This window comes from Ranitomeya variabilis, chromosome 3 (assembly GCF_051348905.1).
Source record: "Ranitomeya variabilis isolate aRanVar5 chromosome 3, aRanVar5.hap1, whole genome shotgun sequence".
Lineage (NCBI taxonomy): Eukaryota > Metazoa > Chordata > Amphibia > Anura > Dendrobatidae > Ranitomeya > Ranitomeya variabilis.
The window spans coordinates 678,443,825-678,732,182 of NC_135234.1; the positions used below are offsets into that span (position 1 = coordinate 678,443,825).

The 288,358-nt window shown below is 43.1% G+C and overlaps 1 protein-coding gene across 4 annotated transcripts; it reads left to right on the top strand.

Moving 5' to 3' along the window:
* The first annotated feature begins 8,050 nt into the window (after positions 1 to 8,050).
* On the top strand, positions 8,051 to 239,450 carry RARG (retinoic acid receptor gamma). 4 transcript variants are annotated; one of them, XM_077298003.1, is made up of 10 exons: positions 8,051 to 8,187; positions 75,623 to 75,962; positions 219,257 to 219,405; positions 221,792 to 221,933; positions 222,496 to 222,513; positions 232,931 to 233,094; positions 234,596 to 234,772; positions 235,418 to 235,622; positions 236,689 to 236,847; positions 238,616 to 239,450. In XM_077298003.1, the coding sequence occupies exons 2-10, from the start codon at positions 75,770 to 75,772 to the stop codon at positions 238,804 to 238,806; spliced, it is 1,398 nt and encodes a 465-aa protein (XP_077154118.1). In that variant the 5' UTR covers positions 8,051 to 8,187; positions 75,623 to 75,769; the 3' UTR covers positions 238,807 to 239,450. The 4 variants fall into 4 exon arrangements, with proteins under 4 accessions (XP_077154118.1, XP_077154119.1, XP_077154120.1 ...); XM_077298004.1 differs by lacking the exon at positions 222,496 to 222,513; XM_077298005.1 differs by lacking the exons at positions 8,051 to 8,187; positions 75,623 to 75,962 and adding an exon at positions 189,672 to 189,994.
* Positions 239,451 to 288,358: the final 48,908 nt, after the last annotated feature.

Here is a 288,358-nt window from a genome sequence, read left to right on the forward strand (position 1 = left end):
AAGACTGGCACACAAGCTGAAAGGGCAATATTACTCTCCCACTGTTTTTTGTATGTTTTTTTTTTTTTTTTCAGGGAGACTTTAGAAACCAAATAATATTAAAAAAACCAAAAAAAAAATAGCCTTTCTATGGCCCACTGAATGAGAGAGAGAGGTGGCACACCCAGGAGTCAAGACTGGCACACAAGCTGAAAGGGCAATATTACTCTCCCACTGTTTTTTTATGTATTTTTTGTTTTTTAAGGGAGACTTTAGAAACCCAATAATATTTAAAAAAAAAAAAAAATAGGCTTTCTATGGCCCACTGAATGAGAGGGAGAGAGGTGGCACACCCAGGAGTCAAGACTGGCACACAAGCTTAAAGGGCAATATTACTCTCCCACTGTTTTTTTAGGTTTTGTTTTTTTTTTCAGGGAGACTTTAGAAACCAAATAATATATAAAAAAAAATAAAAAAAATAGGCTTGCTATAGCCCACTGAATGAGAGATAGCACACACAGCAGTGGCACACAAGCCCTGACTGAGGCCAATATTTTTCTCCCACTGATTGATGTAGTGTTTTTGTGTTGAGGTAGAATTTAGAACACAAATCACGGAAAAAATAAATAGGCTTTCTATGGCCCACTCAGTGAGAGATGGCACACACAGGGATGGCACTGTAGCAGAAATGCCAATCTTAATCTCCCACAAAAAAAAAAAAAAACAAAAAAAAAACTGTCCTACAATTACTATCTCCCTGCAGTAATGTAAGCCAGGTATGGCAGGCAGCAATAGGAGTGGACTGATGCACAAATTAAATAAAAAGTGTGGACAAACAAAAAAGATAGCTGTGCAGAAAGGAAGGAACAAGAGGATATGTGCTTTGAAAAAAGCAGTTGGTTTCCACAGTGGCGTACACACAGCAATACAGCTATCACGGAGCCTTCTAGGGCAGCCCAATGAGCTACAACGCTGAGGAAAAAAAAAAAAAATAGCTTCCACAGTCCCTGCACACCGAAGGTGGTGTTGGACAGTGGAAATCGCTGCAGCACAAGCGGTTTGGTGGTTAGTGGACCCTGCCTAACGCTCTCCCTGCTTCTGACGAAGCGGCAGCAACCTGTCCCTAAGCTCAGATCAGCAGCAGTAAGATGGCGGTCGGCGGGAACGCCCCTTTATAGCCCCTGTGACGCCGCAGACAGCAAGCCAATCACTGCAATGCCCTTCTCTAAGATGGTGGGGACCAGGATCTATGTCATCACGCTGCCCACACTCTGCGTTCACCTTCATTGGCTGAGAAATGGCGCTTTTCGCGTCATTGAAACGCGACTTTGGCGCGAAAGTCGCGTACCGCATGGCCGACAAGCACAGGGGTCGGATCGGGTTTCATGAGACGCCGACTTAGCCAAAAGTCGGCGACTTTTGAAAATGATCGACCCGTTTCGCTCAACCCTACCACAGACCTATACGGGGTTCGAGTTGTTATACGGATGGCATCCTCAGGGACTTCTGGATATTTCGAAGGAGACCTTGGAAGCAGAGATTACACTGCAGTATATTCGAGCTTGTGACCCAGATGCAGAATAGGATCGCGAGGGTGATGCCAATCGCGAAGGAGAGTCTCCTTCAAGCACAAGAGGAACAGGCAAGGGTCTACAATCAGTCAGTGAGGCTAAGACAGTGTTGGTGTTTATCCCCGCTGTTGAAAGTAAATTTCTGGCTAAGTGGCAAGGGCCACACGATTTGGTCGAAAAGCTAAGTGATGTCAACTAAATGATACACCAGCCAGGGAGGAGAAAGCAAATAAAATGTTAAAAAAACAGACAATGTGATTTTCTGGATTTTTTTTTCTCAGTTTGTCTCCCATAGTTGAGGTCTACCTATGATGTAAATTACAGACGCCTCTCATCTTTTTAAGTGGTGGAACTTGCACTATTGCTGACTGACTAAATACTTTTTTGCCTCACTGTACACCACCACCCTGGACCTAAAGAAAGGTTACTGGCAAATCCTCCTTTCTCAAAGTACCAAGGAGAAGACCAAGGAGAAGATGGTCTTTTCTACACCTGATGCTTCCTTCCAGTATGCCAGAATTCTGTTTGGGCTGCAAGGAGCCCCAGCTACCTTCCAGAAGGCCATGGAATGGATCTTAGCCTCTCACAAAAAGTACGCCGCAGCTTACCTCAATGATATTGTAAAATTCAGCCTGAACTAGGGAAGTCATCTGCAGAAGGTCCAGGCTGTACTGGATGCGCTGAGGAAGGCGGGGTTTCCCGTAAACCCAAAGAAGTGTGCCATGGGGAAAGAGGAGGCAAAATACATGTGTCGTGTTTATGTCGCTAATCCTACTGGCCCTTATTTTTGTTCTCTTTTCCAGTCCTAGTGGTCGTGTTCCTGTATACTGCTGACCAAAGCTGCATTAACACTGCAAGATAATCACGAACTAGTGTTGTTAAAAATGCTCATTTCATGATGATCTAACAATGTAAACAAGCTGTAAACCGCTCATTCGTGAGACGCAATGATCTTTTGCACTGCGTAACAAAATCATTGTTCTTAAGGGTGCGTTGCTCTGTGTAAACATAACTCACACTGCAGAGAACAATCATAGCCAATTGCGCCAGGGGCAGATGCCCCACCTGCCTAGAGGAGGAAGGTGGGGCATCTGCCCCTGGTGCAGCTGGCAGGGAGGCACAGTTGGGATGCTTAATGAGGTGGTCTGAGTTGTCTCTTCCTCCCAGTGAACAATTGTACTCCCATCTTTCAGGGGGGAATGGGTGGGCATGTGTGAAGAAACTTTATGGGAGGATGGGAGCAGACACAGTATGGAGAGTGGGGGAATTGGTGCGAACGCAGTATGGGGGGTGAATTAGAGGGTGGGTGTGGACACAGTATGATGAGTGGGGAGATGGGTGCAGACAATGTGAGTAGCAAGAGGAAAAAAGTATGCAGCACAGTATGAGGAGCTAGAGTGATGGGATGTGTGCAGACACAGTATGGGGATTTGGGGGATATGTGAGGAGGCAGTATGGAGAGTGAGCAGAAAATATATGAGTAGATAGTGTGGTTAGCAGGAGAGATGTGAGAGAAGACAGTATGAGGAGGGAGGGGGAAACGTGTGAGGAGACTATTGCGGGGGAAGCTGTGAGGGAGACAGTATGGGAGGAGAAAAGTGTGAGTGGGCACAGATTAGAGACTGAGTAGTGTGGGGGGGTAGCAAGAGGAGACAGTGTAAGGGCACAGCTAGAAGGGCACAGTATGCCAGATAGGGGAAGTGTGATGAGGGGCACAGTATAGAGACTAGCCCCTTTAGGGGGACACAGTGTGAGAGGACAGTGTGAAGAGGGGGCCCAGTATGGAAAGGAGAGGGCAGTATGGAGGGCATGTACCATAAGAGGGACAATGTGGGGGTCATATTTTGTGCAGGGAATATAGTGAGCGGCAAATATTATACAGGGGCTCAGTTTAGGGCAGATATTTTTGTTCAGGAGCATTATGATGATACTGCTATTTTTAAGGGCATGGTGTGGGTATGTGCTGCACAAGACCGGAAAAGATGGAAGTCTGCAGAGACGAGCTGTGGATGAGAAAAGTCATCATGGCATCTGGACAAGATGAAGAAAAGAAAGAAGACGACTCCAATTGGAGACAACGTCATCTATAAGGTATCTGGATGTAATTTTTTTGTGATACTGAATAATTCTCATGTTTTTATTTATGTTAGGAATATTAAAGGGGTTGCCCAAATTTGTGATGAGTCTGCAGTCATTCTATGTGACTGCAGACTTCTGAATTTTCACAGTGCTTACTGCACGCTGTCAGGATTCTCTGGTGCATGCGATTTACATACATGTGGTTACGTACTGGGTAGACATGCGTGACCTCACTCAATGAAAATGAATTGAGTGAGGACACATCTTGTCGGAATGTGGCCAGAAGTAACCAAATCTCATACTTGTGCTGACATGACCATCCACTATTGCCAATGGCAGTGGAGAATACTAAGTGTGCAGTGTTTGCGCTGTGAGAATTCAAAAGCCTGCAGTCACCTAGATTGATTGCTGACATTGATCACAAACCTGGACCAGCCATTTAATTATAAAATGAAGCACTGGAGCATGCCAATCCTAACAGCGGATAATATACTCACTGTCAGGATTCAGATCTGCTTGATGGTTCCAGCAGTCATCACGTGGCTACTTTACTCATATAGGATTTTCATACTTACGGTCATGTGACAATGAGCTTTTCTCAGTTTTTCACTACACATTGAGAGAATTAGGGAGAGCAGCACATGACTAAGTGTGCAAATCGCATACGTCAGTGGGTTGGGGGAGCAAACTGAATTCATGCCAGGGGTGCCGGAAAACTTAGATATACCTCTGGATCTACTGTAGTTACTCAGTGTGCATAATTTGCTTTGGTCTACTTGTGTAAACGGGCATTTAAACTTTATACAGTAATTTTTATTGTACACTATGGCATGATGCTTTTTTTCTTTTTAATAGGGTCTACCCATAAATTTTTTAATAATGTCGGCAATATCCTATCCAATATGGCAGAGCTATTAAGATGGAGTTGAAGCTACTTTTGGTTAGATTTAGAGTTGGTAAAAATGTACTGACTCTGACTCCAGATTTTAAGAAAATATGTAATGTGATGCAGTGACCCATGCTGCAGCTAGGGGGTGCTTTGTGGGCTCCTCAGAATATGCATGGAGGCGTAAATGGGTTTGTGAAACAGGGTCCAGCATGATTGTAAATGTGTCGCAGAGGGAGTCTGCATTGTAAGCCAGTATTGTTGTTCTGGGACTTGTAGTTTCATAAGAGTTGTGTTTGTGTAGCTTTAAAGGGAGGCTTACAGAGTTAGTTGGAGAGCTGTGTGGGTCTGACTAACCACACACACCTCCCACCTGTGAGAGTGGTTGCAAGTATATAATGTGACCATGGTGTAGTCACATGGAGAGTCTGTAAGGTCCTGGAAGGTCTATGTGTTGGAAGGTCCCAGGTGGGGACGGATTTCCTGAAAAGCACATGGTGAGGCCTTGGTCCTGGAGGCCTATGTGTTGGAAGATCCTGTGAGTAGGACTTCCTGAATAGAGCATAGACAGGCCATGTATGCAGAGTCTGTGACGGTACTGCATTAGGGGAGCTACTGTCAGTCTGAGGATCTGGACTGTCAGATGGCCTGGTGAGCAAGGCATTGTCCAGGACGGTGATCCCAGTTCGGCAGCTTCCCTGGAAGAGAGAGCACTGACAGGAGTCAGCGTGTGGAGCAGGAGCTCCTGGAAGGTAACGCAGAGTATGGGGAACTGTGTGCACTGACAGGGGGTCAGTTAATGAACTGTGCGGTCACCCATGGTAACTGGACAGAGTAAGGTCCAGCATTTTTAAAAACTGCAACCTAATGTCGTGTGTTGGTGCCTGTTGTGTTCCATGGACATTAATAAACTGTTTGGCGTGCAGACACCCACGGTAACTGGACAAAGAGGTCAGTGTTCAGTGACTGCGTCTCAAAGCCGTATACAATGAAGTGCTAAGGTCTATGTGAGGTCTGTGATGGGTAACATGGCCTACAGCGGTTTATGATGCTTGAATAAACCAAAATACGGTAGACTGTTTATGTGAAAAAAACATGCCTGTCTACGTTTATCCTGTTGCCAAGCGAGTATTCCCCAACCCATTAGTGATCGCGGCATCACAGTATTATCTGTTATTAAACTCATCAAACAAAGCAACAAGGAAGCTGTATGCCATAAAAAGTTTAGAAATGTTATTAACAAATTAATTTAAAAACTAAAGTAGGGGGGACAACAGTGCAAAGATGGCATCCATCCAATGATATATACTGTATATCAGGAGTTGAAGAGGGGAATGATTTCTGCAGGGACAAGAGACTTCCTGATTCTGCATAGAGCAGAGAAAACAGAAGAACTAAAAACTGGTAGAAAGGCAAAATGAGCAATTGCAAGTACACAGTGCTATATAATATGATGATTGCAATATATTAAGAGGATAACATTTTGAAGGCGGGAGGAGGAGTGCTTCTTTAAAACGTTTGAATCTGTGCTGCACATTCTCAGTAGTGAAGTTCCTCCTCCAAAGACCAGATGAGAAAGTTCACTATTGCTCCCCCATGCTCAGTGCCGGATCCCTCTCAAGTACTCCAGCTCCAGAGTAGATTTGTGGCCCCTCTGAGCTTGCTCTATCAAGTATTTGCAGCTGACTGGCTGCAGTGCTCACCTAACACCCCTGCAGGATGTTGACGCAAATCTAAGAGATAAGAATTTTTTATTTATTTGTTCACCTACTTGGTGGTCATTAATAAGCCGAGTTTTTTTTCCTAAATAAATGCATGTATTTTTGGATAAAAAAATCATTTTTACAATTGTGTTTCATTAAAAAATTGCACTGTTTACCTTTTATAGGCTGTGGGTTGCATTGACTATAGTTGGCTGTAGAATGACTTAACTGAGAATCCATCAGTGAGCTCATTCTGATGGTCCAGTTGGAGAGTTTCTAACTCTTCACTGTCTGTCCTGTTTAGCTGTTCTCTGCAGATATCTGACAATAGACCACGTAAGGGAAACAGCCGGTAAAAGCAAAACAGTGAGAAATGTTTAGTGAAACTAAGCTAAAAAAATAATTCTTATTCCCAAATATATGCATTTAAGCAAAAAATAATAATTGTCCACAAAGGTGGACAACTCCTTTAGGCCGGGGTCACACTAGCGTAGAATACGGTTGAGTGCAATGCGAGAAAACATCGCATGATCCTATGATTCTAGGGAGACGATTTTTCAAACGGTGTGACCCCGGCCTTAAAGTCATTCTGTCAGCAGGTTCCTGCTATGTGATATGAGGATAGTATGATGTAGGGGCAGAGAGCCTGATTCCATTGATATATCATGCTGCAGTTTTGATTAAATCCCTGTTTCTCTGCACAGATCTAGCAGTTCTCTGAATGCAGAGCCTGTGTAACCCCGCCCACACCACTGATTGGAAGTTTTTTAGTGTTTTCTGTGTTCTAGGCTGAAAGCAGCCAATCAGAGGTGAGGGTGAGGTCAGACTACCTGGCAGTCCTATAGTGATAATCTCCTGCTGATAAAACAGTGACTTTATGAAAACTACAGCAAGCAGCCCAGTAAGTGATACAGCATTGGAATCAGGGTCTCTGTCTCTACATTATTCTGCTCTCAGATTAGGTGTTAAAAACCTGGTGACAGATTCCCTTTAAGGTTTTGTAGAATTATCACTAGTGATTGTGAATGGAAAGCGTGAAATCTATGGTGATGTCCTCTGCAGAATCCGCATTAAATTGTGTATTATAAGAATATTTTGCCTTGAATTCACTATGGATTTGCCTTGCAGGAAAATCTGCAACATCTGAACACAGACTTACATCAGTGTACAGAAAGCTGGGTGGCCAACGCTGCATCTTCAATACAGGTAACCCCTAGCCCTACAGAATTTATAACTCTACTTTCCCAGACAGAAACCCACCCTTTCCTTCTTTATATGTGCAAAACTAGTCAGATCTGCCTCTCGGGACATCTGGAAAGCTGGGTGACAACTCTAGTTAGAAGCTCTAATTGTGGCCACATTGATCGTGACCCAGTTTTCCCAGAGAAAGTTTTATTACATTTAAAATCCTGAATTTTGATTTAGCAACTTTTTTATTTTAGAAGAAATGTTTATAAGTGTTAAAAATTTGAAAAAAAACTTGTTAAAAATTGGAAAAAACTTGTTAAAAATTTGAATAAAAAACTTGAGGTTGTTTTCCTGCGTGCAGATTTGTGTTCGCACTACGCTCCGCACACATGTATGTGTGTACACAGGAATCCCGTCCAGGCCTCTCCAAGAGGATGGCCATATAATGACTGAAATTACATTGCCTGGAATGGCACGGCCAGAAGACGGAGAAGAAGGGGGGGGGGGGGGGGGTTACATTTTCCGTCCTTTCCACTGAAATTCATTCTGTGGTTTGTGAAGAGAGAAAAAAAAATGTGCTTTATATTTTGTGAGTGGAGTCACATGACCCGGGTTATGAATAGCAGATTGTAATGAGTTGGTAGTGTAAGTAAGAGAGGAGGCGAGAGCACTCACACACACACACACACACACACTCACGGTCTGCTGGGTGGCGACGGACGCACACACTCACAATCACGCAGCCAGGTACGCCGTGGAGGGAGGCTGGACTGTGGACAAGGTGAGTGGCCAGTGGCTCTCCGCACTCATGGCAATGGTGGGGGATGGCCGGCTATTGTTTTCTTTATGGGAACTTTTCAGGGAGGAGGGAAGATTTCTCATCTCAGGAAGTTAGAAGAGATTTTTTTCCTTCATTAATTGAACCCGGCTGGTGCCCTTTTTCCGTGTTCTTCGCCTCCCAGTCTTCGCCTTGTGCCCCCTGGTCATCGGTGCCCTCTGTGATCGGGAGCCGGGGCACAAACGTCTATTGACACGTTGCTTTTTTGTTTGGCTGAGGAAGGGCAGAGGTCACGGCTGTCATCTCGCTGTCTACGAACCTCCGTCAATCATTTTCTCATTTTCTTGGTTCTCCGGATCCCCTTTCTGCTTTTCCTGTCTTCATTCTGACTTTTTACTACTAGATCCGTTCAGTCTTTTCAGCCTTTTTCTCAATCCTCCTTTCTTCCTCCTCCTATTCCTTTACTCGCCCCATTTCGGCTTCTTTTCCCACTTGTCCCTGCACCCTACGATGCTCCAGGGCTTTCCCTCCCTAACTTGTGGCTTCCTGACCTGCAGCCTATGCAGCTTTTCTGGCCAGACCTACTCACACATTGTGCTGGCTTACAAGCCGCCTGTAGCAGCCGAATGTCGCCGCCCGGATAAGACTATTCATAGGCACAAGGAAGTTTTTGCGTTTAATTGACAATTTTCACGCTGCACCCTTTCCTTGCCATGAGGCTCATCAGATCATTACGGAATCCCACTTTTTCTATAAACCTCTATGTATTGTCATTTTGGGCTTTTTCCGCTATTTCTTTCTTTATTTTTTTTACACTTTATATTTTATTTCTATAGATATTTTATATTTATCAGTATTTTATGCATAAAACTTTATATTTTCAGAACAAATATGTAAAGTATGACCTATTATGACCAAGCTTCCACAAAGACATGCCACTTTGTGTATAGGCCATCGCTGCCATTTTTGCCACTTGGCACAAGTCATTCTTAGATCACCATATGTTATTATTAGTTTTCCATCCAAATTTACCGTATTATCTTAATTTATGCATTTCTGAATAATCATTCACCAAACAATCTTTTGTTTAGTGGTTCATCAACCACCAACCAACTTCTATCTAATATGTATATGGATACTGCCCCTTGTATAGTTATCCGGGTACATTACCAGTGCTGCCCCCGATGGGTTAATGACGTATTCAGGTCTGCTGTGTTTCTTTTTTGGACTGGAAATCTAAAATAATATCCTTTTATATATATCCAGAGTATTTTTCATATTAGTTATGTACTAACTTTGCTCACCTTTACCAATTAACCCTCAGTTGTCTTGGTACACAAAATACATGCTACTCCATTGCAATTCCCAGGATGGCCAGCAGGAGTCTCCACTGACATTTCTTATTTTCCATCATGTGTGAATATTTTTATAGTGGAGGAGGTTGAAGAAGAGGGTATTGGGGGGAAGGAGGTGAGGTGAGGTGAACTCAGCAGAGGGGGGTTGGCATACGGGGAAAGAAACAGCACCCTTTCCTGCTCCGCCTCTTGCCCCCCGGAGCTGTGTCTGACTGTGGCTCTGTGATTTTGTGTGTGGTACCCGGGAGGATGATGGTAAAAGGAGGGAGTTCGGGGAAGAGCGGTTTAATGACCCTGTGATGTGGTGAGGTAACCACAGCATTGGTTTGTGTGCTGAAGACACTTAGATTGTAGGGAGTGTGACAGAAATGGGAGATTTCTGGACTGCTCAGTCCCAGGATAGGACTTCAAAGCAAGAAATTAATAATTGTGGGTCCTTTGGCCGAACGTTACCATGTAATGTATTTGGATTTCTCTTTTTTTTCCCTCACCGCTGACTCATACATTTTTTGGGCTATTAGTATATATATATATGTAATACTCTATATTTGTATACTCCACTCTGTTTTATAATTTTTTTATGGACCCTGTACCATATTGAAAATTCAACTTTTATTACATTTATATATATAATTTTTTTAAATTATATTTGTTTACAGCCAATATAACAAAGTTCGTCTCACATATGCTCCTTTCACACCTCCGATTTTCACATATATTTGGTTATCCTCGTTTATGGCTGAGTTCAGACGCCATGGTCAAACCATTTTCCACACAGACAGCACCGATCTAATATGTGTTTTGCCAGAATGAACGTACCCTGTCACGGATGGGACACATACCCGCTATAGTCTATGGGGCTGTCCACATGTCTTTTATGCGGATAATGGCTTGATTTTGGCCCCCACCCAATTCAAATTTATGGGTTTGTGAAGAACGAGGACAGCACATGAATGCCATCCTAGCTGTATTTTCGTGCTGCCCATTTTCACTGACTGATAGTAGAAACATGAGAAGCCTGGATCAGTTTCTTATGGCATATGAGAAAAACTGCAGAAATACTGATGATAAAAACTGACACACTGACCAAACACTGATGGAAATTGGATCCAAAACACTGATGAAAATTGCTGCGAGATATACAAGGCAAAAAATAGAGAATTGGAAATTCCCATAGTCCTCCATGTCATTATCTGTTTTAGGCCACATTCACACGTTCAGTATCTGATCAGAATTTTACCTCAGTATGTGTAAGCCAAAACCAGGAGTGGAACAATCAGAGGAGAAGTATAATAGAAACCAGTCACCACTTCTGTATTTATCATCCACTCCTGGTTTTGACTTACACATGCTGAGGTAAAATACTGACCAAATAGTGAACGTGTGAACGTGGCCTAAAGCAAGTTATGACCTATCAGGAATCTATGGGATAACTTAGTGATCGGTCAGTGTCGGCAGGTTGGGGTATTCCTTTCCAAAACAGGGAACTTTTATCCCAAGTACATGATGGTTCAGCAGTTGGACGCTTGACAGCACTTCATTCATTCTCATTGGGGCTGTCTGAAAAAGTAGAGCACAGTGTTAGAATAGAATTCCCCATTCTGCTGATCGGTGAGGGTCCCAGTGGTCGGACCTCCGCCGATCAACAAGTTATCACCTATCCTGCAGACCTCTTTAGTTGTGCAGTTGCGTAATGCACATGTGTCTTCTTTACTGTATTCCTCTCACAAATCAGTTATTTAAAGGGATTGTCCTGTATTAATTTTTATTACTAAAGAGACTAATGAAATATACTGATCTTTTACTCACTGTCCCTCAGTCCTTGTGCCGCTGCTCTGGTCTTTATGGATCTGCAGTGATATTACATCTACCGTGCTTGTAACTGCTGCAGCCAATCATTGGGCTTAGCAGCTCTCCCTATGTGATTGGCATAGCCCAGTGATTGGCAGCAGCACTGTCGAAGTGATGTCACTGCTGCAGCCGATCAACAAAGACCAGATCAGTGGCATAGAGGCATGGCTATACCCGGGGAGGGTGAGTTTACTTTATCAGTCCATGAGCCTTTGGAGTAGTAAAATTTTAGAGAGGACCCCAGCTGGATCCTTAAATTATATTTTCTCTGAAATGCCAGATAGTTTCAGACAAAAATATCTTTCAAATTTATATAGATAGAGGAGATAGTCAGGACTCGGGGATATTGCTTTGGTTGTAAAGGTAAATCTGTTTTAACCAGGAAAGGAAAAAACACAAAATGTTTGTGCTTGGGTGGAGGTCAGATGAGGGGAAGATACGTGGTTCCAATAATAGGAGATACAGAGCTTATAATTCCACTTGAGCCCCAATGCTTCTAGGGCTTCAATAAAAGTCATTAAACAGCATTGGGTAGGTAAGGTAAGTACAGATACTTCAAGTTACATCTCTAGATGGGAACATCATGATTGAGATTCGCCTACTAGAAGGTCCTATGGGGTAAGACCAGGTAGACATTGTATAGTTATGGGAAATAAACCATTAAAATTGAAGTTCAGTTTTTACTAATTATGTATCAATTTGCTTTGTACTAATGTTCCATTATTGATCGGCATTTTATTATCTATAAGGGCTGAGTTTAACTTATTAATGCCAAGTTGATGGCCCAGGGAACTGATGTGCAACCTCACGGGAGTTGATAAAATATACATCAGAATATCACGATGAGGCCCCCGAGTGCTGAACCAGAAAGAATTAGACTTTTTTTACTTTGTTATATGGGCATTATGATAAATTTCCCATCCTCCAAAGAGTTGTTGTTTGTATGTATGATGGTATAGACTTTTTAGATGCCTATGGTCCCTCCACAAGTATTTCTCTACAAATATTAACACATTTTGGTAGATTTATTTTATTATAACAAATCTGCCCTAATCCAGGGAAGCCTATAGATTGAGGTGTGTTGTAGAGAAAAATTGTAAAATCCATAAAGACATCTCCAGAGAGGGAACTCATTGTGAATATATTGGATTAATTGTAACTGGAGAAGTGAGAAAGAGCTGACATTTCAACCTCCATTGACGTAGGACCTCCTGCCATGAAAAGGTAGTTACCACAGGGAATATGATGAGAACTAGCCAACAAGCCCAGGATTCATTTACTCGGAGCCAGAGAAGTTCAGGGGCTTCCTCTGTTCAAAGGATTTATCTTAGAATTTCTCTAGTAAGCGGTCAATGATGAATATTGGGCGTTGATCCAATATTTATTGGAGATAGATTTTCGGCATCGTAGGGATGAAGATAACACATTCACTCACATCACCGTAAGGTCCGGCAGAACACCTCAAACTTAATCGACTGAAGGATGATGCCATCCATGTCATATTTCATCTCTATAAAAAGGTTAAATTGTGATAGGAAACATGACAATAATATCTCCTGCCTAGGACCTCCAGACATCCTGTAAGTTGGAGATCTCATAAACTTCTAAAAGACCTAGCGCATCCCACAGCCAGCCCCTATATAAGCTCACCAAGGGGAGGTATGTGGGTGTAGCCTTAATCTAATAAAAATGAGAGTTTGGGTTGCTGTCATTTGTCAGTCCTGGAAGGTACAGCTTATGTAGTTCTGTCTGTTTTCCTAAGGAGTACCTCCCTCCACTAAGCTCTGAGCCATTTCCGTGACATCAGGTTTATTACTTTTACTTTTATTATCCCTTTTATGCCATGTGATTGTATTTACCGTATTGTTTTGTTCCAATTTTGTAACATCTTTGTATATTTTTTATAAACACTGCCTATCTTTCCAAATTAACTATATAACATTTAATATCTCTGTTCCTCTTGCTCTGTAAACCCCTGAAGCCATACGATACCTGCAACGTATCCAATCAGCCTGTATAAAGGATTGGTGGTGGCAGCTAATGGTTCCTTTTGTTATTATGGATTTGGCAGTGATTGTAATGTAGTATATATATATTCCATGACTTAGAATCAGAGGTGTATATACCATACGCTCACTGTTAGTTCCCAAATAACCAGCCTAGTAGCGGAAGCAACCACGGCCTCATCCATCACTCATCAGCCAATTGTGTAATTGTCCTGATGATTGGAGGCAGTGGAGTTGCGCTCCGTGACAAACTGGTGGCAGCGGTGGGATCTGCCTGATCTCTCCAGTGTTCTCCCTGACAAACAGGTGGGGGGGGTGGGATCTGCGTGATCTCTCAGGTGTTCTCCCTGACAAACTGGTGGCATCGGTGGGATCTGCGTGATCTCTCAGGTGTTCTCCCTGACAAACTGGTGGCAGCAGTGGGATCTGCCTGATCTCTCAGGTGTTCTCCCTGACAAACTGGTGGCATCAGTGGGATCTGTGTGATCTCTCAGGTGTTCTCCCTGACAAACTGATGGCGGCAGTGGGATCTGTGTGATCTCTCAGGTATTCTCCCTGACAAACTGGTGGCGGTGGTGGTATCTGCGTGATCTCTCAGGTGTTCTCCCTGACAAACTGGTGGCAGCAGTGGGATTTGTGTGATCTCTCAGGTGTTCTCCCTGACAAACTGGTGGTAGCACTGGGATCTGCCTGATCTCTCAGGTGTTCTCCCTGACAAACTGGTGGTAGCACTGGGATCTGCCTGATCTCTCAGGTGTTCTCCCTGACAAACTGATGGCAGCAGTGGGATCTGTGTGATCTCTCAGGTGTTCTCCCTGACAAACTGGTGGTAACAGTGGGACCTGTGTGATCTCTCAGGTGTTCTCCAAGACAAACTGGTGGCAGTGGTGGGATCTGGGTGATCTCTCAGGTGTTCTCCCTGACAAACTGGTGGCAACAGTGGGACCTGCCTGATATCTCTTTTGTTCTCCCTGACAAACTGGTGGCAGCAGTGGGATCTGCCTGATTTCTTTTGTGTTCTCCCTGACAAACTGGTGGAGGTGGTGGGATCTGTGGGATCTCTCAGGTGTTCTCCCTGATAAACTGGTGGCAGCAGTGGGATCTGCCTGATCTCTTTTGTGTTCTCCCTGACAAACTGGTGTCAGCTGTTGGATCTCATTGATCTCTCAGGTGTTCTTCCTGACAAACTGGAGGCAGCAGTGGGATCTGCTAAATCTCTCCAGTGTTCTCCTTGACAAGGTGAATTTTTGGAATAAGCTTTCCTGTGTATATATGAGGAATACCACTATTTCTGGCCACTGCATATATTGTATTCTACATTTATTTACTGGTTTTCCCCTCTGCAATTATCTCTGAGGTATTGGGTGAAGGCTAGCTGCTATGATGTCTCCCATACACAGTACACACAGGTGATGGATATTAATGCTCTCCTTTGTCTATGACTATACATATCCGGAAGCTCCCCCTTCTTCCTCCGCCCCTTCTTTCTCCAAAGACTTTTATAGGCAGCTGCAATGTGATTCCTCACTGAGCTGGCAGTTTGACTCGATCTGAAGTAGACATGTTTCCGCAGTTTTTTCGGATATTATGAATTCAGGATGCTTTTGAGATAGTTGAAAAAGTGGCTCCTAAGTGGAGAAAGAAGCAGATTTTTCTGATAAAATATATTGCAAAGTTTCTTATATTCCATTTTACTATTGATACATGTAAAGTTTGTGAAAACTAGTGCAGAAATTGCCTTTAGTGTCTATCTGCCATAAAAGCACAGTGTTCTTTGTGTAGAAATGTTTCCTTGCTTGCTGCCCTGGGCTACATCTCTGTGGCATGTGTATTACCTCTACATATTTTGAGAGTTTATGGCTAATTTCATTGAGTGGCTAGTCTCATGCTTCCACAGATGGTTGTCATCTGATGTTCTACTTTTACAGTTTCGCTGTGGGAACATCTACATTAGATCGTTGTGTAAATTACAGTTTGATTTTTTTTAATTAATGCGTTTAGTATGGTTAGGTGAATTACGTTCATTGCAGACGGGAAGAACATCTTTATTTTTCTATGGCTGTTCTAAATAAACTATGAATCACGATGGAAAACATACAATTACCTTGGACTGAAGTGTGTAAAATCGGTGCTATTTTTAAAAGTACAGCCTGCAAAAGTCACACAAACGCTGACAACTCAGCAATTTGTTAAAGAAGTTGCCTGTTTCAGTTGACCCTGTGTCAATGACATACAGTAGATGCCCATTGATTTCAAAGGGTGTCATATACGACTTCGAGAACAATTACTTACACAAAGACACTGCCCCACCGATAACAATCAAGGACACAGCCTAAAATGAGCTTACCAGGAATTTTACTACTTTAAAGTTGTCGTTCCATATTTTGCCACCCATGCCGCACCATTGCTTACATATCATATCCACATTTCTTTGTCCACTCTTTTTTATTTATTGACTTTCTTTTTTTATTCGACCTACTTTAACCACAGTTTTTAGCTTGAAGTGAACTCCAGAAAGTTGAAAATTGGGCAAAGTTTTGCAAATTGAGCAAAATGTTTTCTCTTTATGTTATCTTCACCAACAGTGAAAAAAATGAGTATGTTTTACCTAGAGAGGTGTAAGTAACAAGATTTTAGAAAGCCTCAAATGACGCAAATTTAGGATGCATAGTAACACCTGTTCATAGAAGGCGTAAATTTAATGTTCTAACTTTGGCACAACTCAAAATTCACAAAATTCATTAAGAATTATGCAACTTTTAAAAGACTTGGCACAAATGACTCCAACAATCATCTTTTTTTTTTAATATTGGCGTATGATAGCCACTAAAGACCTCCGTACACATCAGTTGAAAATCAGACGTAATGGTAGATTGTGATCTTGATGAAGGCTATCATCCACCGTGGGGAAGAAATAGCCCACCGACTAATGTTTGTTGTCTTTCAAAAGACCAATCAGGCATGTTACATTTTTTGGTTGGTCATAAGCACTGGCCGTATCATCAGCCAAAAACAATCCAACACGGCCGATGCGGTCTGAGAAGCTTTCCTTACCACTGACAAACGATCGTTCACTTTTTTCCAATGGATTTCGGGGGCCTTAAAAGAGTTGACCATGACAATTTTTTTATTACCTTACTCCTTTAGCTCAGAGTTATATATGCCAATTATGGTGCAAAAGTTGGCAGAAAATGGATCTAAAAATCATAAGGAAACATTGAAAAGAAAGATTAGCATTTCTAATATTTGGATTAACAAAACCTGTATCAAAAAACACAACCAATATTACAAAAACTGAAGCCAAGGTAGCTTCTAAAATGAACTTTTACAAAACATTTAATACACATATCTAATTTTCAAGCTGTTAGAAAAATGTAGTAGACTGCGCACATCTGGGGAACAGTAGTAGGAAGAGATAGGAACGATCTGAATCCAGAGCTGTCTGGCTGAGTCCCTTTAGGGCCAGTGACCTGGCAAAGGTTTAGAGTCTCTTTAGTGAGCCTATAATTACTATGTAATATATACAGAAACACTCTATCTGGGTGACATGTGCCAGCAGGTTTAACAAAAGTTCAAATAACACTGCAGATGAGAAAAGCACGTCCAAAAAATTCTGCACCAACATTCAGACCAAAACTTTATGGACTTATGCATAGAAACGCAATCTATTGGGCAGAATTATGGAAACTGAGTTGTTTTAAGCACGGTTGAGTAAAGTAGTCTAAAAACAAAGCACATACAAATGACAAAATCTGGATTTTTGCCTTTAAGCTTTGAATTGTGCAAATGCAAAAATGATCGCCAAACTCAAAATTTCTTTTGTAAATTAACTACTAACTGTAATGGATACGGAGGTCTGCTCTGCGGCATTCAAATGGTGTGTACCGTATGTACTTGTAGTCAATGGATGTATCCCAGCTTCCTGTGAAAACAACATAATATAGTCAGAACCTGTCACTTTACTTAAAATATATAAGACTATTGTACAGCAGGCATACACATTGGATGACTCCGGCTGAATGAAGCTTTGGCAGAACTTTCGTCATATAGCCATCTCAGACGTCTTTCCATTCCCAGGAGCTCTCGTTTCGTCGAGCGTTCCTGTGTTCTCTATGAGAAACCTGCCGACACATATTTCTGGCAGCATCTTATCTAAAAACGATCAGCAGTCTAAAATTGGACATGCCCAATCAACATTTTGCCCAACAATCAGTTTTCCAAGACCCCTATACACATTAGATTGTCTACCAAACCTGTCGATATCAGGGGGTGCCCCCGACATTAGTCTCTTGTGTATGTGGGCCTTCAGCGTGCCCAATCATTGAGGCCATGTAATGACCAGGACAAACCATTGTAAATTTGGCATGTGCACCTAATTTACCAAAAGCCAGTGTGTATCTGGAGAGGCTAAATGATAGCTTGAACGTGTTGTTTCTCACTGGTTGAAAGGTCTCCTTTATATTGTGCACCACAATGTGTCTTCCTGATTAGTATACGCAAATTGTCTCTTCAGAGAGGAAGAGGACTAGAACTCTAGTGCTACCTATTGGAAGTAGCAATCCTAACAGTCAATGTCGAGCTTTTAACGAGCCTTGTCACATGACTTAGGATAAGAGCCAAACCAGATCTCAATTTGCAGACACTGTGTTTCGGGGTACTGCCCCTCATCAGTGCAAAGTGGAGATCTGGTTTGGCTGATTATGAGAAAGGCTCTGCCAGGCTCCTTATCGGCAGATTATGTCTGTACTGAACAAAAGAAGCAGCTGTTGAAATTCAACAGGTTGGATCCTTCTCTGCCCTGATTTCATCTGGCAGGAGAGAGTTGGGATGACCCCATACACATTAGAGTGGTGACTGATCTCACCGAAATAGGCGGTTTCATCCAACTCTTGTGGGATTTCTTGCCATTGAGAAAAAATAATTATAATGTGACTTCCAACCTTTGATTCATATTTCATAGTTACCTAGTCATGTCAAAATTAGTGGGTTTGTATGATGGTAATTTATGGCCACCATAAGATGCTGATATGTAGAATTTTGGCTATTGTACTTGTGGACCAGTCACTCTGGAGAACTGTGTTATTTCTAAAGATACATTGACTTTTTTTGTACTACATGTTTTATTTATTTACTAAAAAGCAGACACAATTCATACAATCCAATCATCTTCCTTCACAGTGGCCTAAAGCCGGCCATACACATGAGAGAACATGCTCAGTCCTTTGTTCACCTATGAGATAAGTGCTGTCAGACGTGACAAGCAGCAACTTATCCCCCTCTCACTACTGAAATAAGGTTTAGGACGGAGGGGTGGGAGGGAATAACCATGGCAGCCATGTCATGTATATGATCAGATTTAGGTATGCTGGAATCTGTATATCTTTCCCAAAGACTTTAGTTGGAGCTATAAATAAATATATATATATATATATATATATATATATATATATATATATATATATATATATATATATATATATATATATATATACAGTGGGGCAAAAAAGTATTTAGTCAGTCAGCAATAGTGCAAGTTCCACCACTTCAAAAGATGAGAGGCGTCTGTAATTTACATCATAGGTAGACCTCAACTATGGGAGACAAACTGAGACAAAAAAATCCAGAAAATCACATTGTCTGTTTTTTTATCATTTTATTTGCATATTATGGTGGAAAATAAGTATTTGGTCAGAAACAAACAATCAAGATTTCTGGCTCTCACAGACCTGTAACTTCTTCTTTAAGAGTCTCCTCTTTCCTCCACTCATTACCTGTAGTAATTGCACCTGTTTAAACTTGTTATCAGTATAAAAAGACACCTGTGCACACCCTCAAACAGTCTGACTCCAAACTCCACTATGGTGAAGACCAAAGAGCTGTCAAAGGACACCAGAAACAAAATTGTATCCCTGCACCAGGCTGGGAAGACTGAATCTGCAATAGCCAACCAGCTTGGAGTGAAGAAATCAACAGTGGGAGCAATAATTAGAAAATGGAAGACATTCAAGACCACTGATAATCTCCCTCGATCTGGGGCTCCACGCAAAATCCCTTCCCGTGGGGTCAGAATGATCACAAGAACGGTGAGCAAAAATCCCAGAACCACGCGGGGGGACCTAGTGAATGAACTGCAGAGAGCTGGGACCAATGTAACAAGGCCTACCATAAGTAACACACTACTCCACCATGGACTCAGATCCTGCAGTGCCAGACGTGTCCCACTGCTTAAGCCAGTACATGTCCGGGCCCGTCTGAAGTTTGCTAGAGAGCATTTGGATGATCCAGAGGAGTTTTGGGAGAATGTCCTATGGTCTGATGAAACCAAACTGGAACTGTTTGGTAGAAACACAACTTGTCGTGTTTGGAGGAAAAAGAATACTGAGTTGCATCCATCAAACACCATACCTACTGTAAAGCATGGTGGTGGAAACATCATGCTTTGGGGCTGTTTCTCTGCAAAGGGGCCAGGACGACTGATCCGGGTACATGAAAGAATGAATGGGGCCATGTATCGTGAGATTTTGAGTGCAAACCTCCTTCCATCAGCAAGGGCATTGAAGATGAAACGTGGCTGGGTCTTTCAACATGACAATGATCCAAAGCACACCGCCAGGGCAACGAAGGAGTGGCTTCGTAAGAAGCATTTCAAGGTCCTGGAGTGGCCTAGCCAGTCTCCAGATCTCAACCCTATAGAAAACCTTTGGAGGGAGTTGAAAGTCCGTGTTGCCAAGCGAAAAGCCAAAAACATCACTGCTCTAGAGGAGATCTGCATATAGGAAAGGGGCCAACATACCAACAACAGTGTGTGGCAACCTTGTGAAGACTTACAGAAAACGTTTGACCTCTGTCATTGCCAACAAAGGATATTTTACAAAGTATTGAGATGAAATTTTGTTTCTGACCAAATACTTATTTTCCACCATAATATGCAAATAAAATGATAAAAAAACAGACAATGTGATTTTCTGGATTTTTTTGTCTCAGTTTGTCTCCCATAGTTGAGGTCTACCTATGATGTAAATTACAGACGCCTCTCATCTTTTTAAGTGGTGGAACTTGCACTATTGCTGACTGACTAAATACTTTTTTGCCCCACTGTATATATATACCGGTACATATAGATATAGATATATATATATATATGTATATATATATATATATATATATATATATATATATTTAACTGAACCCCTCTTGATGTACATACAAGCCTACTACCTTATATGACCTTGGAGTAAAATAGAAGCTCTATATTAGTTTATAAATGTGAGATTTTTATAAAGAAAAACATTGATCCAAAACAATAAAATGATGAGCTGCTTACAGACCAGAGCATCTTCTAGGTCCTCTACTTTCTGTAGTATGAATCTCCCTGACACAGATAATTTTTGGCACCTTACCAGCCTACTGTAGAGTGGTGGCGTGGGTAATGTAGAGTCGTGGCGCAAATAACGTACAGTGGTGGCAGGGGTAATATAAAATGGTGGCACGGGTAATGTTGAGTGGTGGCATGGGTAATGTAGAGAGTGGTAAGGGCATTGAATAGTGGTGGTTCATGTAATGTAGAATGGTGGTGCAGGTAATGTGTAGTGGTGGTGTAATTAATGAATAGTGGTGGTTCGTGTAATGTAGAGTGGTGGCACGGGTAATGTAGAGTGGTGGCATGGGTAATGTAAAGGGTAGTGAGGGTAATGAATAGTGTTGGTTCGTGCAATTAAGAGTGGTGGTGCAGGTAATGTGGAGTGGTGGATTGGTTACTGAAGTGGTGGCGCGGGTAATGTAGAGTAGTGGTGTGGGTAATGTAGAGTGTTTGTGCAGGTAATGTAGAGTGGTGGAGTGGGTAAGGTGGTGCAAGAAAGTATCTTTTCATTTTAAATGCTCATTGATGAGAACTAATGACAACCAGTATGTTGGCGAATGGCCATGTTATTTCAATGAAGCAAAGAACAATGGATAGTGTAGATGAAATCCTACCTATCCAAACTCTGTTTCCCCCAAAGACAGCCGGATTGTCCCCAATGATATAAAATTATTAGTTCAATGTAGTCGTTTGTGTTTTGAGGCTGCTTACTGTTGGGTTAGGCAGACACTTGGGAACTGGCACGTAAATCAGTTTTTCTGGTACAAGTCTATTTTAATTAGATTTAATTAGTAAAGTAACCTGTTTGAAAATATTGTCAAAATACAGGAGTGGTCTGTAGGCATGTTTGGTCTTGGCGCTGTGCATGGGAGGAAACGCGCATATCATGAAAATGCCTTTGAAAAACTAGTATATAAACCGTTTAAAATATTTTAAAGTAAATTGTTAAAAAATTCAAGCCCTGATTCACCATTGCATTTTTTGTCTAGTTTTGTATTGTTTGCGCTATTTATTGTTTGCACTCAATTCATTATTCTATTTGCGTCTTTTTTTAAGTGTATTTTATATGTGATTGCCTTTTTGTTTTCCATCCTGATTCATCAGGTCACAAAATTTGGTGCAACTTCACTCCATCCCTGGTGTATTTTTGAGTATGACAATGACAATGTTTCGGTACAATTTTTGCTTCATTTAGCGAAATGTGCTACTTTTGCTATAAAAAAGTCATAAAACCAGCTCAAGATAGAAAAAAAGACCATTTTTTACTTTGCACCAAAATCAACAAATGCTATTGAAAGATATTTATTGTGCTCATCATGGTTCATAATTCATGACTCGATGGTATCCGAGTGTGGATTGATTTTTTCATAGACTTGCATTGTCGATTTTGATCCGACACTCGGATTAATATCTGTCTTGTCGCCATAATTTTGCATGGACCACTCGGTCTGTAAAAAAATCTGACATGTGAATAGCTCTATAGCCTGTCATAGGTACAAGTTTTATCCATAAACATCACAGATAGAACTTGTACTTGAACCATGGACATCTGGATGTGGATCACCAAATTATGACTTGCCTACATTGGACACATCATAGGAAGAGAGCAATCACTGCAGAAAGACATCATGGTTGGGAGGATAGAAAGAACAAGGTAATGAAGAAAACCAGCAACCCGATGGCTTGAAACTCTTAAGATAACGGCAGGGAAGACCGTGGTGGACCTATCGAGGCTTGCCCAAGATCGATCTTCCTACAAATAGTTCATCTATCAAGTTGCCATGGCTCGAGATTGAGTCAAAGTCCCCTACAAGGCTATGTGCTTAGCTTATAATGTCAGTTTGGGCTGAGAGACTCCCTTGAGAGGCTAGCTCACACGGCCCTCGATTATGTCATGTGAGAGAATTGGCTTACTTTGGTTGTAAGGCTTATCATATTCATTAATATGCAGTGTTAAGGAAATTAATGTAAGCATAAACATGGAATGGAATATTTAAGTCCCAAAATAACTTTCTGTGGTGAAGACTGTACTCTGCTTGTTAAACCATAGGCATTTCTGGCTCGATAAGTGTTGGGTATGCGCATATGGCCTTATAGAACTGACAAATTTGAGAATTTCTGTAGAAGAGCTTTGTGCCTTTTGGAATAATGGAATAATCATTTTCCATTTTGAAAAGGGCTTTTCAGGGCAACTGAAAAACAATTCTAAAAGTGTCCATGCCCACTTCTTCTTGGAGTAGCACACATTTTATGTGCCAACTGGCTTGTGATTTGGATTGGCCATCAACTTTATGTTGGAAAGACATACTGTTGAGTTACGGGGGCGCTCATGCTGGGCAAACAACTGGTATAATGAGCTTATGTGCGTGTGGTCAACAATTCAATAGAAAAGTGTGCTGCAGGGCAGGATTAATATACAGTGCTACAATTATTTGTGGGGTGCGGTAATGCTTAAAAAATACATGGAGGGCTGCAGGGCAGGATTAAGACACAGAAAAAAAGAATTCAGTACAACATTTATAACCTCCTGAATCATAACAGGAAATGCAATGAAACAAGGGCTAATCACGTGTCCTGTCCTGGTCTGACTGTTTGGACATTTTGTACATATATTTTTAGCTTTTACCTGTTTTCTAGTTACCGTATATTTGTCTATTATTATCAGCATATGTGTATACAGCAGTACATGTGCAGAATATGGTAAATATGTGGTACAGTTTTACGTGACATATCCACCTTGTTACATTGTTAAATGGCTATGAGGACAGAACTTTTCACACAAGAGTATTATATATAGACTTAGAGAACATAAAATCTAGATAATTAAAGAGATTATCCAGGAATTTTATTTTTTTTTTTCTCTGTCGGTTCTCTCAGAGATACCCCTGCTTTATTTCATCTCGTCAACAGAGCAGCTCTTCCTCTTTCACACTGTTGTGTCAACGAGGTGTCACTGCAGATGTAATGCGGATTGACAGCTGGCTCCCCGCAGTTAGGTAGTAGAGAGCCAGCCGTCAATCAATATGACAGTGGCAAAGACACTCGTCAGCAGAGCAGATTGGAAGAGAAGACACTGCTCTGTCGACATGATGTCAGCAGAACCTAGAGAATCAGTTTGAGCCAGAAGAAATCAGCGCCAGACAGGTCCATGGGCAAAAGTAATAAAAGTCTTGGATAACCCCTTTAATAATGGTTCAACATTGTATTATTGGTAACTTAATATTGGTTAGTATTGGTTAGTCCATTGGTTAGTAAATTTAAGGGATAGACGTAAAAATGATTTGCATGTCAAGAATCAACAATTAAAAGATGCTTCCTGTATACATTGGGGTAAATGAGAAAAAGAGGCACATAGCAAAGAGAGACAAATATGAAGGGCTGTGGAATCAGTCAGCCAAAGTTCCTACTCTGACTCCGACTCCCAGATTCCAATTCCATCTCTTTCATAATTGTGCAAAAATTAGTACTAACACATTTGCTTTCATAAAAAAGTAACATCAAGCTTTTCTTTCTCCTGTGGTTTTTTTTTATAACTAGAGACCTTAGATTGAAGACTACAGATGAGTAAATCAATTTGCATGTCCAGATCATAGTCCAGAGGCCATATCAGAAGCCCGTGGCCACCCGACAGAAGCCCTGTCAACCCTCTCTTACCTGCTGTCACCCACTGCCCCTCTAGGCCCTGGATAACGTCATACGTGTGGCACACCACAACAATGATGTTGCCCCGGGCATACAAATCAGAAACCATGCAGGAATTCCATCATGTAGAAGGTGGATTGCAGGGCTACCTTCTAGCAGTCACTGATGTGGCTCCTGAACCAGAGAACTACGAAAGGAGGAGAGACCTATTGTTTCTCTCCGTCTCTCCTGGATCGAGCATGGTACATTTTTGATGACTATAGGCCAAATGCTAGTTTAGCCAAAAACTGGTTTTTTTCGCCCCTCCATACACATACATAGATGAGCTTGCATGTGTTCTAAATAGGGAAATTGAAGTTAGCTACTTCCGGACACCCCTGGTGGCCTATCTTATCTGAGAGGAAAATCATTGGAATTATTGAAATGCACTTTCCCAATCCTTCTCTCTCCGACATCTGCAGTCCGGAGAGAATCAGGACACCACCATACACGTTAAGCGTTTAGCCGTACCCGCCAAAATTGGCCAGTTTGGGTGACATCAATTTAATGAGTTTGGACAGCTTTAGATCCTTGTACCTCTCCAGACCCTTATCTTTTCAAAATGTGTGTATGTTTCAGGTCATTTAGTGTCATTTGTTGAGATAAAACAAAAATTATGTTGTAGCTCAATTTGGTTTAAAGAGTACCTGTCACAAGGTCAAAAAGAGGCCAGGTTTTGCTCTTAATTTATTCCCAATGCTTCTCTGAGCATGACTTTTTTTTCAATCCTTCATATGGTTCCAAATAAATGGACCTGTTTATTTAGTACTAATTTTATAGTCTTTATAAGGGTGTGTGGCCCATATGCTAATTAAGACCCGCCCCTAAATAATCTTGTGACCAACACCATTTGGTGAACACCAGAAACATTAACACTAAATAAAAAGGTCCATATCACTGGTACGGTATGAAGGATTTATCGTAATACCTAGTGGCTCAGCGGGAATAAAGTAAGAGCAATAACTGGCCACTTTTGACCTGGTAACAGGTCCACTTTAATCCATGTATGGCTTCTAGTTAGTGGTTGTTTTTCCATGGAGTAAACCCTTCTCGCGCTATGCTGCAGAACTTTATTTATCACTTCTTAGATGTGGATGACTTTGTAGTGTGCACTTTGGCTTTCCTTTAGGTTCCACGCTGAGGTCAAACAGTCAAGGCCATGAGGTCCAGGTCAATGAATAAAGCTCTGTGTTGATCGTAAAAGGTTATAATTATATTCTGGAAATTCAGGAAAACATTCCCCACCCTCTTGGTCCATTAATACAGGATGTCTAACACTGAGCTTATAAGTACAGGACATCCCATGCATCTCACACTCTTTCCAAGTCAAAGCAGATATCCATAATTTAGAGCATCTACACTTGTAACTCACAGAGACTAAAATGATTCACCTCTTTTTGGGTAAATAATAAATCATTTGATGGCGACACCTTTACTGCTCTCCAAGTTTCTGGCCAATATACACAAACTGCCTGCTGCTGCCAAAGAACACTAGGAAAGAGCCACCTTTATCTGCCTTGCCTGAATATACAGTGGGGCAAAAAAGTATTTAGTCAGTCAGCAATAGTGCAAGTTCCACCACTTAAAAAGATGAGAGGCGTCTGTAATTTACATCATAGGTAGACCTCAACTATGGGAGACAAACTGAGAAAAAAAAATCCAGAAAATCACATTGTCTGTTTTTTTATCATTTTATTTGCATTTTATGGTGGAAAATAAGTATTTGGTCAGAAACAAAATTTCATCTCAATACTTTGTAATCTATCCTTTGTTGGCAATGACAGAGGTCAAACGTTTTCTGTAAGTCTTCACAAGGTTGCCACACACTGTTGTTGGTATGTTGGCCCATTCCTCCATGCAGATCTCCTCTAGAGCAGTGATGTTTTTGGCTTTTCGCTTGGCAACACGGACTTTCAACTCCCTCCAAAGGTTTTCTATAGGGTTGAGATCTGGAGACTGGCTAGGCCACTCCAGGACCTTGAAATGCTTCTTACGAAGCCACTCCTTCGTTGCCCTGGCGGTGTGCTTTGGATCATTATCATGTTGAAAGACCCAGCCACGTTTCATCTTCAATGCCCTTGCTGATGGAAGGAGGTTTGCACTCAAAATCTCACGATACATGGCCCCATTCATTCTTTCATGTACCCGGATCAGTCGTCCTGGCCCCTTTGCAGAGAAACAGCCCCAAAGCATGATGTTTCCACCACCATGCTTTACAGTAGGTTTGGTGTTTGATGGATGCAACTCAGTATTCTTTTTCCTCCAAACACGACAAGTTGTGTTTCTACCAAACAGTTCCAGTTTGGTTTCATCAGACCATAGGACATTCTCCCAAAACTCCTCTGGATCATCCAAATGCTCTCTAGCAAACTTCAGACGGGCCCGGACATGTACTGGCTTAAGCAGTGGGACACGTCTGGCACTGCAGGATCTGAGTCCATGGTGGCGTAGTGTGTTACTTATGGTAGGCCTTGTTACATTGGTCCCAGCTCTCTGCAGTTCATTCACTAGGTCCCCCCGCGTGGTTCTGGGATTTTTGCTCACCGTTCTTGTGATCATTCTGACCCCACGGGGTGGGATTTTGCGTGGAGCCCCAGATCGAGGGAGATTATCAGTGGTCTTGAATGTCTTCCATTTTTTAATTATTGCTCCCACTGTTGATTTCTTCACTCCAAGCTGGTTGGCTATTGCAGATTCAGTCTTCCCAGCCTGGTGCAGGGATACAATTTTGTTTCTGGTGTCCTTTGACAGCTCTTTGGTCTTCACCATAGTGGAGTTTGGAGTCAGACTGTTTGAGGGTGTGCACAGGTGTCTTTTTATACTGATAACAAGTTTAAACAGGTGCCATTACTACAGGTAATGAGTGGAGGAAAGAGGAGACTCTTAAAGAAGAAGTTACAGGTCTGTGAGAGCCAGAAATCTTGATTGTTTGTTTCTGACCAAATACTTATTTTCCACCATAAAATGCAAATAAAATGATAAAAAAACAGACAATGTGATTTTCTGGATTTTTTTTTCTCAGTTTGTCTCCCATAGTTGAGGTCTACCTATGATGTAAATTACAGACGCCTCTCATCTTTTTAAGTGGTGGAACTTGCACTATTGCTGAATGACTAAATACTTTTTTGCCCCACTGTACACTCTGACAAATATGCATTTTATTTCTGCACAGGCAGAGGAAGATGATGCCTCTTATCAAGGAGGAAAAAACTCAGGTCCCATTAAGGCTATGTCCAGTAATCATCCTTTAGAACTGATCCAGCAGCAATCCATTATTTCAACTGGATCCGTTTTTTTAACTGAAGGCCATGGAAAATGGATCCGTTAAATAGCTATCCGTTTTTCTCCCATTTGAAAAGGATCCGTTTTTACTTAATGGATTTGGAAAAATAGATTTTTCTCAAATCAGTAGGATCAACCCTCTTAAACCATTTATATGGGTATGTAGGTCATAGGAGGATGAATAAAATGATACCTTGATATCTGTGGTCTGATGTCTTATTCCAGAGAAATCCACATTTATCTTATATGTAAATGAGCTGGTAAGATCTATGGGCCGGACATAGATCTCCCAGGGAATCTGCTTTCAGAGCTTATTTTAAATGAACGGGGATGTTACAAGTGTGAGACATGTAAATCAGTAGAGCGGAATGTCAGCCATTATATGTCTATATGTCTTACACTGGTAACACTTCCTTTCAATTAAAATAAGCTCTGGAGGCAGAGTCTTGGGGAGATCTATGTCCCGCCTATAGATCTTACCAGCTCATTTGCATATTAAGACAAATGTGGATTTATCTGGAATAAGACATCAGACCACAGATCTCAAGGTTTAATTTTTATTCATTATGCCTATATAGATGACATAAGAGGGTGGATCCTAGTGACCAATTCAAATTAGATCTCCAATAGATGTCCAAAGTGGGTCTAGAAATCCTGTAGACTTTAAATTGGTAACATATTCAGCTACAATGACTAGGATCTGCAGACTAGTATTTAGTTTTCTTCGTTATATTTTACTTTTTGCTTTTGACTTTCCGAAAATACTGAGAAACAATGAACCTGGAAAAACAACATAATTACAACATTATATGTGTTTAAATAAATGCAGCTATCCCATGCTCCAGTATGAAAGCAGATGATTGTTTCCTTACTTGGTTGTGTAGGTTTTCTTTACTTTCCTGAATGTAAGTTTGCCTTGCCTGTGTGTGCCTCTCACTGCCAATTTCATGGCCCCCCTTCCTTCTTCCCTAATAGCCCTCCTGGAAATCAGGATATGCGACCTCCCTCTCTCTAACCAGACATGAGCCACTAATGAGCAGCGGGTCTGGGCTCGCCTGGTGGAATAAGACGCATATATCACTTTATTTTATTTGAATAAGCCAAACATAAGAGGGATTGACAGAGGAGGGCTCCAGTGAATAGGAGCCTTGTTCATTCAAGCCCTGACGTTTATTTTAAGGGGGGATCTTGGACACTGAACCAGAGAAAGTTAAGGGAACAGATTTACCAGCGTACCTGGATCTGCATATGTATGTATGTGTGTTTATATTACGTAATAGTACTATACTCTGGGCAATCGCCCTATTAATGCTGCACATTTTCAATTCAGGGTCTGTTTATAGCCTCGCAGTTATGATTAGATGTCAGGATAAGGCTTTCAGGGTAGAATTTATTTTTCTTTAACCCCTTCACCCCCGGAGCTTTTTCCGTTTTTCCGTTTTCGTTTTTCGCTCCCCTCCTTCCCAGAGCCATAACTTTTTTATTTTTCTGTCAATTTGGCCATGTGAGGGCTTATTTTTTGCGGGACGAGTTGTACTTTTGAACGACATCATTGGTTTTACCATGTCGTGTACTAGAAAACGGGAAAAAAATTCCAAGTGCAGTGAAATTGCAAAAAAAGTGCAATCCCACACTTGTTTTTTGCTTGCCTATTTTGCTAGGTTCACTAAATGCTAAAACTGACCTGCCATTATGATTCTCCAGGTCAGTACGAGTTCATAGACACCTAACATGACTAGGTTCTTTTTTACCTAAGTGGTGAAAAAAAATTCCAAACTTTGCAAAAAAATAAATAAATAAAATTGCGCCATTTTCCGATACCCGTAGCGTCTCCATTTTTCGTGATCTGTGGTCGGGTGAGGGCTTATTTTTTGCGTGCCGAGCTGGCATTTTTAATGATAGCATTTTGGTGCAGATACGTTCTTTTGATCGCCCGTTATTGCATTTTAATGCAATGTCGTGGCGACCAAAAAAATGTAAATCTGGCGTTTCGTTTTTGTTTTTCATTACGCCGTTTAGCGATCAGGTTAATGCTTTTTTTTTATTGATAGATCGGGCGATTCTGAACGCGGCGATACCAAATATGTGTAGGTTGGGGTTTTTTTTTATTGATTTATTTTGATTGGGGCGAAAGGGGGGTGATTTAAACTTTTATATATTTTTTATTTTTTTCACATTTTTTTTTACTTTTTTTTTTAACTTTTACCATGCTTCTATAGCCTCCATGGGAGGCTAGAATCAGGCACAGCCCGATCGGCTCTGCTACATAACAGCGATCATCAGATCGCTGTTATGTAGCTAAAATGCAGGTGTGCTGTGAGCGCCGACCACAGGGAGGCGCTCACAGCCACCGGCGATCAGTAACCATAGAGGTCTCCAGGACCTCTATGGTTACAATGTACAAGCATCGCCGACCTCCGATCATGTGACGGGGGTCGGCGATGCGCTCATATCCGGCCGCACGGCCGGATGCGGTAGTTAAATGCCGCTGTCTGAGTTTGACAGCGGCATTTAACTAGTTAATAGCGGCGGGTGATCGCGATTTCACCCGCCGCTATTGCGCGCACATGTCAGCTGTAAAAAACAGCTGACATGTCGCGACTTTGATGTGCGCTCACCGCCGGAGCGCACATCAAAGCGGGGGTCCCGACATGTGACGTACTATTCCGTCACATGTCGGGAAGGGGTTAAAATACAACATTTGAAATATTTCTGTTAAAAAATGGTTTGGAATCTCTTTAGTGTCATGTAGTCACCCAGTGTCGGACTGTGGTGCCGAGGGCCCACCAGTACTGTGGTGCCGAGGGCCCACCAGTAACCAACTCCAGGGCCCGACGTTTCGGCTTCATGCGAATGTGACATTATCGTCAATCACAAATTTCTGTAACAATGAACTGGGTAGATTGTTACATAAATAAGATGCCGCCTTTGTCTGTACATAGTGATACAAGTATATTGTGGTAAGTACTGCTCATATAAGAGGGTGGTGGCCCACTCTTGCACAGAGGCCCACCGGAGGGTTCTCCGGTTCTCCTGTTGGCCAGTCCAAGGTCACCCATCCACAAACGTTGTAAAGCCTTCAGGCTGATGGAGCCAAAAATACAATATTTTTACAGGTGCCTCTGGTTGCTATACTACATTGATCCATAATATGGTGTTTGTACATAAGCCTCAAGATAAATACAGTAGGGGCAGATTCATCAAAGCTTCTATGCCAGAAAACTGGCCTAAAATGCTTTAAAAAAAGAATAACATTTTAGGCGTTTTCACACCAGTTTGAAGCAGCTCCTCCAAAACAGGCAAAGATAGGAAGGAGTTGGGGCGAGAAGCGTCATGGCTACACCCGCTCATCAAAATCATTAAGACACCACTGTGGCGTTTTGTTTTTTATTTCAGTGCTGGAGTGGTGCCACTAAAGTAAGCTCCCTATCCCTAGTATTATACATTCAACTTTGATGTAATCTGTGGTCATAAATCAGCTGAGGAGCTAAAAAAAAGACAAAATAGTTAAACACTCTTCCGTCAGAACAAACTCACTGATAGATTCTCAGATTCTCATTCTGCACTGTTTGACTTTTTGAATGCAAAAATGGCTGTAATTAAGAGCAGACATTATGCTGCATTTGGAGAGCCTCTGATGTGCCTGAACAGTGAAAAAACCCACAAGTGACCACATTTTGGAAACTAGACCCCTCAAGAAATATATCTAGATGTGTGTTGAGCACCCCGAACCTCCAGGTGGTTCACAGAAGTTTATAACGTTGAGCTGTGAAAATAGAAAATCACTTTTTTTCCACAAAAATGTTTTTTAGCCCCAATTTTTTTGCAATTTCTATTGAGTATCCGATACCCCATATATGGGGGAAAACTAATTGACTAGAATTATTAGAAGACCAAATGTCAGGTTTGGAGAGCCCTTGATGTGCCTAAGCAGTGGAAACCCCCCACCAGTAACCTCATTTTGGAATTTATCTAGGGGGATAGTGATCATTTGAAACAAGCAGCAGTGGATGTTGCTGAGTGAAAATTACAAATCTGCCCAGTTCGTTGTAGTGCCCAGTACGTTATGCCCAGCTCGTGCTTTTGGAGACATGCACGACGTCGGGTCACTATGGCAACGATCGGCCCCTCGCGATGGAGCCCTCTTCCTCTCCCTGCCTTCTATATCGATCGCAGCATTTAGGGGATTAAACTTCGCTCCTGGCAGTGAGAGTCGGGTGTCAGCTGTCAGATTAGCTGAACACCTTGCAGCGATTGCGCACGCACAGCTTCTCTGGGCCTAAAATCTCCAGGGCATACCCATACGTCTAAGGTCGGGAAGGCGTTAAAGGGGTTATCTGGGACTTCTTTATTTTTTTACTATGGGTCTAAGAACTAACAGGCAGGTAGTTGCACTTAGTTGCTACATACCTGTGTGCCCGGTGCTGATCTCGACAGAGCAGTAACTTCTCTTCCGCTCTGCTCTGTTGCTTGGGCGTGCAGTGATGATGCTTATTTATTTACATGGGTAAACGTAATGCATTTAAAAGGAAGAAATTACTTCTTGATTGCGACAAGGGATTGATGTTTAGATTCGATGAATCTTTCTGAAAATGTCGCAGGGTATTCCAGAAGGGTTATGTAGGTTGTCCTGTAAGGACGCTGCAGCACCAATTGTGTGACACATCCTATACCCATGTAAATAAATAGATATCATCAGTATTGCTTGTAACAAATTTAGTGTGCAGTGAATAATTCTTCGGATGTACATTTGGGGATCGACTCCCTTTTCACTAGCATCCCGGAGACTCCTTGTTTGTGTACCCTGAATAGTCGTTATTCTACTGTCGATGGTGCATGACTGCCAGTGTAATACTGATTGACAACCGTCTCCTCACTGAATAACTGCGGGGAGCCAATTGTCAATCAGCATGACGTTGGCAGTCACGCCCCATCGACAGAGCAGCCCGGGAGAGGAAGAGCTGCTCTGTCGGCGTGAAGCAGCAGAATCATAGGCAGGAGCCGTCAGTACCTGCTCTGTGCTGGTACCAGGGTTGAATAAGTAGGTCATTTTTAGGTCCATAGTGAAAAGATAAAATAGTCTTGGATAACCCTTTAATGTGTATGGCCTGCTCAAATCTACCCGCAGTAAAAGAGTTAAAGATCTCATTGTGAAGTTAGGAGAAGACTACTGACCGGAGTGAGATGGTATCATTTATATGGCGCTCTTTTAAGATTTGTCTAGTTCCTAACATTACTCATAGGCTCGGCTAAGCGACCCATGGACGTTCTTGATGCTGTATTGTATAATTAAGCATGTCTTTCCTGCATTACTGCACACTTTGTTGATTGTGATTGGTCTGTACATGATCATTGGGCCAGCTGGCCTGCAAAAGCGCTCATGGGCTTCAAATGTTTTCATTGATATGTCATATGCTCAGAAGGCATTGCGAGCAATCCTCTCATCATCTTCATTGGAGTCATTTTCAAAATGAAACCTTTGTTCCTGGATAATGATTCCAGGCTGTGTGCGCTCCGCTATGGTAGGTGTGTTCAGCTCGCCTTTCCCAGCTGTCTGGGGAGATCACCAGCAGTGGTGTTGTACAGTGTCTTCGGGAGATGCTCATATGGAATTATACTAATCTCCACAATCTTTCCACTGGACTTCACATCCTCAGTACTCAGGACTCTCATCTAGGGTGGCAAAAAAATCACAGCTGTGAAAAATATCCTTTGTGGTCATCTACAGTAACATGGAAATTAAAGGGGATGTCCACAAATATTTTATTTTATTATAGGATTGCACACATAACTAACAACAAAAATTCTTACACTCACCCTCCCCAGGTCCAGTGATGCATCTTCATCACTTCTCCAGTCTTGGAACACTGGAGCAGCAGCGGAGAGGCAGCACTGGACCTTGGGAGGGTGAGTATTGCTGTGTTTGTTATTTTCTATGTCTGCAACCATTTAATAAAAAATAAATTATTCCCAGACTATGTCTTTAATTAGATATTTGGAAATATTTTTCCATTTTCAAAATAGATTTTTTTTTTATTCTGTACATTACTTTCATCTATTATCTATATTTTTTACTTTGAAGCCACTTAATAAAATAAAAATAGCTTTTCTACGAGGACCAGTGATAGATGAAAGTCCAGTGTGGGCCCCTTTCAGCAGTCATTACCCGGGCCTCCGAAAGCAGTTTTCACCTAATCATATAAATGGCATGTTTTACTATGTTTACTGATAAAATTTGCCAGTGAGTTCCTGATCTAAGGGAAACACTTTTTAAGAGGCTATAAAAGATTAGAAAAATATGTCTGCCTTTTCCAAAACAGCACCACATTTGTCCAAAGGATGTAACTGGTACTGCAACTCAGTCCCATTTACGTTAAAAGGGGATATACAAATTTAAAAAAAACGTATATTATTAAGTTATGTAGGTTATAGGGTTATAACTTGTTAATCTGGGAATAACTTTTTAACATTAATAATAATATACTTGATGTCTTGAAAGGCGCCCTATTCTTCAGTTACAAGAACTTGAGAAGGGGGTTGACTTAGCTATTAAAATGAGCAGTCAGCCAGCGCCCCCATGACACACACAGCAAATTGAGCCAAAAAAAATATGTTAGGACTCAATCTGGAAAGGGACATTCAGGGACTCGAAAGCTGAAGAATGGGATATGAAGTGAGTAGCACAACAGCAATAAGCTCGTGATTCTCAAAATTGCCGTTTTGGGGCATGCTACTCTGCAGCCCCCTGGCTTGCTGTTCACTCATTAGGGTGCGCTCCTGATGAGTGACATTTTGGAGCAGTGGGATGGCCACGCCACCGGCCCAAACTGTCTGATTTCTCATGGTGCTAACAGAGGCAGCTTTACCTCTGTAGCTTTCGGAGAATGCAGGGCACTAAAGCTGGCTGGATTCAGCAATTTGGCTAGCTTCCAAGCAGCTTGCCTATGAAACTGGCCACCTCTGATAGACTGCAGAGGTGGCCGTATCCTTGCAGAGACCAGTGTACAATAAAATGAAATGTTCCTGAGAACGGAGAGGATTAAAGTTTAATTGCAAAGTTGATTGTTTTTACTAGCACTTTGCATTATCACCAATTTATGATGATGAGAGAACCCCCTTTAGGGCCATCATAAGGCATGACAGTGTATTGGCCAGATAATAATCGTTGTGTCTAAGCCTATAATGAACCTTTTTTGCCATTTTCTTGATATTTATTTACAGTTTATTGCACCAATGTGTAACTGCAACACATTATCTGAAAATATATTATGGCAGTAATAGGGGTTTCTTTATAAACACACTCGGATTATTTACTCCGCTGCATCTGTGTTAGTTTATTCCTATATGAGTGGCTACATGGAAATGTATATACAGTTTTCTAAGTTGTGTATATACAGAACCGTATACTGCTTCTTGAATTATGATCATGCCAGCTTATTATCTCACTTTGTATATGTACCCTGATTACAGCCATGATGATGACTGATGTGATAACGTCTTGCTTATTTAAAGTAAAGTTTATTCCAGAGTAATACAATAATTCTTTAGGTCTGAGGCTTTACACACAGGTAATACAAATATATGACCAATGCAATCATCATGGGGCAGATCTCTATGAGAAAAACTGTTTTTCCTTTCAAAAGCAACCAACCAATCATAGATAGGTTGTTCAATCTTGTGATGAAAGTTTGGAGTCACTCTATGTGATCTCGGACTTCTGAATCCTTTCTGGACGTTGTCAGTATTCCCTGGTGTCACTTCCGAGACTGTGCTATATGTGACCGCAAGTATGAGATTTGCATACTTTCCGGGCACATTTCCACTAGACGTGCTCGGCCTTACTCATTCACTTGTATAGGCCAAGTGTGTCTAGTTGGCATATGACTGCATGTATGCAATTTGCATGTTTGCGCTTACATGACCGCCCGGTCTTGGTACTGGAGGATCCCGAGAGTGTTTAGTGAGAGTGTTGTAAGGATTCGAAAGTCTACAGTAACATAGAGAGACTGCACATTTTAACAAGGCAGGACAATCCCTTTAAAGAGGTCACATGGTGAGATAGGTCATCAATATCAGAATAGCATAGTTAGCATAGGTCATTAATATCAGATCGGTGAGGGTGTGACACCTGGCACTCCCACCAGTCAGTTGTCACAAGCTCCGTTGGGCGGTGGCACTGTACATTCACTGTGTAGTTGCAGCTGCCGGTCACTGCAGAACACCTCTTATCCTCTTGAATACCATTAATGCAATGTCATGGGTGGGCGGCACGACTCATTTAGGAACAATTATGGGTGAAATCATTTTTATATTTCTACCTGTTCTATTTTACGTTGAGAGGGAATTCTACCATCAAAGCGATCAGCTGTGTAAACACATCTATATCTAATGCACAGGCCTGATTCAACTTGTGCATGAATCTGATGGCAAACAGAGGAAATAAAAGAAAGCTCTGCCACAGGTGAAAGCAGAATCACTATTGTAGATGGTCGGGAAAATATTTTAATCTACTAGATCAGAGACTTTAAGACATGCAGTGATGTAGTGTAGTGTGTCACCAGCACGAAGGGCAAAGCAAGTATTGGGCCCACTGAGCCAGTAATAATGCCTCCTGAATGCCATCTTAAAAAAAAATATTGACCCCTAGTGCCCCCTTTAAGAAGTATTAACACCCTCTTAGTGCTCCCTTATGTAATGATGCGTCCTGAGTGTCCCCTTCAAAAGTAATAATGCCACCTTTGAGCCACCCCTCTCAAAATAACAAAGTTTATACTCTCCCAATCTGAACAACTGAGGCCTCTGCTCCCCTGCTCATAGAACAATGGCAATACGGGGCACCCAACCAGGCGTCTGTGGCAGGACCACAGCCTTGGGTCTTTGGCACTAGCTGAACCACTTCTTAGAGTTGCAAAATTTTAAAAGCAAAAAAAATAAAATAGTACTTGTGCATTTTTGTGAACAGACGTTTTCTGGGTATTTGTTTAGGTCTTCGAGAAGGAAATAACAGCTAGCAATTTTTCAAACAAAAACGGGAAAATGCTCAAAAAGATTTCCGGGCATCTTCCAAACTCTCTAATTGCCTTCTAGTATAAAGACCGTTTCACTTCTTTTAACCGCCTAGCCGCTTAACCTGAAGTTGTTAAAAGAAGATGAGAGAGGGAGAGGAGGAAAGAGAGAGGAAGAGAGAGGAAGAGGGAGAGAGAGACTCTGTGGGATACCCTGCTTCCTTTCGCAGCCCCCTAGCCCTTTCGACAACCATTTTACAATAACAAAGTTCAGGACCCCATTGACCTCTATGTGGTTTGCGTTCCGCTTCGGGTAGGGTTCTGGGACCCAATCCGAACTTTGGACAAAACTTTGGTTGAACCCGACTAACGTGAACATCCACGGGGCCGCTCATCCCTAATAATGACTCCAGCCTTATGAGCAGAAATCAAGCAGGAGGGGAACTAAAGCCCTCTAAGAAAAAAGATTGGACAGAGCTGTCTGGCAGTGCCCCCCTTCATATAGCGGAGACCCTGAAATGCAAGTATAGCAGTGCTCATAAACTGCTGTCTAATATGTGCAAATATAAAGCTGGCCATAGATTGACGTACAAGTGGCTTTCATTTGACTGTAAACTAATGAACTCGCAGATGTCTTTTGAGACATCTGGCCTTTGTACAGAAAGTCTAGATGCATTTAAGATGATCTGTGCTGACATCTGATGCGTTTATGAGTCTGCCGAGAAGTAAAAGTGACAGTGACTCTGTAGTTCTACATTGCTATGTGCCACATAAGACCCCAGGAAATAATGGGATTTGGACAAAAACTAATATTAATGTGCAATTATAACTCTAATGGGGGCAGTTTGCAAACCGCCTTTTCTCATGTTGCATACATTACTCCCCAGTGGGAGACATTACTGCTCAGGCATGAATGCTGCGTCGAATGGTTCCACAGACTGCAGACATGATACTTTTCTATTTTTTGGGCATGTATGTGTTATATAGAAAGACTCAACAAGCTGAGTTCTGTAAATTGTTCTTTTCCTCAGTTATCAGGGCTAGTGAATGGACTAAATGTCTACTTAGAGATGTTGCTTAGTGAGTGAGATGTTTTCTGTTTTTTTTTGGCTATGGTCACATATTGCGATTTTGCTGCTTTTTTTCTGCAAATTAAAGCTTCTTTTGACAGTACCAGCAAAAGCTATCAGATTTCAGAAATCTCATGCAAATGCTTGTTTTTTTTTCCTGAGTGAATTGGAAAACTGTTCCCCTACCAACTCAATACCCTACCAATGTGTAAAAGTACTCAATACCCTACCAATGTATAAAAGTAAACAATGCCCTACCAACTCAATGCTCTACCAATGTGTAAAAGTAAACAATGCCCTACCAACTCAATGCTCTACCAATGTGTAAAAGTAAACAATGCCCTACCAACTCAATGCCCTACCAATGTGTAAAAGTAAACAATGCCCTACCAACTCAATGCCCTACCAATGTGTAAAAGTAAACAATGCCCTACCAATGTGTAAAAGTAAACAATGCCCTACCAACTCAATGCCCTACCAATGTGTAAAAGTAAACAATGCCCTACCAACTCAATACCCTACCAATGTGTAAAAGTAAACAATGCCCTACCAACTCAATGCCCTACCAATGTGTAAAAGTAAACAATGCCCTACCAATGTGTAAAAGTAAACAATGCCCTACCAACTCATTGCCCTACAAATGTGTAAAAGTAAACAAAGCCCTACCAACTCAATACCCTACCAATGTGTAAAAGTAAACAATGCCCTACCAACTCAATACCCTACCAATGTGTAAAAGTAAACAATGCCTGAATCAGATTAAACTTTCCCCACTGTTTTACATTTGCAATTGTGTATTTTTTCATGAATTCATATAACCTTAGTTCATGGCTGCAATTCATGCATGAATCCAACTCTTTTGTTCAGAATAGTAACTATTTTTTCAAGCACAAAAACAATAATTTGTTAAAATTTCCCTTTTTTCAAAATGTTTTATGGTTTCACATACGTCTTGCATTGGTGGCATAACACCATGTATTGTAAATTCTTGCAAGGTGGAAGCAAAGCTGAACTTTGGGATCCTGAAAATGCGACAAAAATGGAAGCAAAACCTGTGTTTTGTCTGCAGTTTTTTCTACTACCAAAGAGTTCAGGCTTTGGCCGCAGAATAAAAAGCAGCAAAAAAGCAATGTGTGAATATAGCCTTTGGACTCTTTTTGCCATTAGCGTAGCAGAAGTCCAAATGACCATGGGATGGATTAGAACATTACAAGGAGATTTTCTAGCATCGGTTTCTTACAGACGTATGTTCTTCATGTCTCCCCCTAAGTCTACTTTAGACTAGAATATTCTCATGACATCTAGTTGCCCATGAGTTTGTAGTAAAATTGCAGTTTTACTACATCTTAAGGTCAGACTTGGTGTTTTCTGTCGGGAAATGCATTGTATTTGCCGGGAAAATATGTCGCCGTAGAGTCCTTTTTATAAAGTCATCTTCAAATAAATTTATCTCAACCTTAAAAGCTTCCGAATATCAGATCTACAGCCGTCAATGCGTCATTTATAACACTGGTATCTTCTTACGTGGCAGGGAGGCCTGAAAGCTACTACAGGTGCCAAGGAACAGGTACGACTGCCACCTCTGCCCCAGCTTCTTAGCATCCAAATTTTGTTTAGTGATGTAGTTGGAGCGCCCCCACACCGCCGCAGGGCCGAGGGGTACCCGGAGCCGGGCCTCTAGGTCTCAGTCCTGGGGTTGTCACGGTGGCTAGACCCGGTCCGTGGCCCTGTCTGTCAGTGGGGGACGTCCGGTGCAATAAGTGATGTTGTAGCGGTGCAGTTGTGGGGTGCAGGTCGCGGTAAATAACGAGGACACCAGGTTGCAGTCTCTTTACCTCTTTACTGAAGCTCTCTGGGTCCTCAGTCCGGAATACGGCTCACCAGGCTACGCAAGTCCGGCCGGTCCAATGGCACTTCCAGAGCTCTCCTTGCAGGTGGAAATCGGTGCCTTCCTTCTAGCGCTATGTGTTGCAGTCCTTCCCTGCTGTGCTTACGGAAAGTACCCCACAACTGTTGTGTCTGTTTCTCGTGTTCCCTCACAACAACTTAATTCGCAATGATCTTCCTCGTCCCTCCAGATACTATGGTAGGAACGCACCCGTATGACGGGGAGGCTCGGAGATCTTCCGGGACTCTATCTGCGCCCCTCTCCTGTTGGTACCCCCCTTTGCCTTCCTGGGTGATGCGTGAGACAGTCCGCCTCAAACTAACTGCCCTGCCGTAGGTCTGAGGTATGGCTTGAAACTCTTTACCTCCTCGGCGTTCCGGCCACCGGTAGTGCGCCTCAGTAAGGTGCTGCCTCTTTCAGCACAACCCTCACTGGTATCTCCTTTCGCTTGATTTCGTTTCTCACTCAGCACAATCTATCTCGCTTCTTAGTCCTTCCTTGGGCACCGCCGCTATGCTGAGCAGGCACGGTCCCTTTACGTTCTTTCCATGCCAAGCCTCTGCCAGGATCCCACCCCTGGCAGAGACCCTACAGTCTCTCCCTTCACAACACCCTCTGCCACCAGGTGTTGCTCCGTTCAATCCCGTCAGCGTTCTCTCTAACTTCCTGCCTGACCCCCAGTTTACCCACTATGGTGGGGAGTGGCCTAATGAATAGCACCCTTAGCTCCCCCCGGAGGCCCAGCTGTGAAATGTATTGGTGACTGTGATACCTGCTCAGAGAACTCCTTCCGTGCCATCGAACGCAGCATGGCCCCCCTTAGTGGCTGAACCATGCTACTGCAACGACCAGGACTCTGGGGCGCTGCACTCCCCCCTGGTTAAACACAGTACTCCGGGACTGGGAAGAAAAACAACAATACAGGTTAGCAAAAAGACATACAATTTTGTTGAGTGCAAATAACAATAAGTATACTTAAGTAGGCTTCCCTTTATGGGAGGTGAGGACACTTGTAACGTTACAAACATAATTAACCTTATAATTTACAGAGTATAAATAACTTAACATTGCCTTTAAGAAACTCACACTCTTAGTCTATCAAAGGCCTTCCTATAATCACATTATAAGGCATTTCAACTTTACATTCTCCTTCTTGTGAACCTGCAGGACCGCCTGTCCCTACGGCACCAGACCTACTGCCTCTCCTTTCTTCTACAGGACCGCCCTGTTCAGCCAGGGCCTACTGCCTTTCGCTACTATACACAGTATAGACATAACATTCCTTTCGGTTGAAGAACTCTGAGCCAGCTCTACTCGGCCCCTTTAAGGACTCACTCTCTAACCCCTACGGGTTCACTCTCTGTCCTTAGCAATAAAGTAACTTTTCAATGGGGACGCAGGGTTTACCTTCTATCCTCACCCTCATTATTACTTCTCTTACTTTCAACTATGCAGACCTCTACTTCTACCCCTACGGGCTCTCTGCATCTTTCCTGTCTTCAAAACATTATTCAAATTTCACATTTTAACAAATTCAACACATACAGTGGGGCAAAAAAGTATTTAGTCAGTCAGCAATAGTGCAAGTACCACCACTTAAAAAGATGAGAGGCGTCTGTAATTTACATCATAGGTAGACCTCAACTATGGGAGACAAACTGAGAAAAAAAAATCCAGAAAATCACATTGTCTGTTTTTTTATCATTTTATTTGCATTTTATGGTGGAAAATAAGTATTTGGTCAGAAACAAAATTTCATCTCATTACTTTGTAATATATCCTTTGTTGGCAATGACAGAGGTCAAAAGTTTCCTGTAAGTCTTCACAAGGTTGCCACACACTGTTGTTGGTATGTTGGCCCATTCCTCCATGCAGATCTCCTCTAGAGCAGTGATGTTTTTGGCTTTTCGCTTGGCAACACGGACTTTCAACTCCCTCCAAAGGTTTTCTATAGGGTTGAGATCTGGAGACTGGCTAGGCCACTCCAGGACCTTGAAATGCTTCTTACGAAGCCACTCCTTCGTTGCCCTGGCGGTGTGCTTTGGATCATTGTCATGTTGAAAGACCCAGCCACGTTTCATCTTCAATGCCATTGCTGATGGAAGGAGGTTTGCACTCAAAATCTCACGATACATGGCCCCATTCATTCTTTCATGTACCCGGATCAGTGGTCCTGGCCCCTTTGCAGAGAAACAGCCCCAAAGCATGATGTTTCCACCACCATGCTTTACAGTAGGCATGGTGTTTGATGGATGCAACTCAGTATTCTTTTTCCTCCAAACACGACAAGTTGTGTTTCTACCAAACAGTTCCAGTTTGGTTTCATCAGACCATAGGACATTCTCCCAAAACTCCTCTGGATCATCCAAATGCTCTCTAGCAAACTTCAGACGGGCCCGGACATGTACTGGCTTAAGCAGTGGGACACGTCTGGCACTGCAGGATCTGAGTCCATGGTGGCGTAGTGTGTTACTTATGGTAGGCCTTGTTACATTGGTCCCAGCTCTCTGCAGTTCATTCACTAGGTCCCCCCGCGTGGTTCTGGGATTTTTGCTCACCGTTCTTGTGATCATTCTGACCCCACGGGGTGGGATTTTGCGTGGAGCCCCAGATCGAGGGAGATTATCAGTGGTCTTGAATGTCTTCCATTTTCTAATTATTGCTCCCACTGTTGATTTCTTCACTCCAAGCTGGTTGGCTATTGCAGATTCAGTCTTCCCAGCCTGGTGCAGGGCTACAATTTTGTTTCTGGTGTCCTTTGACAGCTCTTTGGTCTTCACCATAGTGGAGTTTGGAGTCAGACTGTTTGAGGGTGCGCACAGGTGTCTTTTTATACTGATAACAAGTTTAAACAGGTGCCATTACTACAGGTAATGAGTGGAGGAAAGAGGAGACTCTTAAAGAAGAAGTTACAGGTCTGTGAGAGCCAGAAATCTTGATTGTTTGTTTCTGACCAAATACTTATTTTCCACCATAATATGCAAATAAAATGATAAAAAAACAGACAATGTGATTTTCTGGATTTTTTTTTTTCTCAGTTTGTCTCCCATAGTTGAGGTCTACCTATGATGTAAATTACAGACGCCTCTCATCTTTTTAAGTGGTGGAACTTGCACTATTGCTGACTGACTAAATACTTTTTTGCCCCACTGTATAACTCGGCATGTAAAACAGTTACATTTTCTTTTCAAGGCATCATTACCACATTACTGTTCTGTAACAGTATCGCTTTCAAGTACAATTCTTCACATCCCCTTTAAGAGGGGACCAGGTCTCTCTGAGGTAGCTCGTCTTCTCAGCCTACCAGTCTCATGCAAAGTTCCGGTCCGGTATCTTCACAAAGTGTCTTTAACTAGGACCAGTAGGAACGGTTTCTTCGCAAAGTGTCTTTTTGACTAAAACCAGTAGGGAGCACCTTTAAGAAAGTGCAAACTATTTACAAGGGAAAGTTTGAATCATGCGCAGTTCATGATTTCTGCAGTTCTTTTTTTTTTTTTTAAAACTGTATAAACTTCAGGAAAACAACAGTGACCCCGGGTCAACAAAGGGGTCACTTTTAACCCTAGACGGGTTTAGCAGCAAACAGGAACAGTTAAAGGAATGAACAGTTAACTATTTACATTTTCCATCCAATGATAGTACTTTCAAAACTTTCCACGAGGCGCCACCCGGCAGGTGGATCCCTGCAGTTCAGGGTTCAGATCCACTCCTACTGCCAGGTACACCCCTGTCATGATCTCTGCAGGCAGAGATCATAGCAAGCCTATAGAGGGACAAGCTCTCGGAAGATGGAACTATACTGACCATGAACTAAGCCTGCCGCGCAACTAGAAATAGCCAGGTAGCATTTCCTATTTATCGCTAGATGCCCAGCTCTGGCCTAAGACCTAAATAGCTAGCAGAGGGAAATATAAGACCTGGCTCACCTCTAGAGAAATATTCCAAAGAAGACAGTAGCCCCCCACATATAATGACGGTGAGTTCAGATGAAACAACAAACGCAGCAGGAAAATAGTCTTAGCAAATTTGAGGTCCGCTTACTAGATAGCAGAAGACAGATAGTATACTTTCATGGTCAGCAGAAAAACACTAACAAAACACCATCCAGAGATTACCTTAAACTCTGGCATTAACTCATAACGCCAGAGTAGCAATCCCTGATCAACGAGAGCTTTCCAGACACAGTAACAAAACTTCAGCTGTGAACTGGAACAAATAGGCAAAACAAAACATGGACAAAAGTCCAACTTATCTAGTAGTAGTCTAGAAGCAGGAACAAGCACTGAGAGGCATCAGATAACATTGTTGACCGGCAAGAAACCACCAGAGAAATGAGCTTAAATAGCGACACCCACTACTGATGGAACCAGGTGAAACAGGAAAGAGGATGACAAGTCCAATTCCACAAGCGGCCACCGGGGGAGCCCAGAATCCAAATTCACAACACACCCCATGTGTTCGGGTCTGTTGTATGACCAGATCGTGCGCAGCGATGAAGGTCTGGGTTCCCACTGCTCTCTGCGCTGGCTCCTCAGGAGTGTCAACCACCCGAAGAGGCACTCCCTTGGCCACTGCTGTGGTGGCGGTGATAAACCTGCGGGCTCCAGGTTCCGCAGCCAGGCAGGTGGAGGCGACCGGAGTGGCTTCAGATCGATCACACGGTGACACCTTGGCTACAGGGGCTGGCCTCTCCTGCTTGTACACATTCAGAGCAAACCACCCCTTCTCTCCAAAGTGCCGGGTGTAGGTAACGCTGTCCCCCGGGTAGAGGTCCCGATCCGGGTGACCTTCTCTGAGGTGCGACTCCACATCCCGGCGATTGACAAAGACCTCCGCATACAGCCCCGGTTCCTTGATAAAGCCCCAGCCTCCTCGGAGCTTGAAGATGGTGACAATGCCCTGCCTGCGCGGGGCCTGATGGGTGGTGGGGTCCTTGCGGGCCCGATCCTTAACCGCCAAATCTTTTTGATGGTAGGCCTCCCGTTTGGCCTGATGTATTCTCTCTTCCTCTTGCCACCGCTGTTCTAGCTGGGTCTGATATTCTTCCCAGCTTAGGGCCTGTACCATTTCTCCCTTCTGGGTCTCCACCCCGGGGAACCCCATGAGATTGGATCCAGGGTTCACCCAGCGGCACACCGTGCGCTCCGCACTGACCTCACACGGCAAGGGAGTAGGGGTGATAGGGGCTCGCATACGGTGTTCCATGCCCGTGGCTTCCTCCCATGGTAACAGGCGCTGAAGTCTATGGGTCCCCGGGAGAGGCGGTGCTGCTACGGGACCCACTAACACACCCTCGGCTGGTGGGGCAGGACCGGGGGACTCACCCACCGGTACGAATCCACTTTCCGCAACAGGTCCCGCTGGTTCCTCCGATGTCCGGGAACCCGCTGCCGGCACCGCCTGATGCGGGGCCTGGATTCTCACATTCAGTTGGAGGAGCCGGGTATATAAATCCTCCATCTCGGCTCTCAGGAATTTGGTGTTATCCACAGAGGACAGGCTGCTGGGCTCGTCCGGGTAGTCAGGGGAGACTTCCACTTCAACCCCGCTGTCGGGTTCGGAGCTGCTGGCCATAGCGTCCTCCACGTGGGTCGCTTCCTGGTCTTTTTCCCGCTCTCTCCTGCGTGAGCAGTTTCGTTTTCTCTGCCTCCGCCCCCCATTAAGGATCAGGAGGCGGATCTCTGCTGCTGACGGACACGTCCTCACTGCACAGAAATATTTAGACTGGGCGGCCATTATTCTTCGCGCTCTCCAGCTTGTCTACGCCCACTCCACGCCCTTCTTCTCTTCCTGCGCTCTCCTCAGCGCTGCAATGGCGGCGGATTTTGGCGGCAACTGGCACAGCACACAGTCTTGCAATAAAGTTCAGTCCACACACAATAAATCACAGTCTCTAGGCACACATGACCTGATTCTTCAGGCTTAAGTAGATCCTGTTCGTGACGCCAAGTTGGAGCGCCCCCACACCGCCGCAGGGCCGAGGGGTACCCGGAGCCGGGCCTCTAGGTCTCAGTCCTGGGGTTGTCACGGTGGCTAGACCCGGTCCGTGGCCCTGTCTGTCAGTGGGGGACGTCCGGTGCAATAAGTGATGTTGTAGCGGTGCAGTTGTGGGGTGCAGGTCGCGGTAAATAACGAGGACACCAGGTTGCAGTCTCTTTACCTCTTTACTGAAGCTCTCTGGGTCCTCAGTCCGGAATACGGCTCACCAGGCTACGCAAGTCCGGCCGGTCCAATGGCACTTCCAGAGCTCTCCTTGCAGGTGGAAATCGGTGCCTTCCTTCTAGCGCTATGTGTTGCAGTCCTTCCCTGCTGTGCTTACGGAAAGTACCCCACAACTGTTGTGTCTGTTTCTCGTGTTCCCTCACAACAACTTAATTCGCAATGATCTTCCTCGTCCCTCCAGATACTATGGTAGGAACGCACCCGTATGACGGGGAGGCTCGGAGATCTTCCGGGACTCTATCTGCGCCCCTCTCCTGTTGGTACCCCCCTTTGCCTTCCTGGGTGATGCGTGAGACAGTCCGCCTCAAGCTAACTGCCCTGCCGTAGGTCTGAGGTATGGCTTGAAACTCTTTACCTCCTCGGCGTTCCGGCCACCGGTAGTGCGCCTCAGTAAGGTGCTGCCTCTTTCAGCACAACCCTCACTGGTATCTCCTTTCGCTTGATTTCGTTTCTCACTCAGCACAATCTATCTCGCTTCTTAGTCCTTCCTTGGGCACCGCCGCTATGCTGAGCAGGCACGGTCCCTTTACGTTCTTTCCATGCCAAGCCTCTGCCAGGATCCCACCCCTGGCAGAGACCCTACAGTCTCTCCCTTCACAACACCCTCTGCCACCAGGTGTTGCTCCGTTCAATCCCGTCAGCGTTCTCTCTAACTTCCTGCCTGACCCCCAGTTTACCCACTATGGTGGGGAGTGGCCTAATGAATAGCACCCTTAGCTCCCCCCGGAGGCCCAGCTGTGAAATGTATTGGTGACTGTGATACCTGCTCAGAGAACTCCTTCCGTGCCATCGAACGCAGCATGGCCCCCCTTAGTGGCTGAACCATGCTACTGCAACGACCAGGACTCTGGGGCGCTGCACTGTGATGGAAGCCAATCTTCTTTATTCTCATTGCAAAGACAGATTGTTGTACTGGTTTATAGGATTATAGGCTCTATTCGATGTAAATAACTTATAATGTTTAATGGATTCATTATGATAATCTCCTAATGATGCCATGTCAATACACTCATGTTTATGCCATGCTGATACTTAATAGCTTGAAACTGACAGCTAAGATTTTCATGGATTCTGCAAATCAGGCTCTGAAATGCCCCATTAAAATGGAGCTGTGGCACCTCCTCTGAATTAGTTGTCTATAAGACTGGCGGCGATAAATGAGCGCTGTACATGTCTATCTCTGGCAGTCACATTGACCATGGGATTCCCAGAAGTTGGACCTCCAGGAATCAGGTGAGATAAATTGCCAAAATGGGAATAGTTTTTCATTGGGTACATTGTGTATTATGTTAGCAATCATCAACCATTTATTATGTGCATTAATAAAGCCTCCCATGAAGTTTTTTTTTTCTCTGTGCATATGTGGATGTAATGTAGTGTGTGTATTAATATACTCATCTACCATCACCTTGTCCAGTATCCAGTGCTCCTTTTCTGAGTGACCTAACCCCTCATACACGCCCTAGTTTACTCATTGGGCAGTGTAATTCAGGCCCCTTACACAGATTTTTTTTGGGCGCAGTGTAATTGTATTATTTAACAACTGCATGGAACACCACAAGGGAGGGAAGAGAACAGAAGAAGGTACCAACCAACCGAAAACAAGTCCAGCATATACCCAATATACAGCACAATGATGCAGGTAGACTGTCTGAACTTTTTATTTCATTGACTCTTAACAATGTGTCAGTTAAAAATGGATGAAACTCAGATGGAGCTTTGAAGTACAAAGTCTATGTTCTCAGTTATAATCTGTCTCTCATGGATCCCCATATACTTTAATGGCCAAGTCTGATCTCGAAAATCTGATGAGAATAGGACTTGCGCTGACCCTCACAGACCAGAGACATAGACTCGTTTCAAAAACTGATATTTGTTTGGATCGATGAAACTATAGGGCTCAGTGTGATGTCCAAGAAAAAGTGTGAATGTCTGAATGTAGCCAAATTTAGCCAAATTACCCTTTTCTTAATCCAGCCAGCTTCTTAGATGAATATTGGCTGAATCATCTAATATATATGGTGGCTTACTGACTCTTCCCTCATGGCAGAAATCATGGAAATAAGTGGAGAAGTCTGTAAGTGGTTTTCTCCACTCTTCCTATTTAGAATATATTCACTCTCAGCTGAGTATGTATGGGGGGATCGGAACAGATAGCTGTCCAATGTGCATGGGGGATATAAGATTGGCCATACACATTGAAAACCTATCAGCTATCTCCCCTGACTCACCATGATATGGACGCTCGGCGGAGTGCTCTTTTAGACTCCTCTGACGGAACAAAAGAATTGGCCATTGGAAATCCAACAGGCTGGAATCTTCTCCCCCATATACAATACCCTGTCAGGTGACCCCACCGGCATCTGACAATTTGGCTGACTTTACCCTAATGTGTATTGGGGTCTTTAGATTTTACTTGATCCGATCAATACATTTATATTAAAATAACACTAGCTTCAATATTTTATGATTATACAGACTTGTGGCTAATATTCGTCGTAATGGATAATATATGTGAGATCGATCCAGCCAACGCGAGTTCATTCCAGATATTTTGCAGATAAATTACAGCTCTTGAGAAAGGGTTTAATTTGCACCTACTCTGAGAGTAAACCAAGCCATGTGTCATGTTTGGCCTCCAGTGCACAAAGATGAGCCATTGTCAGGATTTAATTTGATGTGGAATTCAAAATTAAATTTCTCATCATTGTTTTATTTCTAATATTAAAGACAGTCGGGATTATATGTCATACTCCAAAAATGTATGAATGATGAGTTAGTTAGAGTTATTTAGCCGTCTGAGCCGCTCTCTATCCATCTGTTATGTTAGCAGGGCAATTCATTATCATTTGGCACTAATCTGAGACCTGGGCAAGAGCTTTATTGGGTTATTTAGCACACATGTTACAATGAAATGTATTGTTTTCAGTTGTCTGTTTTTATTACCCTTTCCCAATGTGTTGGGAGCCAATGAAATGTACTGAGACTGATTGTGATCTGGATGAACATCCATAATTTCTGTGAACTAGAAGCATATGACAGTGAGTGAGCCGTCTGCTGCTCCGTCTCGTGCAGACCAGAAATACCTGCTAAAGAAATATTTAAATCCGTAAGTCAACATATATTGTCGGCAAAACTACCAAAACTATGAGTTCATCAAAGTCACACATTTTTTTCGTTCTAAACAATAGGCCTTGTTGGGCATGAAGCTTCACTTTCTGGCTTCTCTAAAACTCCTATAGGAGATATTTTGTTAGGTGCTTGTAGGCAACTTACTCAGAATGACATTTTTAGATATACTAAAAAAAAGTATTCTATATATGTTAATTATTTTTAATTTTTTTTTTTTAAACTTCCACCTGATGAAGACGGGGTACTGTTGAAACGCGTTGTGGTTTACACCAATATTTTTGTCCTGGCTTCATTTCAGCGCTCCTGTGATGGTGCTTGTTTTTCAAGTTTCATTTGTTCCTTCTCGAAGGTGCACGGCTGTACTGCATGGAATCCTGCTTTCCCTTTTCAATTCCCTTGCTGCCCTCACAGCGCTCCTAAGAGACCGCTATTTTCCTGACTTACAATTATTTTTTACCAGTCAGTTTCCATATATAATAACAAAAGTAATTGGTAGAGAAAAGAGAAATGGGGTAAAATTAAATGAATGATTCTCCATCTACAGATCATGCTGAACTTATCGGAGCAAGAGTAGATGGTGCGTTCTCAAATCACATCCTTGAGCACCTGTCGAGTTTTCCCAACAATTGAATACTTAATAACAAACTGTAATAACTGGTAAATCTAGATTTTCCCGACCATACCTACAACTACTGGTGGATGAAAAAAGGGTTTTCTCGCCTTCTTCTGCAGGGGAAACACTCCCCAGCCTCCCAGCTTCCTATTTGCCAGGGAGCAGCGTGCTCCTGCATGATTGACAGTTTAGGCCAGTGGCATCGTGCTGCTGCCGGCCTGAACTGTGCACTCTCTGATGGTGCAGGCAGGATCAGCGTGGTCTTTGTAGAATCGGAGGAGAGTAGAGATGCTGAAGTTGGCCGGATCTGATAAGCTCTATTGCAAACAGTTTGTAAGCACTGCAATCCTTGCCTGGGAGACCGGCATCTTCTGATAGACTGCGAAAGTTGTCTGTAATCATGTATATTGTAAAGTTGCTTGTTTTTACAAACTCTTTACGATCATGAGAATATTCCTTCCCTCAACCAGTAGCCTGGTATCTGCTGCCTCTGGTGGGGCTGATGCCTCTCTGCTGTGCTGTCTCACTACTCACACTATGCTGCCGTGTTATCTGCCTATATGGCACGAGTTGACACTGCCTCTCATGTCTCCGGACTTTAGCTATCTGTTCTTTATCTCAACCCCTCATGTAGCATTGCTGCTCCAGCCATCCAACTCTTCCCTTCCTCTCCAAAAAATGAAACAAGTGAACACCTTCCAGCAAAATGCAATGAATGTACAGGTGCAGGTTGCTGTGACTGCATTTTTGTAGCAAACAACCACGTAACACTCCACTCTGAGAGAGTTAAGGTATATGTGAACATAGAGTATATGAATTTTGATCTACAATACTGCAGTATAGACCATTCTTATAAATTTAAGGTTCATAGTCCACATTTTGCTAGCATTGCGTGAACCCATCCGCCAGTGACAGTGAGATTCCAGTTGATGGAAACCTATACTACTAAACCTTAAAGGTACAGTCACACTCAGCAACTTTGCAAAGAGAACAACAATCCGTGACGTTGCAGCGTCCTGGATAGCGATCTCGTTGTGTTTCAAACGCAGCAGCGATCTGGATCCCGCTGTGCCATCGCTGGTCGGAGCTAGAAGTCCAGAACTTTATTTCGTCGCCAGGTCGGCGTGTATCGTCGTGTTTGACATCAAAAGCAACGACGCTAACAATGGATGTAATGGAGCTAACAACCAGCGAGAACGAGAAGTGAGTCGCCGTTAGGTCACTGGATCGCTCCTGCATCGTTCTGGAGTTGCTGTGTTTGACGTCTCTACAGCGACCTAAACAGCGACGCTGCAGCGATCTAGTTTAGGTCGGATCGATGTCTATATCGCTGCAGCATCGCTGAGTGTGACGGTACCTTAACTGAGATTAAACGCGTCAGTTTTTAATAGTTTCACAATGGAAGCTACTTGTTTTACTGGACTTTTGCATAAAGGATGTTCTATTTTTCTCCTATAGTTGTGCCAAAACTTACCTCTACACTCTTGTAAATGGAAACCTACCCAACCCTTGGTTTTCATGGGTCGACGCCTACAAATTTAAATGCTATGTAGGATCCAGCCTTAATTAAAATAGACTTGTACAGATAGGAGGACTCCTTAGAAAAATGGAGGCAATGGTTTGTTCCAAATCTACACCAAAACAAATAAATAAATAAACTGACAAGCTCTTCTGAGCGGAGGTTGCGGAGACTGCATTGATACAGCATACAAACTAATGCAACTGGATCGCCCCCAGGCGCAGGGCAGTGGGGTACTATGTACCGGGTCCCTCGGTCTCAGTTCTGGGGATGTCACGGTGGCCCGACCCGGTCCGTGGCCCTGCTAAGGGGCGCCCAATTAAAGGGGTGTAGTTTGTCAAGTGTTCGTGACACCACCTGTGGTATTCGGTCAGGGTGACCGACGCTGCTGAGGGGTCCGCTGGGGTGATGTTATAGCAGCTAGATGGTGTACCTTCCCACAGGTGAAGTATGTCCCCAGGGCTTCCCAATAGGGTAGATGATGATGGTGTAAGTCGCAGTAAATAACGAGGACACAGGGTTGCAGTCTCTTTACCTTTTACTGTAGACTTCAGCGTCCACAATCCAGAGCACTGCTAACAGGGCTGGCTGAATCCGGCCGGTCCGAAGGCACATCCAGAGTTCCCTTTGCAGGTGGAAATCAATAGCCTTCCTACTAGCGCCTGTGTGTTGTAGTACTTCCCTGCTGAGCACCACGGGATAGTCCTCACAACTGTCGTGTATGTTTCTGATATTCTCTCTCTCCGTCCCCCAGATTATATGGATAGGACGACCCGTATGACAAGCTAGGCCTGGAGCTATTTTATAGGGACCCTAGAGACGCCCCTCTCCCACAATTTGCCTCCGTTGTCTTCATTAGGTTAAAGGTTGGGCAGCCAACTTGGAATTAACTGTCCTGCCGTAGTTTGAAGTAATGCGTAGAGCCCATTACTCCCTCGGTGTTCCGGCCACCGGCTACGCGCCTCAGAAGGATGTTGCCGGTCTTAGGGCAAGACTCCTCCCGATATTATCTCCTTGTGCTGTGATCTCATTTCTCACTTCTCCACAATATACTCTGCTTCTTGTCCTTTCTTAGGATGCTGCCGCAATCAGGTGCAGGCGCAGCTCCGTAACGTTCTATCTCTTGCTAAGTCTCTGCCAGGATCCCACCCCTGACAGGGACCTCTGTCTGCAGCTCAGATGTTCCTCCTTCTCTCCCTGTCTGCCTGACAGGTCTTTCCTGGGTTGCACCCAGACAGCTTTCTCCTAACTTCCTATCCAACCCCCAGTTTTACCAGAGTGTGAGGAGTGGCCTAATAGATAGGACCTTTTGCTCCCCCTGGTGGCCGGAGTGTGAAGTGTAGTGTGTGACTGTGATACCTGGTCAGTTGAACTCCTTTAGTGCCATCAGACGTACCATCACTCCCCCTGGTGGAAGAGCAACAATACTGCAACGAACAGGACTCTGGGGCGCTGCACAACCGTATTCTGAACACGTTTCCCTTCCTTTCACTATCTCATTACTTTGTCCCATCCACCACTATTTCATAGCCTCCAAGATGAGTTAGGAGAGGAGGGGTCAGGTTGGATCAGTGGTTGATTGTTGTATTGGCACTTTGGGCCGCCATGGGCCTTTTGGGACATTGGGACCTTGTGGATTTCCTAACATGACCTAATGATAATTCATAGCTGCTTACAGTCATGCATTTCCTTTATAAAGTTGTGCTCAAAAGTTTACATACCCCCACAGAATTTTTGCTTTCTTGGCCTTTTTTCAGAGAATATGAATGATAACACTAAAAATTTTTCTCCACTCATGGTTAGTGGTTGGGTGAAGCCATTTATTGTCAAACTACTGTGTTTTCTCTTTTTAAATCATAATGACAACCCAAAACATCCAAATGACCGCAATCAAAAGTTTACATACCCCATTTCTTAACCCCTTCATGACCTTGGGATTTTCCGTGTTCGTTTTTCGCTCCCCTCCTTCCCAGAGCCATAACTTTTTTATTTTTCTGTCAATATGGCCATGTGAGGGCTTATTTTTTGCGGGACGAGTTGTACTTTTGAATGACATCATTATTTTTACCATGTCGTGTACTAGAAAACGGGAAAGAAGTTCCAAGTGCCGTGAAATTGCAAAAAAAGTGCAATCCCACATTTGTTTTTTGTTTGGCTTTTTTACTAGGTTCACTAAATGCTAAAACTGACCTGCCATTATGATTCTCTAGGTCATTAAAAGTTCATAGACACCAAACATGTCTAGGTTGTCTTTTATCTAAGTGGTGAAAAAAATTTCAAAATTTTGCTAAAAAAATAAAATAAAATTGCGCCATTTTCCGATACCCGTAGTGTCTCCAGTTTTCGTGATCTGGGGTCGGGTGAGGGCTTTTTTTGCGTTCCAAGCTGACATTTTTATTGATACCACTTTTGTGCAGATACGTTCTTTTGATCGCCCGTTATTGCATTTTAATGCAATGTCGCGGTGACCCAAAAAACGTAATTCTGGGGTTTCGAATTTTTTTCTCGCTATGCTGTTTAGCGATCAGGTTAATGCTTTTTTTTATTGATAGATCGGGCAATTCTGAATGCGGCTATACCAAATATGTGTAGGTTTGATTTTTTTTTTTATTGTTTTCTTTTGGATGGGGCGAAAGGGGGTGATTTAAACTTTTAGATTTTTTTTATTTTTTTCACATTTTTTTAAACTTTTTTTTTTACTTTTGCCATGCTTCAATAGCCTCCATGGGAGGCTAGAAGCTGGCACCACTCGTTCGGCTCAGCTACATAGCAGCGATCATCAGATCGCTGCTATGTAGCTGAAATGCAGGCTAGCTATGAGCGCCGACCACAGGGTGTCGCTCACAGCAAACCGGCATCAGTAACCATAGAGGTCTCAAGGACCTCTATGGTTACTATGCAGAAGCATCGCTGACCCCCAATCATGTGACGGGGTCGGCGATGCGCTCATTTCCGGCCCGATGGCCGGAAGCGCCGGTTAAATGCCGCTGTCAGCGTTTGACAGCGGCATTTAACTAGTTAATAGCGGCCGGTGAATTGTGATTTCACCCGCCACTATTGCGGGCACATGTCAGCTGTTCAAAACAGCTGACATGTCCCAGCTTTGATGCGGGCTCACCGCTGGAGCCCGCATCAAAGTGGGGGTTCTGACCTCGGACGTACTATTCCGTCCGAGGTCAGAAAGGGTTAATACCTTGCAATGACCCCTCTAACATCTTTGACAACTTGAAGTCTTTTGTTGTAGCTGTGGATGAGGTTCTTTAGTTTCTCAGATTGCAAAGCTGCCAATCTTCTTGGCAAAAAGCCTCCAGTTCCTGTAAATTCCCGGGCTGTCTAGCATGAACTGCGCAATTGCAATTTCTCCAGAGTGGCTCAATTATATTGAGGTCAGGAGACTGAGATGGCTATTCCAGAACCTTCACTTTGTTCTGCTGTATCCAATGACAGGCCTTGTATTTTGGATCGTTGTCATGTTGGAACATCCAAGTATGTCCCATGCGCAGATTCCGGACTGATGAGTGCAAATTTGCCTCCAGCATTTGCTGATAAAGTGCTGCATTAATTTTTCCTTCAACTTTGACCAAGTTTTCTGTGCCTTTGCAGCTCACACATCCCCAAAACATCAGTGATCCACCTCCTTGCTTTACAGAGGGAATGGTGTTTCCTTCATCATAGACCTTGTTGACCTCTCTCCAAATGTAAGGTCTAAGGTTGTGGCCAAAAAGTTAAATTTTGGTCTCATCACTCCAAATTACCTTGTTTCAGAAGTTTGGAGGCTTGTCTCTGTGCTGTTTTGCCTGTTGTAGGCCAGATACTTTGTGGCATTTGCGCAGTAATGGATTTCTTCCGGCGACTCGACCATGCAGCCCATTTTTCTTCAAGTGTCTCCTTATTGTGCATCTTGAAACAACTACACCGCTAGTTTTCAGAGAGTCCAGTATTTCAGCTGATGCTATTTGTGGGTTTTTCTTTTCATCCCAAACAATTTTCCTGGCAGTTGTGAATGAAATTTTGTTGGTCTAACTGACCGTGGTTTTGTTTTTACAGAGCTCCTGATTTGCCATTTGTTAATCACAGTTTGAACACTGCTGACTGGCATTATCAATTCCTTGGATATCTTTTTGCATCCCTTTCCTATTTTATACAGTTCAACTACCTTTTCTCGTAGATCCGTTGACAATTCTTTTACTTTCCCCATGACTCACAATCCAGAAACATCAGTGGCTAGATGAAAGATGCAAGAGTCTCTCTGGATCCCAGAAACTCACTCAGCTTTTCTGCACACACACTGATTACAAGCAAACAGGTCACAGGTGAGGATTTTACCTTTAGTAGCCATTCAAACCCATTTGTATCAACGTCTGTGCATGTTATCAGGCCAAAATCAGCAGGGTATGTGAACTTTTGATCAAGATCATTTGGATGTTTTGGGTTGTCAGTATGATTTAAAAAGAGAAAACACAGTAGTTTGACAATAAATGGCTTCACCCAACCACTAGCCATGAGTGGAGAAATTTTTTTGGTGTTATTATTCATATTCTCTGAAAAAAGGCCAAGAAAGCAAAAATTCTGCCAGGGTATGCAAACTTTTGAGCACAACTGTATGTTCCTCTTCTCTTACCAATAATGCAGAGTATTGTGATGCACCTCTCCCAACATCTAACATGGGTTGCAGCCTTGCCCTCGTCCTCAGTTGTCCTCCCTTCACTCTCACTATACTGTAAGAGTGTAAGTGACGTAAACATACTGATATCTCACATCTGACTACACAATGTTTAGTGTATTCATATTTACAATATCCTTTTAATAAGTGCTATTCTCTATGAACTGATCTACTATGCCATTGCCATCTGTAGCCGGTCTTGGCACTCAGTGCTAAGTGTTAGAAATTTCCCAAAGTCTTGTTAGGCCCCCAAAATTTGTGTCACTGAAGACTTTGTTATTACTTGTACATTTTCTTAGTATCCAAATATAAGCAATATTTGCCCAAGATCCGCACATTATGTTACTATCAGATCGGCGCACACCTTGTTTTCAGATCTCAACAGCAACAGCTTATTTTGTGTATGTATATTTCAAAACAGAGGACGTCCCGGATAAAGGCTGGGACTCAATTCACCTAGTAATTAGTCACCTATCCAAACAATGACTGCTGCTATTGTATTGATCATGGCATGCACAGTCTCCAAAAGGTATGCTGTTATATCAAGCAATGGAGAGAGTAATGTCATTATATGGATGTAAATTATTACTAATCTGTGGAAAGATAGGACAATTTGCAGCTGTGTATGACTAGATTGTCAACACTCATCTTAAATGGAATATGTCAGTAGGATCAACATCTATATAAAACAATACTTTGATATCTGCAATCTAACGATTTATTCCGGAGAAATCCACATTTTACTTAATATGTAAATAAGCTGTTAAGATCTATGGGCTGGACATAGGTCTCCCAGAGAATCTGCCTCCAGAGATTATTTTAAATGAAAGGGAGTGTTACCAGTGTGAGACATGTAGATGAGGCAAGCAGAGAGCGACCATTAGATTTCACACCTGTTACGCCCCCTTTCATTAAAAATAATTTCTGGAGCAGATTCTCGGTGAGATCTATGTCCGGCCCATAGATCTTAACAGCTCATTTACACATTAGGAAAAAGGTGGATTTCTCTTGAATAAGACACTAGATATCCAGCTCTTATTTTTCTCAGGAAATAAATTGGTAGACCAGCTCAACCTTCAGGAGGTTCAATCAGCATAGAAGCCCGCGATCAATGTCACTGCATAATGTGCCATGAATGCAAGAGGAAAAATGATGCAGCTTCCGATCCAAATCACTTGTTAAAAACGTAAGGTCTTTATTTTCAATATTAAAATTGAGGAAAAATAACACACGCCGACAATCTGGAGGAGTAGTTTTTAAACTTGGTTTGAATCTGCTGCATAAAATATTCAACACTGAAGCAAAAACGCCACTTGTGAAAATACTCTAAGGGGGTTGCACTATAGGTAGATGGGTGCCATCTTATGGCTATATGCTCTGACAAAACCACAATACCTTTGTGTTCACAAACTGTTAAATAACATCTTTGCCATGCTTTTATGATCAAGGATCAGACTATTGTCTGTAAATCATGAGTCCTAGCTCCTGTTTTGGTAATATTGATCTATTCAGGGTCTTGGGGGTCTGCTGACCCTTTTTTTTTTAGAAAGGACAAGAGAATTAGAAGACCTCTTGTACAAATCTGTCCTTACATACAAATATGGAGTCCCTATCCACAATGACTCGTATAGCTGATCCAGACCTCGTGGCGTGCGTTGCGAGACCCATTTATTTGTCCGGCATCGTAACAAGATCATATATCATTATTGCTGAAGAAATTCTAGAATTGGGGACCTCAAAGAACAGTATGTATTACTAAAAGGCGGATTTTTCATCATTGCCTCTCACAGTAGCAGATATATATATATATATCTTGGCAAGAGAAGTGTTAATAAACCATCTCTGGGATTGCGGCAAGAAGTCATTAACCCTTTCAACACTACATGTTCTAGTTTAAGGAATGCAGCCCTTCAAGTTTGCGGTGGGAATATTATTCTTATTAGTCATTGCAAAGGACATAATAGCTCGGAGAGCACCATGACACCAGGCAACTTCAGAGCTTCAGTTTGTCTCTTGGACCGCTCCAACCCCAAAATGAAAATACAGGAACAGTTTTAACTGAAAAAAAAAACCTGCTTCACTGCTAAAATTAAGATGCAAATTACCCCAGTGAGCTGTGCTGTCAAAACAAGCCGCTGCTTACTCCCTGCTTAGTCAGGTACCTGTGTGGTCCATCGTGTGTTGGCTTTTAGATGACCATTAGCATTAGAATTTTTGGCTGATTGGAGCCAAATCCCCAAAAGAGAAACAAGAATTGTACTGGTAAGATCCTATTTCTTCATGCAAAGGATGAAATATGTGGAAACATCACAAGGATTCTGCTGCTTTTTTCTGCTGCAGACACGACCCATGAGAATGAACCCAAACTATTCTAATCCTAAACCCCTGTCTGAGATGTCAAGTTAAAGTGTCCCTCCAATGTCACTCTCCTGCCCGCTCTTCTTCAGTTCGGACATGGAGAGAATGATTGCATGCTGAGCGGCCGACTTCAGTTTCATACAAGGGTAAATGAAGGGTTTTATTCTGTTAGGTTTCGCATTAATCCTGCAGCAAAAATTGTGGCATGTTCCATTATATGTCATGTGAACGGATCTATTCTCTCCTTGAAGAATTGCTTGTACAGCCCTTAGGCGGGTGGGAAGGTTGATCAGCGCAGTCTTGGTGGTCAGTGTGAATCTAACACTGAACATTATTTTGCTACAGATTCCAGAAATGCCTCTTACAAGCTGTGTTAAGTTGAGATCACTAGGATATGAACTGCAAACCATGGCAAAAATGTGCTGAATGAAGCAAGCCGATGAGTAAAAGTAAACCAAGACATAACGCTGCTATGGGATTTAATGATTCCTTTTATAAACCAGTGCCCTCAATGGCACACTTTTGTTTGAAGAAAGAGAGTAAATTCACACTTTTTTTTTCTTCTTGGCACTCATGTAATACATGGAAAAATAAAACAGTTTTTCCATTGTTGGCTGAAAATTGAAAAATTGTTAGAAGTTTAGCTTAATTCTGATCTTATCAAATAATTCAAAACCAATTACAGAAATGTTTTTACATAAAGAATACAATGCAAAAATAATGAATTGAAGGTGGCTATTCCCTTTAGGTATAAAAATCAGGTAGGTGGCTTGGTTTGGCTCCATAGAAGAGAACAATATTCTAGTTATTGTAAGGACTTTTTCCTAATGGACAGTGACACTATCTTCAAATGGCAATGATGTCATAAAGTCTACTTAATCCCTAATTACTATACAAATGTGCTTTATTCTAGCAGAAAATACAATGTAGAAGATGTCTTGATGACATGATGGGACATCTAACAAAAACTTTATCTAGAAAACCTTTATCTGTTGTACTTGGTTCCAATCAGAATCTTAAAGGGGCTTTCCCACAAATAAAGTTAATTTTAATCAATGTTTTAATCAAGAGATCTTGGAATGATAATTTCACCATTGGATGTATTTAACAAAAAATGTTCCTGTGCTGAGATAATCTTATAAATGTGTCCCTGCTATGTGCTATCACCAGGAACATGGTCTGCACATGCGATGCCCCAGGGTTCTGGTCGTCGCAGTGGTATTGCTTTCCTCTCAGGGAGAGTGATGCTACGTTTGGAGGCAAAGAAGGATAACTGCATCCAGGTATCACAAACATGCAACACATTTCACACTCCAGACCACCAGGGGGAGCTTCTGCTCCTATTTATTAGGTCACTCCACATATATATATAACTGGTAGTCTGTAGGGAGAGTTAGGAAGTTCCAGACCAGAGTCTGAGGAGGATGGAAGGTAAAAGGAGCTGTGCATGCCCTCAGAGCTGCAGCTCCCGGAAAGAGACATTGAAAGGCAGAACTGTATTTCAGCAAGCGTGAAGGGAGTCGCAGCAAAGGAGAGGATACCAGAAGGGGACCAGCCCTACACAGGCTGCCTCCTTCTGAGGCTCAACATCCCGGTAGCCAGAACATCGAGGGAGTAAGGACCTCTATGTCTTATTTCAGAGACTGGCAGGACAGCTAATTGCAAGTTACCTATCCGCACCTACACCCAGGAGGCACGGTGACACCTACAGAGCCAGGTCACATAAGAAACCCTATAAACAGGCTCAAGTCACCAGTCATACGAGTATTGTCCTATCCTATATGGGGGACAGAGAGAGTGAAACATCGCATTTGTGATACCCTTATGTGAAGCCATAGGCCGTAAGGGACTACACCACCGCAGCGCAAAGGAAGGCTACTGATTTCCACCTGGATAAGGGAACTCTGGACTTGCCTCCAATCCGGCCGGACTCTGCCTGCCCTGTGATCTGGTGCCCTGGACTGTGGATGCTGAAGTCTTCAGTAAAGGTACAGAGACTGCAACCTTGTGTCCTCGTTCTTCACTGCACCATTTATCATTCACCATCTACACACTGGGAAGCCCTGGGGATACACTTCACCTGTGGGAAGGTATACCATCTAGCTGCCATAACATCACCCCAGCAGACCCCTTAAAGCACCCTGACCTAATACCACAGGTGGCGTCACGAACATTCCCCTTAAAGACCTTTCCCTTTTACACGGACGTCCCAGGGCCATGGACCGGGTCAGCCACCGTGACATCCCCCTGTGAACCGAAGGACCCGGTACTGAGTACCCCACGGCCCCATGGGGGCGATCCACACATACCACAGCTCCTGGGCAAGGAGGGTAGCAAAAGAGAGGATACAAAAGGAGAGTATTGAATCACAGCTGATCCTTTCTTTAAGGCCGGGGTCAGACTAGCGTATGGTATCTGGTGCGAGAGCATTGGATGCGATAAGCTAATGACCCTCGGCTCCTGCTCTGCTGCGAGCGGGAACTAAGTGCCATGCGTCTGTGCTCCGAGCCTCTCGCACAGCTGCGGAGGAGGCAGAGAAATTAATTTCTCCATCTCCTCCACTGCCAGGGTCGACGTATATCGCACATCCCTCAGATGATATCCGAATGATGTGCGCTGTGTCACTCACACCCACAGACTTATATGGGTGACTTATATGGGTGCGAGTGAGTGGCGACTCGGCCGAGTGTCGGTGACAATCGCAGCATGCTGCGATTTCACTCGCACATTGAAAACGGCCGAGAAAAATGATGTGAGCTGCCCCATAGATGAATATTGGTCCAAGTGCTATGCCCTGCTAGGGCCCTCCAAACAAATATCCATTTGTATAAATAATAAAAAAGAAAAAAAGAGGCAGCACTCCAATAAATGATGAAAAAAGTGGACTATATGGTGTGGCAATGTTTCAGCTGTGACCAGCTTGAGAAAGACTGGTCACAGCTGAAATGTTGCCGCACCATATGATCTAATAAAGTCCATTTTTCCCTCATTTATTGGAGTGCTGCCTCCTTTTTTATACACATATACGGTATATATATTTTTTTTTCATCTTTTATATTTTGAAAATTACAAAAAGAATAATAATAATTTATTTGTATTGCGCCAACATATTCCATAGCACTTTACATTTTAGAGGGGAAAATGGCCCGATGCAAAAGTTAGTACATAGTAGCACCCCCTTTTAAAAGTATCACAGCTTGTAAACGCTTTTTGTAGCCAGACAAGAGACTTTCAATTCTTGTTTGAGGGATTTTTATCAATTCTTCCTTGGAAAATTCTTCCAGTTCTGTGAGATTCCTGGGTCATCTTGCATGTGCTACTCTTTTGAAGTTTAGCTACAGATTTTCAATGATGTTCAGATCAGGGGACTGTGAGGGCCATTGTAAAAGCTTTAGCTTGTGTCTTTTGAGGTAGTCTATTGTGGATTTTGGGTTTATGATCATTATCCATTTGTAGAAGCCATCCTGTTTTCAACTTCAGCTTTTTTTTACAGATGGTGTTATGTTTGCATCAAGAATTTGTTGAATTTTCAATGAATCCATGCTTTCCTCTACCCGTGAAATGTTCACCGTGCCATTGGCTACAACACAACCACAACCCCAAAGCGTGATTGATCAACCCCCATGCTTAATGGTTGGCGAGAGGCCAGATATTATTTTTCTGAAATTCTGTGCCCTTTTTTCTCCACACATACCTTTGATCATTGTGGCCAAAGAGTTCTATTTTAACCTCATCAGACCACAGGACTTGTTTAAAAAATGCAACAGGCTTGTTTAGATGCTCTTTTAAATACTTCTGACTTCGAATTTTAGGATGAGGACTCAGGAGAGGTTTTCTGCTGATGACTCTTCCATGAAGGCCATATATTTGTGCAGGTGTCTCCGAAGAGTAGAGCAATGTACCACAACTCCAGAGTCTTCTAAATCTTTCTGACAGTGTTTTGCATTCAAATGGGGTTTACCTCTCTAACAATCCTATGAGCTGATCGCACTGAAATTTTGCTTGGTCTTTCAGACATTATCTTGACCTCCCCTGTTCCTGTTAACTGCCATTTCTTAAATACATTTCGAATTGAGGAAAGGGCAGTCAGAAAACACTTTGCTTTCATCTTACAACCTTCTCTTGCTTTGTGGGCTTACACCATTTTCATTTTCAGAATGCTAGGCAACTGCTTGGAAGAACCCATGGCTTTTGGAACAAAGGTAGAGGAGGCTGGGTTTTTACAAAGCTGGGAATTTTGCATCACCTGGCCTTTCCCAAACAATAATAGTGAACAAGCCAGAACCCTAACAGGCTAATTAAGGTTTGAAACCTTGGTCAAAGTTATCTGAGCACACAAATCTCCTATGGTGCCCAAACTTTTGCATCTGCCCATTTTCCTTTTTGTAATTTTTAAAATGTAAAAAAATGACAATATGTGTATTTTTTTTGCCTAAATGTGTTACCTTTAACTTTAGCCCTTTTAGATATCATTTCATCTGCAACTTGCTTAACTGTTCACAATAACAGTAATTTTGACCAGTGGTGCCCAAGCTTTCACTGTATGGAGCACTCATATGTATCAGCAATCTATATCATAATGTTTATTGCTTGAAGGAACATTACCCTACACAAACATTGGAAGAGGTTATGGAAACTCAGCAGCCCACTGGAGCACTTGAAAATCTGGATTAAATGAGACTGGGAATATTTAGTGAAATTAGAAAGTAAATGAGTCATAAAATGGAGAAATGAAATAAGTAGCTCAGGGAAGTGGTTTGTAGAAGGAAAGAACAGGGCAGAATAACTATAGATTGAAAAGGAGAGAAGCAGAAGAAGGAGGGATGTGGAAAAAAGGAAAGAGCCAACGAAGGAAATAGCAGGGAGGGGGTGCGGGTGACAGACAGGGTAGGGGGGAGCGTAAGGACGGCACAGGGACAGAGCAAGCCTGTTGTGAGTTAGGAGTGTGGTTTTGAGTTCCATGTGGAATATCTGAGCTCAGTTTCTGCCCTCGGGGTGGTACAGCCAAGGCTGCTGCTCAGTGGGAGCCAAGCCTGCCCCAGCGCTATTTATCTCACAGCCCAAAAAGACTCCTGATTTAAATCATATGTTGCATGCGGCACACATTTCCACCGAGTCTGGACACGGCTCAAAAGAGGGAAAAAAACACACACACACACACAGAAAGCAGATCCACACCCTGTTCTCTCATTCAGCTGCCGCCACTGTCGGCACTTAACCCTTCACAAAATATCTGTGAGTGATGGGTTAATGTGGTAGTTTTCCGAAGATGGCCAGGATTGTGTTTTTTTTTCATGTTACGCTTCAGCTCGTTAGTAATTAGATTACATACTATAACAAATACTCGGTACACAGAGTACTACATTACAACAAGCCCCATTAACAAAAAAAAACGGTAAGGTTTTTCTGTGGTTCTTGGACAGTGAGGAGTTAACTGGTAGGGTTCATAAGAGGATTCGAAACACAACTTTTTGTAAGTTCGTCATTAAAACATTCACATGGACTTTAGGTGAAAGGGTTTCTTGTGTGTCTGCCCAGACCAGAGACTGGCATGAGTACAACCAGGGTTGCACCTCATCCTTTAAGTTATAGGAACATAGAAAATGTGCTCTCATGGCTTTTATGACCTCCGTCTATTGGTCAGTTTATACCATACAATTGTGGGATTTTGTTTCTCTCAAGTGGTTTAAAGGCTCCATACGCTTTAGACAATACTTGGCCAAACCTGCAGATATCAGCGGGATTGGCTGACAGTCTAACAAGTATGGCGGCCTCCTGACCCTCCCCAAATATAAGATGTCAGGGGAAAAACGGATCGTATATGCTGAATCTCCTCTGCAGATCATTTTCTTCTTTCTGGAGATAATTTGCTGCTCTTCGAGTCTGTCTGCAGCTCTCATATTATTATTATTATTATTATTATTAATAATAAACATTTGTTATAGCACCATTTATTCCATGGCGCTTTACATGTGAAAAGAGGGCAAATATAGACAAATACAATAAACATGAGCAAAAAACAAGGCACTAACAGGTACAGAATGAGGGAGGACCCTGCCCGTGAGGTCTCACAGTCTGCAGGGGATGGGTGAGGATACACTAGGAGAGGGTAGAGCTGGTTGTGCAGCGGTTCAGTGGATTGAGGATCACTTCAGGCTGTAAGCTTGTCGGAAGAGGTGAGTCTTCAGGTTCTTTTTGAAGGTTTCTATGGTAGGCGAGAGTCTGATGTGCTGGGCTAGAGAGTTCCAGAGTAGGGGGAAGCACGGGAGAAGTCTTGGATACGGTTGTGGGAAGAAGAGATGAGAGGGGAGTAGAGAAGGAGATCTTGAGAGGATCAAAGGTTGCGTGTAGGTAAGTACCGGGAGACAAGGTCACAAGATGTATGGAGGAGACAGGTTGTGGATGGCTTTGTATGTCATTGTAAGGGTTTTGAACTGGAGTCTCTGGACGATAGGAAGCCAGTGAAGGGCTTTGCATAGGGGAGAGGCTGGGGAATAGCGTGGAGACAGGTTGATTAGTCAGGCATGAGAGTATAGGATGGATTGGAGTGGTGCCAGAGTGGTAGAGGGGAGGCCAGAGAGTAGGAGGTTGCAGTAGTCAAGGCAGGAGATGATAAGGGCGTGACTAGTGTTTTTGTGGTTTCGTGGTCAAGGAATGCATGGATCTGGGAAATATTTTTGAGTTTTGAGACAGCAGCAGGAGGCAAGGGCTTGGATATGTGGCTTGAAAGAGAGGGCAGAGTTGAGGATCACCCCGAGGTACCGAGCATACGGGACTGGGGAAAGTGAGCAGCCATTGATATTGATGGATAGGTCTGGTGGAGGGGTAGAGTGAGATGGGGGAGAGATGATGAATTCTGTTTTGTTCATGTTCAGTTTTAAAAAGCAAGCAGAAAAGAAGGTCGAGATAGCAGACAGACAGTGTGGGATTTTGGTGAGTAAGGAGGTGAGGTCAGGTCCGGATAGGTAGATCTCCGTGTCATCGGCGTAGAGATGATACTGCATACCGTGGGATTCTATGAGTTGTCCCAGGCAGAAGGTGTAGATGGAGAAGAGTAGGGGTCCTAGAACAGAGCCTTGAGGAACACCGACCGACAAGGGGCGAGGTGAGGAATTGGTGTGAGAGAGGGAGACACTGAATGTTCGGTCTGTTAGGTATGACGAGATCCAGGATAGGGCCAAGTCTGTGATGCCAAGAGATGAGAGATTCTGTAGCAGGAGGGAGTGGTCCACAGTGTCAAAGGAAGAAGACAGGTTCAGGAAAAGATGGACAGAGTAGTGTCGCTTGCTCTTGGCAGTTAGTAGGTCATTGGTGACTTTAGTTAGGGCAGGTTCAGTTGAGTGATGGGGCCGGAAGCCAGATTGTGACCGGTCAAAGAGGGAGCAGGAGGAGAGGTGGGAGGACAGTTCAAGATGGACATGCTGTTCCAGTAGTTATGAGACATAAGGGAGAAGAGATATTGGGTGATAGCTAGACACAGAGGATGGGTCAAGGGAGGGCTTTTTGAGGATGGGTGTGATCTTGGCATGTTTGAAGGATGAGGGGATGACACCTGTTGTGAGTGAGAGGTTGAAGAGGAGGTATGTTAGGGTTGGGATGAAGACCGTGGCGAGGTTAGGGATGCGGTGGGACGGGAGCAGGTCAAGCGTGCAAGTGGTGAGGTGTGATCTTGACAGGAGGGTGGAGAGCTGATCTTCTGTCATGGTGGAGAAGCTGGTTTTGGAGGAACAGGGTTGAGCAGCTAAGAGGGGCAATAGGCGCTGATCATATACAGAAGATAGGAGCGCTCAGCCGGGCAGAATATTCCTGTGTATGGGGCAGTTGGAAGAGATAGCTATCAGCCATGCGATCATTGGGCTAACAGCTATCTTTTGTGTATGTGGGCCCTAAAGCTCCCCAAACACCTCAAAAGGCTATAGGCTGATCAATGGTCCAAAGTTCCATTCAGCAGGCAGCTTTCTTGGCCATCTCTCCCACATACAGGATTGTTTGTTGAGGTTTTGTTTGAGAGAGACGCTGCCAGATTCCTCTTCCAGTGACTTATCTCATGGAGAAAAAAATGATCAGAAGACCAAAATTGGACATGCCTGATCCTTATCCTTCCCAACAATCAATTGTCCGGGGCTCCCATACACATTAGATCGCCAGCCATACCTGTCAATTTCTGCAGATTCTGCCAACATTAGTCAAATTTGTATGGGGGCCTTAAGATACAAGGTTCATGTGCATATGAAGAATTTGATCTAGAACAGTATCATTGCACACTATGGAGATGTATGATGAATATTAGGACATTATAAAGTGTATCAGGCTTCTAAATATCCCTAACATCACATGTTGGGAGAAAATGAGGTCAACCATGTTGGATTTCAGCACATCTAACCCTTTGTTCCCAAAGGAGACAAGCCACTACAGAAGGGTCTTGCACCAGATTTTCTCTTCTCAGCAAATGTAGAATATATGGTCAACTGGGGTTTCCCAAACATGTATTCCCTATGCACAGTATACAGTGAAGAAAACAATTATTTGATCTCTTGCTGATTTTGTAAGTTTGCCCACTGACAAAGACATGAACAGTCTATAATTTTAAGGGTAGGTTAATTTTAACATTGAGAGATAGAATATCAAAAATAAAATCCAGAAAATCACATTGTATAAATTATATAAATTTATTTGCATTTTGCAGTGAGAAATAAGTATTTGATCCCTCTGGCAAGCAAGACTTAATACTTGGTGGCAAAACCCTTGTTGGCAAGCACAGCAGTCAGACGTTTTTTGTAGTTGATGATGAGGTTTGCGCACATGTCAGGAGGAATTTTGGTTCACTCCTCTTTGCAGATCATCCCTAAATCATTAAACCCTTAACCCCCGGAGCTTTTTTCGGTTTTTCGTTTTTGTTATTCGCTCCCTTTTTTCCAGAGCCATAACTTTTTTACTTTTCAATCAATATGGCCATGTGCGGGCTTATTTTTTGCAGGATGAGTTGTGCTTTTGAACAACACCATTGGTTTTACCATGTCGTGTACTCAAAAACGGGAAAAAAATTCCAAGTGCGGTGAAATTGCAAAAAAGTGCATTCTCACACTTGTTTTTTGATTGGCTTTTTTGCTAGGTTCACTAAATGCAAAAACTGACCTGCCATTATGATTCTCCAGGTCATTATGAGTTCACAGACACCAAATATGTCTTTTATCTAAGTGGTTAACATTTTTTCCAAAATTTGCTAAAAAAAAACAAATTGCACAATCCTCCGTTACCCGTAGCGTTGCCATTTTTCGTGATCTCGGGTTGGGTGAGGGTTTATTTTTTGCGCACCGAGCTGACGTTTTTAATGATACCAGTTTGGTGTATATACGTTCTTATGATCGCCCGTTATTGCATTTTAATGTAATGTTGCGGCGACCAAAAAAACGTAATTCTGGTGTTTTGATTTTCTTTCTCACTAAGCCGTTTAGCGATCAGGTTAATCCTTTTTTTTTATTGATAGATTGGGCGATTCTGAACTCGGCGATACCAAATATATGTAGGTTTGATTTTTTATATTGTTTTTTTTTTATTGGGGGGAAAGGGGTGGTGATTTGAACTTTTATGTTTTTTTATTTTTTTTAATATTTTTAAACACATTTTTTTTACTTTTGGCATGCTTCAATAGCCTCCATAGGAGACTAGAAGCTGCCATAACTCGATGGCCTCTGCTACATACAGGTGATGCACAGATCTCCTCTATGCAGCAGAATTACAGCCTTGCTATGAGCGCCGACCACAGGTTGGCGCTCATAGCAATCTGTCATCAACAACCATAGAGGTCTCGCGGAGACCTGTGATTGTGATGGCAATGCACCAATGACCCCCGATCATCTGACGGGGGTCAGCGGTGCATGTATTTCTGGCCCGGACGCCAGAAGCGCTTGTTAAATGCCGCTGTCAGCATTTGACAGCAGCATTTAACTAGTGAATAGGTGCGAGCGGATCACGATTCCACTGGTGCCTATTGCGGGCACATGTCAGCTGTTCAAAACAGCTGACATGTCTCGGCTTTGAGGTGAGCTCACTTCAAAGCGGGGGATACTGGCAGCTGATGTACTATTCCGTTAGCTGGCAGAAAGGGGTTAAGATTTTGAGGCTGTCGCTTGGCAACTCGGAGCTTCAATTCCCTTCATAAGTTTTCTATGGGATCAAGGTCTGGAGACTGGCTAGGTCACTCCATTCCCTTAATGTGCTTCTTTTTTAGCCACTCCTTTGTTGCCTTGGCTGTATGTTTTGGGACATTGTCTTGCTGGAAGACCCAGCCACGACCCATTTTTAATGTTCTGGGGGAGGGAAAGAGGTTGTCACTCAGGATTTTACGGTACATGGCGCCATCCATTCTCCCATTGATGCTATGAAGTAGTCCTGTGCCCTTAGCAGAGAAACACCCCCAAAACATAATGTTTCCACCTCCATGCTTGACAGTGGGGACGGTGTTCTATGGGTCATAGGCAGCATTTCTCTTCCTCAAAACACGGCGAGTTGAGTTAATGCCAAAAATCTCAAATTTTGTCTCATCTGACCACAGCACCTTTTCCCAATCACTCACAGAGTCATCCAGGTGTTCATTGGGAGACTTCAGACAGGCCAGCACATGTGCCTTCTTGAGCAGGGGGACCTTCCGGGCACTGTAGGATTTTAAACCTTTATGATGTAATGTGTTACCAATGGTTTTCTTGGTGACTGTGGTCCCAGCTGCCTTCAAATCATTACAAGTTCCCCCTGTATAGATTTATGCTGATCTCTCACCTTCCTCATGATCAAGGATACCCCATGAGGTGAGATTTTGCATGGTGCCCCAGATCGATGTCATTTTGTCTTTCTTCCATTTTCTTACTATTGCACCAATAGTTTTCTCCTTCTCACCCAGCGTCTTACTTATGGTTTTGTAGCCCATTCCAGCTTTGTGCAGGTCTATGATCTTGTCCCTGACATCCTTATAAAGCTCTTTGGTCTTGCCCATGTTGTAGAGGTTAGAGTCTGACTGATTAATTGAGCCTGAGGACAGGAGTCTTTGATAAAGGTGACTATGTAAGACAGCTGTCTTTAATGCAGGTAACGAGTTGATTAGGCGCGTCTGACTGGTCTCTAGGAGCCAGAACTCTTAAGCCGGCGTCACACTCAGCGTAGGGAAATACGGTCCGTATTTTGCATGCGTAATACGCAGAAATTATCCTAAAACAGTGATCCGTATGTCATCCGTAGGCAGGGTGTGGCAGCGTATTTTACGCATGTCATCCTCCGTATGTAATGCGTATGGCATCCGTACAGCCGAGATTTTCTCGCCGGCTTGCAAAATGGACATAGAATGGATCCCTGGGCTCAAATATTCGTGAAAACATATATACAGTCTATATATATATATATATATATATATATATATATATATATAAATATATATATATATATATATATATATATACATATATGCGTCAGTGAGACACATATATATACATATATTTATATTTCATACAGCGCTAGATAGCGGAAAAGCCGGGTAATTCCCCCTGGCTGGGGGCAGATGTTTTTAGCCGGGGGGAAGGGGGGGGGGCAATATCCATGGTCCCTCTCCAAGCTATTAATATCTGCCCTCAGTCACTGGCTTTACCACTCTGGCGGAGAAAACTGCGCGGGAGCCCACGCCAGTTTTTTCCGCGATTTAACCCTTTATTTTAACAGCTAGAGCCCCCAAAGTTTGCACACACACACTGCTAACATTAGTAGTGAGGAATATGCAAAAAAAAAAGGGATATGAAAAGGTTTACTGTATGTAAACCATGTCTGATATCATGTCGGGTTTGGGAAGGAGATAGCAAAAGCCGGCAATTGAATTACCGCTTTTCTGCTATCTAGCGCTGTATGAAATATATATATATATATATATATATATATATATATATATATATATATATATATATATATATATATTTGTGTCTCACTGACATATATATATATATATATATATATATATATATATATATATATATATATATATATCCCTATACTATGTGTAGACATTTAGAGTATGTGCACACGTCAGGATTTCTTCAGGAATTTTAGCGGTTTTTTTGCGGATTTCCCCGATAAAAACGCTATAATTCTGCACAAAAAACGCTTACATTATGCATCCTATCATTTAGAATGCATTCCGCAATTTTTGTGCAGATGTTGCGTTTTTTTCCGCAAAAAAACGCAATCCGCAAAAAGAATGAACTTGTTCATTCTATTTGCGTTTTTTTTGCGGATTTCCGATGATTTTGGAGTGTCAGGAGAAAAACGCAAAAAATCCGCAAATTTTCCGCCAAAAAAAAAGCGTCAAAACGCGCAAAAAAACACGCAAAAAACGCATGCGGATTTCTGGCAGAAATTTCCGGATTTTTGTCAGGAAAATTTCTGCAAGAAATCCTGACGTGTGCACATACCCTTATTCTATCTATTCTATTCTAACCTGTCAGCTGAGAAATTTACGGCAGATAGGAGCTGCCCCATAGAGAGTCATTGGTCCGTGTGCAATGCGTAGTTTTTGCGCTGAAATACTTATTCCTCACTGCAAAATGCAAATACCTTTATATAATTTATACAATGTGATTTTCTGGATTTTTATTTATACTCTATCTCTTAATGTTTAAATTAACCTACCCTTGAAATTATAGACTGTTCATGTCTCTCAGCGGACAAACTTACAAAATCAGAAGGGATCAAATAATTATTTCCCTCACTGTATATGATCAACTTAAAGGGTTCCCCAAACATGCATCCCCTATGAACAGTATAGTTGATAAATGTATGATTGCTCAGGGGTCCAACACCTCAGAAACACAGAACTGGGATGTATACTAATGTCAAAAGAGGGGTTCCAAAACCCCTTGTGAGTAGACCAGTAATGGCTTAAGAGAACACCATCACCATCAGTTCCATCAGTGACAGGACCATGTGGAGTTTCCTATATTATAGAGTTGCAGTTTATCCATATTGTTTTGTCGCACCCATAGATTTGAATGGATGAGTCTCATCCAATTCCAGGATCAAATAACAGCATGCTGCAATTTTTTCACAGACAGATTCTGTACGTGAAAAAAATCGGTCATCTCCACTACCCCATGAATAATATGGGGTCATCTACACTACCCCATGAATAATATGGGGTCATCTCCACTACCCCATATATAATATGGGGTCATCTCCACTACCCCATGAATAATATGGGGTCATCTCCACTACCCCATATATAATATGGGGTCATCTCCACTACCCCATGAATAATATGGGGTCATCTCCACTACCCCATATATAATATGGGGTCATCTCCACTACCCCATGAATAATATGGGGTCATCTCCACTACCCCATGAATAATATGGGGTCATCTCCACTACCCCATGAATAATATGGGGTCATCTCCACTACCCCATGAATAATATGGGGTCATCTCCACTACCCCATGAATAATATGGGGTCATCTCCACTACCCCATGAATAATATGGGGTCATCTCCACTACCCCATGAATAATATGGGGTCATCTCCACTACCCCATATATAATATGGGGTCATCTCCACTACCCCATGAATAATATGGGGTCATCTCCACTACCCCATATATAATATGGGGTCATCTCCACTACCCCATGAATAATATGGGGTCATCTCCACTACCCCATATATAATATGGGGTCACCTCCACTACCCCATGAATAATATGGGGTCATCTCCACTACCCCATATATAATATGGGGTCATCTCCACTACCCCATGAATAATATGGGGTCATCTCCACTACCCCATGAATAATATGGGGTCATCTCCACTACCCCATATATAATATGGGGTCATCTCCACTACCCCATGAATAATATGGGGTCATCTCCACTACCCCATGAATAATATGGGGTCATCTCCACTACCCCATATATAATATGGGGTCATCTCCACTACCCCATGAATAATATGGGGTCATCTCCACTACCCCATATATAATATGGGGTCATCTCCACTACCCCATGAATAATATGGGGTCATCTCCACTACCCCATGAATAATATGGGGTCATCTCCACTACCCCATATATAATATGGGGTCATCTCCACTACCCCATGAATAATATGGGGTCATCTCCACTACCCCATATATAATATGGGGTCATCTCCACTACCCCATGAATAATATGTGGTCATCTCCACTACCCCATGAATAATATGGGGTCATCTCCACTACCCCATGAATAATATGGGGTCATCTCCACTACCCCATGAATAATATGGGGTCATCTCCACTACCCCATGAATAATATGGGGTCATCTCCACTACCCCATGAATAATATGGGGTCATTTCCACTACCCCATGAATAATATGGGGTCATCTCCACTACCCCATGAATAATATGGGGTCACCTCCACTACCCCATATATAATATGGGGTCATCTCCACTACCCCATGAATAATATGGGGTCATCTCCACTACCCCATGAATAATATGGGGTCATCTCCACTACCCCATATATAATATGGGGTCATCTCCACTACCCCATGAATAATATGGGGTCATCTCCACTACCCCATATATAATATGGGGTCATCTCCACTACCCCATATATAATATGGGGTCATCTCCACTACCCCATATATAATATGGGGTCATCTCCACTACCCCATTGAATAACATGGGGTCATCTCCACTACCCCATTGAATAACATGGGGTCATCTCCGCTACCCCATTGAATAACATGGGTCAGTGTGCTATCCGATCCTCACTCATCCGATTAGTGTACAACTCCTTTAATATGGCCATGACCCAGACTGATGGACTGACACAGATAATAAAGTTACCTTGTTAGTTGTAGTAAACAATGAAAGCCATAAAACAAATAAAAAAATGACTGAATAACAATTTTTTTCCTATCCTCACGATAAACAACATATAAAAGTTATGGAATACTTTTTATACATTTCAAAACAGTCACATTGAAATTGCAATTTGTTCAGCAAAAAAAAAACATCTGATAGATATCTTAATGGAAAAATGATACATATATATGCTAATGATTTTTTCAATGCAATAAAACAAAAATAACAAAAAATTGCTCGTTAAGACCCCAAAAGCTGGTCACTAAAGAGTTACATAGACAAATGTGGCAAATAAAGAACAAATCTTCGCACTGCTAGCGCTACATGCTATTATATTACACACCGTGGTCCGGAATGTGCGCATGGACGTAGGGTTTAGAGTTTAACCAAAACTTATAAATACAATATCATTTGTTATTTTCTCCCTAGATGACCCCTTTAACTAACGGGAATACTTTATTAAAGCTCAGCGGGAATCGGGATAGTTGTGACAAACAGCAACATGTGCCATAGATTATAGTAGTGTACATTTGCCTAATAAGAAACAATTACAGGCGGCTGCACACATTGGAACTTCATGTACTTTCCTTTGGATACAAAGTAACCACTAAAGTCAATTCATCTACTAGTAGAATTTTGCCTGACTGCACTTTCCTCGCCATTACTATTCTGTGGGAGACTTTCCAGGTGATCATACACCGCCATCATGTGCATTATGTCACCACCGTGCAATGGCTTCTTACCCATAGAGGCGTCTAACTCCTGTATGGCGCCCTCTTCTGGTCCCATTATCTGGAACTTCGGATGGAAAGGCGAAAGTTTCACCAAGATTTCTTAGAAATGAGTCTGAGCAAATGTGATTTCAGGCACCACTTCTAACTTTCAGTATTTAGTAATTTTAGTTTTTATCTTATCGCTGCCCTCTTCTGCCAACCTTGTCCATTTCTTTAACGTGACCCAACAACATGATACTAGGTTTAACGTTGTAATTATCAAGGGGTCATCACCACCAAATGCTGAGCTGTTTATTAGGGATTTAAAGAAACCTTTAAGGGGAATTTGTCACCAGATTTTTGCCACCTAATCTGAAAGCAGCCTATTGTAGAGACAGAGACCCTGATCCCAGCCATGTGTCACTTACTGGGCTGCTTGCTGTAGGTTGATGAAATCACTGTTTTAGCAGCAGGAGATTATCACTAGATGACTAGTAAACCTGCTGCCATGTAGTCCTCCATATTCATGAGCTCTGTATAACCTCATCCACACCACTGATTGGCAGCTTTCTGTCTATGCACAGTGTACACAGACAGCAGCCAATCAGTGGTGTGGGCGGGGTTATACAGGGCTCAGCTTTCAGAGGACTGCTAGATCTGCAGCAGAGAAAACAGTGATTGCATCACAATGACAGCAAGTAGCCCAGTAAGTGATGCATCTTTGGAATCAGGGTCTCTGCCCCTACATCATGCTGCTCTCAGATGGGCTAGTGAAAACCTTGTGACAGATTCCATTTACTATGAGATAGAAAACCAGATTAACTTAATTTGCATCTTTTAGGCGCTCGTATATTAAATGAAAATCGGCCAGGCATTGCTCCCTTAGAAAAGGACATGCAAATTAAAATTAATTTTCCTCCAAGAAAAACAATGCCACTCTTTAACTAACCTTACCATGTGACTTAAGATATTTAGCTTGGTGGCCTGTATAAGGACAAACAGTACCCACTAATCCTCTTGTCCAGCGCCCTACACTGGTGAGTCAAGAACCCCTAAACAGCTATCTGCAGGTGGGTGTCTTTTTTCCTTTTGCGGAGGCTCTGATTAAATATCCTGTAGTGTGGCAAAGCTCTTTAAAGGGACAGACTAACTCCAATAGGTGGCACTAGAGAGCCAGCTTGCTCATTCTTGTAGGAAGGCTAACATGGTAGCATGTTGGCTCAGTGATTAGCAGCACTGGGGTCTTTGGTTCAAATCCCACCAAAGATAACATCTGACAGTAATTTCAGTGGGTTTCCTCCCACACTCCAAAAACATATTGATAGGGAATTTAGATTGTGAGCCCCAATGGGGACAGTGATGACATCTGTAGAATGTTGGGGAAACAAATGGAGCCATATAATGAGTAAATAAGTAACAAGCCGAGCTACTAATGGATATCATCGCAAAATGTGGCCCTGTTCCTCATTACATTTATTGATATACTGGTCATTTGACATATGAACGTCTGAAAGTGACCTATAGTACATAAAGATGGCGGATGGCAGACAGGATGCAGAATAAATGCAGTATGATGTCCATATTTCATGCAAACTACAATATTACGTGAGACAGTACAAAACGAACATGTCCTGTGTACCTTTGGTTTTGGTGATGATTCACGGCCAGTGACAGCTCAGTAGCTGATTATGGTTTATGACTTAATGAATAGGTGGAAAGAAAACTTTACTAGTTCATGATTGCTATATGTGACTGCAGAATGGCCGGAGTCACTACTGAACAGAAGCGAATGCAAATCTTCATGACACGGATACAAAATAACACTGATTTATTGATACTGTTTTTCAGGAAGAAATGTGAAAGTTTACAGTTCAAGTTTCGGATCCTCGATCAGTCCACAGGAATGTCCAGGATGGATTTACTGCAGAATAACTAGAGAAGACCTGGTTGTTCGAAGAAGATCTTCTGGGAGTTGTACTGAGATACAATAAAATCATGGCCAACAGTAGCAAAGAGCGTCTCTGCGGATCTGGTGCTCCACTTGGTCACGTCAATGGCTTCCCTCCTTCTGTTTACCCCTTCGCCTTCAGTGGAGGGATGCGGAGCTCGCCACCTTTTGAAATGCTAGCTAATGGGAACTTCTTTCGGAATTTTCCCACTGACCTCCCCAAAGAAATGGCTTCTCTCTGTGAGTATGCAGTTTTATGACTCGATACCAATATTATTAAGTGCTGGAAATGTTATAACTGGAAAGTAGAAGCTATGGCTTTAGCTTTATGGTTTAGGAGATATATTAGGACATGTTCACACTGGGTGTTTTTTTTAAGGGGAGTGTTGAGCATCTTCTGTTTTTAAATACATGTTAAAAATGCTTGAAATGCTCCTCAAATACATTGCCGATTAATTTTTATGAGACAATTCACCTACAGTGGACATGCTGCTGTTTTTTATTTAACCAGATGACTTTTTCAGCATGGAAAAAAAAAGCTTCAAATTAAGTATTGAAATTAACTGAAGCAGAAAAAATGCCTGGATCGAAGTTCACACGATGAGTTTTTGGTGAAGTTTTTATGCTGCGGATTTTCGAGAAATTGCTAACAACCTATTTTACTTAATGAGTGCAAAAATTATAAAGAGAAAATCTTCAATGTCAAAAACTCACCAAAAGCTGCGAACATGGCCTAATACACAAAAACAGTGCAAACAAGTGTATTTTTAATCATTTTGGATGGTGATTTTTATGCCAGAAATATCCTTTTAAAAAACTCCATGTGAGCAAGACCAAGTGGACTATATGGGCTACATTTAGACACAAGAACGTAAACCTTTTGCTAACACCTTCAGGGTAGGATCCAGAGCTCCAATGTCTATGATGGGGAAGAGGAACAAGTTGAAGGCACTGCTGACTACCCAACCACTACCTGTCCACCCAACCACACTGCACTTAAGACTATGTTCACACAGGGTGCTACGTTTTTGGCTGGTGGAAAATCTCCTGCATATTCCAATACGAGCAATATGAGTCAGATTTTTAGTCAATGTATACTGTAAATTGTTATGGCGGATTAACCCTTTGCAATGCTTTTGGTAAAAACCAGGCTCCGACTAGTCCATACGGAAACAGGGGAATCTCCCCAGTGGGCCCTTGTGCAGATATGGCCCCCCTACCCCACTGTATGGGTAGCACTTGGCATAATTCATGTGATTTACGCTGTAGAGAAAAAAGTAGCATCTCATCATTCATTAACCAAACTATTATATAGAAGCATAGGTAAATTTGTGAACAAGGGAAGAGTAATATTTGCATGCAGGTGAAAATGGGCCCCTCAAAGTCAATGTTACTGGTGGTTCCTTGGCACCCAGTCTGACACTGCTAAAAACTCCTGGTGAATCCACAGCAAAATCTACAAAAAATCCTCATATAACTCATACAGATTTTGCAGTGGATTGTCAGTATTTGTTTGTTTTTGTGAATTTACATCCCATGAGGCATCTTTAGTATTCGCCTGCATGCAGAACAAGGCTTCAACTTGCTCTTGATGTTGCATCAGGGTTCAAGCACATGGAAAAGTAAAGCAGACAGATCTTACACCGACACATATACGATAGTTGGTAACTACTACATGCAGCCTGCAACTGGTAGCAGCGCCATACCTCCGTTATTGCAATATCATGCAGAATCGATAAAAAGCCCTCCTTGCAAAGTCTGATGCATGGATGACCTATAGCAGATCCTTGAAGTATAGGTATATGTAAATATGAGACTTAGAATTTGTATTCACCCTAGAAATCACTGAAGCAGATACTCATATGCCGAACAATAAGGTGATTATTGCGGTTTGACAGGATGAGAGTGATATCCTCCATTGGTGACACCTAACAGGATGCAATATAGCAATGGCCGTGCCTATATGAGCTCTGTGGCATATTAATGACTGAGCTTGCCTAATTATTTAAACATCTAAATAATGGACCTTGTGTAACTTCTTTGACGGTATTTCTGCAGTTTGCGGACCAATGAAACACACCTGTTTCTTAAGAAAAAATCTTGGTTAAAAGCCTGGCGTCTTTATAGCCCACAGTTGGATGGCCAAGGAGCCCTTTCCATTTTGACTGCCTTCTTAATGAATGGACAGAGCATGCATATAACACTCTTCTTAATAATTATGTGACAAGCTTGGGCCCTGTGATATTGAGTGCCCGGATCTTGAGATGGCTTCTAGAGACCTCCTGATTAGCAGCTTCTTCAGTCCTTTTTCAGCCTGAGGCAACACTTTACTGTAGAAGTTTGTATGCCGACATGAGCTTTCTTCCTCCCCTGCTCTCCAGACTGTGGCCTAGTCTGGCCCACAAGCCCTGAGCTTTCCGAGGCATTTCTCCCAACACTGGTTCTTCCCACCTGCCTGGGGCTGCTCACACTAATACTCATACCGTAACTCCTCTTCAGTCAGACATCTCCCTGAGGCTTCAAGTGAGAGGAGAAAGCCTTGAACACCGGGGCAGGCTAAACACACAACAAGGTAGGTTAAAATGGAGGTGGCTATAGTGTGAGGTGCCTGTAAATGTGGTGTCAACACTGAGAGGAGGGAGAGCTGGCTGTCCTTCATCAGTCTATAGGGGATGACTACAGCACATTACCAAAATTGTTTGTCACATAGAGCTATAAAGACGCTATATACAACTCAAGAGTATCCATATAACTGGAGCTACAGGGTATATACTTAGTATATACGGTACTCATACATTAGACTATCCTCACAGAATAGCTAACATCTCGCCACAACAACTTTTTTTAAAAGGGTTGTTTCGCCATTGATCTTCAGGAGCACCCCGCTTCCCTGCCTTCTCGCTTGCTTGCCGGGAGTGGTGTGTCCCACTTGACAGTTTGGACTAGTGGCATGGTTTCACTAATGGCCTGAACTTTGCACTCTAGAGCACTGCAAGCAGAGGCAGTTTTTCCTCTGCAGCTTCGAAGGAGATTAGGGGAACTAAAGCTGAGTGAATCTGGAACTAACAGCACGTTCCAGTGATACCCATCACCTTCAAAACAGCTTTTACAAGCTCTGTAGAAAAGAACTTACCTAGAAGATCAGCCACTGCTGATATACTGCAGAGGTGGCCGGTATCCGTGGCAAGAGCAGTAAACAATAAAATTAAAAGTCTCTCCATCCTTGAGAACGGAGAGTATTTTTTTTTTACTAATAAGTACTTTGCAATTTTAACTCTTTCTGACCATAATAACCATTTAAAGGGTGAAAAGTATCATTATTATTAATTGAAAGAACCCAAATTAGTGACATTAGCTTCTCTATTTCCTTAGCTCACCTGGGAAGTTGGCATACTATTTATTTGGGTGCGTCCTTAAGTCAGATGTATCTTACAGCCCAAAAAATGCAAATTATTTCAATGTAGAGCAGAAAATATGTCGTCTGGTGTCATGGAGGCAGTCTGAGGTCAAACACATGTGAATGGAAACAGTGGTGGATTGCTGAGTTTACTTCATATAAGTAACTTTTTTGCCCTCAGATAACATGAACATGGGTGACAGTAACTGTGCACAGGTGACTGAGTGACAGCTCTTCCCTCCGGCCATGTCCTACAGAATGTCAGCGTCAGCATTAAGGCAGAGGTAGATCATGTCAGAGGGAGGCGATGCCAACGTCTGCATGTTTTACACAAGAGATAGTGTACTGTTCCCTGGAGTCAGCCGCACCCATGGGTGCAGTGGCTCATTCTTATGAACCTCAACATGTAATTATCTTTGTAATAATATTAATAATAATAATCAGGATACATACTCTTGGGCACTCCTGAGGAAGGAGCGAAATGTTCCTGCCTTTCCTATTCACAGATATTTTGAGGCTCCCAATGTCCTGAGTAACTTATTTCTACCTTTTCCTTACGGATAGATTCCTAAAAATAATGACCAAAGATAGTCAAAGGTGTTCGGTCACTGTCTCAGGCTTTTCTTCCTATGTCAATCATTTCTGGTTTGACTCTTTGACCTTAGTCCAGGAAGTAGTAAACTATGGAAGCCATTCTTAACTATGGAGCTGTCATTTAGTCACAGAGTCATTGAGACTTCACAGAGGTGGACATGTAGGTCCTCCACTCCTCTCCCTCCTTCTATTTAAAGCGCCACTCCAGTGGGGGGGGGGATGTAGGCACCATCTTGTGACCACATCTTTTGAAGTCAGAAGTTACATCACAAGCTCTCACTGCATGTCTATGAGAGCCAGAACGAGGCCAGAACTACGCTCTCGTAGACTTACATTGGTCAGTGACCTCTGGCTCCAGCAGGATCTCTGCACCTACATCATACAGCTCTCAGATAGGGCAGCGGAAACTTAGTAACAGAATTCCTTTTTTAGGCCGGGATCACACATACGCGAGATACGGCCGAGTCTCGCAGGTGAAATCCCTCCTCTGGCGCCGGCACTCCGGAGCGGAGCGTGCAGCCGCACAGCAATACATCGAGCTGCACGCTCCGCTCCCAAGTGCCGACGCCAGAGGAGGGATTTCACCTGTGAGACTCGCCTGTATCTCGCGTATGTGTGATCCCGGCCTAAAGGTTTGTATGAACTGAAAAGAAATCAGCTTGCTTTTTGTTCCAGAAACAAAGCCACTCATGTTTATGGATTTTGCCTTGTATCGTAGTTTAACCCCATTCATGTTAATAGGAATGAATTACAATATCGGACAGCGCTGCTGTACAAAAGCAATGTTATAGGGAAAAAATGTGCTTTTCTTCTCACCTTACATGGCCTGTGAATATGCTAATCAGCTTAATGATGGCTGTACTGCAAAGAGGTAACAACGCAGATGTGGATTTTGCATTAGATTTGAGGCAGAGTTTCCTTTGCATGTGCTTTTACCCTTAACCCGAGGCCTTTAAGGGTTAGTCTCGTCATCTTAAATTGTTAAAATTGCAAAGTGCTTGTAACAACAAGTAACTTTGCACTTTACTTGTTATTAAAAATCCCCTCCTTTCTCAAGAACAAAATGGATTTTTTATATTATTGTTTACTGTGCATTGCCAACAATTACCACTGCAATCTAGCAGCAGTGGCCAAACATGAAAATTACTTCTTTCCAATAGAGCTTGTAAGTGCTGCTCTGACAGTGGCCAGATCAGTGGAGCACACCATTAGTGACCGATCTAAGCCATCTTAGGTCCTACTGTGCTCCTCTGATGCTGCACAGGCAAAGATGCCCCAATTAGCAGCATCAGAGAGCACAGAGTGCGGACCAGCGGCGGAACAAAGCCACCGATCGGAACTGTCAATCAAGCAGCTAGCAGGAAGCCTGGAGGCTGGGGAACAATACTACCCCTTTGTAATGCACCTATGGCTAAATGGAGTCATGCCAATGAGAGAACTGCATTAGGGAGTTGCTCTTTAAGTAATTCTCCACATTTGGGCAGGGTCACTAAAGGTGAACAAACACTTGAAGGAAGTTTGAGCAATGAATGAAAATGTGTACACACCAAATATTTTATTGGCAACGAGTCAGTGATTAATGTCTTGTATGCATGGCAGACGGCGAGAGACACTTTCAGTATCGGTAATGAGTATACAGTAGACATGTCGCACAGTTATATACAACAGATATGATGTGGTTATGAGTCGCCCGCCAGGGCCATGGGGTACTCACAGGGGGATGTCACGGTGGCGGCGACCTGGTCCATGGCCCTGGGCGCCCATGTTAAAGGGAAGGTCTTTAAAGGGATTTTGAATAAAGTTTGTGTTCGTGACGCCACCTGTGGTATTCGGTCAGTGGGGACCGACGCTGCTTAAAGGGGTCCTCTGGGGTGATGTTATGGCAGCTAGGATGTTATCAGTTCCCACAGGTGAAGTATATACCCAGGGCTCCCGGTGTGTAGGTGAAGATGGAGAATGGTGCAGTAAAGAACTGAGGACACAGGTTTGCAGTCTTTTTACTTGGTTTACTGAAGGCTTCAGGCAGCCACAGTCCAGGGCACCAGATGACAGGTACAGGCAGGGTCCGGCCGGCTTGGAAGCAAGTTCAGAGTCCCCTTTACCAGGTGGAGATGAAAGCCTTCCTACCAGCGCTTTGATGTTGTAGTCCCTTAGTGGCTATGGCTTCTAGCAGGGTCCTCACAGTTCCTCTCTGTCCTCCATAAAAGTGGGACACAAACCCGTATGACAGGTGGCTCGAGCCTTTTTATAGGGTCTCTATCACGACCCGGGCTCTATGCACCACTGTGCCTCCTGGGTATTAGGGCGGACAGGTAACGTATAGTCCAACTGTCCTGCCGGTTTCTGCTGTGCCTCCTAGAGTCCGACACAACCTCAGTCTTCCGGCTACTGGGAATCCGCCCTCTGCAGGAAGATAGCCCAGTCACAGCTATCTTCCCTAGTTGTCACTCTCTTGTGCTGCTCTCTCCTGCACACTCTCTACAATCTGTTCTTTCCTTCTGTATTCTCTTTCTCCAGGAGCTGCAGTACCTCTGGCTGCATGGCCCTTTCAGTCCTTCCGACACTCACTGTCTGACTGCTCTCTTCTCTGTCCTCCTGACAGACTACTCACTTACTTCCCCTCCAGCCAGAATATATATCAAGGGAAGTTCCCCTGAAAACCGGGTTCAGAGCTCCCCCTTCTGACCTGGAGTGTGAACATGTTGCATGTTTGTGTTTACCTGATAAAAGAGACCTTCCCTTGCTTCCAAGCGTGACATCCCTCTCCCGTGAGAGGACCCTGGGGTGTTACAGTTATATACAGCAGACATATGATGCGGTTATATACAGTAGACATATGACACGGTTATATACATTAGACATATGACGCGGTTATTTTCTTTCTCTTACCTCGGGGTCCCCAGTACTCTAGTGTCAAAAATAGCAGCTCCGCCATGTGTGGTTTTAATCAGTTTCTCTAAACGCCTTTTTCTTTCCTTCTCATTAATTCCACATGTTCTTCCATTTTTCTTGAGAGTCACATTTGCATAAAGTAATGACTGGTATAAGGAAAGACGGCATTTAAAGGGACATTCTGCTGCAATGTGTTTCCTTCCACAGCTGGTTGATGTTTGATCAGACTCTTTTCTTTTTGCTGGACAGAACATGATTACTCAATTATAAGCTGTGTACTGATTTTCGATGCTGATCACTGCATTTTTCAGCAATTAACCGTTTTTATACTATGAACATTGGTATTATTAAGAAAAGCTCCAGTCGTTATGTCACATCACGGTGATTAAACCCTACGTGACATCAGTAATCATCAGCTTTAAAAGTTGGTTATTTGGGTTAGGAGTAATTCACATAATGCTTCTCTAGCAGCCGTCATATTGCTGTGTGCACCCCACAACTAAAAACTGTGTAAGAAAATGAAAGGACTTGTCCAAATTGTACAACTGTCTTCATGGAGACATGTCTGCTTGTCAAAAGCCCAAGTACTAGAAGCCTTCTTTGGTGCCAAAAGCAACTTGGAGATAGCATCCAATTGGTTACACAAAGCGTTTTTGTGGTTCACAAATTGGGCTTTACTTCAATAGTGTCCTAGGCAGCTGCCTACTCTGCCTTGCCCTTGCCCCAGCCCTGAAATCAGAGAATATTCCCAAGCAATTCTGTGAATAGCCACAAATTTAATTTACAGAGTGTCAGATTTGTTGCAGTTTTTAGCACCTACAACTAAAAATCTGTTCCATGTATGTAAATCCACTGTTTGGGAGCACGGCAGGTCTCAGAAGGGAAGGAGCACCGTTTGACTTTTTGAACACAAAAATGGTTGGAATCGAGAGCAGACGCCATGTCACATTTGGAGAGCCCCTAATGTGGTTAAAGAGTGGAAACCCCCCACAAGTGACCCCATTTTGGAAACTAGACCCTTTAAGGAACTTACATAGATGTGTCATTAGCACCTGTAACCCCCAGGTGCTTCACAGAAGTTTATAACATAGAGCTGTGAAAATTAAAAAAAATACATTTTACACACAAAAAAGTACTGTTGGACTCCAAAATTAGTTGTATATTTTCTCTTGAGTACGCTGATACCCCAAATGTGGAGAAAACCCACTATTTGGGCACACAACAGGGATCAGAAAGGAAGAAGGGACGTTTTGGAATGCAGACTCTGATGGAGTGGTCTGCAGGCGTCATGTTGGCTTTTCGAGCACAGATTTTGCTAGAATACTTTATGGGGGACATTTGCGGAGCCCTGAAGGTGCCAGAACAGCAGAAAACCCCCAAAAGTGACCCCATTGTAGAAACTGCACCTCTCAATGAATTCATCTACGGCTGCAGTGACTATTTTGTAACATCCACGCCTGACTTTTTTTCTGGAGAATTGCAAAAAATTTTATGCTTTGCTATTTTTACACAATAAGAACAATATTTTAGCAAAATGAATTTGTTTTTGAACCATCATATTCTGAGAACTGTAACTTTTTATATTTTTGCCGAATGAACCATATTGGTGCTTGTTTTTTGCAGGATGGTTTGGCATTTTCATTTATGCCATTTTATTTTACATATGACTTTTTGAGCGCTTTTTATTCACATTTTTGTGAGTCACTATGATGAAAAAGTGATATTTTGGGGGGTTTTTTAAATATTTTTTTAATGGCGTTCGCCAAACGGAAAAAATAAAGTGCCATTTGTATAGACGTGGTGAAAACAATTATGTGTACTTTTTTGTTTATTCTTGTTGTATCACAAACGTTGCATTTTGAGTGACAAAACAGATTTTCGTGATTTGTGTGCACTTAATTGTGTGTTTTTTTACATATTTTATTTTTTTCATTTTTTTGTACTTTTTCCCTGTGGGATATGTATAATTTTTATTTTGATCATTTGTCTCATATACTGTTGTACTCATGTACAGCAGTGTATCAGACTGTTAGTGACTCACTGACTGTGCTTGTGAGACTCAGCTTATGGGCAGAGCCGGAAACAGACTGCCGTATTTCTCGTGTGTGAATCGCATCGCACTGCACGGACTGGACTGGCCGGCACTTCTCCTGACCTGAGCCAAACAGTATGATGGATTACTATGCAGCTGTCAAGCTCAGGTCAGGAGAGCCGACAGCCAGTACGAGGTTTACAATGCGAGCACAAGAAATACGGCAGTCTGTCTCTGCCCTATTGCTGGATCTCACAGGCCACTGCACCCTAGGGTCACCACATGACCCCAGGGTACCATGGTAACCACGGGGGTCTGATGGTTACTACGGTGGTTTTGTGACCCCGTTGTCACAACTTAAATACCCCTGTAGCAATTGATAGTGGTATTTAAGGGTTTAATCGGCCCTGATCAGTCGCAAAACCATACGGGGCCGATACCGCAGGGTGTCAGCTGTCACATGCAGCTGACACCCGCAGGAATCCCCGCCACTGGCGGCACTATACTCTTCTTCCTCAGAGCCATTAAAAAGCGTCGCTGAAGAATAAGTACCCTTAATGACCACATTTAATAGACGTATCAGTGGTCGTTAAGGGGTTAAATAAGGTCAAAATGACCTCATGTGTTATAAAGAGGACAATTTGGTTTCCATCATGCTATGTATATTTATTTATTTTACTTGCTGATATAGCAGCACTAATTCCACAGCGCTTTACAGACATTATCATCACTGTCCCCATTGGGGCTCACAATCTAGATTTCCTATCGTTATGTCTTTGGAGTGTGGGGGGAAGCTGGAGAACCCGGAAGAAAGCCACACAAGCATGGGAAGAACACACAAACTCCTTGCAGATCTTGTCTTGTTAAATTTGAACCCAGGACCCCAGGGCTGCAAGGCTGCAGTATTAACCACTGAGCCACCGCGCTGCTCAAGCTCACAAAACTATGTAAAAAAATCAGATTTTCATACAAAATATTGGATGTGTTTTCATCTGAAATGTCCTCCGTTTTTAATCCCATGTTAAGGAAATGCAATGCATCTGTAATTCGGATGCTGTGCAGATGATCCGTTTGGGATCTGATATTTTTTGCGCGCCCATAGACTTAAATAAGCCACTCTCATCTGAAATAATGAGAAGACTACTGCATGCTGCGATTTTCTTTCACGCTGACATTTGGTCCATAACAAAAACAGTCATTTAAACAGCTGTATTAAAAAGCATTCTTTCCGTCCATTTTTTTTTTAAGGACGGCACTCAGACCGAAAAATACAGTTATGTGCCTCTGTCCTAAAGGAGTCCATTCTTTAATGATAAGAAATAGTGGAGTGCAGCCCTTTTTCTTCCAGTGACAATGACGGAACTTAAGGAAGACTCCAATGCAACAGTGCTATGAAGCTGTAATGTGTCTGTGCAGTGTGCCCTGCTCTTGTCTTACCATGTCCATGCAGGCAATTACTTTGGAAAGGAGTGCAATGTTTGATCATTCTTATTAAATACTTGTTTGACACATTGGGTGTGTGATACTGTTTTTATTGCACTCCTTTGTGATTTATTATACTAATCTGTGCACCTGTGGATCCCATTGTGGTGTATATCCTATATATGAACAGTATTGAATTTAGGGATTTGAACAGTTTTTAGACAACAGAGGGTTTGCCTCTCTGTATGTTACTTACATTTTATTATTATTATTATTATTATTATTATTATTATCATCATCATAATCATCAATTTTTAATTCAATTTAAATTTTTCATTTTCTTTAATTATTTGAATTTATTCTTATTAATATATATACATATATATAGTATAATGTATTTTATTAGATATTAATTTTATATATTTCATATGAAATATTATTTGTATTTATTATAGATAAGAATTATTGTACATATATTAAAGCACCTTTCCAGCTTTTGTTTTTTTCAGCACTGGACAGGTACTACTAATCTAAGTTCCCTGACCCTAGTCTTACACTGCCATCTTAACTCTTTATCACCACCACTCCGGTCTCTCTAAGCCATTTTGTGACTGCAACATCTCATTGACCGGAAGTCAGAGGTAACGGGTGCAATCTCTCAATGTAAGTCTATGAGGTCCAGCACAAGGATCTCATAGACTCACATTGAAAAGTGACCTCCGGCTCACCCAACAAACACTGGTCACAACCTGCTGGAGACCGACTGGAGCGGCAGCGATAAAAGATGAAGATGGCGGCGTGTAAGTATAAGACCGTGGTTAGGAACTTTAGACTAGAAGCACCGCTTCAGCGCTGCAATAAAAACATACTGGAGTGGTGCTTTAATTAATAATGTCCATATTTACCCATTTTTAATACTGTGGCTGATTTGAAGGTTATGATTTAAAATCAAAAGTGAACGTATCCTACAGTATCTGGACTTCAGACTGATACATAGTAGCAGACTACAAAAGAGACCTGAGCAGCTTCTGCGTCTGGCTAAACCGGATACAATTGTATCTATGTAACGGTATCATTTGTTGAAAGCAAACAAACGTCTGGAAAATGGTGAAGAATTAAACCATAAAGGGGCCAATCATTGCTTTTGCATCTTCTCTTTAGCACAAATGGCTCTCAGGCTGGGGTCACAGGAGAGTATAAAAAATCAGCCCAGTTTTCATCCAGAAAAGCCAATTTAATTTCACTTGTCATCCGTGTGTTGTCGGTGTGCAATCCGTTTTTTTACTCAGCAGCTGTTAATCTTTTCAAGACCATTTACAGCAGGGATGCACAACATTTTTGGTCCAAGGGCCACTTGGGCATAGTGAACCAATCTGAAGGACCGCAAAAAATATAAAGGGGTATTTACATGAAAGTGCAGCGCCCCAGGTTCCTGGTCGTTGCAGTAATATAATTTTCCTCTAGGGGAGAGTGATGTTACGTTTGGAGGCAATAAAGGAGATCTCTTTACCAGGTATCACAAACATACAACACATTTCATATTCCAATCCACCAGGGGGAGCTATGCTCCTATTTATTAGGGCACTCTTCACACTTAGGTAAAACTGGTGGTCTGGATAGGAAGTTAGGCAGTTGCTGGCTGAGCTCCGCTCAGGTAGTTGGTCCCTGACAGGGGTGGGATCCTGTCAGAGGCCTAGACTGAAGGACACGGAGCTGCGCCTGCCCCACGTGCGGCAGTTCCTAAGAAAGGACACGAACAGAGAACTGTATTTTAGAGAGTGAGAAACGAAGTCATAGCAAAAGAAGTGGATACCAGAAGGAGTTCTGCCCTGCACAGGCTGCCTCCTTCTGAGGCGCAGGATCCGGTAGCCGGAACACCGAGGGAGCAACAGTCCTTTATGCCTTGCTCCAGAGACCGGCAGGACAGCTAATTTCAAGTTACTGATCCGCCCCATACCCAGGAGGCAAGGTGGCACCCATGAGAGGCCGGGGCGTGCTAGAGTCCCTGTAAAAAGGTACAGGCCACCGGTCATATGGGTTGTCCTATCCATCTGGGGGACAGAGAAAGAGACATAACATCTAGAACATCTACAACAGTTGTGAGGACCTTACGAGAGGCTCAGCAGTAAGGTACTACAACACCCAGGCGCTAGAGGAAGGCTACTGATTTCCACCTGGATAAGGGGACTCTGGATTTGCCTCCAAACCGGCCGGACTCTGCCTGCCCTGTGATCTGGTGCTCTGGACTGTGGATGCTGAAGCCTTCAGTAAAAAGGTAAAGAGACTGCAACTTTGTGTCCTCGTTCTTCACTGCGCCTCAGACCATCCACCATCTACACACTGGGAAGCCCTGGGGATATACTTCACCTGTGGGAAGGTATACCATCTAGCTGCCATAACATCACCCCAGCGGACCCCTAAGCAGCGTCGGTCACCCTGACCGAACACCACAGGTGGCGTCACGAATATTACCCTTTAAAGAGCTTTCCCCTTTAATACAGATGTCCCTAGTTCCAAGGATCGGGTCAGCCACCGTGACATCCCTCCGAGAACCGAAGGACCGAGTACCCTACTGCCCTACACGGGGGCGCTCCAAATACATCTGCAGACGTTTTGAGTATTTGAGAAGGATTTTGAGAGTTTCTGATCCAAAAAATCTATGTGAACACACCCAAACTTAAAGGGGCTTTCCCATGAACAAAGTCAGTTTAACTAAACATTTTAATCAATACATCTTCAAATAAAAATAATTTCCATAATTGGATGTTTAAATAAAATGCTCCTGTGCTGAGATAATCTTATACATGTGCCCCTGCTGTGTACTGTGTAATGGCTGTGTCTGACTTACAGGGACATGGGCTGATCATACCACAGCTCCTGGACAGGGGGGAATAGTATATAGACATTACAGCACAGGATCACAGCTGATTCTTTCTGTGAGATAAAACATTTCACTGCCTATTTTTAAGCAATGTTTTACCTCATAAAAAGAATCAGCTGTGATCCCGTGCTGTAATGTCTGTATACTCTCATTTGCTTTCTTCCCTGTCCAGGAGCTGTGGTATGATCAGACCATGTTCCTGTACTAGGATCAAATAACGTAGGCACTACTAATTAGTGGTGCTCAAGTAGGTGCCCAAACTGTAGTAGATTTATAGATAAACTTGGCACACACAGAACGTAAATGCAGTGACAATTTAATGAGGTAAAGTACATACAGTAGACGTTTCGGTCTATTTTAGCCCTTCATCAATGTACCTCACTCTAGTATTTGTGAGTATCAGGGTCATATATTAGGCGTCCCTATGGTGATAGGCTAGCTGGTTATGCCGAAAAATGGCACAAAGTCAAGAGGTATCGGACGCAGTATCCACCGCTCGTCCAGTGTCACTGTGACAAGCGGTGGATACTGCGTCTGATACCTCTTGACTTTGTGTCATTTTTCGGCATAACCAGCTAGCCTATCACCATAGGGACCCCTAATATATGACCCTGATACTCACAAATACTACAGTGAGGTACATTGATGAAGGTCTAAAGTATCTCAGCACAGGAACATTTTATTTAAACAGATCCAATTGTGGAAATTATTATTATACCATTATCTATTGACTAAAATATACTTTGTGGGAAAACCCCTTTAAACTGAGTTTTTGGAGCAGAAACTCAATTAATTCCTCTTTATAATCTCAAAGCTAAACTTTGAGGATTTTGAGTTTTAACATGAAGCACGGTATGGATTGTTACATGATCAGTACATGAATACATCACCAAGCTTAGTACAGTGATCAGTTGCAGTGTCAGATCAGTCCCATATACACTTGTATCACCTAAACTTGCAACTCCCAGTTTGTCCTTAGCAATGGTAAGGAGATACTGGGAGTTGTTGTTACCAGCCATCATCAGACTGTGGACCATACAGGAGCCACAGTACTGATGAGAAGCATGCGGTATCACAAATAAACATTTATACATATATATATATCCAGGCAGGGTTGGACTGGCCCACCAGACAACTGGAGAATACTCCGGTGGGCCCTGGCTTCTCCTTCAGAAAAGTTCATAGTGCAAACCTTGCTATTGCTATGGGGCTCTTCAGTAGCGGAGAAATGTGGGCCCTAAGAATCAAATCCTCCGGTGGGCCCAATGTTCTCCAGTCTGACACTGTATAATCTAGGTACCTTATAGGTGACATCTTCTCTGATACTTCCCGTCCCTTTTGTCTTCATGTGATACAGATGCCATGATGAGATTTCATGCCCAGAGCTTGTCTCTGCAGATTGCCTTCTTCTCCGTCTTCAGTAGCATATCAAAGTAGCATTAAGGTGCGTGTCCACGGTCTGGATTGCCGGCGCTTTGGATGGAGCGGAATACTCGCTCCGTCCAAAGCGTCGCCCCTTCTGTACACGCGGTGATTCCGGATGTGTTCATTGCACACATCCGGAATTGCCGCACCCCATTCATAGGGCCCTGTTATTTACCTTGCGGCGATAGAGCGTCGCCGCAAGGTAAACAGGCATGCTGCATTCTAAAAAGATGCGCTGCATGTCCATAAACGCAGGGCCGCCGGATGCATGTTCGCACGTGCGGCGCCCCAGGGTCCTGGTCGTCACAGTGGTATTGCTTTCCTCTCGGGAGAGTGATGCTACGTTTGGAGGCAAAGAATGATAACTGCAGCCAGGTATCACAAACATGCAACACATTTCACACTCCAGGCCACCAGGGGGAGCTCTTGCTCCTATTAATTAGTCGCCTGTAGGGAAAGTGAGTTAGTTGCTGGCTGAGCTCCGCTCAGTGAGTTGGTCCCTGACAGGGGTGGGATCCTGTCAGAGAATGAAGGAGAAGGGCACGGAGCTGTGCATGCCCTCAGAGTTGCAACTCCTAGAATGAGACACACAGAAGGCAGAACTGTATTGCAGCGAGCATGCAAGGAAGTCGTAGCAAAGGAGTGGATACCAGAAGGGGACCAGCCCTGCACAGGCTGCCTCCTTCTGAGGCGCAGAATCCCGGTAGCCGGAACACCGAGGGAGTAACGACCTTTATGCCTTGCTCCAGAGACCGGCAGGACAGCTAATTTCACGTTACCTGTCCGCCCTACACACAGGAGGCACGGTGGCACCCCTTAGAGGCTGGGGCATGATAGAGCCCCTATAAACCGCCTCAAGACACCAGTCATACGGGTTTGTCCTATCCTATATGGGGGACAGAGAGAGAGGCATAACATCTGTGAGGACTAGGGTTGAGCGAAACGGGTCGGCCATTTTCAGAAGTCGCCGACTTTTGGCACAGTCGGGTTTCATGAAACCCGACCCGACCCCTGTGTGGGGTCGGCCATGAGGTCGGCGATCTTCTGAATCTGGTATCGGAATTCCGATACCGAGTTCCGATATGTTTGCGATATCGGGAATCGGTATCAGAATCCATATTTAAGTGTTAAATAAAGAATCAAAATAAAAAATATTGATATACTCACCCTCGGACGCGCCCTGGTACTAACCGGCAGGCTTCCTTCCTAAGAATGAGCGCGTGAATGACCTGCGGTGACGTCACGGCTTGTGATTGGTCGCGAGCGGTCACATGGACAAGCCGCGACGTCATCTAAGGTCCTTCACGCGCTCATTCTTAGGAAGGAAGGCTGCCGGAAAGAAGCAGGGCGCGTCCGAGGGTGAGTATATACCTAATAGGAATATACTCACCCTCGGACGCGCCCTGCTTCTTTCCGGCAGCCTTCCTTCCTAAGAATGAGCGCGTGAAGGACCTTAGATGACGTCGCGGCTTGTCCATGTGACCGCTCGCGACCAATCACAAGCCGCGACGTCACCGCAGGTCATTCACGCGCTCATTCTTAGGAAGGAAGCCTGCCGGTTAGTACCAGGGCGCGTCCGAGGGTGAGTATATCAATATTTTTTATTTTGATTCTTTATTTTACACATTAATATGGATCCCAGGGCCTGAAGGAGAGTTTCCTCTCCTTCAGACCCTGGGAACCATAGTATCCCATTGCACTGCATTGGGTTTCGTGTTTCGGCCGACCCCGACTTTTTTATAGGATCGGCCGATTTCACTCGACCCGACTTTTGAGAAAGTCGGGTTTCGTGAAACCCGACCCGATCCTATAAAAATAAAAGTCGCTCAACCCTAGTGAGGACCTTATGTGAAGCCTTAGGCAGTAAGGAACTACAACACTGCAGCGCTAGAGGAAGGCTACTGATTTCCACCTGGACAAGGGGACTCTGGACTTGCCTCCAAACCGGCCGGACTCTGCCTGCCCTGTGATCTGGTGCCCTGGACTGTGGATGCTGAAGTCTTCAGTAAAGGTAAAGAGACTGCAACCTTGTGTCCTCGTTCTTCTCTGCGCCTCTCACCATACCACCATCTACACACCGGGAAGCCCTGGGGATATACTTCACCTGTGGGAAGGTATACCATCTAGCTGCCATAACATCACCCCATCGGACCCCTTAAAGCAGCGTTGGTTACCCTGACCGAATACCACAGGTGGCGCCACGAACATTCCCCTTAAAGACATTTCCCCTTTTACACGGACGTCCCAGGGCCATGGACCGGGTCAGCCACCGTGACATCCCCCTGTGAACCGAAGGACCCGGTACCGAGTACCCCGCTGCCCATGGGGGCGCTCCACACACATAGTGGAGACGGGATTTCATAAAATGCCCTCCACTATGCTGTAACAGTGTTCAATCCGCAGCTAATCTGGATGTAATCCGGCCCGGTGACGCATACCCTTATGTTGCCCCATAAATGAAGATATCTCCCATGCTGCACCCCTGAATAAATAATTGCCGCTTACTGTGCTTCCTGCACAAAATATCCCTCGCACGTTGCCCCTCTCCATAATATCTTCCCCATATTGCCCCTCTCCATAATACCCCCACATTGCCTGCCTCCATAAAGTCCCCACACACAACTCCTCTCTTTAATATTCCCCTTACCCAGCTCCTCTCCATAATGTTGCCCCCCCCCCCACAGAGCTCCTCTCCCATTTTTGCCAAATATACAATATATATAAATTTTTTGTTACATATCTTCTCACTTCTTCACCTCCACTAATTTTTATTCACTTCACCATTCCTCCTCTTACTGTTTTATCCTTTATATTCCCCTCGCCATTAGCCCTTTTTCTGTGTCTCGCCCCCAGCTGGCTGCATGCTGTGACTGCATGTCCTTGGGTATGAATTACCTGCCAGGACAGGCTTAAAGGGGCGTTAACTGGCACTCTGCCCACCTCAACCTACAGATCAGGACAAGTCCAGGAAGCCGCCTGGCTGCAGGATTGTCACTCACTCCTAGCTGGCTCCTAGTTCCCTTCCTGCTTTTTTCATGTAAATGGATGATATCTAGTGGCTTGTATTGTATTTTTTGCTTTTTTTTTAGGACACCAGAACCCCAGTTTCAAAACTGCACAGAACTATAAGTGTATTTTTTTCTGTGGGGTATTGGCAAATGAGTGATGTGTTTTTCTTCTCGACTTGTGGCTCCGGCACGTTACATACCAATGATGTCACTGGACTTGTTCATAAATTGATTGAAAAGCTTCTAGTGAATCCTGTATATTATATTTAAAGGTGGAACATATATGATAGATAGACAGACAGACAGACAGATAGATAGATAGATAGATAGATAGATAGATGATAGATAGATAGATAGATAGATAATAGATACATAGATAATAATAGATAGATAATATATAGATTAGATAGATAGATAGATAGATAGATAGATAGATAGATAGATAGATAGATAGATAATAGATAGATGATAGATAGATGATAGATAGATAATAGATAGATAGATAAATAGATAGATAGATAATAGATACTGTAGATGATAGATAGATAGATAGATAGATAGATAGATAGATAGATAGATAGATGATAGATAGATATATAATAGATAATAGATAGATAGATAGATAGATAATAGATACACATATAGATAATAGATAGATGATAGATAGATACATAGATAGATAATAGATAGATGATAGATAGATATGCAGCACCCCAGAGTCCTGGTTGTTGCAGTACTGTGGCTCCGCCACTATGGGGAGCTATGGTACGTCTGATTGCACTAAGGAGTTTCTCTGATCAGGTACACTCACACCACACTTCACACTCCGGCCACCAGGGGGGGTGGTCCTATCTAGTAGGCCACTCCTCACAACTCTGGTAAAACTGGGGGTTGGACAGGAAGACAGGGAGAAGTAGCTGGGAAGAGCTAGTGAGAGGACCTGTCAGGGATGGGGATCCTGGCAGACTCCTCAGAGCAGAACTAACCAGCAAACAACGGGAATACAGAAAAGGAGAATACCAGCAGGGGTTTTGTTGAAAGAGGCAGCACCTTGCTGAGGCGCAAACAATCGGTGGCCGGAACGCCGAGCAAGTAAAGGTACCTTCACACGAAGCGACGCTGCAGCGATAGCGACAACGATGTCGATCGCTGCAGCGTCGCTGTTTGGTCGCTGGAGAGCTGTCACACAGACCGCTCTCCAGCGATCAACTATGCCGAGGTCCCCTGGTAACCAGGGTAAACATCGGGTAACTAAGCGCAGGGCCGCGCTTAGTAACCCGATGTTTACCCTGGTTACCAGCGTAAAATCTAAAAAAAACAAACAGCACATACTTACATTCACGTCCCCCTGCGTCCACTTCCTGACTGACTGAGCGCCGTACAGTGAGAGCAGAGCGGTGACGTCACCGCTGTGCTGCTTTCACTTTCACTTTGCGGCGCTGAGTCAGAGGAGGAAGCAGACTGCAGGGGACGCAATGTGAGTATGTGCTGTTTGTTTTTTTTACATTTTACGCTAGTAACCAGGGTAAACATCGGGTAACTAAGCGCGGCCCTGCGCTTAGTAACCCGATGTTTACCCTGGTTACCAGTGTAAAATATCGCTGGTATCGTTGCTTTTGCTTTCAAACACAACGATACACAGCGATCGGACGACCAAATAAAGTTCTGGACTTTATTCAGCGACCAGCGACATCACAGCAGGATCCTGATCGCTGCTGCGTGTCAAACGAAACGATATCGCTAGCGAGGACGCTGCAACGTCACGGATTGCTAGCGATATCGTTATAATGTCGTTTCGTGTGAAGGTACCTTAAGAGACTTTAAGTACATTGCAAACCACGGCAGGACAGCTAATTACAGGTTGGCTGTCTCACTTAACACCTAAGCAGACAACGGAGGCAGCTGTGGGAGAGGGGCGACTCTAGAGTCCCGGAAGAACTCCAGGCCTACCCCGTCATACGGGTGCGTCCTACCATATCACCTGGAGGACGGAGAACGAACAGTAGAGACAGAAAGAAACAGTTGTGAGGACTATCCCGGGAGCTCAGCAGGGAAGAACTACAACACACAGCGCTAGAAGGTAGATACTGATTCCCACCTGTGAGGAGAACTCCTGATGTGTCGTTGGACCGGCCGGTCTCTGAAAACCCAGTTAACAGCGCTCTGGACTGAGGTCTCCAACATCTTCAGTAAAGAGGTAAAGAGACTGCAAACTGGTGTCCTCGTTATTTACCGCGACCTGCACCGTTACCACACCACTTATTGCACCGGACGTCCCCCATTGACAGACAGGGCCACGGACCGGGTCTAGCCACCGTGACAACCCCAGGACTGAGACCTAGAGGCCCGGCTCCGGGTACCCCTCGGCCCTGTGGCGGTGTGGGGGCGCTCCAACTTGGCGTCACGAACATGATCCCACTTAAGCCTGAAGAATCAGGTCATGTGTGCCTTGGAACTGTGAGTTATTGTGCTTGGACTGTACTTTATTAAAAAGACTGTGCTGTGCCATTTGCCGCCAAAATTCGCCATTGCCGCGCGCGGAGGGAGGAGCCTTAGCTACGTGGGCGGGATCAGCCAAAAGAAGCGCGGAACGGAAAGCGCGGTGAGGCGCCAATCCCGGAAGAGGAACTCCAACCTCCAGCAGGTTAGTGGGAGGAAGGGACGGCCATGTCCGAGTCGGGAGGAGAGGAGGTGGCGGTCGCAGCCGCAGACGCAGGGGCAGCTCCGGTCCCCGCAGCGGGCGAAGCCGCGGCCCTAATACCACCACTGACTGCCGCAGAACCCGCTGCCCCCATCAGCCAGTCGGACACTGCCGCTAATGCAAAAGCCATAATGCCCTTCTCCATGCCCTACCTGCCCGGAGCGGCCTGGCTCCCACGATACTCTGGGGAGGCGCATACGTTCACTGACTTTAAAGAAGGGCTCTGCAGCCTGCTCGAGTTCTATCCCCTAACCGAGCCCCAGAAGGTCCATATGATAACCGGCCAACTCTTTGGGGCGGCTCTGAGGGAATTGAAATCCTGGCCCGCTGAGGATAAAGGAACTGCACAACAGATTTTTGCCAAGCTTAAAGCCACCTTTGACACTCGCACTGCTACAGAGATTAAACTGACTTTTTATGGATGCAAACAAAAGTCACAGGATAGCTTGCGGGACTATGCCCTTAATCTCCAGGAAGCGATGCGGGCCATTAAGCAGAGTGACCCCGGCAGCATGCAGGATGAAGATAAAATCCTGAAGGAGCGGTTCATTGAGGGGCTCCTGTGCAGTCACCAGCGGGGCCAATTGCACTTTCTGGCCATGCAAAATCCAGACTTGACTTTTGCGCAGTTTAAAGATAAAGCTATCCAGGCATTGCAGGAGCGACAGCCCAGCCGCGCAGTACCACCCAGGCGCCCCGCTCTCACATACCACCAGGAGGTGGCATCGGATACCCCAGTTGCCGCGGAGGCCGACGCCCAGAGCTTCGAGGACGACTCCCCTGCAGGACTTCGTCTCCAGATGCAAGAGCTAACCAAGAGCGTTGCTGCCCTGGCCCGGACGGTGCAGTCCCTACAGGAGGCCCCCAAAGAGAAGATCCAGTTGGCTTCCAGCCCGGAGGATGTCCCTTGGATGCGACAGAGGAGGACTCCGCCGACCAGGAGCCGGCCCGACGATCGCTTCCACCAGGATGGACGACCCATCTGCCGCCGCTGTCACCAGGTGGGCCATCTTGCAAGGTACTGTCCTTTAAACGAGCAACCCCTGGGGCAAAGGGCCAACCCCCAGGAGTAGGACGGTTAGGCCCGCAGCATTGGAGAACCAAGTATATTGGAGGACGACCAGTTCTCCCTGTAGTGATTGATGGAATCCCCTTGAATGCTTTGCTGGACACCGGTTCTCAGGTGACGACTATACCTTACGTGCTCTACAAACGGTATTGGGAGGACGCTGATATGACTCGTGGCCCTGATGATGATTTCACCATAATCGCCAGTAATGGTCAGCCATTGCCACAAGTGGGGTATAAGGAGGTCACCATCAAAGTGGGGCGGGTGGAATTGAAAGCCCAAGGGATTGTGATTGTAGATATTGATCGTCGAGAATGTAATCCCATGATGACTCTTGGTACTAATGTTATAGAAAATTGTCTTGCAGAAGTGATTGTTTTGTTGCAACAGGTGGCAGAAAACGCTGGCCACAGTGAGCAACGTGCCCTGCAGAAGGAAATCAGAGCTCTGATGCAGAGACAGCAGGTAGAGCTGACTGGTGGTGAGATTGGTCGTGTCACTGTAAGTGATTCAAACCCCATCGCGATACCTCCCAAGAGTGAAATGTTAATATGGTGTCGAGCAGCCATAGGCCTCAGGGGTAAGGACTACCAGGCCTTGGTAGAACCTGTATATTCAGACAATAGGCCTACTGTTCTGACAGCCCGGGGGGTGGTAGACGTCCGACAGGGGAGAGTGCCTGTACGTGTCCTCAATTGTGGGGAGGAAGAGGTCCACCTAACCAAGTATACTACGCTCGCCAAACTGTTCACTGTCAATAATAGTGTAATACAGACACCTGAACCCTTGGGCCCGTCAAACGTGGCGGAGAACAAAGGTTCTGCAGAGCACTCGAAAGATTGGTGTCGGGAATTGCATGTGGGCACTGACTCTACCCCATCTCATCAAATACAGGGGGCTTACAGGGTGGTACACGAGTACGAACAGGTATTCAGCAAACACCCCTCAGATTTTGGGCAGGTGAAAGGGATCCAACATCACATCCCCACGGGAGATCATCGACCCATAAAAGAGAGATATCGCCCTGTACCCCCAGCTCATTACCAGTGTGCCAAGGACATGTTGCGGGAAATGAAGGAGGCTGGGGTGGTGAGAGACAGCTGTAGCCCCTGGGCGGCTCCGTTAGTCCTTGTTAAAAAGAAAGATGGTACAATGAGGATGTGTGTTGATTACAGACAGTTGAATCGCATTACACATAAGGACGCATACCCACTGCCCAGGATAGAGGAGTCTCTGGCTGCTTTAAAATCTGCTAACTATTTCTCTACCTTAGATCTCACCAGTGGGTACTGGCAGGTTCCTGTGGCGGAGGCGGACAAGGAAAAGACGGCCTTCACGACGCCAATGGGCCTCTGTGAGTTCAACTACATGCCCTTCGGATTGTGCAATGCTCCCGGAACGTTCCAGAGGATGATGGAGAGCTGCCTGGGACACCTGAACTTTGAAACCGTGCTGCTATATCTGGATGACGTCATAGTCTTCTCTAAAACCTACGAAGACCATCTGAAGCACCTGGCCGAGGTGTTTGAAGCCTTGTCCAAATTCGGCCTAAAAGTGAAACCGTCCAAGTGTCATCTGCTGAAACCTAAAGTGCAGTACCTGGGCCATGTGGTGAGCGCTGAAGGAGTGGCCCCAGACCCCGACAAGGTCACAGTGATCCAGGACTGGCCAAAGCCTAGTGACCTCCACGAAGTCCAGCAGTTCCTCGGGTTGGTAGGTTACTACCGGAGATTCATTAAGGATTTCACCAAGAAGGCCGCACCCTTGCAAAATCTGCTGGTGGGCCAACCAAAGAAGACCAAGGGGAGGAAAACCCCCTTTGATTGGAACGAAGAGCTGGAGGAATCCTTCACCTGCTTGAAGTCGGCGCTGACGGGGGAAGAGGTACTGGCTTACCCCGAATACGACCAACCGTTTGTGCTGTACACAGATGCCAGTAATGTGGGACTAGGAGCCGTGCTGTCTCAGGTCCAGAACGGCAAGGAAAGAGTGATCGCTTACGCCAGCAGGAAACTCCGTCCCACGGAAAGGAACCCTGACAACTACAGTTCCTTCAAACTGGAATTCCTTGCCCTTGTCTGGGCAGTGACGGAGAGGTTTAAGCACTACCTGGCTTCCGCGAAATTCACCGTCTTCACGGACAACAATCCGCTAACGCATCTGGATACCGCCAAACTCGGGGCCTTGGAACAGCGGTGGATGGCCCGGCTGTCCAACTATGATTTCACCATCAAATATCGGGCAGGGCACCAGAATGCCAATGCCGATGCTTTGTCCCGAATGCCCAATTTACCAGAAGTGGGAGAAGACCCGGAGGCACTTGAAGAGGTGGAGCTGCCTGCCTTCCATCGCCCCAAAGCCACTCAAAGCTCTCACCATGTGAAGAACAGGCACAAGAACCAACCGGATGCCACGCTGAATCCCCTGCCCCACCACGGATGGGCAGAAACCCAGGATAGTGACCCCGCGGTCCGTCAGGTGAAGGAGCTCTTGACGCAGGCTGGGTTGCACCCTGGCCCAGATGATCCACAAGAAACCCAACAGCTGTGGAAGGGAAGAAGCAAGCTGTTTATCCATGATGGCAAGCTGTGCAGGAGGAGCATCGACCCACGCACTCATGAATTGGTGTGGCAGATAGTGGTGCCAAGGCGAGATGCGCCCATGGTTCTGGGAGCCTACCATGATGGAGCCGGACACTTCGGATGGAAGAAGCTGGAGAAGCTACTCCGAGGGAGGTTCTATTGGATTGGCATGAAGAGAACCATTGAGAAGTGGTGTCGGGAGTGTGGTCCATGTAGTCTGCGCAGAAAGGACCGTGACAGCCAACGGGCCCCCCTGCGGCCTATCATCACCAAACGGCCGCTTGAACTGGTCGCGCTGGATCATGTGAAGCTGACACCTAGCCGGTCGGGCTATATCTACGCCCTTACCATCGTGGACCACTACTCCAGGTTTCTGGTGGTTGTGCCTGTTAAAGATCTAACGGCCAGGACTGCCGCCAGGGCCTTCCAGCAGCACTTTTGTAGGCCCCATGGCTACCCAGAGAAGGTACTGACCGACCAGGGACCTGCCTTTGAAGCAGAAGTATTCCAAGAATTCTGCCAGTTGTACGGGTGTAAGAAGATCAGAACTACACCGTACCACCCTCAAACCAACGGGATGTGCGAGAAGATGAACCAGGTAGTAATCGATTTATTGAAGACCTTGCCTGTGGAGGAACGGAATCTGTGGCCGACAAAGTTGCCTGACTTGGTGGATATGTACAACCACATACCAGTAAGTTCCACCAACTGTACTCCAGCGTACCTGATGCGAGGAAGGTCTAGTCGGTTACCCGTTGATCTGGACATGGGGGTCCTAGTACCCGAAGATACCTCGCCGGATGCGGATTGGGATGCAGAAAGGCAGCGAAGGTACCGCGAACTGCAAGAGTGTGTGGAGAGAAGTCTCGCCCAGGCTAGGCAGAGGCAAGAAAGGGACTACAACCAACATGCTCCTGCGATTCCCCTGTCACCTGGTGAGCAAGTGCTTAAACGAAAGAGGAGGTTGCACAAGCTCGATGACCAATGGGAAGCGGAACCGTATACCATCTTGCCATCCGACTTCGACAACACTAAGGTCTGTCTCATCAGCAAGGACAAAGGGGAGACCTCGACAGCGGTATCCAGGGATCACCTTAAGGTCTGCCCCGATAAATTGAAAGAGAGGGGCACGGCCCCAGAAATCTCCCCGCCGGTAGAAAAGGAGAAAATGTTCCATACTGTCCTTGGTGACTTTCCCCAGTCCTGGACTCTGATAAACCAAGCCGTTGCGTACCTGTTGTAATGTTTGAACAGCCGGACCCGCCAGAAACAATGGTGGAACCAGATCATCCGGCCCCGCAACCTCAACAAGCCTTGCCTGAAGAAGCCATGCCAACCGTTGAACCGGCAAATCCTCCCTCTGCTATCAGTGAGCCTGCCGTACCCACTGTTGATAGCAGCAGCTCTGAGAGCCCCAACCTGCCAGTGCTACCCAGACTCACTAGAAGTGTAGTTAGAAGACAGCGCACTACACCAGCGGTAGCAAGCATAGCGGGCCCTGTTAGGCCAATAGCAACCCCTGCGCTGCGAAGGTCCACACGCAGCACACAGAACCAAACTCCCCTCCGCTACAAAATGTGGAGGTATTGATAAGGGCTGCTATTTCATTAAAAATGTTTGTATGCATATCTTTTTGTTACAGGTTGTTAAAATGGACAATAGAGTAATGGACAGTGAATTGCTCAAAAACTTTCATAAGGGGGACCCCTTTGTTTACCCGGGGTCCCCGCTGTTTCAACCACTGAACTGAGAGTCATAAACTGTGCATGACCTAACTTTTGCAACGTTCAAGAATCCTCACCTCCCGTAAAGGGAAGCATTGTTATGTTCAATTGTTATGCTATTTCAAAAGTTTGTGTGTTTCCTGTTAACATGTATTATTGTTCTTGTTTTCCCAGTCCAGGAGTACTGGATTTAACCGGGGGGGAGTGCAGCACCCCAGAGTCCTGGTTGTTGCAGTACTGTGGCTCCGCCACTATGGGGAGCTATGGTACGTCTGATTGCACTAAGGAGTTTCTCTGATCAGGTACACTCACACCACACTTCACACTCCGGCCACCAGGGGGGGTGGTCCTATCTAGTAGGCCACTCCTCACAACTCTGGTAAAACTGGGGGTTGGACAGGAAGACAGGGAGAAGTAGCTGGGAAGAGCTAGTGAGAGGACCTGTCAGGGATGGGGATCCTGGCAGACTCCTCAGAGCAGAACTAACCAGCAAACAACGGGAATACAGAAAAGGAGAATACCAGCAGGGGTTTTGTTGAAAGAGGCAGCACCTTGCTGAGGCGCAAACAATCGGTGGCCGGAACGCCGAGCAAGTAAGAGACTTTAAGTACATTGCAAACCACGGCAGGACAGCTAATTACAGGTTGGCTGTCTCACTTAACACCTAAGCAGACAACGGAGGCAGCTGTGGGAGAGGGGCGACTCTAGAGTCCCGGAAGAACTCCAGGCCTACCCCGTCATACGGGTGCGTCCTACCATATCACCTGGAGGACGGAGAACGAACAGTAGAGACAGAAAGAAACAGTTGTGAGGACTATCCCGGGAGCTCAGCAGGGAAGAACTACAACACACAGCGCTAGAAGGTAGATACTGATTCCCACCTGTGAGGAGAACTCCTGATGTGTCGTTGGACCGGCCGGTCTCTGAAAACCCAGTTAACAGCGCTCTGGACTGAGGTCTCCAACATCTTCAGTAAAGAGGTAAAGAGACTGCAAACTGGTGTCCTCGTTATTTACCGCGACCTGCACCGTTACCACACCACTTATTGCACCGGACGTCCCCCATTGACAGACAGGGCCACGGACCGGGTCTAGCCACCGTGACAACCCCAGGACTGAGACCTAGAGGCCCGGCTCCGGGTACCCCTCGGCCCTGTGGCGGTGTGGGGGCGCTCCAGATACATAGATAGATAGATAGATAGATAGATAGATAGATAGATAGATAGATAGATAGATAATAGATACATAGATAAACAATAGATAGATAGATAGATAGATAAATAATGGATAGATAGATAATAGATAGATAGCTGGATGATAGATAGATAGATAGATAGATAGATAGATAGATAGATAGATAGATAGATAGATAGATAATAGATACATAGATAAACAATAGATAGATAGATAGATAAATAATGGATAGATAGATAGATAGATAGATAGATAGATAGATAGATGATAGATAGATAGATAGATAGATAGATAGATAGATAGATAGATAATAGATAGCTGGATGATAGATAGATAGATAGATAGATAGATAATAGATAGATAGATAGATAGATAGATAATAGATAGAATCCATATACATGTTAATGATATGAACATGATTAAAAAAATGGAAACAAATATTAAAGAACATCTTGATGTATTCAGTGTGGAGTAAGAGCGCCACCCGCAGAAATACACAGTTACAAGGCCAAGTAACTCATCTACGCATGAAAAGTTGGAGGTGCAGAGAAACATGGCAGCCGGTGCAGTGGACAGATGAGTCAATACATGAAATACAGTATTTGGCTTGTCTTCTATTTGCATGGTGGCACAGTGTCTTCTCCTAAGGGCTCGCTCACATGAGCGTATACCACTGCTACCTGATCTGTTATCAGATTGCACTCGTCTGATTTCTATGCCAGTGTTAGCAGCCCTAAAGGAAAAATGCTGATCGCTACTAGCAGAACAAAGACATTGGTCAGAGGAACAATATGGCCAAATGATGAAAGAACTGTGGGAACTGCAATGATTTCCAAAGCAAAGTGTGGTTTATTATGCATATTCAATGCAACGTTTTCCGTCCTCTTACAGGACCATGAAGTGCGGTATAGTGCCTAATTATTAACGCCATTCATACATATGTCAGTATAGCAATGCTCTACATTACTGCCCTAACCATACACTGCAAAATAATACACTGTATGGTGCCAAAGTCACAGTGTCACACAGTCTACAGAGTCCACCACCATACCGTGCTCCTAGAAATCCAACATACAGTGACAAAATAATAATAATAATAATCGCTCCATACATAAAGTCATACATACAATTCATATTAAGATTTGTGATTTGTAATTGTAGATGGACTTTTGTATTAGTTTTCTGTTTGCTCACATTGTTTTACCGCTCTTTGTCTTAGGGCTCGTGCACACAACCGTATTTTCGGTCCAAGTGCTATTCATTATTAATAATAATAATAATAATAATAATTGTAATAATAATCTTTATTTATATAGCACCAACATATTCCGCAGCGCTTCACAGTTTAACAGTTCATACACAACAGTCTTAAGTAACAATGTTAAACATAATACAATAATTAAAGCAGCGTGAACAATTTTCCTCCGTCAATCGGCTAAAACTCAGACATTCAAATCTAAAGGTGCGAGAAAAAAAATGGGATGTCAACACATAACATCCATTTTTACGGATACATTGCCATTCTGTAACATAGGAAAATGTAAATGGTCTCGTAAATAATTAAAAGCTGCTGCTGGAAAACAGGGATTGTACACGGATGACAAGCGAGAAAAGAATCGTCCCACTTTTCTGGATGAAACGGAACGATTTTTTATTCGATCTTGTGAACCTTTGGGAACACATGACCATGGGACCCCGGATCTCGCAGGAACCTAACATGGACTGGGCAGAAGAGGACAGCTACATGTCTTGTACCGGGTTAATGGCTCTGTTGTGTCTGTGATTCTGAGCCGTCATAGTGACATCTTTTGCTTCTTTGCCGTTCTTTTTTACATTATCGACACTATGTCAGTTTGATGTTGTCATTTAAACTGTTCCTGACACCTTTTGTTTTTACTTTATCTCCATTAAATAAAATGATAATGGTGCAAGAATGAACAGACAAGATGAGAGAAACCAAGTATCTCATTACACCATAATGAAGAAAATACACTTTGACCAACAGCCTAATTTGAGCGATGGAAGCATATTAGTGTTGTGTTTAGTTCTGTCTGATTAAGGGGATCAATCCATTATAATCAGTGTTACCACACAGTCATTATTTGCCAATAATAACCTGTTCCGATAAGGTCAAAGCCCTTAAAGCTCCCCTCTTGCCCCGCTAGCCAGCGTTGATGGCTTCCAGTATAAGTAGGCTAACATTTGCTCTCTGGAGACTGGCTGGACACATTTCCTGACACCCTCAGGTTCAGAGCCCTGTCCGGTCCTTGATGACCTCATGACCTTGTCATCAGTAGAGTCAGAAAGTGTACCTTCGGGGGCAGTCGGCATTCTTTAACACGACTGTGGCCCATGTGTTTGACAAAATTGAAGTGTGTAAAATAAAAAAAATGTAATTTACCATTTTTCTTCTTTTGCTTAAAAAATGTTTTGGTAACCACATCACATATTATTTCTCATGGTGTGTAAAGCGATATCACTTCTTGTAGAGATGAGCAGATTGATTGAAATTTTGATTCGCCAGCGCCACCAAATTTTCCCAAAAAATTTTGTTTTGCAGCTAATGGTCACGATCCACAATACTGAAAGTCTCTAATTACCCAGAAAAACATGTAGAGCACTCACAGGTCTCCTAGGACTGTAATGAACCCTTTTCCAATATCCGTTTTTGGTGTTTTTGTTTTTTCCACTCCTTCTTCCCACAGCCATACATTTTTTATTTTTCTGTACAAATGGACGTATGAAGGCTTGTTTTTTTGTGGGATGAGTTGTACTTTTGATTGACACCATTCATTTTACCACATAATGTACTGGAAAATGGGAAAAAATTGTAGAAAAAAACTGCAATTTGGACATTGCTACCCGCGAGATAGGTCCTGGCGGTAACACACAGCCGCTCCATACACCCACTACTGACTTAAGCCATACATGTGCAATGGATGTCGGTAAGGGGTTAATGCAAACACAGCCTTATTAATTATTATTATTATTATTATTCATTTTTATAGCGCCATTTATTCCATGGCGCTTTACATGTGAAGTACGGGGCAAATATAGACAAACACATTAAACATGAGCAAAAACAAGGCACACGGGTACATAAGGAGGGAGGACCCTGCCCGCGAGGGCTCACAGTCTGCAGGGGTTGGGTGATGATACACTAGGAGAGGGTAGAGCTGGTTGTGCGGCGGTTCAGTAGGTTCAGGATCACTGCAGGCTGTAGGCTTGTCGGAAGAGGTGAGTCTTCAGGCTGTTTTTGAAAGTTTCTATGGTAGGCGAGAGTCTGATGTGTTGGGGTAGAGAGTTCCAGAGTATGGGGGAAGCACGGGAGAAGTCTTGGATGCGGTTGTGGGAAGAAGAGATGAGGGGGGAGTAGAGAAGGAGGTCTTGAGAGGATCGGAGGTTGCGTGTTGGTAGGTACCGGGAGATCATGTCACAGATGTATGGAGGAGATAGGTTGTGGATGGCTTTGTAGGTCATTGTGAGGGTTTTGAACTGGAGTCTCTGGGCGATAGGAAGCCAGTGAAGGGCTTGGCATAGGGGAGAGGCTGGGGAATAGCGGGGAGACAGGTAGATTAGTCGAGCAGCAGAGTGTAGGATGGATTGGAGTGGTGCCAGAGTGCTAGAGGGGAGTCCAGAGAGTAGGAGGTTGCAGTAGTCGAGGCGGGAGATGATAAGGGCATGCACTAGTGTTTTTGCGGTGTCGCAATTAATGTCCAAGTGACCTTGACCTATCTGGCTAGGGTAAAATGGATGGTAACCAGTGGTAACCAAAAGAGGTATTCGGGTGGCGTCTACAGTTCTAGCACAGTATTGGACTATTGCAACAGTGCTCAAAAAATATAATTTTGTGAGTAAGGTCAGGTTCACCTTGTGTTAACAGCAGCCCGTTCAACACATGCGTTAACGGGCTGCTGTTAACACAAGTGCCGATATGTCGTCGCGCTAGTGCAGATAGAGCTAGCAGATGCTCTATCTGCGCTAGCGGTGATGGACCTGGAAATGCTGCAGCCCGCGTCCCAGGGTCCATCACTCAATGACGGCACACAATGGGTGTGCACTGGCGATGCGTCCGACATTGGACTAAATGGCGGCATTAATGGACTACGTTACAATGCGTTATGCCACGGTGTAATGTAGTCCGCCAAAAACGTAATGTGAACCTGGCCTTAGTCAGTTGAGAAAATTAAAAAAAGAATAAAAAATGACGGCTTTCTAATCTAACACTTTTTGTGACATATGACCCTTGGTTTCATTTTATTTTACTCACTGACATAGCACCATTAATTTTTACACCTCTAACTATACAATTTGCCTGATGATGAAGAGACCTGAGCAGTTTGGAAAGCTGCTATTTGTTACTATCTTTTCAGTGAGCTTTTAAAAGTTCTCAACCACTGAGGACTCTGAATTTTGTTAAATCAGTGGGTCCTCCAGAGTGAAAAACTCTATCCGTAGTGAAGAGTAGGGATGAGCGGACTCGTGGAGGTTTGGGTTCTGCTACTTGACCGAACTTTAGTCCAAAGTTAGGTTCGGGTACCAGTACTTAACCTGAACCTGATCCCCATTGAAAGAAATAGGCTCCCGAATTTTGGAGCTGGAAAATCTCTCTCCTCCCCGGACTCCCCAACTATAAAAAAGATTTCCAGGAGAAGTCAGTGTTTGGAGTTCAGCACCAGACAGTATGTGTCTAGAACAAACCCCGAACTTTACAGTTTGGGTTCACTCATCTCCAGTGATGAGCAATTCAAACTACCCTGGTCCAGCATACACTTTGTTCCTCCATTGCAGTCAGAATCAATTCCTCACTGGCAATCTTTAGTCCATCTTACTCCATCTGACGTCCATCTTAGGACGCCAATGTCATGGAATGACACATCACATGATGTTGAGTGAGCTCTAATGATTAAATGCCCAGGATGCCAGTGCAGAAGTGAATTCAGTTCCGGTCCATCAGCCATGGAGGACCTAAGTGGATACAGAACCAGGATAGTTTGACATTTTTTGCTCATTTTTACCTTTCTGTAAGTTACTCTCTACTGTAGCCAAGAGGTGAGCATCGATAACGATCCATATCGAAAAATGGATTTTCTAAAGTGGAGATTTCAGTAAATCCTGGATGATTACAGTGTATGATCTACACTGAATTGACGGTTTCCTCTGCTCGTATTCCTAGTTTCCATTTTTACAAGTTAAAAAAAAACTTAGACATGTTTTTTTTAATTATTTTGTGAAAAAAAAACCTTGCTGATCCTACTATTCTGTAAAATAGGGGACAGATCCTTCTGCAGATCCTTCAGATCCGACCAGAATGAGCGGCTATCAGTTGCAATTATTGCCACCATCCAATATTTTAAGTTGCATTATATTTATAATTATTTTATGTCCACCAGCTAAACACAGTTAGGCATGTTTCAGGTGACTAAGAACATATATAGCCCTGAGGAACATTTGTCCACCTCAAACGTGTGGCACATGAATAATTTGCTACGGATACTGCAGCATTTTGTACATTTTGTTACCCAGGTATAATCCAGACACAATGCTGCTGCGTCCCATTTGTTTGGTGCTAATGTGTTCTCCATTGATTGTGTTTCCTCTCCTTTGTCTCGGTGTCTTCGTCACCTCATTAAGATAGTATCTCTTTTTCCAGCTGAAATGTGCTCTTGGGCATAGTTCTATACAATCCTTTTTAGTTTTGTATTTTTGACCAACTACTTTTTGACCATCCAATAATAGAATTTACTTTGCACAGTAAGGGCACAATACATTATATGTATGCAGTCAATCAAACAGATTGCTCAAACATCTAGACATTGAATTGATTTTTAATTTAATGTGAATATCTATGTCATCATGTTGCTGTCCACAGCTTCCACTAGAGGGAGCTCCAGAGCTGATTGCAGACTTCTACTATTTTGCTCAATGTATAACCAAATTACAATAAGCATTGCTCCAGCTCCTAAACATTAGCCCCTTAAAGGAATTGTTCAGTGGTTTTTTTTCAGTTATGGGCCTAAAATCTAAAAGGCAGGTATTGCTAACATAGAGAACTACCTAAACCTCCCGGTAATTTAGCTGCTCCAAGTCAACAGACCAGCTCTTCTTCTTCAGGGCTGCTCTGTTGATGGCGCATGACAGTCAACTTCAGGCCACGTTCACACATTCAGTATTTGGTCAGTATTCTACATCAGTATTTGTAAGCCAAAACCAGGAGTGGGTGATAAATACAGAAGTGGTGACATGTTTCTGTTACACTTTTCCTCTGATTGTTCGTCTCCTGGTTTTGGCTTACAAATACTGATGTAAAATACTGATGAAATACTGAATGTGTGAACGTGGCCTCATGCTGATTGACTGGGGGCTCCCCACAGTTAGGCAGCAGGGAGCCGGCTGTTTATCAACATGATGTCAGCAATCACGTCCCAACAACAGAGCAAAGTAGAAAAGAAGGTGCTGCTCTGTCAATGTAATGTTATCGGAAGTCGCTGAATCACTGCGAAAAGCCGTCTGTGCCCACTCTGTGCCAGCAGAAAAGGATGCTGGGCACAATAGGCACGTAGGTAGCAATTACCTACTTGTTAGTTCTTAGATCCATAGTAAAAAAAAATTAAATAGTCCTGGATAATACAAACATGTTTCTATTTTTCTGCATTCATGGTTTCCTCCTCTTCCTCCAAGAGTTGTACCTTGGCCTCTGAGCCCGCTCTATAGATCCACTCCCAGCCTGAGCTGTGCATGATATCGGAAAGGAGAGTACAAATATATGTAAAGAGGGCACCACTCAGCCTGTAGCATGTAAAGAAGAGTCAAATGGAAAGAGTATGGGGACATTTCCACTAATCCTTCCAGATATCCAATGGAAAGAGAAAAAGTAACATGCTAGATACACAGGCATTACCACAAATTAATAAATAGAGTTTTTATTGGAACATTCAGCAAAAAAAGATATAAATATAAAATATAAAAAAATATTAAAAACAATTCAAAAAGTCAAACAATGACATAAATAACAATAGGCCCAAATGCGGATTAAACCCCACCTAGCAAGCAACCATATAAGTAAACAGCAAAATGATTTGCCATCAGTTGCAGGAACACAAGAGATTTAATATTTACATATTATTTACATATACGGTCAGCTTCGGACAGGAGCACCTTGGGCCCACCAGAGAAAATCATTCTTGGGGCCCACTATGTAGCTACATAGAAATAAATTCAAGACCATCAATTGTGTGCTAAAACACGCTAATATCAGGGTATAATATAAGGTAGTACACTTCTTAATTAAGTAGCAGGGATTGGGGTAGCCCCCTCATAGAATATAAAGTAGCCTCCCTCATGAAATATAATGCAGCCCCCCTCATAAGGTATAATGCAGCCCCCCCATAGAACATAATGTAGAACCCTCATATGTCATAATGCAGCCCCTCCACAGAATATAATGTAGCCCCCTCAGAGTATAATGCAACCCCCTCATAAGGCAGCCCCCGATAGACTATACTGTAGCCCCCTCATAGGGCATTATGCAGCTCCCCTCATATAGTATGATGTAGCCCCCTGAAAGAATAATGCAGCTCCCCACAGAATTATAATGTAGCCCCCTCATAGGGTATAATGCAGCCCCCCTGAAAGGGTATAATGCAGCCCCCCTCCACCACCATCATTGTTCTCCCCCTCCACCCCCATCATTGTACTCATCACCACCTCTATCATTGCCTCCTCCCCACCACCATTGTCCTTTCCACCACAACCATCTTTGTTTTTTACACCATAACCATCATTGCTTTCTCACCCACCACCCCATCATTTCCCATTCCACCACCTCATCATTGCCTCCCCCTACCACCATCATTGCCTTTTCCCCCACCACCATTGTCCTTTCCACCACTACCATCTTTGTCCTTTACACCACAACCATCATTGCTTTCTCATCCACTACCCCATCATTGCCTCCCCCCCACCACCACCATCATTGCCTCCCCCACCACCCACATCATTGCCAATCTCCGATATCTCCAATACACACACACCACTATCACACATACAGCACCACACACAGACAGCACCGCACCTCTCTCTCACACACACACAAAGCACTGCACCACATACACACACAGCCACACACATGCAGGCAGAGGCACATACACACAGCACCCACTCACCTCTCTGCACGTTCCCAGCAGCCGCAGCATATCACAGCAGGTTCCTCTCTGAAACAGCCGCGCTGAATGATGATATCAGCCAGACAGACAGGAAGTGCCGGGCAGGAAGGAGGATGGCGTCAGATCCCTGCAGCTCTGCTCTGGTCCCAAGCTGCAATCAGGGTTCGCCACCCTTTAGAGGCCCACCTCCGGGGCCCTGATTCAGCAGCACCGGCGGGCAGTGTGAGTCACAGCCTGCGGCTAACGCTGCCCGCTATTAAAGTGAAATAGTATTCACTCCTCTCCACACCCATGGGGGCATGGGGAAGCGTGAATACTCCTTTCTCTTTAGCAGCGGGGACAGGCTCCTGTCTCCAGCTACTGCTCTCTGGCACTGGGAGGGCCCCCCTTGACTCAGGGGCCCCATAGCAGCTGGGTGTGCCGCTATTAGCGACACGCCACTGGCTAAGGGCCCCTGGAGCAGCGGGGGCCCTAGGCAGCTGCTGGCCAATATGCCAGCAGGTGTCAGTGCCTGGGCCCACCGGAGAATTCTCCGGTTCTCCGGTGGGCCAATACGACCCTGTATATGGTAATTTTGCTGTTTACTTATATGGTTGTTTGTTAAGTGCAGTTTCATCCTCACTTTGGACTATTGTTATTTATATCATTGTTTAACTTTTTTAACTGTTTTTAAACTTTTTTTGCTGTGCATTCCAATAATAAACTTTATTAATTTGTGGTGATGCCTGTGTATATAGCATGTTTCTTTTTTTCTTTCCATCGGATATATGAAAGGAGTAGTGTACCCACTAGACTAAAATATGATATGATACGATATTGCTTAACTTAGTAGTAAAAAATCCAGCACCAAGAGGTTGCACTCCAATAAGCTTTATTCCAAAATCTTCATATAAAAGCATAGACAACCGACAATAGAAAAAATGGCAGAAATAGCAGGGGTCCCAGACACCGGTTTATGCACTTTAGGACCAAATATGCCCCTTAGTCATAACAGATTATGAGCTGATCCTTTTGCACCAGAGGAGTCTGACAGCGGGGCTCTCGTAGAGAACACAGAAGCGTGACCAAGCTGTGTATGGTGGAGTCGGAAGACACAACTGGCGGCTAAACGATGGTTTGGTCAACAGCTATCTAATCTGTACAGGCGCCTTCACTATCATTTTAGAGCATCAAACTTGCTCATATACTTTCCATGAGTCTGTATAGTCCTCTGCCCACCTCTCCAAGGCTGGCCAAGCACAGTTCAGGGGGATTATTACTCAGGGGAGCGTTTCTGCCTCATCGGTGGGGGGTTCCAACTCTTTTTGCTTGTTTGTTTGTTTTTTCCGAAAAAAAAAAAAGAAAGAAAAAATCCTCAACAAAATCCACACTGACTTAGCGTTGGATCTTTCTGTGGATTTTCTCTAGAAATTTTCTGCATCAATTCTATGACGTGTAAACCTACTGTAATATGCAGGTTTTCAGTAACATTGCAGAATGGGCCTTTTTTCCTAATTAATAAATTAGGTATATTTTTCGATTGTAGATTTCTCTAACATTTTACTTTTTAGGAATAGGCAACATCGGGTTAAAGCAGAGGTTGACTTTAGCTGTGAATTGAGTGTGACAACTTTTATTTTAGTACAGGCTGGCTGTACACCTGGAAAATATTACCCCATACTGCCACAGATCCAGCTCTCACCTCCTAAATGGGTTTTACCTCGTACCTCTCTGCACTCAGTGCTCCGCTCTATCTGGTCTGCATTACTGCGGTAATAAAAAGTGTTATTGGTTCTGTGGAGGATGGAATTAAATGGGAACTCCACTCATATGCCTCATTCATTCTGCAAAGATGACAAAATGCTGAATAACATTGCACAAAAACAAGTCAAAGGTCTTGGGGGGAAACCTAAAAAAGCTTATTTCTCTTAGGCTAAGTTCACACAGGTGTCTAAAAAATCATCCGATTCTTTTCCAGAATAAAAACAGACAATTTTTCATCTGTATTTTATTATTATTATTATTATTATTATTATTATTATTATCTGTATTGACATCCATATGGCATCCATCTTTATACATTAGCAGTTATTAAAATTTACAAGACCAAAAAGAATTCCCTATGTTAAAGAACTTCAATGTAGCCATAAAAATCATTTGATATGGATGATCTATATGAGATCGGATTATTTTGTGCACCCATAGAATTGAATATGCGAGACTCAAAACACGGAGGAGACTAGAGCATGCTGTAATTTTTTTTACTGCGGAAAGTCGATCAGTGAAAAAAAACAATGGTCATCTGAACATCCCTATTTATTAACATTGGTCCGAGTGCTGTCAGTTTTTTCCTGGACAGCGCTCAGAGCAAAAATACGGTCGTGTGAACAAAGCCTTATGATAATATATCCACAGATTGTCCCCAGTGGATTGTATTGCGGATTTCACCCTACGTATTGCAAAGGGTAAATGTCACAGTGAAAATTTACATAGAGGGTCAATTTCTGCTTTTTTTTTCCTATGTCATGTGGTTCATTTATATGCTACAGATTTTGCTACAAGAAATCTGGACAGAAAATCTGAAATGTATCTACCATGTGTGACCTCTAATAAAACTACCCATATAAATGCATAAAGGAATGGTCCTTAATGCAAAATCTGCCCCCATGTCCCTCTATCTAATTTTTGTCATTGACAATCTTGGTGTCTTCTCATACTGAGGCACTCTTGGCCAAACCAAGGATGTGGCAACTGCTTTCTCTGCATTACTTTTAGGTAGAACCGTGACATTATGTAAAAATGTGTCATAATGGGCCAATGGAACATTGTGAGTATGTGACAAATTATAGATCTGGGAAATTTTTGGTGCATAGATCCAAATTTTAAATGGAAGGTAATATGTTGAATGTCATGGTGAAATCTGGAACAGTTATGAATAATGTTCCAAACGTAGCAAATGTCATTGATGATAATTCTGATGTCTGTTGTGTAAAAGGATTGGTTAATAATCAATGTCATCTTGTTCTATCAGTTGGAACTATCCTAAGTGTTTAAAGGCATTTGTCCTCTACTCGCTCAGCCCCTTCTGAATCCATCTTTCACCCAGTAATGGCACCTAGGCTCACTTCCGGTGCTGGCGCGATTCCAGCGGTGTCGGCACTGGCTCTCCCGAGGTGCGATCCTTGAGGCCAATCAGCGCTGGCTTCCCTCTCTCCTTCAGACACATAAGACATCCCGGGGAAGTGAGAGCGCTATGGCTGCTCTCTCATTCCTCCAAATTCCGTTCATACGAGAGGAGAAGGAAACCGGCGCTGATAGGCCACAGGGATCGCGTGAGCCCAAGAGGTTCAGTGCCGACACCGCTGGAACAGTGCCGACACTGGAGGTGAATACATGTGTTATTATTTTACTGGGGGGGAACATAGTAGTGGATAGCCCCTTTGATGAGCTACTGCATGAACAAATACATATGCACAGCTATATGGAAACCGTTGTGTTGTTTGGCTAGGTTTACTCACGCTAATCTCATAATTCAGATCAGTATCACTGACGCGATGCTTGGTAGGAGCCAGCCATTTATTAAAAATAATATATATTTTGTTAGTATTGCAACGATTTTTCATTATAAATCTCCCATCATTTCCGTATAAGATGGACGTGTATTAGAAGAAATATACACTTCACACGGCTATCAATAATGATGAGAGAAAACGTTTATTTTTGGCAGACTTCATTTACGTACACCAATGTAGATTGTTGTAGATAATTGTCTGAATGGAGGCCAAAATATGTGTATGTAAACCCAGTGAATGTTTGGTTTGGACTCCCCTCCTGGTCTTTGGATAGCCACGCTGCCCAACCCATCATTCCAAGTTCATACAATTACTAACCTTTACAGCACACATAAAGGAGCTATCCAACTCGATAAAACTGCTTGCCAAAAGCATAAATGCTATCAAATATCAAGATGACTAATTCTCATCTTATCGATGTCACTGCATCTTCATGGGTCCTCCATTGGCCTCTCTACACTGGCCTCCAGTCATGTTTGTAAACATGAATGCTGCAGCCAATCACTGCATGCAGCATTGATATAGTGATTAGCTGCAGCAGTTACATGTGTAGAGAGCTGGAAAGTGACAGGACAGGATCAATGTCATATGTTAGGCTTTGTATTAGGCTATGTTCACATGCTGCGTTTTTTTATGCACCCGGAACCTGTTTTCTTGGCAGAAAAAAATACTGCATTCAAAATGCCCGTTTTTCAGCATTTTCACAAAAGTTTTCATTGCATGTTTGCAGCATTTTATTTTATTCACCAAAAATGCTGTTGAGTTTTTTAAAGCATTTTTTTTTCCACTTTCCCATTGCTTTCTATGGTGAAAAAAAACCACTGAAAGAATTGACATGTTGCAGATTTAAAAAATTAAATTTTCCAATTAATTCAGGAAAAAAAAAACAATATGTGTGCATGAGATTTCTGAAATGTCATAGCTTATGCTGGCACTTTAAAAAGCAGCTTTTAATTTGCATTAAAAAATGGAGCAAAAAAACTGCCTAAACGCAATGCAATGTGCAATGCAATGTGCAATGCAGCGTACCTTTAATCGGTTTGTTTTTTTATACTATTCTGAAGCTCGTGGTTAACTTTTTTTTGCTGCTGGCCAACTCCGTCAAATGGCCCTATACATATTAAGAATAAAGTCGGACAATCCCATTGAAAGCCTAAATTGCATAGGGGGCGCTTTCAACTCTCCCCTAACAGATGATGTCCGTGGGGGAGAGAAGGATCTGGTCTGCTGCATTTCCAACAATCAATCCTATTGTTCTCCTTGGAGATAAGCCACTGTCAGAAGAGTTGGCCACTCATTCAAGCCTTCCTGTGTATGGAGAAGTCACTAGAGATAGCAGTAAGCTGAAAGATCCTTTTACCCCAGCTATCTAATGTAAATGGACCCAAAGCTTTTCTGTGTGTCTCATTGTAGTCACTTAGTTTCCTTCTATACTTTATCTTCCATTGACTAAAGTGACCATTAAGACCATTTCTTCTGGTTCAATAGGATCTTCTTGGTGAAAATCAGATCGGCAAATTCATTATATCTTTGACTAGGTAGATTACGTTTGGATTTGTCTAAAAAGGAACATCTACTGGAATGCTATCTCTTTGGACATCTGCTTTCCTATGTTTTGTACAGGTTTCCTCAATCATTTTGTTGAATGCTGTTTTTCTTTGTTGTCTTCTATTTCGTCTGCAGCCTAAAAGATAAAATCTTCAGATAGTCTTATCTCAGACAATTTCAGCCAACCTGAAGCCAATTAGGATCCTGTATATCTCATAATGTCCTCTATAGCACCCTAGAATATTAGGTTCCTCATTATTGGTCCTAAATGAAACATAAGGGCCTTTATCTCAGGGCAATAATCACCCGTATAAGCAATCATTACCACCAGTGATGGAGCAATAGTTCTCTCATTTGTCATTAAAGGCATCTTTTAAAAACACAGATTAAAATATAAAGGTGGGCGCAAAAAGTGGCTATTACCAGGGGAGACATGCAGCTGCAAACAGGACAAAAACCACAAATTTGTCAAAAACTAAACACATAAAATGTCGTTTGCACTAACAACACCCTCTCCACTGCATAGGAACAAAGGAAAATAATTTTATAAAAATACCACATAACAATAGAACAAAAATCCACCCTAGTATAGCTGAATCAACAAAATTGCCTATGACAGCATATGTATAATGTCCCCCAGGTTCTGGGTATATGATCCGAATGCAGACTAAAAGCCGCAATCTTCTCTTCTCAGCATGCTTAACATGTCACTCTCCATAAGACGAAACGTTACTACTTGGATCATGGTCAGACGCCTCTCACCCAGCCAAACCAGATCTCACACTTTGCATTGATGAGACGCAGTACCCCAAAACACAGTGTCTGCAAATTAAGATTCTGGTTTGGCTTTTATCCTAAGTCATGTGAAAAGGGTCGACATTGACTGTTAGGATTGCTACTTCCAATAGGTGGCACTAGAGTTCTAGTCCTCTTCCTCTTTGGAAATATGCAAATAGTCTCTTCAGAGGAGCATTGCGGCTTTAAGGCCACGTTCACACTTTGCGGCGTCCCTCTGCGGGTTCTCCCGCAGCGGAATTGATAAATCTGCAGGGCAAAACCGCTGCGGTTATCCCTGCAGATTTATCGCGGTTTGTTCCGCGGTTTCCGCTGCGGGATTACTCCTATACTATTGATGCTGCATATGCAGCAATATGCAGCATCAATAGTAATGTTAAAAATAATAAAAATTGGTTATACTCACCCTCCGATGTCCGGATCTCCTCGGCGCTGCACGCGGCGCTCCGGTTCCAAAGATGCTGTGCGAGAAGGACTTTCGTGACGTCACGGTCATGTGACCCGGGCGTCATCACGGTCATGTGACCGCAACGTCACCGCAGGTCCTGTTCGCACAGCAACTCTGACCGGCCGGCCGCGTGCAGCGCTGAGAGGTGAGTATAACATGATTTTTTTTTTTATTTTTTTTTTTTTACCCCAAATATGGTTCCCAGGGCCTGGAGGAGAGTCTCCTCTCCTCCACCCTGGGTACCACCCGCACATTAACCGCTTACTTCCCGCAACGTGGGCACAGCCCCATGCGGGAAGTAAGCGGTTCAATGCATTCCTATGGGTGCAGAATCGCAGCGATTCTGCACAAAGAAGTGACATGCTGCGGGTTTTAAACCGCTGTGTCTCTGCGCGGTTTTTCCCGCAGCATGTGCACAGCGGTTTGCGGTTTCCATAGGGTTTACATGTAAATGGAAACGCTATGGAAACTGCTGCGGACCCGCAGCATTAAAATCGCCGCGGTTCCGCGGTACAAAACGCAAAGTGTGAACATGGCCTCAGTCTCCTCATCTCGGCATGCATAACATGTCACTCTCTGCAAGGAGAAACGTTACTACTTGGATCATTTGCTAAACCACAAATCTTACTCCAGCAGGGACATCAGTAGGATTTGTGATGAGGAACACACAGAGGTTTACGCCACTAGCCTGGTGCCTCTTCCTGAACCAGGAACATTCGACTCTACCACCAGATTATTATTATTATTTATTTATATAGCACCATTAATTCCATGGTGCTGTACATGAGAAAGGGGTTATGTACAGAGTTATAGGTATCGTTTACAGTGAACAAATTTACAATGACAGACTGGTACAGAGGGGAGAGGACCCTGTCCTTGCGGACTTACATTCTACAGGATTATGGGGAAGAGACAGAAGGTCGGGGGGTGCAGCAGCTCTGGTGGTGGTGAGGCGGCAGCTCTGGTGGTGGTGAGGCGGCAGCTCTGGTGGTGGTGAGGCAGCAGCTCGGGTGGTGGTGAGGCGGCAGCTCGGGTGGTGGTGAGGCGGCAGCTCTGGTGGTGGTGAGGCGGCAGCTCTGGTGGTGGTGAGGCGGCAGCTCTGGTGGTGGTGAGGCAGCAGCTCGGGTGGTGGTGAGGCGGCAGCTCGGGTGGTGGTGAGGCGGCAGCTCGGGTGGTGGTGAGGCGGCAGCTCTGGTGGTGGTGAGGCGGCAGCTCAGGTGGTGGTGAGGCGGCAGCTCAGGTGGTGGTGAGGCGGCAGCTCTGGTGGTGGTGAGGCGGCAGCTCTGGTGGTGAAGCAGCAGCTCGGGTGGTGGTGAGGCGGCAGCTCTGGTGGTGGTGAAGCAGCAGCTCGGGTGGTGGTGAGGCGGCAGCTCTGGTGGTGGTGAGGCGGCAGCTCTGGTGGTGAAGCAGCAGCTCGGGTGGTGGTGAGGCGGCAGCTAGGGTGGTGGTGAGGCGGCAGAATGGTTATTGCAGGCTGTAGGCTTTCCTGAACCAGTTCATCTCCTCCATTCTTCAAGACTGCTGTAATTCATGCCGGTCTTGATGAATCAGGCCTGTAATACGTGATGGTCGTAGTAATAGCTGTGCACTATTTCCAAAAACCCACCACCATCCTTAAGGTCCATTGAAAGGCCAACATAGCACAGGCCTATTGACTTCAGTGTGAGAGCAAACAATCCTGTGCATTTCCAGCAGAAGTCTGTGTTTGTTTTCCTAGGGGAGGCTTATTGACAGGTAATGTAATGACTGCTGTGTGTTGTGTGGGAGAGACCCCTGGCTGCTGATTGTATCTGACAGATTAGCCTCCCTAATTGTATTAGAAGATGAATCTTTTTGTTCTCCCCTGGGGAAGAAGGGGGAAGAAGCTTTTCCAAGTAACTCCAATGATTTAACCCCTTTGGTTTAGGCAATGATTTGTTGAGGACATCATCCCCTGCACTTAACACTTTTTAAATCAGGTCCGATTAGGTAAGTGCGACTCTCCAAGGTCTCGGATATATTCCCTGCCATGTATTTTTAGACTGATGTTTATTGGGAGGAACTGGAGAAGAATGTGCTTTATACTGAACACGAGAAGTAGAAAAGTTTGGGTTACAACAATGTAACCCCTTTTCTCCATTAGAATAGGATAAAGCATTTAATGAGAACTTTTTCTGGTCTACCTCATTCTATGTCACATCTCACCCAGATTTTCTAGATGTCAGAAAAACTTCCGGATCACATTCATTTTATCCCTGAACCTTCCTTGACATTATGCCAGAGCTTTGGAGAAGGCTGAATGGGAATTTCACTTTCCTAGTCTGTTGCATGCTCAGCAGTACTGATACATCAATGAGAAATCCACTCTGATACCCAGGGGGCACACAACATACATATCAGCTGCTGTTTTTTAGTAATGCAGTATAAATAATACTTGGCTTTGGATATATCATGGCCACGTTAAATTCCAGCTAATTCTTTCTGGTTCGTAAACCCATTAGCTTCCTGTCCTCTTGTCTAGCTTGTCTCTAATCGCAGGATGGTGTCTATACAAGTCACTAGTCTTCTTTACAAGGAGACATTTGATCACTAAAGTCCACTCTCATTCCATTAGGCCTGTTTATTCTGAAGATGAATGTGTTTGGGTTTGGGATTAAGATCCGCTCTCCCCCAAGAATCATTCTTGACCTTCCAACACCTCACCTTTCAATTAAAGTAAGGAAAACAGACGCAGATCACATATACACTCCTCAATATTGAAATTGCAACATCAAGAAGAAAAAGTAGTGGAATGATGGAAAACATAGACATGTTACTGATATGCAAATGAGGAAAAAATGGAAGCAACATTTTTAAAACTCTCAATTTATTGAGTATCAAGTATGAGCACCACATACTCTCAATGAGATTATTAATAGTTGTCCACGAAATGATCTGTCACGGTGAATGCAAGTGGGCAAATCATCAAGATCCGCTGCTGGCAGCTCCCTTTGGAATTGCCGACTAATGACTTTCCAAATGTGCTCATAGGGAGACAAGTCTGGAGACGCTGCAGTACATAGTGGCACATTTAGGCAACGGAAGCTGCTCACAGTAGCACAATCAACAAGTCTGAGTATTACTGCATATGGCGTTCATAATCAACATCATTGATAATGAACTGAATAAATCGAGATGTTTGCAAATGTTGCTTCATTTTTCTATCTGTAACTCATCAACATGTCTATCCATCCATTGATTTACAAAATTGCATGACTTTTCTTCTTAGTGTTGCAATTTCAATGTTACAGAACATAAAAACGTGAAGAGTCTGGTGGAACTATAGCTTTTATTCAATCATTAAGCAACAATTACCTGAAATGACCTTGTATACAGGGCTGGAGGCAAGTTGAGCTTGTTCCCCTGGTACTGAGCACATTGATGGTGCCTCCACTCTGACTTGACCAGACTTTTTAGTTAGAGGGTTAGAGTGATAAACCAAATCAACATTCCAGGTAAAAGGATTAATATTTACAATGGAAAAGTATGCCTCTATTGTGGTCCTTGAACTAGCGGATGAAGAACCAAGGTGACTGATCACACTGCTGAGGCTTAAAGGGTTGTTCTCAACATTGATCAGGTGCGCAGAGCTCGCAGCATCCTTCTTGTCCTACATATCACATTAATGCTCGGCCATTCTGAGTGAGCATGTGTAGTTGGGAGTGATGGCATTCAGTAAAATGAGCATTCAACTGGCATTTGGATCCCGATTTCCTGGGTGCTTCTTGTGATTAATAGGCCCCCTCGATATCATGACGATGCCTGAGGCAGAGTCAAAAGTGACACCCAAGATGCCAGCATTCCAGTGACGGGCCAGCATATAGCACTGCCTGTGTCTGGCTGCAACGGAGTACTGATATGGATGCCAGACCATGATCCTGCAAATCTTTTTGCTCAGCTCTAGTATATGTGTAATACCCCAGAGTTATGTATTACTAAAACTCTGTGCAAAATTATTTATAAAATGTTAGGGCTTGTAATTTTGTAAGTGTCTGTCACTCCGCTTGAAAAATAAACAGTTAAATCTCCTCACCAAGTCAGGTTGGTAAGAAAACAGCTTGGCGGGTGGAGATAGGTACATAAACATTATACAAAAGTAGATGTTCAAGCTCCTAAAACGATTCCTTTATTCTTCAAAAATTAAAACATAGCAGACAGCAGAATCCTCTTGACAAGTAGATGGGTCCACCAGGCACTGGCGGCCGAGCGTCGCGTTTCGATCCTAGTATGGATCTTTGTCACAGAGTTCCAGCCAGACTGTTATGGAGGAGCTAAAAGTCTGAAACAGCATGTGCCTGTCTACTACTGGGTTGGAGTAATGCCTTGGTTCTTTTGGCACTCAGGTCTAACTGCCATAACACACATGCCTAAGGGGCAAGAAGAATGAGCCAGGAGTAAGTGACTCTTAGCAACTATGGAGGAAACGTCTGCTCACGCACCTCACACATAATGAAGATTAGTGAGACTGGAACATGGAGGCCAGCTAGGGGTCACGGCCCTAAAAGGATGGAAGATCTATCCGTAGCGACAGTATTGGACTCCAGCTGTAGACACTGGAGGGACTTGCTGCCATGCGCTCCTCATATGCACCCGGTTTTCTATTTCTGCTACCATCTACTGTCTGTGATGTTGGAGCTTTTGGCACCTGCCCGTGTTATTGCACCATCTCTGGCTGTCACCCTTTTGGCTGTGCCACAAGTAGAGTTAACCTGTTCTACCATTAACCTGACTCCTGTTCTCCGTCTGCACCAACACCATGGGGAACGCCATCACCATCACACACTTAAAGGGAACAGTAAGGAGCGGTGTTTAACCCCTCACACCCAGAGCTGTGTATCCTATTACAGTGCCTCGGGAGTGCCAGACACCGGGCATGGCCACCACCAACCATGTGACTGCAAGAAAGGATCCTCGGTGACACATATGGTCTTCTTCGGACAATTCACCTTGAGACTGACTACCTAGATTCGGACATACAACACAGTAACATGAAATGTAACAATATGGTTCAGTACTTGATCACTAAATAAGATGGCTTCCCTGCAGTTTGATCCTTGGGTTTAGCCATAGATTTTGGCCATCTGTACAACATTACATACGGTATTAATTTTTTGTTATAATTACCCATCACTGTGGTGCACTGTTGGCACATTTGAGCAGATAGATAAGAGATACTATATACAAGCACATCTACCTATGGTGAGCGTACATGTTCATGTCAGTAGGCAGAAGGGAAGAAACCAGTGTGTATGGAGACCTGAACACTGCATAGGTGGTGGGATCAGGGCTATAGCTGGCCCTCAGGACTCATCCAGAGCATATTTTCAGTTCATTTTGGACGTGTGCCAAACTGACAGACACACAGACAGCACATGGACCAATGCAAATAAATGAGGTAGGCTTTAAACAATGGTCCGCTTGTAAAAATCTCAGCATGCTCTTGATTAGACTCTTCCATTAAATCCAATTGATCTATAAAAATGGACCATATGGCGTCTGATTTTACTGCATCCTTTGGCGTTTTTAACATAGGAATCTGTATATGGTATTTTTTTTTTAGTTGCTGATGTATAAAACGAACGTGGTGCCTGCATGATGATGTGGATGAGGAATTGTTCGATTTTTTTCTGTATGAAAAATGGAGGATTTTTCATATGTCCCTCTGAATTAGCTGCCAAACCCTCTTGTCTCGCTGAGAGCAAAAGTGTCCTTATCTCCACTGTAATCTGCGGGGTAAAGATGAAGGCCGCCATAGACATGTTCAGTTCTGTCTATGTTGTTTCCGTAGCTCCCATTCATTTGTATGGTTATTATGGACACAGCGTTGTTTAGCCGCTCACGGCTGTTTTCATAGCCGCAACTCTTATGGCCGGCACTTGCGGTTACATGCCCGCCCATCCCGGTGCCTGCAGCAGAGAATGCACAGTGTGCAATGTGAGGATTCACAGGTCTGCAGTCACATATAGTGACTGCAGACTTGTAGCCTAAGACCGGACAACCCCTTTAAGGGTCTGCAAAGACTCACATTAAGGCCGGCGTCACACTCTGCGTATGAAAATATGGTCCGTTTTTTTACAGCCGTAATATGCAGAAATGTTCCCAAAATAGTGATCCGTATGTCATCCATAGGCAGGGTGTGGCAGCGTATTTTGCGCATGGCATCTTCCGTATGTAATCCGTATGGCATCCGTACTGCGATATTTTCTCGCAGGCTTGCAAAACCGACATCTAATGGATTCATGGGCTCAAATGTTCGTTAAAACATATATACAGTATATATATATATATATATATATATATATATATATATATATATATACTGTATTTATATTTAATTCAGCGCGAGATAGCACAAAAGCCGGTGATTCAATTGCCGGCTTTTGCTATCTCCTTCACAAACCCGACAGGATATGAGACATGGTTTACATACAGTAAACCATCTCATATCCCTTTTTTTTTTGCATATTCCACACTACTAATGTTAGTAGTGTGTATGTGCAAAATTTGGGCGCTGTAGCTTGTAAAATAAAGGGTTAAATCGCGGAAAAAATTGGCGTGGGCTCCCGCGCAATTTTCTCCACCAGAGTGGTAAAGCCAGTGACTGAGAGCAGATATTAATAGCCAGGAGAGGGTCCATGGTTATTGCCCCCCCCCCCCCGGCTAAAAACATCTGCCCCCAGCCACCCCAGAAAAGGCACATCTGGAAGATGCGCCTATTCTGGCACTTGGCCACTCTCTTCCCACTCCCGTGTAGCGGTGGGATATGGGGTAATGAAGGGTTAAGGTCACCTTGCTATTGTAAGGTGACATTAAGCCAGGTTAATAATGGAGAGGCATCAATTATGACACCTATCCATTATTAATCCAATAGTACGAAATGGTTAATAAAACACACACACATTATTAAAAAGTATTTTAATGAAATAAAGATACAGGGTGTTTTAATATTTTATTATACTCTTAATCCACCTGAAGACCCTCGTTCTGTAAAAAAGGAAAAATAAAAAAATCAACAATATCCCATACCTTCTGTCGTTCAGTCACGTCCCACGATGTAAATCCATCTGAAGGGGTTCAATCATTTTACACCCAGGAGCCTGCTAATGTAGCTGTGCTCCTGTCTGTAAAATTTTGTGAATGAATGGAGTGCAGGGGAATGTACTGTAGTTACCTCGAGTCGCGGTGATGCGCCCTCTGCTGGATGAACTCATATGAACTCGAGCCTGGGAACTTTGTAATAATGTGTGTGTGTTTTATTAACCATTTCGTACTATTGGATTAATAATGGGTAGGTGTCATAATTGACGCCTCTCCATTATTAACCTGGCTTAATGTCACCTTACAATAGCAAGGTGGCATTAACCCTTCATTACCCCATATCCCACTGCTACACTGGAGTGGGAAAAGAGTGGCCAAGTACCAGAATAGGCGCATCTTCCAGATGTGCCTTTTCTGGGATGTTTTTAGCCAGGGGGGGCAATAACCATGGGCCCTCTCTAGGTTATTAATATCTGCTCTCAGTCACTGGCTTTGCCACTCTGGCGGAGAAAATTGCGCGGGAGCCCACGCCAATTTTTTCCGCGATTTAACCCTTTATTTTACAAGCTACTCGCCCAAATTTTGCACATACACGCTACTAGCATTAGTAGTGTGGAATATGCAAAAAAAAGGGATATGAGATGGTTTACTGTATGTAAATCATGTCTCATATCATGTCGGGTTTGTGAAGGAGAGAGGAAAAGCCGGCAATTGAATTACCGGCTTTTCTATAGAACACCGCTGCGTATTTCTCGCAAGTCACACTGCTGGTCCGTGTGTAATCCGTATTTTTTTCGCCCCCATAGACTTTCATTGGCGATTTTTTTTGCGCAATATGGTGACAAACGCAGCATGCTGCGATTTTTTACGGCCGTACAAGACCGTATAATACGGATCCGTAAAATACGGCTGATAGGAGCTGGGCCATAGAGAATCATTGTACCGTATGCAATCCGTATTTTCTGCACCTCTCATACATCCGTAAAACTCGCTAGTGTGACGCCGACCTAATCTGTGACTCTTAGAAGAAACAGAATCATATTCAAGGCAATGATACAAATCCTCCTGCTGTAATCTGTATAATTCTGGTGTGAAAATGTTGATTTAAAGCAAATCTTCATTATGGGGAATAGCTAGGATTTATTTTCTTGATATGGAAGCATTTTTCCTGATCTTATCCCATCAAAATCCGATCATATGTAAACGTAGAAGCCAGAATATCTCTGCACAGTTTGTAATCTATCCATTATAATCAATATCTGCCAACTCAGTATATAAGCTACAGCTACACTTTTAGGAAAAATGTCCCTTATTTTTCTTTTTTTTTCTTTGGCCAGATGTGCAATGAAATAGTGAAATAGGAAATCCACTTTGGATTTTCTTTTTACGTTTGTAGCTTCAGTTTTCATTTTTTCCATTGTTGGGTCTATTGTATTTTTTTTTTTTACCCCCACCATGCTCTGGGTATGTTTTTTTTTTTTTGTGTGATTTTGATATAATTTTTCATAGTGGTGGTTCAGGGGCTAAAACTGTTGTCTTGCAAAACTGGATTCCTTGGTTCAAATCCCACCAAGGACAACATCTGCAAGGAGTTTGTATGTTCTCCCCGTGTTTGTGTGGGTTTCCTCCAAGTTCGGCACGTTCCTCTAACCCACCAAAGATATACTGACCAGGAAATTCGATTGTGAGCCCCAATGGGTACAGTGATAATGTCTATAATGCGCTGCCAAATATGATGGCGCTATACAAGCAATGCATAGTAATAATAATAATAATAATAATAATAATGGTTGAGAGAAAAGAATGTGTGACTGTAGATTAATAGTAAATATCAGGAAACAGTATCTATGGGGAATTTAGATTGTGAGCCCCATCGGGGACAGCGATGATAATGTGTGCAAACTGTAAAGCGCTGCGGAATATGTTGGTGCTATATAAAAATAAAGATTATTATTACTATTAGAGAAAAAAGTCTTGGATCTATTTTTAAAAGTTCCATAAGAGGTAACACATTTTTAGATGTGTAAAGAATATATACTGCAGGCGATACGGGAGTGTCATTCCCTATTGTCGCCTGCAGAGGGTGCAAACCATTCAGTAGGCCGCCGGTTTAACTCCTTCAGCGCCAGCAGCAGAGTTCTCTACTGGTCTGGTCCCATTAGCAGAGGAGGGGTTTTCAACATAGTGTCCTTCCATTGAACCTAGGAGGAGCAGGATGGGAGGGGCGGTGTGGATGGAGTTTGCCAGGGAGGTGGGGGTAAAATCCAAGTTAGAATAAGCTGTAATACCAGCTTCCCCCCCACCCTCGCAACATACATAGCAGCTGTTCCAAAACACACTGTTTTCTTTAGGCAGGGCTTCAGATGGAGGCACTCCGCAGGCTACATATAGAATAGACTGCGCCGTGGTCTAGTGTTCATTTACTAACTCCACCAAAGATGACTCTTTCCTTGAACCTGGGGGCTTTACATGAACTTCACGTAAAGATGGATTTTTCTAAAAAAAGGAACATAGTGTTCTCCGCTGTCCTGTCCCATAAACCACGACATCATAATATTGGTATCTATCAGGCCCGGATTCATCGATACTGCTCACTTACCTTTTTTAATACTTATGTCTGTTTTTGGGAAAGTTGTGTGACAATTGATAAGTCCCGAAAAGAGTTATTCAGATTTCTAAAAGTCTCCCTATTATTTCTTTATTACTCCACTATATAACATTGATGTTCAGAACTCCAGGAAAGTTGGGTGATAGAACCAGAATGGAGCGCCCCCCTCCCATGTATGTGACGTGCACCGTTTAGGCAGCTTGGAATAAGGATGTATATGACAGAAGCGTCCAGCCATCAGTCACTGTAGCCTGAACATAGAAAATCTCCACCTCAGCACCTTTCGCATACCCCTCCGACCATTTTCTGTTCTCAGACTGACCCCACTACTGACGGAGCTGCCAGCGCCAGCCTTTCCAAAAAATACATTTTTGCAAAAACACAGGAAATTGAAGCAATCTTAAACATATTCAACAATCTGCTTCGTGGTCCAAATTCTCTTTAGAGACTATAATGAGCGTTTCATCAGAACTGGGCTGCGAACCAGCCGATGCTAAAACCAATCCCATCTGCCATGTTTGTCCTCACTGGACTGACGTATAGGCAACAGTGCCACAAGTACGCAAAAGCTGCACATGGATTTAGTTCAGTGCGAATATAGGTTCTTAATGTGGACATTTCCTATAATATATATATATTTGGTGCGAAAAGATTGGTGCTCATTGATTATATATATATATATATATATATATATATATATATATATGTATATATATATATATATATATATATATATATATATATATATATATTATTAATATATTTATTTATTATTATTTATTTACTTTTCTTCTATTTTTTTCTTCTTTTTTTACATTAGTAGTTATTGGAACAGCACCAATCTTTTTGCACCAAATTTTTGGCTCAAAAAGCTAAGTCACACTTTCCAAAGCCACTCCCTATTTATGAGTGATCGACAAACAGTGGGGAAGATTTATTAGACTAGGGGCAGACGGCCATAGATTCTCTCATCTAAGAAAATCGGGTAAATTACGCTGACACTCTGGTCTAACTGTGATCAGAATGTCAGCATAGTGTGATCTGATACTCTCAGGTAAGGAGAAGATGGAGAAAAAAAGGCTCCTTCTTCTCCGTTGTGTCAGAGCACGTAAAACGGACTGCACGTGGATGTCATCTGAGTGCAGTCCAATGATTTCCATGCACTCGCTGACTGGCGTGGCCAAGTACAATCAGAATATCGGATAAAACTCGGACATACTCTGATTTTTTCCAAGCTGGTCCAAGGAAAAAATTGGACATATGCGCTGCCCCAGAGAATTACATTATTCCAAGTGCGATCTGATGTTTTGTCGGATCACACTCGAACTGAACTTACGTTGGTGAGTGAGCCCTTATTGTGAGCTCCCCTCAATTTTAAGATACAAAATATAAATATAAAAATATTTTTTTTTACTTTTTTTTATTTTGTTTTATACTGATTCAGGCCTATTAGGCTGGGGTCACACATGGCGTAAGACAATACGCCACGTATTATACGTCCGTACTACGGCCGTAATACGGAGAAATGTTCCCAAAATATTGATCCGTAGTCAGGGTGTGTCAGCGTATTTTGCGCATGGCATCCTCCGTATGTAATCCGTATGGCATCCGTACTGCGAGATTTTCGCGCAGGCTTGCAAAACCGACATCTAAGGGATTTATGTGCTCAAATGTTCGGGAAAACATATATACAGTATATATAAATATATATATATATATATATATATATATATATATATGTCATTGAGACACATATATATATATATTCTGTATTTAGATTTCATTCAGCGCGATATCTGTGAACAGCCGGTAATTCAATTGCCGGCTTTTCATTTCTCCTGCACAAACCCGACAGGATATGAGACATGGTTTACATACAGTAAACCATCTCATATCCCCCTTTTTTTTGCATATTCCACACTACTAATGTTAGTAGTGTGTATGTGCAAAATTTCAGCGCTGTAGCTGCTAAAATAAAGGGTTAAATGGCGGAAAAAATTGGCGTGGGCTCCTGCGCAATTTTCTCCGCCAGAATGGTAAAGTCAGTGACTGACGGCAGATATTAATAGCCAGGAGAGGGTCCATGGTTATTGGCCCCCCCGTGGCTAAAATCATCTGCCCCCAGCCACCCCAGAAAGGGCACATCTGGAAGATGCGCCTATTCTGGCACTTGGCCACTCTCTTCCCACTCCCTGTAGCGGTGGGATATGGGGTAATGAAGGGTTAATGCCACCTTGCTATTGTAAGGTGACATTAAGCCAGATTAATAATGGAGAGGCGTCAATTATGTCACCTATCCATTATTAATCCAATTGTATGAAAGGGTTAAAAAACACACACACACATGATTTAAAAGTATTTTAATGAAATAAACACAGCGGTTGTTTTAATAATTTATTGCTCTCTCAATCCATCAGCAACACCCTCGCTTGGCAAAATAATAAACGCACAAGATACATACCCTCAGCTGAACTGTCACGTCCAACGAGGTAATCCATCTGAAGGGGTTAACTAATATTACAGGCACGAGCTGCGATAAACCACTCGCTCGTGCCTGTAATCCCCGGGTGCTGAAAGGAAAGCAGAGTGATCTATACTTACATTCAGTCGCGGTGATGCGCCCCCTGGTGGATGTCCTCATATGACCTGGAGCGTGGGAAAAAGTTCCCAGGCTGCAGTTCATGAGAACATCCAGCAGGGGCGCATCACCGCGACTGAATGTAAGTATAGATCACTCTGCTTTCCTTTCAGCACCCGGGGATTACAGGCACGAGCGAGTGGTTTATCGCAGCTCGTGCCTGTAATATTAGTTAACCCCTTCAGATGGATTACCTCGTTGGACGTGACAGTTCAGCTGAGGGTATGTATCTTGTGCGTTTATTATTTTGCCAAGCGAGGGTGTTGCTGATGGATTGAGAGAGCAATAAATTATTAAAACAACCGCTGTGTTTATTTCATTAAAATACTTTTAAATCATGTGTGTGTGTGTTTTTTAACCCTTTCATACAATTGGATTAATAATGGATAGGTGTCATAATTGACGCCTCTCCATTATTAATCTGGCTTAATGTCACCTTACAATAGCAAGGTGGCATTAACCCTTCATTACCCCATATCCCACCGCTACAGGGAGTGGGAAGAGAGTGGCCAAGTGCCAGAATAGGTGCATCTTCCAGATGTGCCTTTTCTGGGGTGGCTGGGGGCAGATGTTTTTAGCCACGGGGGGGCCAATAACCATGGACCCTCTCCTGGCTATTAATATCTGCCCTCAGTCACTGGCTTTACCATTCTGGCGGAGAAAATTGCGCGGGAGCCCACGCCAATTTTTTCCGCCATTTAACCCTTTATTTTAGCAGCTACAGCGCTGAAATTTTGCACATACACACTACTAACATTAGTAGTGTGGAATATGCAAAAAAAATGGGGATATGAGATGGTTTACTGTATGTAAACCATGTCTCATATCATGTCGGGTTTGTGCAGGAGAAATGAAAAGCCGGCAATTGAATTACCGACTTTTCACTAACACCGCTGCGTATTTCTCGCAAGTCACACTGCTGGTCCGTGTGGAATCCGTATTTTTCTCGCCCCCATAGACTTTCATTGGCGATTTTTTTGCGCAATACGCTGACAAACGCAGCATGCTGCGATTTTGTACGGCCGTAGAAAGCCGTATAATACTGAACCGTAATATACGGCTAATAGGAGCAGCCCCATTGAGAATAATTGTGCCGTATGTAATGCGAGTTTTACGGACGTAGTTTCTGCGCTCTTACGTCCGTAAAACACGCATGTGTGACCCCGGCCTTACTGTGTATAAAACTCTACAGCGCCGATTCATTAAGACTGACGTTTTGTACGCTAGTCTTAATGAGAGGAGTTCAGGAATAAGATATACCAAATTAGTTAAAAGGGGCACATCACTTAATGAATTTCATTTCATCTTATAAGTGTTACCACACCAGAAAGGTTTGCAAAATTTTTGTGCAACTCCACATTGGGCAAAAATTTCGTGACTTTTCAAAGTGATTTACGTCAGTATGCACAATAATGTACTGGCCCCCAAGGCTCTCTAAAAAGGGGATACATTTTCATAGTGAGAAGAGTGGACTAATTTCAAAACTCTAGATAAAAAATAATCTAAAGGGAAGTCAACCAAGAGAAAACTTTATGGTTTTAATTTATGTCTTCTCTAGTTCCTTTATTTCTAGTGATGAGCGAACGTGCTCGGATAAGGTGTTATCTAAGCATGCTCATGTGCTAACCGAATAACATTGGCGTATTGAATCCATATTGCGTGCCACCCGTGTGTCAGTTTTTGACATGGGTATGGCATGCAGTTTTTAAGTGAAGTATTTAAAAAATAAGAAAAGATCAAATACAGTTTTCTATCTTAATAATTGTAATGGATCCATGATGAGATGTATGTGATCTGATTGTACACTTATTAACTTATTATGGGCGAGTCTGATCTGGAATACGAAGTAGTGCCTGATGTGAGCTTTTACAAGCAAACCATAGGTCCATGTGTATAAATGTTCATGCAAACAAACACATTGACTGACATTGTTCCTTGTGCTGTTTGCATGCTATACGTTTTGCGTATGGACAGCAAACGGACGATTATTATGCTCATCTGGACAAGCCCTAAGGCTGGGATCAAATGAGTGCATGTGCTGTAAAATTATCTGTATTTCATCCAGAAAAAATGGCAATTTTTCTATCTGTATTGTCACCAGCATGCCATCTATATATTGCCTATTTGTCCATTGTTGACTTCCGTATGGCATCAGTTTTATATATCAAACAATTAAAAAACTTTACAAGACCAAATGCAGTTTCCTATGTTAATAATTGCAATGGAATCTTAAAAAAACAGATGCCATATGGATGGTGCCCGAATAGCATCTGATTTTTAAAGCATCCTTTGAGTTTAATGGGCAAGTTTGATCTGAAAAACAGATTAGAGTAGTGCATTCTGCGCTTTTTAACACCATCGGTCCATGTATAAAAACACTCATCTGAACTACCCTATTGAATTGCGTTGGTCTGTGCACTGTCTTCATGATATCCGTTTTGCATACAGTCCACACATGGACATAGATTGTGTCCATCTGACCGAGCTCTAAGTTGTATGTACATCCATATTGTGTAGAGACCGCGATGGGCATTTAACCAGGGCCTAATGGGATAAAGTCAACTTTTCATTAATCCAAAGACGCAGAATCTCGATTTAACCATCTCCTCATATCTGCATCTTTGTACTAGAAACGTGTACCTTATTTCGCCTGGAAGTTCAAATTCAGTTCAAGAAACCCGACAATAGGAAAGTCATGTGTTTACTATCTATATTATTTCCCTGTCCCGTCAGTGACTTGTGGACAGACTCATCAATCTTACTTTCCGACAGAGGTAAGAAAACAGCCATGATACCATTCCAAGTATGTTTCTAGTATCAAAAACAATAGAAGTTCAATGTGAAGGGCAGCTGCATGCAATCCTGTCCAGTGCGCGGCATCAGTCACGCCAGTTGTCAGTCATTCTGGTATATCTGTATGGAACACGTTGAGTACCTGCCTCCTCCCTTCCTGGTCCCACTCCCCCATAAATAGAAGCAAGCCACGACAAGATGGCGGAGTATTCGACTTCAGTACTCAAGATGAAGACAGGAGGTATAATAAAGGCAAATATACTGTAAATATGGATACACTGAACATAAAACAAGGACTCACAACATATAAACAGGAAAGCATTCATGTCATTCTAAATATATGGCAAGAGTCAGACATAAAGCAACACAAACTCGAGCATGAATGTGTTTAGAGGAAGCCATGTATACAATAAACTTGGCACTCAAATCGGTTGTAAGAGTTGTACTTGAGCACCATATCTCACCATCCAGCAGAGTGCCGTGTTTTGCATATTATTTAGAGGAAGCCAGGCATATTTTGTAAATGGAGGTGGTTGATCCTGTTCTTCCAGTGAAAATGAAATCCAACCTGGTGATTCTAATAAAGACCAAGGTCTCGGATGTGCACTTACACATAAGACATATGCACCCCATTCTTCCAATGTTATAGACTTGTGATCTCCAGGAAGTGTTTGGCTACTCCTCTGTGATACCTTCTGGAAGTGTAAATATAATTGGTGTCTCTGTACCCTTTGTGAATAGGCTATGTCCTCAAAAATGTCAGGACATGCGCCATTAATAGGAATCTGACTGAGGGTTTTTGCTACGTAATCTGAGAGCAACATGATGTAAAGGCTGAGAGCCCGATTCCTGTGATGTATCACTTACTGGACTGCTTAGTGCAGTTTTCATACAATCCTTGGTTTTCCTGCTGTAGTTGTAGCAGTACTCAGAATGCTGAGCTGTGTATAGCCCCACCCACACCCCTGATTGGAAGCTTTCGGTGTATAACCCCACCCACACCCCTGATTGGAAGCTTCTTGTGTATAACGCCACCCACACCCCTGATTGGAAGCTTCCGGTGTATAGCCCCACCCACACCCCTGATTGGAAGCTTTCGGTGTATAACCCCACCCACACCCCTGATTGGAAGCTTCTTGTGTATAGCCCCACCCACACCCCTGATTGGAAGCTTTCGGTGTATAACCCCACCCACACCCCTGATTGGAAGCTTCTTGTGTATAACGCCACCCACACCCCTGATTGGAAGCTTCCGGTGTATAGCCCCACCCACACCCCTGATTGGAAGCTTTCGGTGTATAACCCCACCCACACCCCTGATTGGAAGCTTCTTGTGTATAACCCCACCCACACCCCTGATTGGAAGCTTCTTGTGTATAACCCCACCCACACCCCTGATTGGAAGCTTCTTGTGTATAACCCCACCTACGCCCCTGATTGGGAGCTTCTTGTGTATAACCCCACCCACACCCCTGATTGGAAGCTTCTTGTGTATAGCCCCACCCACACCCCTGATTGGAAGCTTTCGGTGTATAACCCCACCCACACCCCTGATTGGAAGCTTCTTGTGTATAACGCCACCCACACCCCTGATTGGAAGCTTCCGGTGTATAGCCCCACCCACACCCCTGATTGGAAGCTTTCGGTGTATAACCCCACCCACACCCCTGATTGGAAGCTTCTTGTGTATAACCCCACCCACACCCCTGATTGGAAGCTTCTTGTGTATAACCCCACCCACACCCCTGATTGGAAGCTTCTTGTGTATAACCCCACCTACGCCCCTGATTGGAAGCTTCTTGTGTATAACCCCACCCACACTGCTGATTGGGAGCTTCTTGTGTATAACCCCACCCACACCCCTGATTGGCAGCTTCCTGTGTTTAACCCCACCGACACCACTAATTGACAGCTTACTTTGTGTAACCCCACCCACACCACTGATTGACAGCTTACTTTGTATAACCCCACCCACACCCCTGATTGGCAGCTTAATGTGTATACACATGCCCACACCCCTGATTAGCAGCTTACTGTGTACAACCCCACCCACACCACTGATTAGCAGCTTCCTGTATATAACTCCACCCACACCCCTGATTGGGAGCTTCCTGTGTATAACCCCACCCACACCCCTGATTGGGAGCTTCCTGTGTGTAACCCCACCCACACCCCTGATTGGGAGCTTCCTGTGTGTAACCCCACCCACACCCCTGATTGGGAGCTTCCTGTGTGTAACCCCACCCACACCCCTGATTGGGAGCTTCCTGTGTATAACTCCACCCACACCCCTGATTGGGAGCTTCCTGTGTATAACTCCACCCACACCACTGATTGGGAGCTTCCTGTGTATAACCCCGCCCACACCCCTGATTGGCAGCTTCCTGTGTTTATCCCTGCCGACACCCCTGATTGGAAGCTTCCTGTGTACATTGTCAGCAAGCTACCAATCAGTGGTGAGGGCAGGGTTACACAGATTAACTGGACTGCCTTGCACACAACATCTGGTCCTGTAGTGATAATTTCCTGTTGATAAAACACTGATTATACAATCAACTACATCAAGTCATTGCTAGAATCAGGATCTCTGCCCCTTCATTATGCTGCACAGATAGCATAGCAAAAAGCTGATGACAGATTTTCTCTAACAAGAAAAATTGTAACTTTTCATTTTATCTAAACATTCCCAAGAGGAATAACAGAGGAATGGCTCTAATTAGAGTACTAAAACTAATCTGCAGAATTGTTATTTCTTGAGGAGTAGTGACAGGTCCAGTGATGCTTCCTACATTTCTCCTCATTGATCACAGCAGATCAGGTTGCATCTCAGGAATCATATTCTGAATGAAATCTGTTAGAAAAGTGAATATCCCGGTGAGAAACATTAATGGACTAATTGCTAATACTCGGTAGGGGAGAGGAATTAGCCAGACAAGTAATTAATTTTAGTAACAGTAACAATAGGTCTAGTCTCCGCACAAGGCCTATTCATTTTAATTCATTTTAATCTTTGCTTTGGATTTTCTTCCTCTTGATAATGTGCCAGTTTTGTTGGGCGACATCTTGCCACATGTATTTCCATGTGAGCGCTTACAATCAAATAAAGCAAATATTCAATTCTTACAATTTGGGGTATGAACTTCTGCTTATTATTGGAAGTTATTGTTGGCCATTAATTGAGGTTTTATTCAGGACACGGTTTGATCCTTAGTGTTCTTCCACTGAATCACTTATGGCCCTTGATGGAGCACTTGGATCATGTATTCCCATAAATATAGATTTTCCAATTTATTTAGAGAGGATTACAATGGGACATGTGGATGCCATTATGCATTCTCTGGATATTGCCAAGCGTGGATGTGCTGTAAAAGAGGCGAGAGGAGTAAGCCGCCTGCTGGACCTCCTCTTGTGGCCACTCAACTCCAGAATGGGGCATGTGGGATCCTTCTTTCCATTTGCATTAAATCATTGTCATAGACTGATCTAAATCTTAAACAGGACCTGTCACTTGCCATGTGTATATTTTACCTTATGTAAATGCTGCTGTTTTCCTGTTTTTATTTTGTTCCTCTGCCTCTCCGTTCCTGAGATATGGCCCTATCTTCCCTGTCTATAAATCTAGCCAATTTAGCCAAATGGGCGTGCACCTCAATAGTTTCCTACTAGGGTCTTTTTGAGGACCACACCGACCTGAATAACACAATTTGATTTATATAAAGGTAACAGAAGGTCAAAGAGGGGCACAGGACCGAAAAATAAATGTGAGATTCTAGAGAACATCGGCATTTACACCAAGTAAAGAATTACATATTTATGGTACGTGACAAATTGTCTTTAAAAATGTCACGTTCGAATAATATTTAAGAAAAAGTACAAAGCAAAAGCGAACACCTAAAACGGATATAAAGTTAATCATCGTAACAATATTAGAGAAGATTTGGTTCCCTGAAACGTTTGCTCCACTGCTGGGAACAGGATGGTATATTAAAAGTCAAATGGATTGGGTAAAATACAGTGGGCCTATCTATTTATTGTCTCCTCCTTGGCATTTTTTTTACATGGCGCAAATATTAATTCTAGGTCATCAAGAGCAGAAAGTGCTGCCCGATGATAAAACATCAGCAAGTTCTCTAATTTTGTATAGAGAGAGACAGAGAGAGAGATACCGCAAATATACTGTATATATATATATATATATATATATATATATATATATATATATATATATATATGTATATATAGGCAGTGCATGGCTGTAGCCAAAAATCAGCAAAACTTGTAGTAGAACCAATTTTTTTGAAAATGTTGACTATCAGGAGATATAATGGGTAACATACAGACATACCTCAGCACCCGTTACATAAGGATGTGGTATTGTATTCCTCTAACGAGCCATACGTTCCTCACATTCACAGCCTTTTCACCCTGTAAACAAAGGTATTCTGCAGTCTTGTTATCATTTAAAAATCAGGTCTCTAAAGCAGAAAGATGGAAACCTTCACTATAAAGGCCACTAAACACATTAAAGGGGTTATCCCAGACTATATACCTTTTTACTATCTGTCTGTTGAGCCTGGCTCTGATCTCTGCCGGCACAGAGCAGTCAGAGACCTCTCCGGCTGGCGATTCACGATGACAGGGCAATGGCTTCTCTTCCACTCTGTTCTGTTGACGGGGCGTGACTGCTGACGTCATGCTCATTGATAGCTCCCCACTGTCTAACTGCTGGCTGTCAATCAGCATGATGTCGACAGTCTTGCCCCGGCCCCATTGACAAAGCAGCTTGGAAAAAAATGAGCTGCTCTGTTTATGTGGAGCAGTGAATCGCTGACAGGAGTGGTCTGTGCTGGGCAGAGCAGGTAGGTAGTTGCCTCTGATAGAAACTACTTGCCTGTTAGTTTTTAAGTCCAAAGTAAAAATTTTTTATAATAGTTATGAATAAGCCCTTTAAAGTCTGCTAAAAGGCAGATTTTAGCAGGACCAGCCAACCATCTAATGTGTACATGAGCCTCCCAATTTCCAACTTTGTGGAAGAAAAGTATCCTTCTTGATAAATATTAATGCCTGGTCCAAGCTTGCCCAGACCCATGCCTAGTAGAGAATTTTCACTGAGGAAATGATATAGTTGTTAGCTCACAAATGGTTTGGTTTATGGGTATTTCGTGACCTTATCTCCCCATAGAACAAAAGGATTGGTAACTGAATTCCAACCATCCAATCTTTATGTCCCCTCACAGTTGGGAGACCCCTGGACACATTAGGTGGTGTGTCCTTCTTGAAATCCACAGGCACTGATGACTTTTAGCCAATGTGTATGGGGCTTTAAGGCTTATTTCGACAGGACTAGCAGAAGATATAAATGGCGACAGAATATATTACAAAACCTGAACCTTATAAAATGACTCCTTATTAATGACTCTGTATATTATGTAATCCCCAATATGTAATTGTAGCATTACATGAACTTGTTGATTAAAGAAAGGACCGTAACCCCTGTACAGAATTGTCTTTGAACATTTTGTCACTAGGAACCACATATCCCTCAATGATCACTGATTGATGTAATTTCCCAGCCTACAGCTTGGTTGTCACTATCTCCCCTTGAACCTCACATCTGACCTGGCACATCGATCTACTGTTCCTTTTGGCCAGCCGGTAATTCACTCTGAACTTCCCTCCCCCCCCCCCCAAGTCCTATTCCCACCACCATAAACATTCAGGAAGGACCCCCTCCCTCAACAGACAACTTTATGACTCCAATTCAGGCTACTTTAGTGCATCTCCTTTAGAAAGCAGCGCTTCCTGTATTTATTGCTGTCTAGGATGTAAAGGTCTTATTCAACACAGGTGTCATACACTGTAAAAGTTGCTTACTTATATACATAGGCATGTTATGACCAAACTATGGCAGCACTTAGCCAAATTGTTTGGCCATAAACTACATACCCTCCAATTTCACAACATTTTACATAACACATGTATTGAGCCAAAAGAAAAAAATGTCCAGCTTCACCGAATCCGTGAAAAAAAGGTTTCTTTATTCGCAAACTTAAACATGGAGGATACAAACTTCAGCACAAACCATATGGGTAAGAATCTCAACGCGTTTCTGGAGACTAAGCTCCCTTAATCATGACTGTCATGTTGTCATGATTAAGGGAGCTTAGTCTCTAGAAACGCGTTGAGATTCTTACCCATATGGTTTGTGCTGAAGTTTGTATCCTCCATGTTTAAGTTTGCAAATAAAGAGAACTTTTTTCACGGATTCGGTGAAGCTGGACATTTTTTTCTTTTGGATTCTACACACCTGGACACAGCGGGTCCATGCTCCTTAAAAACTCAGCTTATGCATCGCGGGTGAGCTGGTTTATATTCCTTCTCTTCAATTGTAAAAGCATTGGGTGTTTTTTTTTAATGAAGTTCGACCATATACATACCAAAAAATAATCTTACAATTTGTGATGTTCTGATAATTAGACGAGAATCTGCCATAGATACTAAGGTTAACAGAATACTCACGGTTAACAAGGACTGATAAAATAGCAAAAATATAAAAGGATGGTCCCTGCTTCATCATCGTAATTATTTGTGGAAACTAATAACAAACCTTGTTATAAAAACATGAATTACACAACAAATGATTATTATATAACATTTATGGCAGCCATTCACGGTAAGCTGCAGTAATTCAATGTCATAGTGTTACTATGTAATCATTAAAACAAAAACCTTACTTGATAAAGGTTGTGTTTGTTCTAATGTACATCATCAGCAGGCTCATGTTGTAGAGGGACAATCTTGAGCTAACAGTAGATTGATTGTTGACTGAAGTACGATACGATACGATACGATACGATACGATACGATACACTTTATTGATCCCGTGGGAAATTATGGTATCACAGCAGCACAACTTACATCATAAGTATCATAAAATGAATTACTTAATTGACATGACAGTTTGTTGACAGAAGAACATTATACATTATTCATTAGAATAGGACATACACAGCGGGTGAACTGAAAAGTAGAAGGAATAAAGTAGACATTCACCTTGATGATTTAACCCTAATGTTATTGTTGTACATCCCCATAGCAGTTGGCACAAACGATTTCCTATATTTTTCCTTCTTACACCTCAGAAGTATTAGCCGGTTACTGAAGGTGCTCTTCTGTCTCATGAATAGCTCATATAATGGAAGTGCATTATTGTTCATAATTGCCCTACACTTTCTCCGAGTTCTTCTCTCCACTACCTCCTCAAGAGAGTCCAGATTGCAGCCCACAGCAGAGCTTGCCTTTTTGATAAGCTTATTCAGCCTATTAGCATCAGAGGCCCGCACACTACTACCCCAGCATATGATTGCAAAGAAGATGGCACTTGCCACCACAGACTGGTAGAACATTTCTAACATTTTGCTGCACACATTAAAAGACTTCAGTTTCCTTAGGAAATACAATCTGCTCATCCCCTTCTTGTAGACAAACTCTGAGTGGCATCTCCAGTCCAGTTTGCTGTCCAAATGGACCCCCAAATATTTATAACTCTCCACCTGCTCTACCTCCTGACCAGCAATAGTGATCGGTAAGCATTCCATCTTTATCCTGCTATAGTTGGCCACCAACTCCTTAGTTTTCTTAACATTTAGTTGTAGATAGTTACCATTGCACCAATCCACGAAATTCGACACCACCCTTCTGTATTCCTCATCCCCCCGATCTCCCCTAATACATCCCACAACCACGGAGTCATCCGAAAATTTTTGAAGGTGGCAAAGATCAGATTTATACTGAAAGTCTGAAGTATACAGTGTGAAAAGAAAGGGCACAAGCACCGTTCCCTGGGGGGCACCTACACTGCTCAGTAATCTGCTTGACACAACTGCTCCCATCTGTACAAACTGTGGCCGATCTGATAGGTAGTCAGTTATCCAATTTCTCATCCCAATTTCTCATCCCTCTAAAGTAGTTTATTTACATGTAGTTCCTCTAACTCAGGGGTCTTAAACACACGGCCTGAAGTCCACATGCATCCCCTAAGGCTGCACTCTGGCGCCCGTGGGCACCGAAGCTCCCGAGATGGTCACGACCCACTTCAGTGATTATGACCCCCTCATACCAGCACTTTATTTTAGTTAAATACTGCAAACCACAGGTTCCCTGAACCTCAATACCTGTACCAGTCACTGACCTATCAGAGGCCGGGAGCTGACGTCAGGGTGCACATTGTCTCCGCCGTCCCTCTGCCCTCGCTGTGACGGAAGATGATGCTGTTGACCGTGGGAGTGAGGCAGGTGAGAAGAATAAGTTTTGGGGTAACATTTCTACAAGAAGATGCCTTTCTTGAAAAGTATAATGTTACAGGTTTTATATACTAGATACCTTGATAGGGCGTTGATCCAGGGAACTAGTCTGTTTGCCGTATGTGGAGTCGGGAAGGAATTTTTTTCCCCATGGTGGAGTTACTCTTTGCCACATAGGTTTTTTTTGCCTTCCTCTGGATCAGCATGTTAGGGCATGTTAGGTTAGGCTATGGGTTGAACTAGATGGACTCAAAGTCTTCCTTCAACCTTAATAACTATGTTACTATTTACCAGGATGGATGGAGCATTGCTACAAAATGGGGCCAGAATGGGGGACATTACTGCAGAATAGAGGCCAGAACTGTATGGTGCCAACTGTAAGAAAATATTACTATATGGGGACAATTGGAGGTCAAAATGAAAAGAAGGAAAACAAATTAAAAATTAACAAAAAAAATTCAAAATACAGTATGAAAAAATTGTGAAAAAATATTTTGCCACTAAAAATACTGTTTTATGAAAATACTGAAGTAAACAAAAAAGCACACGTTTAGTATCGACACACCCGGAAAGACCAAAGCTATAAAACTGTACCATAACCCATGCGATGAGCACAAATAAAGAAAAAGAAATACGCCAAAAATATAGTTTTTTCATTATACTGACATAAAAAATGGAATCAAAAGTTATCAGAAATTCATTCAGAAAAAAATGGTATAACTGAAAATGGTCCACTAGTTCTGCTTAAAGCTGGAATCCGCAACAGTCCGCAATTGAGTTTAAGCGTGACAAAGCTGTCGGTCTATGACTAGTTTTACCGAACTATCACTGCCAATCCCTTCATACATAGCATACATTTTTTATAGCAGACCCTTCATTTCCCCTACATCTGCAATGGAGAGTCAGTAGACCCCAATACACATTAGATGGTCTTGTCGGCCTGCCCTTCAGAAATCACTGGGTGTGGCTGACAATTATATATTTGGTCACTTTTAGTACCCTTTCATATAACAGTACTTTTCTTAACTACTACTGAGCTACATCTTTGAATAACATGATATGGTTTTGAGTGTAAGTTACATATGGACAGACACAAATCATTCCATCAGAATCAGGTTATAATCATTTCATGTTTCTGGGCAGCTTAAAGATCTAAAATGTTCTACTGGATAAAACATGATATTTTCTAAGTTACTATTTCCTGAAGCAGGTTCCTCTTCAAATCAGTAACTTGCTTTTTAAACCACTGAGCTACATCCTGTGGTTTTCTTTTACCCATATTAATATATGTGTTATGATTAACCTAATAAAAATGGGCATGTAATAAGGCAGAAATTCTTCTCTACAAAGTAGACTAAAAAGCATTGAGAATGGAGATTGATTCAGTTAGAATAAAAATGACAGATCTATTATCTATCTATCATTTATCTATCTATCTATCTATCTATCTATCTATCTATCTATAGATCTATCTATCTATCTATCTATCTATCTATCTATCTATCTATCTATCTATCTATTTATTATCTTTATCTATTATCTCTATCTATTGATCTATCTATCTATCTATCTATCTATCTATCTATCTATCTATCTATCTATCCCATATCTAGTTATCTATAGCAAACACCACTTTTCAGACACGCCCAGCCTCTTAATGATTCTGGCACATTTGACTCCAACATGCCCCTTCATAAAGACTGATGTGAATAACGGACTTGATGAATCAGGACCTAAGAATGAAGCTACTATTCACCCTGTAGTGGTGGCTGCAGGCAGTCTGAAAGTTATCAGAGTTATTCCCAGAATTGCAACGGGGGTTCACATGGTAGCAGATTAGGGGTTTCTTGAATAGGGATGCATAATCAGGAGCTCAGAGCCTGTGATTGAATGGATTGGACTTGTGCATGCTCAATCTCCGCGCAAGAAGCCGATCGTCATACTTAGTCTAAAGTACATGTGCACCTCCTGATTCTCCCCCAATTATATCAAGGGAAAGGAGGATCTGGCTGTTAGAATTTCAGAGAAGAGACGTCTCACAGTGGGTGATGCATAGAGAGAGCAGCTGAGCAATCCCATGTATGGAGGAGTCAGGAGAGATAGCTGTCGGCCTAATGATTGTTCGGCTGGGAGCTATATAATGTCTATGACGAGCTTTAGAATCTTTTTTTTAGGACAGTTGAGTGATCTGAATTTTCAGAGTATACAGTTTTGGGAATCTAATTAATTTTGTACCAAGCTAGAAAGGTAATCGCTGCTCATTTGATACAACCCACACCTCATATTAGATCTGAGCTTGGTATTATGTATAATGCTATTACTTTGAGACATGGCATATATCTTAAACTGAATTATAAATCAAAATCTGAAGCACTCTGGGGTCGACACCTTGGGGTTGCCGACTCAATATACAGTACCTCTTGGTATATTGGTATATTGCAATCATGATATTATATAGCACCGTGTAATTAAAATTGCTTATTTCGCCTTTCTACCCAGCTAATTCTTCTCTTTCCATTAGGTCTAGGACATCACGTGATTAAAAACTGACTATCTGAATCCTTCTAAGTTCTATGTACAAGCAGGAAGTCTCTTTTCCCTGCATGGGTCATCACTGGAAAATTCCCTGGCAGGCGGAGGAGCGGAGCAGGTGAATCAAGAGTTGAAGAGTGTGATGACTCATACAGGGAAAATTGACCTCCTGTTTCTACATAGAGCTTAGAAGGAATCAGCTGGTTGTTTTTAATCATGTGATGTCATATGCCTAATGGAAAGAGAAGAATCAGCTGGGTAGAAAGGCAAAATAAGCAATTGTAAGTACACAGTGCTATATAATATGATGACTGCAATATATTAAGAGGATAAAAACTTTGATGGGAGCGCTGCTTTAAATTGAGACAGTGCTATCCTTTCTACTTACTTCATCATGAGTCAACCTAGGAAAGATCCAGGTATACTATAGGAGGGGAGGTTGGTTGCAGTTTTATAGTACTTTACATGGCGTTATTGGGCTGATGCCTAGGAATGAACGTTTGTCTTAGCAGTTGGATCTTTAGGAATGAGGCCTCTCAGAATAAAGGTAATGTGGTAATAATGTTTTATTGTTTTTTTCTTTATTCGTCTTATAATCTTGCTTGTAAAAAAAATAAATTCTATAACAATTATCTGATTTAAAAAAAGAACAATTCAAGTTATATGAGTGTCATATTCGTCATATATTCGCTGGGCTGGCTCCAACACAGAATTCTCTGATAACTTCAGTGAAAGTCAATGGTGTTTCGGTCCTCCATGAGTGTGGCTTGTACTTCACCAACTGCACAAACGGAATTACTCCAGAAACAGAGCGCTCTGAAAGATTAAACTGGAAGAGCAGCAGAGTTCATACAGAAGAGGGAGAATTACTGCAATTGTGCTGTGGTCCCAAACCAATATGGATTTGTTTAGAACAGGAAACCTGTATTTTCTTCTCGCTCTGGGTAGGGTGTGTCGGGGGACTGCATGTTCACATTCTGTTCTAAAACACAGGGTTTGCAGGACATATAGTTCTTTCCCAGCTCCACATTTAAAAGAAATATCCTTCTGTTATAAACTGGTATTAGTGGGACCTGTTGGGTTTGGAAGTATTGTGCCATAGCAAAGCCCACTTTCCTAACCTAAGAACTTAGTAATATTAGATGTAATATGTCTATAATAGTTGGCTTAATGGTCCTGATTGTATTTCACTTTCAGTCTGGAAATTCTGGGCGGCAGAGCTATGGGGCATTTCTTAGCTGCGTCTCAGTCTCGATTGACAGGATGTGACGTCTCTCCAGATGTTGGACACAGGAGTGAGGGAATGTCTAGATCTGTCCATAAAGGCTTGAGTGTCAGAAAGTTAGAGATCTACAGATCTGGGCCCTTACCTTTCCACCCAACTCTGACATTTCTGCTTCCAATTATCAGGCCCAGCTGCTGCAGGGTACTCATGACCTTTGGCATGTCAGGCAGCTCTTTAACCCCTTTAAATCTGACATCTACTTTGTGTATAAACTAAAATGACAAAGGGGCTTATTCACTGCAATTGCATTCAGGAGGACAATTCATGTGCGCAAAGTAACAAATCGAATATCTGCATCTATAATACTAAAATTGTCAGTTTTACTTAAGACTAACAAAAAAAAATTAAAAATGACGTGCCCAACCTCATCTGGTGACCATAGGCGTGGTGTGATTACTGGTTAATAACATTCTTTATTTATGTAGCGACAACATATTCCGCAGCGCTATACATTTCAGGGGTTCATATATCACAGTAATAAGTAACATATTTAAAGATAATACAATAATTAATGCAAAAATAATGATGTCCCTGCTTGTAAGAGCTAACAGTCTACAATAAGGTGGGGGGGGGGGTGCATATTTACAATGATGATCCAGCCATCTTGAGGGAATGGGGGATAGATAAAGGCTGCATGGGCTAGTCACCAGCCAATATTTGTAGTGCAGTGGAGTTTGATGGAGAATTATGTTCAGAGAAACAATGAATGGGCTATATACCGTATATAAAAAGGACTTCGATTAGGGAATGTGATCGGCAGCCCTAAACAGATGTGTTCTTATGGAGTGTCTAAAACTGTGTAAGTTATGGTTAGTCCTAATTTCTTCGGGTAGAGTATTTCAAAGAATTGGTGCAACTTGAGAGAAGTCTTGGACCCGGGAGTGAGATGTACAAATTAGTGCGGATGTTAGTCAAAAGTTGCATAGAGAACAGGTAGGCCGATAAACAGAAATGCGGGAGGAGATGTAGGGGGGTGCCGCACTGTGGAGAGCATTGTGGGTGAGAATAAGCAATTTAAATTGGATCCTATAATGTACCGATTAGCCAGATAGATGACCCTGGTTGCTGCATTAAGGATGGACTAGAGAGGGGAAAGTCAAGTGAGGGGGAGGCCAATTAATAGAGAATTACAGTAGTCCAGGAGGGAGTTAGTCAGGGCAACAGTGAGGGGTTTTGTTGTTTCCATGGTGAGATTGGGTCAGATTCTAGAGATGTTCTTCAGGTGCAAAAAACAATAGCTTGCAAGAGATTGTATATAGGAGGTGAAGGAAAGATTGGTGTCAAACACAATACCCAGACATCGCGCCTGCTGCCTAGGCGTTATTGTGGTGACACACACAGAAAGGGAGATGTCAGATTTAGGGAGGTGAGCAGACGGCGGGAGCAGAAGAAGTTCAGTTTTGGAAAGTTGAGTTTCAGATAGAGAGCAGACATGATGTTGGAGACTGCGGACAGACCGTCACTGGCATTCTGTAGTACAGCGTGGGTAAGGTCAGGGGATGACGTGTATAGTTGTGTGTCATGAGCATAAAGATGGTTCTGAAAGTCAAATTTGCTGATGGTCTGTCAAATAGGGGCCATTTAGAGAGAAGAGAAGAGGGCCAAGGACTGAACCCTGACGTACCCCAATAGTGAGAGGAAGAGAAGTGGAGTCAGCAAATGATACACTGAAAGAGCGGTCAGAAAGAAAGGAAGAGAACCAGGAAAGATCAGTATCCTTTATGGTGATTGAGCGGAGAATAGAGAGTAGGATATGGTGGTCAACAGTGTCCAAAGCTGCAGAGAGGTCAAGAAGAATGAGCAGAGAGTGGTCATCATTATATTTTGCTGTCAAAAGGTCATTGGTCACTTTGATGAGTGCAGTTTCTGTAGAATGTAGGGGGCAGAATCTGGACTGCAATGGATCTAGGAGAGAGTGAGTGGAGAGATAACGGGTAATGCGAGAGTAGACCAGGCGCTTTAAGGGTACTGTCACACAGTGGCACTTTTGTCGCTACGACGGTACGATCCGTGACGTTCCAGCGATATCCATACGATATCGCTGTGTCTGACACGCAGCGGCGATCAGGGACCCTGCTGAGAATCGTACGTCGTAGCAGATCGTTTGGAACTTTCTTTCGTCGCTGGATCTCCCGCTGTCATCGTTGGATCGGTGTGTGTGACACCGATCCAATGATGCGATCGCTTGTAACCGGGGTAAACATCGGGTTACTAAGCGCAGGGCCGCGCTTAGTAACGCGATGTTTACCCTGGTTACCATCATAAAAGTAAAAAAAAAAAAACAGTACATACTCACATTCCGGTGTCCGTCAGGTCCCTTGCAGTTTGCTTCCCGCTCTGACTGACTGCCGGCCGGAAAGTGAAAACAGATCACAGCGGTGAAGTCACCGTTGTGATCTGCTTTCACTTTACGGCGGCACTCAGTCAGAGCGGAAAGCAGACTGCAAGGGACCTGACGGACACCGGAATGTGAGTATGTAGTGTTTTTTTTTTTTTACTTTTACGATGGTAACCAGGGTAAACATCGGGTTACTAAGCGTGGCCCTGCGCTTAGTAACCCGATGTTTACCCTGGTTACCCGGGGCCTTCGGCATCGTTGGTCGCTGGAGAGCGGTCTGTGTGACAGCTCTCCAGCGACCACACAACGACTTTCCAACGATCACGGCCAGGTCGTATCGCTGGTCGTGATCGTTGGAAAGTTGCAGAGTGTGACAGTACCCTAAGAGTTTAGAGATGAAGGGGAGATTGGAAACTGGTCTGTAGTTATTTGTGCAGGATGGGTCAAAAGAAGTTAGGGAGAGAGTGAAGATTTTAGTTAGGCGAGTAGTGACGACTGGAGAGAGGGACTGGAGTAGGTGTGAGGGAATCGAGTCAGAAGTGCACATAGTAGGACATTAAGATGAGAGGAGCCTGGAGACGTCTTCTTCTGTGACTGGGTCAAATGTGGATTGTGAGCCAGAGGAGATATGGGGAGGAATGGGAGTCACAGCACTTGGTGGCTTGGAGCTCATTTCCTGAAGGATATTTTCTGTTTTCTCTGTAGAGTAGGAAGCCAGATAATCAGCATGGATGTCTGTGATAGGGCCATGCACTTTAGGACTGAGGAGGGAGTGAAAGGTGTCAAAGAGTTTTTTTGGTCAAATAAAAAAGTAGACATTCAACAATTTTTAATCTCCTGTTAATAGGATTGTTCACTTCAGAAACAAAAGAGAAGCATGTTATTTCAAATAGGATGAGACCAGTTGTGTGTTGCATCGACCATAAGACATGGTTTCCAAGGCCCCACGTGAGTTGTCTAACACTCTGAGGTCCAACCACTAACCTCTTTCCATAGGTCCTCACAGATCACATAGTCACAACTTCCAACCCCTGGTCCAGTCACCTCATAGAGAGGCAAGTTTTCACTTCTGCTGACAAAAGTGTTCACCTACAGTATCTCTTGCTAAAGGCCCCGTCTCACTAAGCGAGATCGCTAGCGAGATCGCTGCTGAGTCACAAGTTTTGTGACGCAACAGCGACCTCAGTAGCGATCTCGCTATGTGTGACACGTAGCAGCGACCAGGCCCTTGCTGTGAGATCGCTGGTCGTGTCGGAATGGCCTGGACCTTTTTTTGATCGTTGAGGTCCCGCTGGGTAGCACACATCGCTGTGTTTGACACCTTACCAACGACCTCGTTGACGACTCAGACACTGAATCGTCATAATAGCTCCCATGTGACATCGTTGTACAGGTCGCTACAGGTCGCTGGTGAGATGTCAAACAGTGAGATCGCAGCTGCGATCGTTGGAAGATCTCACTGTTTGACATCTCACCAGCGACCACATAGCGACGCAGCAACGATCCCTGACAGGTCGTATCGTTGTCGGGATCGCTTTAGCATCGCTAAGTGAGACGGGGCCTTAAGGGCTCATTCAGACATGTGTTTTATTTGGCCACTGTGCAATCTATGTGCTCAGTGGACGGCACACTGACCCAATAAAAAAAACAAATCAGCATACAATAGTCTGGTTTGTTTTTAAGACCAAGGTAGAGTGTGTCTTTAGAAGACAACCCCTCCACATGTCCACTAAGATGACAGGCACATGGAGCAATTTGCAGATATGACTGAGTTTTAGCGCGGTCCTGTGAAGGTGGCCTAAGACCAGCCATTTCCAAGTCAAGCATCTCATGCGATAAACTACATCCTCTGCCAAAGAACTTTCTCACCCCTGAAGCATATTGGCTTCACCATGCTCTGTGTTCCCACCTAGCATCAGGATCTTCAAAGGTCTAGCTAGGACACCAAACCTTCTTTGTTTAGTCACATCAACATTTATGGACATAATCAACTGTACTTCCCAAAATTTAGCCACTAAAGTCATTGGTTAGCACCATCACTTTGCAGCTCTGGGGGTCCTGGGTTCACATCCAACCAAAGATAAAATCTGCAAGGAGTTTGCGTATTATTCTCCCCTTGTTTGTGTGGGTTTCCTCTAGATTTTCCATTTTCCTCCCACACTCCAAAGACATACTGATAGGGAATTTAGATTGTGAGCCCCAATGGGGACAGTGATAATAATATCTATAAAACCTTGTGGAATATAATGGTGCTATATAAGCAAGTAAAATAAATTATAAAATAAGTATATGGGCACTTTGGTAAATACATTGCAGATTTTTCCAGTGTATACATCAGTTGTGCCCAACAGACATTAAATAGATTTAGGGCCAATGCATCACAGTTTTCACTCCAGAATTCTGGCAGAAAAGCTTTGAAAAGTTGCAAAATTTAGTTAGACTCCAAAATTCTGCCACTATTGGATTTGCCAGCTTTAATAAAATGGACGAAGCAGGGTCATGATGTGGCGTGATGTCTGCCATTCATGGCGCGCGTCAGTATCCGCTACACAAAAATCTTGCCTCAGCGGGGCTGGAGTAGGATTTGTGGCAAAGCGCACACAGAAATGTCAGGACCTTCCAAAAAAAACCCTGTCTATGTGAACAGCATTATTGCACCCCATTGGGTGACATCAGACTGGTTGCTTTCTAACATATATATAATCCAATTATAGTAAGAGGCTCAAGATGTATCTATCAGATGCCTTCCAAGGATGTATGCTCCATTTACTATATACATTACATGACAGAGAAAATAGGAGATGGATCACTATCTTATATTATGTGATGCATTTGCCAGACAAACATTACTGATCAGAGGTGGGCTTCTCACTGCATTTACAGCAGATCTATGTTTAAAGCCCCCATAACTGCTCTGTGTCTGTACATAAAGGCATGGCTATATTTTCCTTATGCATCTTGTCACGACACATCAAATTCAAACCCTTTCCAGATGCTAATGATTTTTGTTTCTGGAGATTCCACCCCAAGGTGCCAAAAAGTCCTCTCTAGACTTTAACTGGTTCCATGTGTGTGACCAGAGACATTAACTGGAAGTAGCTCGGGCGGGGCAAGCCTGGGTGTAGAACCACTGATGGAAATACCAACTTCTGCTTTTGTGGCTTTTTATGCTGTACGAATAACTAGCATTGGCTAATTCATGTTCCTTTAAAAACACGTACACCCTAATAAGCTGTGATGATGTAGAACTGACACATAGCATGCTCTCTACAGTACTTTTCAGGGGCATATGTATGTTAGGGGCAAGCACAATTAGGCCCCTAGGAGGCACAGACCACCGATAAAAGAAGAGCAGCAGTTTATGTGGGATAATGGAGAAACAATAACTTACCATCAGTAATGCTTAATGCTGCTATACTGAGCTATTTCACTGGGCATCATTTTTATATTGTAACCATATATTTATTTACTTATTGATATAGCGCCATCATACACCGCAGCGCTTCATAGTCATTATCATCACTGTCCCCATTGGGGCTCAAAAGCTAAATTCCCTATCAGTATGTCTTTGGTGGGTGGGAGGAAACCCATGCACACAAAGGGATAACTTACAAACTCCTTGAAGATGTTGTCCTTGATGAGATTTTAATCCTGGACCCCGGCACTGCAAAGCAACAGTGCTAACCACTGAGCCACCGTGCAGTCCTGCTTGTCAGGTGGTGAACTCAGGGTGCGACTCCTTCTTCATAGTATAGATAACCTCTGGCTCATTATCTAATTTTAGGGCAGCTTATTTGGTTATTGGTCAAATATGCAAGGTTATTATGGTTGTATTATGAACCCCTTCATGACCCGGGGTATTTTTGTTTTTTCATTTTTGTTTTTCGCTCCCCTCCTTCCCAGAGCCATAACTTTTTTATTTTTCCGTCAATATGGCCATGTGAGGGCTTATTTTTTTGTGGGACGAGCTGTACTTTTTAACAATATCATTGGTTTTAGCATGTCATGTTCTAGAAAACGGGGAAAAAAATCCAAGTGCTGTGAAATTGCAAAAAAAAAAGTGCAATCCCACACTGTTTTCTTGTTTGGCTTTTTTTGCTAGGTTCACTAAATGCTAAAACTGACCTGCCATTATGATTCGCCAGGTCATTACAAGTTCATAGACACCAAACATATCTAGGTTATTTTTTATCTAAGTGGTTAAAAAAAATTCCAAACTTTGCTAAAAAAAAAACAAAAACAAAATTGCGCCATTTTCCGATACCTGTAGCGTCTCCATTTTTCGTGATCTGGAGTCGGGTGAGGGCTTATTTTTTGTGTGCCGAGCTGACATTTTTAATTGTATCATTTTGGTGCAGATACGTTCCTTTGATGACCCGCATTGCATTTTAATGCAACGTTGCGGCGACCAAAAAAAGTAATTCTGGCATTTCAAATTTTTTTTCTCGCTACGCCATTTAGCAATCAGGTTAATCCTTTTTTTCTATCAATAGATCAGACGATTCTGAACGCGGCGATACCAAATATGTGTATGTTTGATTTTATTTTTATTGTTTTAGTTTGAATGGGTGAAAGGGGAGTGATTTAAACTTTTATATTTTTTTAGTTTTTTTCATATTTTTTAAAGCATTTTTTTTAACTTTTACCATGCTTCAATAGCCTCCATGGGAGGCTAGAAGCTGGCATAGCCTGATCGGCTCTGCTACATAGGAGCGAAGCTCAGATCACTCCTATGTTGTAGAATTGTTGCATTGCTATGAGTGCCGACCACAGAGTGGCGCTCACAGCAATCCGGCATTAACAACCATAGAGATCTCAAGGAGATCTCTGGTTGTTATGCTGACGCATCGCTGACCCCTGATCACATGACGGGGGTCAGCGATGAGCGCATTTCCGTCCGGAAGCGGTAGTTAAATGCCGCTGTCAGCATTTGACAGCGGCATGTAACTAGTTAATAGCGGCGGGTGAATTGCAATTCCACCCGCCACTATTGCAGGCACATGTCAGCTGTTCAGGGGATCTTACCTCGGACGTACTATCCCGTCCGAGGTCAGAAAGGGGTTAAAGTGTACCGGTCGTTTCACGCAAACACCTGTAGCAAAGAATGGTATTGCTGCCCTCATCCCTCACAAAGAGATAAAATTTCTAATGGTATGCATATCAGTCTAATATGTCCATGAACTGTCCCAATTCTCATGCTCTATATCTTGCAATCTTCTCTTTTTGAGTGTTCCTCGTCATCAGCATTCTAACAGCACTTTAAGGGTGCAGTCAGAAGGCCGTATTACTCCTGTGCGGATCGCATCACAATCCTCAGACTGGCCGTTGGCTCTCCTGACTTGAGCATGACTGCATGTATTGCTATATGGCAGTCTGACTGCACCCTAAGCGTTGATTCTTCTTTTCTATCACTTTCCAGCATGAACAGCTCATGTCATTGCTCAATGGCTTGCCAGCACTGAACTAAAAGCTGCCTGATTGTGCTTGACAACAGGCAGTGGAGAGAAAGTTTGTTAGTGAGGAGGTATCTAGTTGCCAACATTTTGGAGCCATTATTTCAAGGGTAAGAAATATTTTTTAGATTAAGTGTGTTGCTAATGGTCTACTAATCATATTATCTGTTGAAATGGAACAAAGTTGTCTGAAAGTGCAGTGACTATGTAATGCCGGGTCTCCATTTATTTATACAATTCCGTTTTCTTGTTCCTTGACTGACCATAACCAATGTAAAAAATGCCTCAGTTACTGCAAATATATGGAGCAATATAAAAACACAACACTTAATAGTTTTGGCTCTGGCTCCTTGAAGGGTTTGGTGTGACAACTGATGCACATGGTGATATGAAGGATCTCGTAACAAACTGTGGGATCAGTTTCCCTTTGGGATATTACCCAAACGCTGAAGTAGGAGAAAAAAGTCAAATGGCCAGATGGAATGGCCTAATTCTTCATTACAGTTTGCTCAAGCATTAAATGGAAAATACAGTTAACAAAAAATATATACATATATACAGTAGCAGGGGTGGGCAATTAATTTTCCTGAGAGACCGTGACTATTATGGAGGCCAAACTAATAGGCTGAAATAAATTCTGTTCAACATGAATATTAACATATTAATTGCAATTATTATATTAATATTAGGACTTAATATTGAGCAGTATTAAGTATGCTGACATCACCTATATACTGTATGAGCCCACACACAGCACCTTTATACAGTATGAGCCCTTACACAGCCCTGTTTACAGTATGAGTCCTCGCATAGTCCCCTATATGCAGTATGAGCCCCACATAGCCTCCTAAATACAAAATGAGCCCCCATATAGCCAACTAAATACAGCATATGCCCCGCATAGCCTCCTATATGCATACAAACATCCAATACACAGCACTCTGCTCCTGTCTCCTGTGCGCTGACTCTCTTTACAGCAGACGCAATGTAATGACTTCACCGTGCCTGCTGTCTCACACGTTTATTGGTTGAAGAAGAGGCTGACAGCCCCATCCTCCTGCACCAATGTATTAACTGTTGTTTGCATCCTCAGAAGGCAGATTATTATTATTATTATTTATTTATATAGCACCATTAATTCCATGGTGCTGTACATGAGAAAGGGTTACATACAGGGTTATAGATATCTTTAACAGTAAACAGGTTTACAATGACAGACTGGTACAGAGGGGAGAGGACCCTGTCCTTGCGGACTTACATTCTATGGGATAGTGGGGAAGAGACAGAAGGTAGGGGTGAGGCGGCGGCTCTGGCGGTGGTGAGGCGGCGACTCTGGCGGTGGTGAGGCAGCGGCTCTGGCGGTGGTGAGGCGGCAGCTCTGGTCGTAGTGAGGCGGCGGCTCTGGCGGTGGTGAGGCGGCGGCTCTGGCGGTGGTGAGGCGGCGGCTCTGGTGGTAATGAGGCGGCGGCTCTGGTGGTGGTGAGGCGGCGGCTCTGACGGTGGTGAGGCGGCGGCTCTGGTTGTAGTGAGGCGGCGGCTCTGGCGGTGGTGAGGCGGCGGCTCTGGCGGTGGTGAGGCGGCGGCTCTGGCAGTAGTGAGGCGGCGGCTCTGGTGGTGGTGAGGCGGATAGCTGTGACAGCGGGAAGCCAGCAGCAGCGGACGCGCGAGGGCAGAAGGCCGGATGTGGCCCACCGGCTGCACAGATCATGATTTGTTTTGTTTAAACCAGTGTTCCCCAACTTCAGTCCTCAAGAGCCACCAACAGATCATGTTTTCAGGATTTCCTTAGTTTTGCAAAGGTGATAATTGCATCACCTGGACAGGCAAGTATTCAGTCACCTGTGCAATGCTAAGGAAATCCTGAAAACATGACTGTTGGTGGCTCTTGAGGACCGGAGTTGGGGAACACTGGTTTAAACAGAACCTCTGACCAAGTTAAAAGTGCCCAGTTTTTGCTTTTGTTTTATTCCTTCTGTTCCCCTGTGTATTCATTTTTTTAAGCTGCTAATTTTTAGGTTATTTATCAAGAGCACATGGCTTACAAGATTCTCTGCTCTGTATTGTTATCTGTAAGTCACTCCTCCTTGGTAAAAACCATAAAAATGAGCATTCATTAAACAGTTCCATAAATCTGGAAATGTATGGTGGATAAAAAAAAAAAGCCAGGATACTCTGGGTGACAGCGGGAATAAAGCAAGAACAAAATCTAGGCCCTTTTAAACAGGTGATAGGTCTTAGCTATCTCCATGACATACACCCTAGAGCACTGACAAGATGCCCTAATAGACAGGATACAATGAGTACATTGTGCTGTGATGGCTCACGTGACGTCTAAGCATGTATTCACACACTGAAAGTGCTGCAGTAATTTCTGCATCTGACAATCATTTTTGTTTTGACAGAATTGAACGGTTGCAGAAAGTTTGGTAGAGTTGAACATTTCTACAAAAAAAATTCTGCCTCCTGAGAATATATCTATTATTATTATTATTTATTTATATAGCACCATTAGTTTCATGGTGCTGTACATGAGAAAGGGGTTACGTACAGAGTTATAGATATCTTTTACAGTAAATAAATTTACAATGACAGACTGGTACAGAGGAGAGAGGACCCTGTCCTTGCGGACTTACATTCTACAAATTTTAGGGAAAAAGTTGACTTGCTAGTTTTCTCTAGTGTCCTAACCTTTGCTGCCCTTAACTTAAAGGAGTTGTCTCAAATTTGTAAATCGGTAAAATAGTAAAGTGATGGTAAAAACAAGCTACTTTACTATTTACCTCCCTCTAAAAATTCTCTTATTTACCAAGAACAGAAGGATTTTTAATTTTACAGCATGTTGCCTAAGTTACCGACCAACCCTCAGTCTCAGAGTGACAGTTACCTAGCTAACGTGCACCACCAGCTCTATCACTTATAGTCTGTTCGTGGTGCTCTAAAAATGGCCATATCACTGGATTTGACCACTCTCAGTGCCCTGTGCTTCTCCCATTCTGCAGATTCTTTGGAGAACACATAGTTCGGTCCATCAAAATGGTCGCGCCGCTGATCCGAAATGTCAGTCTTCCGGAGTGCACAACTCCCAGTGAAGCGAGAGCTAGGGGCTGTGGAGTGGAATGCTTCTGTAGATAGAACATAAAAAGTTTTTTTAGTTTTTTGGCAATGCTTTCTTTTTCTACATATCCCAATCAGTATTAAAAATCTAAAATCTAAATCTTGAAATTTACATACTGGAGTTTTTTTTACACTTTTCCTTATGTTTCATGAAACAATACAGCAGCATGTAAAAGTGTGGGTATCCTTGGTCAAAATTACTGTTATTGTGAATAGTTCCAGAAAGTTGAAGATGAAATGATCTCTAAAAGTCGAAAGTTAAGTATGGCACATTTCCTTTGAATTTTAGGCAAAATAAAAAAAATATATACAGTCAGACCAAAAGTTTGGACACACCTTCTCATTTAAAGATTTTTCTGTATTTTCATGACTAGGCATCAAAACTATGAATTAACACATGTGGAATTATATACTTAACAAAAAAGTGTGAAACAACTGAAAATATGTCTTATATTCTAGGTTCTTCAAAGTAGCCACCTTTTGCTTTCATGACTGCTTTGCAAACTCTTGGCCTTCTCTTGATGAGCTTCAAGAGGTAGTCACCAGGAATGGTTTTCACTTCACAGGTTTGCCCTGTCAGGTTTAATAAGTGGCATTTCTTGCGTTATAAATGGGGTTTGGACCATCAGTTGTGTTGTGCAGAAGTCTGGTGGATACACAGCTGATAATGCTACTGAATAGACTGTTAGAATTTGTATTATGGCAAGAAAAAAGCAGCTAAGTAAAGAAAAACGAGTGGCCATCATTACTTTAAGACATGAAGGTCAGTCCGTCTGAAAAAATTGTGAAAACTTTGAAACTATCCTCAAGTGCAGTGGCAAAAACCATCAAGCGCTACAAAGAAACTGGCTCACATGAGGACCGCCCCAGGAAAGGAAGACCAAGAGTCACCTCTGCTTCTAAATTTATCCGAGTCACCAGCCTCAGAAATCGCAGGTTAACAGCAGCTCAGATTAGACACCAGGTCAATGCCACACAGAGTTCTAGCAGCAGACACATCTCTACAACAACTGTTAAGAGGAGACTTTGTGCAGCAGGCCTTCATGGTAAAATAGCTGCTAGGAAACCACTGCTAAGGACAGGCAACAAGCAGAAGAGACTTGTTTGGGCTAAAAGAACACAAGGAATGGACATTAGACCAGTGGAAATCTGTGGTTTGGTCTGATGAGTCCAAATTTGAGATCTTTGGTTCCAACCACCGTGTCTTTGTGCGATGTAGAAAAGGTGAACGGATGGACTCTACATGTCTGGTTCCCACCGTGAGGCATGGAGGAGGAGGTGTGATGGTGTGGGAGTGCTTTGCTGGTGACAATGTTCGGGATTTATTCAAAATTGAAGGCATACTGAACCAGCATGGCTACCACAGCATCTTGCAGCGGCATGCTATTCCATCCGGTTTGCATTTAGTTGGACCATCATTTATTTTTCAACAGGACTATGACCCCAAACACACCTCCAGGCTGTGTAAGGGCTATTTGACCAAGAAGTAGAGTGATGGGGTGCTACGCCAGATGACCTGGCCTCCACAGTCACCAGACCTGAACCCAATCGAGATGGTTTGGGGTGAACTGGACCGCAGAGTGAAGGCAAAAGGGCCATCTAGTGCTAAGCATCTCTGGGAACGCCTTCAAGATTGTTGGAACACCATTCCTGGTGACTACCTCTTGAAGCTCATCAAGAGAATGCCAAGAGTGTGCAAAGCAGTCATCAAAGCAAAAGGTGGCTACTTTGAAGAACCTAGAATATAAGACATATTTTCAGTTGTTTCACACTTTTTTGTTAAGTATATAATTCCACGTGTTAATTCATAGTTTTGATGCCTTCAGTGTGAATGTACAATTTTCATAGTCATGAAAATACAGAAAAATCTTTAAATGAGAAGGTGTGTCCAAACTTTTGGTCTGTACTGTATATATATTGTCATCTTTTACATTTTAAAAATTAAAAGTTTGTGCACCCTGCATAGTTAGTATCAAGTAGCACCCCCTTTTGCAAGTATTACAGCTTGTAAACTCCTTTTGTAGCCAGACAAGAGTCTGTATTTGTTTGACGGATTTTCTTCCTTGGAAAATGTTTCCAGTTTAGTGACATTCCTGGGTCATCTTACATGCACTGCTATTTTGAGGTCTAGTCACAGATTTTTCAATGATGTTCAGATCAGGGGACTGTGAGGGCCATTGTAAAACCTTCAACTTGTGCCTTTTGAGGGAGTCTATTGTGGATTTTGACTTGTGTTTATGATCATTATCCATTTGTAGAAGCCATCCTTTTTTCAATCTCAGCTATTTTACAGATGATGTTATGTTTGCATCAATAATTTGATGACATTTCATTGAATCCATTCTTCCCTCTACCGGTGAAATGTTCCCCATGCCATTGGCTGCAACACAACCCCAAAGCATGATTGATCCACCCCCATGCTTAATGGTTGAAGAGATGTTCTTTTCCTGAAATTCTGTGCCCTTTTTCTCCACACATACCTTTGATAATTGTGGCCAAAGAGTTCTATTTTAACCACAGGACATGTTTTGATGGTCTTTTGCATACTTCTGACGCTGAATTTCATGGTGAAGATGCAGGAGAGGTTTTCTTCTGATGACTCTTCCATGAATACCATATTTGTGCAGGTGTCTCTGAACAATAGAAAAATGTACCACAACTCCAGAGACTACTAAATCTTTCTGAAGGTCTTTTGCAGTCAAGTGGGGGTTATAATTTGCCTCTATAGCAATCCTACAAGCAGCTCTTACTAAAAATTTTGCTTGATCTTCCAGACCTTATCTTGACATCCACTGTTCCTGTTAACTGCCATTTCTTAATTAGATTTTGACCTGAGGAAAGAGCAACCTGAAAACGCTTTGCTATCTTATAGCCTTCTTCTGCTTTGTGGGCCTCTGTCATTATCATTTTCAGAGTGCTAGGCAGCTGCTTAGAAAAACCCATGGCTGCTGTTTTTTGGCACAAGGTTGTCAGGTGTCAGGTTCCCGCCTCTGCACAGGGGGAATCTCGAACCATCTCCGCTGCGGTCTCCCATTCTTCTCCAGCCACAGTGGAGTCTGCTCAGCGGAGACGTCGGTCCCTACATCTTGCTCAGTCTGACTCTGTGCAAAGGGTTACTGCTGCCTTTCCAGCTTCTGCCATTGTAGCCAGTACTGGGCAGTGAAGAGCAGACGTTTTTGGGACTAAGTCCTGCTTTTCCCCTTCTGAGCATGCCCAGGGTAAGATCTCTCGTTGGAGATCAAGGGTCACATGCTTAGATACTGCAGCAAATCCCATTGGTCCTCTAGGAAGGTCCTGAAGGTGCTCAACTTCTGTGGCAACCTCCCATTGGTCCTTCTGGGAAGGTCCTGTACTTGCTGCAGCTATAAAAGGTTTGCATGGCCGCACGGCCATGCGCTAGTGTACACTTGTAAACGTGTGTGTGTTGATGCATGAAAGTCGTTCATTAATTATCCCCTCCCTTGTGTATGACTGCTCGCGTAAGGTGGATGATTGCTATCTAGCGCCCAACTTAGCCATCAGCACGTGATACACAATACAGCGTCAGATTGCTGTGACCGCCAGTGCGGCGCCGTGCGCTTTCACAGCGCTTTCCTTACCCAAGCCTGGGTGGTTAGTGGCATCTGCCAGAGTGGCACCGCACGCACTCCCGTGCATCTAAATTATTATTTTGGTTACGCTGACACCCCAGTTGCGCAAGAGGTCTAGTTGTACTCTAATCACGAGTCTAGGGGTAGAGTTCTGTGACTCCTTGCTTGTGGGGTACCGCGGCCCTGTGACGCAACAGGGCTCGCTTTCATCATACTGGGTGAAGTTAACCCGTGTGTGTATCCACATTGTACCGCCATTTAGTCCGTCATTACTTAGCAGCAGGTTCCATCTCTGCACGGTGGACCCCGGGCTGCGAACACAACTTACTCTATCTTTCTAATTATTTGGTGCGTTCCGCTAGCCCTAACACAAGGTTAGAGGAGGCAGGTTTTTATAAAGCCTTTCCTAATTATAATAGTGAACAAGACATAACTCTAAAAGGCTAATTAAGGTCTGAAACCTTGGTCAAAATTATCTGAGCACACAAATCTCCAAGGGTGCCCAAGCTTTTGCATTGGCCCATTTTCCTTTTTTTAATTTTTAAAATTTGAAAAAATTACTAAAGGGTTGATTGTGACTTGTAGGATCGCTACTTCCAATAGGTGGCGCTATAGAGTTAAGTCCTCTTTTTTTCAGCAGAGGCAATTTGCATATATATATATAAGCTTGCTTAACTCATCACGATAACACATCTGACACAATGAACAGACTAAGGGTACCGTCACACAGTACCATTTTAATCGCTACGACGGCACGATCCGTGACGTCGCAGCGATCGTATGATTATCGCTCCAGCGTCGTAGACTGCGGTCACACGTTGCAATCACGGCGCTGGAGCGATGCCGAAGTCCCCGGTAACCAGGGTAAACATCGGGTAACTAAGCGCAAGTCCGCGCTTAGTAACCCGATGTTTACCCTGGTTACCAGCGTAAACGTAAAAAAACCAAACAGTACATACTTACATTCCGGTGTCTGTCCCCCGGCATTCTGCTTCTCTCCACTGTGTAAGCACCATAGCCGGAAAGCACAGCGGTGACGTCAGACGTCACCGCTGTGCTCGCTTTCCGGCTGGCAGACGCTCACACAGTGCAGAGAAGCTGAGACGCTGGAGGACAGACACCGGAATGTAAGTATGTACTGTTTGTTTTTTTTACGTTTACGCTGGTAACCACGGTAAACATCGGGTTACTAAGCGCGGCCCTGCGCTTAGTTACCCGATGTTTACCCTGGTTACAAGCGAACACATCGCTGGATCGCTGTCACACACAACGATCCAGCGATGTCAGCGGGTGATCAAGCGACGAAAGAAAGTTCCATACGATCTGCTACGACGTACGATTCTCAGCAGGATCCCTGATCGCTGCTGCGTGTCAGACACTGCGATATCGTAACGATATCGCTAGAACGTCACGAATCGTACCATCGTAGCGATAAAAATGGTACTGTGTGACAGTACCCTTAGACCCTATCTTGTATTGAAGCATCTAATGAGTGTGCGCAAAGGTCACAATGAGGGTTATGGGAGCAGGATTACCTGTAACATTTTGGTGGATCCTATTAATTAGCTTCTTCTTTAGCCTACTGAAAACACTTCCGGAAAGGACAAGAAGTATGGACTATAAAAAATCCTCAGTGGCCAGTGTGAAAATTGCAAGATGAATATTTTTGTCTTTTAATACAGATTTTGACATGAAATGAAGATGCTTTTTACCATTGAATTTACAATTGCTACATCCGTAGCCGAGCTAATGAGCTATGAACTGGTTGACACTATGTGCAGCTCCCTGCAGAGATTTCTCTAGGTTTACAGACTGTATGACAAGTATGTTTGTTTTTCCACTAAATCAAATAAATCATTTCTATTTCTCAAAATATCCCGACACAGAACATAATACAGGAAACAACAGCATGATTTTTGTTTTTTAAAGAGATTTTTGTATACTTTGTACTAAAATACAGGCAGGAGCAATATTGAACGTTGTAGGGGGCACTTAGTGTAGATTTACAAACATTGCACAGTGCTCAGCAAACATTTACCAACATTAGGGGGCATTTTTGTTCGGTATGTGGACATTACAGGGTAGTTAGCAAACATTTACATACATTATGGGGTATTTGATAAATATTTACAACACATTATAGGGATTCTTAGGAAACACTTATAGACATTAGGGCGTATTAAAATATCTCCAGTATTTGGGAGCAGGCAGTAAGGGCTAGGAGACCTGTATTTATCCTATCTACAGACGACACATTGGGCTGTGTCATCTCGCTAAATGATGTGCCAGCCTTGACTTAAAGGGATTGTCCAGTCTTAGGCTACAAGTCTGTAATCACTCTATGTGACTGCAGACTTGGGAGTCCTCACATTGCACGCTGGATGCACTGTGAGGACTCTCGGTGTCGGCAACGAGACCGGGCGGTCATGTGACCTCAAGTATGTGATATGCATACTCCCTGCCACATTCCAACTAGACTATTTCCAGTCTCGCTCAATAGACATCCATTGAATAAGATTACATGTGTCCAGGAGAATGCATGATGCATACTTGTGGTCATATGACATCCCCCGCTCCCAGCACCGGCACCAAAGAATCCTCAGAGCGCATCGAGGGGGCGATGTGAGGATTCACAAGTCTGCAGTCACATAGAGTGACTGCAGACTTGTAGGATAAGACCCTTTTAAATAACCCGCAATAAATTGTTCTTGAGGTGGACACATTAATGATACTTTTTGTGAATTCTGCTGATTGTAGTGGTATCCACCCAATCTCATGACTATGGACCCAGGCATGTTAAGGTAAGCAATGGTTATACAGGTTGGATTTCAACTATATTTTATTCCAAAAGATAAGCAACATCAAATGTGATTCTTATCTCCCCCCTCATAAAAGCAAGGCATCATTCACCTGCAATGCCTTTAGCCAGCTGGTCAGGTAGGGCGGTCAGTATATAGATCGCCTAAATAAAATCTGTTTTGCATTTCCTATTCTACATCTCATTACACACACCTTTTTAGCATTTAATTAGCAAATGATTAGAGGGGTTGTAGAGTACACGGACAACCCCCATCTCAATCAACATGTTTGCACCAGTAACATAATAACAATTATACTCACCTCCAATATCGGTGTCATCCCAGCGGTGTCGGCACTGGCTCTCCCGCTTGCAATGAGTTTGTTGTGTCCAGTGACCCCTGGATGCTTTACTCTCCCTACCATCAGACAAATTAGACACCAGGTGGAAGTCAGAGCTATGGCTGGCCACTAACTTCCTTTTGATGTCTGAAAGGATGGAAGACAGGGAGAGTGAAGCCAGCACTGATTGGCCACAGGGCTCACTTGACATAACAATGTCAAGCAAGCCCCAGGATAGGTGATGCCGACAACACAGAGGTGAGTATAGGTGTTATTATTTTTATAGTGCAAACATGCTGATTGAGACGGGGTTTTCCAAGTAGTGGACAACCCCATTAATTAAAATAATTGCGTGACAGTGTACTCTTGATTTACTTTAGAAGTATCACTTTTTGGTTCTGTGCACATTGTGTCATATAGACACTGGCATACCTGCATAGTTTTTTAAGCAGAAGACGCTTCAGGAAAATGAGCGCGGTGTTTTTCTTGAAGCGTCTTTTCTGACATCTTTCTGGACATCATTTGCTGCCAGCGATTTTCTTAAATTCGATGTACAGTATTGTGGAAAGTGCTTGTCACTGCTTTTAAGCACTTCCTGATGGATAAGGCTCCAAACTAGGCACTGTCCTACTAGAATATGCGCACGTCTTTTTCTGGAGACGTCTGCTTGAAAAGGCACTAAAGAAATGCTAAAAAGAATGAACATATGCATCGCGATGTCAAAACAACTTGTGAATATGTTCAGTCTTTTTGAGCTTCTTTTTACAGCTTCAGGCTTGCAAAGCCATGAAGCTAAGAGAAGTGACCTGACCATCTTTCCGGCAAGTTCCACTGGGAAGTCACTCAATAGTTTATATGAAAATATCCCCCCAAAAAATCTGCTGGTGAAAACGACGATTAAAAAAAATATAAAAGAAAAAGACACTTCAGGACAAAAAACGCCGGAATGTCATGAAGCATCTTTTTATGGCAATACTCAGCAGGCATGCCAGTGGGTAAAGATGCCATGTACACATAACCTAAAAAGGCTAAAAAAAACTCTGCAGGAAAAAAGCTCTGCAAAAACACCTAGAAAACTCTGCTTCAGGATAAGTTTCAGCAAACAAAAAACCCCGAAAATAAAATCCTCAAATTAATTATATAAATATATCCAAAGTAGATGCTACCAACACATGCAAGGGACGAAAGTTGCTTTTTCTTGTGCATGATTAGAACGTAGAGCGACACAGTACATGATGGGATTCACATTTCTCTTTAGTTTATGGATGTTGCCAAATTGGCCAAATCTTGACCAATGTTATATTTACTACATATGGAGAAACCACGGATCTGTACTCTCCCTATAGAAGTAAGTCAAGTATATATATATATATATATATATATATATATATATATATATATATATGTCAGTTACATCACTCCAAGCTCCAATATTCTCAGAATAGACATTAAAAAAGTCTAAAACACAGATTGTTCAGACTCCGTTGGCTTCTATGGTCCTTCATTGGATGTTTCAACAATAAAGAAGTACGTTTGTAGTTTCCTATTTTTTTTTTTTCTGAAAAGACTCAGTAAAGGCTGTTAAAAGGAAAGTGCTGCCATATTTCATTACTGACGGCCTTGTAAATAGTTCCTAAGAGAAGATCGGGTCAACCGGTGGCATTTCTCCAATTGGGGTAAGCCATGCCAATTCCATAATGCAGTTTTGGAAGAACCAGGAACGACACCACATCCAATTAATAGGCATCCTTACCTCTCCTATATAAAAAATCCCCCTGAATTCCTGCCAGCAGGGGCTGTGGTTGGGGTTATGGCGTGGCCGATCAGAGGCACTCCCCAAGTGAGAGGCTCCATTCAGTTTTTGCTTTTTTGCCTCTTCCCTCCCGAGAGTTTGCTCCTGATATTAGAGCTTCGCTTTAAATGATTCCATGTTCTTTCCAGGCATTCTCTGCTAGGCAAAATAAAGTGACGATTTAGGAAAAGATGTGAAACATATGTACGGAGAGGGAGAAGGTGAGAAAAAAGGGAGACAGATTAACTATCGAGATTGGAAACCAGTGTAGAAAGACACAGAAAGAAAAACAGGAAATGTAGGGAGAAACGGCAGAGGGTCAAACAGATAGAGAAATATTTGGTGACACGGAGGAAAATATTTCATAAAAGCACAAAATGCTGCCGCATATAAAAAAGAAAACAAAAAAACCCCAAACAATCAGATTGTGGAAGCCGTAATGTAACATATAGGAAAGTTACAGAAAAAAAGGCAGATAACGGGACAGGAAAAGTGTAAGACGAAAACAATATAATGGTGTAACGACCAAGAAAAAAGGGAAATGGTTCATGAGAAAGGAAAGTAAGAGCAGAAAAAAAAGCTATTTTGAGATGGAAAAATATGGAGAAGGTACCAAGAGAAATAAAACCAGGCACTGGAGGAGGGGAGATGGAGGAAAAGAAAAGAAAGGGGGAGAAGGGATAAGGAAAGGGTGAACAAGAGGAGAAAGTAGAGGGACCAGAAGAGGGAGAGAGAGGGCAGGCATGTAATAGTATCAATGCCTTGGAAAATTGTGCAGAAGGCAGAGAAGGAAGGACTGACACAGGCTGGGTCACATGGAGGTTACTGCACCCAAAGGGGGTTCTGGCAGGGTTCATAGAGAGCTGGCTGCCTGCATCTTACTGACAGGGAGGGGAGAGAGGAAAGGAGGGGGAGATGGATTCCCTCTCCAGGCAACTCAGATTGAAAGGAAAATGCAGAGTTTCACGCCACAGGAATGTACCACTGCATCCTGACCTAAGGGGAGCCAGGGAGCCAAAAAGCCAGCAGTGGATTGACAGCGAAAGGGAAGAAGTGGGCAACGGAGGTGTGAGCGTATTTGTGTGGAAAAATCAGGAATTAGCCCTGAAGCCAGCGCCTATGGATGCACATTCTCATAAATCTGCCTTCCTTCCCCCAAAACGAGCACAGTTATATCTATTCCGCACCATTTTGGAACTATGACGCCCGGACGGCGCTCGCGCAGCCCTCCACATACGTCGCACACTTGATCAGAGACCTTTTCGCACTTCAACTTTCTATCACCACTTAGCACATCTGCTCCAACAAGAAAGAAATACAGCCGCGAGGCGGCTAGATATGTATCGAGATGATGAAATCTGCTGCATACAGTAGTTCTCTCAGAAAAAAAAAAAAATATTTGACTCTTTTCAGTGCTTGCGGCACATGTGTGAAACACGATATGTACCTTTTTTTTTATCTTACTCTAAGCTCCTGTTTATGGAGGCTGCTGCTACATCTGGAATATGAAAAATGCAGAGAGAGGTTGTATAACCGCGTAGCCATCACATGTGAAGCGCACTCTTTGTGCTGCGCGCGCCTCAGCGATGTGACTGGCTTCTTGGGATTTAGTACTCTGCGCCCTTAAGAATATTAGTTCAGTCGACAATGTAGTTGACGCCTATTTGGGGTCTGTCTTCCATGTTTTTTTCTCTTGCTTTTAACCAGTTTTACCAAAATATTGGTTTAAAAGAAGTAGAAGGTCTAAGGTATCACACACATAGCAGACTCGTGAGCGCGGAGCCCATAAAGAGGTGCTGCGGGTGCTCCGTGTGCCGCTATATGGTATCTCTGTTCAGCACCTTATTACCAAAGTATTTCTCTAGAAACATGAAATGTTTGCCGTCATATGAAATCAGAGGCCTACGGAGGTGTAATGTCTCAAAGACTTCTTTGTGCACTGTACTGCGGTGTTATACGACTTAGATGATGTTTTATGCCTTTGGGGAAATTTTTTTCTTAAATGCATCTTTTTAAAGGGAGATAAAGCATTTTTTTTCTAATGTGCTTCCTTAAAATGTTTGCACCCTTTGCTTTCTGTACTCTGTGTTGCACAGTGTATTGCCGGCTGCAGAATGAGCTAAGAAAAAAATTTGCCAGTCAGTTATGACATGAGAGCTGGAAATCTTTTATCTGTCTTTTTCTAAACTCTTCTGTACTAATTTATGACGACCAAAGACCAAATTAAAGTTGAGCTTAACTTTGTGGTCATAAAACAGCTGAGGATCTCAGGAAAAGGAAGATAAGGGTGGAAACACTCAAAAACGTTAGGGAGTAGAAACACTCAAAACGGCTATATTGCTGGCTGGTGTATGAGTTAACTGAGGATCCATCAGTAAGCTTGTTCGAATGGAATTTTAGAATAGTATTCTTAAAACCACATAAAAGATATCTTTTATAAAAAAACCTAACTCGATTTATTCAAGTCATTTGGCACTCATATTACAAAGGCAGGGATTCCTGCATGTGTTGCAGCTGTCTAAGGCTACGTTCACATTTGCGGTCAGCGCCGCAGCGTCGGGCGCCGCAGCGGCGCCGCATGCGTCATGCGCCCCTATATTTAACATGGGGGCGCATGGACATGCGTTGTGCTGCGTTTTGCGCCGCATGGCCGCAAGCGTTGGACGCAAGAAACGCATCAAGTTGCATTTTTTTTGCGTCCAACTTTCGGCCAAAAACGACGCATGCGGCGCAAAACGCAGCGTTTTAGCGTGCGTTTTGCCGCGTTTTTGTTTGCGTTGTGCGCTGCGGCGCCGACGCTGCGGCGCACAACGCAAATGTGAACGTAGCCTAACAGCCGCAAGACATGCAGGCATGGGCACTCGAACATATTATTAGAGCATGCCGAAGACACTCGTTAGCACCTGAGCATGCTCAGATAACACCTTATCCCAGCACATTCGCTCACCACTACTGACAATCAATGATGATCGCTAATACAATTGTTCTGTCCCAGTACAGAATTATGGAATCAGCACGCAAGCATCCCGTTTACTCTGGATGATGTATAGCCTATAAGGATGATTCTTAGGCATATATAGTTATCATCGCACCCGACGAACGAGCATTGTACTTGTTCATTGGAAACTTGTTTAGACGGGCAGATCCGGAATGAGTGATCCTATGAATGCTCGTTCTCTGATTACTGACTCATCTAAATGTGCCATTACTGTGAATATTGTCCTGGCCACATGCATCGGTGTCTCTCTGCGCTGCAATCTATTTCTCAGGACTCACATTCAGCTAACAACAGTGATGGCATCGAGCCTTCCTTCATGGCCCTTTCATACACTCTGCAGCCACAATCATTGTGCCCCTGATTTCTCATATACAGTCGTCCTCTGTTTGCCTCTCGCTGCCTCCTCTGCTCAGATCGGCGCTCCTTTCCCACTGCCTCCAAGATGGCTGCCTCTTTGGCATGGGGATTGCAGTGGTAAGTCTAAACCAGGCCTTTCCTACTTCACAGCACAGTGACAGTACCGAGACACATGGTTTGGAGTTACCACACATTCCTCAGGACACTTCAGTGGCCATCTTGGTACCAAGAGGAAAAGAATGCTGATCTGAGCAGGGCAGGGGGAGGGTAAATACAGATGTATGGTCAATTTTTTATATTGTAATATAATCAATAGTTTCCTGATCTGGCAAAAGAATTGCACATTGCAAGATATTTACTGGTTCATCCATGTGCAGGGTAAGTAGTGACCATGTGTATGGCTACCGGATGGGGTGAGGAAGATGGTGGCACATACAAGCCAATCTGGCTATGTCATGACCACAGTATTTAGATACAGGGATATTTGTTCCAGGTGGAGAGAGGCCTAAATCTGACTGTTATGTGTATACTAGGATATGTCTAAGGAAAAGCTTGTGTTGTTGCCCCCATAGCAACCAACCACAGTGAAGCTTTTATATCTGACAAGATGGTGGTCCGATTCTAACGTATCGGGTATTCTAGAATATGTAGGTAGTATATAGCACAGGCTACGTACTATATTGCACAGTGACGTAGTATATAACACAACCGACGTAGTATATAACAGAGCTACGTAGTATGTAACACAGCGTACGTAGTATATAGCAGAGCTATGTAGTATATAACACAGCCACGTAGTATATAACATAACCACGTAGTGTATTGCACAGCTACGTAGTGTATTGCACAGGCACGTAGTATATTGGTCAGCCACGTAGTATATAACATAGAGACGTAGTATATTGTAGAGCCACGTAGTATATTGCACAGGCACGTAGTATACTGCACAGCCACGTAGTATATAACACAGTCACGTAGTGTATTGCACAGCTACGTAGTGTATTGCACAGCTATGTAGTATATTGGTCAGCGACATAGTATATAGCAGAGCCACGTAGTATATAACATAGCCACATAGTATATTGTAGAGGCACGTAGTATATTGCATAGCTACGTAGTATATTGCACAGCCACGTAGTATATAACAGAGCCACGTAGTATATTGCACAGTCGACGTAGTATATAAACAGAACCGACACAGCCACATAGTATATTGCACAGCTACGTAGTATATAACAGAGCACATAGTGTATTGCACAGCCACGTAGTATATTGGACAGTCACGTTGTATATTGCCCAGCTACATAGTATATAGTACAGAGATGTAGTATATAACAGAGCCCACACAGTATGTAACACAGCCCACGTAGTATATAGCAATGTGGGCACTATATGCGTGGTTAAAAAAGACCTAAAATAAAAAAATAAACATATACTCACCTTCCGAAGGCCCCTTGAAGTCCTGGCGCCTGTGTGCGGTGCACGCGGCAGCTTCCGGTCCCAGGGTTGGTATGAGCGCAGGACCTGTGATGACATCGCAGTCACATGACCGTGACGTCATGGCAGGTCCTTCTCGCATAGCATCCTTGGCAGCTGAACCTGCCGTTTGCACTGCCGAGGACAGCGCGCGACGTCGGAAGGTGAGAATAACCTTTTTTTTTTATTATTATTATTATTTGTAACTTTAGATCTTTTACTATTGATGCTGCATACGCAGCATCAATAGTAAAAAGTTGGTCACACAGGGTTAATAGCTGCGTTAACGGAGTGCGTTACCCACGGCATAACACGGTCCGTTAATGCTGCCATTAACCCTGTGGTGAGGGCTGACTGGAGGGGATTATGGAGCGGGCACTGACTGCGGGGAGGAAGGAGCGGCCATTTTGCTGCCAGACTGTGCCCTTCGCTGATTGGTCGTGGCTGTTTTGCCGTGACCAATCAGCGACTTGGGATTTCCGTTACAGACAGACAGACGGAAGTGACCCTTAGACAATTATATAGTAGATAATGCTCTTGAAAAATGAGAACCATGCTGTGATTGGTTGCTATGGGCAACAAAGACAGTTTCTGTGATCTGACCCACTGACTTGGGGGAAAAAATATAATTTAACCTAATTAGAGAGTAGATACATAAGTCTCTTGTTTGCGAGAAGCGGTGTCGTCTGAAGTAAATTTGAAAGATTGATGGCATTTCCTCTTCAGAAATTTCTAAAAATACTCACACTAATAAAGTTACTGTATGAGTTCCTGTAGCCTCGGCTTGCACTAAAGCATGGCGTAGATACGTAGAACCTGAAAACACGTGGTCGCACACTTGGCGTGGCTTACCGCATGTGTTTTTAATAGGACAAGGTGAGTAAGTGACTCCTGTAGGAAGAAGGAAGGGGCCTGAAGAAATCCTACATTCTCAATATTCTTTCCAGCAACATTGTCGTTGGGGGAGAATCAGGACAACCCTACAGAGATCAGAATGATGGCCGTTCCTTGCAAAAATGGCCAAATTGGCTGACGAAAGGGGCATTGACACTGGGAGATATTACTCATTTCACGACTATCTTGCCTTGTAAACAAGCTGCCAATCACCCGATCAACGAGAAAAATTCTTATTCATTAAGAGAAATGATCTTTTGTGAAGCACAAAAGATCATTGCTCTCGACAAGGACATCGTCTAGGCGCACTGAGCCATTGATCACTCTGCGCATTGTTTACTTTGGTTTTCCTGTGCTAAGTTTACCAATCGGCCAACGGATCATGCCGCCAGTCAGTCCATGTAAACGGACCTTTATACCTAAAGTGTATGGGTACCTGTATTGTCAAAGTAGTTCTGACAGATCCGGAATTATATTCTTTTACAAGAAGGGTCAAGATGAACATTGCTATGAATTAATGTCAGGAGGGTGCCAGACTGCAAGAATTTGAAATGGTAAAACGAACAATGAAAAACAGTCATTACAATCTACCATAATTATTATCCGTGGGCAACTACTCTTAAGTGTATGAAATGGAATGTGATTTTTGGACAATCCTGTGAAAATTAAGGTGGCATAAAATCAGTAGTAAGTCTGCTAACCACAAGGACACCATCAAGCAAAATTTTAGTGAGAGCTGCTTGGAGGATTGCTAGAGAGGCAAGTCAGAACCTCCACTTGACTGCACAAGACCTTCAGAAAGATTTAGCAGACTCTGGAGTTGTGGTACATTGTTCTACTGTTCAGAAACGCCTGCACAAATATGGCCTGCATGGAAGCGTCATCACAAGAAAACCTCTCCTGCATTCTCACCATAAAATTCAATGTCAGAAGTATGCAAAAGAACATCTAAACAAGCCTGATACATTTTGGAAACGAGTCCTGTGGACCCATGAGGTTAAAATAGACTTTGGCTTCAAAGATCAAAGGTATGTGTGGAGAAAAAGGGCACAGAATTTCAGGCAAAGAACATTTTCCCAACCATTAAGAATGGGGGTGGTTGTGTTGCTGCCAATGGCACGGGGAATATTTCATAGGTAGAGGGAAGAATGGATTCAATGAAATTTCAACAAACTATTGATGCAAACATAACATCATATGTAAAAAAAAATCTGAAGTTGGAAAGAGGGTGGCTTCTACAAATGGATAATAATCCTAAAACACACATCAAAACCTACGGTAGACTACTTCAAAAGGTGCAAGCCGAAGGTTTTACAATGGCCCTCACAGTCCCCTGACCTGAACGTCATTGAAAATCTGTGGCTAGACCTCAAAATAGCAGAGGATGCAAGACGACCCAGGAATCTCACCAGAGCTGGAGGAATTTTCAAAGGAAGAATGGATGAAAATTCCTCAAACAAGAATTGAAAGAATCTTGACTACAAAAAGCGTTTACTTTCAAAAGGGTGTGCTACTAGGTACTAACCATGGGGTGCTCAAACTTTTGCATCTGCCTGTTTTCCTTTTTGTAATTTTTAAAATGGAAAAAATGACAATATATACCATGTATTATTTTTTGTCTAAAATACAAAGAAAATGTGTCATCTCTAACTTTATACCTTTTAGAGATCATTTCTTCTTCAACTTGCTTATTTGTTTGCAATAGCAGTAATTGTGACCAGGGGAGCCCAAACTTTTTCATTATACCCTTGAGGAGTAGATGTACAAATAAACCCTATCCACCATAAATGGTTATTCAGAGAAGGACCCCATTTTTGTCCCAGTGTTTACTTTGTAAGCCGCTGCACTGGTTTCCAGTAAACATACATTTTCCCATGCAACGTCAGCACCATGTTGTCAGCTTGTGATTCTTCATACTCTCTTGGAGCAATACATCACAGCACGGGACATTGAGCTACACTTATTTTACTGGAAAAATAGAGCCGATATTTATTCTACACATATAAATGATGCATGAGGCATAGGGCACTACAATGGAATATGTTTGTATACTTGACAAAAGTAAGTCAGCCACGTGTAAGGAGCTCCTCTTTCTTCTGACTGTCTTAGAAAATGAAGCATGGGACATGACATGAAAATTGCAGTAGCAATTTTTACAAATATGTTGTCTTGGAAAATTGTGCAGCACATTTGCTATCAGGACATTTTGGGAACAAAATAAGTATAGAAATGGTGAATATAAAGGAAAGTGAGGCCAATAGTTAGAGCAAAATAAGACCTGAAGGAAGAGCATGTCACCATGCCAGGACCAGGTCCGCTTTTTCTCCCCTTGTAGAGGCCACAACGGAGCAGAATAAGGATAAGTTCACACTAGGCATTTTTGGTGCCAAAAAATCACATAAAAAAAACAAAAAAGGGATTGCAGAAAGGGACAGTATCACAAATGTTGTGTCAATACTTTGTTAACAAGAAAATCACATAGAAAATATACAAAAAATGTGGAGAAGAAGGATGGAACAACATGATTTTAGCTCCACTTCTACAGCCACCTACAAGCAATCTGTCACAAGTTCCTACCTATGAAAGAACAAAAGGCCGATTTGTTTATTTTCTTATTTTCCTTTTTTTTGGTGCAATTAGTATCCTGCAATTGTTTCCTATGCATTAAATGATAGGAGTAAACAAAAAAAGCAAAGCAAAAAAAAAAAAACAATCAAGGAGCACAGTCCCGATTCTACTTGTCATGTAGGATTTACTTGCCATTTTTAGTCAACTGCAGCTGCTATTGTAATCTCCTGACTTCCAAATTAACATAGGGAGCAATTAATTCCCCATATAGAAATACTAAAACCACCTTGAGCACCAGATAAATTGAATTTGTCCAAGTATGCCGCATGGTATGTTTTCTTTTATTGTTTTTATTTTGGTGCCAGAATAACTGAGTTTTTCTGTACAGTATTCCTACCAAACACATACCGCTTTTTGGTCTTCTTTAGGTGATTGAGGTCCTATGGATTTCTTCAATATATGCACAGAAGTTCTCAACACATATATGTACATAAAAAATAACTATAAACAGAGCATTAAAGGAGTTCTCTGGGAATAAAAAGAAAAATGAATTCTATAGTGATTACTTCTCTAGACAAAACAATCATGATTTGCTAATTAAATTAATTAAGGATTTTATTTATAATGAAATTTTCTTCAGTTATTTCTTTATTTTCTATTCCGGAAAAAAATCCCTTTAAGGTCCATTTACAAACAATCCAAGGAAAGCTACTTTCACAAAATCATGTGTAAACAGGCTACCGAACATTTGACGAACAGATAAGATGCTCACTCGTCACATGAAATGATTTTTTGATCTGCACAAAAGATCATCATTCTCAGCACATTGTTTTGCGTAAACATGACTCATGCTGCCGAGAACAATGCACACTGAATGATCCAATAGAAATCGTTCAGTGCACATCTGAAACTGGGTCGGCCTATATAAACAGACTACTAAGTGACCGCCAACCGACAAGCATGGTGCCGCTTGGGGATCGTTTAACTCTGCACATCGCGAAGTGTAAACAAGACCTTATTTCAATAGGGAGATAGACTTTAGAGGCTAAAATGTATTGACCTTGGATAGGATTATCTAACAGAACATTTCTATGATCATTTCTTTTTCTTCTGTGTGTCATCCGTGTGTTTGTATTTACCATCAGTGTGTTACAGAATCATAGAATGTTAGAATTGGAAGGTACCTCCAGGGTCTTCGTGTCCAACTCAATGCAGGATTCACTAAACCATCTCAGACAGATGTCTATCCAACCTCTGTTTGAAGACTTTCATTGAAGGAGAACTCACCACATCTCCACTCATTGATAACACCTCACTATCAAAAACCTATTTAGAACATCTAATCTGTATCTTTTCCCTTTCAGCTTCATTTCATCGCTTCTCGTGTTTCCATGTGCAAATGAGAATAAGGATGATCCCTCTACACTGTGAACTGGACATAGTATTCCAGCTGAAGTCTGACCAAGGAGGAGTAGAGGGGGATAATTACTTCACATGATATAGACTGTATGCTTCTCCTAATACATCCCAGAACTGTGTTTACCTTTTTTGCTGCTGCATGACACTGTTGACTCATGTGCAGTCTGTGATCTATTAGTATACTCAAGTCTTTTTCACATGTGTTATTGCTTAGTTCTATTCCTCCCATTCTGTAGATGTAATTTTCATTTTTCTTGCCCAGATGTAGAATCTTGCATTTTCTCCTGTTAAATACCATTCTATTAGTCGCAGCCCATTGTTAAAGCCTATCTAGATCATTCTGAATACTTTCTCTCTCTTCTCTAGTATTAGCTAACCCTCCTAGCTTTGCATCATCTGCAGATTTGATTAGTTTGCCTTCTGTTCCCTTATCTAGATCATTTATAAAAATGTTGAACACTGGGGCCAAGACAGATCCTTGTGGTACCCCACTTGAAACATTCTTCCAATTGGATGTGCAACCATTTATTACCACTCTTTGAGTGAGATCACACAGCTAGTTATGAATCCACCTAACCGAAGCCTTGTCAATCTCATACTTGGTAATTTTTTCAATCAGGATAGTATAAGATACTGTATCAAATGCTTTTATGAACTTGAGATATTCTATATCTACCATATTTCCCTGATCCACCCAGTCAGTGATTCAATGATGGAAGGAAATTATTAGTCTGACATGACTTATTTGCTATAAACCCATGCTGGCTCTGGTTAATTACTGTATTCTTATCCAAGTACTTACATACATGCTGTTTAATAATTTGTTCAAAGATCTTTCCTGGTAAAGACGTAAGGCTAACTAGCCTGTAATTTCCTGGCTCAATCTTCTTTCCTCTTTTGAAGATAGGGACAACATTTGCCCTTCTCCAATATTCTGGGACATATCCCGTTCTTCAGGATTTTTTAAAGATTCTGGCTGGTAGTTCTGCTAACTGTTTTAGTATCCTAGGATGTAATTCATCTGGATCAAGAGGTTTAAATTAATTTAAATTAGACAAGTGTTCCCTCACCATCTCTCTGTTTATAAAAAGTGTGGGTTCTTTTATTTCTTCGATAGCACAGTGAAAATCAGTTGATGTTACATTTGTATTCTTAGAGAACACAGATGCAAAATAGGAATTCAAAGTTTGCCTTCTCATCATCATTGTTGACTACTTCACCCTTTTTATCCTGTAAAAATCCTGTAGCATCTTTGACTTTTCTTTTGCTTTTGACATACCCCCATATCCTTTTTTATTGCTTTTGGTCTCCCTTGCAAGCCTCACTTCATTACTGGCTTTAGATTTTCTAACGCTTGCACTGCATTGCCTGCAGACAGCATTATATTCCTCTTTACATATGTTCCCTCTTTCCATTTCCTATTCATTTATTTTTTTCCTTTTTAACAAGTGTTTATGCTCTGTACTAATCCATCCTGGTTTCTTTAAGTTCTCCCAATTCTTCCTTCTTTTCGGGATTGTTACTGATAAATCAGCCTTTTTGAAGTTCAACCTTAAAATCTGAGTTCTTGCTGGTCTTTCTTCTCTTGTAATCCAAAATTCGAGGATAGCATGATCGGTGCCTCCTAAATTCCCTGCCACATATTCTTCCTCAACCATTTCCTCCCTGTGGGCAAGAATTAAGTCAAAGATGGCAGATCCTCTTGTTCTCTCTTCTTCATTTTGAAAGCTAAAGTTGTCAGTGAGAGATAGAAAGTCTCTGGACCCATTACTTTTGCCTGAGAGAAATTCCCCAAAATATCTGGATAGTTAAAATCTCCTATGATCGCTATGTCGTACGTTTTGGAGAACAAAGACATCTGATGTAAGAAGAGTTAATCCATATCTTCAGTCTGTCCAGGTGGCCTATAGTAAACACCTACAATAGTATCCTTTCTGTTTTTCTCTCCTTGTATTCTTACCTAAACAGTTTCTACAAAACTACCATTCTCTGGAGCTTGGATCTCTGTTAAGAGATATTCCTTCTGAACATACAATGTAACACCTCCTCCCCTCTTGTTAAGCCTTTTTCTAATAAATAAGTTGTAGCCTTCAACTGATCAGCGTGTCATCTGGGCGTCATCAGTGTGTCATCCGTGTACCATCAGCGTGTTTTCAGTGTTTTTCCGGTGTGGATAAAGAAAGAAAGAAATTACAAATTTTCTCCTATACTTTGCAAAGTTAAACACGGACAGTGCACAGATGACACACTAATGCCATCCGTGTACTGTACATGATTTTCACGGCCTCATAGAATTTTATTGACCCTTGTCATCCATGCTGCAGGAAAAATAGTGACATGTCTACATGTGATTTGCATCTCCTTATTACCCCGTAGCCTTGTTATTAACCTGAGCAGAGAGACGCTGGCAATGCCAAGTTCATAGCTTGGTTTGAAGTCCAATGACTGTGGATTTATATATACTTGCAGCCCTAAGAATACTTAGTGAGTGGAATCTATTAGGTGGTATGTCTAGATCTTGAATGTACTTTCCGTGTAACTAGTGACGTGTCCTTATTGCACCATGTCTTTGTCACTTTTCCAGTGTAAGAGTGAACAGAATTTTAGATGACTTTTGTTAGGGTTTATTTTAGAGTCACACTTACTGTATCTTAAAATAGGACCATTAATGGACGTTTCTTTTTTTTTTGTCTTTTCAAAGGCTCTTTAGGAAGTTATCTAACAGGTGCAATTCCTATGAAGTGTCACAATTGCTTTTATAACTTTCTACACCACTTCCCGTTGGTGTTTGCCTCCCACTGTGTTTACAATGCACCTCTGATGATCCCTCAGTCATGGTCATAGCCTTACAGTCTTCATGGCTAATTATGATTAAATTCTTATGTTTACTATTCTGACAATTATCATATATAAGTCATATATGAGTTTAATAATAGATTATCTGATCTGTCCGAACATGTATATTACATGTCAATATTATTCCTATAGTGTTAATATCAGCTTAAAATGTTTATTTCACGGAACAGTTAAAGACACTGATTTTTTTTTAGAGGGGCAATTTAGGATGACATGGAAAACTACTATGTTTTTGAAAACTGCATTTCAGAATTTTATCAGCATTTTTGCAGTGTTTTTTTTCATCCATAGGAAATAATGGGTAAGCGCAAAAAAGCAGGTATCAGGTTTTGGTGCAAAAACCTTAAGGAAGTTGCATCATGGTTTTTTAGGGGGGCACTAAACTTTATCATCATGCACAAGAGACAACAAAAACGCAGCAAATACGCAGCAAAAAAACTGAGCAAAGCCTGCTTTTTTTGTTGCAGTGTTCGCCTGCAGAAAAAAAGAACACAGCAAAAACGCAATGTGTGAACATAGTCTAATTCTCAATCGGAGACTTAGCTAAATGGAAAGCAGCATGTTTCATTACATTTAAAATGCATTCCTTTTAATTAATTTTAGATATATATTATACAAATACATCAAAATTTAGGCAGAGGAAGATCAATGGAAGGCACACTTTTGCATAACGTTTTAATGTATATGTCCAATACATATACGAGTCTTGAAAAATAATATGTGAGATTTGAAACACTGTTATGAAAACCATTACTGTTTTCATTTCATGCATTTTATTACTTGAATTATACGCTTTTATTATGACCACCAACTATAAATGTATGTTGCAGGGAAATAGGATATAACTGCATGCCATTCTCTGTAAGGGGGCTATCTCTTTTTGTTAAACGGGCCCCCAAAATAGGGTGATCACAGGGAGCCCTGTGGCTGGAATCCCCATAATTGTAATTGGCAAGAAGCATTTTGGGGGGCAAAATAGAATAGTACATGGTCCCTCTAAAAAACAATGGGCTGGTAGAGTAATGTAACAATGTTCGGGGTCCTCCAGAAACTCTCTTTGGAGATATTCTCCCCTCCAATTGATTGATGGAAGGCGTCTTTCTTCTTTGTAGGTGGGATACCCATAAAGGAAGTTTCAGCTTCTGAATTGCTTCCAAAACGAATGTACTTGTGTAGCTGAAGTACGGTGGTGTATCAATACAAAAGGGTGGAAGTGGAGATAAGACGATGCCAGATCAGATATGGGCTATGATCTATTACATATCAGGTCTCCTTTTACCATTATTGTATGTAGTCTTAAAAGATTTGTATTCTGATTGGCAAAACCACGTGTCTTCATACAAAAAAACACAGCACAGATAAGCTTGGTGGGACCAAAACATTTCCTAGGTGCTAAATTAGAGATAATCAAGGGCATAATTGTGTTATTCTATTGTACTTAATTTACCTTGTAATTACCTATATATAATATAGTAGCCATTTATATGGGTTATCTGGATTAATAATAATCCTGCCAATGGAAGAGGAGAATGTCATAAAATAATAAAAGAACCATTACTTACCGGATATACACCCCACTGCCCCAGCGGCACAGCTCCAGTGTTCCCCGGCAATCTTTGTTTACTGTTATGTTGAAATATGTGAGCACTGCAGCCAATCACCGACCTAAGTGGTCACACCACTAAAGCACGTAATTAGCTGCAGCAGTCACATGTGTACACGGCACATCAATGCTGCTGGAAACACAGACGGCCGGGAAGCATAAGATTGCCAGCCCTGAATGATTGGAGAATTTAACAGATAAGTAACAGTTCTTTTATTCTTTTAAGCAGGGGTGGAATACTATTGGTGCAAACTGACTGCAAAGGGACTAGTGTTATGGTTCTCAATGGCAAGAGAACATAGCCCAGCAAACATAAGAACTAGCTCTTGGAAGGATGGAAACTAAACTGACCATGAACTAAACCTGCCGCACAACTAACAGTAGCCGGGTAGCGTAGCCTGCGTTTTATCCCTAGACGCCCAGCGCCGGCCGGAGGACTAACTAATCCTGGCAGAGGAAAATATAGTCCTGGCTCACCTCTAGAGAAATTTCCCCGAAAGGCAGACAGAGGCCCCCACAAATATTGGCGGTGATTTTAGATGAAATGACAAACGTAGTATGAAAATAGGTTTAGCAAAATTGAGGTCCGCTTACTAGATAGCAGGAAGACAGAAAGGGCACTTTCATGGTCAGCTGAAAACCCTATCAAAACACCATCCTGAAATTACTTTAAGACTCTAGTATTAACTCATAACATCAGAGTGGCAATTTCAGATCACAAGAGCTTTCCAGACACAGAAACGAAACTACAGCTGTGAACTGGAACAAAATGCAAAAACAAACAAGGACTAAAGTCCAACTTAGCTGGGAGTTGTCTAGCAGCAGGAACATGCACAGAAAGGCTTCTGATTACAATGTTGACCGGCATAGAAGTGACAGAGGAGCAAGGCTAAATAGCGACTCCCACATCCTGATGGAAACAGGTGAACAGAGAGGATGATGCACACCAGTTCAATTCCACCAGTGGCCACAGGGGGAGCCCAAAATCCAATTTCACAACAGTACCCCCCCCTCAAGGAGGGGGCACCGAACCCTCACCAGAACCACCAGGGCGATCAGGATGAGCCCTATGAAAGGCACGGACCAAATCGGAGGCATGAACATCAGAGGCAGTCACCCAAGAATTATCCTCCTGACCGTATCCCTTCCATTTGACCAGATACTGGAGTCTCCGTCTGGAAACACGGGAGTCCAAGATTTTTTCCACAACGTACTCCAACTCGCCCTCAACCAACACCGGAGCAGGAGGCTCAACGGAAGGCACAACCGGTACCTCATACCTGCGCAATAATGACCGATGAAAAACATTATGAATAGAAAAAGATGCAGGGAGGTCCAAACGGAAGGACACAGGGTTAAGAATCTCCAATATCTTGTACGGGCCGATGAACCGGGGCTTAAACTTGGGAGAAGAAACCCTCATAGGGACAAAACGAGAAGACAACCACACCAAGTCCCCAACACAAAGCCGAGGACCAACCCGACGCCGGCGGTTGGCAAAAAGCTGAGTCTTCTCCTGGGACAACTTCAAATTGTCCACTACCTGCCCCCAAATCTGATGCAACCTCTCCACCACAGCATCCACTCCAGGACAATCCGAAGATTCCACCTGACCAGAAGAAAATCGAGGATGAAACCCCGAATTACAGAAAAAGGGAGACACCAAGGTGGCAGAGCTGGCCCGATTATTGAGGGCAAACTCCGCTAAAGGCAAAAAAGCAACCCAATCATCCTGATCTGCAGACACAAAACACCTCAAATATGTCTCCAAGGTCTGATTCGTCCGCTCGGTCTGGCCATTAGTCTGAGGATGGAAAGCAGACGAGAAAGACAAATCTATGCCCATCCTAGCACAGAATGCTCGCCAAAATCTAGACACGAATTGGGTACCTCTGTCAGAAACGATATTCTCCGGAATACCATGCAAACGGACCACATTTTGAAAAAACAGAGGAACCAACTCGGAAGAAGAAGGCAACTTAGGCAGGGGAACCAAATGGACCATCTTAGAGAAACGATCACACACCACCCAGATGACAGACATCTTCTGAGAAACAGGAAGATCCGAAATAAAATCCATCGAGATGTGCGTCCAGGGCCTCTTCGGGATAGGCAAGGGCAACAACAATCCACTAGCCCGAGAACAACAAGGCTTGGCCCGAGCGCAAACGTCACAAGACTGCACGAAGCCTCGCACATCTCGAGACAGGGAAGGCCACCAGAAGGACCTTGCCACCAAATCCCTGGTACCAAAGATTCCAGGATGACCTGCCAACGCAGAAGAATGAACCTCAGAAATGACTTTACTGGTCCAATCATCAGGAACAAACAGTCTACCAGGTGGGCAACGATCAGGTCTATCCGCCTGAAACTCCTGCAAGGCCCGCCGCAGGTCTGGAGAAACGGCAGACAATATCACTCCATCCTTAAGGATACCTGTAGGTTCAGAATTACCAGGGGAGTCAGGCTCAAAACTCCTAGAAAGGGCATCCGCCTTAACATTCTTAGAACCCGGCAGGTAGGACACCACAAAATTAAACCGAGAGAAAAACAACGACCAGCGTGCCTGTTTAGGATTCAGGCGTCTGGCGGACTCAAGATAAATTAGATTTTTGTGGTCAGTCAATACCACCACCTGATGTCTAGCCCCCTCAAGCCAATGACGCCACTCCTCAAAAGCCCACTTCATGGCCAAAAGCTCCCGATTCCCAACATCATAATTCCGCTCGGCGGGCGAAAATTTACGCGAGAAAAAAGCACAAGGTCTCATCACGGAGCAATCGGAACTTCTCTGCGACAAAACCGCCCCAGCTCCGATTTCAGAAGCGTCGACCTCAACCTGAAAAGGAAGAGCAACATCAGGCTGACGCAACACAGGGGCGGAAGAAAAGTGGCGCTTAAGCTCCCGAAAGGCCTCCACAGCAGCAGGGGACCAATCAGCAACATCAGCACCCTTCTTAGTCAAATCAGTCAATGGCTTAACAACATCAGAAAAACCAGCAATAAATCTACGATAAAAGTTAGCAAAGCCCAAAAATTTCTGAAGACTCTTAAGAGAAGAGGGTTGCGTCCAATCACAAATAGCCTGAACCTTGACAGGATCCATCTCGATGGAAGAGGGGGAAAAAATATATCCCAAAAAGGAAATCTTTTGAACCCCAAAAACGCACTTAGAACCCTTCACACACAAGGAATTAGACCGCAAAACCTGAAAAACCCTCCTGACCTGCTGGACATGAGAGTCCCAGTCATCCGAAAAAATCAAAATATCATCCAGATACACAATCATAAATTTATCCAAATAATCACGGAAAATGTCATGCATAAAGTACTGAAAGACTGAAGGGGCATTTGAAAGACCAAAAGGCATCACCAAATACTCAAAGTGGCCCTCGGGCGTATTAAATGCGGTTTTCCACTCATCCCCCTGCTTAATTCGCACCAAATTATACGCCCCACGGAGATCTATCTTAGAGAACCACTTGGCCCCCTTTATGCGAGCAAACAAATCAGTCAGCAGTGGCAACGGATATTGATATTTAACCGTGATTTTATTCAAAAGCCGATAATCAATGCACGGCCTCAAAGAGCCATCTTTCTTAGGCACAAAGAAAAAACCGGCTCCTAAGGGAGATGACGAAGGACGAATATGTCCCTTTTCCAAGGACTCCTTTATATATTCTCGCATAGCAGCATGCTCAGGCACAGACAGATTAAATAAACGACCCTTAGGGTATTTACTACCCGGAATCAAATCTATGGCACAATCGCACTCCCGGTGCGGAGGTAATGAACCAAGCTTAGGTTCTTCAAAAACGTCACGATATTCAGTCAAGAATTCAGGAATCTCAGAGGGAATAGATGATGAAATGGAAACCACAGGTACGTCCCCATGCGTCCCCTTACATCCCCAGCTTAACACAGACATAGCTTTCCAGTCAAGGACTGGGTTATGAGATTGCAGCCATGGCAATCCAAGCACCAACACATCATGTAGGTTATACAGCACAAGAAAGCGAATAATCTCCTGGTGATCCGGATTAATCCGCATAGTTACTTGTGTCCAGTATTGTGGTTTATTACTAGCCAATGGGGTGGAGTCAATCCCCTTCAGGGGTATAGGAGTTTCAAGAGGCTCCAAATCATACCCACAGCGTTTGGCAAAGGACCAATCCATAAGACTCAAAGCGGCGCCAGAGTCGACATAGGCATCCGCGGTAATAGATGATAAAGAACAAATCAGGGTCACAGAAAGAATAAACTTAGACTGTAAAGTGCCAATTGAAACAGACTTATCCAGCTTCTTAGTACGCTTAGAGCATGCTGATATAACATGAGTTGAATCACCGCAATAGAAGCACAACCCATTTTTTCGTCTAAAATTCTGCCGTTCACTTCTGGACAGAATTCTATCACATTGCATATTCTCTGGCGTCTTCTCAGTAGACACCGCCAAATGGTGCACATGTTTGCGCTCCCGCAGACGCCTATCGATCTGGATAGCCATTGTCATGGACTCATTCAGACCCGCAGGCACAGGGAACCCCACCATAACATCCTTAATGGCATCAGAGAGACCCTCTCTGAAATTCGCCGCCAGGGCGCACTCATTCCACTGAGTAAGCACAGCCCATTTACGGAATTTCTGGCAGTATATTTCAGCTTCGTCTTGCCCCTGAGATAGGGACATCAAGGCCTTTTCCGCCTGAAGTTCTAACTGAGGTTCCTCATAAAGCAACCCCAAGGCCAGAAAAAACGCATACACATTGAGCAACGCAGGATCCCCTGGAGCCAATGCAAAAGCCCAATCCTGAGGGTCGCCCCGGAGCAAGGAAATCACAATCCTGACCTGCTGAGCAGGATCTCCAGCAGAGCGAGATTTCAGGGACAAAAACAACTTGCAATTATTTTTGAAATTTTGAAAGCAAGATCTATTCCCCGAGAAAAATTCAGGCAAAGGAATTCTAGGTTCAGATATAGGAACATGAACAACAAAATCTTGTAAATTTTGAACTTTCGTGGTGAGATTATTCAAACCTGCAGCTAAACTCTGAATATCCATTTTAAACAGGTGAACACAGAGCCATTCCAGGATTAGAAGGAGAGAGAGAGAGAAAGGCTGCAATATAGGCAGACTTGCAAGAGATTCAATTACAAGCACACTCAGAACTGAGGAAAAAAAAAAAAATCTTCAGCAGACTTCTCTTTTCTCTCCTTTCTCTGTTAATTAATTTAACCCTTTTTGGGGCCGGTCAAACTGTTATGGTTCTCAATGGCAAGAGAACATAGCCCAGCAAACATAAGAACTAGCTCTTGGAAGGATGGAAACTAAACTGACCATGAACTAAACCTGCCGCACAACTAACAGTAGCCGGGTAGCGTAGCCTGCGTTTTATCCCTAGACGCCCAGCGCCGGCCGGAGGACTAACTAATCCTGGCAGAGGAAAATATAGTCCTGGCTCACCTCTAGAGAAATTTCCCCGAAAGGCAGACAGAGGCCCCCACAAATATTGGCGGTGATTTTAGATGAAATGACAAACGTAGTATGAAAATAGGTTTAGCAAAATTGAGGTCCGCTTACTAGATAGCAGGAAGACAGAAAGGGCACTTTCATGGTCAGCTGAAAACCCTATCAAAACACCATCCTGAAATTACTTTAAGACTCTAGTATTAACTCATAACATCAGAGTGGCAATTTCAGATCACAAGAGCTTTCCAGACACAGAAACGAAACTACAGCTGTGAACTGGAACAAAATGCAAAAACAAACAAGGACTAAAGTCCAACTTAGCTGGGAGTTGTCTAGCAGCAGGAACATGCACAGAAAGGCTTCTGATTACAATGTTGACCGGCATAGAAGTGACAGAGGAGCAAGGCTAAATAGCGACTCCCACATCCTGATGGAAACAGGTGAACAGAGAGGATGATGCACACCAGTTCAATTCCACCAGTGGCCACAGGGGGAGCCCAAAATCCAATTTCACAACAGACTAGGTATTGTTCTTGCACAGGGGCCCTCTTTTGTCTGTATCCACTTCTGATTTGATATAATTTCCCCTCTTTTGGTCCATTGTTATTATTACCCCAGACAACCCTACTAAAGGGTGTACATATTTGTTATACATAAACGTCAGTCGTTTCCATAGACGTGAAGATCTTTCTTGTAATTATGGTAATACTAGAAAAGGCTCGATGCTATCACATTGGGAGTGCGGTGAAATTAACATCTGTGTATGCTTAGTGGTGCTGACAGGAGCAGCGGACATGTCTCACACCGTTTGCGCTTTCCAACATACCATATTTTTCGGATTATAAGATGCTCTGGATTCCCCGGGTCGATGCTGGAGGAGGCAGGAGTGGGGTGATGCTGCAGGCCGCAGGCAGGGATTAAGGGGGCTTTGATGTGTGGTGCACTGCTGCGGGGGTCTTGTGCTGCTGCTGGGTGTCTCCGGGTGCCCGGCGGTTGCTGGCCGGTGGTGCGGGTGTCTCCGGTGCCCAGCGGTGCTGCGGATGTCTCCAGTGCTCAGCATTTTGCGACAGGCCAGAGCTCCGGCACTTCCACGGTTCCATGTGTGGTGGTCTCCGGGAATATGGCCGCCACCGGGGGCAGCGCATGCGCAGATGGTGATCTCGGGACCAAGATCTAGAAAGATTAGATTTCAGCGCTGAGACACACGGACACCCCCTCATCCCAGCCTGCGACCTACACCCATGGTATCGGTAACGCATGTTCGCTTTGCAGCCACGAACTGCGCCTGTGGAAGTGACACTGCCGCGGTGCCTTATGGGATTCGTGGACAGCGGCAGGAAGTCCCAACTGGGATTATTAGATTAGATTCTTGCAACTGAAGCAAAATTGGTGAGAACTGTCAAAGGACCTGAGAAAAGTAATTTGTGTTCCAATAACTACATTACTGGAGTTCATCATATTTATATTCTTTTTATATATACATAACATGTGTAGTTTTTTGTTTTATAAGATGAGGGCGTCTTCTTAGCCTTCTCTATTTCACAACCATATCCCCTTCCTAATCCTAATATGCTATCAATGATGGTAGGCACCCCTCCAAGATTAGGTGGTCTAATCTGTAAGGGTCCCATACTCATTGGATGAAAATAGACTGGCAAACTATCATTTGTTGGTCGAACAATATTTCATTCAGTGATGGACACAAACACATTTCAGATTACATTGGGCAATAATGGATTCTTTTGTAGCTGATGATACCAGCAGTGAAGATCATTAGTAGTGATGAGCGAGTGTGCTCGTTACTCGAGATTTCTGAGCATGCTCGGGTGATCTCCGAGTATTTTGGGCGTGCTCGGAGATTTAGTTTGTGTTGCCGCAGCTGCATGATTTGCGGCTGCTAGACAGCCTGAATACATGTGGGGGTTGCCTGTTTGTTAGGGAATCCCCACATGTGTTCAGGCTGTTTAGCAGCCACAAATCATGCAGCTGCGGCAACACAAACTAAATATCCGAGCACACCCAAAATACTCGGAGATCACCCGAGCATGCTCGGAAATCTCGAGTAACGAGCATACTCGCTCATCACTAATCATTAGCCTAAAAAATCCAATACGTATTACTGGTGCTTTGAACCAATTGTGAATATTTGTTGGTCAGTTGTTCGTCGAAATGAATGATCATTTGTTAGCGCTCAGCTGTAAGTACATATAAACATGTCCGCCAACCAAATGACAAGAGTCCACTTGTTTTGTTTGCTCACATCTTTGATGCAGATATTAAAACCATTGATTGTTAGGCAGCACATTGCCCTTAGTAAATGAGAATTTGCTGCCAGCAATAATGAAGCTGTATGCAAAGGAATGATCGCGCTAATGATCATTCAGTCACATACAGTGCTGATAATTGCTAGCTGTAAGTAGAGGTAGACGAGCGCTAATGACGATTAGCAATCATCTTGGGCAAAGAGTCTACTCATGTGAAAGGACCCATGGGCTGGGGTTACATGGTGTACACTTTTCTTGAACCTTGTTTACATTTGTACTTTGTAATCAGAGGACATCGGAGGTATATAATATCTAATCACAGGTCTAGGAATCAACCCTTGGGGACATTGACTCCTTTGATGGGCGCTCCATCTTGTAAGGGATGCTGGAATACTGTGAAGTAGAAAGAAGAGGAAAGTGGGAATGTATGTAGAATATCCTGATATAAGAATTACCATATCTCAGATAGTCAATCAATCAAGAAGACTGATGTGTCAGTGGTATAAGGTGTGCACTGAATTAATAAAAGGAATACCCCTTCATCCCAGTGTTTAATTCATTAATAAGGAAAGACAGCCCCCTTTTATAACTGGAAGATACAAGAAAAAAATATTTAAATGTTTGCTAATATTATAAGCTGAGATGGAAATATATATGAGTGTAGGAAGGAGAGGGAGGGAGTAGATGACAGATAGATATACTAGAGATTGGAGGCAGAACACCATTGAAGTGAAAAAAAGCTTCTTATTTAGTGGCGCATGATGGTGACGTTTCGGTTCTTTAGTGAGGACCTTTCTCTAGCCTTTAGAACCAAAATGTCACCATCATGGGCCACTAAATAAGAAGCTATTTTTCACTTCAATGGTGAGCTGTCTCCAATCTCTGGATATACAGCTCTGGCAAAACTTAAGAGACCACTGCAAAATGTTCAGTTTGTCTGATTTTTCTCTTTATAGGTATATTTTTGTGTAAAATGTAAATTGTTCATTTATTCTATAAACTTCTGATAACATGTCTCCGAATTTCCAAGCAATAAATTTTGTATTTTCTTTTCTCAAAAGGCGAAATGGTCAAACTTTAAAAAAAACCCAGTGATTTCAGACCTCAAGTAATGCAAAGAAAACAAGTTCACAATCATTTAGAAACAACAATACTAATGTTTTAACTCAGGAAGAGTTCAGAAATCAATATTTTGTGGAATAACCATGATTTTCAATCAGAGCTTTCATGGGTCTTGCCACCAGCCTTTCACACTGCTCCTGGAGCAAACATTTAAGCAGTTCTTCTTTGTTTGATGACTTGTGACTATCCATCATCCTCTTGATTACATTCCAGAAGTTTTCAATGGGGTTTAGGTCTGGAGATTGGGCTGCCCATGACAGGGTTTTGATGTGGTGGTCTCTTAATTTTTGCCAGAGCTGTAGAATGGATAGATAGATAAATAGATAGATAGATAGATAGATAGATAGATAGATAGATAGATAGATAGATAGATAGATAGATAGATAGATGTGGTACGGAAAGTATTCAGACCCCTTTAAATTTTTCACTCTTTCATTGCAGCCATTTGGTAAATTCAAAAAAGTTCATTTTTTTCTCATTACTGTACACTCTGCACCCCATCTTGACTGAAAAAAAACAGAAATGTAGAAATTTTTGCAAATTTATTAAAAAAGAAAAACTGAAATATCACATGGTCATAAGTGTTCAGACCCTTTGCTCAGTATTGAGTAGATGCACCATTTTGAGCTAGTACAGCCATGAGTCTTCTTGGGAATGATGCAACAAGTTTTTCACACCTGGATTTGGGGATCCTCTGCCATTCTTCCTTGCAGATCCTCTCCAGTACCGTCAGGTTGGATGGTGAACGTTGGTGGACAGCCATTTTCAGAGATTCTCAATTGGGTTTACATCCGGGCTCTGGTTGGGCCAGTCAAGAATGGTCGCAGAGCTGTTCTGAAGCCACTCCTTTGCTATTTTACAGTAGCTGTGTTCTTAGGATCATTGTCTTGTTGGAATGTGAACCTTTGGCCAAGTCTGAGGTTCAGAGCACTCTGGAAGAGGTTTTCATCCAGGATATCTCTGTACTTGGCTGCATTAATGTTTCCTTCAATAACAACCAGTTGTCCTGTCCCTCCAGCTGAAAAACACTCCCATAGCATGATGCTGGCACCACCATGTTTCACTGTTGGGATTGTATTGAGCAGGTGATGAGCAGTGTCTGCTTTTCTCCACACATACCACTTAGAATTATCACCAAAAAGTTCTATCTTCGTCTCATCAGACCAGAGAATCTTATTTCTCATAGTCTGGGAGTTCTTCATGTGTTTTTTAGCAAACTCTATGCAGGCTTTCATATGTATTGCACTGAGGAGAGGCTTCCGTCGGGCCACTCTGCCATAAAGATCCGACTGGTGGAGGGCTGCAGTGATAGTTGACTTTGTGGAACTTTCTCCCATCTCCCTGCTGCATCTCTGGAGGTCAGCCACAGTGATCTTGGGGTTCTTCTTTACCTTTCTCGCCAAGGCTCTTCTCCCACGATTGCTCAGTTTGGCTGGATGGCCAGGTCTAGGAAAACTTCTGGTGGTCCCAAACTTCTTCCATTTAAAGGAATATGGAGGCCACTGTGCTCTAATGAGCCTTGAGTACTGCAGAAATTCTGTTGTAACCTTGGCCAGATCTGTGCCTTGCCACAATTCTGTCTCTGAGCTCCTTGGACAGTTCCTTTGACCTCATGATTCTCATTTGGTCTGACATGCACTGTGAGCTGTGAGGTCTTATATAGACAGGTGTGTGCCTTTCCAAATCAAATCCTATCAGTTTAATTAAACACATCTGGACTACAATAAAGAAGTAGAACCATCTCAAGGAGGATCAGAAGGAAATGGACAGCATGTGACTTAAATATGAGTGTCTGAGCAAAGGATCTGAATACTTATGACAATGTGATATTTCAGGTTTTTTTTAACAAATTAGCAAAAATTTCTACATTTCTGTTTTCTTTCAGTCAAGATGGGGTGCAGAGTGTACATTAATGAGAAAAAATGGCTGCACTGAAACAAGGGGTGAAAAATTGAAAGGGGTCTGAATACTTTCCGTACCCGCTGTAGGCAGATAGAATGGATAGATAATAGATATAATAGATAGATATGGGATAGATAGATAGATACATATAATGGATAGATAGATAGATAGATAGATAGATAGATAGATAGATAGATAGATAGATAATAGATACATAGATAGATAGATAAGAGATATAACAGATAGATAATATATATAATAGATAGATAGATAGATAGATATAGATAGATAAGAGATATAAGAGATAGATAATAGATATAATAGATAGATAAGATATATAATAGATATAATAGATAAGAGATATAATAGATACAGTAGATAGATAGATGATAGATAATAGATAGATAAGAGATTTAATAGATAGGTAGATAGATAGATAGATAGATAGATGATAGATAAGAGAGATAATAGATAGATAGATAGATAGATAGATAGATAGATAGATAGATGGATGGATAGATAAGAGAGATAATAGATAGATAGATAGATAGATGGATGGATAGATAGATAGATAGATAGATAGATAGATAGATAGATAGATAGATAGATAGATGGATGGATAGATAAGAGAGATAATAGATAGATAGATGGATGGATAGATAGATAGATAGATGGATGGATGGATGGATGGATGGATGGATAGATAGATAGATAGATAGATAGATAGAGTTGCTGGTGACTAGCCGAGGCTCCTCCAGCAGCAGTGTGTGCCAGCCATGAGCAGTGATGGCAGCCTGTAGAGGGATGTGAGCCGGTGCAGGGGGCAGGTATCCGGCACAGCCGTGGAGGGGCATTGTTAGGCAGATTTGGGACAGGTAGAGGCGCTTTGTTGTGGAGGAGGGCGCCCATTGCTGAGAGGCTGCAGTGAGTGCGGGCCGGCCCACCGCTGCCGCCAGTCACTCCCACTGCCCGAGGCTGCTCGGCTATTTGCACAAGGTATGCCACAAAGCAGGCTGTGCTAGAGGAGGAGAGCACGGCCCGGTCAGGAGGTGGCACAGCGGCGGCGGAGCTCCGTGCCCCTCAGCTCTCCTCTGCCCGCGGCGGTGCCCTGTGCCCCGTCTCCCGCCGGGCACCATGTATGACTGTGTGGAAGCTTTCCCCCTGATGCCCCGGCCGCTCTATGACATGGGGGCGCAGGGAGCCTGCATGCTGAGGAAGGCTGGCTGCTTTGGGGGACTGGACCCTTTTGGATGGATGCAGAGCCATAGTTTACAATGTAAGTATCAATTTACCACCATGTTATGTGATGGCATCCGCGGTCCTGCTGCCCGCTCCTCAGGACAGTGCTGGTACAAATGGAGCAGAGCTGAGTTTGGTTTCTCCTGGGATCTCCTATGGGAACAGCATTAACCCAGGAGACTGTGATGGGGACCTGCAGTCCTGTGCACAATCCCTGTGCTGTGCTCTGTAGACGGGGCATGGGATAATTCACTGCTTTTCTCTTCCATTGTTGCTCCTCACTTTCCTGCTTGCCCCATGTCCTGGCTGTTTGTGCTGTACACTGTATACAGAGGCTGGTTGTATTGTTGCATATTTTGGCTACTACAGTTATGGAGATGGCAAGTGGTGATACTTTGTAGCCTCTCCTGCATTCCTTCCTGGGGATACACAGAGGTGACTGCATTGCCTGTTATTGCTGCATATCAATACCATATGTGCAGTGAAATCATGCCTCTTACTGCATCCAGGGGGTCTGAGAGCTAAAATCTGCCAAACTGGATGACAATTAGAATTAGTCCTACCATATTCAATTCTGGAATGATTGCCTATATGTAATAAAGCCGGATTTACCATTCTAGCTGCAGTGAGATCATAATACGGGGGAAGCCACCAAACTGATCAAAGTAAAAATCATTCAGTATTTCATTGATGGGAGTTTGGTAACTTGCGGGGTGGCAGTGAAATAGACCCCAATCCATGGAGTAAAGCTGAACTTGTGTTATTGCTGTTTTGTCAAATCCCAAGGAACAAATAATGGATTGTGCCTAATGACAAAATCAGCACTGCTGCATGTCACAGAATTAAGCAGACCATGTCTGCAAGGGAGAGTGGAAAACTTAGCCTGGAGATGCCATTATTTGCCGTCCAGGCCCCTCAGATGACCGTTCTTTATGGCCAAGCATCTCTGGAGCTGCGCAGGATCCTGGGGGCAGGATCCTGGGGGCTTCTTCTGGGGTCCAGTGTGTGGGATAAGAGTGCAGCACTGTGATTGTGTTGGTTCACTGACTGCAGGCTGTCAGTACTGTGTGGGTGTGAGTGTTGCTTTAGGTATGATTGTGTGTGTATTGTTTTGACTGTTAGATTGTGAGAGTGTTGAGTGTGTGGTTGAGGGAGGAGTACCAGTCGGAATGTAGATTTTCTTTCACGCTTGTTGGGCGGATGATTTTTTTTTTTTTTAATATGGAAATTTGGCCAAGTGCCACTAGACAGACAAACAGGATGACAATCAGAAAAGGGCAAAGGCACAATGAGTTCCACACCAAGGGTGAAGAAGCGGGTCACTTTGGGATGTGCTTCTAGGGTCACTAAGTCGTATCCGGCTACTGGTGTATACATGAGGGTCATTTGTGGGAATGTGCAGACCTGGGTTCTCCAAAGGTTCAGAGTCAATGTCTTGGCTGAAGAATATACTGCTTATATGTACACCCATATGGGTGGTCTCTATTGTGCGGCAAAACTACAACTCCCAGTATGCCTTGATGGCCGCAGTCTGGGGATTGTAACTTTGCAAGAGCTGACGACTACCGATCTATATAATATAGAGAACCGTAATGTCAATTCTTACTTACAGCAGAGTCGTTCTGTGTATTGGAGGCTCAGACTTCACCATTGGTATCTGGGTTATACTAGCACAATAACAAATTAAATCTGTTTTTTATCTTGACTCCCAAATATTGTACAATCTCTATATCTCAATTACAAAAAAAGTGGTGACGCTGTGTAAAATGTAAAGAAAACAAGTATGCACTGATCTGGAAATCTGTAATGTCCATATCTACTCTCAGCAGAACATAGAGCAGACCGTGAAACTTAGACTTTTTTTCATTTCATATTAAAAATTAAAGTCATTCAGAAATTGATGTAATAAAGGTGGAATAGTTAACTAAAGGCTGGAAAAGTAAGTGGTACTAATGAAAAACAGTCGGACGGTCAATTTTCTACTAATTCACAAGACTATGTATAAAAAGAGCATGTTAGGCTATGTTCACATGTCCAGTAGTCCGTTAGGCCACGTTCACACGTTATTTGGTCAGTATTTTACATCAGCATTTATAAGCCAAAACCAGAAGTGGAGCAATCAGAGGAAAAGTATAATAGAAACACGTCACCACTTCTGTATTTATCACGCACTCCTGATATTGGCTTACAAATACCGATGTAAAATATTGAACGTGTGCACATGGCCTTAGAATGGATCCAGCAGCAATCCGCTGACAAAAAGTTGTGCAGTTGTTGGCAAAATAGCTGATTTCAACTAGATCCATTTTATTAACAATGAAGTCTAAGGAAAACTGATCTATTAAATAGCCTTCCAGTTTGCTTTCGTTTGAAAAGGATCCGTTTTTTGCTTATTGGATCAGTTTAGAATGGAAAACAGTAGATGGCTAGTTAACGGATCCTTTTTCCATAGACTTCAATGTTAAAAAAAACAGATCCAGTTGAAATGTTTTTTTTTGCCAGATAAAAAAGTGTCAACGGATTGCTGCTGGATCCGTTCTAACGGATTATTACTGGACATGTGAACATAGCCTTAGAAAGGCAGAGTCTCTCAAAAGCAAAGATGGTCAGAGCTTCACCAATCTGTGAACAACTGCGTCTAAAAATCGTGGAACAATTTCAGATTAATGTTCCTCAACGTTTCCTTTACATTTTACACATTTCTATCCCCTTGTGTGAATAACATATGGCTGTTAGATTTCCAAATCAGTGCATTCTTGTTTCCTTTACATTTTACAGTGGCCCAACGCTTATGAAAATGGGGTTGTATATCAAACCTATCTTTAAAGTGCTAGATTCCTTTTGCTTATCTTTTTTTTCTTTAGCATTACCACTTTAGCTTGTAACTTAAATAGATTGCCTGGAATGACTAAAATTTGTTTGACTAAATTACTAAAGATTTACTAAAGTACTAATTTTATTTTTCTGGAAATAATCACTCATACCTATGTTTCATGCCTGGTACTGCAGCTGAGCACGGCAAAATAGAGCTGAGGTGCAATGCCAGAAAAAGCCCTAATAAACGAGTAACAAGGAAAAATACATTATTTTACTTTTCTAATGCAATCCCTTTAATGGATAGAAATGGCCCTTGTAATGGTAAAATCTGATATTGTATCTATGGTACTTATGTGGTTCTTTTGGTGCCTAGTTTATATGTGAAAAATGGAGGGCTGTCAAATAGAAGAAAAATAAAAAAAATTATGTATTTATTATTGTTATATTTATTATTGTTTATTTATTATTACTTATTTATTTTTACTATAATACCAATTAATATTTATAGAAAAAAACAACATTATTGTAAGGACAAGTATGGACGTAGCATGTAGGGAGGTCTTGCACTTTTTACCTTTCTGGAGAATGGTTTTAGCAGCTTCTAGCCATTTACTAGCCACATAATGCAGAGATGATCGTTAGCAGAACTGAAGGAGCCTCCAACATCCCTCAATAATGACTGTTTAAGAGAAGACCTAGGGATGACCTGCCCTTTAAACTCTTGCCAACCCTTCCTTGTAGTCAAGTTCTAGGTGTCTTGCTCCTGTAAGCCTTTTGTTGGACAGATGCCAGAGTGAATGAAGATACCCCGGACCAGATTCATATATGATATATTTTCCACCGTTTTATTTGATGACACCCCTCTTCCCCCTCCTCACTTAACCCCATCTTCCAAATTCGGGGGGTATTTTAAAGCAGCTATGAGGGATGGTGGGAAAAGATTGGAACGTGACAAGTTAAACTGCAAAACTACAGTAAAAACGCCGATGACGGGTTAAAGGGCGGATAAACGGAAATAGGCAAGCTGAGATTATTATAGGTTTGTGGGTTCTACTGGAAGCCTAGAAACCTGCCTTCCATATGATGTCCTGACAAAGGCTTTCTTATACTGCCTTCCTCACAAGTTACCAGGATTCCTGTATTAGGGACAAATGGCTCTTAATGGCCCGGCTAGGTTGTAAACATTTTATGACTGTTATAAATGTTTCCACTTTGAAGTGCAGCCTATAGACAAAGAATTTCCTCAATTTTAGAAATTTGGGTTGGAAAACACTGTGTCATTTTTAACCCTCATTCCCGTCCCAGCTTTTTTAGTGCTTATTTTTATGATGGAAGAGGTGAGAGCTGGGTGAAGGGGCCTGGTTGCCTCTTTTTTTTTTTTTCTGTCCCCTTGATCTGTTGATACCAGTCTGGGGCCCTCGTAAAAGTGCCTTTAAACTTCTCAAATGCTTCTCTCCAGCCCCCTTTTCCTCTTCACGGCCATAATCCTTTTGTATGTGGGTTACGCTGTTTTGTATAAGAGCAAATGTTTGATAAGTTTATTAGCGGAGTTCACAGCATCTATATCATTCTGATTCAAAGTTAAGATATTTGTTGGGTTTTGCTGCCTTTATGATCACAAGCAGAGATGGGTTCTCTGGAAAGATGAAAAAAATCTTCATTGTAGCAAAAAAAAAAAAATCTGTTATTCTGATGCAATGAATATTAGTCACTTCTTAGACTTATGTTTGTTGTTTCACCAGAAATATTTGATTTAAAAGCAGAAATGTTTGCAGACCTGTTATCTGTATAAAAAGAGGCGACCGCTGTCAATGTAGTTGTCTAACTAAAGACCATAGGAATTGTCTAGTTTTTATAGCCAGTGGCATTTTTCAAGCTGTGTGTGAATCTTTGAGCCATAATATTAATTTTCTTCTGTTTAATTTAGAAAACCTTTATTCTTCAAGGGAATCAGTCCTCAGAAAATGTCTTGACTGTTTAAATCAGAATTTTGTGTTCAACTTATAATTCTTTTAAATGTTTATAAATTCTTTTGACCATATTATAGGCTTGATGAAAATATAAATTAGAGCTATTGCAATTTTCACACTGGCCACTGGGGCTTTTTCAGACCTTCTCAGAAAATGCACATATACATTAACAGCAATGACCATTCTCATACCCAATGTGTTCTATGTAGGCATCTAATGAGCGTGTGCAAAAGTCATTGTGAAGGAATGGGAAGCAGGGTCTATTGTGATTGGTGGATCATCTTGAGTTATCTTGAGCGGATCCGTGAAGTTCGGGCTCGTTGGATTCGGGTCAAACTTTAGTCCAAAGTTCGGTTCGGGTACCAGAACTCTACCTGAACGTTAACCAGAACCTGAACGTCATAAAAGTCAATGGGGTCCAAACGTGGGTGTTGTAAAATGGTCTTTCTCTCTCTCTCTCACTCTGTTCCTGGAACTCCACACACCAAATGGATTTCCGGGAGAAGCCCGTGTTCGGAGTTCAGCACTGGACACTAGCACCAGTACAAACCCCGAAATTTAAATTTCGGGTTCGCTCATCTCCAATCTTGGGTTACCATCTAAGTGTAGAGGTTCTACCTGTCATTGTAATCCTTTCTCTGATGATAAGGAGTCTGCTGAAAACTTGTCCTGAAGAGACAGGAGGTTAGATAGATACAAATAGAACATGTACCCATTATAACGTATGGAGCTGTTCACATGTCTTTTTTCTTCAGAGAGTATGTCCTTTAAAAAAAATCAGAGACATGTTAATTTTTTATCAGCATCATGGATAAAAATTACCCACACAAGTCTATGGGTCTGTGAAAATCACACAGATGGCATCAGTTGACAGTCTATCTATCTATCTATCTATCTATCTATCTATCTATCTATCTATCTATCTATCTATCTATCTATCTATCTCTGATAAAACACTGATGTCAAAAATGGACACACCGAGCAAGCATTCGGATCCAAAACACTGATCAAATTCGGACATTTTTTTACATCCATTAAAAATCCAGGATGTTTGAATGAAGTATTAAAGGGAACCTGGCAGCTGATACATGCGGCCCGAGCCACGCGCACGTTTAATCTCAGCCAGGTATTTGACTCTTGAGGCGTTGGAGCTTTTTAGAGAGAAACATACTTTAATAGCTAGCTGGGGACTGAGCTGCACGGGACACTAGTCGGACAGGTGGCCTCTGCCCACCCGCTCCTCTGGAGTGACAGGTCTCTCTACATACATGGAAGCAGGGAGAAACCTGTCACTCCAGGGGAGCGAGCTGCGGTCGAGAAGGACCCGCCTGTCTGATTAGTCTCCTCCGTCTCTGGTTGGCTATTAAAGTATGTTTTCCTCTGAAACCCCGAAGCATTTTAGTGACATATCTGGCTGAAATTCTACAGCCAGTGTCCGATTCATGCTGCCCGTAGATCAGGCAGCATGTCGCAGCTGTCAGGTTCTCTTTCGGCAGTTCTTGTTTGTGCTAAGTTTTATATCTCATATACAGCCATTGGTCTTGGAGATCATCAGTATATATTTCCTTCTTCATTTACGACTATTGTCCTCTTGAGTAACTTCAGAAGTCGAAATAAAAGAAGCCATCAAAGCTCATACAGTTGTTTCCTTTAAGTCTCTTTTGTAGCTATTTTGGGCTCTCAATCAAAGCCTCTCTGCTAATTTATTGTCAGTATTTTCCTTCTGAGATTTTGGCTTTCCCCTTTTTTTGTAATAAATTATCGATCTCTAACCCCAATCTCTGAGCGGCCTACCCCTCCCTCTCATGTCTCACTTCCTCTCGTTCATCTCTCACGTTGGCATTGCTGAGTCAAACAAGTTTTGTCACATTTTGTGCGTAAGACGGTGACATGAATTTTCAGTGAAAATTATTGCAATGTAAATGCCTGGAAGGGGAAGGAAGTCAGACAGACACTCTGACGCTCTGACATCACAAGGTATATTCAAGAAATATGGTGCAGGAATTGACATAACACTAGGGTGAAAGTTACCGTAAATCATATCTTCCTTTTATCTCTGTGCCCTTCAGAGACCTTTATTGCCTACAGAAAATTGATCAACTCTGATAATATTTTTCCATAGGTCTTTACTGTAGGTCAGCATTATGCTAATGTGGACAGTTCACCCTAAGAATACTGGGAATTGATATAAATAATAATAATAATAATAATATAAGCTTACTTCACTAGCGATGCACCCAGAGCTGCCACTTTACTACTGTAAGTGGAGAGCCATAAATACATTTTGTAGCCTGCTATTATCTTCCTAGATCTTATCAGACCTAGCTGTAGATAAATGGCTTCTGTGGTGTATTGTTTGGACAGCATCCAATTTAAAACTAAAATTTGAGCACATTTTGGTTACCTGATTAAAAAATAGAAAGACTAAATGTAGGAAAATAAAGTTGTATAAACTGCCGGTAAAAGTGATCAGCTCCATATCATGGACCTGATTCTGTTAACAATTTTGACGCTTACTTTTTTTTATTGATGGACCATTCTTAGGATAGACCATCCATATTTGATCCTTCGGGGTGCTACACCCTGCAACTCCGGCGCACCGCTGTTATCAGCGGCCGTTGAAAGTTGTCGGATCAGCTCCGTAACTTCTATAGTAGCCGCAGCTGAGTCCTAAAGAATAGGGGGTAGATCTGCCGTACCTGGCCACAGCCACTATAGAAATGACTGATCTGCTGCGGTCCTGCATCATCAGAAAACTTACAGCAGCTGCTCTGCCCCTGATCGATGGGCGTACCACCATCGGTCAGATATTGATGGCCTATCCTAGGGACAGATCAACAATGAAAAAGTAGTGGCCAACCTCTTCTAACATTATGGAAATAGGCAATGGTGCACCATGAAAAGTCAGCTGTGTCCCCTGGCGGGACTGATCAAATGGCAGGAATAAATCTAATAATAATTTTCATTTCTATAGCACCAACATATTCCACAGCACTTTACATTACAGAGGGGACTTGTACAGACAATAAAAACATTACAGAGTAACATATAATTAAGAGATACCAAGAGGAGTGCTGCTCGCAATCAATGAGGCATGTTTAATGTCCTAGGAGATAGGCACCCATATGGGAGTCTGGCAGCAGGTCACTACACTCTCCCCATTGTATGCGTTGTTGAGTATGCATGTGTATGGTAAGAAAGCTGTCAGGCTACGGTTACCTAAGGTTTTAACACTAAGGGTACCGTCTCACTATACGATTTACCAACGATCACGACATGCGATACGACCTGGCCGTGATCATTGGTAAGTCGTTGTGTGGTCGCTGGGGAGCTGTCACACAGACCGCTCTCCAGCGACCAACGATGCCGAGGTTCGCTGGTAACCAGGGTAAACATCGGGTTACTAAGCGCAGGGCCGCGCTTAGTAACCCGATGTTTACCGTGTTTACCAGCGTAAAAGTAAAAAAACAAACAAACCGTACATACTCACCATCTGATGTCCGTCAGGTCCCTTGCAGTCTGCTTCCCGCTCTGACTGAGTGCCGCCGAACAGTGAGAGCAGAGTGCAGCGGTGACGTCACCGCTATGATCTGCTCTCACTTTCCGGCTGGCAGACAGTCAGAGCGGGAAGCAGACGGCAAGGGACCTGACGGACATCAGATGGTGAGTATGTACGTTTTTTTTTTTTTTACTTTTACGCTGGTAAACACGGTAAACATCGGGTTACTAAGCGCGGCCCTGCGCTTAGTAACCCGATGTTTACCCTGGTTACAAGCGAACGCATCGCTGGATCGCTGTCACACACAACGATCCAGCGATGACAGCGGGAGATCCAGCGACGAAAGAAAGTTTCAAACGATCTGCTACGACGTACGATTCTCAGCAGGGTCCCTGATCGCTGCTGCGTGTCAGACACTGCGAGATCGTAACTATATCGCTAGAACGTCACGAATCGTGCCGTCGTAGCGATGAAAATGCCACTGTGTGACGGTACCCTTACAGTATCTACAGGTGTTAAAGTTTATGGTTTTAGGCTAGTGTCGGCTGAACCTGCCGATATTGACAGGTTCGGCCAACAGTCTAATGTGTATGAAGACCACTAAGTCTACCCTGGCAGATAGAGCTCTCTTGTGTATGTTATAGTCAGCGCAGATAGCTGCCGGCCGAACCATCTAAAGTGCATGGGGAATTGATGTGCATTCACATTGCGTTTAGGCACCCGCAAAAACAGGATTCGGACATATGTGTCGACAGAGCCATAGACTATAATGGTACCAACAGAGTGAACGTGCGCTTTGCCGTGCATCATTTTCAGGCTGGTACGCCTACTGAAGTTGGACACTCAGACGTAGCACCATTATAGTCTATGGCCTGGTTGGAGCATATGTCCAAAACATGTTTTGTGGGGGGTTCAGACGTAAACTCAAGACAGGGCAACTGAACAGGTGCCTAAACGCAATGGGAAAGTACTCTTTTAGATAGCAGTCTGCTAAACAATTGTTCAGCTATTTCTCCTGACTCCCACATACACAGGAACCCTCGGCTGAAAACTCCTTTGTTCTTTATGAGCGAGCCGCTGCCAGATTCCTCTGCTGCCGGTTTACCTCCTAGTCAAAGAAAAGGATCAGTTTTCAGCCTGATACTTTTCTCCCGGACATCATCAGTTTGGGAAGAGCCAGAAGACCCCCAATAACATTATGTTATCGACCAAGCCCACCGATATTGGCAGGTTGACCAACTTTAGTCTAATTATGAGAGTGGATGTTTCTGAAAGACAGAAGCCATGTATATGAAGATCCCAACAGTGTATAATTGTGTGAATGGAAAAGGCAACACTATTCCCCCTGTACCTAAAAGAAAGATCATGATACTAGTATTTATGTTTGTGTTGAGAATGAATGAAATAGATTCCTCCTGGCATCAGCCGAGTACAGCTTGAACCCTCGGTGGCACTGGATAGAGGGCTCAGTGTGTGACCGGCGGACATTCTGCCCTGCACATTCCACAGGTGTGTTTGCTGCCTCTATTGCCATCAGTGGGATCAAGTTAAAGAGAATCCCCTCCTCCGCTAAAGGCTTGATTGTTTGTTTTGTTGTGTTCAGAAGCTATTAAGAAGGATTAAGGCCCTGACTGTAATGAGATCTACCCAGGAAATGCTAGGGCTGATAACCAGCTTTTCCAACAGACAGGGTTATTATGGAGATGAAAAAACTAAGAAGGCATCAGAAGTCATCCCTGGGCTGGCCACTGTTTGTGGGTTTATTGCTATTGTTCATTTTAATTGCTCAAGAGATTAGACCATAATTAAGCATTTTTCTTCTTTGTTGTAGCTTCTTTGGACAGTGACTTTTTTGTATCACGGTGAATAAAGCCACCCGCACCAAAATCCTGGTCAAATGTGGGTAATCTCAGGTCGGCACCACTGTCAAAGCTTGGAAGCGACTTGCATCACTAGCTTCAATATGCCAAGGAGCAGAAAAATAGTTCTTCCAGCCGCAGCCCTACCACTGGGAGCAACATTGTCACTCTATGAATGTCTTCCCAGCCAACGCTAGCCTTTCTCCATTAACTTTACCCATAAATCAAAGCTCTTATCCTGTTGAGTAATACATTGTACTTGATGCATAATTGTATCTCATTGTCAATATGAGCAAGCTCGTAAATCTAATGATTAGTAGTAACGAAGGAGCAGGAGCACAATTGACCAATAGGCCGATCATTACACCCACGTAGAGTACTAGTCCCAGTTTGAGGTTGTCATTGCCATAGTTCATTCCCCATATACTGAAGGCCCAGTATGTGACATCACTCGCACCACACGCATCATCACCATTCCCAGCCCAGATTTCCAGAATTTTCTCACACCATTCCTGCTTTGACCCATGGTGATCTACAACCTGAATGACTTTATTACAATTCAGGGAGCCATAAGGCATCATCCCTCTTCTGCCACAAGGGAACCAGATGATTCCTCTTCAGAAACCATTGTGTGCAGGTTTTTTAGCATTTCTGGGAGTATTTGTATTTCTGACTGATGTGACACCTAAAAATACAGAGTCAGCAAAGCAATGCAGAGCCGAGCAGAAGTAGGGCAAGGCAACCTTTTGTAATGGATCCCGCATTGTCATGGGAAGAGGATTACTGTGAGCACTCAGGGTCCTTTTTTGTGTGATCCCGTTAAACTTTAATTATGTCAAGTGCATGTCTTGTGTTAAAAAGAGGTGGTCAGCAAGGAGAATCATCTAAAGAATTTGCTGAAACTCTCCTTCCTTTATACCGACGGACAAGACCCAACAGAAGAAGAGGCTCCATGTGGTTCTATTATTTACCAATGTGAATATTTACTAGAGAAGTCTTGTTCTTCTGAGACAATTACGGCACGTTATACAGGATAGTTACTCAGAGATTGGGACTTTTTTTTCTTACACTGCAGTTAAAATTTGTAGTATAATATGCCATAATTATGTGTAAAGACTGAAGACAAAATCAACCTGAACCGATGGTTTGTGATGGTCATGATGTCTTTATTGTCCATGCTGTCATTTGTATCCATGATGTCATCCATATATATAATATTGATATCATCATCAGGCTCTAATGCAATACTGCTGAAATGCTCTAGAATAAAACACATTGCGGTAAATTAAGCATACAATGGCTGGAACTTCTGAAATGCCACTTGATGTTGATTGAGTATAGATTAGTTGACTGCCCTGAACATCGCGGCTGTAAAGATCCAATTTAGATGGCTGCAGATGGAGATTTATGGCCTTGTAACTGTCTAACCAACCACAGTAATGTCCATTGATTGTGCCACTTATATAATGTCCTTGTCTGGAATTAACTTTCTGTTATGCCAAACTCTGGAAATGAAAGGATTAAATGTACTTAAGGTGAAGATTTAGTACGTCGCTGTTTGGGTTGCCGTTTGCTGTAGATTTTGGGTAGTTGATTGGGTTGCTGTATTGTAGGATTTCACTTTATACTTATAGGTTGCGAGTAGGCAACAACAGATTTTCCACTTGTACAAATTTATTATTATCATGCCAGTGTGGTCAAATGATTGGCAGGCACCAGAATAAAGACCCTTCCTGTTCTCGTAATATGCAGATATTCTTCTAGAATTTCACTCTCCAGTTAAAAAAATGGAAATTTATATGATTGTTATATGTACCTCGAAAACCTTATTATGGCTAGAAACCAGCTCCATCTTAACGGGACAGTTTAATATGGTCCCGCCATAGGTGTGGATAGATGTCTGCAGCTATAAGTCTATACACTTGCAATTGTTGCAGTTAATTAAAAAAAATTCACTGTAGTAAAAGTTTTTGGGAAGAAGTTGTAATGAAAAGCATAGAGAGCGATGAATAAACGATGAATACATTTAGGGCAGAGCGAACTCAGTATGTACTGGCCAAAAACACTTTGGCTAGGGCAGCACGGTGGCTCAGTGGTTAGTATTGTTGCTTTGCAGCGCTGGGGACTTGGGTTCAAATCCTACCAAGAACATCATCTATAAGAGGAGTTTGTATGTTCTCCCTGTAATTACATGGATTCCTCCAGGTTCTCCAGTTTCCTCCCACCTTCCAAAGGCATACTGTTAGGGAAGTTAGATTATGATCCCCAATGGGGACTTTTATGTTGTCTGTAAGGGCCTATAGAATTAATGGCACTATTTCTAGCTTGGAATATGGCATATATGTCTTCTTGGGGCACATATGCTACAGATTTTTGAGATGGAAATGTCTCATTTTAGTGTATACGTCCAGTATTTTTCCATTGTCAACACTGTAACTTAGAAAAATGGTGCTGATATTTAAAAGTGTGGCCAATTGACTGCTCACAATTTCTGCAATTGATGGTATTTTTCATATAGTCAAACACTCCATCCTGACAGCATATCAAGGAAAAGCACAGCATGCGGTCCACACGCTGAGCCTGTGCTCTTCACATTCCAGGAATAATTCTGTATATTAGATCCACTGATGGCAAAATACATAAGAACCCTCTGTGTGCGGGGGACAGAGCATGTAATGTACATTTTCACTAAGAGGCTGAAAAACGTGACTCTTTGTGTAATATTGTTAGAACTGGTTACTTTTTCTACGGCTAGTTCTGCAAATTACCAAAAATATATTTTCTAGAACTACGGTATGTGTCAGCTGCCCTCTGAGCAAAAGCATATCAAAGAAAAACTCCTTCTTAACTGCTGGGTCTTCTATATACTTGCCCTGTGCATATCATCTATCAGGTATATAATAGAGCACGATTGTAAGAGTTAATTAATTCAGTAAGTTCTCAGCGACCTGAGCTAACCTCACAAGTGTCACATCATAGCACAGCCACGCGTGTTTTATTCAAGGTCACTGCAGATGAATGTAATTAAGTTGTTTATACAATGGAGCCTCACATTGCCTATGTTATGAAACCGCTCCTCTCTGAACATTGGTTTTTATGGATTTTTTTTCTGCTAATTTATACCTAATGTTTTGTTTGTTTCCTCAACTATGTCAAATTTGGTCACCACCACCAACGATGGGTAGTTGAGAAAGCTGAAATCTGTTAAACATGCAGTAAATATAGGTCAATCCATCATTTAAGGTGACGTGTTCTACTTACATAGAAGATGGGGACAATAGATTGAGGAGGACAGAAAGAAGAAGAAAAAGAACGACATTCCAAACTCATCTTCCATTACTCTTTTTTTTTTGCATGTGTTAATAAAGCAAAATTACTCTAAGGTCTGTTCACCCTTTTTAAGGCCTGAATACAAATTGGATAAAATTTGTCAGAACCTGCCAATTTTGGTAGGGCCAGAAGTCCCATATTTCCCCAACAGATGATGTTGGGAGATATAATGATTGTCAGTTTCAATTTTATTCTATTAGAAGATAAGTCACAGACAGAGATGTCTGTATGGGAAAGTTCAGAGACATTGTTGTGGGCGCTGTCTTAAATCATCTATACACCTTAGACTACTGTTAAGGTACCTTCACACTGAGCAACTTAACAACGATAACGATAGCGATCCGTGACGTTGCAGCGTCCTGGATAGCGATATCGTTGTGTTTGACACGCAGCAGCGATCTGGATCCTGCTGTGACATCGTTGGTCGGAGCTAGAAGGCCAGCACCTTATTTCGTCGCTGGCTCACTCGCTGACATCGCTGAGTCGGCGTGTGTGACGCTGATTCAGCGATGTCTTCACTGGTAACCAGGGTAAACATCGGGTTACTAAGCGCAGGGCCGCGCTTAGTAACCTGATATTTACCCTGGTTACCATTGTAAATGTAAAAAAAAACAAACACTACATACTTACATTCCGGTGTCTGTCGCGTCCCCTGGCGTCCGCTTCCCTGCACTGTGTCAGCGCCGGCCGGCCGTAAAGCAGAGCACAGCGGTGACGTCACCGCTCTGCTTTAGGGCCAGCGCTTACACAGTGCAGGGAAGCGGACGCCGGGGGACGCGACAGACACCGGAATGTAAGTATGTAGTGTTTGGTTTTTTTTACATTTACACTGGTAACCAGGGTAAACATCGGGTTACTAAGCGTGGCCCTGCGCTTAGTAACCCGATGTTTACCCTGGTTAACCGGGGACTTCGGCATCGTTGGTCGCTGGAGAGCTGTCTGTGTGACAGCTCTCCAGCGACCACACAACGACGAAACAGCGACGCTGCAGCAATCGGCATCGTTGTCTATATCGCTGCAGCGTCGCTTAATGTGACGGTACCTTTAGTTTTGGCAGGTTTGACCAACAATCTAATGTGTACGTGGGCTTCCCAACTTTCCCCGACAAATGGTGTCAAGATATATATAAATCTGGCATGTCCAATTTCAAACTCCCAATCCTTTTGTTCTCTCTGAGATAAGCCGCCGCCAGATAAGTCTGGCAGCGGCTCTCTCATATAGAAAACAGGAGCACTTAGCAGAGCAAGCGCTTCTGTGTATTGAGGATTTGGAGAAATAGCTGTCTGCCGAATGATCGCTAATACCGCTGTCTATTAATTGTGGGTCCAAGTCAGTCAATCCTACCAATTTTGGCTGGACAGGCTGACCATCTGACGTGTATGTGAGCCTCCTGACTCTCTCCAAAGACATGATGTTGGGGGAGAAAATTGGAATTTCAACATCTGATTCTTTTGTTTTCAAGGGAGATTAGCTGCTGAGAGAGCTGTCTCTTTGAAAACACATGAGTGTTTGGCCAAGCACTCTTGCTTATGGGACACCTGGAAAGATAGCTGTCTGCTGAGGGAATGTTCCACCAAAAGCTATCTCATGCAGTCTGATCTGAGGGCAAGATAGTACAGAGAGAGAGAAACTGAGCAGAAAGATATATAGGTTTGTTGGAAAAAAAAATAGTATAATGTGTATTTTATTAATTGAAACAGTAACAAACTCTTAAGAAAATGATAGTGTTGGCCCCCTAAAAAATAATCTGGGTGAAATGGTGGAAGAGGATGTGAGGAAAACCAGTTTACTAACTTCTTCTCTACAATGTTTACTTAAGAAAATCCCATGACAGATCACATGATCACAATAAATTTGCCTATAAATGTTACCAGGTGAACCCAGCAGGAAGTGCAACGCTACCTCAAAATCACTAAAGTAGGCAAATCACCAGGCCCGGATGGTGTACACCCCCAAGGACTGCATGGATTAGTTACTGTGATAGAAAGACCATTATTTTTAATATTCAAGGATTCCATAAAAACAGGGTCTGTACTACACAACTGGCGCATAGTAAAAGTGGTGCATATTTTGAAAAATAGAACAAAAACTGAGCCTGGTAAATTTAACCTCTGCTGGGGGTAAAATTTGTGAGAGATCCTATCCTGGAATTTTTCAATCAAAATAACTTCATGAACCAACACAAATATGGGTTTATGAAACAAGAGCAATGGGACTAGGATCAAATATGTATAATAGGGTTACCAACTCTTTCATTGATAGAAAACAGAGGGTGGTTAATAATGGAAGATATAAAGGTCTTAAGTTTTAAGGGAGTCTTTAGACCGCTGGCCCAGATGAACACTCATTTGGCACAAAACAATATCTCTGTACTTCCTCAAATGCTGATTGGGTCAAAGTTAACAGTGAGGTACAATAGAGGTCAGTATTGGGCCCTCTTCTTTTTTAACATATTTATGAATGACTTTATAGAGGGCATACAGAGGGAATTATGTAAACTGGAGGCTTTGGCTGAAAATATCAATTCAAGTTCAATATAAATAAATGCAAATGATAAAATACTAAGTAAAACTGTCACTGAAAAAGACTTGGGTGTATGGATGGACTGCAAACTAAACTTTAATGACCGATGCCAGGCAGTTGCTGCCAAGGCAAATACAATCTTGGGATAGATTTATAAGATGCATAGATGCTCATGACAAAAATATAGTTTTGCCTATCTACAAGTCAGTCATGTGGCTACATTTAGAATACAGTGTCCAATTTTTGGCTCCAGTGTATAAGAAGGATATAGCTGAACTAGATCGAGTGCGGAGAAAAGCAACCAAGCTTATTAATGAATAGGTGAACTTCAATACCAAGACAGGTTATTAAACTTGGGTTTATTCAATTTGGAAAAACAAAGGCTTAACGCCCCATACACATTAGACTAATGTGGGCCAAACTCGCCATTTTTCACTTTCATTTGGCATAAAATCTAATGTGTATGGGTGTGCCAGCCAACTGATGGTCAATTGGGCATGTCTGATTTCGGACTACCAATCTCGCTGTTCTCTTGGAGATAAGCCGCCAGCCGATGTGTCGGCCTGCAGCTTGGCCAAGTTAGCTCTCCTGTGTATGGGACAAATAGCTGTGGGCCATCTAATGTGTATGGGGGCCTTTAAGGGTGATCTTATTTCAATGTACAAAGATATGAAGGGACAGTGCAGAGAACTTTCTAATGATCTTTTTGCACCTAGGCCTTCAGCGATGACAAGGAGGCATCCTCTACATCTAGGGGAACAAAGGTTTAATCTTCACAGATAATTCTTTACTGTGAGATTATTGAACTGTCTGCCACATTATGTTGTAATGTTTTACTCATTCAAAAAAAAGTTCAAGGAGGGTCTGGATGACTTTTTTGAAAAAAAAATCTTACAGGTTATGGGTAATAGATTCTGTGATGAGACGTTGATGCAGGGAACTAGTCTGATTGCCATATTGATTGAAGTTGGGAAGAAAGTTTTCCTTTAATTTGGGACAATCAACATTTGCCTTGTGGGGTTTTAGCCTTTCTCTGAACCAACATGTTAGGTTTTAGGTTGAACTCCATGGACTTTTGTCTACTTTCAATCTTAAAAACGATAAAAACTCTTTTGTTTGTATGCACAGGAGTCTAGTAGGCGATCCTACACAGTGATTGACAGCTACCTGCATACACGTACAGAGAAGACTGTCAATCACCGCATATGATTGACTCACATGCATGCAAATACCAAGGTTTAAAAGAAGAAAATGCAAGTTATTCTGAAACTTTTCCCATAAAAATGTATCAATCACATAGGCATACCGTGCTCTAGAACGTCCTGTCTGTAGATCTTAAGATATTTTCAAAATGTTCCCTTTACGATATGATACGATACACTTTCTTGATCCAAAGGGAAATGTAAGGCACATGGTCAAAAACAATCATCTTCTGTCTACTGTGTAGTCTCTTTTCACATGATGATAACATTTATAGTACATCAGACAGTATAGAGAAATACAGCGACTTAATCTTACATTTATCAACATTTTTAATAAAGAAAACTGTAATCTGTAAACCGTCGCCCAAATCCCAAAATAATTGGTGAAGTCTAGCAACAAATGTCTAATGTCTGTGGATTCGAACCCAGACAGAAACAGAGATTTTACTTTCCAGAAACGCCCTAAATACAACTTGGGAGCGAATAGATGAAGACCCCGCACAACTCCAGTTCTGTCTGGATTTCCGAGTATGGCAGGGCGGTCCTGGGAAATTTACCTACAAATACGTATATCACTATAAAATAGTCATAATGAAGATTTGTGTGGTTCAGTTAATCTGATTTACCCTCTATCTTCCGTTTTGGTATCACTGTTACCTACTATGTGGCATTATATTCTGACTTCCTGTCTTTATAAGAAATTGTGTCTAATCAGATAACATTTAGCTAAATCTCCAGAGTATGTACTAACCTCTTGATTAATCAAAGCAAACGAAGCATGTACCCCAAATATGTACTTATCTGTCATCGGGATCATCATGTCGGTAGTGATTTATTATCTTCATAACTAATGGAAAACTTGAGAAATTCATACTAGCTGTCGCCGAGTTGGCGGAGGTATGTGCCCCCCCAGGTACTTTTGATGTATGCAAGATCTATTACAACACCTGTTCATCATGATCAGTGCAGAAGGTTTATGTCTCTGTTGAAATATACACAGGACAGACTGATTGATAAGTCAATAGATGAATCAGTAAATGTTAACAATATGTAGTTATTACCTGGTGTAAATGCTGCTTTTCTCCCAAATCTGGTGATGTTTTTCTTTTGTTCTTGTGCTTCTCCATTCCTGAGGTATAGCCCCTTTTTCCTGCATATAAATCTAATATTTTTAGCCAAGCAGGCGTGGTCAACAGCTCTTCTCTATAGAAGTATTTTTAAGGACCACGCCCATTTGGCTACAAAGATTAAATTTATACACATTGAACATGGGACCATATCTTATCAATCGAGAGACACAGGAACAAAAATAAACAACTCCAGATTCACGAGAACAGTGACATTTTTAAAAAATGACATATTTTAAGTATGTAAAATATCCTATGTCATAAGTACTTAAAGGGAACCTGTCACCCCCAAAATCGACGATGAGCTAAGCCCACCAGCATCAGGGGCTTATCTACAGCATTCTGTAATGCTGTAGATAAGCCCCGATGTATCCTGAAAGATGAGAAAAAGAGGATAGATTATACTCACCCAGGGGAGTTCATGCTGCGGTGGGCGTCGCAGTCCGGTCCGGGGCCTCCTATCTTCTTACGATGACGTCCTCTTCTGGTCTTCACGCCGCGGCTCCGGTGCAGGCCTACAGAATGCTGTAGATAAGCCCCTGATGCTGGTGGGCTTAGCTCATCGCCGATTTTGGGGTTGACAGGTTCCCTTTAAAGTAGTATTCTCATCTCTAAGGTCCTATGTCAATATGTAGGAGGTGTAATAATAAGCAAAATAATTAGCAAATACCTCCAATTAGAAATGTAGTATGGGTTCTTCTGATCACCTATGTCGCTTACCCCATGTGCAGGGCATTGCAGTAGTTTAGGTATGCATGGTTACGACCACTCGAATAGTGACAGCTGCTAGTGGTCGTAACCATAAGCTACTACAATGCCCTGCACATGGGGTAAGCGACATAGGTTATCAGGAGAACTATAAGGCTACAAATATGACCTTTAATCAGTAGCGACTTCTAATTTTCTATGTTGGTCAATGTAAACATTCAGTTGTTCGCATGATATTGCATTGACTTCACATTTCAAATGGAAATATGTATTTTAATAAATATTGATTTTTTTTTATATCTGACCAATGGAGCTTGCTTTTATCAAGTCAGAACAGTTTCTGGTATCACTTTCTGAAGATCATTTCTATGGAGGACATGCCTTCCCCCACTGACTCTGGTATGCAATTAGTATGCAAAACATCCCAGATTGAGTGCACAATGGCCAGAAAGAAGAGTCATTTTCACCTCTTTAAGATAAGACAATGGCTCATATTCTAAATCAACAACCCTTCCCCCACCACAAACACCTCTGCTTTTTACTGCATTTGAATCTCCCAGCAGGCTAAAGGGACCTCCTCCATTCTCCACTCCTTTATATACATACAAAGAGCTGGAGAGAGAATCTCTGATTAGGATCTTCATTTCTTGCTCTTATTTACTTGAGGAAAATGGCAATATCGAGATGAGCCATCAGAGATAAGCTCAGTTGTCAGTCTCCTCCTATTCTGTTTCCATCAGGCTCTTGGGCTATTTGTAGGTTGTGATTGAGTTTTATTGTCTCCATCCCTCATGGTAGGACTAGTATTAATGACCCATGAAGCAAGTGTCCCTGGCTACTAAATAAGGTTTCTTCCTTCTTCATTGGTTATCTGTGTACATCCTGATGAAGAGCCGAGACTATGCTGCCAATTAGAGATGAGCGATACGATTGGTGCTATCTTAGGGCCCAATCCAATCCTGCAAAGAAGCTGATCTCTTCTGTGCCTGCCATCTTCGGGCTGGCATCCTGGGTGCCTTACTATGCTTTGCGTATGATATACTGGCATGACATAATTCATGAGAGGTCAAGATGTTACTCAAGGTCTTTTGGCTAGGTTTCACATTACGTCTTGGAAACCTAGTAATAGCCAGAGTGACGTCTGGCTGTGACAGAGGACCACACTGGATTCTGGATCAGGGCAGCAGAAATCAAAATGTTCATCTATACTGCCAATTTATATAGATGCACAACCACTCCATACGATGTGTATGTGACTACCAGACATGGCTAAGCATTGTACTTGGCGCTAGTCGTATGTATTGCAGGCAGGCCGGGCTGGCCATCTGGCAATTCTGGCAAATGCCAGAAGGGCCTGTCTGGTTGTGGGCTGCCTCGTCTGCTATGTTGTTAACAGAATTGGTGTTCTCAAGACACCCATACTGTTAAAAGTTGTGACGGAGCACAAAGTCGCTGACTCCGTCACTTATCCAAGCAGGCCATGGGTATCATTAGAAATATTGGCCTTGTAGTAAAGTTTGCTTTCTTCAATCCTGGGTATTATTAGTAATATATCAACATCTGGTGCTCGGGGGCGGGTACAGTATGGGCCTGTGTGGTTTTAAATGCCAGGGCTGAATTTCAGTCCCAGTCCGTACCTGATTGCAGGGTAATACTCAATTCAAGTGGGGCACTGCAAAGCCTTGATATTGGGATCAGTAGAGTTCCCACGGTGGTGGGCCCCTCACCTAACACTTGTGGGTAACAAGTTTCATCCATTGTATCACCTCCTTAAAGGGAATCTGTCAGTAGGATCAACCCTCCTAAAGCTGTTCATCTGGGGACACACGTCATAGGAAGCTGAATAAAATGATACCTTGATATCTGCCATCCTATGTCTTGTTCCAGAGATATCCATTTATTTCTTATATGTAAATGAGCTTTTCCAGGCTCTGGGCCGAACACTGATCTGCATGAGAATCTGCCTCCGGATCTTACCTTTTAATAAAAAGAGGAGTTACCCATGTGATATGTAACAGCTGCTCTCTGCTCTCCTGATCTCACTGTAGAGCTGTGTGTGATTATACCTGACACATCTGCATGTTCCTTCCCTCTCACAGGCAGACAGTACAATACAGCAGAGCTGTGAGAGCTGCAGCAAATGTGTTTGTAAGGAGACAAAGTTCAGTTCTACTGTTCTGTGTTAGTTACATTTGTCACACTGGTAACTCCCTTTTAGTTCAAATAATCTCTGGTGACAGGTTCTTAGGGAGATCAGTGTCCGGCCCATAGCCTGGAACACATCATTTACATGTAAGAAAAACATGAATATCTCTGGAATAAAACATTGGATGGCAGATATCAAGGTATCATTTTATTCAGCTTCCTATAACCTACATGCCCATATTAAAGGCTTAGGTTGGTTGATCTTATTGACAGATTCAATTTAAGAATGATTAATCCCTAAATTATCTGTTAAATCGCTAAATAACAAACATGGGTGATTATCAGTATGGTTAGTGGAATCGATCCCACAGTGAACTTTTTAAGACTCCTGAATGTCATATCTACCCAATTTTGCAATATTATTTTATTTTACTTTTAATTAGTATTTTATATTTATGTTATGCTGTAAATTTAGTGAAACTAATCTCCATTCCCACAGATTTGGTGTAAACGTCCAGGATCATTACCTGTTCATAATTTAGGTATATCATGGGATACTGCGTTATCTCTTACCAGGAATGAGTTAATAGTAGCATTTACCTGAGCGACCGGTTATGTCAGTTCTTGATTTGGCAGGATCAGGAGAGGGGTGTTTGCTTTGGGGGGGTCAAACTCTCCCCCAGGTGTTGAAAAGCTTCTCAGTTTAGCCCTGCTGGAGCATTTCAGCTATTGTGACAGAGAGGAGCAATCCTAGCTATAACATTCCTAAAATACACACCCAGCTCACACAAGTAAGGACACACTCATACAGGAAAATACATGCACCGTGGCAGGAAACATACATGGACATGTTTAAAATTCATAAAGTGCCAATGTTTCATAGACAGGAGGCCCAGTAATGGGATACACAAGTATCGGAGAAAATTTCTGGCCTTTTTATCAGAACAGGTTTAAAGGGAGTGTCCGTTATTTAACAATAGCTAGTTTCAACAAGTAAAGCCTGACATTTTCTAAAAGTCTCAGAGCAGGGAGAGTGGTGAGAATGTAAGAGTCCGCCCAATGATTGTATGGGACCGCTGTGTGGTGTACTTACACCGGAGAATCCATCAAATGACTTTGTATGGATATCTGTGTATGCAGTGGGTGTCGTAGACTGCATAAATATGCGGGACCTGTAAAATACTGCAGATTGCACCACATTTTAACGCCATACATGTTTACTGAGACTTAATAACTGATAAAGCTTAGTAAGTGGCCATCTTGTGGTCCAGAAGTGACCAGTCTACTAGACCTGTTAATTTTGTGAACATTGATTTGCTAATATCCTAATCTAATCCATAGTTATTGGCTCATCTACACAGGCTGACAATCGCCAAAGAGCATGCAAAAATCTTGTTGATCAGGTGCGATGATTTTTATTCGTGCACGCTTGTTACTGGCATTACTTCTCCCAATATAAACAGCAGATGGGCTGCCGATATCCTGATACTGTTTGAGGACAGAATGATACTATTGTCAGTCGTTCTGTGCCAATCATTGTTTCGTTGACCTATGTAAATGCCAGTAAACAACCTCCAGTCTTTTTGTTGTATAGTCGATTGATGGTCTTTGAGAAGTCTAAAAATTTACATCATGATCCTCTGGTCAGCAAGACCACATCCATGTACGTAAGAATAATGTCCCTGACGCCTTTACACTTAAATGCCAAAATACAAATGAGATTAAAGTTGGCTGAATGCGACAACTTTGGCTAGACTGGTCAATCATCCCATGTCTGTAAGACCATCTTATTCTTCTGAGACAAACGCCCCGATCCTTTTGCTTTCAGGGAGATGAGCCACTGCCCAAGGTGTCTGTCAGCTGCTTACTTCCCTTTCTGTATTGAAAACACGTGAACATTTGACGGAGCCAAACGTCCATGTGTATGAGGGAGTCAAGAAAGATAACCGAGAGTTGAGTTTACGTTAGACCTACAGCTTTCTATATTCTATATTTTCTAGAATCATTTTAAAAGCTTCTGTACATATTTGACTAAGCTAGGCCGAACCCGCCAAGGATTGGGCAACTATCTAAGGTGTATGGGGTCCTCCCTTTTCTCCTCCAACAAGACATAATGTCAAGGGAGAAAAGGGTCCGGCCTGTTGGATTGCCAAACATCGATCCTTTGGTTTTCCGTGAGATATGCTGCCATCAGAGGAGCCTGGAAGGGCACTCATAAAGAACACAGTATATGTGTAGAGTAGGAGTCAGGGAAGATAGCTGTCATCTTAACCATCTTCCAGCCAACAACTACATAATATGTGTATATACATACATAATGACTGAACTGAATAGCGATAATGTCATGAATGTTTTTTTTCCTATGTGCAAATAGAGAGGAGAGACTTCTCAATAAAGCCGGTCAGAAAGTGTTGTTCTTGGCCTCCGTTTGTCTATACTCTATAGATCTCTATGGCTGCCGTCAGCCTCTGGCTCCTCATAATGTTTGTTTGGCGGATAAATCTGTGCGGAGGACGAGTGTTTGCGAAGCAACGGATTGTATTCAATAAACATATGTACTTGTGTCTTTTGTTTTAACATTTTAAATATACAAAGAAGACAAAGTATTGTTTACAGGAGTAAAAAGGTAACGAGCCGAGGGGAGCAGGATCTACCAGGATATGCTAAATAAGAATTAGAAAGCCACTATTAAAACTTCCTTTGAGCTGTTAAAAATTATATTTTCTTAATGTAGCACCAACATATTCTGTAGTGCTGAATATAAATACACATACATTTTCATATTGGGTGGGAAGGCGATTTAATTCCCATGTTTCCATATTGTTACATAACTAGACAGGTTTATGTGTGTAAGCCATAGGACCATAATCTTTAGGTGACTGTTATCCCCATATACATTAGATTAGCATCCAGTTTAAATTAATGACCCATTTAGATGAGCTGGACTCGGCCGTTAAAGATGTCTGATAGGCTATATACAAGTCAATTGGTAGATATTTGATCGTCTGTTTAGACAGGTTGATTAGTATTCTACGTGCACAGAACAATAACTAATACAATCGGTCAATGATCGTGTGCATAGGCTGTCATTGTTATCTGCAGCATTATGACCTGGTAACACTGAGGTGCCACTGAAAATAGTAATTTTAATGCTGGCATGGATGATCCAATCACATGATTAATGAGCGTATTTCTTGTTGGCGGATGATTGCTGGCATGTTTACAGCAGACAATAACCGACGAATGAAGGTTCTAATGAGCGTTTGTTCCTCACTATTGGCTTCTCTGAATAAGCCTTAAAGGGAAGCTATATTCAGAAAATGACCTATTCTCTACATCTGTTTTTTTTATTTTTTTTGTTTAATTTTTGGCAATTGTTTCTTTTCTATATCATAATCTGTATTAAAACTAAAATAATAGAAATCTTACAATTTTCATACTGGCCACTGGGGCTATTTTAGACTCTAACTTCCTGTTGTTTCAGGAAACAATACGTGTACATAGCCAAAATGAACAGACTTTGACCCTATATCTTGTATTGAAGCATCTAATGAGCTAGTGCAAAGGTCATTGTGAAGCGTGGGAGAGAAATTGCCTATTTTGAATGGTAGATCCTGTGTGACATTTCCAATTTTGAATGGTGGATCCTTTGCTATTAGAGTATAAAGAAAACAGTGTGAAAATGGCAAGATTACAATTTTTTTTTTAAATATCATATGATTTTTTCTTCAAATATACATGTAGCACAAAAGCCTGATTTAAACTATTGGTCATTTCCTGATAAAAGCTTCCCTTTCAGTTGGCGTCTTTGGCCGACATTAGTCTAACGTATAAGGCAACCACCAGGGGAACCTGAATGTAAATAATTGTGGTTGCTCATTGAAGGGTTGGTTTGTTTCATATACTATGATTTTTCTGTGGTACAGATATGACAGATATGATTTATGACAAAAGTTTAAGTGTTGCTGGACTGGGGAGTTGATATGACCTCTACATAATTAGTGTCCTCCATAGAGAGGAATTCATGGGCTAATTGTATTATGACTCCTGTAAAATGTAGTATGTTCAGAAATGCACGGTCATAAAGTGCAGTTTTGCCTGCAGCTTTTTTTCCACCCAGCCTGTCCATACAGCCATGATAGTTTTCAGAAGCCTTTTTTCTCTTTCTTGGATTCCTCATCAGACTTTTGTTAACTTTTCACATCTCCTCCAATCTATTTATACCTTCTTCCAAGTGGACACTTTGTGTGCTCTGTCCTCCCACACATCAGATAACTGTGTAATGAACACCTTCCTTTAACCTCACCACTCCGTCTCTGTCATCCATTGCTGTCTGGATGAAAAGCATCACCGAAGACAAAGCTGGAGCTTGATAGATGCTCCTTGCAAAATAGATGAGGATTAGCTGCTAATTGTCAAAGGAAATGTAATTGCGGTCATTTCTTCACAGATCACCCTATGGCTGATTAATTGAAAAACACTATATGCACTTGTAATGTGTCACGCTTGACAATCTGAAATCTACCAAAGGGCGTCATTTTTCTAAAAAGCTGTTCATTAAGAAAAGATATCGGCCCCCTTGCCCTCCTCAAATAATCCTAATAACATCAGAATTGTGCTCATATAACGCTGGCACATAACAGTGGCATTGAGTACATGTAATGTATTGCATAATTTGTACCTCCACAAAGTGATCAAATATCAGTGCCATCTACTAACCATATAATAAAGCCATAGCCCTAGTCCCAGACAATGGGTGTAAGCCAGCAGGACAATGGTTTGGAGGGAATATTTTTTACTTGGGAGGAGCGTAGGGTTATGTTAGCCTTTATAAAGCCAGTTTGGGGCTGCTCTTAGGGCACATTCGAGTCCCACACTCCCTACTTATTTTTTGGGTTCATTCCGTATTGTTGAACACTAGCTGGGTCATGGTGGCTAATGCCATTTGGCGGGGTCCTTTAAGTTTGTTTAAATTAGTCCAGGGGAATCATCAGGGTATGGATCCCTTAATTGTAATTTGTTTAGTTAGTCTGGTGATTTTGTGGGACTTACAGCAAGGGAATGTCGGCTCCCTGGGTATCTGTTATTTGTAAAGGAACCCTTTGGTTATGGTGCTCCCGAGCCTGTGGGAGTGATCACGTTTACTATTGGTTGTTTTGGGATCACTAGATTTTGTAGCTTCAAGGACCTTTCCATGCTTTACTAAGCTGTTTCTAAATGTTATGTACCTGCTATAATAAAGGCTGCTGTGGCCATCATTATCCAAATTCAAGTTGTCTGTTTTATTTGGGTAAGGGGGTGTGGTTGGTTGGTGGATGGGGAAGGCACGATAGGGGAGAGAATAGTTTTGACCACCGAAGGATCTACATTATGAGCGTCAAGTAGCCCTCTATACAGTACCAAAATGTCATGACATGTAAAAAGAGAATTAATTCAATTTTTTCTAAACTTCATTTTCTGTTACGCTTTACTTAATGGAGCTCTGTAAAGCAACCGCTACACAGGCATCATTCAGTCAAAAGTATCTCGAAGGAAAACCGGCTTTGTTTCTCATAGCAACCAATCACACCACAGCTTTCATTTCATAGACTGCTGTGGTAAAATGAAAGCTGCACTGGGATTGGTTGCTATGGGTAACAATGATAGTTGTCTTTTTAGGCTCTTTAGATAAAATTGTCCAATGTCACCACTATCATATCAGCTATATGGAACTATTTGTGTTCTTGTATGATTTAGAACAATGGGCCATGTTTTCAGGATTTCCTTAGTATTGCACAGGTGAGAAAACCTGCGGCAATATCTGATGCCTTGGTAATACTGTCACCTGTGCAATACTAAGGAAATCCTGAAAACATGGCTTGTTGGGGAGCCGCAAAGACTAAAGTTTGGGAAACACTGATTTAGAGGGTTGTATATCCATTGAATATATATTTATTTTACCATAATTTATATTAAAGGTGCTGTTTCCATAATGCTATTGATGTGTATAGAAATATCTATTCTATAGCCCTCATTATAGTCATTAAATAAATGTATAATAATGAAAAAGGTTTTTGGAAGATATAAATGCACTGTAGCTGAATCTTACATGGTGGCATCTAGAAAGGTGGTGATCTGGGATCCTTCTTTGCACGCTGCTCTCCGGGGACATAAGTTGCAGGAGCCCAGTCTCTTAACCTGGCGAAGCTGGAATGTGCTTCTCAGGGCAATGTAACAGGAAATTCTATGTGTGTTGAAAGCTCAGATAAAAAGCATCTGCAGAGCTGCCCCGAGGGATGTTCTCGGCCTAAGGGGGCTGCGAAGGCTGGGTTACATTAGGGTTAAGGCTGCCTTCTTTCCCCCTCTCCTGGTTATTTTAGGCTGAGCTAAATTAGTAGCACATGTCTTTGTGATATTCACATTGCAACTTCCTTTAGTCAAATACCCTGCCTAATAGCAGGGGAAGAAATAATGAAATCCCTCTGTATTAGAAGGTCTCAGATTAGAATATTCTCATCCATCTGTCTAAATTCATCAATACTTCCTTTCTTCAAGTACAGCTTCTGGTGACCATTACCTATGCCCTGTACACATTGGGGAGGTCACAATTTTGCAGTTTGAACTCGTATTCACGGTGATTCAATCAATCTACTACAAAGAAATCATGAACAAAGTCTAGTCAACGTGGCATTAAATATTTTGTTGGCTGGACAACATTTACAAGATGACAACTTCACTCACTTCACTCTTAGGGTCCGTTTACATTACCCAACCGGTGGCACTAAATTTTGTCGATGACTCACAATGATCAGTTAGAGATCGTTCAGTGCTCATAGGTTGTAAATCAAAAATAAATGGAATAGGAACTAATAAATCTCAGTGTGTACATGTAATCCCTTTTAAAACTTCACTTTTAATAATCTAAATATAAAAAACCTTGACCCAATACAGAAATTGGTTAGATACCATATAAGATATAAAATACCAACAAATAGATAACCTATTAAGGTCCTACACATAACCTACTGCTCATGCCTGCCTTGCAGTGGAGGTTGGCACCCTTGGCACCCCCACTCAACGAAGGCTATCCCTCTCTTCCCTACGATATCCCTCTCAATATAGGTGGGAAAACAAAATAGTAAAAAGCAGTGGTGAAAAAAAGGCACACAAATATGCACAAAAATAATGGTTAAAGGCCTCAACAGACACCCCCAAATACCAATAATAATGATCCAACACACCGCATAGATAACGGCTCAAACCATCAGAATATGTTCAGTCCAAATGTGGCCATAGTTGTCCAATACCCATCATGGACAAAAAATATTGCAAACCATAGTCCATTCAGGACCCACATCAACAGATAGAATATTTTGATAGGTAATGATAAAAATGACTTAGCGTGTGCTGGTATCACCCCGACGCGTTTCCCCGTTCATACGGTTCATCAGGAGGAAATCATGTGGTCATTGATAATGCCGGATGCTAAATAGATGAGTAGCATACAATAATAAAGTTATGTCACATTGGACCTTTATTCTCATGGGTGTACACCACCAGTAAGAGCCCTTAAAAAAAGCTGGTATACTGGCGAAACGTATATCCTTAGGGATCATGATCAGTAATCCAACCTAAGAATTTCTATTATTTTCATACCCTAGCATAAATTGGGATCTAGTGGATCACAGCTGGGATTACAATCTCTATAGCTGTGATCTTATATACATCCAAATGGATGTATTGAACTCAGTATTTTTAGCATTAATTAATAATAAAGGTTACACTTTAAATTCTATTCACACCTTAGTGTTGACTTACATGTCTGTACATCCTTGTAAGATATCCATTATTGAAGATGTTGGTGGCGGCTATGTTTGAACACAATACAATGTTTGTGTGTGGCTTCTGACCTTATAGCCTTGACTTCTAAAAGTAGTGCAGTGTTTCTATAGAAAATAACTTTTGTGAAGCCAAAGGAAAGAAGAAAAGGTTCAAGGCTATGCCTAAGGTATGAATAGCCAAAGATATTCACTGTAGTACCAGTCATCGCCACAGTTATGGCACACATGTAAGTTGACTTGTATTCAATGTTTTGGATTTTCTTTTTTAACCACCTTGTTTTTTTCTTATTTGTACACAGCTGTAGAAACACAAAGTACCAGCTCAGAGGAGATGGTGCCAAGTTCTCCTTCACCTCCCCCACCTCCACGTATTTACAAGCCTTGCTTCGTGTGCAATGATAAGTCTTCTGGATATCACTACGGCGTTAGCTCCTGCGAAGGATGCAAGGTAAGATACCATAGTCCATGATTGCTTGGTTCTCCAATCTTTAGCCATGTGTGGATGTAACCCTTAAGCCCATAGATACTGTTTGTTATGAAGGAACCCATATTTCATTTATGAGTGACCATCAGAAATTTCAGTAATTAGTCATTTTATATTGGTCCTCAGACTACAATGTTGTAATGGTTAATTTCTACTCTGCACACCGAGAAAGATAAAGCATTTGTAAAACTGAGGAAGCCTCTATTAGAAGGTTTGCTTCTAGTGGACAACACCTATGTAATTCCGAACCGAATAGTCACACAGGGTTCCTACTACTCTTCTACTGCTTACTGTAGTAGTGGTAGAGTATGCATGATGTCTAAAGGTCCCCATACATGTTAGATCAGTGTCCAAAATACGCTGATACTGGTAGGCTTGGCTTACAACCTAATGGGTATAGATGCTTCCAAACTCTCTCCAGCATATGGAAGATAAAGATCCAACATTTCTGATTTCGGACTGCTGATCCTTTTGTTCTTTAAGAGATAAGTTACCTTCAGAGATGTTTGACAGTATCTCTGCTATAGCGAACACAGGAGCACTCAGCAGAGCAAGCACTCCTTGGTATGGGAAAGATGATCTAGATAGCTGCCGGCTGAAGGATCGGCAGAACCATTGTTGTATAGGGGACTGAGATAGAGATAACACATAGACATGGGCAGAACATAGACTGTCCATATTTGTGAAGCTCCTCGTTGGAATTTAAGCAAAAATATCAGTACTATTATTAGGCAAAGCAATCACTAATGTTCTATATGAATGCAAAATAGAGTTAATCAAGCATCAGTTTCATCAGATTGATATATTTCCAGCCTCTTTAAACTGCATACAAATTCCAATTTCAGAAGGTCCAAGCCCACTATCTTCTGTATATGGCAACCTCCTGATTCTACTCTGTCCTATCCTTTTGTTCTCTTAAGAGATAAGACACTACTGGAGGAGTCTGGCAGCAGATTATTTATTCTCTTCTCACTATTCATAATACATACAGGCTTGGCCAAGCAACCCTTATTTTTACATGTGTTTAGTAGGACTAGGAGAGATAAGATGGGTACTGTATGTGTATGGACATTTTATCTAGAGGAGAACTTGAAGAACCAAAAAAAAACATTATGGAAATTCATAATGCAAATATTTGCCAGGGGATTACTCCAGCTGTAGTCAAATGCAACTTATAACCTCAAAACAAGAATAGAATTGGTTGAATATGTCTTGAGTCCATTGGATTCTCTAAATTTAATCCATAAATGTCAGTTTGCTGTTGGACGCCGATGGTTCAGAAGATCGTTCAAAAGGCAGCTTTCTCACCCAATTCTTCCATACACAGGAGTGCTCGCTATGCTGAGTGTTCCTGTGTTCTCTATGAGAGAGCCACTGCCAGACATCTCTGGCAGAGATTTTTTGTTTACAGAACAAACAGACATGCAGTCCAAAATCAAATTTGTCAGATTTTTATCCCATCATCTAATAGGGGTCATGTGTATTGGAGAGTCTGGAAAGATAGCTGACTTGTAAATGAGCTCTTAACCTAAGGTGTATGGCCCTCCTCTGGGAAATAGAAGGATGAGGCATGTTGAATTATAGTGTACAATCTTTTTTCTCATGGGAGATAGGCCAATGACAGAGGTGGCTGACAGCAACTTACTCTGAAAAACATGTATGTTTGTGGGGACATCAGGTGTCTAAGGTGTGGCAACGTCACTCATAACTTTGATAATGACTATTTTCACCATGTGAAGGTAGAGAGTAGACCTTGGTTTTTCTTGCAGTAATTCCTGACACTTTTATCGACTAACTCTGTTTCATCCCTCTCTTCCTTTATCATTGTCTCAGTATCTCCATCTGTTAGAGTTTTGCTTTCCCCTGCCTCATTTGTCTCCCTCTCCCCATGTCATCACACATTCATCATCTGTGTCTATTTAGAATAATCAATGATTTCAGCTCAGTATTTGCTCCATTCCCTGCACCACAGAGGGTGGTACGTGTTCAAACAGTTCTGCTGGAAAAGGGGGCTGCTTCATATTTAGAAAGGAAACATTCCACTATTTTTTCAGAACATTTTTTTCTTGTGATCAATAGTGAGCGATGTCCCGCTTTGTTTTCATAGTTCCTTACCTCCTCCGCAATGATCTTGTAGTTCATTCTTTTGTAATTTAGTGTCAAATGTGCGCAGTATCTCATTCCATTGGTGCTATCTCTACCCTTGTGTCCTCGCAGCTAACTGTGTCAGTCTCCCACATACTTGTTCTTATATAAATCACTCCCGTCTCATTATTGCTCTTTTCTTCACTCCTTTTGTCTTTACACTCACCCCATCCGTTCACCTCACATCCTTCCCTCTGTCTGGCAGGGGTTCTTCCGTCGCAGCATACAGAAGAACATGGTGTACACTTGTCATCGTGATAAGAACTGCCAGATCAATAAGGTGACACGAAATCGCTGCCAATTTTGCCGACTACAAAAATGCTTTCAGGTCGGGATGTCGAAAGAAGGTGAGTTATTATAAAACATTCAATAGTACGTGGGTTGTAAAAAGAAAAAGGGTAATGCCATTAGAAGAGGGTTATGGCTTTCACACCCGGGTCTGACACGGTTAATGCTATGTTTTCTGCATTCCTTGTAATCCCAGCACCTCATTTTGTCCCTCGGGTGCTCATCTAAATAGATTCTTTACCCAGACAGGCTCCTCGATTCTGAATTCCTGAAGGGTAAACATACTCAAGTAACAGGCGATCCCAACTCCCATCATCAAAGTGTGAAAGCCTTTATTCCATAATTCCGTAGGGGGGAAGATTAAAAGAAAATGGCGCAATCTCAACCTATTTAGCAGGTCCTGTTTATTGACATAGACGTTACATGAAGTGGACTCTATTGTATAGGTCATATCAAGTCTTCTCCAGATTTATTTCCTTTGAATTGACATTTTGTACAAACTGTTTTAGCTATCTGATGCGAGACCCGTGGCATTGACCTGATATTTATGTCATATATTATTGTTACATCTTATATTATTCTTTTCATTATATTTTACTTTATTATTTTTTTTATTCACAGTGGGGGTTTTTTTAGACGGTAAGTGTTAAAATCCAAGTGCATAATAAAAGTGATGAGTTTATTACAATTTGCAACTTTTCTGGATTTTAATGGATTTTATTTTATTTCTGTACCTTTAATTATGTTATATAGTGATGCTTAGATATACGTGATTAGTGTGACTCATTTTTCTGGATTTTATTTTATTTCTGTACTTTTTGTTATGTCCTATAGGTATGCTTAGAGATATAATTGATAGTCTAACATATGACCCAATTATACAGGCCAATCCAGTTCTTTAGATGATTGCAGAATGGCTATATAAATACTGATTGGTGGTCATTTATTGGCCAGTTTACATAGATTGACAAAACACTGATAGGGATAGAATAATTGCTGTCCCCCATACAGTATCCTGTTATCGGCAGCACATTTATTTATTGTCCTTTGCTTATAGCGCCATTGCTTTACATACCTTATCATTGCTGTCCCCAAAAGGGCTTACAACCTAAACTCCCTATCTTTGGAAGCCCGAGAACATGGAGGAAACTCCTTGCAGATGTTCTCCTTGGTGAGATTTGAACCCAGGACCCCAGCGCTGCAACAGGGCTAACCACCAAGCCACCGTGCTGCACATATCTCTTGTTTACACAGGAAAATGTGCTGCCGAGAACAATAATTTTAGTGCCAACATAAAAAGAATTGCCCTTGACAAATGAGCATTTTACTTGTCGGGTGATTGTCATCTTGCTGAAAGAAAAGACTAATTGTCAGCTCAACGTGTGTAAAGGATTGCACAGCCGTTTGTTGACCAACGTTGACCTAAACAAATAATGAGCAAGCATCTATATAATAATTTGGTACTTTATTTTTCTTCTTAATAGACATGAGACATTATACAAAAAACAAAAATATTCCACAAGTTTTACGTGTTTCATGCCAGTCAAGCTACTAGTCGTATGACTAAAGGTCTGACTGGCCTGAAACGCATTAACCTTGTGAATGCTGGCTCTCTGCTCGTTTTGGTCTACATTGCCACCCTGCAGACTCCTCATCATTGACTTGTATAAGTAGGCTTTTTTACGTAGCCTCATATATGAGATGACTGCCAACAATATTGTCTAAAACTACAAATAAACAGCCAATATAGAGGAGTGCACTTCTGAGAAACTTGTTTTGGAAGAAGGTTGCTTTCTTAATTTGTTTTCTTCTAGGAATTGATACTTTAGGGCAACAATTAATCCTGGTAGTCTACTATGAGCCCATACCGTACCTCTGTGTGTCTGTGTTTTTATACAGAGGCACCCAGGTGTTTTATGTTCTGTATAGAACATCATTACAGTTGTCTTTTGAAAATAGTTCCTGTCCATATGCTTTATTAAGACATTTGGTCATCGTAGAGGTAGTTCCTTGTTCTGGACCCACGTGAGGCAAATTTAAAAAAAAGAATGCTTTGGTGGACATAACCTGTCAATTATTTGCATCATACTACACTTTCCTAGCAGCAGACACTCATTCTATGGTACTACTCAGAGGCGTAGCTAGGAGTTCAGCTCAGGAAGGGGCAAAACTTCTAAGTGGGCCCCTAATAAGGTAGCCCTGATGACAACTATGGTGGCACCCTCTAATAATGGGTATAGGGGAACATCAGTGGATGACTAGGCTGCTATTGAAAGTAAATCACTATACAAAGACCAACACTGATATTACCGACATACAGTGACCATATAAGAGATTACAGAAACAGTTACAGATAGTGACTTACAGCTGACTTTCTTTCTGATGGAGTCATTCACTTCTCCTTTCTTTTCCTTCTGGCCCAGACCAGCATGACAACTACTCCAGCCAGGACTCGACTGCAGAGATTACTACAAAGACACATCTGACTTTTCACATTTGCGGCACCGTCCCCATCTATTCCCAACATGCACAAACTCCTCAACCCAATGCTGAAAGGCACAAAACATTGCTCCTCTTAATGCCCCATATAATAATGCCCACCACTGTGCCCCTTACAAAGTAAAGCTCCTATTTTATGCCCACTAGATAGTAAAACAGACCTCTAGAATATATTAATGCCCTGTGTACGTGCCCTAGAATACAGTGCCCACATTTTGCCCCCAAAAAGTAATAATGTTCCCTGTGAGCCGCTTTGAAAGTTACAATACCCTAAGTGCCCCTATAACAAAAAGTGTCCACTTAACATTAATAATGTCCCCTGAGGCTTCCCCTGTAAAGTTCCTCTATACACAGCATGATGTCCCCACAACTTCCCTATAAATACTATGATACACCCATAGCCACCAATACCCAGTATGATGTCTCCACAGCTCCACTATAAACAATATGATGTCCCTACAGCTCCACTATAAACAGTATGAAGCCTCCTATAGGATGTCCCCAAAGAATTCCTCACACTGCATAATGGCCCAGCAGTAGCTTCCACATTATATAATGGCCCTCAAACTATATGTTATCCCCATCAGTAGTTCCCAAACTGTATGGTCTACACAGTAGTCCACACAGTATATTGGCCCCCTTGGAAGCCACCACTCTAAGATTCCCCCCTTAATAGTCCTCACTCTGTATGATGGCCCCATTAGTAGTCCCAACTCTGTAGGAGTGCCCCATTTGTAGCCCCCACTGTTTAGGAAGGCCCACTTAGTAGCCTCAGTGTTGTATCATGTCCCTTTTATTAGCCCCCATGCTGTATGATAGCCCCCCTTAGTAGCCCCCACACTGTATCATGGTCCCCTTAGTAGCCACTACTCTGTAGGAAACCCCCTTTGTAGCCCCCACTCCGTATAAGGGCCCACCTAGTAGCTCTAACACCATATCATGGCTCCTTTAGTAGCTTGGCACTCTTGTGTGGATAAAAAGCATGGCAATTTTATTTGTCACGGAATAAAATCCAAAAAAAGGAAAAAATAGGAATCCTATGTACACGTTTTAAGCACAGTGTGTGAATGAATTCCTGATGTTGTATTATATCCACACAAGAGTGTAGGGCTACCAAAGGGGCCATGATACAGTGTTGGGTCTACTAGGTGAGCACTCATACAGAGTGGGGGCTACTAAGGGGGCCATGATGCAATGTGGAGGCTACTAAGCAGGACCATTATACAGTGAGGGAGCTACTCTTTTCTCTCTTTCTTTCCCCTGGACTTCACTTTTCTTGTTCCTGTTGGCGATGCCATCATTAGGCCCATATACCTAATCTCCCAGTGAACTGACTACTCCACCCTTCTTTGTGCCTTTTATTAGCCCCCAGGCTGTATGACGGTCCGCCTTAGTAGTCCACCTGCTGTATCATTAGTAGCCCCTATGCTGTATTTTGGCCCCCAAAATAAACCCCACTATGTATGAGGGCCCACTTAGTAGCCCACACAATGTGTGAGGGCCCCCTTAGCAACCCCCATGCTGTATGATGACCTCCTTAGTAGCCCCCAGACTGTATCATGGCCCCCTTAGTTGCCACCACTCTGTAGGAAGCCCCCTTGCCGCATGAGAGCCCATTTAGTAGCCCCAACTCCGTATCATGGCCCCTGTAGTACCTCAGCACTCATGTGTGGTTAAAAAGTATGGCAATTTTATTTTTCATGGAATATAATCCAAAACAAGGGAAAAAAGGAATACTTTTTATGCGTTTCGAGCACAGTGCGTGCTTTTAATTGTAGCAAAAAATGAATTCCTGATGTTGTATTACATCCACACAAGAGTGTTGGGCTACCAAAGGAAGGGGCCATGATACAGTGTTGGGTCTACCAAGTGGGCCCTCATAGAGAGGGGGCTACTAAGGGGGCCAAGTGGACCCTCATAGAGTGGGGGCTACTAAGGGGGCCTCCTACAATGTGGTGGCTACTAAGGGGGCCATGATACAATGTGGGTGCTACTAAGAGGGACCATTATACAGCGAGGGGGCTACTCATCTCTTTCTTTCCACTGGACTTCACTTTTCTTGTTCCTGTCGGTGATGCCATCATTAGGCCCTTAACATCTGATCTCCCGGTGAACTGACTACACCCTTCTATGTGCCTTTCAGTAGTCCCCAGGCTGTATGATAGTCACCCTTAGTTGCCAACACGCTGTATCATTAGTAGCTCCTATGCTGCATTTTGGCCCCCAAAGTAACCCGCATTATGTATGAGGGCCCACTTAGTAGCCCCCACTATGTGTGAGGGCCCCCCTTAGTAGCCCGCATGCTCTATGATGGTCTCCTTACTAGCCTTCACACTTATTATGGCCCCTTAGTAGCCTCCACACTGTTATAATGGCCCCCTTAGTAGTCCCCGCCCTCACTGTTATGACCTCCTTAGTAGCCCCCTAACTTGTTACAAACTCCTTAGTAGCCCCCTTACTGTTATTATGATCTACTTAGTAGCCACTTCACTGTTATTTTGGCCCTCCTAAGTAGCCCCCTAACTGTTATTATGGCCTCCTTAGTAGCCCCCTCACTGGTATTAAGGCCTCTTTTGTACAATCCTCACTGTTATTATAGCCTCCTTAGTAGCCCCTTCACTATTATAGCCTCCTTAGTAGTCCCCACACTGATTATGGCATCTATTGCAGCCTCCTAACTAATTATGGCCCCCTTAGTATCACCCACACTGTTATTATTGCCCTCATATGAGCTCCCATACTGTTATTATGGCCCCCTTAGTAGCCCCCATAAATAAGCACGTAATCATACAGTCTTAAAATAAAAAATCATTTATTCACCTAAACCTATTGAATCCGGTAGACAGTGGCCTGTCCCAGACAGTCCGATGAGGTGACGTCATCATGCCGGGATTCTCTCGTCCCGTGCTTGGTGTATCGCGATTATGTCATTGCGTTGCTCTGACCTGGACCTATCATTCTGTAGGCCGAAGGTCTAATACGACTTGTGGAATCAGAACGGAGAGTAGAAGTGCAGGGAGACCATTTCTCCCTGCTCTGCCATAGAGCTTATTTGTATCAACATGCACAACAATTAAGGGTAGCGTAGCTCCGGGTGGCCCCCTCCAGGTCAGGGGCCAACCCCGTTAGCTAAACTACTAGTAAAACCCTGGTTACAGATGTCCTGTAGACAGAACATAACTGCATTATATAAGTCAACTTGAAAATGTTGAGGAAATCCTTAAAACTTTAGTGCAAAAGCCAGAACATCTAATGGCCCCACACAGACATTATACTTTGGGCAGCTCATAAATGTCTTTGCAGGTCATAATATGGGTGCGCACACAACTGCAATTTTAAAGGGAACCTTGTCACCATTATAATGCCATCCAATCTGCAGGCATCATGTTATAGAGCAGGAGGAGCTGAGAAGATTGATATATAGTTTTGTGGGAAAATATTCAATATAACCTCTGTCTTAACCATTTAAACCTCTTCTCTTTGTATGATTTTCGGTCCAGTGGGCGGTCCTAGCAGTGACTAACAGCTTTATTTGTACAAGAGTGAATACAGAGATAGCTGTCAGTCACTGATAGGACCGCCCACTGGAACGAAAATCCAAGAAAGAGAAGACGTTTAAATGGTGAAACCAGAGGTTATACTGAATATTTTCCCACAAAACTATATATCAATCTTTTCTGCTTCTCCTGCTCTATAACATGGTGCCTACAGATTGGACGGCATTTTCATGGTGACACTTTCCCTTTTTATTTGCTAGCGCCAACTTACTCAATGGAGCTTTACAGTCATTGCCCACATTGAGGTTCACAATCTACAATCAGTATGTCTTTGAGGCATCAAATGAAAGCCACACACACACTCCTTGTAGATGTTCTTTCACCTTGGTGGGATTTGAACCCAGTGCTGGAAGGCTACATTGCTAGCCACTGAGCCACCAGGTCAGATTTAATTTTCTCTCTTCCTTAATTGTCATCTTATTTTCCATAGAATGATTTACTTTGTCATAATAATACCCCATGGTATACATGGCTTAGAGAAATCTAACATATAATGGCGGCCATAGAGCCAGTAATAGTATTACGGGATGTGTTAGTATATCCCCTGTATGTCCTCTTGATATTTTATCATTATTGCTTGTGCAGCCAAGTCTTTATCACTGCTTACTCTTTTCCTATTTGTTTGTTTTCCTGTTTCACTTTTTGTGCATCTTCTATTATCTTTCATTTTAACTCTTTTCAGTTTGGTCTTTTTGATTTTTTTTACTCACTTAATATGTGTTACTTTGCTCTCACCCTGCTCCCTGTCTCGGCTTGTGGTAAGCTCCTGCTTTATCTCCCTATGTTCCCTTCTCTCTCCATCTTCTCCCTGCGCAGTTTTTGTGCCCTTCTCGTGCTATAAGTGGGTTTCCGGCGCCTGGCTTCCTGTTGTTAGGGTCCCGCACACTTTATCCCGAGGTGAATAGGAAGTTCACAAGGAAATGTGTAAGGAAAGTCAGGGCACAAGGGAGTAGGGTGAGAGAGAGTAACGCAGGGACATGTACAGTAGTAAGGAGAACTTCAAGCGGGCTCTGGGCTGGGAAACCAAAATGATATTTTACAATGTTTAGTATTGATCAATTAGAGAATATTATGACTGCAAGTGACTGCAATTATTATTTTACATGTTCCGCAGCAGTTTAAAACGACTTACAATATATTGCATGTACAATTATAATATATACAGGAAAGGTAGTTATTCAGGTTTCTGCATTTACAGGATTAAAAAGGTAATGGTGCGCATCAATCAAAGAAATAGCACATATCATAGTCCTTCCTGTCTGACAACTAATTATTCTAATTCTGACTATACAGGAAGTCAGATTAAGGCCACATTCACACGTTCAGTATTTGATGAGTTTTTTTACCTCAGTATTTGTAAGCCAAAACCAGGAGTGGGTGATAAATACAGAAGTGGTGACATGTTTCTATTATACTTTTCCTCTGATTGTTCCACTCCTGGTTTTGGCTTACAAATACTGAGGTAAAAAACTCACCAAATAGTGAACATATGAACGTGGCCTAAGGCTGGGGCTACAGAATGCGCCGCACAACGGGGGCAGCGGATGCTGTTTTTCAACGCATCCGCTGCCCCATTGTGAGGTGCGGGGAGGCGGGGGTGGAGTTCCGGCCGCGCATGCGCGGTCGGAAAAGACGGGAACGACGCACCAAAAAACGTTACAAGCAACGTTTTTTGGTGGCGACAGTCCGACGCAACACGACGCAACCGTCGCACGACGGTTGCGACGTGTGGCAATGCGTCGCACTGCGTCGCTAATGCAAGTCAATGGAGAAAAAACGCATCCTGCAAGCACTTTTGCAGGATGCGTTTTTTCTACAAAACGACGCATAGCGACGTGCAGTGCACGATGCTAGTGTGAAAGTAGCCTAAGTCGCACACAAGTTGCATGTCTCTTGTGACTTGCATTGAAGTCTATGACAAGTGTGTCACATGCGACCAACGACATATTTAGAAACATTTACAACCCTTTGTGATAGTCACAGGTCGTACCGCGACATCATCGGTATAATTACATCCAATGTTGCATTCTGTAGCTACAATTTCAATGTCATGCGACGCATGGTGCCGAGAAGCCCTGACCCTTCCGCTTTTTTATTACTAGTTTTTAAACATAGATCCCCAGAATATTCTTATTCTTATCTTTGACATTCTATTCATATAGTTGACAATAGATTTATTTCCTTTAATAGAGGTGGATCAGTCTATAAAAATATCAGTTTTTGTCAGTCTTTTCATCACTGATGATGAAGCTGGATAATTATTTTACCACTATTGTTCTAGGTTGGTTGAAATGAACACATGATATGTTCAAGTTGTGCAATCTGTCTTGGTCACACCTAACGCCCAGTAGGAGATTCGCCTACACCGAAGATATATTGCAGTTTCAGGGCATCTCGTCATTTATTTTGTTAGTTTTCTACACATGTGGAGAACCCCTTTAAATTTATCCTACCATTCTTATTCCCAATGTCTTAACATGACGGCGCAGATTTAAGTGTTCTGACTGAAAGGTTACTGACCTTTATACAGTAATAGAGCGCTGGCCTCAAATATTCTATCTAATGTGATTTACTAACTTGTCTTAGCCTCAGTGAAAACAAATGCTTAGTTTGTCTTGCCTCTCGGTAATGTATACAGATGTTGGTTTTTAGTAAGATATATGACAGTAAAAATGAAGAAGAGACTAGGGATTTAAAAGGAGCGAGAGGTCATCCATCTCTGTCCCCTGTAGTGCTTCAAACCTACCACCTGCAGGCAGGGACAGAGGTCACATTACAGGGTTAAAGTTCAGGTCGGGAGGTATTTTGTAAGGGAACTCAGACAGCAGACACAAGACTAGGATACTAGTCCCATATCGGCTAGTCACTCCTATGACTAGAGATTAATTGTGATGATCCTTTAAAAAAAAAATCAGCCAATACTGATGTTGTCAGCTACTACAGTGTCCTGATAATGCAATTACGGTATATATATATATATATATATATATATATATATATACTGTATATTGACCAAAAGTATTGGGACACTTACACATTACACCTATTGGAGCTTTTTTTCACATCCTATTCTAAATGTTAACCAATGTACAAAGCACCAGAAAATAAAAAAATAATATACAAAAGCCTGCTGAGTAAAATCCTATAATAAATATCACCAGTGCTAAGTAGAGAAAGAGCAAAACCACTCAGACAGAAGAACCCCAGTACCCCGATGAATGGACAGTATATATATATATATATATATATATATATATATATATATATATATATATACATATATATATATATACATATATATATATATATATATATATATATATATATATATATATATATATATATATATATATATATATATATATATATTGTGGTTCTTGTATAAATGATTGTTATTATATGATGTATGTCCTAATATAGGCATCCTTTTGGTATGATACCACCATTTGCCATCTTAATAAAGGCATTATAATTGATTAACTAAGTGCTGCCGCCTATATTTTCCGTTCATCGGGGTACTGTGGTTCTTCTATTCTAAATGTATAGACATTAATATGCACCTTCCAGTCTTCTTTGAAAGCTTTCTACAAGATTTTGGAATATATCTGAGAATTTTGACCTCTTAATGCACTTTTCCCTTTTCACATGTAAATCGCCATGGAGTAAATGGCGCTATAATAATAATAATAATAATAATAATAATAATAATAATAATAATAATTAAAAAAAAATAATAATAAAAAAGAGCATTTCTGAGGTCAGACACTGATGTTGGAGGAGAGGTCCTAGCTTGCAATCTCCATCCTAGTTCATCCCAAAGGTGTCTGATGGTGTTGAGGACAAGTCTCAGTGCAGGGCAGTCAAGTTCTTCCATTCCAAACTGCCCAACCATATCTGTATGGACCTTGCTTTGTGCACTGGGGCACAATCATCCTGGAACAGAAAAGGGTCTTCCCCATACTGTTCCCACAAAGTGGAAGCTACAATTATCCAAAATGTCTTATATGCTGAAGAATTATGATTTACCTTCTATGGAACTAAGGGGCCTGAGACTGACCCCCTGAAAACACCCCCATAGTATTATCCCTCCTCCATCAAACATGACATTTGTCACAATGGGGAAAGATGGGTAACGTTCTCCTGGCATCCATCTAACTCAGACTTGTCCACTAGACGTTAGATAGAGAAGCGTGATACATCACTCTAACACGTTTCCGCTGCTTTAGATTCTAGTGGCATTGGGATTTACACCACTCTGACACTTGGCATTGTGCTTGGTGATGTAAGGCTTATATGCAGCTGCCCGGCCATGAAAACCCATGTCATGAAGCTTCTGGTGCACAGTTTTTGTGCTGATATTAATGTCACAAGAGGTTAGGAGTCATCGGAGCATTGGTGACTTTTCTGTAACTTTATTTGGTTTCTTCTTCATGGCTGAGATTTTTGGGTTCATAAACACTTTCACTTTTCAATAATATCACTCACAGTTCAACGGTGAATATTTAGGAAGAAAGAATAGTCCCGAACTGACTTGTGATATCAGTGCCATTACAGGACAGTGCTGCTATCAGTGATCTCTTTACAACAACCCATTCCATCACAAGCATTATTAAGGGCCGGTGGCATGGCTCGGGGCCGGATGTTACACATCTGTGGTAATGGGACTGAATAAAAAACCTGAATTCTATTATTAAGACATGTGTCCCAATACTTTTGTCCATACGGTGAATAACACTGGATCTTCTCTGGTACTTACGAAAAAGTTTTGTGTTTTCATATTTTTCTTGCAGTCTATTCAGTATTAGTCGTCTATATATATATTGGTATACTTATTTATCTAATTAATCTCTTTACAATTCATAGTAAAATGAGCAACAAAAGACATACATTTGTACAGATTGTACAGAGACTTGCAATGGATATAGATTGTTCAAAGGCATGAAAAAGATTAATGTTCCTACATATATTCTTATCAATGGTCTATATTATGTTTTCTACAGCTGTGCGAAATGACAGGAACAAGAAAAAGAAAGAAATAAAAGAAGAGGTGGTGGTACCAGACAACTACGAGATGCCTCCCGAGATGGAAGAACTTATCCAGAAAGTTAGCAAAGCTCATCAGGAAACCTTCCCTTCTCTCTGCCAGCTTGGCAAATACACTACGGTAAGAGATGGAGGAAGATGTGAGATACTGAAGTACTTCACAGGATACTGAAGTGCTTCACGGGAATCTATCAAACCATGGGTAGCATGAATCAGTGTCCGTCTAAAGGATTGCAGCCAGGCAGTGGCGTAACTACCACGGTCGCAGCGGTCGCCGCTGTGACCGGGCCCGGCGGATCAGGGGCCTGGCAGGTCAGAGGCACCCAACACCATGTTGCAGCGCAGGAGATCCCTCCCGCACGGCAACAGTCCAAGGCGTATCTAGGGGGAGGGGGCAGCCAGGGCAATGGCATGTGAGAGATAGGAAGCAGAGCTCCAGTCAGCACAGTGAGACAGCTTCTCCTGCTCTGCAGCCCCAGGACAGAAGGCGAGAGCAGGGGCGAGGTGCGAGACAGAGCTGCCCTGCCCTCCACCACACTGGGCCCCTGCCCTCCCCACACTGGGCCCCTGCCCGCCCCAAACTGGGCCCCTTCCCTTCCCACACTGGGCCCCTGCCCTTCCCACACTGGGCCCCTGCCCTTCCCACAGTGGGTCCCTGCCCTCCCCACACTGAGCCCCTGCCCTCCCCACACTGGGCCACTGCCCTCCCACTCTGGGCCCCTGCCCTCCCCACACTGGGCCCCTGCCCTTCCCACACTGGGCTTCTGCCCTCCCGACACTGGGCCGCTGCCCTTCCCACACTGGGCCCCTGCCCTTCCCACACTGGGCCGCTGCCCTCCCCACACTGGGCCCCTGCCCTTCCCACACTGGGCCACTGCCCTCCCACTCTGGGCCCCTGCCCTCCCCACACTGGGCCCCTGCCCTCCCACTCTGGGTCACTGCCCTCCCCACACTGGGCCCCTGTCCTCCCCACACTGGGCCCCTGCCCTCCCCACACTTTGCCCCTGCCCTCCCCACACTTTGCCCCTGCCCTCCCCACACTGGGCTCCTGCCCTCCCCACACTGGGCCACTGCCCTCCCACTCTGGGCCACTGCCCTCCCACTCTGGGTCACTGCCCTCCCCACACTGGGCCCCTGCCCTCCCCCACACTTTGCCCCTGCCTTCCCCACACTGGGCCCTGCCCTCCCCACACTTTTCCCCTGCCCTCCCCACACTTTTCCCTTGCCCTCCCCACACTGGGCCGCTGCCCTCCCACTCTGGGTCACGGCCCTCCCCACACTGGGCCACTGCCCTCCCACTCTGGGTCACTGCCCTCCCCACACTGGGCCCCTGCCCTCCTCACACCGTTCCCCTGCCCTCCCCACACTGGGCCCCTGCCCTCCCCACACTGGGTCCCTGCCCTCCCCACACTGGGCCCCTGCCCTCCCCACATGGGTCCCTGCCCTCCCCACACTGGGCCACCTCCTCGCTCAGCTCTGCCCATTTTTCAAAAAGTCTGAGCTGCACAAATAGTCTTCAATTTTCCATCAGAATTCTGGCGTGAAGCTGTTTAATGAGTCGTGGCCCATGTTCTCTTATTTTTTTGGTCTGCTTTGGTAACAGTTTTATATTTTTTTTGCAGAATTCCAGCGCTGACCAAAGAGTGCAACTAGATCTTGGCCTATGGGATAAATTCAGTGAACTTGCCACCAAATGCATCATCAAGATAGTGGAGTTTGCCAAACGCTTGCCCGGCTTCACCACCTTGACCATCGCCGACCAAATAACCTTGTTGAAAGCCGCTTGCCTTGACATCCTGGTGAGTAATGCTCTTGATCATGACATACTTATTACTGCTGCCATTCTGCAAAAATAGTTTGAAGTTTCCATTCCTGCATTGCTTATCTCACAATATATCACTTCCTGCCCAAAGCATTCACACCACTGAGGCTCACCACAGAGCAGCAAGTGATTGGCATGGCACAGATACAGACGCCGTCACAGGACTGGTCTCGGTCACCTTCTTGACTGCGAGTTTTATTAGACTTTTGGTATTCGCTATGAGTATAATTGCTGAATCGGCATGAGAAAGACTTACAAGTGCATAGAATCTACAAATCTATGACTTGTGTCCATGCAAAAAAAAAAAAGAAGTTTCTCATCTACAGTAGTTTACTGTTGGATTGTTCATAGAACAGTTTTCCTTTCAGATCTTTTATGTGTGAGATGTAATCACTGAGCAAACATTACACTGTCTTATGTGACATCACTGAAATTCTGGGAATTTCCTCACTTCCTAAACTAAAAAGCCTCTTTGCCTTCAAAAAATAATTGTATATATCTGACCCCCGATATGTCACTATTCAAGACCTTCTCTTACTTATATAACTGCCCCACTCCTATGTTACAAGCATGTTCCATAATTCATAGCAAAAAAAATAAATTTTTTTCTCAATTCTTCCAGATGCTGCGAATTTGCACACGTTACACTCCCGAACAAGACACCATGACTTTTTCAGATGGTTTGACCTTGAACCGGACTCAGATGCACAATGCCGGTTTTGGTCCTCTCACAGACTTGGTTTTTGCCTTTGCCGGTCAGTTGCTCCCGTTGGAAATGGATGACACAGAAACAGGACTCTTGAGCGCCATCTGCCTAATCTGTGGAGGTATTACAAACATTGAGGTTTTTTTTTTGTTTTGTTTTTTTTTGGCTCATTTATAAGATAGTGGCCTGGAGACTTTTTAGCTCACTTCCTTTAGTCGCATTATGACTGTCAAAACCTGAAGTGGTTAAAAAAGTGATTAAAAAAAACGTAACATGTGCCCAGCAAGTCATTTTAACATTAATTCTTTTTTGGTGTTTTCTTAGTTCTTTTTCAGGTGGGTTCCAATAATCCGCCTGAAAAAGATGTCATGTGCACATACTATTTGACACTTTATTTTTCCTTGTGCAACCTTTTGGTGGTTGACTTACTTGACACTAATATTTTGCTCCAACATTTTGGAGCAGTTTTGTGCACTTAAGACTCCTATAGGCCACTTTCATTGGAAAATCTGGTACACAACATTTGCACCAGTTTTTCGCCAATGGTTTAGAGACCCCCATACAAATTAGATAAAAGTCAGCAAACCCCACAGATTTCTGTTGAATCGCCTCATTATTATTACGCTTTGCTTATACATCGCTATCATGTTCCACAGCGCTATACAGACATCATCACTGTCTCCATTGGAGCTCACAATCTAAATTCCTTATCAGTATGCCTTTGGAATGTGGGAGGAAACCCACGCAAACACGGGGAGAACATGCAAACTCATTGCAGATGTTGTCCTTGGTGGGATTTGAACCCAGGGCTCCAGCGCTGCATGGCTGCTGTGCTAACCACTCAGTCAAGTGTTCCTGTGAATGGTGGAATTAGTAGAGCCATCGGCTGATTGATCAGCCATCTGATGTGTACAGCTAGCTCTACATGATGAAATGCCACCTCTCTAACAGAATGTGACTCTCCCATAGCATAGTAGATGCCCTGTGGTTTTGGTTATTCACATGCTTATTAGGCTATATAGCATATTAATGTATCCACTTATCATGCGAAATGCCCAATCAATATGCTAATCATGCTCCATGTAATCATGCGGAACTAAGAAGGAAAAGAAACTGATAGGGCCTCTTAGTGTAATGTTATTCCAATGCCATGGTATTAAGTCTTGCATATGCATTGCTCACCATAGATCGGATGGATTTGGAAGAGCCAGAAAAGGTAGAAAAGCTCCAGGAGCCATTACTGGAAGCCCTTAAATTTTACGCTCGAAGACGAAGACCCAACAAGCCATACATGTTTCCTCGCATGCTTATGAAGATCACAGATTTGAGAGGAATCAGCACCAAAGGTAATAAAATAATTCTCTGATTTTACCATGTATTGTGTATAACCATTTCTAATTCCCCAGGTGACACAGCGAGACGCCATATCGTTATTGGATATGATTCTCTTATTATAACAATTGCAGAAATGATCTCTCTTAACATGTCTGTTTTAGTAAAAATAAAGATTCCCCATGATATAACTCTTCTAGAGCCTCATTTCTTTAAACTCCTCATTGTACCATTCCCCTGTTATTCCTCATAGAAATATGTGCATAAATCCACATCTGTTTGTTAGGAGTAAGGCAGGGTGTACCTACACATTCAGACACTGTCCAATCAGCGCATGCCTGTGTCAGGTTATGCTTGGACACTCCCCTTTGTCATGTTGGTGGTGGTAATACCTAGTTGTCAATTTATTCCTAAATTTCAACAGGAGTGGCACAATGTAGAGTGTTTTAAAAAAGAATAGAGAATAAGGCTATGTTCTCACGTTGCGGAAAATCTTTGCAACTAAATCCACGAGTAAAACCAAAGAAATGAGCTGGAGTATAAGTTGGTATAAATGCAATGTATAAAAGCATGTTCACATTGTGGCCATTTCACAGACGAAAACCTAAGATAGAAACAAAATGAACATCTACCCTGCAGTAAGTAAGTAAATAGTAATAGTACATGGAAATAACATAGGGCACTTAATAAACACTGTTTTTGACCAAAATAGCGTAAAGGCCATTCCACCCTGACAAGGTGTACTTCAATCAGGATGGTATTAAAACCTCACCTAGTGACAGACGACCTCAATGTAGATGAGGACAGGGCAGGACCGAGGTCTGACTTGTCAGCCCCTGGCCATGGGAAGCTACATAAATGAAATGCCTACGTAAAAAAGGGAACCAGGTCCCTGTTTGTATAAAGTACAAAAAAACTACAGCAAAACTAACGAAATGAGCCGGAGCATAAGTTGGTATACGGGCACTGTGTAGAAGCACATTCACACTGGCCATTTCACAGACAAAACCAAAGATAGATAGAAAATGAGCTTATGCCGGGCAGTAAGTAATTAGTAATAGTACATGTAAAAAGTGTAAATGCCATCCCACCGCAACAAGGTGTTCCCAATCGGAATGGTCCTATCCTATAGTATTAAAAATCTGCAAGTAACACAAGCAGATTTTGATACGGATTTGGCTGCTGATTTTGCCCTGCTCCATTTACTAAGAATTGAAGAGGATGAGAATCGCATTGAGCTGTAGAAGTATACGGCACTCTTTAGTTCTAGGATAAAATGCTCGAGTGAGGTTCCAATCCATATACTGTACTAGCAAGTGAAAGACAATTTTTCTTTTTAACGGCAATCCAAATAATTTTCGTTTCGGTCCTAATAATTGGGCCTTCATCAGAACTGATATATTCATCGAGTCTGCAAAGTACAGCGAGATGCGACCTCCGCAGTGAAACTCTGCATAATGATGCGCATGCTGCAGATTGGAAATCTGCACCATGCTCTCACTTTCATACTGATTTTTTTTTCCATATCATGAGACTAGTGTTTTGAAAAAAAACATTTTCTTGTATTGTACCATAAATTGCTGTGGATATGCAATGAGGAATCCGCACCAGAGATCCGTGACAAATCCGAAACAAGTGAACTTGGCCTAAGAATATTTACTAAAGCATAATTGCGAGGAGAGCTAATGGATCTTTTCTAAGTGTTAAAATATAAAAGTGGCTAGTACAATTAGCGCTACCCATTCCTTAGCTAACATAAGTATTTAATTGTGCTTACTACAGGTGCCGAGCGGGCAATCACGTTGAAAATGGAGATCCCAGGACCTATGCCTCCACTGATCCGTGAGATGCTGGAAAATCCAGAGGCCTTTGAGGATGGCGCCGAAACCCCTAAGCCCAGTGAACCTCCTTCCAGTGAAAGCAGCGAAGGCAGCCCTACAGAGGAAGATAGCAGTGGTTCCAAGACTCCTTAGCCATCCAAGCACATAAGGGGAAGAATGTTCTTTCTCTTGGACTTCTCCAAAGAGCCGAGATGGCTTCACCCCCTGATATATGAGGCATTCTGGGGTCAGCCATAAGCAGGGCTATAAGCCTTGTGTCGTGCTCAATTCTGCTCTTATTTACTGATGCAAAAAAGCCTTACTCTCTGAGAGGACTGGAATGGGACTTCATAATCAGCAATACAACACCCAGGGGGCAACTTCATAGAAACAACTTAAATATGGGCACAGCAATGTAACCCCCATAATAAGCAATATGTGCTGGAGCTTTTGATGCCCCAACATGAACTGGATTATGTTAAGGAGCCCTCTCCACTCAGTATTTTGCCAAAGATTTTAATGACCAATTATCCTCCGCTAAAGGGACTATGAGACAGGACGCGCAGCTGAAGAGCTCAGCGGTGTCAGCACAATACTTTTCCTTGAAGTGTCAGAAGCACATTGGTCTGCGTTTGTACATATGCATATACATATATATACAAGCACACATATTTACATATATGTATGTGCGTCATTAAATATATTTGCTATTGCGATGTTTTTATGCTTTTATTTTTTTCATCGGCTGAACGAGGTCATACGACTACAAATAAAGCCTGTTATACTTTACAATGACATCGCTGGTGTGGACTGACGTGTGACTTTCATTACAATGTATGTGGGATCCATCAGGGGTGTCACTATAGTGGACGCAGGTTTTGCAGTTGCACATGGGCCCTGGAGCCCAGAGGGGCCCAAAAGGTCCTTATAGCTGATATAAAAAGACCAGTTTTACTAAAGAATAATTGTGGGCCATGCTGGAGATTTAGCTTACACCACTGGCATTCATGTTCATGCAATAAATGAAATGACACATCTGAAGGGTGCGTTGTATATAATTAGGGCGTGGTCACACGAGCGTAGGTTCTCTCATCCAAAAGAATCTGGTGGATTATGGTAATGACACTCGGATCAAACTCTGGTCGAGTGTCAGCTTAGTGTGATCAGATTCTCTCAGGTGAGAGAATCGGAGTACACAGTGAGGAGAAGATGGAGAACAAAATTTCTCCATCTTCTCCATTGTGTGAGTCCGCGGAATCGGACTGCACTCAGATGTCAAAAGACTGACCGTCACTTCCAAACAGAAAACAGGTGTGCACAGGTGCATGCCAAGAATAGCCATCTCCATAGATGACCAACAAATAAAGTAGCCCTCTGTAAGTGCTATAGCGTGAAAACATGAAATATAGCAAATTGGAATTGCATTACTCTAAATAAATACTTAGCGCACTTGCTAAGTATCTACATTTTACGAGTCCATGTTTTCCACTAACCCATAGACATAAATCGTTGACTTTCATCCAACTTCAGAATGGAATCGCAGCATGCTTCAATTTTTTTCACTGCCAGATTCGGTCAGTGAAAAAAAATAGTCATCAGCAGAGCCCTATTGAATAACAATGGTTCCAGTGCTATCAGATAAAAAATTGGAGAGCGCTCGTTTGGTGTATACGCCGATGTGAGCGAGCCCTAATGCAGAGAAGTTATTATTATTATTTATTTTTATAGCACCATTAATTCCATGGTGCTGAACATGAGAAAGGGGTTAGGCTAGTTTCACACTTGCGTTCTGAGTTCACATAATGGTGGCGATGCATCCTGTCATATGTAGGGTATACACGTGTGCAGCATATTTGTTGCATTAAGCTACGTTCCTACGATTAGTTTTTGGGGAGTTTTTGACGCTGCAGAATTTCAGCATCTATTATTTATATAATGTGATGCTTTTATTTTATTGCACCTTTGTGTGAGGTTTTCAACATGCATTTTTATTGCGTTTTTGATGCTGCAGTTTTTGTTTCTTGTTGGTGTGTCATGCTTTAAATGAGGGATAGGGGATCTCTTTTTCTGCTAAGGGCCACTTGGGTATTTAAACCCATCTTCGGGGCCCGTACTCGTTGCTCTTTAACTCCATCCACAAAATATATCCTGACGCTGGCACTGGTGTCAGGACGTAATCTTTCATGGTATGCGCCTCAGCTCCCAGTAGTGAACACTGCGTGTGTGTGCTCGCAAAGCAAGAAGAAATTAATGGGCTGATGGCCATCAAAATACAGCTACCAGCCCAAGTACTGTGGTCCCAAGAAATCTGCCGTGGGCCGGATAAAGGCCATCAAGAGCCGTAAACGGCCTGCGGGCCTGAGGTTACCCAACCCTTTTTTATATGAAGCTTCTGTGTTTTTGATACTTCCTGGTATTTGGCATTAACAAAACTTTATCGACATAGGTGTGGATTACATGCGTTTTTGATGAGTTTCTGCCTCAGAAACTCGCTTAAAGTTTGTGTGTACATATGTGTCTACACACGTGGTTTTTACCTGTGGAATTTTTGCACCTAATGCAAGTTTAGGAGGAAAAATCACAAAGAAAATTCAGCGCATTGGCAAGAGAAATTGACATGCTGCGGATTTGAAACACGTTCCACAGGTCAGATTATGCAGTAAAAAGAAGAACAGTGGGCATGGGAATTCTAAAAATCCCATCCACTTTGCTGAAACTTTAAGATGCGGTATTTTTGACACAACAAAAATATGCAGCATCAAACCTGCATCAAAATCTCATCGTGGGAATGGAAGTTTCTGCAACTTCCTTATTGATCTGACTGGGGCTTGCAAAAAATTCACAAACACACTTTTGAAGCACCCCCACAAAGATGAGACAGACGTTTTCAGTGGAAGTACCACGGCACAGGCATAGTTTTAAGTTAATTTTTGGATTCATCCTCAAGCCACATCCTCTAGCAAGTTTCCATACTGCATGTTTCCAACATTGAACTTAAGGGCTCAAACTCATCAGCGTAAATAAAAAATTGCTCTATGTCATGTCATGTGAGTACAATGCGATTTTTGAAGGCTAACCTGCAACATTTTAAAAGATTTTTAGCTTTTTAACTCTAAAAAAAAACACAAAACAAGAAAAAGAGGCATAAATATTATATTTTTGAATTTGCACAAAATGTTTAAAAATCGTGCAATGTTTTGATCAATTTGACACACAAAAAACACTAAGGTAAAAAGACAATTTTCCATAGGCTTGAATCACATACTGTTTCTGATGTCGTTTTTGGAGTCGATACCAGAGAGGAGCCCAGCAGGAAGGTAAAGTAGAGAGGGCAGTTCACAGGACAATCTGGCATCTTGTAGATCGCGGCGGTCTGTGCGTAGTAGTAGTCTCTGCGGCCAGTTAGCAAAGATTAAAGCTGAAGTGGAGAGGTATCCCTGGACCTGGGAGTGGTGAGTATAGCTGTATTTGTTATTTTCATTGTCTGGAAGCTTATGGATAAATAAAAATAATTCCCAGATGTCCGCTTAGGTAATTGAGTAGTTGTACTGATGGATTCCTTTATGGATCCCTCCAACATAACATGTTTTGTAGCATGATCTAAGTGGGTCACTGCTGGTAAATGACAGAAAGGTTATAAATAATTGGCTTTCAGTCATTTAGGACCAGCACTGCAGCCGTGCTTTTCAGGAAGTGAAAGTCTGTGGCATTGGCATTCATAATACCCTTTAATTTAAAGCAAATTACCCTAATAATTTCCATTATGATTCAATGTGCCGCACAAAGCTTGTGTTCAGTGTGTTATTCACCTAATTACTGAATCAAGTACTACAAAAATCACTATAATACAGCGATATTGCTACAGGAACTATGTGCAATTAGGCCTCATTAAGTCCATTTTTCATCAGTGTGCTGGATCCAGTTTTCATCCATTTTGGTCCTTGTGTGCGTTTTTACCATCAGTTTGACGTCATTATTTCTCATATGAAAAAAAAAATGTCCCTAGCTTTTCCTATCTACTAGGGCAAGTGCAGATGACCGTTTCCTCCACATCTGAGAATATCGGTCCAAGTATGCTAATCACACTCTGATCAGCATTTGATCAGGGTGGGATCTGACCTTCTGTGAGGTAAAACATTCCTTATAAACAAGCAGGGAAACATTTTTTACCTCACAAAAAGAATCAGTTGTGATCCTGTGCTGTAATGTTGGTATCCTCTCTTTTCTTCCTCCCCTGCCCAGGAGCTGTGGTATGATCAGACCAAGTTCTTGCACAGTCAGACACACGGCAGGGGCATATTTATAAGATTATCTCAGCACAGGAACATTAAAAAAATACATCTAATTGTGGAACTTATTTTAAATCGAGTTCTATTAATTAAAATGTACTTTGTGTGAAAACCCCTTTACCGCTCAGTAGTGCACCCTGATAGACATGTATTGCCACCCTTGGACCCATAAGTAGTGTTTCTCTGAAAAAAGTCAGATGGTGGTTATTTATTATAACATATTTGTATTCATACCATTGTTAATTGGCCATAGCTATCAGGCTTTCAGCATTGCCATTAATGATATCAAGTGCATCAATTCACCCAAAAACAGTTATATCCAATGCACATGCAGTCTTGCATTATGTGTGTCTGAAGATGGTAATGGGCAACTTTATCTGCAGAAAGCTGGAAATGGCACCAGCTTGATATCAGTAGGATTATTCAATCTCAAAGGAAGTCTATCAGCCTGGCTGATGGCTAGATAGCTAGACATGAGCGAATACCGTCGGCTCCCTCTTTATTCAGCTCACTGATAGCACTTACCAAATAGCTGCAGCAGGAACCCGAATACCTGGAGCGCTTCCGATAATCAGATGTCCGGCGCCACAGCTGCATGTGTCGCGGCTGTGTGACAGTCACAACACATGAATAGAGAGCCTGTGCGTTGTGACTGTCACACAGCCACGACACATGCAGCAGTGGTGCCGGACACCTGATTATTGGAAGCCCTCCAGGTATCAGCGCTCCAGCTATTAGCGAGCAGAATAAGGAGGGATCCGACGATATTCGCTCATGTCTACTGATTGCATACACTAAGCACATAGCCTCATAGGGGTTATCACCCCTATAAAAATTGCACCTTAAGGACTCAGTCAAGCGGGCTTATAACATGGGCGATTGCAATGCAATATTTTATCAGATATAACGTGGCCCAGTGTTATACTATGGGGCAGTGCAGATTTGCGACTATTTTCTCATGCCGATTCAGCCTAAAAGAATAATTGCAGCATGCTGCGAGTGCATCCGATAATTGAATCACGTACACCCATACAAGTCTATGGGTGCATGTGAAACATCAGACTGCACTCAGATTTCATCCAACTGCCATCCGACATCTGCGGGACACAGACAATGTAAAAGATGGAGAAATTAAGTTCTCCATCTTCTCCGTACCTGTGCTGCGATTCCCTCATGCGAGAGAATCGGATCGCACTCCGATGACACTCTCACCAGACTCTGATAGTGTTTAAGCCAAGTGTCATTAGCATAATCGTCCCGATTCTCATAAGAGAATCATCGCTCTTCTAACCCCGACTTTAGTGTTCTAATCATTGCCTCTGTTTCTGCAGAAGCCGAAATGTATTCAAATATGCTAATTAAGGCACTTGGCCAAGTAACGTGGCCAAGGAGCTCCGTGCACCACTCTGCGAGTGTCAGCGCTGGCTTGCCTGAGCTTTTTCTTCAGACAGTGCTTCCTCCATGCAAGCTAGAGCTGTCACTCACCAGTAAAGGAGCCTGGGACATGTGAAACCAGTGGTTGAATGGTACTGTCAATGTATTTGCAAGAGAAATTGACATGTTGTGGATTTGAAGCATGCACCGTAGGTCAGTTTATGCTGGTTTAAAAAAATAGCTCAGTGGACACGAGATATCTATAACACTGGTCTACAAAAAAAAAAAATTCTGGCATGGACTTTAAGAACAGTTTTAGACTAATTTGAGGGTGCTGAATTCAAATCTGAACTTATAATTTCTCTATCACATCATGTTTTTGCGCTATAGGTATATAGCCCATTTTCATGAATTCCATGATAAATAAAGTAGTGTATGAAAAGTGCCGATTTATACGGTTCACTAAGGTAAATTTAGTTTTCATTTAGTCTCCCAATAAATGTGAGAATATCTTTGTTTTCTTTGTACATGCATAATTCCCATTTGTTATGATAACACCCTTGTTTTCTGTGCTACTGGGACAGTAGAGCTACAGCAGAGCATTGGGTGAAAACTGAATGGCCTCAGCGACAGAGTTTGGCATCTGGCGATAAGAATGTCATCCATGATCCCTTACACATATAACTTGGATTGATGAAGCAGTTCGTCAAAGCTCTCAAGCACATTGGAGAATGCTTTAACTATATATGTTCAACTTTTCCTGGTCTTAGTGAAGAGAAGAAAAAGGCTGGAATATTTGATGGACCTCAAATAAGAACACTTATGAGAGACCCAAATTTTATCACATCAATGAATGAGACAGAGGAAAGAGCTTGGAATGCATTTTGTAATGTGGTGCTGAATTTTCTAGAGCAGTGATGGCGAACCTATGACACGCGTGTCAGTGCTGACACGCGTAGTCATTTTCAGTGACACGCCGGCCGCCGGCTGCGGCCCCATAGAAATTGCTTCTTTCCCAGGGTCTGAAGGAGAGGAAACTCTCCTTCATGCCCTGGGATCCATATTAAATGTGTAAAAGAAAGAATTAAAATAAAAAATATTGCTATACTCACCTCTCCGACGCAGCCTGGACCTCATCGATGGGAGCGGCAGCGTTCTTTGCTTAAAATGCGCGCGTTTACTTCCTTCCGTGACGTCACGGCTTGTGATTGGTCGCGTGCCGCCCATGTGACCGCGACGCGACCAATCACAGCAAGCCGTGACGTAATTTCAGGTCCTGAATGCCTAATTCTGCATTGAGGACCTGAAAATTACGTCACGGCTTGCTGTGATTGGTCGCGTCGCGGCCACATGGGCGGCACGCGACCAATCACAAGCCGTGACGTCACGGAAGGCAGGAAACGCGCGCATTTTAAGCAAAGAAGGCTCCCGGTTCCCTCGGTAAGGTCCAGGCTGCGTCGGAGAGGTGAGTATAGCAATATTTTTTATTTTAATTCTTTCTTTTACACATTAATGTTGTTTTGATACCGATACCCGATACCACAAAAGTATCGGATCTCGGTATCGGAATTCCGATACCCGCAAGTATCGGCCGATACCCGATACTTGCGGTATCGGAATGCTCAACACTAATGGCATCCGATCCGATTTTTTATTGGATCGGATGCCATGCAGGAGGTCTGTGGGTCCAAACAACAGAGCTCCGGTGCAGAGCGTCTAGGCCTGGGACTTCCGGTAGGCCAGGCGCAGCTCCCGGAAGTCCCAGGCCTCTGCGTCGATCTGTGTTGTTTGGGCGACATTGCGCTGCTCCCTGCTGCGCCGACCAGAAGTCCCAGGCTGCACTTCTGAGGCCTGAGGAGATAGCTGTCCGGAGGCCCTGTGATTGCTGTCTGCAGGCAGCAACCATCATCCAGTGAACTGTGGGGTGTCATTGGCCAATTACTAAGATAAGTGAGGGGGAGGCTGGAAGAGGCCTGTGCTATGGGTGCCGTTTCCCGCCATTAGGAACGCCATCTTGCAGTACAGACTCCATTTCACCACCATTACTGTTTGTGGTGCATCCTTATTAACCCCTATTTCTGCTAATTGCAGGGCTAACTATAAATATTCTCTCATGGAGAAGCCACAAAATAAGAAACCAAAGTTGAGTAAAGGGAGTGGTAGTAGCAGTAGCCGACCCTTTCAAGAGTCATGGACTGAGATGTACGGCATTATAGAAAAAAATGGCAGATCATTTTGCGTTCTATGTAGTGAAACGGTAGTAAGCAGAACGTGGAATGTAAATAGACATTTTGAAACTAATCATTCCCAGCTCTTGAAAAAAAGTGAGGATGAAAGGAAGGAATACATTTCCAGGCAGCTACACCTTCATAAGAGCCAATCTAATTCCATCCTTAAATTTGTAAAAAGCTCTACAAATTTAACATCTGCAAGTCTGAGCATTGCTCACTCCATAGCTCAGCATGGAAAAGCACTCAGTGAGGGAGAATTTATTAAAGATACTCTCTTAAGATGTGCACCAGTTCTGTTTCATGATATGCAGAATAAAGATGCATTTATTAAGAGAATATCCGAGTTACCACTGAGTAGAAATATCATAAAAGACCGAATAATGAGACTGAACACAAACGTACAACATCAATTAAAGAGAGACATAAGTAATTGTAAATATTTTTCGATCTCTCTTGACGAAACTACTGATGTCACATCACATGCTCAGTTGGCCATTATTGGTCGATATTCTGATGGTCTCACAATGAGAGAAGAGTTGATACAGTTAGTATCAGTGCCAACAAGTACATCAGGAAGTGAAATATGTAAGGTTGTTATGCAAACATTCTGTGACCTAAGCATTGATATTTCTAAAGTTGTGTCAGTGACGACAGATGGGGCACCAAACATGGTGGGGAAAAAAGTCGGATTTGTTAAAATGTTTACAGAAGGTATTGGACATCCGATTGTGCCTTTTCATTGTATTATCCATCAGGAGGCTTTATGTGCGAAAGCAGGATTCACTGACTTAAACGACTTAATGTCAGTTGTTACAAAAATAGTTAATTTAATAGCTGCTCGCCCCCTTCGCAAGCGAGAATTTTCTGCACTTTTACTGGAGGTTGATTCCACCTACAGTGGACTGCTGATGTACAATAATGTAAGATGGCTGAGCCGAGGCAAAGTTCTTGAGCGCTTTGTGGAGTGTTTTGAAGAAATTAAGGTATTTCTTGAGGATAAGGATCTGGGAAACTTTCCTCAGCTCTATGATTCTACGTGGGTCAACAACCTGATGTTTTTTACAGATCTCTCTGTTCATATTAATGAACTGAACTTAAAGCTACAAGGTTTTGGCAAAAGTATTGACGTTATGTTTGGATACATAAAAGCTTTTGAAAGTAAACTTAAAATTTTCAAGCGAGATGTAGAAACTAAAACTTATAAGTATTTTCCTCGAGTAACAAAGTATTTTGAGAAGGCCAGTGCAGCTGTACAAAATGAAATGGAACCCTTGCATATACAGTACCAGCATGTTTTAGACTCGTTACTTGACCAGTTCAGTGATAGATTTCATCAATTTAGAAGCCTAGAACAGACCATGAAAATAATTAAGTATCCTGATGTAGTAGTCTACAGTAGTTTGGAATTAAATGGTTTCCAGTGGATACAAATTGATGATTTGGAGATGCAACTTGCAGAATTTCAGGACAGCATCTGGGCTGAGGTGTTTGTTGACTTGAGGTCAAAGCTTGAGAATCTAGAAAGGTGCCGCTTGGAGAATCAAGAGGAGTGCCACTATGAACAGGAAATTTGGAGTGCCTGGAATAGGTTACCAGACACTTTTAGCACCCTGAAAAATATAGCAATGGCTTTACTCACTATTTTTCCCTCTACCTACTTTTGTGAGACCTTATTCTCAGCATTAAATAATATCAAAACCAACAAAAGAAACAGATTGACAGATGAACTTAGTAGCGCTTGCTTGGGCTTGAAGTGTACAAAATACCAACCTTCAATTGAACATTTAGCTAGTGAAATTCAGCAACAAAAAAGTCACTAAATTTAGTGATGGCGAACCTGTGGCAGTCCAGCTGTTGCAAAACTACAATTCCCATCATGCCTGGCCATTCCAAGCAAAAGCTTTGGCTGTGAAGACATGATGGGAATTGTAGTTTTGCAACAGCTGGAATGCCACAGGTTCGCCATCGCAAGAATTCCCCCTCCCCCTCACTTATCTTAGTTCACGGCACTCCACACAAGTTAAATAATAGCAAGAGCAAGACCAACAAAAGAAAACAACTGACAGATGAACAAAGAAGTCACTAAGCAGGTAAGTTAAATAATTATAATTATACATATTTGTTATTTAAACTATACATGTCGCAAAATTATGTTTTTTTATCAAGGTGACACACCACCCAAGTTATGCTCGGTTTTTTGGCGAATTTTGACACACCAAGCTCAAAAGGTTGCCCATCACTGTTCTAGAGAATAAAAAAGCAGACAACTATGAAGAGATTGTGGAAGAGCTACTAATGAGTCTGCGAAATCTTGGATGTAGAATGAGTATCAAGATTCACTATTTACGCAGCCATTTGGACTTTTTTCCAGAGAACCTTCGGGATGTGAGCGAGGAACAAGGGGAGCGTTTTCATCAGGACATAAAAACAATGGAAGAACAGTATCAAGGCCGGTGGGACTCACATATGATGGCTGACTATTGCTGGAGCTTGATGAGAGACAACCCAGAAGCTGTACATCACAGATCAGCCAACAAAAGAAAGTTCAAATAACTGCCATTTGTCATTCATCTGTGTGCAATATATATGTGTTTTTATATTTTGCAGTTTAATTCTGTAAGTACGGTATATTTGATTTGCTGTACATAGACTTTGTAATCTTTGTTATTCCTTGATTAAAAATATACAAAATGTAGTACCGAAAATCATGTGTTTTCATCATAAAACATTAGGAGTAATTTTCATCAAAAATTGAAAATATCTTGAAATCCTGATGTGATAGCCTAAAACGGAGTTCATATTCGTAATCAGCAGCCAAAATTGACTTAAAATATGTTTTAAAACATTTTGCCAGAAAAATTGCGTTGACCAGTGTAATTAATGAAACTGTAAGACACTGTTTTTTGCACAGCAAAAACACGCAGTGTCAAAAGCGCACCAAAATCTCATCGTGAGAACTTTACTTAATACTTTATTTTACTGTAAATTTGCACAATTTAAAAGTTGAAACTAATAAAAAAATAAGAACTCAAACACTCATTTCATGAAAGGCAAAAGTTTTTCTATTTCTGATTTGTACATAACATTTTTCTGAAATATTGTATCTGAAATGTATATGTCTGTATTCAGATTGGTTCCTGTGAACAATATAGTTTATCTTAGTGGCCCTCCATACACAAGAGTAATGATAATACCCAGTTTTTAACTTATTTATACATTTTCAGGATGAATAACTGAGAAGTGGCACAATACAGAATTTCAAGAAAAGAATCATCAGAATGGTTAATTCATGGGGAATACAAATATTCAAAATGGACAAATCAGAAGAACTACAAGATGCTTTTTAATTATTCTCAGAACAGTCAGAATTTTTCAGAGAGGTCTATGTAGGCAGAGGTAGCAGTTCAGCATGATTGGATTCCTGTCTATCGATATGAATGAGACTGAAGTTGTCACAACAAGATACCAATATCAACAGGTTCTAATGTGTATGGGGGTGTCAGCCAACTGATCGTCAGGTGAGATGTCAATCGGACATGTCTGATTTTGGACTGCTGATCGTTTTTTTGCTGGAGATAAACCTCCGGCAGTATGTTTGTAGCTTGCTCATAGAGAACACATCAGCACTCAACCGAACAACCACTTTTGTGTATGGAAGAGATGGCTGTGAGCCCAGTGATCAGTCGAAGGATCATTCGACCTGTAGCCATCTGCTGGTATGGGAGGCTTAACTCTCACCCAAAACGATGAAGCAGCAATATACTTTATTTGTTAAAGCTGATCTGGTATGTTGAGTTATTTGCTGGATATGCAGGATGGCACCTTGGGTGTAAAACAACAATGCTGAGTGCGCACGACGGCACCTCAGGTGCAGAACAACATTGCTAAGTGGTCAGGACAGCACCTCAGGTGCAGAACAACTGAGTGTGCAGGAAGGCACCTTGGGTGTAGAACAACAATGCTGAGTACGCAGGATGGCACCTTGGGTGTAGAACAACAATGATAAGTGCACAGGACGGCACCTTGGGTGTAGAACAACAATGCTGAGTCAGCAGGATGGCACCTTGGCTATAGAACAAAAATGATGAGTGCGCAGGATGGCACCTTGGCTATAGAACAAAAATGATGAGTGCGCAGGATGGCACCTTGGGTGTAGAACAAAAATGATGAGTGCGCAGGATGGCACCTTGGGTGTAGAACAACAATGCTGAGTCAGCAGGAAGGCACCTTGGGTATAGAACAAAAATGATGAGTGCGCAGGATGGCACCTTGGGTGTAGAACAACAATTATGAGTGCGCAGGACGGCACCTTGGGTGTAGAACAACGATGATGAGTGCGCAGGACGCCACCTTGGGTGTAGAACAACAATGCTGAGTGCGCAGGATGATACCTTGGGTGTAGAACAACAATGCTGAGTGCGCAAGATGGCACCTTGGGTGTAGAACAACAATGAGTGCACAGGACAGCACCTTGGGTGTAGAAATACAATGCTGAGTGTGCAGGACAGCACCTTGGGTGTAGAACAACAATGCTGAGTACGCAGGACAGCACCTTGGGTGTAGAACAAAAATGCTGAGCGCGCAGGATGGCACCTTGGGTGTAGAACAATGCTGAGTGCACAGGACGGCACCTTGGGTGTAGAACAACAATGCTGAGTCAGCAGGACGGCACCTTGGGTGTAGAACAAAAATGATGAGTGTGCAGGATGGCACCTTAGGTGTAGAACAACAATGCTGAGTCAGCAGGACGGCACCTTGGCTATAGAACAAAAATGATGAGTGCTCAGGATGGCACCTTGGGTGTACAACAACAATGATGAGTCAGCAGGATGGCACCTTGGGTGTTGCACAAAAATGATGAGTGCGAAGGATGGCACCTTGAGTGTAGAACAACAATGCTGAGTGAGCAGGACGGCACCTTGGGTGTAGAACAACAATGCTGAGTGCGCAGGACGGCACCTTAGTTGTAGAACAACAATGCTGAGTGCTCAGGACAGCACCTTGGGTGTAGAACAACAATGCTGAGTGCGCAGGATGACACTTTGGGTGTATGACAACAATGATGCGTGTGCAGGATGGCACTTTGGGTGTAGAACAACAATGCTGAGTGCGCAGGATGGCACCTTGAGTGTAGAACAACAAAGCTGAGTGCGCAAGACGGCACTTTGGGTGTATAACAACAATGCTGAGTGTGCAGGACGGCACCTTGGGTGTAGAACAACAATGCTGAGTGCGCAGGATGGCACCTTGGGTGTAGAACAACAATGATGCGTGGGCAGGACGGCACTTTGGGTGTATAACAACAATGCTGAGTGCGCAGGATGACACTTTGGGTGTAGAGCAACAAAGCTGAGTGCGCAAGATGGCACTTTGGGTGTATAACAATAATGCTGAGTGCACAGGACATCACCTTGGGTGTAGAACAACAATGATGCGAGCGCAGGACGGCACTTTAGGTGTAGAATAGAGATGAGCGGTGTTCGAGTAGAACTGTTCGCCAATTTCAAATTCGAGCTGTTTTGGGCGGTGTTTGAGTCGTTCGACGAACCCGAACAATTTGCTTAAAAATTCGGCTGTTCGAGTTTCTGTTCGATAACTGTTCATTCACCAAAAGCCTAGCTTGATTTGCACATTAAAACTGTTTATCATTGTTAATGGACTGTTTCAGTGTATAGTGGGCGGGGGATAGATCATTGCTGAAATAACGCCGATCTCCTTTTTTTTTTTCTTTCCCGCATTTACAGTGGGGCGGTGCAGTCTCTCAGCCTATCAGCAGTGCACACACACACAGCAATGTGCATGTGATGCACACAAGCAAGGGCATGTGTCATTGGCTGTGTATGTCACATGTCCTTGCCCTATAAGAACCAGCCATTTGCCCCGTCGCCACCATTTCCTCACTGCTGCAGCTTAATGTTACACGGCACCGCTGCTGCTGTGGGCGCTATACAGACTAAGAGTGTTTTTTTGGAGCGAATTGACAGAGAGATAGGTTTAGGGAGTCGGGAGGAGTCGGGACTAGTTGTAGTATCAGCCGTTTTCAGGGTAGGTTTACAGCAGTTCATAGCACTGTTTGCCAGGCAGGTCTGAGCCAGTGCTGTGCAAGTGTTAGTCACAGCATGTGGTGTAATCTTGCTCAGCCAATCCTTTTGGGCTAGTAGCATTGTCTGATAGTCATCTGAGTAGCCCGCCTGTGAAGCTAGCTAGACCGCCTGTGTATCTCAATTTTTACGAATCTAACCCAGTAAATCGTTTTGGGGTTTTGGGCTTAGTAGCAGTGTCTGCACGTCAGCAGAGTAGCCCGCCTGTGAAGCTAACTACATCGCCTGTGTATCTCAATTTTTACTGCATCTAATCCAGTTAATAGTTTTGGGCCTAGGAGCAGTGTCTGCACGTCAGCAGAGTAGCCAGCCTGTGAAACAAACCATACCGCCTGTGTATCTCAATTTTTACTGCATCTAATCCAGTTAATAGTTTTGGGCCTAGGAGCAGTGTCTGCACTGTCTGACGAGCCCTGCTGCAATACGTTATGACGTATAGCCTGGGTGTTGTGATTTTGCTTTTTGCTCCCTCTAGTGGTCATTAGTGATTTGACTCTGGAGCTTCTGTCTTTTCCTATATCCTCACCTGGGCCGTTAGTTCAGGGGCGTTGCTATATAAGCTCCCTGGACCTTCAGTTCAATGCCTGGCATCGTTGTAATCAGAGCTAATCTGTTGTGCTCTTGTCCTATGATCCTGGTTCCTGTATTTCAAGCTAAGTCTGCTTCCTTGCTTTTTGCTTTTGTTTTGTTTGGTATTTTTGTCCAGCTTGTTCCAATCTGTATCCTGACCTTTGCTGGCTGGAAGCTCTAGGGGGCTGGTGTTCTCCCCCCGGACCGTTAGACGGTTCGGGGGTTCTTGAATCTCCAGCGTGGATTTTTATAGGGTTTTTGTTGACCAGATAAGTTATCTTGCTATATTCTGCTATTAGTAAGCTGGCCTCTCTTTGCTGAACCTGGTTAATTTCTGTGTTTGTCATTTCCTCTTACCTCACCGTTATTATTTGTGGGGGGCTTGTATCTTGCTTTGGGGTCCCTTTCTCTGGAGGCAAGAGAGGTCTTTGTTTTCTTCTCCTAGGGGTAGTTAGATTCTCCGGCTGGCGCGAGTCATCTAGCGATCACCGTAGGCATGATCCCCGGCTACTTCTAGTGTTGGCGTTAGGAGTAGCTATTTGGTCAACCCAGTTACCACAGCCCTATGAGCTGGATTTTTGAATCTCGCAGACTTACACGTTCCTCTGAGACCCTGTCCACTGGGGTCATAACAGTATGCCAGGCCAGTATTAAATGTTTAATGCATTGCAGAAGTGGGATTATAAGAAAGAAAATTTTGAGTTTTTTTTTTCCCTCTCTCATTTTTTTTTTTTTTCTTTTCCCCTTTACCTCAGAGTGGCTTAAGCTTGCTGCAGACATGAATGTCCAGACCTTGATTACAAGTGTGGACCAGCTTGCCGCTTGTGTGCAGGGTATACAAGATTATGTTACCAGAAATCCTAGGTCTGAACCCAAGATTCCGATTCCTGAACTGTTTTCAGGAGACCGATTTAAGTTTAGGAATTTCAGGAATAATTGTAAATTGTTTTTGTCCCTGAAACCTTGTTCGTCTGGAGACTCTGCTCAACAAGTAAAAATTGTTATTTCATTCTTACGGGGTGACCCTCAAGATTGGGCTTTTTCGTTGGCGCCAGGAGATCCGGCATTGGCTGATATTGATGCGTTTTTTCTGGCGCTCGGTTTACTTTATGAGGAACCCAATCTTGAGATTCAGGCAGAGAAAGCCTTGCTGGCTATGTCTCAGGGCCAGGACGAGGCTGAGGTGTATTGCCAAAAATTTCGGAAATGGTCCGTGCTGACACATTGGAACGAGTGTGCACTGGCCGCTAATTTTAGAAATGGCCTTTCTGAGGCCATTAAGAATGTTATGGTGGGTTTTCCCATTCCCACAGGTCTGAATGATACCATGTCCCTGGCTATTCAAATTGACCGGCGGTTGCGGGAGCGCAAAACCGCAAATTCCCTCATGTTGTTGTCTGAACAGACACCTGATGTGATGCAATGTGATAGAAAAACCGCAAATTCCCTCATGGTGTTGTCTGAACGGACACCTGATTTGATGCAATGTGATAGAATCTTGACTAGAAATGAGAGGAAAATTCATAGACGCCGGAATGGCTTGTGCTACTACTGTGGTGATTCTACACATGTTATCTCAGCATGCTCTAAACGTATATCTAAGGTTGTTAGTCCTGTCACCGTTGGTAATTTGCATCCTAAGTTTATTCTGTCTGTAACTTTGATTTGCTCACTGTCATCTTATCCTGTCATGGCGTTTGTAGATTCAGGTGCTGCCCTGAGTCTTATGGATCTCTCATTTGCTAAGCGCTGTGGTTTTATTCTTGAACCATTAGAAAATCCTATCCCTCTTAGGGGTATTGATGCTACGCCATTAGCAGAAAATAAACCGCAGTATTGGACACAGGTTACCATGTGCATGACTCCTGAACACCGCGAGGTGATACGTTTTCTCGTTCTACATAAAATGCATGATTTGGTTGTTTTGGGGCTGCCATGGTTACAGACCCATAATCCAGTCCTTGACTGGAAGGCTATGTCAGTGTCTAGTTGGGGCTGTCGTGGTATTCATGAGGATTCCCTGCCTGTGTCTATTGCTTCTTCTACGCCTTCGGAAGTTCCGGAGTATTTGTCTGATTATCAGGATGTCTTTAGCGAGTCCGGGTCCAGTGCATTGCCTCCTCATAGGGAATGTGACTGTGCAATAGATTTGATTCCAGGCAGTAAATTTCCTAAGGGAAGACTTTTTAATCTGTCGATACCTGAACATACCGCTATGCGTTCATATATCAAGGAGTCTCTGGAGAAAGGACACATCCGTCCGTCTTCTTCCCCTCTTGGTGCGGGATTCTTTTTTGTGGCTAAAAAGGACGGATCTTTGAGGCCTTGTATTGACTATCGGCTTTTAAATAAGATCACTGTCAAATTTCAGTATCCTTTGCCGCTGTTGTCTGACTTGTTTGCCCGGATTAAAGGTGCCAAGTGGTTTACCAAGATAGACCTTCGTGGTGCGTACAACCTTGTGCGCATTAAGCAAGGGGATGAATGGAAAACCGCATTCAATACGCCCGAAGGTCATTTTGAGTACTTGGTGATGCCTTTTGGGCTCTCTAATGCCCCTTCAGTTTTTCAGTCCTTTATGCATGACATTTTCCGGAACTATCTGGATAAATTTCTGATCGTTTATCTGGATGATATTCTGGTTTTTTCTGATAATTGGGACTCGCATGTGGAGCAGGTCAGGATGGTCTTTAAAATTTTGCGTGAAAATTCTTTGTTTGTCAAGGGCTCAAAGTGTCTTTTTGGTGTACAGAAGGTTCCCTTTTTGGGGTTCATTTTTTCCCCTTCTGCTGTGGAGATGGACCCAGTCAAGGTCCGAGCTATTCTTGATTGGACTCAGCCCTCGTCAGTTAAGAGTCTTCAGAAGTTCTTGGGTTTCGCTAACTTCTACCGTCGTTTTATCGCTAACTTTTCTAGCATTGTGAAACCTTTGACGGATATGACCAAGAAGGGCTCCGATGTGGTTAATTGGGCTCCTGCTGCCGTGGAGGCTTTCCAGGAGTTGAAACGTCGGTTTACTTCGGCGCCTGTTTTGTGCCAGCCTGATGTCTCGCTTCCCTTTCAGGTTGAGGTGGATGCTTCAGAGATTGGAGCAGGGGCCGTTTTGTCGCAGAGAGGCCCTGGTTGCTCTGTTATGAGACCTTGCGCCTTTTTCTCTAGGAAGTTTTCGCCTGCGGAGCGAAATTATGATGTGGGCAATCGGGAGTTGTTGGCCATGAAATGGGCATTTGAGGAGTGGCGTCATTGGCTCGAGGGTGCTAAGCATCGTGTGGTGGTCTTGACTGATCACAAAAATCTGATGTATCTCGAGTCTGCTAAACGCCTGAATCCTAGACAGGCCCGCTGGTCATTGTTTTTCTCCCGTTTTGACTTTGTTGTCTCGTATTTACCAGGTTCAAAAAATGTGAAGGCCGATGCTCTTTCCAGGAGCTTTGTGCCTGATGTTCCTGGAGTCGCTGAACCTGTTGGTATTCTTAAGGATGGTATTATCTTGTCAGCTATTTCTCCTAATCTGCGACGTGTGTTGCAGAGATTTCAGGCTGATAGGCCTGATTCTTGTCCACCTGACAGACTGTTTGTGCCTGATAAGTGGACCAGCAGAGTCATTTCCGAGGTTCATTCCTCGGTGTTGGCAGGTCACCCAGGAATTTTTGGCACCAGAGATCTGGTGGCCAGATCCTTTTGGTGGCCTTCCTTGTCTAGGGATGTGCGGTCATTTGTACAGTCCTGTGGGACTTGTGCTCGAGCTAAGCCTTGCTGTTCTCGTGCCAGCGGGTTGCTCTTGCCCTTGCCTGTCCCTAAGAGACCTTGGACACATATCTCCATGGATTTCATTTCTGATCTTCCGGTGTCTCAAGGCATGTCTGTTATCTGGGTGATATGTGATCGCTTCTCTAAGATGGTCCATTTGGTTCCTTTGCCTAAGCTGCCTTCCTCTTCCGATCTGCTTCCTGTGTTTTTCCAGAACGTGGTTCGTTTGCACGGCATCCCTGAGAATATTGTGTCAGACAGAGGATCCCAGTTCGTTTCCAGATTCTGGCGTTCCTTTTGTAGTAGGATGGGCATTGACTTGTCGTTTTCGTCTGCTTTCCATCCTCAGACTAATGGACAGACGGAGCGAACTAATCAGACTTTGGAGGCTTATTTGAGGTGTTTTGTCTCTGCTGATCAGGACGATTGGGTGACCTTCTTGCCGTTGGCTGAGTTTGCCCTTAATAATCGGGCTAGTTCCGCCACCTTGGTTTCGCCTTTTTTCTGCAACTCTGGTTTCCACCCTCGTTTTTCTTCGGTTCATGTGGAACCTTCTGACTGCCCTGGGGTTGATTCTGTGGTGGATAGGTTGCAGCGGATCTGGAATCTTGTGGTGGACAACTTGAAGTTGTCACAGGAGAGGGCTCAGCGCTTTGCCAACCGCCGCCGCGGTGTGGGTCCCCGACTACGTGTTGGGGATTTGGTGTGGCTTTCTTCCCGCTTTGTTCCTATGAAGGTTTCCTCTCCCAAATTTAAACCTCGTTTAATTGGTCCTTACAAGATATTGGAAATCCTTAATCCTGTATCTTTTCGCCTGGATCTTCCTGTGTCGTTTGCTATCCACAACGTGTTTCATAGGTCCTTGTTGCGGCGGTACGTTGTGCCTGTGGTTCCTTCTGCTGAGCCTCCTGCTCCGGTGTTGGTTGAGGGCGAGTTGGAGTACGTGGTGGAGAAGATCTTGGATTCTCGTCTCTCCAGGCGGAGGCTTCAGTACCTGGTCAAGTGGAAGGGCTATGGTCAGGAAGATAATTCCTGGGTGGTCGCCTCTGATGTTCATGCGGCCGATTTAGTTCGTGCCTTTCACGCCGCTCGTCCTGATCGCCCTGGTGGTCGTGGTGAGGGTTCGGTGACCCCTCACTAAGGGGGGGTACTGTTGTGATTTTGCTTTTTGCTCCCTCTAGTGGTCATTAGTGATTTGACTCTGGAGCTTCTGTCTTTTCCTATATCCTCACCTGGGCCGTTAGTTCAGGGGCGTTGCTATATAAGCTCCCTGGACCTTCAGTTCAATGCCTGGCATCGTTGTAATCAGAGCTAATCTGTTGTGCTCTTGTCCTATGATCCTGGTTCCTGTATTTCAAGCTAAGTCTGCTTCCTTGCTTTTTGCTTTTGTTTTGTTTGGTATTTTTGTCCAGCTTGTTCCAATCTGTATCCTGACCTTTGCTGGAAGCTCTAGGGGGCTGGTGTTCTCCCCCCGGACCGTTAGACGGTTCGGGGGTTCTTGAATCTCCAGCGTGGATTTTTATAGGGTTTTTGTTGACCAGATAAGTTATCTTGCTATATTCTGCTATTAGTAAGCTGGCCTCTCTTTGCTGAACCTGGTTAATTTCTGTGTTTGTCATTTCCTCTTACCTCACCGTTATTATTTGTGGGGGGCTTGTATCTTGCTTTGGGGTCCCTTTCTCTGGAGGCAAGAGAGGTCTTTGTTTTCTTCTCCTAGGGGTAGTTAGATTCTCCGGCTGGCGCGAGTCATCTAGCGATCACCGTAGGCATGATCCCCGGCTACTTCTAGTGTTGGCGTTAGGAGTAGCTATTTGGTCAACCCAGTTACCACAGCCCTATGAGCTGGATTTTTGAATCTCGCAGACTTACACGTTCCTCTGAGACCCTGTCCACTGGGGTCATAACACCTGGGCCAGCGAGATCAAGAGGTGGGGCAAATCACGCTGCAGGAGTGGTCTCAGATCAGGGACCTATGCACCCTTCTGCACAGTTTTGAAATAGCAACGAAGATGTTTAATGCTGACGATGCCATTATCAGCATGACCATTCCGGTGATTTACATGCTGGAGCACAGCTTACACAGTGTTCGGAGTCAGGTGGTGGAACAAGAGGAGGAGGAGGAACAGGAGGAGGCGTATGCGGAAGGGATAATATCTCCAAGGTCAAGAAGGTTGGCAGCACCAAGGCGGCTGGCATTGGAGGCTGGGGGAGAGGGATTACCGAGGGCGCATGGTAGCAGCCAAACTGTTGAGGAAGGTGCAGGAGGCGAGGAAGAACTGGAGGACGAACTGGCGCTGAGCATGGAAGACTCATCAGATGAGGGAGACCTTGATCAAATTTCTGTTGTGCGAGGTTGGTGGGAGAGGGCAGACGAAGGAAGCATGATTCTCACCTCGCCACCACCAAGACAACAAGGACTTGGTCCTCCTGGATGCGCAAGACACATGAGTGCCTTCTTGCTGCACTACCTGCAACATGACCCTCGGATTGTCAGAATCCGAAGTAATGCCGACTACTGGGTTGCCACACTCTTAGATCCCCGATACAAAAGCAAATTTGGCGAAATAATTCCTGCCATTGAAAGGGATTCACGCATGCAGGAGTATCAGCAGAGACTGTTACAGAATCTAACATCTGCTTTTCCACAAAACACCAGTGGTACACGTAGTCAATCTCTGAGTTCTAACTTGCCAACCGTGGGACTATCGAGTCATCACTCTAACCGTAACAGTAACATCGTATATGGTGGTAACAGCAATTTTTTCCAATCGTTTCAAGATTTTTTTAGACCATCCTTTGCAAGGCAACAGGAGACAAGAAGTCTGACGCACAGCCAACGCCTAGAGAGGATGGTACAAGAGTATCTCCAAGTTAACATCGATGCCATGACTGTGGAACTGGACCCTTGCTCGTTTTGGGCTTCCAATCTTGAAAAATGGCCTGAGCTCGCCACTCATGCCTTGGAGATCTTGTCGTGCCCTTGCAGCCAGCGTTCTCTCTGAACGTGTGTTCAGCGCTGCTGGTGGTGTGCTGACAGATAAGCGCACGCGGCTGTCCAGTGACAATGTAGACAGACTAACGTTCATCAAGATGAACAAATCCTGGATCCGCAAGGACTTTTCTACCCCTGTGTCATCTTGGGGAGACTAAAAGCTTGATGATTTTTGAAAATCACCTCACCAACCGTTTTAAAAAACTCTGGCAAAATTGACGCCACTTAAGTGGTGTCTGTGGCCGAATTTTTTGAAAAAATGGAGACTCTTTTATTTAGTCCCCTTGCTGAGTTTTACATGACGTTGCCATCGTCAATTCCAGGTGGGTGGGGTCGTCTGCAGAGTTGTTTACTCATACTATGGCCTGGGATTCAGAGGTCTGCTCCAAACCTTCAGTGTCTGCTAGTCAGCAGAGTAGCCCAGCCACCCACCACCTGTTTACCTAAGTACTATTTTTAATGGCATCTGGCCCAGGAAATCCTTTTGGGCCTAGTAGAATTTAGTGCTACTCAGCAGCGCACCCCACCCATGAAGCAAGCTACACCGCCTGTTTACCTAACTACTATTTTGTAACGGCATCTAGCTCTGGAAATCCTTTTGGGCCTAGTAGAATTTAGTGCTACTCAGCAGCGTACCCCACCCATGAAGCAAGCTACACCGCCTGTTTACCTAACTACTATTTTGTAACGGCATCTAGCCCGGGAAATCCTTTTGGGCCTAGTAGAATTTGGTGCTACTCAGCAGCGTACTTCACCCATGAAGCAAGCTACACCGCCTGTTTACCTAACTACTATTTTGTAACGGCATCTAGCCCGGGAAATCCTTTTGGGCCTAGTAGAATTTGGTGCTACTCAGCAGCATACTTCACCATGAAGCAAGCTACACCACCTGTTTACCTAACTACTATTTTGTAACGGCATCTAGCCCAGGAAATCCTTTTGGGCCTAGTAGAATTTGGTGCTACTCAGCAGCATACTTCACCATGAAGCAAGCTACACCGCCTGTTTACCTAACTACTATTTTGTAACGGCATCTAGCCCAGGAAATCCTTTTGGGCTTAGTAGAATTTGGTGCTACTCAGCAGCGTACCCCACCCATGAAGCAAGCTACACCGCCTGTTTACCTAACTACTATTTTGTAATGACATCTAGCCCAGGAAATCCTTTTGGGCCTAGCAGAATTTGGTGTTACTCAGTAGCGTACCCCACCCATGAAGCAAGCTACACCGCCTGTTTACCTAACTACTATTTTGTAACAGCATCTAGCCCTGGAAATCCTTTTGGGCCTAGTAGAATTTGGTGCTACTCAGCAGCGTACTTCACCCAGGAAGCAAGCTACACCGCCTGTTTACCTAACTACTATTTTGTAACCGCATCTAGCCCAGGAAATCCCTTCGGGCCTAGTAGAATTTAGTGCAACTCAGCAGCGTACCCCACCCATGAAGCAAGCTACACCACCTGTTTACCTAACTACTATTTTGTAACGGCATCTGGCCCAGGAAATCCTTTTGGGCCTAGTAGCAATTTCTGCTACTCAGCAGAGTACCCCACCCATGAAGCAAGCTACACCGCCTTCTTTCTTTCTCAATCTAACCCCTCGGCTCTGGGGTGTCCACTCTCCCACCAGCTCTCTCCTTCTCACAGGTGGACTACCGCGTATTTTCACACTGTGGCGAATCTTTTGGGCCCAGGCATAAGAAGTCGTCGAGGTAATGGATAATATGTGCCGCCTTACAAACGTCCATGACGACACATTCGAGGAAGCAACTAAACGCCTCAAATAGTGAGCAGGATATGGAGCACCCCATGGGCAAACAGCGATCTATGTAGTATGCTCCTTCAGAGAAGCAGCCCAATGGGAGGACACTATTCGGAGGCACAGGTAGTAACCGGAACGCCCCCTCAATGTCTATTTTGGCCATTAGGGTGCCCCTTACCAACTTCTTGACCCGCCTGATTGCCTCGTCAAAGGAGGTACAGTAAATAGTACTGTACTTGGTTCCGCGTCAATGTTGTCGTTTACTGACCTGCCCCTTGGATATGACAAATGGTGGATTAGTCTGAATGTATTGGGTTCATTTTTTGGCACAACTCCCAACGGGGGTACCACTACGTCTTCTAAGCAAAGTGTTCTGAATGGACCCGCCGCCATTCTAAATTCTACCTAAAGATATTTATTTTTTATTTTTTTTGTCAAGACGTCTGGGTGTTGGTAGAGTGAGTTTAGATTTTTACTCCAGCCTTTCTTGATTTTAGAAGGGCATGACATGCCTATATCTGTGTCTCCTCCTCCTTTTACGCCTCCACCTCTTTTCTTTTCACATGACTATATGTAGCTGTGACTTTTCCATGTGTTTGTTGTGTCTTCTGAGCAGTTTGTCATGTTTTGGACACCTTTTAAGGTGTTTTCTATGTGTTTTCCATGTGTTTGTATGTGTTTGTGTTTGCCTGCCATTGGTTTCAATGGGGTTCGACGGTGTTCGTCGAACATTCGACGAACAGTTCGTCGAACACGTCCCTGTTTGACGAACCAAACCGAACCCGAACACTAGGGAGGTGGCTCATCTCTAGTGTAGAACAACAATGCTGAGTGCGCAGGACGGCACCTTGGGTGTAGAACAACAAAGCTGAGTGCGCAAGATGGTACTTTAGGTGTATAACAACAATGCTGAGAGCACAGGATGGCACCTTGGGTGTAGAACAACAATGATGCATGCGCAGGACGGCACTTTGGGTGTAGAACAACAATGCTGAGTGCGCAGGATGGCATCTTGAACGTGGCACAATGATGCTGAATATGCAAATAGGCACCTTAGAATAGCAGAGAGACTCTTGATATTAGATTTAGCAGAGCCCAGCGGAATAGCAAAGCTGAGTTTATCACGAGACATTAGGATGTCAGACCTGGGTTTGTGAAGAGACACACTTCAGGTTAGATATAGCAAAGCCCAGTGGTATTGGACAACTGGGCTTGTCAGATAGATGTAACAGAGGTGAAATAGCAGGGTTGAGTAGGAGACAAACTTGAAGCAAAGCCCAGCAGTGAGGCAATGGCTAACACCAGACTACTTGAATACTCAAGCAGCATGCTACCGCCTGAGGTGACCTGAAACTGTAACCTGACATTCACAGGAACAGAGTGAGCCAGCTGCCACAGGTCTAGGATGGAGAATCTGTGGCTGGAGCTAGACAGCTAACAGTATTGTTTTTGACCCAGGTTATGATGGAGTAGATAAACCTAGAGATACATTTAGATCCAGAAGGTGGAGAATGCTTTTTTTTATTCCCTGTATTCTATTATGTCAGCCACAGGCTTTCTCCATTTTAAATGATATATTCAGGGCCTGGATGTCTACAGTCATCACTAAAATCATCCTCTCCGAGAACATGTGAATGGCTGCCTGAAACAAGGGTGTAATTGTTTAGTTACCTGCAGATCATAAGGAAAAAACAATATAGAAGCAATTTGAAATGGTGTGTGTTTTATGGAAAATATCATCGCCAGCGTAACAAGTAATTTCTAAAAGAGTTATGGAATAGATTACAACTTTTTCAACACTTTTTGTTCAAACATCATAGCTCAGTATCACAATAGTGATCCAAGTGTGCATGCTGCATACACATTCACATTCATGTGTTAGTCAATTAGCACTTGGGATCACCGCCATCTAGGATACTTAGTGGGCGCACAAAGGACATTCACTCCAACGTAGCTTTATTATTTTTATAAATTACAAAGCAAGTAAATCATAGAACTATAAAACAAATCCTGGGCTTCCCAATAATTAAACTCAATTAGGGTCCCTTCACTTACATACAGTAAGCCTGTAAGCCTTGTGCCCAGCACCTCAAGCATAACATAACATTCGATTCCTCATGGTGGCTCCCATAGGCCGTAGCACTGACAGTGCTGCCTCAGACTAGGAGCCATCTTTGACAGTAAATTTCACATTTCTTAATAAGTCTTATAACTGACCCCTAATCAAGCCCATCAGACACCCCTAAATGGTGACTTCCCTTTTCTTCTGACTTCAATAAGAAAGTCCCCTTTTCAAGTTTTCATTCATGAAGGAGGAAGATTTTTTTTAACCTAAAATGGCCTTTTTAATAACTGTCTGCACTTCTGTGGTATGAACCTCTGGTTATCTGGTTACAATAATCAATAAAGTAACAAGGTCTAAGGGGCACATTTGCCAGCCATGTCACTTGGCCAGAGGCTTCTGGACTCCTATGCAATATCAGTAAAAGCACCCACCCACTACCCCTGTGCATGCTGAGATACTCAAACGAGACATCATCAGGGGGCAGAGGCTGCGGTCACTTCAGAAGCCTTTGTCCCCACCCTGAAACAAAGCATCATCAGAGTCGTCCATTTCAGCGGCTGGTCTAGTCTCTGCTATACTGAGCATGCGTTGGTTGTCAATTCCATTCCAACATATGCTCAGAAGGATATTGTCACTGTGCAATATTGTTTTTAATGCACAGTGACAGTGCTCTCCCTCCCTGACTGATGAGAAGTGATGAGCCGGCAGGAGAGTTCACTGTCCATGCTCATTGTAAGGAGATAACCTGGTGAGTAGAAAAAGCAAAGACCAGCCCCACCCCCAAAAGAGACATCAGTTTTGGGGGTGGGACTGGTATCTATTCGCTCTGCTTGTTGAGTTATCGCTTTACAATGCGCTCACTTGCTAGTGCAGCGCCCCAGAGTCCTGGTCGTTGCAGTACTGATGCTCCGCCGCTAAGGGGGGCTATGGTACGTCTGATGGCACTGAAGGAGTTCACCTGACCAGGTATCACAGACACCAATACACTTCACAGTCTGGCCTCCAGGGGGAGCTAAGGGTGCTATGTATTAGGCCACTCCTCACAATCTGGTAAAACTGGGGGTTAGATAGGAAGTTAGTCAGAAGCTGACTGGGTTGGAACCAGGCAACATCCTGTGGCAGAGGGTGTTGCAGGGGAAGATTCAGGGGGGGTCCCTGTCAGGGGTGGGATCCTGACAGAGGCCTAGCGAACCGAAAGAACGTTACGGGACCGCACCTGCACTTCATTGCGGCGGTACACCAAGAAAGGACAAGAAGCGAGGTTTATTGTGCTGAGTGAGAAACGAGATCAACGCAACAAGGAGAATCACCAGTAGGAGTCGTGCTGTAAGACGAGGCAACATCCTACTGAGGCGCGTAGCCGGTGGCCGGAACGCCGAGGAAGTATTGAGCTCCAGGCCTTACTTCAAACCTACGGCAGGACAGTCAGTTCTAGGCGGGCTGTCTCACCCAAAATCACCTAAGCAGACACAGGGGGCAACATCTGGAGAGGGGCGACTCTAGGGTCCCGGAAGACCTCCGAGCCTACCCGTCATACGGGTGCGTCCTAGCCATATCATCTGGGGGACGAAACAGAACATCATAATCGAGTTGTGAGGGAACTTCAGAAACAGACACAACAGTTGTGAGGACTATCCCGTAAGCACAGCAGGGAAGGACTACAACACACAAGCGCTAGAAGGTAGGCACAGATTTCCACCTGCAAAGGGAACTCTGGAGGTGCCATCGGACCGGCCGGACTCACGCAGCCCGGTTAACCGTATTCCGGACTGAGGATCCTGGAGCCTACAGTAAAGAGGTAAAGAGACTGCAACCTGGTGTCCTTGTTATTTACTGCGACCGGCACCACACCACAACAGCATCACTCTCCACCTTCATTGGACGCCCCTCAGCAGGGTCACGGGCCGGGTCTAGCCACCGTGACAACCCCAGAACTGAGACAGAGAGGCCCGGTACCGGGTACCCCTCGGCCCTGCGGCAGTGGGGGCGCTCCAACTAGCGCTTCTCATTAGTGCCGGCAAGTGAGCGAATTGTCACTGTGCATAAAAAAGAATACTGAACAAGATTCTACTTTAGAATTGACAGCCAACGCATGCTCAGTATTCCAGTAACTAGTAGAGATGAGGGAATATTTAAATCTTCCGTTCGGATTACAATAACCAGATTTGCAATATTTGCCGAACATAGCCTAATGCCATTGTAGTCAATAGGCGTACAGATGAGCAAATATGTTCGGAAACGATCGTCAAACATAAATTCAACGCAAATTTGGATTTGGCGATCTTTTTCCGAACATATTTGCTCAACTCTAGTAACTAGCCCAGCCTGTGAAATGGATGTCACAGTGATGACACTTCGTTTCAGGGTGGGGGCAGAGTATGCGGCAGTGACCGAAGCCTCTGCTCCCTGTTAATGTCTCATTTGAGTATCACAACATTTACTGGGGATTTTCAAACTAAATGTCATCAAACCAGAATTTGGTAAAAAAAATAAAATAAAGCAGTGAGATAGATTAGAGAGGGAACAATTGGGGAAATTTTAATTAAAGTATATTAGAAAGGCAATTAGATTGTTACATTAAATTGATATTTAGGATTAAATCAGTGTTAGTTTCAGACCACCCCTTTACTTTTTTTTATTGAGAACAAAAATTGCTTAATTTAATGGCAAGAGACTATTCACTCAAATTTGCCAGATTAATTGAACCAATATAAAGAAATTTCATAGTATATATTTAATAATGTGTCGCAGGAAATCAAGAAGAAAACCACAATTCTTCCAAAATTTAAATTGGTCTCTTTCAGAAATCTTAGTCTTAAATCAGTTTCATAAATCAAATAATAGAGAACTTTTCCTCAACATTTCCTTGTTTCCTGATTTAAAGGCGATCACTTGAAAAAAGACCAAAATATATTGTATGCACAATAAATGAGCAGCTAAAAGACTAAAGGCTGAGTCACACATAACGATATCATTAACGATATCGTTGCAACGTCACGCTTTTGGTGACGTAGCAACGATCCCGCTAACGATCTCATTATGTGTGACAGCGACCAATGATCAGGCCCCTGCTGGGAGATCGTTGGTCGTTGAGGAATGATCAGGATTCAGGACCATTTTTTGGTCGCTGATCACCCGCTGTCATCGCTGGATCGGCGTGTGTGACGCCAATCCAGCGATGTGTTCACTTGTAACCAGGGTAAATATCGGGTTACTAAGCGCAGGGCCGATATTTACCCAGGTTACCATTGTAAAAGTAAAAAAACAAACAGTACATACTCACATTCTGATGTCTGTCACGTCCCCTGGCGTCCACAGGGTTAAAATTGCTTTCGGCAGGAGCGCTGCTAAGGCACACGCTGCTGCCGAGAGCTTCCCTGCACTGACTGTGTCAGCGCCGGCCGTAAAGCAGAGCACAGCGGTGACGTCACCGCTGTTACTGCCGGCGCTGACACATTCAGTGCAGGGAAGCTCTCGGCAGCAGCGCGTGCATTAGCAGTGCTCTTGCCGAAAGCAGTTTTAACCCTGTGGACACTGGCGGGGGACGTGACAGACATCAGAATGTGAGTATGTAGTGTTTTTTTTTTTTTACTTTTACAATGGTAACCAGGGTAAATATCGGGTTACTAAGCGCGGCCCTGCAACGATGCCGAAGTCGTTCCCCTGATCGTTGGTCGCTGGAGAGAGCTGTCTGTGTGACAGCTCCCCAGCGACCACACAACGACTTACCAACGATCACGGCCAGGTCGTATCGCTGGTCGTGATCATTGGTAAGTTGTTTAGTGTGACTCCAGCTTTACACCACGTGTCACATTGTGCCAGTCAGGTCCTACTAGAATTAATGTCTGTGCGTACAACAGTCAGGCATGTTAGACAAGTAGACCATACTTGTCAATTTCTGCAGCCACTGATCCTAGACTTATAGGTCTACACAAAACCACGTTCCCCTTTTAGATGCCAAGTCCTCTCCGCACTTCATTTCTCCTCCCTAAATGTACGATTGGCACAAAAAGCTTTCTAAATCACTGGTTTACGGGAGGCTTTGGCAGTACCCGTGATTTGAAAACTCAAGTGGGAGGTCTACTTTTCCCAGGAATCTCCCGGATGTTCTCAAAGAGTTGGCAAGTGTGCACTAGGCTCTGTGGTCACTAAGACCAGTAATGTAATTTAATTGACAGATGCCGTCAGGAAGCCAAATTCTGAGTAGAAGATTAAACTCATGTTACATATGTGCTCTGTTACACAAGTCAAAAGTTTAGTCACTTGAACTTACAAAGCGATTAGATACATGGTGGGCGAACAATTTACAGTATCTGACATGATGCAACAGCTATCTAATGTGAATGGCGGTCTATTGAAACTCCAAAATGGATAGATGCTGAGGCAAAGAAAGATTGGACATGATGGATGTTCCTGTGGGTGAGACAGATATCCATAGTCAGGCTTGGACTGGCGCACAGGAGAATCCTCTGGTGGGCCACCATCCTCTTATCTGAGCATTACTTGGCACAATATACTTGAATCACTATGTACAGACAAATTCGGCATCTTATTCATTTAACAATCTACCCAGTTCATTGTTATAGAAGGACGTAGATCTGGGGATTTATTATGATGGAATATAGGCTGAACTGGATGGACAAATGTCTTTTTTCGGCCTTACTAACTATGTTACTATGTTACTATGTTATACACTGTGTGCAGAATTATTAGGCAAGTTGTATTTTGATCACATGATACTTTTTATACATGTTGTCCTACTCCAAGCTGTTCAGGCTTGAGAGCCAACTACCAATTAAGTGAATCAAGTGATGTGCATCTCTGTAATGAGGAGGGGTGTTGTCTAATGACATCAAAACCCTATATATGGTGTGCTTAATTATTAGGCAACATCCTTTCCTTTGGCAAATTGGGTCAGAAGAGAGATTTGAAGGACTCTGAAAAGTCCAAAATTGTGAGATGTTCCGCAGAGGGATGCAGCAGTCTTGAAATTGCCAAACTTTTGAAGCGTGATCACCGAACAATCAAGCGTTTCATGGCAAATAGCCAACAGGGTCGCAAGAAGCGCGTTGGGAAAAAAAGGCGCAAAATAACTGCCCATGAATTGAGGAAAATCAAGCGTGAAGCTGCCAAGATGCCATTTGCCACCAGTTTTGTCATATTTCACAGCTGCAACATTACTGGAGTAACAAAAAGCACAAGGTGTGCGATACTCAGGGACATGGCCAAGGTAAGGAAGGCTGAAAACGACCATCTTTGAACAAGAAACAAGATAAAACGTCAAGACTGGGCCAAGAAATATCTTAAGACTGACTTTTCAAAGGTTTTATGGACTGATGAAATGAGAGTGACTCTTGATGGGCCAGAGGCTGGATCAGTAAAGGGCAGAGAGCTCCATCCGACTCAGACACCAGCAAGGTGGAGGTGGGGTACTGGTATGGGCTGGTATCATCAAAGATGAACTTGTGGGACCTTTTCGGGTTGAGGATGGAGTGAAGCTCAACTCCCAGACCTACTGCCAGTTTCTGGAAGACAACTTCTTCAAGCAGTGGTACAGGAAGAAGTCGGTATCGTTCAAGAAAAACATGATTTTCATGCAGGACAATGATCCATCACATGCCTCCAACTACTCCACAGCATGGCAGGCCAGTAAAGGTCTCAAAGAAGAAAAAATAATGACATGGCGCCCTTGTTCACCTGATCTGAACCCCATAGAGAACCTGTGGTCCCTCATAAAATGTGAGATCTATAGGGAGGGAAAACAGTACACCTCTCGGAATAGTGTCTGGGAAGCTGTGGTGGCTGCTGCACGCGATGTTGATCGTAAACAGATCAAGCAACTGACAGAATCTATGGATGGAAGGCTGTTGAGTGTCATCATAAAGAAAGGTGGCTATGTTGGTCACTAATTTTTGGGGGTTTTGTTTTGCATGTCAGAAATGTTTATTTTTAAATTTTGTGCAGTTATATTGGTTTACCTGGTGAAAATAAACAAGTGAGATGGGAATATATTTGGCATTTATTAAGGTGCCTAATAATTCTGCAGAGTAATAGTCACCTGCACAAACAGATATCCTCCTAAGATAGCCAAATCTAAAAAAAAACCACTCCAACTTCCAAAAATATTAAGCTTTGATATTTATGAGTCTTTTGGGTTGATTGAGAACATAGTTGTTGATCAATAATAAAAATAATCCTCTAAAATACAACTTGCCTAATAATTCTGCACACAGTGTATATATTTGTGATTGAGTATAATGTCACATTTGCATGTTGGTGAAAAGTGGGGCCCTGGAGTTGGTTACTGGTGGGCCTTTGGAACCCCAGTCCGACACTGTCCATGTTTAACTTAAAGACATAAAAGTGTCTAGTTTTTGCTCGTATTTTATTCCCACTATTCCTCTCAGTATTCTGGCTTTCGTTACTTTGGACCATACAGTTCCAGAGATATGAGCCTTTTTATTTTGTGCTCAGATGGTTCTCTAGGGGAGTGTCTTTAGTCTGCTTTGCATAATTTTCCTGTTAGCGCCACCCCCTTGTCAAGATCATAAAAATTAGCCCAAAATAAAAAGGAACCATATGTCGGATTTAAAATCAACAAAAAACAGAATACTTAGGGAGCAGCAGGAATAAAATAATAGGCAAAACTGGTCACATTTGACCTGGTGACAGCTTTGGTTTAAATAAAGCAATAGAAAGCAATCGATGTGCAACAATAAATGTAGAAGTAGAAGAGTATGAAAATACCTGTACATAAGCTTTGGGTATGGTAACAGGTGCAGATTCAGAAATACACTACGCAAATGAAAAAAAAAAACAGATTACATGCGCCAAAGTAGAAATATATCACTCTTTATTAAATATAATAAAATATAATAAAATAAACATAATAAAATGATTTTATAATCATTTTATTATGTTTATTTTATTATATTTTATTATAAAACAACAACAGGTACCAGATGAGGAACACCAAGAGGTAAGTGATGCAAAAAAGGATGACAGTATAATGAATATACAAAATAGAATGCCACAGTTTGGATTTCTTCAAGAAATAATGAGTTGATACAATGACAATATAAACTGCATATAAGTAAAAATAATATGTATCGTAAGATTAATCTATTAGCAAACCAGGAGGTGGTTCCACTGTCCCTCTCTGTGATGGCATCAGCCCCAACATGCATTTTTTCACTGTCATCTTCTGAGAGAGGAGCAAGCATTAGAAGAATGAAGCACTGAACCGCACTTTGGGGCTGACGCTATCACAGGGACCATGGAGCCACCTCCTGGTATGGATTGACTACTATTTAACATGCATTAGCATTGTTATTGATTGGGACTTTGTATTATATCTACACTACCCTTTATTCATTATTGACATTAGATAAAAATATATAATAGAATAAAGTGAAATCAAGCTTCTGGAACATACGAGGAGTACGGGAGCATCAGGACACACAGTGAATATCAGGAAATAGGGTATTACACTACATAGTATTAGGATGAAAAAAGACTTTCCATACAAAAAAAGGGACATGGAATCAATTCCAATTCATGAATATCATGTAAGGTGTATAGTGCATAGTGCAGATGTAAACATTTATCATGAACTGATAAATGGGCTTAGCCTATTCTCAATGAGAAAGTGGCAAGTGCGCAAACAAAGGAAAGGCTAATATGTAGCTCATAGTATTATGTGTAGTACCTATAAAGTGCTGGATGCAAACGTTCCTGCTGCCGCGTGCTCTCACCCCGACAGCACCGTTTCGCATAATGCTTCTTCCATGGAGGCGCCCCCCATGGAAGAAGCATTACGCGAAACGCCACCCTGCTGGATGTGAACCTAGCCTATGCTTGGTTTTGGTACCATATCTGTGTAGTAGACTTGGTTCTTTTACTCCTTCTATGTAGTTAGCTTGGTTCTAGTACAATTTCTGCGTATATCTTTGGTAAAGATGTTTCTGTATAGTGTTTGATAAACACAATAAGGATGGGCCGCTGCTCATGCATGGGCCACTGCTGTGTGCTTGCCCCTTGCCAAATTTGTCATCCTGCCCCTATGTATTATTATCAATAGCAATCAATCAAAACCATATGCATTACTGTTTTTATAAAGTTTCTAAACAGCAGTAAATACTTTGCTGTTCAGCCTTTGTAACTTGATCAACTGGTCTCCTCCACATAGTTTGATGTCTCTACAGCCCTCACACACAATATCATGCTTCCACAGCTCCACACACAGTAAGATGTCTCAACAGCTTTCTAGGCAGTATGATTGGTGGCAGATATGCAACAGATACAGATTTGTGTGCAGGAGGAGTTTACACTTTTCTGTACAGTAGATGGCGATGTTGTTACTGTTATGTGCTTAGTTGAATGTAATACATATACTTGTTGTACTTTGGTTTCACTTTCTCTCTGGTAAAAGGTCCTTTAGACTTCCTGTTATGCTGTATTAAGAAGCTGATGCATGTACCTCATGTTCTGTTTAGATAAAAGTTGAATTACTCCATATAATCTACTCTCGCAAGTTTCTTCTGCAATCAAACTATGCAGCAGGTTATCGGCGCAGCATAGAAGACAAAAGGACTTGGTGAATGCAAAAGAATACTTCAGAGCAATTCTCTCTAAAAAAGTAAGACAAATAAGTTAAAGATGAGCAGCAGTTCAGAGCTGAGACTCACAGTAGCTAAGCTGAACAATGAGAACTATCAGTTATGGAAGTTCAAAGTGGAGATGTTATTGTCTAAAGATGATTTATGGGAGGTAATCACTACAGATAGACCCAATGATAATCAGACATGGGATAAGAAAAACAGACGAGCAAGAGCTACTATCAGCTTATTAGTGGAGGATGATCAGTTAATCCACATAAGGGATGAGAATACAGCCCCTTTGCTGTATGTGGGAAGCATTAAGAAAGCTACATGAGAGATCCAGCTTAAATCACAAACTATTCCTGCTAAGAAGACTTTACAAGATGAGAATAAGTGCAAAGAAAGACATGCAGGAACATATAAACTCCATGATGGAGGTGGTAACACAGCTGAGATCAGCTGGTGAAGACATTAAGGACAGCCATATAGCAGCAATATTATTGTGCAGTTTACCAGATTCCTACACTGCTCTGAAAAATGCACTAGAGACAAGACCTGAAGCAGACATTACACTAGAGTTTGTAAAGACCAGACTTATGGATGAATATCATAAAAGGAAACAGCAAACAAACGATTCTTCTGAAAGGAAGAGTGAAAATGCTCTTAAAGCAACAGACAAGAAGCCCCATAATACAGAGACAAGAGAATGTTTCAGATGTAGGAAAAGGGACATTTAAAGAAAGACTGTACTATATGGAAAGCAGAACAACAGAAATTACACCAAAAGGAGAATAAACAGAAAGTAAAAAGCACAATTTCTAACCCACATACAGATAACTGGAATGGTACATTTAAAGTAACTGATAAAGAGTCATCGTCAGGCTGGTTTATGGACTCAAGAGCAATAAGTCACATGACTAGTGATAAAAGCTTCTTTAATAAACTTGATGAAAATAAGAAGGAAGCAATTAATTTTGCACGTGGGAGTAAAATAACCGCAGAAGGTACTGGATAAAAAATGCTAATCTGTCCTCATAGATTTAGGCATAATTAAAAATTACTGGTAAAGGATGTGTTATATGGATATATCCAGGACTAGAAGGAGGATTGTTATCCGTAAAGCGTCTGTCAACCAAAGAACTTACTGTAAAATTCAAAGACGATAATTGTACATTCCTAGCAGGAGATAAGGTTTATAATTAATGTCAAAGCAGGTGAACAATTATATCATCTAGACACATTAAAGGAACAGATGAAGTTATGTACACATGATCACAAGAATTGTATTCACTTGTGGCATAGACGTCTAGGACAACAGACATCCTGAGAGTATAATGGCATTACAAAAGAAGAGGCGTCTATTCTCAAAACATCAGTGATGATGAGTACCCCGTTATATATATGTCATATTCTTTGTTGCAAGATGAGGTCATGGTCGTGTATCGGCACTATGCTCATGTGCTTTAACTGTATTCAGCCTGTCCGAGATTGGTCATTATGACCACAAGTTTTGGGTCAAATGTCTCACACCCTGTGAGAGTATTAGTTTATCTGTAGGGCTTTGTCCTAGGGTGAGTCATCGAGGAGTGGGGGTGCCATATCCGCTGAACAGTAGGGTGCCAACCCCCACAGTCAGGCAGGTTGACAGCATTAGCAGGGAACAGTTATAGAGAGGTACTGTGTGTTTATCATGCACTTTTTTGCACCTTATGTTATTTTGTTATTTGGTCATTCACTCTCTCTCACCCTGTCTAATGGTTGCCCTTCATTATCTATCTGAAAATAGGCAATCACTGTCCATTTCACTTTCCTGTCATGTCAGAACGGTGACTTAACTGAATCACACTGTTCATAGTTGGCAGGTAGGAGCATTAGGGACAGCCACTGATGAGCGGGGGTGCCTATCTTGTATATATTTTAGGGTGCCAACCTCCGCTGTGAGGCATGGTTATTCAGCAATAACAGTGTGAGGGATAGATTTAGTCTTGCACGGTTGTCTGTATGTTGATTGTATGTTCAATGTTTTAAAGTGAACAATAAATAGTATGTTTTATCCGTAATCTGATAGGACACAAGGTTTTCGTCTTGGTTTTTCTTGGTTTCTTGAACCTTGGTTATTATTTTTTTTTGTTTTTTCAAAAGAAGAATTTGACAAAAGACCTATTAATATCTGATTGCTCAATTACCGTAAAATGTGAATGTTGTATAAAATCTAAAGCTACAAGAGTATCTATACCTAAAGAGAGTGAGGCAAAAAGCACAAGACCACTTGACTTGGTACACACTGATGTACGTGGACCCATGAAAGTGACTACATCAGGAGGTAATAGATATATGATGACCTTCATAGATGACTACTCAAGATACACAGTGACGTACTTGATAAAGAACATAAGTGAAGTTTTTGAAAAATTAGTAGACTATGTGACAAAGTCAAATAACAAGTTTCAGAGGAAGCCAATTCTCATCAGAAGTAATAATGGAGGTGAATTTACAGGACACCAAATAGAAAACTACTTAAGACAGAATGGAATAGAGCATCAAAAGACTGTTCCATACACACCTGAACAGATCGGGGTAGCAGAAAGGAAAAACAGAACTCTGACTGAAATGATAAGATGTATGCTAACAGACTCCAAACTGCTAGAGAAATACTGGGGTGAAGCAGCAATGACAGCTACTTATCTGCAAAACAGACTTTGTTCAAGAAAACTGAAAAAAAAAAACATATGAACTGTGGCAAGGTAAGGCCTCTTTCACACTTCAGTTGTGTGGCGTCAGTTGGGTCCGACATCGTGGCGGATCGACGGATCCGTCAAATTTGGTGCAAAAACGGTTCTAACGGATCCGTTTTTTAAACGGATCAGCTGCCCTGATCCGTTAAAAAAACGGATCCGTTACAACCGTTGCGACCGTTTTTACGTCCGTTTTAACCGTTTTTTGACGGATCCGTTTTTAAAAAGGGGAGGATTTCAATGTGATTGGCTACTGGAAACTACTGAAAAACTATATATAGCGTGTATTTACACCACATCTTTGAAAGGTTGTAGAGAAAGTGGCAGAAATGGAAGGAGTCCTGGCGAACATTGCAAAGATCTATGCGGATTTTACTTTTGAGGCAAATCAGTTGGCAGTCAGCGTTCGAGAAAGGGAGGAACGAAGACTGCGAATCCTACGGCAGCGGCAGAAGAGAAGGCTGTGGATCCATCCCATCACAGCACAACGTATGACCCGTGGTGTTTATTCCACGCTTTACATGGAACTAAGGGAAAACCCTCAAAAGTTCTTCAATTATGTGAGGATGAGAGCTGAAAATTTCGAATTTTTATTGGGCTATGTGGAAGACTGTATACGGAGACGAGACACCCAGATGCAATTCTCAATATCACCAGCAGAGCGTCTCATGGTGACTATTCGGTAAGTAATTTTTTTATTAAATGATTCTCATTCATCAGACTTATAACTGTGTTGTTTTTTTTTAAATTTTTTTATTAAGTATTGTCTTTTCGTTTTGTTAACAGATTCCTTGCAACTGGAGAGTCGTTCTCATCCCTCCATTTTCAATTTCGACTTGGGATATCCACAATCTCAGGGATCATCAGAGAGACCTGCCGGGCATTGTGGGAGTGCCTACAAGTGGAATACATCCCAGAGCCATCACAGGAGAGGTGGCTGGAGATCGCCCAAATTTTTCAACAAATTTGCCAGTTTCCAAATTGTGTTGGAGCAGTTGATGGAAAGCACATAAGGATTGTCAAACCTTCAGGCTCTGGATCACAGTTTTATAACTATAAGAAGTATTTCTCTATTGTGTTGATGGCCATAGCAGACGCACAATGCAAGTTCATCGCTGTGGATATCGGTGCGTATGGCCGTGCAAATGATTCACAAATCTTTAAAAATTCAACAATGGGGCGCCGTTTATATGGAGAGACATTTGATTTTCCGCCCCCTAGACCTCTCCCTGGAACCACCGGTCTACCGTTACCATTTGTTTGCGTTGGAGATGATGCCTTCCAGCTTTCCCCACATTTGCTTAAACCCTTTGGAAGTACTGGACTGACACAGAGGAAGAAAATTTTCAATTACCGTTTAACCAGAGCACGCAGAGTAGTGGAATGTGCCTTTGGCATCCTAACTGCCAAATGGAGAGTGCTACTAACTGCCATTAAACTGCAGACTGAAACTGTCGATGATGTGGTCAAAGCTTGCGTTGTCCTGCATAATTTTGTTCTATCAAAAGAACAAGTTTCCCTGGAGGATAATGTTTCAGAAAGCACCTTACGGGATTACCAAAACCCCACTTTTCGCAGTCCAGTAGCAGTCTGCAGAATGCGGGACAGTTTTGCAGACTACTTCATGTGTCCTGCAGGATCAGTTGACTGGCAGTATGAAATGGTGTAAAAAATTTTTTCTTTTTATACTTGTAAAAATAACAATTTTTGTTTGCATACAAAATCTTTGTACTTTAGTGCTGCATTGTATGTTTTGCAACGGTACCCTTTAAACACTGTTATTGTTACTATTGCCATAACCTTGGTGACTTAAAAAATTAATAACAAAAAAAAGAAACACAATAAAATTGTTTTTAAACCAAAAAAACTGTTTATTGACTTTTACAGATTCTCATAGTTTGGGGTGGAGATAGTAGCGGAGGGGCTGACAGGCGGCCGGACCACGTCGAGAGTGGGGGACAGGACATCACGGGGAGGAACAGAAGTGGAATGGGTGGTGAAAACATGAGGTTGTGTAGAGAGTTGAGGTGCAGATGTGGTGTGTGTGAGGTATGAAGGTGTTGCTGGGATTGATAATGGAGAAGTTAAAGGGGAAGAATGGAAAGGGGACGTTAAAAACTGGGAAAGACTAAGGGGGGAAGGAACAAATGACGAAGGAGTAGAATGGACGGGAGGAGGACGTACAGGAGGAGGAGGACGGATGGGAGGATAGACGGCGACTTGAGAGGGGAAAGGTGTTGACACATGAGGGGTAGGTGCAGGGGCATGGGATATCGCCTGCGCTAGAGCTGTGAGGCAGCCTTGCATCACATGCATCTGCAGGTCAGGAGTTAGATTTTCCATGTGCCTGAGGACCGACTGAAAAAAGCAGTGTCTTGGTGACTGGTTTGCTTCTGATTGCATCCTATCAAGACGACTGCTGAGTTCAAGTATGCTTTTGTTAAGCATATTGTACCCAGCAGACGTTTGCTCAGTCAAAAGCTTGATGGCACTGTGAAAGGATGCATTCAGCTGCAAAAAGTCAGGCGCATAGCTCCTTTCCTGACCTCTCTGGCGCTGCCGTCCTGACCACAAAGTTGGTCTAGATGTTGCGGCAGTGGCAGAGGGGTGGGGTAAAGGGAACTCTAACTCATCACCTGCAGCTTCAAGTGACGAAGTCCGCCCTGCTGCTCCAGCGCTGGTGGATGAGGCTGAGGGATCAAACAAAAGGGAAGGTGCAGAAACAGAGGGGGCGACGTGGTCCCCGGTGGCGGACTCTCGAGGGATCGCTCCAGAGGGCTGCAACTCTGATGCAGGCTGCCGAGTGCTGCAGAAAGTGCTGTTAAAGAAGAAGAAAAACAAATTAGTACTTTGATATTACAATTGCCCTTGCGGCAAAAAAAATTGAAGGTTTTACACATTTTTACAGTTTTACTGAAAATGTGGTGTTGAATATTTACCTTCTGCTCAGCAGCGTCGACCGGAGGAACGACAGGGCTCTTGCATGTTTGTATCTGCTCCTGCGTCCTCTAGATCCACTCGGGGCCTGCATCTCCTTATTAAACTCCCTCTTGAAGCGATCCCTGATTGACCGCCACCGCACGATAATCCTGTTACCTGGAAAGAGATAGCAAAAATTGGTTACTATACACCACATTAAATCATGCTAAAATAAGGTTATGAATTGTGAATACTTACGCGCTAGATCCTGGGCCCCAGCATCGAGTTCCTCCCAGTTATCCATAACAGCACTGCACACTTCCTCCCATAGCCGTCGGGTGATTAACTGGTCAGCATGGCGGCGGTCCGACATGTTCCACAGCGGCTCCCGACTTTGTACTGCTTCGATGAGGGTGTTCACATCAATGCCCTCCTCTTCATCATCTTGTTCGGGAGCACGCTGTGAAGCCTACGAAAAATATAAGAATAAAAAGGGAAAGATTACAACACATGAATTTTACATTTGACTAAACACAAAAACAAAAAGGAACTTACTCTTCGGCGACCGCCGCGATTAGCATTCCGACGACTATGGGAGGTGCTTTGAGGAACTCTATGTCGAGCCCCGGATTGTGAAGACTAATAAAAAAAAAATAAATAAATAAAATTAATAATTTTCTTTGATCGAGGCATATGTATTGTGTGTGCTGTGCTGAATGTTTGTGTTGGGTGTATTGCATTGTATGTGAGGATCGGTCTGTTCAAAACTTACACTATGCGCTCCCGCTCCTTGTCTTTCTCCACCCTGTCCGTCTCCTTCTGTAACCCCCTCTGCTTCATATTCCTGTGAATACAGAACACATAAAGGGTTAAAAAACAATGACCATAGTTGTATCACAAAAAAATATTTGAGAGCGAAAAAAAACAAAAATTCACCTCAGTTTGCTGCTGGTGTGCTGGGGGGCTCTCAGAAGAAGACATTATGGTCTTGTGTGAATCTTGGGTTGTTCAGTCCGTACCTCTTGGTCCCAAGTATCTGTAAGTATACAGACAGTTCTAAGCTACTATACAAAAGGATAGATGCAGCTGTAGGATTTAACACTTACATCTTTTTAAAAAACTTTTAGATTTCCTCCAACACAAAATGAAAAATTTTTTTCTAACCGTCATACTTTATATGGTAGATATGCTTTATGCACAAGCTGCCAAACCCTCTAGCCCTGTTTCCCCACCAAAAAAAAAACCCCAATAACCCTTTAAAGCAACAACAAAACTGAAATTGATATGCGCAATGCGCATGTTGGTAAAACCCACCTAAACAAAGTTTCACCTTATCAAAAATGTTCCTCATTCGAAATTAAAATACCAATTCCAAAAATTGTTAATTATGATTACCCTACAGTTTGTTTTTTCTAAAACCGGAAAACATATTCTATACCCAAGATTTGCATTACACATTTATATATATAACCTTTACTGCAGGTTTACCCAATATTACCTTTATCTTGAAATGAGACTACTGACAGTTTTGTGCAATTTTTATTACTATTTTTTTTTAAATTTATTTTTTTTAATGGTACAGTAGGAGCTACACTGCTCTTTATTTGAAATACTATTACATTTTGGAGAACAACAAAAATGCAGAACACATCACACATCATTTATACACACACACAAATCACATTTTACACCTCAGCTATTAAAAATAGCAGCATAGTATGAAAAACATATAAACAGGGCAGGCAGGCGCACGCACGCACACAAGCACGCACGCACACAAGCACGCACGCACACAAGCACGCACACAAGCACGCACACAAGCACGCACACAAGCAAGCACGCACGCACACAAGCACGCACGCACACAAGCACGCACGCACGCACTCAAGCACGCACGCACACAAGCACGCACGCACACAAGCACGCACGCACACAAGCAAGCACGCACGCACACAAGCAAGCACGCACGCACACAAGCACGCACGCACGCACACAAGCACGCACGCACACAAGCACGCACGCACACAAGCAAGCACGCACGCACACAAGCAAGCACGCACGCACACAAGCAAGCACGCACGCACACAAGCACGCACGCACGCACACAAGCACGCACGCACACAAGCAAGCACGCACGCACACAAGCACGCACGCACACAAGCACGCACACAAGCACGCACGCTGGATGGCACTACTCACATGGCTGTCTCAGGCAGGGTCTGGCTTGCAGGGCCTCTCTGGCTGGCTGGCAAAGTCTTGCTGGCAGAGTGTCTCTGGCTTGCAGGGCCTCTCTGGCTGGATGGCAGAGCCTGGCTGGTTGGGTCTTGGGTCTTGCTGGTTGGGTCTTGGGTCTTGCTGGCTGGGTCTGGCTGGGTCTCTCTGGCATGGAAGGGTCTCTCTTGCTGGCTGGTACATTTGGGAATGACCTGTCCTCTTTATATAGTTTTTGGGTTGTCTGGGCAAAGTTGCAACTTTTTGGAGCATGCTCAATCAAAAAAAGCGGATTGAGGCGACGGATCCGCCAAAAAACGGATCGCGACGGATCCGTCACCCATAGGCGCCCATTCTTAAAAAAGGCGGACGTGACGGATCCGTCGCGTTCTGCCTTTTAGGCGGCGCAAAAAAACGTTACAAAGTCCGTCAATGTCTAGACAACGTCCGCCAAATATCGACGGATCCGTCGCATGGCGGATGGAACGGACGACCATCCGCCACAATCCGTCTCTAATGCAACTCAATGGGAAAATAGCGGATCCGCCATAAAAAAATGACGGATCCGTCATTTCACGAAATTGACGGTTTTTGACTGACGCCAAAAGACTGAAGTGTGAAAGAGGCCTAAGAAACCAAGTGTGAATCATTTAAGAGTTTTTGGTTGCAAAGTTTTTGTGTTTATTCCAGAAGAAATGCTAATTATGCAAATTGTCTCTTCAGAGAGGAAGAGAACTAGAACTCTAGTGCCACGTATCTTCCAATAGGTGGCACTAGAGTTCTAGTTCTCTTCTTCTCTGAAGAGACAATTTGTATAATTAGCATATTTCCCAGAGGAGCATTGCGGCTTTAAGTCTCCTCATCTTGGCATGCTTAGCATGTCAATCTCCGCAAGGAGAAACGATACTTCTTGGATTCCAGAAGAAAAACACTCCAAACTTCAAAACAGAGCCATTGAAGGAATATCTGTTGGATATAGTGAAAATTGCAAAGGATACAGAATCCTAGATCCCAAGACAGACAGAATCACAGTGAGTAACAGTGTAACATAGTAGCATAGTTAGCAAGGCCAAAAAAATACATTTGTCCATCCAGTTCAGCCTATAACATTCATTGAAGATCTAAATGATGACATAATGACATCACTGGAAACGAAAAATGAGAGAAACGACAGTGATATATCTGCAGGAACATCTGATGAGAAAGAAGTGGAAATCGATGAAAATCAAAAAACTGAAAGTCAAGAGATACAGCTCCATACAGACACAGAACCAAGACGATCAATAAGCGAAAACAAGGGAAGACATCCTCAACGTATTTCATACAAGGCAAGTACAAATAAAATACATCTTGGGAGGACATATTTCAACTCTCAGAAGAAGAGGCCAACAAATGGATAAAGGCTGCAGAAACAGAAATAAAATCCATGCATGATTCAAAGACATGGACACTGACAGAACTACCAAAAGAAAAAAAGGCTATAGGATGTAAATGGGTTTTTAAAGTAAAATACCAAGCAGATGGCATGGCTGATCGATACCGAGCAAGACTCGTAGCTAAAAGCTATTCTCAGAAACAGGGCTGCCACTAGAAATTTTGGGGCCCCATACTGGCAAAATTTTCGGGGCCCCCTTGAGACTCCGCCCAAGCTCCATCCCAGCCCTGCCTCCACGCTCTACCCTTCGAACTGTCCACAGTCCCACCGCTCTCTCTTGGAAAATCTCCACTTCTTACCTATCACACATTGACAGTTCCCATCACCAGATCACACATATACAGTAGCTGGCAGCTTTTGTTTTGGCCAAAAGATTTTTTAAGCCACCAAAATGACAAGGTAGACACTTTTGGCTAGGCCCTACTCTACTGTAACCTATTAAATATTTGTTAAAATATGCAATACAATTTAGGTATATTTTTATTTATTTTTCAATTTTTAAAATGACCTATAATACCACATACAAGGATCAAATACCACAGCACCATGACCAGATAACATATTCCCACCACAGTGATCGAATAATATCAAATACAATGAACAAATACCACAACATCATGACCAGACCACATATTACCACCACATAGTGACTGAATACTACAATACTGATCAGTAACTAAAAAAAACCCCACAATACTATCACCATCAGTGCCATTATACACAGGAGATCTGTACTTAGTATGCAGTGTCTGTGTACAGGTAATACAGTGATCACCAGTGACATTATACACAGGAGCTCTGTATATAGTGTATAGGTAATACAGTGATCACTGGTGACATTATACACAGGACCGCTGTATATAGTATACAGTGTATAGTGTCAGTGTATAGGTAACATACTGGCTCACCAGTGACGCCTCTAGGTGAAGTCCTTCATCTTTCATCCAGCGCATACAGCCATCACTTCTTCCAGCCAGGACTCGTCTCTGCAGGAAATAATACCGTTATCTCGAGTTCCGCTTGCAGAACACATTACTTAATTTTCCCAACTTCTACATTACACCACATGAAGAAGGCGACATAGTATCACTCTACACAGTAACAGGACCGCCCCCCCATTTAAAACAGTATACTCAAAAAATAAAATAAATACATCACTGCAGTAATAATATCCCTTAATTAGCTCCTATGGTAATAATATTTGCCATCCTAGCCCCCGTGTGTCTCATTCCTGGCATCAGCCATATGTTCTCCCATCCTGCCCTCATGAGTACCAATTCTGCCCCATATGATCTCCCCATCCTGCCCCATCTGTCTCCATCGTATCCATCCTGCCCCATGATCCTGCCCCATCTGTCTCCAATCCTGCCCCCCAGTGTCTCCAAACATGCCCGTATCTCCATTCTGCCCATCTCCAATCATGCCCCCATGTCTGCAATCATTCCCCGTGTCTCCATTCTGCCCCATCTGTTTCCAATCCTGCCCCATCTGTCTCCAGTCATGCCCCAGTGTCTCCAGTCATGCCCCAGTGTCTCCAGTCATGCCGCCATGTCTTTCATCCTGCCCCCTGTGTCTCCAATCATGCCCCGTATCTCCATTCTGCCCATGTCCAGCTTTCTGCCCCTGTGTCCAGCTTTCTGCCCCTGTGTCCAGCGTTCTGCCCGTGTGCAGCTTTCTGCCCCTGTGTCCAGCTTTCTGCGCCTGTGTCCAGCGTTCGGCCCCTGTGTCCAGCGTTCGGCCCCTGTGTCCAGCGTTCTGCCCCTGTGTCCAGCGTTCTGCCCCTGTGTCCAGCGTTCTGCCCCTATGTCCAGATTTCTGCACCAGTGTCCTGCTTTCTGCCCCTGTGTCCAGCATTCTGCCCCTGTGTCCAGGTTTCTGCCCCTGTGTCCAGCATTCTGCCCCTGTGTCCAGCGTTCTGCCCCTGTGTCCAGCGTTCTGCCCCTGTGTCCAGCTTTCTGCCCCTATGTCCAGCTTTCTGCACCAGTGTCCAGCTTTCGGCACCAGTGTCCAGCGTTCTGCCCCTGTGTCCAGCGTTCTGCCCGTGTCCAACTTTCTGCCCCTGTGTCCAGCGTTCTGCCCGTGTCCAGCATTCTGTCCCTGTGTCCAACTTTCTGCCCCTATGTCCAGCGTTCTGCACCATTGTCCAGCTTTCTGCACCAGTGTCCAGCGTTCTGCCCGTGTCCAACTTTCTGCCCCTATGTCCAGCGTTCTGCCTCTGTGTCCAGCATTCTGCCCGTGTCCAGCATTCTGCCCCTGTGTCCAACTTTCTGCCCCTGTGTCCAGCGTTCTGCCCGTGTCCAGCTTTCTGCCCCTGTGTCCAGCTTTCTGCGCCTGTGTCCAGCGTTCGGCCCCTGTGTCCAGCGTTCGGCCTCTGTGTCCAGCGTTCTGCCCCTGTGTCCAGCGTTCTGCCCCTATGTCCAGCTTTCTGCACCAGTGTCCCGCATTCTGCCCGTGTCCAGCATTCTGCCCGTGTCCAGCTTTCTGCCCCTGTGTCCAGCGTTCTGCCCCTGTGTCCAGCGTTCTGCCCCTGTGTCCAGCTTTCTGCCCCTATGTCCAGCTTTCTGCACCAGTGTCCAGCTTTCTGCACCAGTGTCCAGCGTTCTGCCCCTGTGTCCAGTGTTCTGCCCGTGTCCAACTTTCTGCCCCTGTGTCCAGCGTTCTGCCCGTGTCCAGCATTCTGCCCCTGTGTCCAACTTTCTGCCCCTATGTCCAGCGTTCTTCACCAGTGTCCAGCTTTCTGCACCAGTGTCCAGCGTTCTGCCCGTGTCCAACTTTCTGCCCCTATGTCCAGCGTTCTGCCCCTGTGTCCAGCTTTCTGCGCCTGTGTCCAGCGTTCGGCCCCTGTGTCCATCGTTTGGCCCCTGTGTCCAGCGTTCTGCCCCTGTGTCCAGCGTTCTGCCCCTGTGTCCAGCGTTCTGCCCCTATGTCCAGCTTTCTGCACCAGTGTCCTGCTTTCTGCCCCTGTGTCCAGCATTCTGCCCCTGTGTCCAGGTTTCTGCCCCTGTGTCCAGCATTCTGTCCCTGTGTCCAGCGTTCTGCCCCTGTGTCCAGCGTACTGCCCCTGTGTCCAGCTTTCTGCCCCTATGTCCAGCTTTCTGCACCAGTGTCCAGCTTTCGGCACCAGTGTCCAGCGTTCTGCCCCTGTGTCCAGCGTTCTGCCCGTGTCCAACTTTCTGCCCCTGTGTCCAGCGTTCTGCCCGTGTCCAGCATTCTGCCCCTGTGTCCAACTTTCTGCCCCTATGTCCAGCGTTCTGCACCATTGTCCAGCTTTCTGCACCAGTGTCCAGCGTTCTGCCCGTGTCCAACTTTCTGCCCCTATGTCCAGCATTCTGCCCGTGTCCAGCATTCTGCCCCTGTGTCCAACTTTCTGCCCCTGTGTCCAGCGTTCTGCCCGTGTCCAGCTTTCTGCCCCTGTGTCCAGCTTTCTGCGCCTGTGTCCAGCGTTCGGCCCCTGTGTCCAGCGTTCGGCCCCTGTGTCCAGCGTTCTGCCCCTGTGTCCAGCGTTCTGCCCCTATGTCCAGCTTTCTGCACCAGTGTCCCGCATTCTGCCCGTGTCCAGCATTCTGCCCGTGTCCAGCTTTCTGCCCCTGTGTCCAGCGTTCTGCCCCTGTGTCCAGCGTTCTGCCCCTGTGTCCAGCTTTCTGCCCCTATGTCCAGCTTTCTGCACCAGTGTCCAGCTTTCTGCACCAGTGTCCAGCGTTCTGCCCCTGTGTCCAGTGTTCTGCCCGTGTCCAACTTTCTGCCCCTGTGTCCAGCGTTCTGCCCGTGTCCAGCATTCTGCCCCTGTGTCCAACTTTCTGCCCCTATGTCCAGCGTTCTTCACCAGTGTCCAGCTTTCTGCACCAGTGTCCAGCGTTCTGCCCGTGTCCAACTTTCTGCCCCTATGTCCAGCGTTCTGCCCGTGTCCAGCTTTCTGCGCCTGTGTCCAGCGTTCTGCCCCTGTGTCCAGCGTTCTGCCCCTGTGTCCAGCGTTCTGCCCCTATGTCCAGCTTTCTGCACCAGTGTCCTGCTTTCTGCCCCTGTGTCCAGCATTCTGCCCCTGTGTCCAGGTTTCTGCCCCTGTGTCCAGCATTCTGCCCCTGTGTCCAGCGTTCTGCCCCTGTGTCCAGCGTACTGCCCCTGTGTCCAGCTTTCTGCCCCTATGTCCAGCTTTCTGCACCAGTGTCCAGCTTTCGGCTCCAGTGTCCAGCGTTCTGCCCCTGTGTCCAGCGTTCTGCCCGTGTCCAACTTTCTGCCCCTATGTCCAGCGTTCTGCACCATTGTCCAGCTTTCTGCACCAGTGTCCAGCGTTCTGCCCGTGTCCAACTTTCTGCCCCTATGTCCAGCGTTCTGCCTCTGTGTCCAGCATTCTGCCCGTGTCCAGCATTCTGCCCCTGTGTCCAACTTTCTGCCCCTGTGTCCAGCGTTCTGCCCGTGTCCAGCTTTCTGCCCCTGTGTCCAGCTTTCTGCGCCTGTGTCCAGCGTTCGGCCCCTGTGTCCAGCGTTCGGCCCCTGTGTCCAGCGTTCTGCCCCTGTGTCCAGCGTTCTGCCCCTATGTCCAGCTTTCTGCACCAGTGTCCCGCTTTCTGCCCGTGTCCAGCGTTCTGCCCGTGTCCAGCTTTCTGCCCCTGTGTCCAGCGTTCTGCCCCTGTGTCCAGCTTTCTGCCCCTATGTCCAGCTTTCTGCACCAGTGTCCAGCTTTCTGCACCAGTGTCCAGCGTTCTGCCCCTGTGTCCAGTGTTCTGCCCGTGTCCAACTTTCTGCCCCTGTGTCCACCGTTCTGCCCGTGTCCAGCATTCTGCCCTTGTGTCCAACTTTCTGCCCCTATGTCCAGCGTTCTTCACCAGTGTCCAGCTTTCTGCACCAGTGTCCAGCGTTCTGCCCGTGTCCAACTTTCTGCCCCTATGTCCAGCGTTCTGCCCCTGTGTCCAGCGTTCTGCCCGTGTCCAGCATTCTGCCCCTGTGTCCAACTTTCTGCCCCTATGTCCTGCGTTCTGCCTCTGTGTCCAGTGTTCTGCCCCTGTGTCCAACTTTCTGCCCCTATGTCCAGCGTTCTGCCTCTGTGTCCAGCGTTCTGCCCCTGTGCCCAGCTTTCTTCCCTGGGCCCCCTGGATCGCCGGTCTCAATAAAAAAACAAAACAAGTTCTTCTCACCTGACCGCGCTCCTGCGGCGGGCGAAGCTCCCTCCACGCAGCTGAAGCGCGCACTCGCCGGCGACTGACAATGACGTCAGACGCCGGTGACATGCACGCTGCGGCTGACATCAGCTGCCAGCCTCAGATTGGCTGGCGGCTGTTAACTATTGACGTGCGGGCGCGGGCCCACACGTCAATAGCGTTAAACAGCTGCAGCGCCGCTAAGGGCCCGGTTTAGCCTGCGGCTGCCGGTAAGGGCGTGGTGAGCAGATGAGATGGGCCCGATGCGGGCCCCCTCTGCCCACCGGGTCCCATACGCCAGCACGGCCGTAATGCCCTGATGGCGGCCCTGCTCAGAAATATGGAGAAGACTATGATGAGACATTTGCTCTAGTTGTGAAACACACCACAATCAGAACTTTGTTTGCAGTTGCAGCAACGAAACAAATGCAGTTGAAACATCTAGATGTAAAGGCAGCATTTCTGAATGAAGACTTAACAGAAGACATTTACATGCAACAACGCCCAGGATTCAAGGATCGAAGGAAACCAAACATGGTTTGTAAGCTACGGAAAAGTATATATGGTTTAAAACCAGCCGCTAAAAGCATGGAATGATAAAATCACAGAAGTACTCATAAATGAACATTTTCAAAGAAGCAAAGCAGATCCTTGTCTATATACAAAGAGACAGACAGACAGATGGATCTATGTGCTGATCTATGTGGGCGATATTTCAGTTTGTTTTGCAAAAGAAAGGGATGAAGCTGAGATAGTGAAAACTTTGGATCAACACTTCGAGATCAAAGACTTGTGAAATATGAAACAGTACCTAGGAATATAGATAGAAAGAGAAGGCGAGGGAAGTTTCCTGAATCAAAATCACATGATTCAAGACATAATCGAAATATTTGGATTGAAAGATGCAAAACCAGTAAAGTCTCCAATGGAAACCAGCTATCTGAAGGAAATAAATAGTGAACAAAATCGGTTACCAAATAATGAACAATACAGAAAGGCAATGGGAAAATTATTATTTCTTGTGACTGTTACAAGGCCAGACATTGCAGCAGCAGTGGGAATTTTGAGTAGGAAGGTGTCAAAGCCAAACAAAATGGATTTGAATGCAGTGAAGAGAGTAATACATTATTTGAAAGGGACTAGCAGTGTTAAACTGAAACTACCTGCAAATGAGAAATGCATTTTAACCTGATATATTGATGCAGACTGGGCTGGAGATCCAATTGACAGGAAATCTACCAGTGGCTATCTTTTCTTGCTTTCAGGTAGACCAATTAGTTGGACTAGTAAGAAACAATCTATAGTAAAAATGTCTTCGACAGAAGCAGAATATGTCGCCACAGCACATGCCAGTCAAGAAGTTCTATGGCTAAGGCAACTGCTAACAGACTTAGGACAACAACAATTGGGACCAGCAAAGATGTATGAGGACAATCAAGGATGTCTTTTTCTTGCTCAGATGGAAAGAGTTAATCCAAGAACTAAACACATTGATGTAAAGTTTCACTTCTTGAGTAGTGTTGAGCGATACCGTCCGAT

Excerpts from the sequence above, each read along its gene's own strand:
- RARG (XM_077298003.1), top strand. The coding sequence starts at position 75,770 with ATGGCCAACAGTAGCAAAGAGCGTCTCTGCGGATCTGGTGCTCCACTT. Across the intron at positions 235,623-236,688 it reads CATCTGCCTAATCTGTGGAG|ATCGGATGGATTTGGAAGAG; the intron begins GTATTACAAACA and ends TGCTCACCATAG. Across the intron at positions 236,848-238,615 it reads GAGAGGAATCAGCACCAAAG|GTGCCGAGCGGGCAATCACG; the intron begins GTAATAAAATAA and ends TGCTTACTACAG.